Source organism: Mercenaria mercenaria, chromosome 11 (assembly GCF_021730395.1).
Source record: "Mercenaria mercenaria strain notata chromosome 11, MADL_Memer_1, whole genome shotgun sequence".
NCBI lineage: Eukaryota > Metazoa > Mollusca > Bivalvia > Venerida > Veneridae > Mercenaria > Mercenaria mercenaria.
In genome coordinates this window covers 8,762,338-9,033,759 of record NC_069371.1, presented here as the reverse complement: position 1 = coordinate 9,033,759, position 271,422 = coordinate 8,762,338, and the positions used below count along the sequence as shown (strand labels likewise).

Here is a 271,422-nt window from a genome sequence, read left to right as displayed (position 1 = left end):
GTGCAGTTTTCTTCTGAAGAATTACTTCATACCGAAGTTTGCAGGGATTATTGACACTGGTGTGTTTTGTGCTGCTGCAACTGCCACTACCACTGCCACTACTACTACTACTACTACTACTACTTTCTATTGTTGCCGCTACCGTAGTTTACTGCCACTGCTAAGTATTGCAACTTCTATTAATACTAAATTCTATGCTAGCAGTTTCTTGTGCAGTTTTCTTCTGAAGAATTACTTCATACCGAAGTTTGCAGGGATTATTGACACTGGTGTGTTTTGTGAACGTATTGTGAATTGTTATTTTCCTGAAAAAAATGTATACACCAGGATACAGCGTCTAGAAATAGAATCCCTTTTCCCGTTGCGGAATGCTCTGATTTCTGTGTCAAGTGATGGTATCTGGGGCTAATGGTCAAATGGAAGGACGGACGGACAAGGGCAAATCTATATGCCCCCCTCCCCCGAGTGGGGGCATAAAATGCAGCAATTAGGCCTTAGATACATGAGTTATCACTAAATTTGACCAAATGACCGGGGGTCGTTTTTTTATGGGAGTCAATATTCTTCGTGAGGTTCAGTTTACTTCACGTGGGGGAGTCATAGTACTATGATCTGGAGGTCATAATACTATGACCGGGGGGTCACTTTTTCTACAGAATAATGACCGGGGGGTCATTATTCTATGGGGGTCGAAATACTTCATTTCACCGGCGCTAGGATGCTCTCATAAACAGACTTGATCCAACAGAGTCTAGTATTTATTTGCTTGGTTCCAAAGTATCTTCTTAAAGATGTTATTATTATTTCTATGGCAAAGTGTTTTCAACAACTCTCAAGTGTCTTTCAGAAGGCTTTCAGTATCTTCCTAGAAGTTTTGAATAGTATTAAGTATTTGTTTTCTTAACAATTTAGGTGTCCAACCACTTAATATTGTTCACATTCTTGACAGCTTTTTGCAAATTCATAAGTTTAAATCTAAAGAAGACTTAAACTACCTGTATATTTCATATTGGTTTTTAGTTTTTATTCGGTGCTGCTTTTCAACAGTGAATATTTTATTAATGAGCGCATAAACATATCACTATTCATGATGCATATGTTTCTGAAATTCAAAAACGAAAATGCTTAATTTCTCATATAAAGGACTGCATTGATACACTTTACGATCACGCAAAACAAAGTTATTTTCCATGAAAGACAGTTTATATCAGTGTATGGATATTTGCAGGGATGTGTACATAATTAATATATACAGAATATATACATAATAAAAATACATAATCGATGTAAAACGTAATTATTGGCAACAATAATTAAATCATCAAATAAAAGAACAAAATAATTAAGAAACTTATATTTCTATAACTAAACTGATAGATACATTAATTCAAAATGAAAAAGGAACCCTGAATATGTAATGAATGTTTCAGATTATTTTTTAGTTGACAAAAGAAATGAAAAATGTTAGAATTAATACCTTAAAGTTTAAACAAATCAATGATGTCATAATATTGATAACAATGATTTAAATTTCTTCCTACATATTCCTAAATACAACAAAATACAGTGGTAACGTATTTTAAAGCGCCGATACGGAAAAAAATCTCATTGCTTGAGAAGTATGGAACAATACTATTTTGTAAGAGTATTTAATAACTTGATGAAGAATATTCCTATACTATTTTCTGAGAAAACAACGATACAATAAAACAAGATTATTGGAATAAATTATGTAAAGTATGTTACAAACAGATTCCTCCTTCAAATAAGTATTTACACTACATTTTTTATAACTCATCAAAATACACGTATAAGATATGTGTGCTTTATCTGTAATGACTCATTTAGCCGACGGGAACACCTCCAGGTCCACAGTAACAACAAACATAAAAAACCATTAACTAGATACATGACAAGACTAGAAAAAAAGAACACTGAAGCCGTGGAAATAAAACCTGTGAAACCGTGGAAAAAACATTTGAAGCTACACCTAAATTCCGCACCGTGCCGAGAAGAAACATTGGCTACACACAGAGACGAACAAAAAAAAAAAAAAACGGTAATCACACAGAGACATACATTTTTGATGAAATGATAATCCAGGACCCGCTCTCTCCATTACCAGAATCGCCGTTCAGAAGTAACCAACCTACACCATCAGGAAGTGACACCAGCACATGTACAAACTGCCAAGATGGAAGAAACGAACTCAAAGACATAGATATCTCAATTTATTCTATTTATGGTATTTTTTTTCACAGAATTAAGATATCATGATCAAATATTTACTTATATTATATTAATAACTCTAAATAACATTGCAACAAACTATAAAAAAAAGACTGAACCCGAGACAATAATAAAAAATCTATTTTTAGAATAATCACGTGACTTTTGAAACCCGATTTTTATACGTTAGTATCATATATTTCTTTTATTCATGTACCCTGAAGAAGACTCGTGAGAGTCGAAACGCCGGTTATTTTCAGTAAACAAACGTTAAAACCTGTGTTGATTGTTTGTTCCACTTTTCTCACTTATATAGTATATTTTTTTATTAAATAATGGTTCTTCCCAGTAATAGCCAATTTATTTATCATGTTATCATTATTCATTTTATTATGTTGTACAGTTTGAGTCATATCTTGTTTCTAGAGATGTTTGTTTTAGCATTGGTTTATTTTTGCAAATTAGCTAAAATACATAATGTGGAAAAAATAGTAACAGTAACGGAGTAACAAAATGTTATTTTGGAAAACACTGAAAGACTTTAAAACCAGATCAAAACTGATATATACTTTCTAAATAACTGATGCAATACAACAAGGTTATTGAAACGGTAACGTAACATGTGTAAAGTGTGTTACATTCTGATTCCTTCTTCAAATAGGTGTTTAAGCTATATTTCCAAACAATATAGCTCACATAATCGGTCTTTTTATTGATAACAATTAACTATATCATTTTATTCAGTTTTAGTGATATTGTTTCCCGAGACGTTGGTTGTGGCAGTGGTTCATTTTATGCAAATTAGCTAAACATACCTATTGTGGAGTAAAACAGTACTATCAGAGTTACAAAATACTATTCTCAATAATATTCATGAATATGCAAATTAGTTAATTTAAGTAAAAATACTGCCTTTAAAAGGCCAATATCTCAGCTCCATTTTGATACCATTTCTATTGTTTTATCATCAAAACTGACAAAGATATGACTGATAATCATCTTTATGATTGTCCTTTCCAAAAATGAACGTTTTTTTTTTTCATATGAACATTTTCTTTTTATTTTGGAAGAGTTGGTCCTGCCGAAGAAATAGGTACCTACGCATGAAAAAGTTATATAACGAACGAAAAATATTTAACATCTAACTAATACCATCTTTTTTAAGCTAGGCTCTTGTATATGACACGTCTTCTTATTATTAGACATTTGCGAATTAAGTCTACGTGGACTGCGGACACCTAAGACGATAGATTTTTTCAAGTGGACCGTCTCAACATAATTTGATTATATTATGCGCGGTAGGAAAACGAGTTTATAACGGCAATAGGCTTTGGATTATTATATCATCACTATGCGGTAGGTGATATAAATTCGGATGTGCCTGTTTTAAAGGCCTACCTTCCGTACCCGGGGGAAATGGTTATCACCTTAGCATGATACATAATATTTTCTAATTGTCACCTTATTATCAAGTTATTAATTGTAGCTTATGGTAAACAGAACTTTTGCATACATTATCAAGAGCAAAAACATATGACCTTTGCCAACAAACCACCACTATCAGATACCTCAGCACAACAGGAGGTTAATCATGACCAAATGATTATATATATTTTTTTGTACATAATATAGGTGAGTTATGTGAATAATGGGATATAAAACATTGTCAACGAAATTGTAAAAGTTAGAATATTTATTTCAAAATGAAGTGATACATATGAGTTCTTATACAGAATGAAGTTTAAAAATAAGAACATTATGTAGGCATACAAAGTGTTTAGGAGAATTGTACTGTTTGCATACTATAGTTCTTCAAAACACAAATATGCACGGCCACATAAATGAAAACTAATTTGGTAACTTCTTCATCTGATTTTTTCGATGACTTCTTTTTCCAAGAAAGGAGTTTTCCAGCTTTTAACAGTGTTATTGCGAAACTTGAAATTATGTATGGATAATATTGACATTTATATCACTAACAGATAATAAATAACGTTCCTATACTTTATCAGTAAATAAAATAGAGATAGGAGTTCGGATGCGTAGTAATAAAATCCAGAGTACGCAGCAAGAGTAATTTAATAAATTACAACAGGAGGCACCGTGGTGTAGGGGTAGAGCTTAGGACTCCTAACCCATAGGTCGCAGGTTCGAATCCCGTCTGCAGAATTTGACCGCGACCTTCAAAATCCATTCTTTCGGTGCGAGTGCTGGTCAAAACTCCAGGAAGCAGTCATCGAGAGTAGTTTATATAATGACTTGTAAGAACTTAACTGTAAAACTGATATAAAATAAATGAATTTAAGATAAAAAATAATAAATTGCATCCAAACGATTTGCCATATTTCATTTACCGATAAAATATAGGAACATATTTATTATTTCGTTGTAAAATGACATTTTGAAAGTCAGTATCTCTTTAAAATTTCAGGAAATATTGTTAATTTTAAACCTAATTTTGCCAAAAGCACAATTTAACACAGTTTTGAATATTTTGCTGCATGGGTCCTGTTCTCAGCCGGTGATAGTTGAATATAACAACATTACATACACATGTGTATTCAACACTAAACAATTTGCTAAAATAAAACAAAATAACAAAAAAATTATATCTTTGTAAAAACATCAGTATTCGCCTAATGTCCAGAATTTGTTAATGTAGTTACCCTAGCTCTCGCATGTGATCTTGCATTCAGAAAAAAATGTTCTATTTTTCATTCTTACAAATCCATTTTTATGTACACTTGGGAAAGTTTTGTTTTTTTTCATGCCAAAATATTAATGGAGTGACTTCGAAATCTTTAATGTATATTTATCAGTGAAATAGCATTAGCTTTTATATGGGTATGTTCACATATACATTTAATGTCACTCCCTTTTGTGGTCCATGTAAGATTTGTCTTTTGGATTTGGATATAGATTACGAAGTTGCTGAAGAACACATTTAGGCATGACTTCTCGAAGAAAAAGTAGAGCTACTGCACTCGCTCCGGTTGGCGTCTGCGTCGGCGTCGGCGTTAGTTAAGTTTTTGATAAAGTCAAATATTTATGTTACTATCAAATCTATTGACTTGAAACTTAAAATAATTATTAACTGTCGAAGTATGCACCAGGAAAAACAATCCCCATAACTCTGGTTTGAATTTTGACAAAATTATGTCCCTTTGTAACTTAGAATTTTCAGTTAATTTTTTTGATAAGGTCAAATATCTCTGTTACTATCAAAGCTGTTGACTTGAAACTTAAAATACTTATTTATCCTCAAAAGGCTTCACCATGAGAAACAATCCCCATAAATCTGATTTGAATTTTGATAGAATTATGCCACTTTTTAGCTTAGAATTTTTGTTTTAAGTTTTTGATAAAGTCAAATATCTCTGTTACCATCAAAGCTATAGTCTTGAAACTTAAAATAGTTAATTACTATCGAAATCTACACCAGGAAAAACAATCCCCATAACTCTGATTTGAACTCTGAAGCAATCCCGATTACTCTGATTTGAATTTTGACAGAGTTATGTCCCGTTTTAACTTGGATTTTTTTTTTTTACTGGCAAAGCTCTAATTAAGAGTCAAGCACTGAGGAAAGTCGAGCGCGCTGTGTTACGGACAGCTCTTGTTCCGTTTTTCTGTCCATCAGAGAGAAGTTATGCTACACATATCGTCAAAAGTATTAAAGCGAGCCATGCGCTCTGCACGTCGTCATAATGTGGTGACAATTTGTGCCATGTTTCTTTAAAATCCTTCAAGCAGTTCAAGAGTTACACATCGCACTCGAATCAAAGTTATATGACCTTTGACCCCTAAGTGTGACATTGACCTTGTAGCTAGCCATCCAAAACATGCACTCTGCACGTAGTTTCGATGCGGTGGACATTGTGCAATGCTTCTTTAAAATACCTCAAACAGATCAAGAGTTACAGAGCGGACACGAAACAAAGTCATATGACATTGACACCTAAGGGTGACCTTGATCTTAAAGCGAGCCACCTGATACAGGCGCTCTGCACGTCATCTTGATGTGGAGAACATTTGTCAAGTTTGTTTAAAATCCTTTAAGGGATTCACGATTTACAGAGCGGAGTCGACACGAAATTGCTAACGGACAGACAGACAGACAGACAGACAGACGGACAGATGAACACCTGTTATCTCGGGTGTAATAACAACAAAGAAATGGAGACGCATGTTATTACGTTTTCTACAGTTTTCACAATGATTTACCTACTGCCCTACATTTTGATCCCAGCTGTCCCAGTTTAGACTTTTTCATGTCGGCCGACGACGACGATGGAATAGGGATACATTTCAATCAGACTAGCTCATCTTTTCAACATTGACGCAGATGCGCAACTTATAATATTAAAGAATTTTTCAGGAAAGTGTTATGACGCTAGATCAAATATTTTTGCAATATGTATAACAAAACATTTCTCTGGTGAACAGACGGACGGAAAGACAAATCCAAATCTTATCCTGTTCGGTGACATAATAAGCCAGACCTTACCATCATTATAGGAATGTTTTCTTACCAAACATAAATTTAAATTATCATGTGGAGACGGTCCCCTTGAAAAATCGATCGTCTTAGGTGTTCACAGTCCACGTAGACTTAATTCACAAATGTCTAGTACCAAGGGTTAGGCAAAAACTTTGAATTGCCATTGATGAATAGGAAATTTGTAGAGCGGACAAGAAAAATGACCTTAAGATTTTTTACCTACAAGTGTGACATAGGGCCTGCGTCCTGCACGCTACACGTTGCCTTTAGCATTATCGAGAAGGTGTATATGTGACTTTACATACTCGGACGGACGTACACATGGGTTTACCTTATATATACGAAATTGAAATTATAGAGCAGTCTGGTATCGCTGAACACTGTACGGTATATAAATCTTCTTAGGTAATTATCCATTCGTTTTAGTGTGTTTCTGTCCTTCACTTGCTATTTTTATAAAACAGTCTATGAATTTCCACAAGCTTACAATCGATATCACTATAAGCGACAGCTTATCAAGACTGGGCACTTTGATCTAAAATATAATCGAGCTTGAGGATACCTGTTATCTTTTTTGTTACCACTTAGATGTTTAAAATTACAGTTAAAAAAAAAGAAAAACATCGACATAAACCCACTTTTACATAAATCTAATACACTGTATACTGTATTACAAGCGCGGATCCAGCTCTTTTTCTCAGAGGGGGTCCGCCCCCCCCCCCCCCCCCACCACCCCACGGAAAATTTTGAAAATTAGTGCTTCATTTTCTGCATTCCGTGGCATTTTAGGAGCATTTAAGAACACCTTTCCACTGCAGTTTTATATAATATATCTCTTATTTTCACAGATTTATGTGCTAACCTGTTAAATTTGGGGATAATGCTAAAATCAAGTTTTCTTTAATGTAGAATTCGTAGTTTCTTTTAGATAATTAATAAAAATATGAATTATGTCTGGGTCGTATGAAGAAGCAGTTGCATATACTTTGAATGTGGTCCTAATATTGCCTTTTATTTCGAAAAAAAAACAACAACATTTTCTTTCCTTCTTCTCTTCTTTCCTTTTTAAGGATTTTCCAGTGGGGGTCTGGACCCCCGGTCCCCCTCTGGATCGCGCATGGTATTAAAACTATAAAACAAAAGTATCCAGTTTCTGTCTTCTGACTTAGGTTAATGGAGCTCTTTGTTACATTATGTGTTATCAAGGATCTTATTTTGTGCGATATAAATACTTGTGAGCCAAATTTACTGGATATTTCCTTTTGAATATATTGAGATATTGTGGAGAAAAGCGCGAAAAGGCTGTACCAGTTTATACCCATAATTGTCGGCATTAATTCTGCCACATTGAACGAACACACGCATTGAATGTACCAATAAACCTAGGTCAACCTCAAGTTTTACAGTTAACATCCGATAGTTTACCCGTAATTGTAAAGAGGAAGTGAACGAAATATTAGATCACAATGAATAGTGATAAGTTTATGCTGATTTTCGTGTGTGTGATTGGTTTTTGTTTTGGAGAAAGGGACAAAGTCATAAACTTTCACGACAGAATCAAATATAAAGGTAAGTTATAATCTGTTTAATGAATCGGGGCAGCAATTCAGTGTACCTGCCTTTGTCCAAAATGTGAAACTATTTCATGCTTGTAACTGTGTAATATTCTGCCTATGTCTAAGGAAGGAAATTGTGACCTCTGATTGCAGACTTCTTACAACAGCAATATTCTTTTACGTCACTGCTGTTTCGAGCCTGCCAGGACGAGCCCTGTCTTTAAGGGACTGCTTGACCATTTTTAAGTGTACAGTTTTCTATGATACTACAGTCTTCCCATGTAAAGTATGAAGTTCACAGAGTATCTGTTTTGCAGGTATTTCTAAAGAACAAAGTGTACGCTCTAATTTCAGTCTTCTGTTCACGTTTCATATCTCTATGTATTTTGATTAGTGTATATGACTACACCTGATGCAAAACTAAATATCCCCGATACGGTACGATAGTTTTCAATAAAACTTCACAGTATTTTAAAGGAGTATTTGCATTACACAATCTGATAGAACATGTCGTGTCTCAGGGGGGTCGTCTACCTTGCGCCTTCATAGATCTACAAAAGGCATTCGACTCTGTGTACCGTAACGCCCTCTGGTTTAAGTTGCACCACTTAAGAATGGACGGAAAAATTCTTAGGATGTTTAAATCCATGTACGCAACTGTGAAATCATGTGTCAAACACCTGGATTCATACTCCGATTTTTTCTATATATCAATAGGTTTGAGACAGGGACTAAATAATTCACCTGTTTTATTTGCATTATTTCTCGAAGATCTCGAGTTATTCTTACAAGGGACAAATACATCCGGGTTATCGCTGTACGATATGTGCGTTATTATCCTCTTATTTGCAGACGATATGGCTATCGTCGGAAACTCGGTTACCGACTTACAAGAAAGTCTTAACAAGTTGTATGAATATTGTAATTTATGGGGGCTGCAAGTCAACACAAGCAAAACCAAAGTTGTGGTCTTTCGTCGAAATGGTGGGGTTAAGCGCACCGAGAAATGGACCTTTAATAATGAGCCCCTAGAAATAGTTAACGACTTTAATTACCTGGGGGTTGTATTCAATTACACTGGGTCGTTCGTACTTAATAACCAGTATATTGTGGGAAAGGCATTAAAAGCCTTAAATGTACTGACGTGTAATATAAATAAGTATGACATTAAACCTTCTGTATCGCTACAGTTATTCGATGCATTCGTGGGATCAGTATTAAATTATGCATGCCCGATATGGGGTTTCACAAAGTCGAAACAAATAGAGAGTATACAGCTTAAATTCTGCAAGTCCATTTTAGGGGTCAAACTTAATACTAGTAACGTAGCAGTTTACGGGAATTAGGTCGTTATCCGCTTTACATAACGAGGTATCTACATATAATAAGTATTGGTTTAAGTTAATCAATACAGAAAACATTATTTTGAAAAATATTTACCTTAATGCTTGTGAAAAATGCGAAAATGGCATAAATAATTGGGCAGGTAAAGTTAAAAACTTGCTTACTGTATTGGGTTTTGCTGAAATATGGCACTTTCCAGATAGCTTAAGTTTGAAGCAATTCTTGCCAGTTTTTAAGCAAAGACTTATTGACTGCTTTTACAAGACTGGCACATGCATTTGCGAAATTCAAGTGTTTTGTCACAACTGTATATTCATGTAAAAGATAAGTTTGAATATGAGACCTATTTGGACAAACTACCGTGTAAATCTCTTAGAAGCGCATTGTCACGGCTTCGTATGTCCGCGCACAGGCTTCGCATCGAGTCCGGAAGGTACGGGAGAGATCGCTTAGAGCGCCACGAAAGAGTCTGTTTGCTCTGTGATTCAAACGAGATAGAAGACGAGTATCACTTTGTGATTGTGTGCAAAGCGTTAGAATATTTGCGAGTACAATTCATCAAGCGTTACTATTATATCCGCCCGAGTATGTTTAAATTTACGCAACTACTTCAATCCAAGAATAAAAAAACTTTAAAGAATCTTTGTCAATTCTTAGTTAAGGCAAATATTGCAAGAAACGAACTTACTTATTTAATGCGGTAATCATTTTCTCGTATTGATCAACCAACTATTCATACGACGTGCGTTGCGTTTACAGGACGCTTTAAAAGTTTAAAGGTCTTCCCTTTGAAACCATGTTGAAACGGTTAAATACTTTTTCATTACTTTAATAAAGGAAATAGTATAAGATTCATGCATGGGTTGCCTCCCCTAGTAACGACTACCTTAATGTAGTAATCCATACTTTTATTATTAATGATTTAAATGTTTCATTCCTTACTTAAAGTTAATATTTAATCCATAGTATTTAGGTATTTCCAATTAAAAACTGCTTCATTCTCCACTTAAAGTTAATAATGTTTTCTATCGAGTGGATAAAATTCATAGAAATGTATACACACACATTTCATTCAATTTATCTGTCTTAACTTGGCGATTCCATAATATTTACAAAATAATAATACCATATTTGTATATATTTTCTTACTTATGTGATTAGTTCACTGACTTATACGAATTTTGTTTACAATTTTGTTTGTATATAACGATGTACCAATATGTGTACAAGTTATCATAATAAAATTTTGTCTTGTCTTGTCTTGTCATGTATCATCAATGTAAAACACGAGTTGTTTGCCTATCAAACTTCTACGGAAGCGCGCCATTGCCATTTTTATAAGGGCCTTTGTAAACACTATATATGAACGAAAATGCATCTTTTTTTTATAAGTCACATTTATGCATAAGTTATGCTTCTCCAGCATCCTAAGAAATGGGATATTGTTTTATCATATTATATTTCATATCATTTTGCCCACCCAGTGATGTATAAACAGGACCGTTTTAGAGATATATATCGAAAGATAGGTGGTCAGGTTATACATGTACACAGCACGTGCACTTTAAGAAACAGAGCATGCCTGTAGGAATTTTAAAGGGTTTAAAATGTATAACTTTTTATCTTCTTTAATCTGCATTCATATTCCATTTTTCTGGTCTGTATTAACATTTGTACCTGTGAAAATAGATGTATACAAGTTTACAAAATGAAGGTGCTGATTCCTGCAACGGAGAATAAGGTATCACCATGATCAACAATTCGGTAAAATTTGCCGCCTTATCGGTAAAATTATCCCCCTTGAGGCTTGAAATCACCTGGCTGCGCGATATTGATTTTTATCTGGTTGATATTTTCCAATAGAAACAAAGAAGGAAAAAAAGTTTGAACAAATATTGTTTTTATTAGAATGAACACACAATATTTATTATCCTGTTGAAGTGTTCGTCATTCTTTTCTCTTTACAAAGATATAAAGATTATATATCTAAAAAGAAGAATTAATGCTTCCCTTGGCGATTAAAAAACACCACTACCAGTCTCAATTTACGGCATATAGTTATTGAATAAAAAAAGCAAAAACCTGTGATACGTATCTTATTCTTTCCCATGTAGCCACTTTATTCATAATTTGAGAATATTTATTATCCTATTGAAGTATTCTACAGACAATAAATTTTTATATATGGTTTTATTTTGAAATTATTTTAATGTCTTCTTGCTTCCCTTGACGTTTAAAAGTTGGTGATTTTTGTAAAATTTCTTTATTGCTGATAGTGATCGATATTTAGCTAGACAATCTAAGGGAGACAACAGTGGAAAGCGTTGATCTCGATAAACAAGGAAAGATAATAGAATCGATTTTTACTTAATTCTTCAGTATGATTTCCTATGTTGTTTTAGCTTCGTTAATTCTATTTATTTTTATGTAGTTATAGAGGCAAAGATCATGTGTCATCTTTTCATTAATTTGTACTATTGGTCAGGCATCATTTTATCATATTTAATCTAGTTATAATTAAGTAGTACAGTTTTAAGCCTTTAACATTGAATATTTCAATGCAATATCTGTATTATCATGTTCTCAAAATTCAGTACGCATTTTTTTTTTTTTTTGGTCTTTAGCTTGGTTCATGATAGGTTGACCTCGACTTCATTTTGAAAACAAAGGATGAAATAATGTGTTATGAGAGATAGATTATACATAAACATAAGTTCAGGACAATAAGAGCAGAAACAAGAGGTTTAGAATTTAAAACAATAGATATATAAAGAACAACTACAAGTGAAGAGTTCAAACTAACCTAGCTTGTATTGTGGGACTGTTATGAACATTGTTCATTTCTAATAAAAGTCATTTTAGCCAATTCGAAATGGCATAGATTATTCTAATGAAATGTGATCATACATGTAAAACACAAGTTTCTTGTCTGTCAAACTTCTACCATAATGAATGAAAATGCATCATTTTTGTAAGTCACATTTATGCATAAGTTATGCTTCTCCAGCGTCCTAAGAGATGGAATATTATTTTATCGTATTATATTTTTCATAACATTTTGCCCACCCAGTGATGTATAAACAGGACCGTTTTAGAGATATATATCGAAAGATAGGTGGTCAGGTTATACATGTACACAGCACGTGCACCTTAAGAAACAGAGCATGCCTGTAGGATTTTAAAGGGTTTAAAATGTATAACTTTTTATCTTTTTTTAATCTGCATTTAACATTTGTATGTGTGAAAATAGATTTAGATTTAAGTTTACAAAATGAAGGTGTTGATTCCTCCAACGGAGAATAAAGTATCACATTCCCTAGCTGTTGTTCTAACTTCCCCAATTCTATTAATTTTAATGTAGTTATAGAAGCAAAGATCATGTGTCTTCTTTTCATTAATTTGTACTATTGATCAGGCACACATACATACATAAACGTATATATGGTACATGCATAATGTTTTCATTCCATTTTCTATACGTCTTGAGTCATATCTCAGATATGGTTTGAAGGATTTTAATGAAATACGACAATAATATTAACTGATATTGGGAAATGTGGCACTGCTAGTTGCATTACAATTGCTTGAGGAACACTAGAGTTATCCCTCAGTACTTATATAATGTTTACCAGACAGAGTATTTCTTTGCAAATGGTATAGGTCCATTTTTGTAGTAGGATCATTACGACCAATATAAGTATATTTGCGGCTTTCTAGAAGACTGAGGTATTGTCATTGGGGTCAAGATCATTCTTAGGTCAATGTTGCTGTTCTAAAAATAGATTGTTTTACAGAATTACTTCAGTAAGGAATAAGGTGTTGCAACTAAGGAATTGGCAATCTGGCATGAATGCAATGGCATTAGCTGTATTTTGGGGTTTCTTGGGTCAAGGTCAAGATCATTTTAACTTAAAATAGGAAAAAAAATGTTTTCTCACAATAACTTCAGTTATGAATAAAATAATTAGACCATATCTGCTTAAAAGGTAGTTTTCATACATGCCGATGTTTTTCGACTGTATTCTGGTTACATGTAGGATGGACCAAGGTCTAGGACAGTGAAACTGAAATTGAACCAAAAATATTTGCTCAGTAATTTCAGCTCGATATGAGACATGTGAGATATAAAACTGTTCAACTAAACTTGATACTTAGGTAATTTGCACAGAGACCATAGTTCAGTTTCATTTTTACACATGTACTTAAAATATAATATTTGTTTTACTCCTTAACTTCCGTTAGAAATGAGATACTTTTATTTTAACAGTGTCAGCTGTTTCAGCTAAGTAATTTGAGTAAGGAATGAGATACAAGAACCAAATTGAGATCTCTTTTAAACATACAAGCCAATAAGCATAAGGTGTTTTTATATTAAAACATAAGCGTTATATGTACAAACTTTCTTGTTTGAAAGTTGATGAGAAAATATGATCGGACATAAGAAATCGCCAAAAGTAATATACGCACCTGTGTAATATGTGTTACATCCTTGTACGTTATGTCTGATTGCCTGCTCGCAATGTCTTTGTTATGCTTGATGACACTTTTGTTACAGATTGTGATGATGTGTACCGGAGCGGCTATAACGACTCTGGTAGTTACACCGTGTATCTAAACAGATCACAGCCTTTGAAGGTTGGTTTTTGATTCCAGTATTTGTTGCTATAGATGTTAATTGGGGTTTCAATGTTATCTGAACGAACTGTTTTAGGACCAACCAAGCAGTGTATTTAATTGATTAATCCTGATTACAGGTTATATGAATAGAGTTGGCAAGTAATAGTTAAAACTTACTAAAGCAAATTTTAAAAAACAGAAAAAGAAGGTTTCTTTCCATTTCTAGAACTAGTACATTGATTCATTAAAATATTTTTGTGTTACTTGTGTTCGTTTTACATTGTTTGTACTTTATTGTACTTTATTCGGCGAACGATATTATTAAAAAAAAATTGTTGAATTGACTATGGACATTTAGAGGAAGAACAGTGTACAAGAACTATAACTCTATTTTACTTAATTTTCAATTATCTCCCTTTAGTAGACTTACTTGAAACTTTTGAAACGTCACGCACGTGGAGGACATGCATACATATTGAACACAGCTCTTCTTGATTGCATACTAATATGTAGCATATTACCTTATTTTGGCCATCTTCTTCACGATACATTTGAGAATTCGCTGGCATTGGTCAAGATCTGGTATTCTACTTTGTATGTGGATTCGTTTTTAGCTCGCCTGATCAGAAAGTGCTTAGGATGAATTTTTGTGATCACTTAACAGTCCGTTCGTCGTCGACATTTCTTAAAATAAAATGTCATTTGAAACCGTTCGGTGAAAGTTGACGAATCTTAGCCTGGATGTTTCTTGTAGTGTTTCTTTTTAAGCCTGTTCAAACTGTCCCGCTTTGTTGCACATAGTGCTTTTATAAAAAAAAAATGAAATCCCTTCCTTAGCCGCTGGTCCGGTTTAGTCCGGTGACCCTAAATTCCTAAAAAATAAAAGACACTCAAGGAAATTGGTCAATTTTGAACATGTATACAGTGCATGTATACATCGAAAGCTTTAAATATTATAAACGTGCTGGCCCGTTTTTAAATTAAGTTCACTTACATGATCCTTCGGTGAGCTGTTTACATAATCTGATTGAGGTGTTCAATGATTCATCAGGTTCTATTTTATTCAGAGATTTGTTTAAGCTGATGATGCTCACAAATTGGCAGGGTTCTGCTCTTCTAAAATAGTGTTGAAAAAGCGGCACTGGACCAGTTATACGTAACGTTTACTATCTGGTCCATATTCTTTGCATGAAGTTGCAGCGTTAGTTATTTCCAGTGATTACTCGGATTTTATTTTATATTGCTGATCTCAGTTAAATACCGTTTCCTGTATGTAATATCTTACATTTGAAATTTAAATTGACCGAAGTGATGTATGCATTGTATATTATTTTGGACAAAGGTTTACTGCCGCTTTGAATCAGGAATTCCTGCAATTTCTATCATGCAACAGAAGTATGGTACAGTGAATTTTGCCCGAGGGTGGTATGACTACGTGAATGGGTTTGGATCTACGGCTAGCGACGACTACTGGTCAGGTTTAGAACACATGAAAAGTCTTACAGACGCCGGTATGTTTTTACAGATTTTGGACTTTGACCAGACTTGCGCTTTAGCAAAATTTAGAATGAAATGTGCTTTTCTGCGGAATGTACACTTAAAGTAAGAGTTTCTTATCTGATGTTTTACATAAAACGCGTTATCGAGAGCCAGGATTGCATTTTAAGTAATGATAGAAAACTAATTATACATCGTCGAAAGTTTAGACTAAATAGGACAAACTTCCAGATTTGTGTCATTTAATTTATAAGATAGTTAAATACTTGCATTAGTTATAAAATTGAAAACAAAACGAGCCAAAGAATTCGAGACAATATTCATATATAACAAGCACATTCAGTGAGTTTATATCCCCCGCCAAATAGGTTGTTTTGTGAATGATGGGACTGTGCATTCATTCCACATATGCATGTATTTATGAATTCTTGAAAAATAAAGGTCAGTAAGTATGCAATTAATGAAGAGGTACTAATGAAAGATGTGCGAGCACCACTGCCCTATAGTGATATATATTTGTGTAAAATTTCATGAAGATCCATCAGTGAATACTCTGTTACGTGGGTCTTTGTGGATTGTAAAACAGTTAAGAAGTAACTGAAGTGTTCCTGACGATTATTAAGAGTACACCACCACCCTATCTACATTTTTATAAAGTTTCATGAAGAGTCATCCATATGTTACTTAGATACAGTCAAAAATCTAGCCGATTTTACTAAATCAAGGGGGAAACTGCTTTTACTGGGTCAAGGGAGATAATACTATACGTGAGCAAAGTTCATGTGTTAATTAATAATTTTTAGGTTTGTTTTTCTAGCTAAAACAATTTTTTAATTATAAGCATTTTCAATTTCGGAGGGACGCACGTACAGGGGAACGGACGAACAGCCGGACGGACAATGTCAAATTTGTATACCTCCACCTGTGGCGGGGGATAAAAACACTCTGTAAAATACGTACAACTAAAGCGTAAGTAACGCAGTAAAAATTAATGTAAAAGTAAAGGGAATCTAGCGTACTTCATAAAATATTCAAAAGATATACACCTGAAAAATAAAGCTTTATAATTCTTGATATTTTATGAACATTCCACTTTACTATTTTAATTTGTTCAGTGTTTTGGTGTACTGTTGAAGACAGGGATACCTCTACGACTGTTTCTTTGTTCTGCATGAAAGATAGATCAACGGAATTCTTTAATCCCAATTGAACTTTAGACCGAGATACCAAACTGAGATTGAACTCTATTTTTTATTGTAGGTTATCATAGACTAGTGGTTACTCTCCAAGACTGGAAAAATATCATCAAAACTATTCAATACAATTATTTCGTACTTGGACCAGCAAACCAGCGCTATCCGTTACATATTGGCGAGTACATTTCAAGTCACATCCTTCCCGATGACTTCTGGCACAGTAATGGCATGCCGTTCGCAACCATCGATGTCCCCGACACTCGTAATTGCGCCGTTAACATGAGAGCCGGTTGGTGGTATAACTATTGTACATACGCTCTTCCGACGGGACGTTATTACTTCGGCGGTCCTTACACACCGTCGGGAAGTTTCTACGACGGCATATTCTATAGTGATTGGCACGGCATGGGATATTCATTGAAGTATATCAGAATGGACTTGTATCACATTTAGAATGGTACAGACATCCAAGTGCATCCAAGACAGTTGAAGAAACATGTATCTTACCGACAAGTTTTTTTTGATATATTGCATCTACAAAATATTAAACAACTCGTGGAAATATGTTAAAGAAATTCAGTCAGAGAACGACACCGAAAAGCTGATATGCTATGTGATTGACCACTAAGTCGATACAGTTTGCATTCAACATTTCCCTCAAGTATTAATTGATAATGCATCTTAGAGAAGTTGATATGATAACTTATCGACATGAAAAGAGTGATATTGATCTAGGGCGTAGCCCGATGTTGATATCACTTTTCATAGGTCGGTAAATTGACCAAACCTAAATGGCAACAATTGTTTCATTATCAAAACCAAGAACTCAAATATTTTTTGAAAATAAATCCAATTATTTGCAACGTTAGACATATTCCCCGTGCTTTGATTAGTTAAAAGTTTTGTAAGACGGCGCCTTGTTGTGACGTCAAAATGTTTTGCTGCTATTGCTGGATATCACAACGCGTTTTTGCTCCGCGTACGACTGAGTACGACATTTTATCATTAATCATCTGACTGTGTTTAGACCATTGTAAAGGAATATAAATAAAGATTTAATAATAATAATTGTTTTCATTTCTATTAATATGGCGAAGCTTTGTCGACTTTTTTTCTTCTGTTTTATGTCCATGACCAGGCTTGCTTGACAGTAAAGCTACATTAACTTATCAAAATTATAGATATAGGTAATACCATATCACTTTTGCAAAACGCTGTTGAAGAAAACTTTCCAGAGGACATATTTTATCTCAAGAAAAATAGCAAACATTTTGAGCATGAGATTATAAAATAGAAAAAAACACATTATATCCACAAGTCTGGACTCATTAGTAACGCAGTCTAAATGTAATAAGTTAAGTGCCAAATTATCAAATATCACCAAATTCTCAGAATTAATCTGCCGTGCAATAAATGAGAATCAAACATTAACTAAATCTGAGTTGACTCCCCCACCTCTGATTCATGTGGGGAAGTTGGCATTTACTTGCGGAGAACAGGTTTGTACTGGTACAGAATCCAGGAACACTGGTTAGGTTAACTACCTGCCGTTATATAACAAATACTGCTGAAAAACGGCGTTAAGCCAAAAAAAACAACAAAAAAACTAACTAACTGATTCAGGACGTTACACGTGATTAGCTAGGATGTAGTCTGTGATGTATCACAAGGGCTAGACCTTTTTACTTACATAATCCAACAGGCCAGAGTCTGCAGAGAATCAACTTCGTTTGGATGTTTTAGGATATAAAAAGGATTCTTTACAAAAAGCTGAAATATCCAACAAAAAGATTATTAGCTCTACATCGAGAAACATGATATAAATAACATTTCAAGATTTCAAAAGCATGGAAGATATATCTATTTTTACTCATTTTGCTAACATGTCGCATTGTTTAAATGTTAAGAAAATACACAGAAAAGTTGACTTGTGATATTAGAAACCGGTTGATTACAATTTATAAGATTACAGAGGTGCTGATTTTGATTTTTTATTATAAAATGGTAAAATATCGTATAAATATCAGTTTAGTAAGTTTAAAGTAATGGCAAAATAACCCATGGTTGGTTAACTGTTTTGTTCCGAACAGATTGAAAAAAAGGTGACATTTTATCATTTTAGTGTATTAGTTTCCATTTTGAAACTAATTGAATTGAAAATTAGGTGCCGAATCTTGGGGTATGTTTGGCAAAAGACATCAAATGGAGAATTTGGTCCGCTTTTGTCAATTTGGTCTATTTTATGTTTTTCAAGTATATTGGCATTCAGCAGCACGTACAAACAGACATTCATGACAAAGACAGATATTATTACATAAGTATATTACCATATATAAACTAATGTAAGCAGTTGTAAAGTTTACTTTCAGATGGCGAAACAACAAATGTAAGAAATAACAAGAAATATCTTTAAAAATGATGGTCGGCGAATTGTAATAAGGAAAGAAGTTTATGAATTTTTGATCTAACATTCATCTTTCATCTAACATTTTTCGAATTGCAAAACTAAACACCGCACTTTAACAATTTAAATGGTTCTCTTTTAATTTTTCGCAAAGGTTTCGTAGGGTTGCAATTTTGTTTCGTTTATCCTTAGACGAATAATTACAGCAGTAGTTTGTTGAAGATTCATGAAGCGGTTCATGAGAAGAGGTTATTAAACGTGTTTATATTTTTAGCTAAATTGGTCCCTATTCCCATTTGTAACAAAATAGCAGGAGACCTTACGATATTGTTACACATCGGGTTTGATAAAAATCCATTACATTTTAGTGGTTAATGCGAAGAAAGGCATATCTAATTTTAGCTATAGTGGTCCCTAATAGGGCCCAAGTTCCTATATAAATAAATTTGGAAGAGGACCTTATAATGATGCTCCAGACCAAGTATGACAAAGATCCACCAAGCTGTTCATGAGACGCTGTATAAAGGCATTTCTAGTTTTAGCTCTAGCAGCCCCTAAAAGGGGTTAAATGTCCCAGCTGAACAAAGTTGGCTGCGGGCCTAATAAAGATCCTACAAATCAAGTTTGATTAGAATACATGAGAAAAAATCAATTAAAGGATTTTTTTATTTATTATTTTTATTTATTTCTAAAATAGGCCAACTGATCCCGCTTTAACAAATAGCATATTCGCTATTCATGAATCTTTGGACAATGACGTCACACCTATAAAAAAGTGAAGGTCAAGCAAAACGTACAATTGTAATTATTTCAATATTTCTGTTTCATAAGCAAAGTTTGACCGTAGCCATATCACATAGATAAACTGTATGCAGCCTACCTTCTTTTCAGGGTAATGAGATCCAGTCATTATATAGCATATATATAATAAAACAGATTTCAACTGAGTTCAATATTTGCATACCATACTAAAGAAAAATATTCATATATAATAAATCAGTTAAATAATTTATAACAAATATATCAAAGCAAACAAGTACTCATTTTAATATGCAATCTGAATAAGTCACAAAAGCAAGAAACCTTTTCATATACAAACAACAACTGTAACAAGGAAAATCTTTTTAAAAGCACTTCTCAACATAAAAGACTCTTATCACACCCTTATTCATGTGATAGGCAGACCGTATTCAGCTCTTTCTTTAATTTGATATATGTTGGTATTTGAACAGGTTTTTATCATATTTATTAAACTTACTTATCATTTTGAGATATATCAATATTCTTGCTAAATATACTGAGCCAAAGTTAGCTTTAAAACTGTGAACAGCGTCGTTTATGATAAACGCTTTGTCTACATTTCACTCAGCGTAGCACAATCAACAGAGTGAAAGAAATTGACACTCTCGTCCAATCAGGCAGAGTGTTGCATAAATCTTCCATTTTGATAAATTATCTATAATGCGTTATCAAGTAGTTTGATTTGCAAACTGAAGTCACGTGGCATAGGTAACGAAAACGAATTTAGACGGCGTCGCCGAAAAAATGGCATTCTAACTACATCTATCAGTTACCAATACAACCCGTAATTTTATATGTATATGTCTGTGTTGTTTTAACGCTCCTTATTTTGGGAAAATTGGCAGTTTTATTACAGGGGCCTGTTTCACAAAACGTTTTTGTACAAAGTTCGCACGATTTTTATGAATTTCGAACGTCTGTGTACGAAGTCAGTGCCAATACTGGTAAAATTATTTCGTACGAACTTTTTTCACAGAAAGTGCATTTCTCCCAAGGTGGAAAATGATTTCCTTTGTACATGGTAAAATCAGTAATAAAGACCTAAGTAAGCATAAAACATTGGACATACTTTACAGCAGATGTAGAATAAATGAAAGCCGGAAATTGAAAGTACGATATCCTTTTATGATAGATATTAGAGTAACGAATATAAATGTAATCGAAGTTCCTATTTTAGAGTAAATAACTAATTATTCTCCGTATTTTATGATTTAAGACTAACGCAAAAGAAGATCATCCCGCGATCAAGTGACAATATGATACCTTGTAGATGTTATCCAAAATCAGGCGAGGTAAAAATAAGATCTGTTCAGTACACGGGCGTCTCTTTTTAAAAAGGGGGAAAATGAATTGAACCCGCTTCAGTATGCTAAATCATATTCAGTAGAAATACCGTGCGCATGCACAACAATAAGAAAAGACAAGATTTATTTCAAGTCGGAAAGAATACAACAAATAAACGCTCTTGATCTTTTACAACCAACGATATCTTTATGTCATTACAGTAGTTCCACCATAATTAGATATTAACAAATTTATAGCACTTTCTTCAGTACGTCGAGAACACGACATCACATCCTTTGATAAATCATTGCCATAAGGCCCCTATGTAACTGTGAAAAAGTTAAAGTGCTTGGTTTCTATATTAGTTCATTAAGGTCAAGCAACCTTAAATTATCAGGTAGATCTAACAGCATACGCGACAAGGAAGCACAAATGAACAAGCGATATGTACATGTATGAAGCGTTCTAAATAGGGTACATCATACAATCAGATTCTTATTTCATAGAAAATGAAAATCGATTGATTCGGTGACTGCTATGTACAATACACATAAATATCAACCTATATTAAGATGTATATGTGCTTTGATTCTAGATCTATACAATAAAAAGATACTATAATCTAAATATAAATTAACTGAAACCTTTAAATGCCTTTACCACTTCAAATGTCTACTGTAGAGGTCTCCTTCACAAACAACAAGCTTGGACCAATCACGAAAACGATCCGAGTAACAGAGATTACGAGGGCGAAAAAGGTGGCGACATACATGGGTGGGGCATAACAGATAATGTGTTTGACAGTCGTGTTTTATGACGGCCTGAGTGTTATAAAACTTGTTTAGAATTTTCAGGAAGACCAAAATGGAAAGGTAGACACCCCTCAAAAGAACATTAACAGGAAAGGCAAGCGGGATGCCGTCTAGAAGGAGAGTGGTGTTGGTGACCTTGTCACCATAACTAACGTGCTGTCTAAAGTGACTTCGCCAACTATATCAGCAGGTTCGAGTGTACTTGGTAATACACAAGCGGCTGCTCAAGAAATTTTATTCTTTGGTAGCTTTTGCTATGTCTAAGCGAATACCAATTAAATAACCATAATTATACTGGTATGAACGTTTTATTTATGCTCTAAAAGGTGTTTTTTAGCTTAAACAGGTTATAAAAAACAATGATAATGGCAAACTTATGCCTTTTTGAAAATTGTTGGAATTTCAGAGTGTTAATGCAAAACCTGAATGATAATGTACTTTACAAAATCAGACTGTATTTGATGGAATTGCTAATTGTAATTAGCCGGATAGTTGAGCTATTTTATTCATCTGCTTTCTTTAAGACATATAATAATGAAAATACTTTCCATTTGTTTGTATTTCCGGAAATGATTGAAGAATGCTTGAAAAGACACCAGGGGTCTCCACTATCAAAAGTTTAAAAAACACTGTATCATTTAGTGGCTAGCCAAAATAATTATAATAACTTTGCGGCTTTGAACTCTCATATTTTAAAAATGATTTTGACGGAAGCCTATGGATGCCTTATGAATACAGTACTGTAAAAATATATGCATCTATTTCCATATTTGTTTTCAGACAGTAAAAGTATCTCTTGTGGAGGAAGCCCTCATCATCACAGAGGTTTGTGTAGATGGTATCGATGTTCCATTGTTAATTAATTAACAGACGGGGGTAATGTTGTTGACGTACCGGGTGAACTTCTGGTGACGGCCTTACCTCCAGGCCAGTGTGGAACAGTAAAGATTAAAGTCCAAAGTAAAAGACCTGATGACCTTGCTTTGTAACCGTCTCTTGAAAAGTAATATTTGCTAAGTTTATTTTGTTAATGGATCTATCAATTTTGCTATTTTGCCAGGATTTAACTTTACAGTACAAGTATGTGATATAAATGTAGATAGCTATTATTTTTCTGTGATAAATATCTCCCTTGGAAGAAAAAAGGCAGCCATTTTAGTTCAACTAATCAAAGTGTATGGAGAGCTATTCTAGTCGCGCTGGCATCCGCGTCCGCGTCCACATCTCGGATAAAGATTTGGTGCACTTTCACTTTATCTTTGTTAACACTTGTTGGATTTAATTTAAACTTGTAATAGATGTTCCACATCATCAACTACATCAAATGATACATGACCATAACTCTGGCACCAGTATGTAATGAAATACTATGTTCTCTTTTTACTTAGAATTTCTTGTTTAAGTTTTTATGCATTTTCACTCTTTCGCTGTTATTACTAGATGGATTTCATTAAACTTAGAAAAGTTGTTCCACATCATCGATATCACCCACAACATATAACACAAGGTCTATCACTCTTGCACCCATATTTCATGCAATATTCCCCTTTTTACATAGGATGAACTGATTGAATTCATTTTATGATTATAAAATATAGACAGTTTGATTACAATCAACCAATTGGTAGTTCATTCAATATTTTGTTGGTATTCGTTGTGTACTAATTTTCGTAATTTAGTCAATCCCCAAAATTTAAATCCCAATATATGCACAGTAACCTAAATTGATGAGTGTTATACAACTTTTTTTTATAGTCATGTTATTTTAAAGGTCGATTCATTACAGCATCAAGACTTTAATCTGAAATTTTAAGTAATTAAGGGAATAATGATTTTAAGTTTGAATCAAATCCATATTTAATAACAGAGATATAGTGAAAATGCACCAAACTTTAAAAGTCATGAAAAATTGGTTCCTGAGTCATTTTATGTGGGTGATGATGTGGAACAACTGTTTCAAGTTTGAATCAACCCATTCTGTAATAACTAAGATAGAGTGAAAGTGCACCAAAACTTTAACCTGAAATTCTTTCAATCTATCTCTGTTATTACTAAACGTGTTTGATTCCAACTTAATACATTTGTCTCACATCATATAACATACGGGCCATGACTCTGGCACCAATATTTTATGAATTATGCCCATTTTTACTTAGAATTTCGGGTTAAAGTTTTAAAGCACTTTCCCTCTATCTCTGTTATCATTGAATGGATTTTATCCAAACTTAAGATAGTTGTTCCACATCATCACCTGAAATTATAAGTAAAAAGGGGGATAATTAATAAAATATTGGTGAGAAAATTATGGCTCTTGTGCCATATCGTGTATGTGATGATGAGAAATAACTATTTGAAGTTTAAAGCAAACCCATCATGTAATTACAGAGATAAAGAGAAAGTGCATCAAAACTTTAACCAAGAAGTGGCCGCGCGGACGCCGACACCGACGGCAGGTCGAGTAGAACAGCTCTCCTTATACTTCGTATAGTCGAGCTAAAAACGATACAAAATGACTGAGACAGTAAAGATGAGCTCCTCTTATCCAATATTCAGAAATTTACTTTAAGAAATAAAATTATTCCTCGTAGTTCAGTGTTGATATTGAAAGGGACGTGGTCACATTTTTCAAGTACGATTTTGATTGGTTCGCGGATACCTGCAATTTAAATAAACTAAATATATCGCCGAAATGTGCCAGAGATTTAACCAGAGAACGATGGTAGGCCTCTGGTATGCAAGAATACATTGACCAGAACTTCCTGACTATACGCAGAAATAAGCATCATACCAATCATTCCTGCGAAGTTTCACTGAAATCTGAGAGAGAAGTGTCTATGAGGTGTCCAACTAGGCTTTTTGTTTACGTCAAAACTGTTTTATTCATAAGACATGAATCATTATTTATTTTTCATTTCAAAAATCTTTCTTTCTGATTTCTTCATTCTGTGGGAAAGATAGATGCATACACAACATGCTCTTATAACTGAGATGCAGAATGTGTATTATTTGAAGCAAGTCCTCACAATTATAAAAAACACGAAATTGCACTTGCATCATTAGATTTTTGTTTAGCTTACATGCAAACGCTGACGCTGATGAACGGGTGACGACAAAAGCTCATGTTCTAACAGATGAGCCAAAAACAAATACCATATAAATAACTGGTACTAAACAGTATACAGTTGGTGAGTTTAAAACAAACAAGTTCTATCTTCAGGGACATATATATTTAACATGTTTATATATTTCATTAAACATTCAATATACATCCATTTCGCTAAATTTTCAGTAAAGGGTAAAAAGGATCATTAATGAGTTTGGACGAAACTGGATAAGCATTGTGGTGCTAGCAACGGACAAGGCACAAATACATATATGGTAGGCCCTTACACTATTTCACGCTCGAATTCAATTTAATTAATTAATAGGAATTTAATGTATTTTATATACAGTTTACTTGATTTGACATTGTGACATAATTGCTTTCAAGAAATTGGGAATTCTTTCAAAAACACCTGTTAATGGTCATAGGAAATATAGCTATTTGGATTCCGTGACTTTAACCACGTGACATAATCTTTCAATAACGTGACCTGATTTTTAAACAATAAAGAAAGCCATTGGAAGATTTCTTATGCAGGGAAATCAAAGGTCTCGATAAACTTAGCTTTTATCTTATTTATGTAAGGAAAAACTGAAATTAATAAATATTTTTTATTAGTCAAAACAGACATGTAAAATATAAATAACATGAAACACGGGGTACAGTGTGTTTATAACACAATAAATTATGAAATAAAACCAACCTTACTGAGCGTGCATTTATTGAATGGCTAGTCGGCCAATAGTCGCTGCCTGAGATCCTCAGCCATTCAATAAAAGTATTTTTTCATGACGTAACAAATATATCTTCCTTTTTTTTGTCTTAAAGATTTACTTTAGACAGACACAATATAGTGTTGAACTATAGACTGGTCAATAGTATACACTTATTGGCCGGTCATCTATATAATGGGTCATGTAATGATTTGTATTGTTATATATTATTAAAAATTCTGTAAATCGCCGGTACGTAGTCTGTGCTTTATGACCGGTCGATATTTATTGTGTTTATTGGGCTAATAAGTCTTAAATCTGAAACTAAAACTGTGAAAATTAGATTCTTGCTTCATGTAATAATACATAGCTTGCCGGTCCTTCGGACGTCGGGCAACAGTTTAGACTGTTGACAGAGATTAGCCCTCAGTAACAGTATATTATAGAGCGGCGATTTATATCAAGAGTTGTGTAAATACACAATATTGATAGTATTCATAAGTGACTTTTACTTTATTTTGTATACTAAAAGTGTACTTATGGTAACCAGAGAGAATAATTATTCGTCTGGCTTATGGCATACGGTATGGCTGTAAAATAAATAGTTTACCCGTTCTACAGAGCTAACCGCACAGGCTTTGTGTAATGAAGACTAACGTATGTAAGCTCGTATGTCGATTTCCTTGACTTTCAGGCTCGGCTCCAGAAAACATGGCGAAAATTTGGTGTGGGCACAAGTTGGAGTACGGGAGGACATCAACCCCATGTTGGTGGGGTTCAGGGAAGACCACGGAGTAATTTTACAAATATGGTTGCATATAAAAGAAACTGCGACTTATATGACAATCGTTTGTAAAGTACACACAACTCGCGAGATTTCATTTCCTAAAACTACGACAGATGCCTTTGTTTCAGGTTGTTGTAGATGATAAAAATTCTGCTACAACATATTACTTGTATTCACTTCCTAAATTTTATAGGCGTTCATTCTGGCTCTGAATTAGTTTTCATAATCAACATTACTGTTTGTTCTGTTGATATTTAGAAACGTACATGTGAATCAATAACTTTTTCTAAATCTGCTTAATTGTCGCGCATGTAGTTATTCAAGTTCATAAACATGAGGAAATTAAAAATTAATAACATAGCATCATTTTTATGATGTTTGACGTAACAAAACGTTACTCTACAATGAGCATGACGTAACGTATTTAAGTCTTTTTGTGACAGACATGTTAATTCCTTCAGGAAGGTATTTTACAAAACAGTGCGTAATATACATGTATATGGAACTTTCTGTACGAAACGTATGACATAAGAAAGATACTTTGTATTATAAAGCATACAATATCTTCCTAGAAAAAAACGCCAAGATTACAGCGGTGTGATACAAAATGTTTCAAAGAGATTGAACTTTAAACGTGTATCCTACGCTGTTTTGTCCTGCAATAGCCCTGCGCTGTCCGACAATAAAAGCCATTTGCAGCATTGGTATATCTACTTATGAACGAAATAGGGGTGGGAGTTGGTCTCACAGTTCTTGCAACATTTAGCCACAGTGCATTTCTACCTTAGAATGCTGCATGTCTGTCCATTCTCTACTTGTGGAAAACCACTGCTGACGTAGCATATCACTTTAGCATTGGTTTTCGACGAACGGCAAGGTTCCCAGTTTTCGTGATACCAGTATTTAGCACTAGTTTCCTTTCAATTTACAGTAGTTATTTGTAGTTATTCCTGTCCACCGGGAGCCATATTTAGCACTGGCTTCCGACGAACGCCGAGGTTCTCCCATTTCACCCAAGACAAACGCGCCGTCAGATCTGGAACAAGCAGATAGATAAAAATTAGACATCTTGATAGACTAGTTTTATTTTCTGGGTCTTTGTGACCATGGAGTGAATACAGTGCTTTTGTACCGCAGAATTCCTCGTAAGCCGATGACAGACACGTGAGGGGTGTTACACATATGCTGAACCAAGCCTGATTCCAAAGGATACGTACTTTAAAGGTGTACACAGAAAAAATTTAAATATTGGAAAATAAATATTTGCATTTAATTATAATAAATGTTAGCAGTAGTAGCACTCCAGGAGAACTACGTTCCAACGTAAGTCAAGTCTCATCGATTTCATGTGACATATCTCAACGACAATGTTACGGTCTCGCTCCGTATGACCTTGTTGATTCATTTATTATGTGCAATAAAGCATTGATTCTACGTTTTCATAACTGAAAAAATGAGTTTTATGTGTGAAAGCAATATTAGCTATTTGCAGAATTTTGAAAGATAAAACGAACTAGCTACAAATAAACTTATGTGAGCTACATAAATGTTGCAAGGCCGCAACGATAACGGACAATATGTGACAACGTCTCACGTACAGTGTTGCAAAGTCTCAGCATCATAATTACCATTTGAACTTGTACAAAATTCATATTTACATTTTATCTTTACGTTGGGAACATTTCTTAGACACTTTCATAAATGACCGGATGACGTCAGAGCAAGGTACAACAATTCAATCAGTATGACAAATACCTGGTCATTTTACTAGGTCTGTTTAATCCCTTTGCTTTTTTAAAACTCACAATTAACTTAATGTGATATTTTCATTTTACTCTTTTAATCTCGTATAGTTTTACATCCCCCCCCCCCCCACCCCTATTTCTTGTGAATAGATTTTGTTTTGTTACAACAGATTCCTTTAAAAAAGATCTTCTTTTAGAGTTAATGTATGATCCGCAAAATCTATAATAGAATTTTGTATGAATTTTACAAATATCATTAAAATTGGCATTGTATATTCTGTGCGCCCATAGTAAGTTATAACATGAAGGCCTCCGAGGCCAATGGTCGCTGACTTCAAATCACTTGCCCTCTCAACTATGTGCTTGAAAATAAGCTTTGTGGGATTTCCATGTAAGAAAGTACGCTTGCAGTAGGTCGTTTGCTCTACCAAGATGCCCGTCCGTATATAAAATAATGTTCAGCGGGCACCTAGGGCCTTCCATCACCACGAACCTTAATAACTTTTACGAAAACGCTTCATTAATATTGCTAAACCGGCTCAAAATAGCTTTTCGTCCATAAGCTGTAAAATAACGTTGTTGTTTTTTTTTTTTTGTTTTTTTTTTTTTTTTTTTTTTTTTGGACCGAGATATATACTTCATGTAAAAGGGACGGAGAGAATCTCTCAAGGTACCTGATATTTCGTAGTTCACATAAATAATACCATATATATTCATTGCATAAAACGCTAGTTGTCATTAACAGAACGAGAGCAATCTGGCACGGGGTGTCAGATGGGTTTGGTCGGCATAGGTTAAGTCAACGGAAACGCCAGTCCAGTGTGCAAGAAATATTTTTCCATATTGACGTTCCAGTTTCATATCGGGTGCGTGTCGTCAATTATGACGTCTCTTTCATAGTCAGGGTTATTATAAAAAGATTATTAGATTTGCATCGAGAAATATGCATTCATTCGTCCTAAAGTCGTGCAGTATTTCTGCTATAAAAGCGTCCATATTTCTCGATACAAATCTAATATAAATGTACCCTACAATTACATACTCACTTTATGTTGCTTCGCTGCGTATGTGCTTCTAAAAGATCTGTTTGCAGACTTAATTATAATAAAGGTGTGCGCATGCAGTAGTATAAGTCAACTCTCTGCCACCACGTACATTTTGCTTTCATTTGAACTAATATATCTTTGAGGAAACCGTTAAATGAAAACCGGATAGAAAATACTTAAGTCAAATTTAGACTTGCTGGTATATTTTACCCGCATATAAGTAATGTGTTTAGCCACGCGACTTCGATGAGTGTCAGTAACGCTTGCATATGTCGCGTTTAGAGTTAGTAACATCATCGGTTAGAATGAGGAACATGATATTAAATAAATATTGCCTGTTTATGATAAAGCAGTTGCAAAAATAAAACATATTTCTAAGATTAAAACTGACATTGCCTTCAATCGATCATTGACTGTCTGTAAGTTTTGAAAACATGTAGTATATTTTTTATTCTGGAAAATAGCAAAACACTTCTATTTTCTCAAGTAACAGACGACTGCTTTTAAAATCTAAATGTTTTAATCAATTTATGCGATGACTATTAAAACATGAATACATGTTCATGCAAAGACACAAAAAATATTATCAAAGTAATTATTATAAATGAAAATTATATAAGCCGCGTGATATTGAGCGATACCGTAACCAGACATCGTGGAGATATGTCACATGATATCGTTGAGACATGACTTACGTTGGAACGTAGTTCTCCCGGAGTGAGTAGGCTCTGTAATGACATTTTATGTATTTCTTTATTTCATATATAAACAATATTTCAGAACACCAGAGCAGACGCGATATATAACCAATTATTGTAACAGGTATATTCTTATAAAAATATATTATTATATATTGAGATGTTATATAAACAAAACAGCTAAATTGCTAACTGTAATCATTCAGATTATAAACATGAAAGCTCACATATATTTCTGCTGCAATCTAGACTAAAAAAAGTTGACTAAAACAAACTAGTAAAAACTTTACTCTTAAACTCTAAAACAATATATTTCTTATCACAAATGAGATGAATTGATTAACATTAACAACTGAAAATCATTCAAAAATGAATACAAATGTGAAAGAATTTTTGGTTTAAAGAACATATCTGTGCGCAAGACATCATACAGTGGGCGACGCATTATAACATGGCTTTCATTTTCATTTTCATAAAATCATAACAAACACAAAATGACGTTTTTGTCTCGTTATATCTTGGTTTTGAATTGACATTATCAGTCAGAAAGCATGGCACGAAAAGCCTTCCTTAGAGTTGCATAAATTATTTCCAAATTAATATGTAATACCATTATCCAGATGTTTCAGTCACCTTAAAGTCCTTTCAACTTAAAACGAAAATATCTCAATTTTCATTTAATATTAACAACAGCCGATTACATTTTTCTCTTGATATATATATATTATTAGTTACATGTATTACTTGTTTTTCAGTAAATTATTGTCGTGTATAAAAGTGTAATGAATTTCATGTGGTAATTTTTACTTTGAAAAATATTGTACGCAACTATAAAATAAATACTATATTTAGTTAAAGTCGTTGAAAAAAATATGAAATAAAAGGACGTTTCTTCGAGAAAATACTGCTTGTTGTGTTCACTGGAAGTTATTTCTATTTTGTACTGACATCAACAAATATCTATGTATTTAAGTTAAGAATGTTTTCATTTTTCTTTGACAACTATCGCATCTTTTTTTTTTCAAGGTAAAAAAAATGATAGATTGATGAGTTTGTAAGATTATAAAAAAAATCTATCTATCATTCGTGGAAATCCAAATATCACACAAGCATAGTCAAACAAATTATAAACGTAAACGCATTTCCCGTCGTTTTTATTTAATTATTAGTATAAATATAATTTAGCAGGTCTGAAATGTGAATCAACATAACATATACATTAAAGGTCCAATACTAAGGAAAGTGAACATTTTAATTTCTTTTAAAAAGCACAGAAACTATTTCATTTTATTGGAAAATGAAAGTTGTTATGTAGAAATTCGAAATAAATCGCAGTATATGTACAATTATTTTTCTATGAAGTATGAAGAAAGTTAAAAAGACCTGGGGGTCATTCTGTCGATTCATTGAAATTTCAACATAATACACATACATTTCTTTGAGTTCCAAAGACCTTCTGTAAATTTTGACCTGCCAATCTTCATTATTTAGTGTCTTGCAGAAGTCTATGCACTGGCTATGAAAAAAAATGCCAACTCACTTTCCCTTAGTAATGGACCTTTAATATTGTCCTAAAATGCAAATCGCTTGAGTGCCTTTACAAACAAAAACAACTACAAAAAAAAGTTTTACATTTAATATTGTATGAAATAGAATTTGTAGATATTGGTTTGTTATTGCTAAAACTATCGCAATGATCTGTAGATTCGTTTCTAACAAGCAGTACCCGGATTCGATTTCTAACGAAGACATAAATATATAAAACGGCGAATATTTCATCTAACATGCACCATACGGTATCGTCGTGAATGTAGCACAACAAATACTTCTTGCTCAGTTTTACCAAGGCTGACGCAACCCCACTTTGATTTCGGTAAATAAAACGTTTAAATGCAAAATGTTTTCGACATGAATTGAAAAAAAAAACTTAAAGCGGTAATTATCCATTTTAAGCGGAACGCATTTAACTTTGAAAAATATTTGAAAAAAAAAGGGGGCACTTTTAGGTCCGCCTTGATCAAATTGACCAGGCGGAATTTGTGTTCTTGCCGATTCAATAAGATTTTAATCTTTTTCGCTATAACTTGTTATGGGGACCCAATTGGAAATAAGTGATTAATTTTACTTTGATGGGTCAACCCAGGTGTTAAGATCATATCTTTATTCTATGTCATAAATTATAAAATATACTTGACCTAATCTTTCATGTATTAATTAGCATATCTATTTTAAGATTTTTATAAAATTCTATTCAAAGCATTTTAATTTATATTGGTCACTGTATAGATGTATTTTTACTGTATAAGTTATATATAATGTTTTATGATCTTTTGCCTGAATAAATTTATATTGAATTGAATTATTATTATTATCATCATTATTATTTTTTTTATTATTATTATTATCATAACCTTCCATTATTGCTGCTACTAACATTATTATTAAATGAGAAATTCTTACCACTTGTGTTCCATGTTGTTTTCACGTCAGCTTTGACGCAATGTTCCACGTATTCCACTGGATCAACTTTGGACGCCAACATGTCACGCAGCAGAGCTATGTACGATATTGCCAAACGTAATGTGTCTATTTTTGATAGTCTTTTCTCGTAAGGAAATGTTGGTACATGCAATCTCAGCTCTTCAAATCCGGAGTTAATACTCAGCATGCGTTTTCGTTCACGCACATTTGCTGCGCATCGTACCGGTCGCATCCCGCCATAAAATTCGTGATGATGTAGAAATTCTTTGCCATCCTCTTCGCTCGGACTACGTTCAGCCGGCAAGGCGTAAGCACACGACGGATAGTCACTTGGGGGAGAATTATTACTATGGCGGTATAAATTGTCCTCCTGTGTTATTTGACCTAAAGTTATGTAAGTTGCGCGTTCGGCGTCTTCAAGTTCATTTTCAAAACTTCTGCAGTAGTTTAGAAAGTCAGCGGATACGTTTTGTGCCATTTGTACAAATAATTTGTAATCACCTTGTTATAACCAAATTCAAATTGTCACGACAGAACTGTAACCATTAATCTGAGATTTGGAAGCTATCATTTTGTGTACGAACGGTTTTACTTGGTTCTGTGAATATTTGAAGCAGTTCTTAGCTGCTGTCCACAGAATAAAGCTTTTTCTCGAGGATGGCATTTTATATACTTACCCTGGAGTGAGTCTTTAGATGAACCTGCCAGAATCATATGGTAACCAATTACCGTTTAGATCCCGTTATAACATCTTCTTACGCGAGACTTCAGACACAAGTGTCGCCTGCTTTTGACTTTCCAATCCAAGTCTATTTCAACAACGCGGCAGGGATGCTGAGAGCTCGCCACGAATTGAAAATACAATCAATTAATACCATTAATTGCCTGTTAAGCCTCTCGGAGAACATTTCAACCCGCTGTCAACAATATTTTGCACAAAATGGTATCATTATTGAATTTCACACCCGAAATAAACAAGTGTATTCGATGGTATTTAGTACAAGGGATTTCGAGTTATGTTTGACATGTCGCGTGGCGGGCGCGTGCAATGTCTAAACCGCAGTTGGATACCTACGGTCAGCATTGTGATGAAGATAGCCTTCAGACCTAAACATCTTCAAATATTGAATTTGCAGAATTTTTTAATCTGGCCAACAGTTTCAAATATTTTAAGTTTTCCGTTCTGAGTTCCTTCAAGACATATTTAATTAGAATTAAAGTTTGGCATTCTGTAAAAAGGAGATCTACTCCGTCTTGTAAATTTGAAGTGCTCTCAACATGTGTATTTTGTATTAAGAAAAGACCGCGATCATAACGTTCTTTTACGAGAAATAAATGCGACAATTTGTTTTTAAAGAAAGGAAATACTTTAGATTTAATTGACAGTCACATAAGGCTATATGGTTTTCAATGTGTTTTTTTTTTTCTTTTTTTTTTTTGTTGTTTTTTTGTTGTTTTTTTTTTTTGTTTTTTTTTTTTTTTTTTTTTTTGCTAAGCCTTGTGACCCTGTGGTTTTGATATAGCATCTTTACAGAATACTACAAACATTCATATTTATTTGTTTGGATGCTCACCATGTACATTGTAACATACTTTTCTATTTATCGAATCTGTAAATCCTTGGGCTTCCAATAGATATCATTCTCTTCTTATATACCCCCACTTTGTTACAAATGTACAACCGTTCTGCACCACCAAAATGTACATCCGCGCGGTAACTGAATCGACATTTGGCATTTTTTACATTTGTCTTCTGTTGACACTCTTGATTGAAGAATGATATATGTAAAAAAATGATGCAGCCTGTTATATTTCTGTTCATTCATATGAAGTTTGATAGGAAACATGAATGTGGACGATTTTTTTCATACAGCATACTGCCATATGTACATGCATTTTAGTTGAAAATGCCTTTCAGTAAGAAAATCCAATGAGACGTCTTCCTCACATATTCCATCTATTTGCAATTTATGCAATTTTTTTTTGTACAGAAAAATCAGATACATCAACATGGAAAAGAGATGACCAACAATTTCAGTTTAGAAGTGAGAGAGGCTTGTAAGTAACTCCAAAGGAAAAATGAATCTGATAATACCTTGACCTTGAACAAGGTGACACTTTAGACAAGGCTTTACACTTGAAGTAAGGTGACATGCATGGGACGTTAAAGCCTTGAATCGAGTTTCTTCATATACCTCACTAGTTTGTAAGATGGCAACGGAAATTCGTTTGTAAAATGAACAAGACTAATGTCAGTATAACGTAAAAGTCACACAAAAAGCGCAATTCCGCTTCATGTCGATGATTTATACAAAGTTTAATTTAATTGGACAGACATTGTAGCACAAGGTACAGATGTATTGTAAAATTGTTAAGGCCAAACAAAGGGCATTACTCAAGACGAATTAGCCCAGCATGAAATTCCCCCAAAAATATGCACAAGTCCTTTCTTGGTGAAGCTCCAAGTTTAATTTGAAATGTAATGAAACTGCAGGAGAATACAAGTTACAGATGCAATTGTAATGTTGTGTCAAGTCCAAAAAGGGACAAAACTCAAGAAAATTGTGAAATAAACGTACCTTTGTATAGATGTAGTTGTAATATTAAATCGAAACAGGAGCTGTCTGTTGACAGCGCGCTCGATTATTCGAAGAATTGATGGAAGCATGGGGTCAAAATATTACCATAGACAAAAGAAAAAGAATAGATAAGACAAACAATGTGCCTGCATTTGTGGATCTGGAAAAGTCTTGCACTAAATGGTTATGTGTGACCATGATGGTATGCAGTTGTTCAAAGTTTTAAAGCCATATATCAAACAGTTCAGACAAAATGTGGAATGGTATGCGAAACTGTATGTCAGAAAAGGGTCATAATTGAGCTCAAGTCCTTGTCCTAGTCATGTAGTCTTGCCTACGTATGTAGACTATGATGGTTAACAAGTGGGCAAAGTTTCAAAACCATATGTGAAACACTTTACAAAAAATGTGAACTTTTGTTTTTGTTGGGATTAACATCGCACCGACTGAATTATAGGTCATATGCCGACTCTCTAGCTTTGATGGTGGAGGAAGAACCCAGGTGCCCCATGAGCGGGTACCTGGGTACAACCACCGACCTTCCGTAAGCCAGCTGGATGGCTCCCTCACATGAAGAATTCAACGCCCCGAGTGAGGCTCGAACCCACATCGGTGATGGGGCAAGTGATTTGAAGTCAGCGACCTGAACCACTCGGCCACGGAGGTCCCCAAAATGTGAATTGGTACGAACAACTTAATCAAGATTTGTAAGTTAAAAGGGGCCATAATTCAGCCAAAATCCTTGATGGAGTTAAGTACTCTTGCCTAAAACTGGACTGGTGATGGTACACAAGTGAAGCTTTATCTCAAAAGACTGTCAAAATGTGGACTGGTACGAAAACCTTAACCAAGGTGTGACGCCGACGCCGTAGTGGGTAGGATAGCTCCACTTATTCTTCGAATAGTCGAGCTAAAAAGGGATATAACTCCAAAATAATATTCAGACATAAAAATCCCTATACAATATGTACTTGCTCATTTTATGTTGATGATGTATACCAAGTCTCATTTGAAACTGATGGAAACTGCACACAAGATACGTTTGTAGTTGAAATCTTGTCAAGTACAAACATGAATGATGTCAACATTGTATGACACATGCCTACTGAAAATGCTTGATAGAACAATGTGCCCAACACCCATGAAAGTCCCAATAAAATGTACATGTATTTTTCATGTCGACGATGTATACCGAGTTTCATTATAGTAAGATGGTAACTATATGGTTGAATACACAAGGAAGTGTGACTATCGGACAGTCTGAGGGATGGGCAGACAATTTAGGTGTCAAGGTCACCATGACCTTGACCTTTGACCTACTTACCGGTATATCAAAGCAATATGGATCATCTAGACTAAACACAATCTTCCTTTGAAGTTTGATTAATGCAGGTCCAAGCATACTCCACTTATTCATTGATTGTAGACTATTTTCGGCCCCAATATCACGTCGACTTTTTACCTACTGACCCTAAAGCAATGTGTCATGCAGTGACCGTGTGAAGTTTGTTTACTATAGACACAAGCATTTTATTGACTGGACCCTGTTTTCAGTCTCAGTCACTGTGACCTTTGACCTACTGACCCTAAAAGAATATGGACCATGTACCAACCATAGACAATCATCCTATAAAGTTTGGTTACTTTATGCCAAAGCATTCTCTAGATACTGATCAAAAGCACAAGTAAAGTGTCTGCCCTGGGAAGGGCTGACTGATCGACAGACGGGTAAAACAATAATCTCCACTTCTTTGAAGAGGGCAGTGATCCAACATGACAGTCCTGACAAGAAGAGCATGTCCACTTCGTGTTGATGGTGTATACCAGGTTTCATAGGAATTACATGGACACTGTGGAAGTTGAGGACACAAGGTACAGATGCAGTTGTAAAATTGTCAAGTCTTGATATTATTCAAACAATATTCAAAAAAATGTCTTGACAATATGGGCATGTCCATTTCATTTTGATGATGCATACCAAGTTTTCTTAATACTGGATGAAAACAGTATGAGTTGAGTATACAAGTAAATATAACAGACATACAGACAGAATGAAAGATGGACTGTCTCACAAGTCTCTGGCACTGGGAGCATAAAAACAACAACTCAATAAAAAATATTCTACATTTATTTTATAACAACAATGATATATTACAACTTGTAACAATATACATATGATACACATAAATATCACTAGAATAATTATCTTAAGATTGCTTTATATCAACACAGCTTTTTCTTCTATATTTAATTCAAGCTGGGTCTAAAGATAACAGGTCTTGTAACTAAATAATCTATGTTTATTTTTTCCAATCTATAAATACCTTTTCATAGCCAAGCTGAAATGTAAATAAATAAACTTTAACAGAATGCCTAATGTTTCAATTAAAACTGACTTTTTTCGGAAAAATCTTAATTTCCATTTCTCTTGCGGCCCATATTGATAACTCGAGTCTCTCAAAAATGTAAAATTTTGGCCAAAACTGATGTTTTTTGTAGCACAGCCAAAAATATACAGCAGAGGTTAAAAGATCTATAAAGACTAAATTTGATTAACAACTGTGAAAATTAAGGACTTACTACACTAAAAATGTTGAAATTTCTGACCGAGCCTGTACAAACCATAATACTGATACAGTGCAATACTAGACCTGTTGTCTTACAACCCGGTTTAAAGAGAAATTAAGGAAAATTGTTTTATGTTGAAAATGAAAATTTTAAGAAGTATTTTTCATTGAATTTTCCCCCACTATCCTAATCATCAGTGTGTTTCATTAATAAAAAACATAATTAACAAAATTACAGGTAGCTGAGCCCATATTACATTTATTCATAAGCTGATATTGCAGATGATACCTATAAATGAGAAAAAAAACAAAAAAAAAAAAACACATTTTGGCTAAAAAAGCAATTAACTAATTTCTCTAAAAGCCTTCATGACTAAATATAAATTGGCAATTTAAACTAGTAACAAACAGGATAACAGTAATAGAATATACAACAATAGGCATATTAAGGTAGTGTACCTGTATTGACAATCTGTAACTTCTGTGTGATTTTGTATTCTTTTATGTTACTGAAGCATTCTTTGGCACTCTGCTTCCTAAAATGAAGCTAAAAGAAGAAACGGTTTCCTAACAATAGGCAAATTTTGAAATCACATGAAAAATATGTATGTAATTTTACAGAAATTACTGACTGTAGCCACAGGTATACTACCTTAAATTAACTATCATCACATTTTTGTGTCGGGCACCTTCTGTGGTGAAGCATTTTCCAGAGATTAATTGTTGCTCACCCTATTCTGGACAACAACAACAACAACAGCTGTTTGTGAAGTTAGGCAGAGAGTAAATGCACACTGGCCAGTTATAACATTTAACTTAAAGAAGACAAAAGGAGAACAAGAATATCATACAACAAGTCAACTTATATATTGTGTATTAACCTTAATACAATTATCATGTACAGGTAACACAATATGGTCTAGAAACCTACAGTCTGTTTTTGCATCTGTTGTATTACTGTAACATCATTTAATCTCCTGGGCATGAAATGTTGTGGTTTAGGTCAAAATGCCTTTTTAATTGATTATTTCAAGAGGCTATGAAGAGATATAATTTCGTAGATTGACTCAACTGTGAAATCCAACAAAACTAGTTCCCATAAAAGTCAGTGATTTCACAGTGTGTGACTTACTGTGATTATCATAGTATATTCAGTTTTTTAACAACTCTATGCTCTATCCACTGAAGTCTTCATACACAAGGTGTAACATTGGCTCAAACACTGAACTGCTTAAAGTTAGAAGCCATTTTTATCTATTCATGTAAACAATAACCTCTGAGAAACTTCAACAAAATGACAAACAAGAGCTGTCCGTAAAACAGCCAAGCTCGACTATTCGAAATATTGTCCCAGAAGCAGGAAAATATTACCAAAAAAGGTTAAATATCAAAAGAGTTTTAAGTTTAAAAGGGGGCATAATTTGACCAAAATGAATATCAGTTATGGGACTTGCTGCTATCAACTAGTTTTATAACCCCGAAGGCACATGTGAAGCTTCAATTCAATATCTGCATTAGTTTTGGAGATAGAAACTCGCATGTAAAACTTTAACCAGAATTTTCAAAGTCCAAAAGGGGGCACCATTTGCCCAAAATACATGCCAGAGTTATGGGACTTGACCCAGTGGGGTTGGTAATTGATCTAGAAAAAGAAAAAATAAGTTTCAAATCTATATGCCTTTTAGTAATTGCTGTATGTACTTGCATGCAAAACTTTAACCAGGATTTTCTAAGTCCAAAAAGGGGAATAATTTGCTCAAAATACATGTAAGAGTTATGGGACTTGATCCAGTGAGGTAAGTAATTGATCTAGAAAAAGAAAAAATAAGTTTCAAATTTATATGCCTTTTAGTAATAGCTATATGTACTTGCACGCAAAACTTTAACCAGAATTTGCTAAGTCCAAAAGGGGGCATAATTTGGCAAAAATGAAAGTCAGAGTTATGGGACTTGATGCTATCAACTAGTTTTATAACCCCAAAGACACATGTGAAGTTTCAAATCAATATCTGCATTAGTTTTGGAGATAGTAACTTGCATGTAAAACTTTAACCAAAATTTTCTAAGTCTAAAAGGGGGCATAATTTGCTCAAAATACAGGTCAGAGTTATGGGACTTGACCCAGTGAGGTTGGTAATTGATCTAGAACAAGAGCTGTCCGTAAGACAGCCAAGCTCGACTATTCGAAATATTGTCACAGAAGCAGGCAATTATTACCCAAAGTGTTAAATATCGAAAGAGTTTTAAGTTCGAAACGGGACATAATTTGACCAAAATGCATATCAGAGTTATGGGACTTGATGCTATCAACCAGTTTAATAACCCCGAAGAAAGATGTTAAGTTTCAATTCCATATCTGCATTAGTTTCGGAGATAGTAACTTGCACGCAAAACTTTAACCAGAATTTTCTAAGTCAAAAAGGGGGCATAATTTGCTCAAAATACATGTTAAGAGTTATGGAACTTGACCCAGTGAGGTTGGTAACTGACCTAGAAAAAGAATAAATAAGTTTCAAAGCTATATGCCTTTTGGTAATAGCTGTATGTACTTGCACGCAAAACTTAAACCAGGATTTTCTAAGTCCAAAAGGGGGCATAATCTGCCCAAAATACATGTCAGAGTTATGAGACTTGATTCTATCAACTAGTTTTATAACCCCGAAGACACATGTGAAGTTTCAATTTAATATCTGCATTAGTTTTGGAGATAGTTACTTGCATGTAAAACTTTAACCAGGATTTTCTAAGTCCAAAAGGGGGCATAATTTGCTCAAAATACATATCAGAGTTATGGGACTTAACCCAGTAAGGTAAGTAATTGATCTAGAAAAAGAAAAAATAAGTTTCAAATCAATATGCCTTTTAGTAATAGCTGTATGTACTTGCATGCAAAACTTTAACCAGGATTTTCTAAGTCCAAAAGGGGGCATAATTTGCTCAAAATACATGTCAGAGTTACGGGACTTGAGCCAATGAGGTAGGTAATTGATCTAGAAAAAGAAAAAATAAGTTTCAAATCAATATGCCTTTTAGTAATAGCTGTATGTACTTGCATGCAAAACTTTAACCAGAATTTTCTAATTCCAAAAGGGGGCATAATTTGGCCAAAATACATGTCAGAGTTATGGGACTCGACCCAATGAGGTAGGTAATTGATCTAGAAAAAGATAAAATAAGTTTCAAATCTATATGCCTTTTAGTAATAGCTGTATGTACTTGCACGCAAAACTTTAACCAAAATTTTGTAAGTACAAAAGGGGGCATAATTTGGCCAAAATGAAGGTCAGAGTTATGGGACTTGGTGCTATCAACTAGTTTTATAACCCCGAAGACACATGTGAAGTTTAAATTCAATATCTGCATTAGTTTTGGAGATAGTAACTTGCATGTAAAACTTTAACCAGAATTTTCTAAGTCCAAAAGGGGGCATAATTTGCTCAAAATACATGTTAGAGTTATGGAACTTGACCCAGTGAGGTTGGTAATTGACCTAGAAAAAGAATAAATAAGTTTCAAAGCTATATGCCTTTAAATGATAGCTGTATGTACTTGCAAAACTTAACCAAGGTGTGACGCCGACGCCGACGCCAGGGTGAGTAGAATAGCTAAACTATTCTTCGAATAGTCGAGCTAAAAAGAAAAAATAAGTTTCAAATCTATATGCCTTTTAGAAATAGCTGTATGTACTTGCATGCAAAACTTTAACCAAAATTTTCTAAGTCCAAAAGTGGGCATAATTTGCTCAAAATACATGTCAGAGTTATAGGACTTGACACAGAGAGGTTGGTAATTGATCTAGAAAAAGAAAAAATAAGTTTCAAAGCTATATGCCTTTAATTGATGGCTGTATGTACTTGCATGCAAAAACTTAACCAAGGTGTGACGCCGACGCCGACGCCAGGGTGAGTAGAATAGCTAGACTATTCTTTGAATAGTCGAGCTAAAAAGGCTATTATATTAAAGTTGAGGTATTAATTTCACATCACTTGCCTCTTGAACTGACTTCACGGTCCAAAAGGTGAATTACTAGACTTCAAGGTAAGAAATAACACCCAAAGCAAAATAAAAGGCAAGATATGAATGGAAATTTTGATACCCCACCACAAATAGTTATTCAGTCAAAATTCTTTAAATAACTTTGATACAATCTCATATCAGACAAGTAGTTTTGTTGCTTCTATCTACAGACCATGCAAGTAGACTAATAGAGGGTTGATCCAAATGCTATTCCACTGGCAATATAAAAACACAATACCAGGAAAAGTAAAAAAGTAAACAACAACAATTCATATCAAATTACCTTAACCTAATTGCAATATTAATTGAAAACATCTATAAAATATAGTTTGTACTTGTTGAGATATCAACATACATTTTGAGCATGGTAACAAAGAACACTTCATGTTACTAAGGGTTGTTGAGGTCAGAATTGAAAACAAGATTTAGCACAACATAGCTCACTATAACCTGCCATTCCGCTAAAGTTTCAATGGCAGACAGCAGAAAGACATTACTTCACATTAGTATTATTTAATATGATTTGGCATGTCATTCTAATTCTAAAAGGCGATTGTCTTTCCTTGATTGCTTTTCCTCTACAAGAAACAAATATTACTTCAGAATGCAATGAAAAAAACAACATTGGCGGTATAATTTGTATTTCTACGTATATAAACGAAACAAATTTAGAAAACAATATTTACCTTTCTGATCAAAACTGAATCAACATGCAGCCTGATGTAATTGTTAATAGAAATTCAAATAAAATTGCTATGGACTCAGTGACATTGTTTTTTTTATCAACTTTAATACATCATGTAGAAAATCCCAGAAAATCCACATAATTCTACATGAATATAAAATATATGAAAAAATCATTCATAGTTAAAAAACTATGAGGTTGGATTAATGGTTCTACACCTTATACCACCTGCATTGTAAATAAGAGAAACATGACCAACTTCTATGGTAAATTTATATGGTACTTTTTACTTCTGATTGTAAATAGAATGTGTTTTAATGCTAATTAGTCAGATTCAATATTTTATGCTGATGGGAGATTCTGTAATATATTTTCATACATTCAGAAATCAAGTAAAAAGCAGAGCTGCCAAAGAATGCATAGTCTTTATGAAGTACTAGTAACTGAGACTGAAATCATCCAAAAACAACTAGATGTGTATCTTCAGGACACAGTTGGCCTGACTTTCTGTCACTACCTAATTATTAGTTACTTGTTGACAATGCAAGACTAAATAAACTTTCATATCACCTTTGGTTGGGGGTATGGATACTACAAAACATCATCAAGAAACACAAGATAAATAAAACTAAAAGCATAAACATTTTTTATTTACTTTTTTAGGGGGAGGGGGGAAAAGGATGGAGATGGGGGAGGTAAATCATGAATAAAACTGCAGGTGCTGAACTATATAGCTGCAGGACTATAGGTCAAATACTTTTTGAGAAACATGCTACACATAATTTTAAGCCTTTTATGCATATTTTTGACTAAGTCTCGGGCCACAACTCTGGTCTGGCTGAGGGAAGTCCTTAACAAGAGCTCAGGTGCACAACTTCACATGCTGAATAATAATCCTATGATGTCAATGACTCTATGTTAAATACTTTTTGAGATATTCATGACACAAATTCAGACAGACTGACTGACATCCGGACAGACATATGTCCAAGCATTAATCTAAGTGCCCCCAAAAAACCCATTCCAACTAAAAAAGGAGTAGTGAGAAGTGTGGGGTGGGGAGGGAACAAAAATGCTAGGGGTAATAAACATGTTTCGGAAAAATGGAGGGTTAACACTTGTTATTTTACACTATTTTACACAGGGCTTTTAATCTATATTTTAAGGTGGAGTATGATGCTTCATGAAATTTCCTTCTTTAAAATCTTAAAAAAGTTTACTTCCTTCAGAAAGTATGTACATCTATACAAATTCGCATAACAGCAAGTTTCAAGTGAATAAAATTTCATATAACTGCCCTACCTATAATCAATATATCTAAGCAGTTTGTTTTGTGGTATGAGGCATATATGATTTCTACAGATGTTATCAATACTGGCTTTTTTTTTACTGTGTATGGAAGAAACATAACAAAATGAATGGAGATTTTATCTGGTCCCAAATTTGTCTAAAACATAATAGACTTCAGAGTTCTCAATGGAAAATTTTACTAATCTTATTTCTTGATGACTTGGGTATAAGAATGTAAAACGTGTTAAAATTCATGAAAATACTATTTGGAACATTAACCAACATACCAGAAAAATGTTTAAAATTCTAGATTTTTTAATTGCCTTCACACCTAAAACCTAATAAATAAAGTGACATGAAAATTCATGTTTACTGCAATTTTAAATTCTGTAATTTATTCTCAGAAAAATCCCTATTCTGTAACAAACTTACCTGAATTTTCTTATTATTCTAATTTGTCTAAATTCTATTTATTCTTCAAATGTTGTATTTGCAAGTATGGGAAAATGGACACAAAAAATGCACTGGGATATTAAAGGAAATATTGGCGGCACTAAACAGAAAAATTATACATAACTTTAACTTCATTCCCTATTAATGTTATCTGCTAGATGGTCCCTTTTGGCTTGACAACACACAACTGAAAACACTGACGTACATCAACAAAGTAAATGCATTTTATGCTCCAATAACAAACATACATAAATATTTGTTTCCACCCAGCTTTATAATAAATGTTTAATGCCAGATATAATTGCAAGTCATCACATTAAAATCACCGATTATCCTCAAGATTTATTAATTCTTGTGTTAGATTTAACAGAAAAAAGTTTAAATTGATAAAAAATCATGAGTAAGAGTTATCAATTATGGGTGAGATGTATAAATCAAGGGTTTAACTGATCAAAATCATGGGTAAGCTTTATCAAGATAAGAGCCGTGCCATGGGAAAACCAACATAGTGGCTTTGCGACCAGCATGTATCCAGACCAGCCTGCGCATCCGCGCAGTCTGGTCAGGATCCATGCTGTTCGCTAACAGTTTCTCCAATTCCAATAGGCTTTAAAAGCGAACAGCATGGAGCCTGACCAGACTGCGCGGATGCGCAGGCTGGTCTGGATCCATGCTGGTCGCACACCCACTATGTTGGTTTTCTCATGGTGCGGCTCATAATAAGATTAATCTGATTAAAATCATGAATTAGATTTAACAAAATCATGGTTTATTCAAACAATGGTTTCGGGAGATTCTTGAAATATAATCATTTTGTTTCAGAAAGTATGAATATATTAAATGCATATTTGGTACTTAAGGAAAAATAATACAAAAAGTAACCCATAACACATGACAAATTACATCATTCTCAGTAAAATGTGCGTTCCCTTTAATGTGGCGACTAGCAATTTAAGAACCTGTTCAAAATACAAAAAGGTAAGTTATACAAGAATTTTATACAGCATACTGTGTTGTGGAATTCAAAAATGGATTAAACAATGTGGCACACATAACACTGCAGAAACAGTGAACAATCACACACAACAATACATTAATATATAGATCTATTGTTGCACAGCTTTACTGACCAGGGAGTGTGAATGTCAACAAGTGTCATAATCTAGTAACAGCAGCATACTATCCTGCATTATATTAAAATATCCTTGTCATATAGAGGATGTATATTTGTTTGTTTCAGTAAAAGATCAAAACATCTATAATCCAGATCCAATACTTTCACAAGTGACATTTCCAATAGAAAATTCTGAAAATACTTTCACCGTATACAATTTTTTCTTCATTTCACTGTTTAAAACCAAAATGTCCTATTTTTCCAGTGCAACATGACAGATATGTTTAATTAAACATTATGTAGAACTGTAAAAGTTACGTGCCAAGCAAATTTTAAGGCTTTATAAACCTTCAGAGAGCCCTGTTGTCTGACAAATAATAGGCATACAGAAAAAAATTAAAGCATTTAGGTAGGCACAGAAAAGAATGTAACAGGTAGTGTTCTAAAATCATGTAATAAAACTTGATTTTTACAGCAATGAACTAGGCAGTCAACACATCTAAGGGATAAATGAAAAGTGTTAAGTGAAATTAAATAAGCAATATCAGTACAATAATTAAGCTGAACAGATAGATAAAATGGCAGGAACAATATGAACATTGCAAACATAGTGAACACTTTAAATAACTGTAATGAGAATTTCTTTATAACAGCTAGACAGTGTTTAACTAACTTTTTCCTACACTTCCCATATAGAAATTTTAAAACAGCGCCCCCCACTTTTCAGATCCCTATAACTATTGCAGGTCAAAGAAATAATAAACAATAGAAACATAACTAGCTGATTTCTCTGAAAATCACATAACACTCTGATCATTTAAGAAAGGGATAGACGCTTATTAATTGAAGTGCAAAACAAGCATCTCCATCAATACTCAACATTATGTTGGTTATGATTAAGTTTAACAAGATTTGGCTCTATATTTCTCACGAGAATTTCAGATCTTTTTTATTCTACAGATCTTTCTAAGTTAATTTAATATACAGAACAGGTAAAGATCATCACTAACTGATAAATTTTAAGGCTCTGTTCCTTTTCACTAATATGTTAACAGATCTATAGTTTTGCATAGAGGTAAACATTGTAAAACATATACATTTATATTTAGAGGCAGCTTATTTCAGATCATTATTTTTATTCTTCCTTGGTTAATCAAAGGCTGTTATCTATTGAGCTGAAAATATCTTATTAAACCTCTTGACCCACATTCGTCAACATCTGAAATTTAGACTTGCACTTTAAATTGGTAAATATTCAGTTACCATAATTTTTGAATTTGTTATATGAATAGTTTTTTCATGCAACTTTTAAAAATATCTGCTAATAACAGTACAGACCTATCTTTAAAAAACTTGATCTTTTTATGTTTTAAAATATGTGTAAATTTCAGATTTACAACACTGATAAATGTGGGCCTTGAAGTTCATTATAAAAGAAAATAACTGTTAGCATCCAGCGTGTAATTGACACACTTGTGACTAAAAACGAAAGACCAGTGGCAGCCTGGTCAATAGAGAGTTTTTCTAATAATTACCAACTAACTGGTATAGCAAGCCACCTAACCAAGTTATTCTTTAACATTCTTGCTGAACGAGGTTATAGTCAAAAGAGGTATACCTTATGATCAACATTATGAAAATGATGGTAAAGTTGCACTGACTACTGGTACTATATGGAAAGGCCATTAGGCATTTATTCTGTATGTAAATATATAAGACAATCATGACAATCTGTCTTCCTTATTTTCTCAAACTAATGCTAAAAGCAAATTGCAAACTTTCACAATCATAATCTCATTTTTCTTCAGATTCAGTAAGATAAAGTATATGTTTGAGATATTCCAGCTGACTTCAAACTACCAATTTTCATATAAACCCTAATATCTGTATCTGTGGATCCACCAAACAATAGCTGTTCTCTTCACCACCTGTTTGTCCATAATCACATTTAGATTTCTTCAACATAAGTGGCTGGGAACATACCCACTCTTCCATTCAATTCCCCCTGCCACCAGCCGTCTGGCTGTTTATCATAAATGTTGATAATATTACCTATAATGCAAGAAATAAAACATGAATTATGAAAATTCTAAACATCAGCAAACAGTCACTTGACTACTTCTAATTATTTGGGATCATGCAGCTACTGTACAATAGAGTTCTGCTTATAAGCAGGTGATAATGGCTGCTAGGTGTTGCACATTTTCATTACCTCTCATGAACACACTTGATCAAACTACTCTTTTAATGACACATAAAGTTAATATTTTATAACCAATGAAACATCAGATTTTTGAGATCTAACATAAATGTTTTCAGCTAAATGGACACAGTTCATGGTTAAAATACACAGAATAAAACAATAAATACAAGTAGAAAAAAAACAACAGTCAAACCTGTTTTAAGCAGCCAGTCAAGGGAGAAGCACAGTCTGACCGTTTAAGGCGTGGTAAAGTTAGAACAAAAATTCAATCTGGGATGTAAGTTGACTGGCTGTTCAAGGGAAGTGGTTGTTTAATAATGTGTGGCCGTTAGAGCAGGGTCAACTGTACTAGTTTAATAAATATATTGTGACATTTGTATTTGGCTACAAAAAAAATAATAACGGTATAGTCAGAAATGTATTTTATTCCATTATTTCTATTATTATTACATAGTCAAATCTCAATATCTCGACTTTGTCGGGACCAAGGGAACAAGAGCTCGTAGAACATGAAATGCCCCCCTTGATGCATTCATTAACTGCACAAGGAACAGAAATTATTTGGTCACTGTACACAAAAGTTCTATTGTTCTGTCAATGTGACCTTGACCTTTGACTTATTGACCTCAAAATCAATAGGCATCATCTACTGGTCATGATTAACCTTCCTATCAACTTTCACGATCCTAGGCCCAAGCATTCTCAAGTTATTGTCTGGAAATGGTTTAACTGTTCTGGGCCACTGTGACCTTGACCTCTGGTCTCAAAATCAATTGGGGTCATCTGATGGTCATGACCAACCTCCCTATCAACTTTCATGATCCTAGGCCCAAGCGTTCTTGAGTTATCATCCAGAAACCGTTTATCTGTTCCGGGTCACTGTGACCTTGACATTTGACCTACTGACCTCAAAACCAATAGGGGTCATCTGCTGATCATGATCAACTTCCCTATCAACTTTCACGATCCTAGGCCAAAGCATTCTCCAGTTATCGTCAAGAAACGGTTTAACTGTTCCAGGTCACTGTGACCTTGACCTTTGAACTAGTGACCTCAAAATCTATAGGGTCATCTGCTGGTCATGATAAACCTCCCTATCATCTTTCGTGATCCTAGGCCCAAGAGTTCTTGAGTTATCATCCGGAAATCATTCAACTGTTCCGGATCACTGTGACCTTGACCTTTTACCTACTGACCTCAAAATCAATAGGGGTCATCTGCTGCTCATAATTAATGTCCCTATCAACTTTCATGATCCTAGGCCCAAGCATTCTTGAGTTATCATCCCGAAACCGTTTAACTGTTCTGGGTCACTGTGACCTTGACCTTTGAACTACTGATCTCAAAATCTATAGGGGTCATCTGCTGGTCATGACCAACCTCCCTATCAACTGTCATGATCCTAGGCCCAAGGGTTCTTAAGTTATCATCCGGAAACCGTTTATCTGTTCCGGGTCACTGTGACCTTGACCTTTAACCTACTGACCTCAAAATCAATAGGGGTCATCTGCTGATCATGATCAACTTCCCTATCAACTTTCATGATCCTAGGCCCAAGCGTTCTTGAGTTATCATCCGGAAACAGATTGGTCTACATACCGACAGACCGACATCTGCAAAACAATATACCCATCCTTCTTCAAAGGGGGGCATAAAAGAGTAACATATCAAAATATCGAGATAACTGAAGCTAGGTCAACTTTGGTTAGTAGGTGGGATAATGTAGGTATGTATTCATAAAAAGACAATTTTTGAGACAAAATATGTATATTTGTATACACATATTGTTCAAATAATAACATTTTTTCAACCTCTTCCTGGTTTCTAATACCTCTTTCCACCATCTTGTTCTTTGTGCAATGCACATGTGAAATCCACTCTTAAGATTTAAACCTAAATATGATGTAAATAGCACAGAATCTTCATAATTGCAATCAAATTCACTCAATTTCAAATATTCAATAAATTTTACTCAATTAGTGTTGCACACAGCTTGCATCGCAAACAAACAATTAATGACACATGAGCACCGGTTAATTGGCTTTGGGTCGTAAGCAGGACCATTGACTGAATAACTGCACTTGTTGTTGTTCGCTCCTACAGCTGCAGATGACAACTAAGCTTTTTGCACCTGCGTTTGGCAGAAGATTGATGTCCCCTTGAGATAACCGATGTCAAAATAGAGTAAATTCCAAAGTCAAGGATTGAAAATTGAGTAGAGATATTGAAAAATTTGAAATATCCAAATCGAGATATCCATAGCTTATTTATATGAAATAAGAATGGAAAAAATCGGGACCGGGAAAATCCACTTGAGATACTGTGAAATCATTAATATTCGTGGGGGACTAATTTTCGTGGATTTCGTGGTTCAGTCAATCCACGAAATTTAATCCCAACGAATAAGTAAAATTCCCATTCATTTTATAATCAAAAGTTGAAATCCACGAATTCATATCCCCACGAAACTACCGTTTTGACCAAAACCACGAAATTTCATGCCCACGAAATTAAATGATTTCACAGTATCGAAATAACCGTAGTCGAGAAAACGGTTTTGGACTGTACATTATTCCTGCAAAGCCCAGTCAAATGTGAGAGAAAATCTGTGAGGTCTTGCTTTTTTTTCTATGGGGGAGTGCACACTACAGGTTATGTCCCCTTGTAATCACTAATCTTCCTTACCACATTGTAAAACAAGTTCATCAGGCTGTCCAGCTGTATAGTCAAATAAGGCCTTACACCGACCCATGATTCTGTGATTCTGAGGCTCTGGGGAGGGGTCATCGTCAAAATCATCATCATCTAAAATACAACAATGATTTTCTTAATTCAATGATTTTATAAACAACCATTTTGGTATCAGCAAGTATGACATAAATTGAGTCTGATTTTTTTTTGGTGGTTTATTAAGATATCACAATGAGATTATATCCTTGTAATCTAACAGTGAGATTATCAGAATAAGTTTACTGCTACAGAACTACATTTAAGTAGGACTTATGAATAACTGCTACTTGTGAAAGTATTGCATCTGGTGTTAATCGGGTAAAACATGTTTTAAACTTACAATGAACAAACAAACGTTAAAGTCATCTTCTGACCACAGGCAATCATCGCATAATCTCCAATTGTTGATCAGAAGTAAATGGTCAACCAGCAGACAGACAAACTGACAAAATGTCAAATAATATCCCTTCTCTTTTCAAAATGAAAATTCTAAACCATTTTGTAAAAAGCTGCTTACAATGGCATTTACATTCTTGATATGTTTTTGGGACTTGACGCAGTCATATAGAGACTACCACAGAAAGATTTTATTTGACAAAACATCCTCTGTTTCATTTGATTGATTCAACAAAATAGAATAAATAAATCATGGATCTATTTCTTGAAAATCTTACACAGTATCTCTAAGTATAGCAGGTTTTTATGTCTGAACATGTTTTTATCCCATGTATACTGTACACTAATTAGTAAATAATAAGGTAACAAATTCTATAAGTAATTTACAGTGCAAGGGAGGTCATACATGAGAAAAGAAATGAGAACTGTTTTTAGTACAAGACAAGTTTGTTTCTTTTTATAAGACAAATACACTGGCAAGATATGAAAACGCAACAAACATATGGCTGAATATATTTTTTACTACAAAAAGCATCACCTTGAAATGTTCAACACATCTCGATACTCTATACCCATTGTGTTAATTTTATGGTCTGTTGTGCTGATTAAATTTGAACACAATGGGCATAATACAGTACTTCCCATTGCAAATAGTTCACTGCTGCCTTGAATAAAATATTTAAGTTGCGAGTGGGTTTTATAGTACATGTTCAGTACTGGAGCAATCATTCAGATCTCTAGAATCAAGCTTTTACACAAACGGCAGTTATGCCAAAAAATATGTATCTTACCAAATGGTTCATCACTAGCGAGTGCTCCTATGGTTACATTGGTGACATCATAACCTGTTCTACCTTCTGTTGCCAGATTCATTGGTAACTTTAAAACACTAACAGTCATTCCCTGCAAAATTATGTTCAAATGTTGACATCATTTCAAAAATACAATATTTTAGATGTTAAATAAAGTCACTTCATATTTGCTTATCAAAGTAATCCAATTTTTTCAGTTTTGCTTACTGAAACTAGTATCTATTGTGATATCATCCAACTTTAGGCCTAAAATCTTTTTTGTATTATCCAGAAAATATCACTATTTCATGGGGACATGAATTTGTGTCTTTCAAAATTTAAAGAAAAAAATAACAGTTTAAAAAGTTTTTCATAGGGAAATACTTTCAAAGACTGACATAATTTATCTCAAATGAATAATACTGACTTCATATTGCTATGTAGCTTAAGTAGAACAGTTACTTGGATTAATTCATTTTCATATGATCATACATCCTCATTATTAGACACATAACAAACTGCTTTCCCATATCGTATAAAGTCAGTTATTTATGCTAGGCAGATAGTCTGTTTCATTTAGAATAAGAATTGTTTTGCAAGCTAGAAATTTAATACAAGACCATCTTGTCAAAATATGTACATAAGCTATTCATAGCAGTAATAATACATTCTCAACAAAGGGCAGTTAGCAAACAGTGAAAAATAAATCACTCATGAAAATATCTGATTTACAGTAATGAATACAAGAATACTGACCTGTTTATCTCTGGTTTGTTCTATATATTTTGAAAATTTATGAGCAGGTTTATGTGTTCTGTCCAATTCCGCTAAAAATGATGCTATTTTGTAGTGGTTGGCCTCTAGAAAATTGGTCATAAATATCACCTGTAAATAGAAACCACAATCTTTATAAAACTTAGCAAAACAACATGGATCTTCAACAGATGGGGGACCTCAAGTTGAATTTAGAGATGTTACAAACTTTAACCACTTAGAATCAACTTAACTGTGAAGATCAACATAACTGCATAGATCAATATAACAGCATAAAATCATGAAACCGCATCGAATGATGTTAGTACATCTGGTTTTTTTCCGCATATATATTATTCTTTCATTTCTTGGCAAAAAGAAAGCCTAATGTGCCTCAGCCATTCTTGACAGAAGTCATCCAAAAGAGCATTTTTGCAAACTAAGTAATATACTGAAATCTGAACAGCAATTTCTTGACCTGCACACTCATGTAATGACAATAAACAACGTGTAAAGTTTCAAAGTCATAGCTATTGTAGTTTATTAAAGAAAGCGGACATAAACAATCTGAACCAATGCCAAGGTAGATGCTGATGCTGCAAACAAGTGACAATACCTGGCAGATCTTTTTCAAGATTAAACCTGCTCATATCATGTGTTAGTCTGTGTGCTTAATCTTGAGATATATGCTCATGGTAAAAGAGAACCCCCAAATCTGAAAGCCAGTTAATGACCTAATTTAGAATGATTTTACATGTAAACATTTTTAATCTTTTGAACAACAGCAATTTATTATCAATTAAGACAACAGTTGCCATTTACTTGTTGTATGCTTTATGTTTCCACTTTTCTTTCTAGACCCAGGTGTTATTCTAAATATCCATATAAATGACAATAAGCTACAACTTCCAATGTAACAAGCTTGCAATTGCAGAACTACCTTAAAATAAATGAATAATAACCTGGTTTAATCTTTGCCTTGCTTCTTCCTGTGCATCCTGGTCAGCAAAATTTGGTCTTTCTTTGTACACACCCACCAACTTCTCCACACCTGGTAAACATTAAGTGAACAGCTGAATAATATTCTACATACATGCCTCAGAGAGGTATTATTTTGAAACATTATCTTAAATCCAAGAAGACAATTACTTATAAAAATACATACTGTACAGCTAAACCAGAAGTTCCATAAATATACTTTAGAGGAGAAATCATTTGCAAACTTTGTTTGATTAAATCAAATTTAAGGAAAACTTGGCAGCATGCCTTTTTTACCTTAAAATTGACTAATAACTCATGTCTAGAAACAACTGTTGAATGTCTAATCTTAAGACTGAGTTGCCATTAATCTATCCGTTAAATTAGTAATTATAAGGATCAATTAAATATGGTAGTAAATACTTAGCACTACTATTACGGTTTAGTGAAATCATTAATATTTGTTGGGGACTAATTTTCGTGGACTTTGTGGTAGTGCAAGTCCATGAAATTAAATCCCAATGAACAAGCAAAGTTCCCATTATTTCATCTTCTTAAAAGGAAATCCACTAACTCATATCCAAACTATATATCCATTTTGGGCAAAACCACAAAATTTTGTACCTATGAAATTAAATGATTTCACAGTATACTTTAAATTACAATGTCTATACCCTACCTTCCCTGCCTTTTTGTTCCCTTTCTATAGACTGACGTATTTGTAACAAATAATGTTGTAATGCAATTTTCCGCCGTTCAGCTTTCATTGTAAACTGTTTATCTTCTGCCTGCAATTGGTAACAAATAAACATTGAACAAAATATAATTTGAGAATTTTTTTTTTTTTATATATGGTCATTATATCAGGCACAGGAAGGTGCCCTTGTAGAGCTGGATGGTTTCCATCACATGATGACCCGAGTAAGGCTAACACTAGGAGAGGTGAGTGGCATGTGTGCAGAAGTCGGTGACCGTAACCACCTGGCCTAAAAGGTCGAAAGTCGATCTATCAATTTTTGAAGTTTGTCTATAATCTGATGACAAACCAAATGTTAAATGATATACTGGTATATACTTACATAGCAGTCTATGAGTATTTGTTCTGGAGTATAGTGAGTGGTCCGTTGTTTGGCTGCATTTCTTATATCACCAGCAATATCAACAGATAAAACTGACTGATGTAATTTTTCACAACTCTGAAAACAAAATAGAAGACAATGTAGCAATTTTTTTAATGGACTGTAAGAAACAGTAACTGTTATATGATACTGATAATAATTTACTTATAGCAATACCAAATGACTTATAACTGGACATTACGGGGAGCAGTGGTCTAGTGGTTAAGGTGTCGCCCACTCAATCCTGGGGTCGTGGGTTTGAGCCACTGGTGTCAGTACCACGCCCTCTCATATGACACCTGTACTTGTTTTTCCAGGAAGCGGACTCGAAAGTGGTTCAAATAAGCCTGAAGCTTTCATCACAATAGAGCTAAAATAAATCAGTATAAACTAAAGACACAGTAAAGAAGTAATGTTGCAAACTACAATATGTCAACTGATTACATTCATGAATGTTGTAGCATTTTATGAATTTGACAAACAGAGTAATTAGGGTCAGTGGCAAGAATAGTTCCTGAGAGACATACAGTGAACTTTGAACAATTACTAGGTTAATTATGAATTCAGTCCATTTGCGACTTATAACAGCATGGAAATCTTTCTAATAAACTCATTAGTTTGAATACTATAATTAAATACATACTTTGATCTGTAAGTAAACACACATGGATTCTATAGAGGAATACATACCTGGGTTAATTTTGGTGCTAACATTGATATATGACTATTATACTGGTTAAGAAAATCATTCATTTTTGCTATTCTTTCCTCTTCTAGCATCTGTAACTGGGCATTTGCCTGAAATAGAAAGGCTATGGAATGAAAATAATATATCTATAGCTTAGGCAGAAAGCATACAACCACTGTAAAGGATTTTAATTTTTGGAAATGCCTAAAAAGAAGCTACAAAATGAGATTCTAGAATGACTTAAATGTAATTTTTTGCACTTGTACAGGAAATCCAATCATATAGTCTGCATTTCTGACATTTATGGTTGAAAGATTTGCTGGTATATGCAATACTGATGGTTGATGAATGTGAAAATAACACACCATGGTGCTCCAAAACTGATGATTATCAGAAAAAGTTAAACAGTGTGATTACATAAACGATTGCATTAATGATTCACTGACATACATGTAGTAACCACAGTATAAGAGATATTTATTGTGCTTCCAAACTGCACAGAAACTTACGTAAATACAGCCATATAAATGCATGAAACTTTATCAACTGTAGTGTGTTTAAACTTGTTTCTGAATATTTTTTCTCTCTCAAATTGCTAAAATTCAAGCAAAAATTTTATTGTTCAATATCTAAGCATGCATATTTAGCTCACTAGGCTGATCACAAGACTATCTATGTCGAGAATTTTTACTTGACTTGAGGAATGCGTTATATTTTTTCTCTAAATCATTTTACCTTGTTAACATTGAAGTCCCACTCCTGTCTAGCTACCTCAGCTTTCTCGCAGCTCTCACAGTAATGTTTATCAGCTTTCCGTAAAGCATCCAATACCTGCTTCTGTTTTTTCTCTGTCTGGAAAACACAGAAATCTACCTCATTTCCGACGTCTAAAATTTCTCTTTGAATTTTCAACAGAATTCTGTCCATATGGGGCCATCCTTAAAAAATTGTTTGTTGGCGGTAACCCGACCGACTCATGAAAATCGCCGCGACTCAAAAAAAGTTTTTAACCCAAACCTCAGAATTTTTTTTTTATCGGTGCCGTGTTTCTATTCTTTCCTGTTTCGTTATATCTTTTGGGTAACTATTTGTATCGCAAAGTTTTCCTAGACAGTGTTCGTTGAGGTTCAACTACATGAATGATCGATATGACCGATAAGAAACAAAATATGTGAATGTTACGCTTTCTGTATCATATATGGCCAACCGCGAGAAGCCCACGTGTCCGTCGGCGCGTGGCATGATTTACATCTGCCAGAAGCTAATTAATATACCAAGCTCCGCCTACTGCCATACTTCCGCTTATGGTGGCGAACAATATTGAAATTCACCAGAATTCTGATTGACAAGGGGCAGTACTTTCGAACTCGAGACGCATAAAAGACAAGTGGACCATGATGGTCCTGAATCGCTCACCTCTTCCCACATGACCCAGTTTTGAGTATGACGTCGTTTTTTTCTATTATTTGACATAATGACCTAGTTTTTGAGCTAATGTGACCCAGTTTTGAACTTGACCTAGATATTATCAAGATAAAAATTCTGACCAATTTTCATGAAGATCCATTGAAATATATGGTCTCTAGAGAGGTCAAAAGATTTTAATAATTTTAGACCTACTGACCTAGTTTTTGACCGCAGTTGACCCAGTTTCAAACTTGACCTAGATATCATCAAGATGAACATTCAGACCAACTTTCATACAGATCCCATGAAAAGTATGGCCTCTAGAGAGGTCACAAGGTTTTTTTATTATTTGACCTACTGACCTAGATTTTTAAGGCACGTGACCCAGTTTCAAACTTGACCTAGATATCATCAAGGTGAACATTCTGACCAATTCTTATGGAGATCCATTCACAAGTATGGTCTCTAGAGAGGTCACAAGGTTTTTCTATTTTTAGACCTAATGACCAAGTTTTTGACCGCACATGACCCTGTTTCGAACTTGACCTAGATATCATCAAGATGAACATTCAGACCAATTTTCATAGAGATCCCATGAAAAATATGGCCTTTAGAGAGGTCACAAGGTTTTTCTATTATTTGACCTACTGACCTAGTTTTTGATGGCACGTGATCCACTTTCAAACTTGACCTAGATATCATCAAGATGAACACTCAGACAAATTTTCATACAGATCCCATGAAAAATATGGCCTTTAGAGAGGTCACAAGGTTTTTCTATTATTTGACCTACTGACCTAGTTTTTGACCGCACATGACCCACTTTCGAACTTGACCTAGATATCATCAAGGTGAACATTCTGACCAATTTTCATGAAGATCTCATGAAATATATGGCCTCTAGAGAGGTCACAAGGTTTTTCTATTTTTAGACCTACTGACCTAGTTTTTGACCGCACATGACCCAGTTTCGAACTTGACCTAGATATCATCAAGATGAACATTCAGACCAAACTTAATACAGATCCCATGAAAAATATGGCCTCTAGAGAGGTCACAAGGTTTTTCTATTATTTGACCTACTGACCTAGTTTTTGAAGGCACATGACCCAGTTTCGAATTTGACCTAGATATTATCAAGGTGAATGTTCTGACCAATTTTCATGAAGATCTTGTGAAATATATGGCCTCCAGAGAGGTCACAAGGTTTTTCTATTTTCAGACCTACTGACCTAGTTTTTGATGGCACGTGACCCAGTTTCAAACATGACCTAGATATCATCAAGGTGAACATTCTGACCAAGTTTCATGAAGATCTTGTGAAATATATGGCCTCTAGAGAGGTCACAAGGTTTTTCTATTTTTAGACCTACTGACCTAGTTTTTGATGGCACGTGACCCAGTTTCAAACATGACCTAGATATCATCAAGGTGAACATTCTGACCAAGTTTCATGAAGATCTTGTGAAATATATGGCCTCTAGAGAGGTCACAAGGTTTTTCTATTTTTAGACCTACTGACCTAGTTCTTGATGGCACGTGACCCAGTTTCAAACTTGACCTAGATATCATCAAGATGAACATTCTGACCAACTTTCATAAAGATCCCATGAAAAATGTGACCTCTAGAGCACAAGTTTACGGACGGACGGACGCACGGACGGACGGACGACGGACACCGCGCGATCACAAAAGCTCACCTTGTCACTTTGTGACAGGTGAGCTAAAAATTTCCTCGGGTCAAGCCGACGCACGGGACATTTTTTGTGCGGGTCAAATACGAGTTTTTCTCGATAAGTGCGAGTGAAAACCCAGAACCTCGGGTCTACCGAACGCCCTGCCGATTTCCTGGTATACTACAAAAAATTCATGCAAAAAGTTGTTTAGAAAATTCCACATGGACAAATCGTGGTACATAGTGTTCTCTGTGCAATACTGCAGACGTATTTAAACGAGTTTTAGATTTGTAAAAAAATGATTTTTCTCGTACGTAAAACATCTGGGATAGATAAATTCTTGGATATCATTATGTCATAATTTCTCAAACAATTTTGAAAACAAATAATAATTTTAGTTTCTATCTTTTGTCGTTGCATATTCTTTTTAATCTGCCCCGAGGATAAAACTGCAGTGACACTGCACAAGTCACTTGGAAAGAGCACAGTAAACGTCAAAAATATTAGACAAACAAAATTTTCTTACCTGAAAATTTATTCATAAAAGTTAAACATCCTTTTAATGCAATGACTAAAACCAGCGAAAGAAATCCATAATGTTTACATTTCTAGATTTTCCTATTTAAGTGAAATTAAATTTCCATGGGTCCACTTTTTCCTATTTTTCAAAACCCAGACTTTAGAAACATAGTTATTATTACTGAAACTTTCTATGACTTAAATAATGCAACTGAAATTCATGCAAATTTTTGACACTTGCCATCAGAAACTGGGTTTAACCTGTTTGCCAACAGTAGCAGATTAAAGAAGACACTAGAAGATCAAAGAAGACGTGTATTCTGTGTGATGTCATATTGATGTCACTGCTGTTGACATGTATTTAATTCAAGACCTTGTTATTTAAAAGTGATTGTGAAATGCTTTTATCGGTTTTTGTGTTTTGACTTTGAGTGCATTAGCACTGGGAGCTTGATTTATTTTTTGCTGATATGGAATTAACCTAGCTTTTTTAATTGTATTCATATTCAGGTTACTATAATAGGCTTTTCTTGGTTTAGGCAATCATTGCAAGAGTGAAAAAAACTTTAATTTGCAGTTCAATCACATTAGATTCACAAGGATAAGAAATTAGGTTTACATTGAAGGATAAGAAAACAGAATCACTGATATTTTCAGTGAATTTGTTATTTACTTTAAATCAATAGACTTAAACAAAGACAGGAAATAAAAACAAGAGGACCATGATGGTCCTGAATCGCTCACCTGTCCCCACATGAACTGAGTATAACGTCGTTTTTTCTATTATTTGACATAGTGACTTAGTTTTTGAGCTCATGTGACCTAATTCTGAACTTGACCTACATATCATCAAGATAAAAATTCTGACCAATTTTCATGAAAATCCATTTAAAAATATGGCCTCTAGAGAGGTCACAAGGTTTTTCTATTATTTGACATAATGACCTAGTTTTTGAAGGCATGTGACCCAGTTTTGTACTTGACCTAGATATCATCAAGATGAACATTCTCACCAATTTTCATGAAGATCTCATGAAAAATATGGCCTTCAGAGTGGTCACAAGGTTTTTCTATTTTTAGACCTACTGACCTAGTTTTTGACCGCACGTGACCCAGTTTCAAACTTGGCCTAGATATCATCAAGGTGAACATTCTCACCAATTTTCATGAAGATCTATTGAAAAATATGGCCTCTAGAGAAGTTAAAAGGTTTTTCTATGTTTAGATCTAGTGACCTATTTTTTGACCAAAGTTGACCCGGTTTCAAACCTGACCTTGATATCATCAAGATGAACATTCAGACCAACTTTCATACAGATCCCATGAAAAATATGGCCTCTACAGAGGTCACAAGGTTTTTCTATTATTTGAACTACTGACCTAGCTTTTGACCGCACATGACCCAGTTTCGAACTTGACCTAGATATCATCAAGATGAACATTCTGACCAATTTTTATGCAGATCCCATGAAAAATATGACCTCTAGAGAGGTCACAAAGTTTTTGTATTATTTGACCTAATGACCTAGTTTTAGACCGCACGTGACCCAGTTTCAAACCTGACTTAGATATCATCAAGGTGAACATTCAGACCAATTTTCATGAAGATCCATTGAAAAATACGGCCTCTAGAGAGGTCACAAGGATTTTCTATTTTTAGACCTACTGACCTAGTTTTAAACCGCAGTTGACCCAGTTTCAAATTTGACCTAGATATCATCAAGATGAACATTCTGACTAATTTTCATGCAGATCTATTCAAGGGTATGGCCTCTAGAGAGGTCACAAGGATTTTCTATTTCAAGACCTACTGACCTAGTTTTTGATCGCAGTTGACTCAGTTTCAAACTTGACCTAGATATCATCAAGATGAACATTCTGACCAATTTTCATGCAGATCCCATGAAAAATACGGCCTCTACAGAGGTCACAACATTTTTTCATTATTTGACCTACTTTTTGAAGGCACGTGACCCACTTTCGAACATGACCTAGATATCATCAAGATGAACATTCTGACCAATTTTTATGGAGACCCATTCACAAGTATGGCCTCTAGAGAGGCCACAAGGTTTTTCTATTTTTAGACCTACTGACCTAGATTTTGATATCATCAAGATGAACATTCAGACCAACTTTCATACAGATCCCATGAAAAATATGGCCTTTAGAGAGGTCACAAGGTTCTTCTATTTCAAGACCTACTGACCTAGTTTTTGAGGGCACGTGACCCACTTTCGAACTTGACCTAGATATCATCAAGATGAACATTCAGACCAACTTTCATACAGATCCCATGAAAAGAATGGCCTCTAGAGAGGTCACAAGGTTTTTCTATTATTTGACCTACTGATCTAGTTTTTGATGGCACGTGCCCCACTTTCGAACTTGACCTAGATATCATCAAGATGAACATTCTGCCCAATTTTTCAGAAATCTCATGAAATATATGGCCTCTAGAGAGGTCACAAGGTTTTTCTATTTTTGACCTACTGACCTAGTTTTTGACCGCACGTGACCCAGTTTCGAATTTGACCTATATATCATCAAGATGAACATTCAGACCAACTTTCATACAGATGCCATGAAAAATATGGCCTTTAGAGAGGTCACAAGGTTTTTCTATTATTTGACCTACTGACCTAGTTTTTGACCACACGTGACCCAGAGTCGAACTTGACCTAGATATCATCAAGGTGAATGTTCTGACCAATTTTCATGAAGATCTTTTGAAATATATGGCCTCTAGAGAGGTCACAAGGTTTTTCTATTATTTGACCTACTGATCTAGTTTTTGATGGCACGTGACCCACTTTCGAACTTGACCTAGATATCATAAAGGTGAACATTCTGCCCAATTTCATGAAGATCCCCATGAAATATATGGCCTCTAGAGAGGTCACAAGGTTTTTCTATTTTTAGACCTACTGCCCTAGTTTTTGACCGCACGTGACCCAGTTTCGAACTTGACCTAGATATCATCAAGATGAACATTCAGACCAACTTTCATACAGATCCATGAAAAATTTGGCCTTTAGAGAGGTCACAAGGTTTTTATTTATTTGACCTACTGACCTAGTTTTTGACCACACGTGACCCAGAGTCGAACTTGACTAGATATCATCAAGGTGAATGTTCTGACCAATTTTCATGAAGATCTTTTGAATATAGGCCTTAGAGAGGTCACAAGGTTTTTCTATTTTTAGATCTACTGACCTAGTTTTTGATGGCATGTGACCCAGTTTCGAACTTGACCTAGATATCATCAAGGTGAACATTCTGACCAATTTTCATGAAGATCTTGTGAAATATATGGCCTCTAGAGAGGTCACAAGGTTTTTCTATTTTTAGACCTACTGACCTAGTTTTTGATGGCACGTGACCCAGTGTCGAACTTGACCTAGATATCATCAAGATGAACATTCTGACCAATTTTCATAAAGATCCCACGAAAAATGTGACCTCTAGAGTGGTCACAAGCAAAAGTTTACGGACGGACGGACGGACTAACGCACGAACGGACGATGGACGCTGCGTGATCACAAAAGCTCACCTTGTCACTAAGTGACAGGTGAGCTAAAAAAATTAAGCATATTTAGTTCCATTTTCAACTTGCATGTCATGGCGCTATTAAAAATCTTTCCACGTTTCCCTAAAATCACTCCACCTCTCCCTAAAATCTCTCCACTTATCCATAATCTTAGCTGAGGAAGAAATGACTTCTCCCTAAAATATTAGCATAGCTTAAGCCCTGAGTAAACAATGTAAAACAAGTATTGTCTTAAAATTACATGATACATGGGCTTTGAAGGAGTGTGGTGCTGGTAATCAGACTCTGACAGGTCTACAGGGTAAAATATCAAAGATTTTGCTATGTACTTCAATGCTGTCCATCGGAGTAGGAATCCTGAGGAATGTAATGTTTTTTTATTACCCTAGCCAGTGCAAGGACATTCAAAAGGTCTGGCCAATTATTTTTGTTTAATATATTGATAATCTTTTAAAATTTTTTAAATTTCATATGGAGATAATAAGCTCTGTTTCTGACTGGTGTCAGGCTATCTGTTGTTTTTATTGTTATTTAAAAAAGGGGATATTAATATTAGTATTTATACTATGTGAAAACCACCACCCTTGCAGATATGTTACAATCAAGTTAGCATTCTACAGAGAAAAGTTAGTACCCAAAAGGTGTATAAACCAGAGGGTTGAAAAGAAAATGCAGGTGTTGTACAATTAGCATACAGAAAACAAGAGGACCATGATGGTCCTGAATCGCTCACCTCTTCCCACATGACCCAGTTTTGAGTATGACTGCGTTTTTTATATTATTTGACATAGTGACCTAGTTTTTGAGCTTTGTGACCCAGTTTTGAACTTGACCTAGATATTATCAAGATAAAAATTCTGACCAATTTTCATGAAGATCCATTGAAAAATATGGTCTCTAGAGAGGTCACAAAGTTTTCTATTATTTGACCTATTGACCTAGTTTATGAAGGTACGTGACCCTGTTTTGAAATTTACCTAGATATATCATCAAGGTGAACATTCTCACTAATTTTCATGAAGATCTCATGAAAAATATGGCCTCTAGAGAGGTCGCAAGGTTTTTCTATTCTTATACCTACTGGCCTAGTTTTTGACCGCACGTGACCCAGTTTCGAAACTGACCTAGATATCATCAAGGTGAACATTCAGATCAATTTTCATGAAGATCCATTGAAAAATATGGCCTCTAGAGAGGTCAAAGATTTTTCTAATTTTAGACCTATGACCTAGTTTTGAACCGCAGTTGACCCAGTTTCAAACTTGACCTAGATATCATCAAGATGAACATTCAGACCAACTTTCATACAGATCCCATGAAAAGTATGGCCTCTAGAGACAGGGATCGAATTTAACTTTTTTTCCAACTAGCAAATTTTTGCTAGTGCCATTTTTTTCCACTAGCAAAATGAGGGTTCCCTAGCAATTATTTAAAGCTGTTTATGTGCTAAATCCAAGTTGTTTTGTTTTTGTTTGGTTTCATATAAAAGTTCACAGTTCGGACAGGGGTTGGGGCTTTTGGTTTTGAAGTATGATACAATCCAAAGTACTTTAATGATTCTTTGGACTTTTGGCTTGACTTGATCTTTTAAGTTTTTCTCAGGTCACAGTTGGTAGTGTTGCTAGCATTTTCGAGCTCCGCAGGCTTTTTTGCACCAAGAAACATGTTATTTCCTCTCCATTTTCACAGAACTTTGCAAATTACCAGACGTCCAAATGAAAACGAATATTGCCTAGACACTTACTTACATATCCGATAATTACTTTTTTATAAAGCGACAAGCGTCTAGAAGCAGTCACGTGATTATCGGTAATTTAACCCGCCCGAAAGGAGTTTTTAAAGAGAAAAGGACAGTTTGAGCGAATTCCCCGATTTTCGAACGTGATCGCAAAAATATTCGAGTGCCATGATTTTCTACTCGTATTTTTTTATTCTTACTCGAATTTTGCGAGTTAGCAACCGTTAAATTCGATCCCTGTAGAGAGGTCACAAGGTTTTTTTATTATTTGACCTACTGACCTAGTTTTTTATGGCACATGATCCAGTTTCAAACTTGACCTAGATATCATCAAGGTGAACATTCTGACCAATTTTTATGAAGATCCATTCAAGGGTATGGCCCCTAGAGAGGTCACAAGGTTTTTCTATTTTTAAGACCTACTGACCTAGTTTTGATCGCGTTGACCAGTTTCAAACTTGACCTATATATCATCAAGATAAACATTCAGACCAACTTTCATACAGATCCCATGAAAAATATGGCCTCTAGAGAGGTCACAACGTTTTTTCATTATTTGACCTACTGACCTACTTTTTGACGGCACATAACCCACTTTCGAACTTGACTTAGATATCATCAAGATGAACATTCTGACCAATTTTTATGGAGATCCATTCACAAGTATGGCCTCTAGAGAGGTCACAAGGTTTTTCTATTTTTAGACCTACTGACCTAGTTTTTGACCGCACATGACCCTGTTTCGAACTTGACCTAGATATCATCAAGTTTAACATTCTGACCAATTTTCATGAAGATCTCATGAAATATATGGTCTCTAGAGAGGTCACAAGGTTTTTCTATTTTTAGACCTACTGACCTAGTTTTTAACCGCACGTGACCCAGTTTCGAACTTGACCTAGATATCATCAAGATGAACATTCAGACCAATTTTCATAAGGATCCAATGAAAATATGGCCTTTAGAGAGGTCACAAGGTTTTTCTATTATTTGACCTACTGACCTAGTTTTTGACGGCACGTGACCCAGTTTCGAACTTGACCTAGATATCATCAAGGTGAACGTTCTGACCAATTTTCATGAAGATCTTAGGAAAAATATGACCTCTAGAGAGGTCACAAGGTTTATCTATTTTTAGACCTACTGACCTAGTTTTTGATGGCACGTGACCCAGTTTCAAACTTGACCTAGATATTATCAAGGTGAACATTCTGACCAATTTTCATGAAGATCTCATGAAATATATGGCCTCTAGAGAGGTCACAAGGTTTTTCTATTTTTAGACCTACTGACCTAGTTTTTGAAGGCATGTGACCCAGTTTCGAACTTTACCTAGATATCATCAGGGTGAACATTCTGACCAATTTTCATAAAGATCCCATGAAAAATGTGACCTCTAGAGTGGTCACAAGCAAAAGTTTACGGACGGACGGACTGACGGACGGACGACGGACGCCACGCGATCACAAAAGCTCACCTTGTCACTTTGTGACAGGTGAGCTAAAAAACAAAAAAAAAACCTACCTACCTACTCACACTAAAAAGTCTGGGTCGCGTTACCGCAAACAAACAATATTTTAAGGATGGCCTGGCAAGAATCCTTTAACCCCCTATAACCTACCCCTATGTGTCACAGTTATACAGAAGATAATTTATGAGCCTAGGACTACAGCACCATAAGTGTTTGCATTTAAGCTTATTTATAAATCAAGCAATCTGAAATATGCATATTAAAATCATTTAAACAAGAGGACCATGATGGTCCTGAATCGCTCACCTGTCCCAACATGACCCAGTTTTGAACTGAGTATGACGTCGTTTTTTTTCTATTATTTGACATAGTGACCTAGTTTTTGAGCTCATGTGACCCAGTTTTGAACCTGACCTAGATATCATAAAGATGAACATTCAGACCAACCTTCATACAGATCCCATGAAAAATATGGCCTCCAGAGAGGTCACAAGGTTTTTTCATTATCTGACCTACTGACCTAGTTATTGATGGCATGTGACCCAGTTTCAAACTTGATCTAGATATCATCAAGTTGAACATTCTGACCAATTTTCATGAAGATCCATTCAAAAGTATGGCCTCTAGAGAGGTCACGAAGTGTTTCTATTTTTAGACCTAATGACCTAGTTTTTGACCGCAGCTGACCCAGTTTCAAACTTGACCTAGATATCATCAAGATGAACATTCAGACCATCTTTCATACAGATCCCATGAAAAATATGGCCTCTAGAGAGGCCACAAGGTTTTACTATTATTTGACCTACTGACCTAGTTTTTGAAGGCACATGACCCAGTTTCAAACTTGACCTAGATATCATCAAGGTGAACATTCAGACTAATTTTCATGAAGATCTTGTGAAAAATATGGCCTCTAGAGAGGTCACAAGGTTTTTCTATTTTTAGACCTACTGACCTAGTTTTTAAACACAGTTGACCCAGTTTCGAACTTGGCCTAGATATCATCAAGATGAACATTCAGACCAATCTTCATACAGATCCCATGAAAAATATGGCCTCCAGAGAGGTCACAAGGTTTTCTTATTATTTGACCTACTGACCTAGTTATTGAAGGCACGTGACCCATTTTCGAACCTGACCTAGATATCATCAAGGTGAACATTCAGACCAATTTTCATGAAGATCCATTCAAAAGTATGACCTCTAGAGAGGTCACAAGGTTTTTCTATTTTTAGACCTAATGACCTAGTTTTTGACCGCAGCTGACCCAGTTTCGAACTTGACCTAGATATCATCAAGATGAACACTCAGACCAACTTTCATACAGATCCCATGAAAAATATGGCCTCTAGAGAGGTCACAAGGTTTTTCTATTATTTGACCTACTGACCTAGTTTTTGACCACATGTGACCCAGTTTCGAACTTGACCTAGATATCATCAAGGTGAACATTCTGACCAATTTTCATGAAGATCTTGTGAAAAATATGGCCTCTAGAGAGGTCACAAGGTTTTTCTATTTTTAGACCTACTGACCTAGTTTTTGAAGCACGTGACCCAGTTTCGAACTTGACCTAGATATCATTAAGATGAACATTCTGACCAACTTTCATCAAGATCCCATGAAAAATGTGACCTCTAGAGAGGTCACAAGCAAAAGTGGACGGACGTACGGACGGACGACGGACGCTGCGCGATCACAAAAGCTCACACTGTCACTTTGTGACATGTGAGCTAAAAATGCTTCAAGAAAATATTAAAAGTGCAAATGCTAACAAAATCCATTTATTTGAATAACACTGTGAAAAAGCCATTTAATGACTAATACATATATCTGAGGTTTCAAATTATATTGTGAATACTAAAAACCCTATTTCTATCTCATTTTTCAACATGTGTTACCTTATTTATATCTTTCTCTGTTTTGGCTTTCCCCTGTTTTGATTCCTCAGCCTTCTCATGTGATTTGGCACAATCATATGCATTCTTCTTTGCCTACAAGATATAGAGCAATGGAGCAATAGATCAATGGATTATGGGATTATGTGATAATTTAAGTTATAGAGTTTATGAAGTGAATTCTTGGTGGAAAAAGAAACTGATAGGGAGTGACCAATGGAGGTTTCTTTTTCTCAAAGAATTCTCTTCATGGACTCTATCTGACACAGTGTGAAATCTACGTTTGACCAATCAGAATTGCAGAGTCAGTCGTATTCTTTTAATTGTTGTTTTCAAATCGTATCAGATTCTCCGACACCTCAAAGTAACAAAAATGTGTTGGCTTCCTTTGATATATCAATGAAGGGGCGGTCATTGGTACACATGCACATTCAGTCGATGCTCTTCAGGGTGAAGAACTGTACTTCGAAAAATACTGCTACTGTCACAAAAAAAAAGTTAGTGTTTCCTGCAGGCCTTTTTAACATGGCGCAGCGCCATGCCCCGTTTGAAGTGCCGCCAAGCTGCCCTTCAAACCGCCCGTTTGCGCCACGTGCCCTTTTATTCTATGATGCTTGTTTATTTATCTTGACAAGTGCCTTTTCAAAACCAGTCTGAAAAGCCAATGTCCGCGTGCCATGTTCCGTGTATTGTACCGTCAATTAGCGGCTGTGATCAACAGGTCGACACGTGGGTGCATCAACCGTGAATGACCCTGATTAAGAACTGACAGGATTATGCAATCAATTACTGTTTTATGATAGTTTAATTGGGAACAGTAGATGAAAATTTGTTTGTTTTTAGCACGTCGACGGAGAAGCAACATGTAGCCTTTTTACGGAAGATATGATTGAAACGGTCAATTAAACGATAATTATTTTAAAAGGTTGTAATCATTTAAAATGTAGATTGATTATCGCACATTTTCGATGCGCTAATTAGGCCTTTAAAAATAAAATATTGAAGGTTTGCCGATCGCCGACCAACCTATGAAAATTGACCAGACTCAAAATATTTTATATCGATTTTATCTACAAGATTTATTTTATTCCTTTACGGATATCATTTATAAAAATAATAAGACAAACGTTTAAGCTTTAGAATGATACCAAATTCATTAAAATCGACCGATGTCTTGATTTGTAATATTACGAAGCACATTCATGACGCGCCGATGCAGAAGTCGTCGCCATCTTTGAAATTTGAAAACGTACATCGGTATGAAAATAACCGATAACTTAGCGATTAAGTTATAAAACTGATCGAGATTTAAATGAATAAACTAAAAATGCAAGGCCCTAGTTTTGGTTTCGTAAATAATTTGTCAAAATGATTTTATAAGGCCGAAATTTAAGATGAAAGTGCACAGCCGCATGCGTCAAGCAAGCCGAAATTTTGAGTTATTACTCGCAATGAACCATTGGTATTCACATTTATGTTTGTATTACTGAATAATGTGTGATTAGACGAAAAAAAAACAAAAAAAAAAACAGATTCATAGTCAGTCACTGTATGTATCGCTAAAACACCCGAGCAACGGGGGAGTGATAAAAATAGTGGCAGACGATCTAATCTAGCAAATTTCACAGCATATACTTTTTACGTCGCATTCTACTTTCGTTTTCGCATGCCCAAAACACTAGCAAAATATAACTTTCCGACTCGACCTGTCGTCTAAATCTTACTGGCAAGGAAGAACAATGGGTTTAATCAGCAATATAGGTACAAAGTCATTGATTACATGTAGATTTGATGAACTGCCTATTCTCTTAACGTAAATCAGTGGTGAAATGATATGATTGACAAAATAAAGTTGGGCACTGATAGTTGTTCAATAAACTTGTTGCTTATTAATTATCACCTGAAATCTGTCTCTGAAAATGCAAGCTAACACTCCACAAAATATCTATCCCATATCTGAGATATGAAAGATTCTCAAATTCAATGAGAAAATAGTATGTAAAATAACGCCGACAAGCGTTCTTGGACAAATGCCCTTTCAATGCCAAACCGCGCGTTAAAAGTGCCCCTTTTCAAGGGAAGCACCATGCCCCTTTAAGAGTCTGCAGGAAACACTACATTGGTATTCAGTAATAAGAAGCCACACTTTTTTAACAAGAGCACCGCCTTGTGGGTGCAGAAGCTCATCTGATTTTGTCTCTGTATAACAGAAATACTGTCCTATCCATGATTTTCTAAGTCCAAAAGGGGCCATAATTCTTGCAAAAAGCAATGTAGAGTTACAGTACTTGCTGTGCAGAGTCAGCTTTTAATGGAGAATAACTGCTCCAAGTTTTAAAGCAATAGCTTTGATTGTTAAGAAGAAAAGTTGACCTAAACATTAAACTTAACCAAGAAATCTGATATTTTCTAAGTCCAAAAGAGGCCACAGTTCTTGCTAAAAGCAGGATGGAGTTACATTTCTTGCTGTACAGAGTCAGCTTTTGATGGTGAACAAGTGTTGCAAGTTTTAAAGCAATAGCTTTGATACTTTAGGAGAAAAGCTGACCTAAACACAAAACTCAACCAAGAAATCTGATTTTCTAAGTCCAAAAGGGGCCATAATTCTTGCAAAAAGCAGGATGGAGTTATGTTTCTTGCTGTACATAGTCAGCTATCGATGGTGAACAAGTATAGCACGTTTTAAAGCAATAGCTTTGATAGTTTAGGAGAAAAGCTGACCTAAACATAAAACTCAACCAGCCAACGCCAATCAAGTGATGACAATAACTCATTTTTTTCAAAAAATCAGATGAGCTAAAAATAACTTGCACTGACTGGTCAAAAAAGTAGGTTGCACACTATGATACGAAACTGGCAAAGACTATGAGATGAATAACAACTATAATTTTCAAATGAAGATTTCAATGAGTAATCATAAGTCTGTGTACAATTCAATTCAACACTACCTGAAATTTTAGATTTTTGTCCTTTCCTGGTGTAACAGTCAGTCCTCCCCACTCTCCCTCTCCCCTCTCCCCACCCCCCTCCCCCAACCCCCACCAGTTTTTTTCCTGGGAAAAGCTGTTAATAAAATGTTGGTAAGTCCGAGAGTCATTATGAAGCTAGGTGTACACTTATGACCAGATGGTACACCCCAGTCAGGTACTGACCATTTTATTATATACCTTGCTATACAATGTCAATGCCAGACAAGCAGATATTCTGCCATGGAACTGAAGTGCAACAATCACTATGCCAATAACATGTCAGCAAGTGACATTTGTGTAATTCTAGCATAAATTTGCTATTTATAGTAAGGCATTTAATGACATATACTGTAATTGCGACAGAAAATTGTGTAAATACCAAACAGACGAAACAACTAAGCCATGATTGGTGTAAACTGAATATTAATTTAGCTAATGTAAATGATCTAAATATGAATATAATTTGATTTCAACTGCATAATATTTCTTAATTACTGCCATGACAGAAGTGTCCAAATAATTTTTTATCAAACAAAACATAACACAAGACATAGCATAACACATTCTCCAGGGATAACCAAGTCATTAGATGAAAAAGATATTTCCTAACCCGAGAATTTTTTCATAAGATAAACAAAAAACTTTTGAAAAAGTGCATGCCCCCATACCACTTCATTTGAATGGATGCGGTAACTGATATGTAATATCTTGGTAAATGTTTGGTCAAATTTTTTACAACCTATATGTTACAGACCTGACAGGGAAAAAAACCCTATTGACCTTTGACCGCCAAGTGTGACCTTGATATCTGAGCTATGGGTCTGGATGTTGTGCATGGTAAGTTGTCTCATTATGGGAAACATTTGTGCCAAAATCTATAAAATCCCTTGATGGATGGCAGAGTATAACCATGACCTTTGGGCAAGGGGTCTGGGTGTTGCGCATGACACATTGTCTCATTAGTGGACATGTCTGTGTAATGTATATTAGAAACCCTTTAAGGATGACAAGAAATATGGACCAAACAGAAAAAAAGAACACTACTGACCCTTGACCTCCAAGTGTGACTTTGATCTGGCTAGGGGCCTGGGTGTTATGGATGACACATCACCTCATTATGGGACACATTTGTGCCAAGTAATATCAAAATCCCTTGATGGATGACAGTTACGGACAGGACAAAACACTACTGACCTTTGACATCAAAGTGTGACCTTGACCATAGAGCTAGGGGTTAGGGTCTTGTGCTAGATACATCGTCTTATTATGGGGAACATTTGTGCCAAGTAATATTAAAATCCCTTAATGGATGACAAAGTTACAGACCAGGCACAAAATCTAAATGAAAAATGAACCCCCAACCCCAATGGATGAGGGTGCATAAAAATTATCATGTCAGAAAAGTATATCTTTCCAAATTATAACTAGAAAATGCTTTTGTAAAAAAGCGCATGTCTCCCCCAATGCAAAGTCCTATAGGCAAGAAGTCAATAGGGGTCAGGAGCGAAAGTCAAAGAGACACTGATGGTTGGCTGCAATAGGGATCATCTACTTGGCATGTCCAGTCATCCCGCTAAATTTCAACACTCTTGGCCTAGTGGTTCTCAAGTCACTGTTCAGGCTCCTGTGACCTTGACCTTTGATCAAGTGACCTCAAAATAAATAGGGGTCATCTACTCTGCATGTCCAATCATCCTATTAAGTTTCAACATTGTAGGTCAATTGGTTCTCAAGTTAACTTATTTCCAAAAAATGATTTTACATGAACAGGCCACTGTGACCTTGACCTTTAATAGACTGACCCAATAGGGGTCATCTACTCTGCATGAACAATCATCCTATGAAGTTTCAACATTCTGGGTCAAGTGGTTCTCAAGTTATTGATTGGAAATGGTTTTCCATGTTCAGGCCCCTGTGACCTTGACCTTTAACGGAGTGACCCCAAAAACAATAGGGGTCATTTACTCTGCATGAACAATCATCCTATGAAGTTTCAACATTCTGGGTCGAGAGGTTCTCAAGTTATTGATTGGAAATGGTTTTTCATGTTCAGGCCCCTGTGGCCTTGACCTATAACAGAGTGACCCTAAAATCGTTAGGGGTCATCTACTCTGCATGACCAATCATCCTATGAAGTTTCATCATTCTGGGTCAAGTGGTTCTCTAGTTATTGATCGGAAATGGTTTTCAATGTTCAGGCCCCTGTGACCTTGACCTTTGACGGAGTGACCCCAAAATCAAAACGGGTCATGTACTCTTCATGACCAATCATCCTATGAAGTTTCAACATTCTGGGTCAAGTGGTTCTCTAGTTATTGATCGGAAATGGTTTTCAATGTTCAGGCCCCTGTGACCTTGACCTTTGACGGAGTGACCCCAAAATCAATAGGGGTCATGTACTCTACGTGACCAATCATCCTATGAAGTTTCAACATTCTGGGTCAAGTGGTTCTCTAGTTATTGATCGGAAATGGTTTTCAATGTTCAGGCCCCTGTGACCTTGCCCTTTGACGGAGTGACCCCAAAAACAATAGGGGTCGTCTACTCCAGCAGCCCTACAACCCTATGAAGTTTGAAGGTTCTAGGTGAAATGGTTCTCCAGTTATTGCTCGGAAATGAAGTGTGACGTACGGACGGACGGACGGACGGACGGAAGGACAGGGCAAAAACAATATGTCTCCTGGGGGAGACATAATTACAAAATTGAAAACTTCTTACCCTATTTTCTTCGGTTCTTTTATCTGTAAGTGTTTTCAGCGCCTTATCTACTGAATTTTCGATCTGAAATGTAAGTATTTTTACCCGCTTTTTATCTACAGTTTCAACAGATAGAACAGCTATGAGCATGAATTATATGTGAACCAACTTAATATTCCCTGCCCGTAATTTGAGGACAAGGAAATCCATCAGTGGTTGCGATTTTGTCCAAAAACAACATTTTACTGAAGTATCTGGACTTATCTCAAGCTGCCAATGGGATTTTCTTAGTACTGCAACTCGAATAGTGTGGTAATTTTCTTATCTCACTGTAAAGATTTTTTTCTTTCTGGCTTGTCTGGTTTAGAGTCACAACAATACAAATGAGATCATTTAGAGACTTTTCCAGCTTTTGATGGTGGAGGACTGACTCCAAATGTCCCCATGTCACTGATTCAGGCATGGATGGGCACCAAGGTAGAACCATCGGCCATCTGTGAGCCCAGTTGGCTGGCTTTTCCCTAAGCCATGCAAGTGAGACACAAATGACTGGAAGTCAGCTACATAAGCCACTCGGCCATAGAGGCCTCCATTACTGAAACATATGTCAGATTGTATCAGTCAACATACATAGCATCTTAGTAAAGGATTGTGACATGGTAAAGTATCACAAATCACAAAGATTCACACCCTCAACCATCAGGTCCAACAGTCACTCCTTATCCTATTTCAATATAACTGAACCATTAGTCATCAGACACCCTAATAAAGCTATTTTACGTATATTTCTGCCTAGTTTACACAAAACTAACAACCATCCCACAGGGACAAGAGACAGATTATAAACAGTCATTAACACCATTTATTATAAAGACATATAACTAGATAGGTAGAATCAATACGTACAGGTTTTCTAGTTTTGTGCTGACCATCAACTAATTGTTTCAGTGGTTTTGCTATGTCTTCTAATAAAGCTGTTGCTAAATTTCTGAAAAGAAAATAACAATCGGAGTAAGACGAGCTGAAAGGAACAATTTGTAAAATGTCATTAATCATTAACTACTGAAGACAATTTGTTATCTGAACAGAAGATGAATATTCCAACTGCTATTTCCATAAATCACCTAGCCTCTAATAGTTTATTCCAATACCCAATTAAAAAATACAATAATTGTTGAAATATAAAACACTTCAGGTAGATTTTTTTTAAATTAGCATGATTAGGTGCATGCATATAAACCTTTCAGGAGTTCAAGGTGGATTTCAGACTTTCTAAAGGGAGATTTACTATCCTTTATGAATTGTAACAAACTTTAGCATCTGCACCATTCCTTTACCCATAAATGAACAAATAAATAAATATCATGTTTAATTACATTTATACAGTTAATACTTTTTGCAAGTATGTAATTTCTTTGGATCACCTCTTTTATGGCAAATGTTTTTTTTTGTTTTTCACATTCTCATCTTAAAAAAAAAGTTTCTTCCTCCTGGATTCCAACTGCAACAAGCCAGAGCAACTGGATGGATATCCTAATTCTCTAGACCAATCCATTAATTTTATCACTGCAAGTATTAATTTCTTGTTTTGTTTTCGAACAGTTTGCTTTTGAGAATCTCCCTCTAAATTGACATAAGAAATATTTTTACAAGAATTTTAGGATTATATCATATACAGGCATGTTCAGTTCTACATACAGGAATGTTCAGTTCTGCATACAGGAATGTTCAGTTCTGCATACAGGCATGTTCAGTTCTACATACAGGCATGTTCAGTTCTACATAGTATTACAGTCATGTTCAGTTCTACATACAGGCATGTTCAGTTCTACATACAGGCATGTTCAGTTCTGCAGTTAGCAAGTTTTCATTGGCAGCTACTTACAACAGAAATGAGGAAGTTTGTTTCTTGTCACATTCATGGGATTTCCATGACTGATTATGACTGCGTAACACCTATCTCAGGGCGGAGTATAGAATTTTAAAATATGGAAAACTGGTCAGTACTGGTTTAGAAACAAGTAAAACCGAGTCAGTGAATTATCCACCAGTACAACAGATGGGACTGTTGAAAATTATTTTGTTAAACTTTTATCTAACAAAACAAAAAGTAAAAACTTACTTGTGTAATTCTGCCTCCACCTCTATACTGGAAGCTACTGCCTTCCAGCCATCTGTTAAACTCCTGTAATATAAATGTTTGTCTGGAATTATACATTTGAAGTCAAGGTGCAGTGAATTTGATGCTTTAACTATTAATGGGTGAAAAGTCAGTAAAAGTGTTATACTTTGAAGTGCTATTGTAACCCAATCAGGATAAAACCCTCAACCTTCATCTTGTCAGATAAGAACATTTGAATCCCTCATGTTGAGATCATCACCAACACCAGTCACCATAGTAAAATGTTTTTTTTTTTTTTTTTTTTTTTTTGGTTTAACGCCGTTTTTCAACAGTATTTCAGTCATGTAACGGCGGGCAGTTAACCTAACCAGTGTTCCTGGATTCTGTACCAGTACAAACCTGTTCTCCGCAAGTAACTGCCAACTTCCCCACATGAATCAGAGGTGGAGGACTAATGATTTCAGACACAATGTCGTTTATCAAATAGTCTCGGAGAACATACGCCCCGCCCGAGGATCAAACTCACGACCCGGCGTTCCGTAGACCAACGCTCTTACCTACTGAGCTAAGCGGGCGGGGTCCATAGTAAAATGTCATATATGAATTATTAGTATTTAATATGCCCTTAAAATAGTCAATTTCTGTAAAACATGTACACATGTTTACTGCCTGCCAAGTAGCTTGATGTAAGAACTGCACATGACTATATTTATATAGCCCACAATGTCTATAGCTGCACAGGAAAAATTAAATGATGATTTGAATAAGAATATACTTCTGAACCCACTGATTCATGTTCACCAGCTGCATGTAGAGGGAAAAATATTAAAACTGGTACTGATCTGATGAAAACTGAGCTCTTTAACAGACACATAACTGATAAACCATACTAAACCTACTGATACTCAATATTTCAGTAACATACCCAGAGCTGTTCTGTGAAGCTTTTAGAAGTTTCACTGCAATTTTAGTCAATCCTTTAGAGTAGGTACTTTCTAAGTCAGCTCTGAAATAAAAGAAGGTATTCTTAAGTACCATGAAATCATTAATTTCATACGCATGAAATTTTGTAGTTTTGGCAAAATCTATGTTTGAATCTGTGGATTTTAAAGATAAAGTAAATGGGAAATTTGCTTACTTGTCTGGATTTAATTTTGCACAGTGATACAACCTTGAAGTCAACAAACAAGAGGGCAGGGATATAAGCTAGCTATTTTTATTTAGGGGCCCAGACTGTCAAAAATAAATGTTTAACATTAGGTATATGGGCATTTTCTCCAACAATTTAGGGGCCCAGCCCAAAATCTAGGGGCCATGGGCTACTGGGCCCCTGCTAATTTATATCCCTGAGAGGGTCATTGACCCTAAAGCGCTCACCTGTGTACAAGGCTTCAAGTGTGTTTGTGTAATGTAATGGTACAAGTACTGAGTTAGGTTTCTCCTATGTTAGTCTATATTATATACATGTCACATACATTTTTGAACTTAGGGCAATAATTTGAACAATTGTGGTAGACAGTACAACTCTGATATCACATGCCAAATATCAAGGTTCTAGCTATTATTGATTCAGAGAAGAAGATTTTCAAAGTTTCTTATATATAAGCCTTTATTAAGTACATGTCACAAACAGGGACACGTCCACTTTTGACATTAGGGCAATAATTTAGACAGTTATGGTAGAGAGTCACACCCTTTTATCACATGCCAAATATCAAAGCTCTAAAGAAAAAGATTTTTGAAGTATGATAGTTGAAAAACTATTTCTAAAAATACCCATATGTTCAATGAACCGGAACAATATGAATAATTTTGAAAGAGGGCTACCAAGAGATCATTTGTGTAAAGTTTCATCAAAATCCATTCAGTGGTTTTGGAGGAGATGTTGTTAAAGAAATTGTTGATGAAAAGTGACCACGCCCTCTGGCAGCCATGTTTTTTAATGAATCATAAAAAAATTTGTAGAAGTTCACACAAGGACCATTTGTGTGAAATTATTTTAAAATTTGGCTAATAGTTTTATACAAGAAGATTTTCTAAGTTTCTACTATTTACATAAAGGGAAAAAAGACCACGCCCGCTGACAGCCATGTTTTTTGACAAATCAGAATAAATTCAACAATCTTGGTAAAGGGTCACTGAAGGACCATTTGTGTAAAATTATTCTGAAATCAGGCCAGCAATTTCACACAAGAACATTTTTTAAATTTCCACTATATACATATAGGGAAAAGTGATCACGCCCCCTGGTGGCCATGTTTTTTGGCAAATTGGTATAATTTGAACAATCTTGGTAGAGGGTCACACAAGGACCATTTGTGTGAAATTATTTCAAAATCAGACCAGTGGTTTAGGAGATGTTGTTTGAAGATTTTTCTATTTTTAGCTCTGGTCGCCCCTATGTGCAACCAAGCGGAACTGTTTGAACAACTTTGGTAGAGGACCACCCAAGAAACATCCAGGCCAGGTTTCATCAAAATCCATTCAGTGGTTTTGGAGGAGATGTCGTTTAAACACAATTGTTGATGGATGGACGACTTGATGACGCATGCACACACAACGGACACAGTGTGAACACAATAGCTCACCATGAGCACTTTGTGCTTAGGTGAGCTAAACAAGAGCTGTCACAGGAGACAGCGCGCTCAACTATTTTGATGCTGGATAGTGAAACTGGGCACATCTGAGGAAACTAGAGCTGTCACTGGAGTGTTTAATGACTCCAATTGTGGATGAAGATATTGTCAAAAATATCAACTTAAAGTAATAAGAGAGATAAAGATAATATGTATCAAAACACTATATAAGTATATCCTAAGCAAAAAGGGGCATAATTCATTAAATATTGGTGCCAGAGTTATGCACCTTGTGTCATATGGTGTGGGTGATTATGTTGAACAACTACATTAAGTTTGAATCAAATCCATTCAGTAATAACAGAGACAGAGTGAAAGTGCATCAAAACTTTAACCTAAAATTCTAAGTAAAAAGGGGGAATAATTAATGAAAAATTGGTGCCAGAATTATGCACCTTGCGTCATATGGTGTTGGTGATGATGTTGAACAACTATTTTAAGTTTGAATCAAATCCATTTGGTAATAAGAGTTGGAGTGAAAGTGCATCAAAACTTTAACCTGAAATTCTAAGTAAAAAGGGGGAATAACTCATGAAAAATTTGTGCCAGAGTTATGCACCTTGTGTCATATGATGTGGGTGATGATGATGAAGAATTATTTTAAGTTTGAATCAAATCCATTTGGTAATAACAGAATTGAACTGAAAGTGCATAAAAACTTTAACCTGAAAATCTAAGTGAAAAGGGGGGATAATTCATGAAATATTGGTGCCAGAGTTATGGCCCTTATGTCAGATGATGTGGATGATGATGAGGAATAAGTATTTCAAGTTTGAATCAAATCCATCAAGTAATTACAGAGATAATTTGAAAAAAGAGAAAGTGCACCAAAACTTTAACCAAGGTGGGGACACGGAAAGACGCTGACGCCAGGGCGAGTAGGATAGCTCTCCTTATACTTCGTATAGTCAAGCTAAAAATGAGTATCCTGAACAAGGCATCTATTATCATTGTGACTGTTACAGTTCAAGTTTTAAGGTTTAGCAGTATATCATAAAACCACAGAAATGTTTAGAAAACAAACAACATCTTTAAAAACAACCTATCTGTCCAATACATTTTTACCATTCTGTCCTGTAGAATTGGATAATTAAAATATTCTAAAAGAGTTGTCCTCCTTTAAACAAGAGCTGTCCGTAAGACAGCGCGCTCGACTTTTCTCAGTGCTTGACTCTGAATTAGAGCTTTGCCATTAAAAAAAAAATCCAAGTTAAAAAGGGACATAACTCTGTCAAAATTCAAACCAGAGTTATGGGAATTATGTCTCCTGGTGTAGACTTTGATAGTAAATAACTATTTTGAGTTTCAAGTCAAAAGCTTTACTAGCAACAGAGATATTTGACTTTATCAAAAAATTTAACAAAAAAATCTAAGTTAAAAAGGGACATAATTCTGCCAAAATTCAAACCAAAGTTATGGGGATTGTTTCTCCTGGGGTAGACTTTGATGGTAAACAAGTATTTTAAGTTTCAAGTCAAAAGCTTTGATAGTAACAGAGATATTTGACTTTATCAAAAACTTTAACCAAAAATTCTAAGTTAAAAAGGGGCATAATTCTGTCAAAATTCAAATCACAGTTATGTGAATTGTGTCTCCTAGTGTAGATTTTGATAGTAAATAACTATTTTGAGTTTCAAGTCAAAAGCTTTAATAGTAACAGAGATATTTGACTTTATCAAAAATTTTAACAAAAAATTCTAAGTTAAAAAGGGGCACAATTCTGTCAAAATTCAAATCAGAGTTATGGGGATTGTTTCTCCTGGTGTAGACTTTGATAGTAAATAACTATTTTAAGTTTCAAGTCAATAACTTTGATAGTAACAGAGATATTTGACTTTATCAAAAACTTTAACCAATGGCGACGGCAACGCCGACGCCGACACCAACACCGACACCAATGCGAGTACAATAGCTCTACTTTTCGAAAAGTCGAGCTAAAAAGGAATGCCATTTGTAAAGAAATAAAAGTAAACAATTGTCAAAAACGATGTTTAGCCTAGTTATGTAAAGTTTAAGCACTGGTACATTGTTGCAAATGCATCAAAATGGAGACATATTTAACAGCTTTTTAAAAATGGTGTGTTTTTAAAGGCAATGAACTGTCCAGAAGTGTGGCCCCTTCATGCAGTCCCTTTCCGGAATTCAATAAATAGATGAGTAAATTGACAATGGTTTTGTAGAATAATATAAATGCTTTGTAATTTTCATGTAAAACAATTCTTTCTTTCTATGATTTGGTGATGTTCGAACTTTTATCTCCGAAACATGGACCTAACTCTTAAACTGTTTATTTATTAATCTGGGCTACCTAGAGCTATCACAAAAGGTGATTAATACCCCGAGACACCTCCTTGACATAATATGGAAAGTAAAATGTTGTGATCACAACCTTTGAACCTTGAACCTAATGACCTGAGTTATATTCTATGCATGTCATCTTGATTACATAAATATTTAATCAAACTTAGCAAACTTTGATGCTAACTTTACAAAAAACTTTCAAGCGGTTTAGAAGATATCAAGTGGACATAGATTTAACTTATTTTAGCTTTGACCTCCAAGCATGATATCAAACTTGGATGAGTGACCTGTGTGGTGTGCTCTGCAAGTTGTCATGATGAAATTAACAACTACATGCCCAATATGTCAAAACTGGAAATATTTACAAACAAAATCAAAAATATTTTGTTACAACTGTTTCAGAATGAAAGTTGTTGTATTGTTTTATGACAGGGGAATCAATATTATATTGTTTATGTACCACTATGCACAATGTATATACATGTATAACCTGACATATCAAAAGGCTGTCAATATTCAATTCTATGGAAAACCTGGTGGAAATGAACACATTGAACAATTTTACACCAAATGTAGATGAGTAGCTATAATGGTCTAAAACAGAACAAACTATATACAGAAATACTGTTTCTTATTACACAGAAAGATGAAATAATGTTGTGGGCATGTCTATGGTTTCATTAAATTGGTTTGTGAGTTTTAGGTACCTTTCCTGTACAATAAAGGCTACTTCTTTACAGAATTCACTCCCTTGCCTTATATATTTCTTTAATTCATCAAATCCATTTAGTCCCTGAAAATAGAAAAGTGCATGTTTTACTTATAGGAAACAATATTGATATTGCTCCATTTTTGCATGTCCTAAATTTTACACCTTGTAATATCCTCATATACTTGACAATTGTACATCAAGGTCCACTTTTTTGCAGGTAAAATTCCTCTGCTCCTGAAAGAAAACTTTTTTCATGAATAAAATACCTTTCCTGGACAAAATTAATCTCTACCTCATTTTTCTAAGACACTAGAAATGTGAACTTCAGACAAGGATGCCCCGGTCATGTAAAGTGTGAGCCAAGTAAGTAATGGCACTTTGACAATAGATGACATAATTATACTGAAGTTAAAGCCTCAACTGGAAAAGAAAAATGACTAAATTTATTTCACCTTTAAATGAATGGAAGTTTGTACTAAGTTATTTGAATATCATTCTATGCATATCAATGACCATACAAGAAAAATGACACTAAATATTTGACCTTGACCTTTGATCTAGGAGTCTTATTCATACCTTTGACACAGTGTCTTATTATCATAAACATTTCCTCTTAGTTATTTGAATATCCATCTATCTATATAAAACAAGGAGCTGTGTTCAATAAACGCTTGATGCCCCCCCCCCCCCCCTCCCCCGGGGGCAGCCTTGTCGATACAAAGCAACCTAAGTCCAAAACGAGGTCAAGTTCAAGGTCAAGGTCAAACTGAGGTCAAGTGATGTCTGAAGATGAGGAATGCTCACAGGTTACATCTGCATTATTATCAAGTCATTCTAGTAAGGGGTATTGATGCTAGAAGAAACGGTCCCATTTGGTTAACCAAGAGATGGCCCATACAAAGCAACCTAAATCCAAAACAAGGTCAAGAAAGGTCAAACTGAGGTCAGGTGATGTTTGAAGATGAGGAATGGTCACAGGTTACATCTGCATTAGTATCAAGTCATTCTAGTAAGGGGTATTGATGCTGGACGAAACGGTCCCATTTGGTTAACCTCGTATGGACGGACGGACGGACGGACGAACGAACGAACGAACGTATGGACAGGGCAATCACTATATGCCTCCGGCACCAGTAGATGCCAGGGGCATAAAAACAGAATTAATAGACTCAAGAAGAAAATGGGAGTTATATGAACAAAACACAAAAATAGACTTCCAAGTGGGACCTTGACCTTGGGCTTTATGCATGGCAGTTTGTCTCATTAAAGGGAACCTTTGTTCCAATTCAACTAATATCAAAATTCCTTGACAGATGGCCGAGTTAACCTTTGACCTCAAAATGTGACCTGACCTTGGACTTAAAGGTCTGGAATAGTGGGCATGTGTGTCAGTAATTTCAGATAAAGCTGATGAGGACCTAAGTGATCAGGTGCCCCTTAGTGCATTACTTCAGGCACAAGCAGGCCTATGGGTAGAACACTTTAGTTAGCTGGATGAATACCTTATGCAGAGCTCCAGATAAGATGCGTATTTGCGTAAATACGTTTTGAAATTTACAAAAAACGCATTTAAAATCAAACCTACGCGTACTGATACGCATTGAAAAAACGGGATACGTATTTTACTCGATTTAAGTGCGTAATCCAATTTTATCGTAAATCAAGCACATCCTTTTTGTAATCGAGTACAACAAACAAAATGGTGTCTCATAAAAGCAAACGCAAACGATATCGTAAAATAATGCCATTTTCTTCTTCAAGTATATTAGTGTGTGACAGGAGATGACTCGGACAATGCCTATCGCTAAGCACGTGATCTATGATATATAATGGGTAACTGTTGAAAAAGCCGAAGCACACACATGTTGGTGTTTCTGAAAAAAACATTGACAGTCAAAGTATCACTGGCTGTTGATATATCGCAGTGGTCAGTAACTGAAATTAAGATGTAGTGTAAGATGTAATGTATGCAGTAAACTAAATGTTAAAACTATTTGAATGAAGGCTCAAAAATATTCAGGAAAACAGCATTAGTCGACAAAGGCACTTCAGCGCAGCACATGAATATCAGAAAATTATACAAACAGTTATTATTATTACCCTTTTAAATGATTTCGAATTCTGAAAAACCATTTAGAATTCTAAAATACCCTTTTGAAAAAACATCTAGGAGTAAAATACCCTTTGAAAAAAAAACTAGGGGGTAAAATACCCTTTAACCTAAAATCTTATCTGGAGCTCTGCCTTATGTGACAACTGCTGCAGGGCTTAAAGCTAACAGAGATGTGGAACGAAAGTTTCGAAGTTCAGCAACCTACATTGTATATACGAAAGATCCAACCCCCAACCTCTCCCCATCATCCCATAAACAATAGAAGTTTGTTTTATAATGTATATGAGGATTATATAATATTGGCAGTTCTGTACTCAACTGCAACAGAAGTTTTTGGCAACAGTTCATCATGTCTTGGAATTTCCAAGACAAATAGTACAGTGTGAGACCAAAACAATCATACCTAACTGCTGAATACATTATTTCCATCAATATATATTTGAACATTTAACACATTTTTTTATAATAACAGTAATATGTTGGTACAAATCCAAGATTTAAACATATTTCAAAAATAAATATATTAACATTTTCCAGTACATTAAATGTTTCACTGAATTCTTTCATCCAAGTTGCTCAAAACATATCAACTCCCACTTGCTACCAGTATGTACATAAATTTGAATTTATATAAGAATTTTATACAACACTGCAGCAATTATACATGTCGCTCTACAGCAGTGCAACTTACCACTTGATTTTAGGCTTGCAGGAACAAGTGGGCATTATTCTGATTTTTTGTTGTTGTTGTGTTAAGATTATAGATCATATGGCACCTTTCCAGCTTTGATGGTGGAGACTGGAAGACCCCAGGTGCTCCTCTAAGCATGGGCAGGCAGCTAGGTAAAACCACTGACCAGCTTGATGGTTTCTTCACAGGGAAAGTTCTAAATCCAAAGACAGGTTCTGAACCTACAGCAGTGAAGGACAAGTGATTTGTAGTCAGTGACCTTAACCACTCGGCCACTACGTACTCTAATTTCTGTAATATATCTGCTGAAATGAGATTTCAACACTGGACACAATATCCTAAGTCCATGTAAAGTGCAAACCAAGTCAACTGATATCTTTTTTGTAGTTTATATAGTTTATACTAATTTATTTTAGACAAGTTCTACAACTTATATTAATCACTCTCGACACCTCATTCCTGGTGGAATCCATCGCCACGATTGAGGGTATGAGAGAATATTCATATTAAAACCAAATAAAAAATGCATTACTAACTCGGATTTCAAAAAAAAAAATTGTTATTCTCCATCTAACATATCTATATGCAATGAGTCACTGACCATATTAAAAAACAAACTTGAAGGCTATTAAAGCATCCAGTATATAAATTTCAATGTATCTCATAAGACACTAGATCTATCAAGCACAAACCTTGGCCATGGTCTCCATTACATCACATGGTAGCATTTGAGAATAAATCCAAGTCTGAACATTATCCGGAATAACAAATCCCATTTTTCCAAACACATGACTCTTTCTCTGGTCTTTGCACGTGTGACAGTGGGCACAGAATTTGTGTGGATGATGATTCATAATTAACTAAAACAGTTAGTGACAAAGCTGTCGAACATTTTCTTTCTGTCTTTACTATAATTACTCAGTATCAGTTCACTCATTTTAAAGTAATTGTCCCTATAGATGAAATGTAGATATCTATTTTGCTAAGTAACCATGGCATGGTCTTTTACAAATCCTTTAGAGTTGCATGCTGTAAGATGCAAATCACTTTACAAAATTTCCAATTATCAGACAGTAGCCTTCTAATTTTATATATGTCACTAGGAAAAAATTATCAAAAAGTTGTGAAAATGTTGTCATGTGATATTTCGATGATATTTATATGTGACTGGACTATTTAAAGTGTTCAATTATTACGCGGGGGGCGGGGCGGGGTTGTAGACGGGGTAATAAGGGGGGTTGTAGAGTATAGGCGGGGGCATAATGTTTTCAGACCAGGCCATGTGCCAAGCACCTGTGACAGTAACATATATTATTATACTGTGAAATCATTTAACTTTTTGGGCACGAAACTGCCTCCTTCTGACCACATAATGGCTATTTTGTGAGGAGAATTTTAAATTTATGGATTTTGACCTTTGAACGTAAACTTATCGGCCTTTTACTGGTACATAAGGATTTAAGGGAGCTTTCTACATTTTTTTTTTTTTTGGTTGGATTTAACGTCGCACCGACACATGATATTATGTCATATGGTGAATTTCCAGCTTTTTTAGTGGTGGAGGAAGACCCCAGGTGCCCCTCCGTGCATTATTTCTTCACGAGCGGGCACCTGGGTAGAACCACTGACCTTCCGTAAGCCAGCTGGATGGCTAGCTTTCTACATATTTTACGTCACAAACCAAGACTGAAATTTTGTCCCAACAAGCAAGTGCAATAACTCACATTCAATCCATGTTCAAAAGTTGAAATCCACAAATTCCTATCCCCATGAAACTGCTGTTTTCATCAAAACCACAAAATGTTTGAGATCATGAAATTAAATGATTTCAAAGTGTATATAACCAAGTAAAATCAAATTTGACACCAAGCTGGAGGAGTGCTTCTTTAAGACAACTAAGGCAGCAAGATTCATTAAATATCAAAACTTCTCTACTTGTAAATTAGGTGGCAGGGGAGCGGTTTCGTAGTTTGGCCCTGGTCGATTTTCTGTATAAACAGGACAGGGTAGATATAAAGGCATATCTATCTTACTGGTTATTTATCATTATTAATTCTTTAATATATCTGGGGAATGAGGAACGGTTAATGATTCTACATGGCGGGTGTTTTAAAATTCCTAGCTCCGTACTTCTGGTTGAGGCTAAAACATAAACATCAGAACAAAAAGTCGGCCAGACGCTCGGCTGTCATCCATCCACATTTTTTCAAGTGAAAATTAGGGAAGTAAAGTGGTGGTTGGGAGACACATTCCACACCACCTGGGTATGCATCTATGTTCGCACTATATATCTATGCTACGAAATTGGATTTAAAAATACAAAATGGATGAATGGCAGAGTTCAAAGTGAGACCCGGTTAGGCTAATTTTGGTCTATAAAATTTGGGTGATTTGGCCAATTTTCACTACATCTGGCATGGAAAGCGACAGGTGCATAGGACCGGAGAGTCGTCTTTATGTAGTCTATAGTATCTGCAATAGTCCATAGTAGTTTCAAAGAAAAATAAGCAAAAACGAGATTTCTATGGATATTTCAACACTGGTACCCACACGTCAATGTGGAATTCGCAAATCTGCACTCCCCTGCCACCTTAAAGGTCCAATACTAAGGAAAGTGAAAATTTTAATTTCTTTTAAAAAGCACAGAAACTATTTCATTTTATTGGAAAATGAAAGTTGGTATGCAGAAATTCGAAATAAATCGCAGTATATGTACAATTATTTTTCTATGAAGTATGAAGAAAGTTTAAAAAACCTGGGGGGTCATTCTGTCGATTCATTGAAATTTCAACATAATACACATACATTTCTTTGAGTTCCAAAGACCTTCTGTAAATTTTGACCTGCCAATCTTCATTATTTAGTGTCTTGCAGAAGTCTATGCACTGGCTATGAAAAAAATTGCCAACTCACTTTCCCTTAGTAATGGACCTTTAAGGAAAATAGGCAAATTTTCAAACCACTCAAATACTGACTTTTTGCATGTATTTAAACCCATTACGGAATGAACTGTAACCTATAGTGGTTTTTATTCATTTCTGAGTATTAAATTCGGCCTAGCGAGTCCGAAAATGGCAGTAGGTGGCCATATAATAATTAAGCTAAGGATCCCCAGCCAGTAGGATTCGTATCATAAAACGGCCAAAAGAAGAAATTAGTGCCTAGATAATGACTATTCATGCCATTTTGTTTAAAAGCAACACCTGTGTCTATATCTAGCAATGCCATTAAGCTATATAATGGCTGGGGTGGCCCCAAATGATGGATGGGTGGCCTTTAAGGGGTGTCCCGATAGGATAAGTACGGTAATCTGCATTTGTATACCAAAATTATGTTAAAAGTACATGGTTTTAACATTTGAAAGGCTTTAAAATGTAAATATCGTGTGAAATTAACTTTAAAGGCAGTAAATAGTTTTTCGGGGTTACTTTGATTCAGAATGCAAATTTTGGCTGATTTTTGCGTGGAGGGGTGGGCACTTTTGTTGGCTTATTCACCGGCTATCTTGCAAGGTACGGCAACACTTTTTGTTCAGTTGATATCACTATAAGTGTCTTAGGATTCAGGACACAGTGATTTTTTTTGGAAAAAATAAAGGTGCCTGTGCCCGCTGAATTGGGAAAATAAGCGCGATAATTCCCCAAATTGGGAAAAATATAAATATGTTTAATTTCCATACTAAGTGATATAAATCTGTACATTTCCTAACTGAATTTTGTTTAAAGAGTTTATATTTTTTCAAAACCACTTTTGGATTTAAAATCGTGAAATTTTTGGGTGATAAAATTAATTAAGACACCAATACAACTTGTATTGATTGTATTTATCAATTTTCACTTCATTCCCTTGAAATTTGATAACGTCCGAAATTTTGACTATCCGAAATTCGGTACAATCGCGGCGATTTTGATCTCCAATTTTCCAAAAACTAGGAGAGATATTGTCATTTTTCATTACCATAAATGATTAACTGACATAATGAAACATATTTAAACCGACTGAAGTCCATATTTCTCTTGAAAATCGGCAATGTTTTGTTTGTCACGTGTTTTCGCGACTGTAACCTTGATGCGATTTTGATCTTAAAAAAGGACGTTTTTGATGTCATTTCTGCCAATTTCATGTTAGATATCGCGGATCTCACGCCCGAATATATACTGTTACATTTTGGAAATAAAATATTATAATTTGAGGGGGGAAAACATCTCTTTTTTAGGGGAAAAATAGACGATTTTTTGGGAAAAATGGCCTATTTTGGCGAGGGGAAAGTGCCGATATTCGGCAGTAAAAATACGCAAAAAAAATCACTGGGACAGGTTACATTTTATTTTATTTAAACATCTTAAAAACTTAAGGTGGCAGGGGAGCGGTTTCGTAGTTTGGCCCCGGTCGATTTTCTGTATAAACAGGACAGGGTAGATATAAAGGCATATCTATCTTACTGGTTATTTATCATTATTAATTCTTTAATATATCTGGGGAATGAGGAACGGTTAATGATTCTACATGGCGGGTGTTTTAAAATTCCTAGCTCCGTACTTCCGGTTGAGGCTAAAACATAAACATCAGAACAAAAAGTCGGCCAGACGCTCGGCTGTCATCCATCCACATTTTTCAAGTGAAAATTAGGGAAATAAAGTGGTGGTTGGGAGACACATTCCACACCACCTGGGTATGCATCTATGTTCGCACTATACATATATGCTCGAAATTGGATTTAAAAATATACAAGAGATCACAGAGTGATCTTGGCGCCCACCAATGTGCCATTTTTGAGTGTTCCAAATTTCAAGACTTACTGACTAGCTCAAGGTCAAATTTCATTTCCGTACACAACACTGTGCATGTGGTCCAAATTCGAAAGCTGTAGCTTGAGAAATGTGAAAGTAGGTCACTAGATCAATCTTAAGGTCAAAGTTTAATTCGGTACACAAAACTATGCAAGTGGTCCAAATTTGAAGGCTGTAGCTTGAGAAATGTGGAAGTAGGTCACTAAGTCAAAATCAAGGTCAAATTTCACTTCAGAAACAAATCTATGCATGTAGTCCAAAATTGAAGCCTGTACCTTCAAAAATGTGAAAGTAGGTCACTAGGTCAATGTCAAGGTCAAAGTCTGTTTCGGTACACAATCCTATTCATGTGGTCTAAATTTGAAGCCTGTAGCTACAGAAATGTGAAAGTAGGTTACTAGGTCAATCTTAAGGTCAAAGTTCATTACGGTACACAAAACTACGCAAGTGGTCCAAATTTGAAGGCTGTAGCTTGAGAAATGTGAAAGTAGGTCACTAGGTCAATGTAAAGGTCAAAGTTTGTTTCGGTACACAAAACCATGCATGTGGTCTAAATTTGAAGCCTGTAGCTACAGAAATGTGAAAGTAGGTCACTAGGTCAATCTTAAGGTCAAAGTTCATTTCGGTACACAAAACTACGCAAGTGGTCCAAATTTGAAGGCTGTAGCTTGAGAAATGTGAAAGTAGGTCACTAGGTCAAAATCAAGGTCAAATTTAATTTTGGAATACAGAACTATGCATGTGGTCCAAATTTGAAGCCTGTACCTTCAAAAATGTGAAAGTAGGTCACTAGGTCAATGTAAAGGTTAAAGTTTGTTTCGGTACATTAAACCATGCATGTGGTCCAAATTTGAAGGCTGTAGCTTGAGAAATGTGAAAGTAGGTCACTGGGTCAAAATCAATGTCAAATTTCATTTCGAAACACGAAATTATGCATGTGGTCCAAATTTGAAGCCTGTACCTTCAAAAATGTGAAAGTAGGTCACTAGGTCAATGTCAAAGTCAAAGTTTATTTCAGTGCACAAAACTATGCATGTGGTCCAAATTTGAAGGTTGTAGCTACAGAAATGTGAAAGTAGGTCACTAGGTCAAAATCAAGGTCAACTCATGTCAAGGTTCATCTTGCCACTCAAAACCCTACATGTGGTCCAAATTTGAATGTTGTAGGTTATTGACAAGAAGTTTTTAAAAGCTTTTCCCTATATAAGTCTATATGAACCATGTGACCCCAGGGCGGGGCCATATTTGACCCTAGGGGGATAATTTTAACAAACTTGGTAGAGAACCACCAGGCGATGCTACATTACAATATCAAAGCCCTAGGCTTTGTGGTTTGGACAAGAAGATTTTCAAAGTTTTTCCCTATATAAGTCTATGTAAACCATGTGACCCCCGGGGCAGGGTCATATTTGACCCTAGGGGGATAATTTGAACAACCTTAGTAGAAGACCACTAGATGATGTCACATACAAAATATCAAAGCCCTAGGCCCTGTGGTTTTGGACAAGAGGTTTTTCAAAGTTTTTCCCTATACAAGTCTATATAAACCATGTGACTCCCGGGCGGGGCCATATTAGACCCCAGGGAAATAATTTCAATCATATTGGTAGAGGACTACTAGATGATGCTTCATACCAAATATCAAAGCCCTAGGCTCTGTGGTTTTGGGCAAGAAGATTTTCAAAGTTTTTCCCTATATCAATCTATGTAAATTATAGAAATAAACAAAGGGCCATAACTTACTAAAAATTTGTTGAACCAGTCTGATTTTCAGGGGGACACAACTAGGGTACCAATACATCATTCTGACAAAGTTTGGTCAAAATCCCCCTAGTAGTTTCTGAGGAGATGCGATAACGAGAAATTGTTAACGGAAGGACGGACGGACGGACGGACGGACTGAAGGACGCCGGACCACGGACGCAGAGTGATTTGAATAGCCCACCATCTGATGATGGTGGGCTAAAAATGGATGAATGGCAGAGTTCAAAGTGAGGCCCAGTTAGGCTAATTTTGGTCAATAAAATTTGGGTGATTTGGCCAATTTTCACTACATCTGGCATGGAAAGCGACAGGTGCATAGGACCGGAGAGTCGTCTTTATGTAGTCTATAGTATCTGCAATAGTCCATAGTAGTTTCAAAGAAAAATAAGCAAAAACGAGATTTCTATGGATATTTCAACACTGGTACCCACCCGTCATTGTGGAATTCGCAAATCTGCACTCCCCTGCCACCTTACTGTAACTAACAACTTTCAACCTTAGGTGACCTTTCCTGATGCAACATCTTAGCTTGAAAATCAGAAGGTAACCTAGATACTGAAATAGCCTTAAATTATAGAACAAAATTAAATATTTTCACTTCTGACAAAAATTTTGGATCAAATAACCAAACAATAGCAACTCTGTCAAACCAACTGAATAGATCAACATCTATGGACATTTAAATCTTCCCTAAATTTTAAGTTATATTAGGGGAATAATTTTGATTCGGTATGAGGAAGATATCATGTTTATTTCCTTTCTCTGTTAATTTTCCTTGTTTCAGTTCCTAATAAGTCACATTTTAAGTGAGGAAATTCCATTGGAATGACATCAGAAAGTAAAATGATGCTAATTTCTCACATATATCCTATCCTAGTTACAAGCTTGTTTCACAAAAATCCTCAAACTAAACAAAAAGTTGTTTTCACAGAGAAAAGCACCTGAACCAGCAACAAAAAATGTCAGTTGGAATTTCAGCATTCAAGATTCATAAATGTTCCTACAGAATCCATGAGAATCCTAGACTGAACAAGAACACCACAACCTGCAGCTAAAGTAAACACTGTATAAAATAAACACACCTGTTAATCAAGTGTGTCACAATCTGCAGCACTAAACTATGTATCATGGGTTATTTACTGAAAAACAGAACATCATAGGAATGAAAGTGGTTATTAATAACCTACAGACACTGTTAGCTTTCATGAGACTTCGGTACTATTGTTTCTCTGCTGTTTGTTTATACTAATTTAAGGCTGATTGTGAAGCAAGTTCTATACAACTTACATTAATCACTCTCGACACCTCATTCCTGATGGAATCCATCGCCACGAGGGTATGAGAGAAGAGGCCAGTTTCCCTTTTAATGCTAAGCGCCAAGCAAGGGAGCTACTGGTACCATTTTTCACGTCTTTGGTATGATAAGTGTTTTAATAGGAATTTCTATCGTCACTATGTCCTCTTACAGTGAGTATGTGAAAAAAATTGGCAGAATCAAACTACTGGAAAATTAGTATATTAGAGAACTGTCCAGACTGTCTATTTGCAAAGAGTTAGGCTAAGCTAGCCGAACAGGCCTGTATCTATAGTATTTCTCCCTCTGTGTTCTGGGGGCTTTGTCCAGCTCTGTCCCTCTGGTCAGATTGCTCTATGTCTATACTAGTAGAGAATCATTTTGGCACTCTTAGTGGCTCGCTTTGTGCTATGTAAAGCACCTTTGATTATGACAATGTTTATGATGAAAAGGGCCCTATACAAATCTGGTATAATAAGTGCTTGATGTGTGAAGTTTCAGTCTAATATAATATTATGCAAGTGATACTGAGACAGTTTCTTACCAAAATCAAGAGTTATCTAACTTGGTTATTTCAGTAGGCCTAATGACTAGGATGCTCTGTATGAAGTTTCAGTCCAAATCATAGAGCAGCTGTTAATGAGATACTTATATTTCTAAGACCAAAAATGACTATAATTCACATCAAATTAAACCAATAGTTATCTAACTTGGTTTGATGACTAGGAAACCAAGTATTAAGGTAGTTCTGCACGTCTGATAAACCGGAAGTGATAGCGTAACGTCATTTATTCGGAAAACGTAGAATAAAGTCTGGATTCGGCATATGGAAATGAAAATCAGTTTATGAATTAATGGTAACCTGTGAGTAAATTTATTACAACGGCACCGTTACTTCTTTTCTAAAGTTAAAATATGATATTAAAACATCTGACATGTTAGATAATCTCAAAAATAAGCACACGGACCTATACATTTTATTTCACCAAAATATAGGCCAAATGTTTATTTACGACTGTGGGAAGTTTCATTAAAATCTACATTGTAGAAAAATTTCTATTCACAAAAAAGGTATGAAAGCTGTGATTTTCCCATAGACTCCCATTATAGAAAATTGAGCGAGATCCAATTTTTTAAAATCAGTCTAGCAAAAAATCAAGCACACGACTCTATCTTTTTTATTTGCTGAATTTTCTAGGTATATTTCGAAGTTTTGAAAAATCAGTGTTTTATCAAATTCTACATTGTAGAAAATTTTTCGATCCAAATGTGCAGAATTACCTTAAATAAGTTTCAATCCAATAATCAGGCAATGGTAATCAGTCGCATTATACCTTGCATACAAAACTTTTAACCAAGGTGTGATACTGACTCTGTCTTCTACTATTCTGGTTACTGCATATTATTACTCCAAGTGGCCATCTACCCCTTAGCCTATCTACAAGAATTCACAGAATATGTTAATATTGACCTATGTCATTAATGTATGGAAATATGCTATCTTAATTGAAAGTCCATAATTAAATTACCCTATCAAAATATTTAATGAGAACTAATGGCTTATAGTAATGAGACCTGCTGATTCCTGAGGGGCCTTCAAAACATTCATGGCTTCATTTTCTTTTGAAGTCTTTATAACTTAAATTTACAACTTTTTCTCAATAAACACAATTAAAGTTTAAAAATAAAAACAACAAGACAGCAGAATATAACCATCGAAGTTTTACTGCAATCAAATCTAGTAAGGCATAAAAAAAAAATTGTTTGTTTCCGGTATCCCGACCTACCCTAAATTTTTGGCCCGACCCTAAATGTTTTTATGGCCTTGGAGAATATTTTTTTCAACTTTTTGTTTTTTTAACAAAAAGTTGCAAAACTGCACTTTTTATGCTTTAAACATGTCCAGTGATGTTAGAAATCAACTTACTGATGCTCTGAAGGCATTACCCCCTTATTTACATTCATTTTTTGACACAAAAATAATTTCCGAAAAGTCTCCCTTAATAAAAAAAAAATCAAAAAAAAAAAAAATTTTGCGACCTACCTACCCTAATTTTTTTGAGCATGTTACCGGAAACAAAGAATTTTTTTTTTTAAGCCTAATCACCTATCCTGATTCAACATGATGGGGCATAATCATGATTACACAATTTCTCTATAACCACAGGAACTCCATTAACTTCTAAGAAACAATGAACTTCAGTTCCACTGGAGCAAAAAATATTTTGAGCAGCCAAAAGTAATTATACAGAGTGGCAACTGCCTCTCAAACTGGCTGATCTGCATTAATTTAGTACAGAAATGAAAACACCATACAACCTTTATAAAAGCCCCCTGTCGCTACATATTAAGCAAAAAAAAATAAATTTTCTTTTAAATATGTTCATTTAAGTGATAAAGTTATGACTTAAATTCTGCCTATCTCATTAGCACCTAAATGATTGCCCCAAGTGAAAATCACCTTAGTCAGGTCCATAACCTTGGGACATTCACCTCGTCACCATACAATAACTGTTTGATATCAGCATCATACTGGTTCACACATTACAGCTGTATTCACTTACAAACTACTATAAAAATAGACTAAAATAGGTTCCCCAGTGGGCCACACTGTCCACTTTAGTTGGGTATTGCAACAGTGTCCTCTTGGGCATTTATTTATAGTATACGGTAGTTTTCTTAGAATTTTCTGAAGCTGTTATGTTAAGCCAAGATATAGTGTTATCGGTTTCTTGGCAGACTGTCCATTTTTTGTAATTGTAAACAAATCATCTCTGGATTTCAATATCACTGGAAAGAGCATATAAAAACAAAGTGAAAAGAATATATTGCCCTCAAAAAGTCTGGAGACAAGCATGATATAACTACAAATAAAGAATGAAATGAGTCCTTTCTTCTAAGCTACAGGTTGAATGTCTTTGAAATTGTTTGATCAGACAAATATTATTTCTTTTGTTTTATCAATTGCTTATTTCTGCTGTTAAAAGTTTTCTGTGTTGAAAATCGTGGTAAATTATAACAGCTAATATTTTGATGTAAAAATCTGTCAACAATTGGATGGCACTGTATTTCAAGCATTCATCTTCAGACAATTTAGATAACAAGAGCTGTCTGTAAGACAGCACACTCGACTTTTCTCAGTGCTTGACTCTGAATAAGAGCTTTGACAGTAAAAACTTGATAAAACTTTAACCAAAAAATTCTTAATTATAAAGGGGCATAACTCTGTCAAAATTCAAATCAGTGTTATGCAGATTGTTTCTCCTGGTGTAGACTTTGATAGAAAATAACTATTTTAAGTTTAAAGTCAAAAGCTTTGATAGTAACAGAGATATTTTACTTTATCAAAACATTCTAAGTTAAAAAGGGGCATAACTTTATCAAAATTCAAATCAGAGTTATAGGGATTTTTTCTCCTGGTGTAGACTTTGATAGTAAATAACTGTTTTAAGTTTCAAGTCAAAAGCTCTGATAGTAACAGAGATAGTTTACTTTATCTAAAAATTCTAAGTTAAAAAGGGGCATTACCCTTCTGTAAATATGCCACCAATTTCCATCATTTTCCATTATTTTTCATGGCATTGTATGGCATTCAGCGGCATCTAATGGAAAATATGATGGACAATGCTGGCATTTGATGGAAAATTGTTGCCTTTTCTTTACACTGCCACTGTTTGCCACCAAATGACAATAAAAGTTCCACCAATTGCCACAGAACTGTAGTGGACATCAGTGGAAAAATGAACTTAGCCAATTTTATGAGTGTTAATCAGTGGAAAACACTTAGAATTTTTGTCTCATTTTGAGACTGGAAATATCTGTGCCGATATCATTTGTGTAGTGATAAATCTGAAACATATAGATTTAAGTAAAGACTTGTCACACTGAGTTCCTCTTGCAAAACAATTATTTTAATCATAATCATTATTTTTGCTTATAATTGTAATGAAGATGAACTATTGTTTTAGTCACTCTTAAGTATGTAGTTTATTGTTTAAATTTGCTGTTTCTACTGTGTAACAAGCCTCAATTGAAATAAACATCAAACTTATAGATAATATTGTTTCATCATAATATCTTACTCAAGTTACTGAGAATCTATTTGTTGACTGACATTATTTATTATAGAGGCTGTTTGATGATTTTTCAGTGGAAAACGGTGGCAAATTTACAGAAGAGTAACTCAGTCAAAATTCAAATCAGAGTTATGGGGATTTTTTCTGCTGGTGTAGACTTTGATAGTAAATAACTAATTTAAGTTTCAAGTCAAAAGCTTTGATAGTAAGAGAGATATTTGACTTTATCAAAAACTTGAACCAACGGCAACAACGCCGCCGCCGCTGGGGCGAGTGCAATAGCTCCGCTATTTCTTTGAAAAGTCAAGCTAAAAATTATTTAACAAAGTCAGCTTTATATTCAATGGAAAAATTCTGACAATTAGATTCTGCAGTAACTTTGTTGAAATGTGTAAACACTGCTTGATCGTAATGATATATTCATGCCTTAGTTGGATACTATCTTGGCAATTTGAGCAAACTTTTCACAGTCAAGCAAAGATTACTTACGCCAAAGTTTATGTTTCCTTCACATCTTGGTGATTCTCCTACAGTTGATTATTTCACATTGTTTTATTTACACCTTGCTTTACAACTTGCTTGATATGGTTCTAAAATTTTGTAATTATATTACCTCAATCATATTACCTCCCTTTAATGCGTATATCATACTAACATATTTAAAAATCAAAATGGCTATTAAACTAAAACAGATTAGCAAAAATGGACCTATAAGTGGCAATAACTTCACCAAAACACATCTCAACCAGAAATAGCTGAAGAAATGCAAAGCTACTAGTAGTAGTACTGTACATCCCTACAAAGTTAGGTTAGAGGAGTAGTCTGAAAAAAAACTTCTGCGACAGACAGAACTTAAGACTAAATCAATATATCTACCCTATGAGGAGATATGATACTTCAGTCTATAATAAGGCTAGAGATATGCTTTTGGGTGCAGCATCAAAATCTTCATGTACTGTATTAACAGTATATATGCAGCATCAAATCTTTGTGTGCTGTATAAACAGTATATATGCAGCACCAAATCTTTGTGTGCTGTATAAACAGTATATATGCAGCACCAAATCTTTGTGTGCTGTATAAACAGTATATATGCAGCACCAAATCTTTGTGTACTGTAAAAACAGTATACATGCAGCACCAAATCTTCGTGTACTGTATAAACAGTATACATGCAGCACCAAATCTTCTTGTAAGTTGTATAAACAGTATATATGCAGCACCAAATCTTTGTGTGCTGTATAAACAGTATATATGCAGCACCAAATCTTTGTGTGCTGTATAAACAGTATATATGCAGCACCAAATCTTTGTGTGCGTATAAACAGATATGAGCACAACTCGTTACTGTATAACAGTATATATGCAGCACCAAATCTCTGTAGTTGTATACAGTAAAGCAGCAACTTGTGTACTGTAAACAGTATATATGCAGCACCAAATCTTCATGTACTGTATAAACAGTATACATGTAGCAGCAAATCTTCATGTAAGTTGTATAAACAGTATACATGCAGCACCAAATCTTCGTGTACTGTATAAACAGTATATATGCAGCACCAAATCTTATGTGCTGTAATAAACAGTATAATGAGCACAAATCTTCGTGTATGTATAAACAGTATAATGCAGCACCAAATCTTTGTAAGTTGTATAAACAGTATACAGCAGCATTTGGGTATATACTATAATGCAGCACCAAATCTTCTGTACTGAACAAACATGCGCAGAACTGTCGTATAAACAGTATATATGCAGCACCAAATCTTCGTGTACTGTATAAACAGTATATATGCAGCACCAAATCTTCTTGTAAGTTGTATAAACAGTATACATGCAGCAATCTTTGTGTACTGTATAAACAGTATATATGCAGCACCAAATCTTCATGTACTGTATAAACAGTATACATGCAGCAGCAAATCTTCATGTACTGTATAAACAGTATACATGTAGCAGCAAATCTTCATGTAAGTTGTATAAACAGTATACATGCAGCAATCTTTGTGTACTGTATAAACAGTATATACAGGGGTGTAAAAATTTTTTTCACACCACTCGCCCTGCAGGACTAGTAGCCAGTAATATCTACTCGCCCTTAGTGAACAGCCACTCGCCCTAATAATTACCACTTTTAATACTGTCACTTTTATGAAAGGAGTATTATGTACAATAGTATTATTTCCCAAAAAATACTTATTTTGAAAAGTGTATAAAAAATTTGGACACAATAATCATCGTCCATCCACCCGTGTTGAAAGAGAGAAAAAAAAAACGTTAAAGATTATCGGTAATTATTCAGTTGATAAACTAAGTAATTGACCTTGTTTTCATGATCAACTTACACCCCCTCAAAGAGCTAAAAGAAGTGTGCCAGTATCTTGACATCTGAAGTGGAGATCAAAGCGGTATGTTTGCTCGAGATTGTCATGGCATTACGTCATGTTTTCGCGCCATGTGACACATCTCTGTCTGATCGTACCGCATCGGTTCTTAAAACTGCTGAGAAATAGAAATCAATAAAAAGTTTCTTCTTTAATTTGTTATCAAAAATGAATGTGCTATATCCCGTATAAAATGTAAATGTCTTAAACGATAGTTACTATAGTGGATATCCTACCTCTGTGACCTATTTGCCCTCAAGGAATTTTCATTATTGTTTGACAAAAAAAAACAACTTAAATTGTTGGTCAAAAAATACATGTACAAAGATTCATTTAAAACTAGAAACCGCAATGATATCACACTGCTTTATTTTAAAATCGCATTTCTATTTACGTTCACGAGGTCACGTAACCTATTCTGCCGCACTAACAGAAATCTGTTTGCCAAAAATCGTTTTACTCCATTTATTGTAATCGCTGCCGCTTTTTCATTATTTAAGGTTTTTTTTATTCTGATTTTGTTCTTTCTGGTCAAAAGTCTGAATTTTATGCCCAGAGTATTCATCATTTATTTACTTTTAGAAAGAAATAAGTAACTAAGATCGCGCTGTTTGAATTTTTACAAATGATTATATGAAAATTCGACCGTTTTTATAGAATTTTGCCTACATTTCTGTCGATATCTTATTAAAATCATTACAGAATTCAAATAGTATTATTTCTCAAGAGGTGTTGAAAACTTGAAGCGAAAATGTTAAAAAATGAATGCACTACGCATGGTTTTTGTGTATGTGTCGATGTAAATTAGATATTTAATACGATAGGTCGCACGTGCTTGTGGAATGGAAAATTACCGGCATGACGTTTGATATCTGTACGATTCGCGGGTAAATTCCAGTCAATCCAGGTAGCGGCTGAACCATCTCAAAGTTTGTTGATGTTTTGGAGTTGTAATTTCTGAATTTTGGTAAAGTAAGGATGTAAAAAAAACACTCGCCCGATCGGTCGAGTATACAGCGAGGTCCACTCGTCCTACTCAGACTTTAACTCGCCAATGCGAGCGGGCAAGTGGAATTTTACACCCCTGATATATGCAGCACCAAATCTTCATGTACTGTATAAACAGTATACATGCCGCACCAAATCTTCATGTACTGTATAAACAGTATACATGCAGCATCAAATCTTCATGTAAGTTGTATAAACACTATACATGCAGCAATCTTTGTGTACTGTATAAACAGTATACATGCAGCACCAAATCTTCGTGTACTGTATAAACAGTATACATGCAGCACCAAATCTTCATGTACTGTACAAACAGTATACATGCAGCATCAAATCTTTGAGTACTGTATAAACAGTATACATGCAGCACCAAATCTTCTTGTAAGTTGTATAAACTGTATACATGCAGCAATCTTTGTGTACTGTATAAACAGTATATATGCAGCACCAAATCTTCCTGTACTGTATAAACAGTATACATGTAGCAGCAAATCTTCGTGTACTGTATAAACAGTATACATGCAGCACCAAATCTTCGTGTACAGTATAAACAGTATACATGCAGCAGCAAATCTTCGTGTACAGTACAAACAGTATACATGCAGCAGCAAATCTTCGTGTACAGTACAAACAGTATACATGCAGCAGCAAATCTTCGTGTACAGTGTACAAACAGTATACATGCAGCAGCAAATCTTCGTGTACTGTATAAACAGTATACATGCAGCAGCAAATCTTCGTGTACAGTATAAACAGTATACATGCAGCAGCAAATCTTCGTGTACAGTACAAACAGTATACATGCAGCAGCAAATCTTCGTGTACAGTGTACAAACAGTATACATGCAGCACCAAATCTTCGTGTACAGTATAAACAGTATACATGCAGCAGCAAATCTTCGTGTACTGTATAAACAGTATACATGTAGCAGCAAATCTTCGTGTACTGTATAAACAGTATACATGCAGCACCAAATCTTCGTGTACAGTATAAACAGTATACATGCAGCACCAAATCTTCGTGTACAGTATAAACAGTATACATGCAGCAGCAAATCTTCGTGTACTGTATAAACAGTATACATGCAGCACAAAATCTTCATGTAAGTTGTATAAACAGTATACATGCAGCAATCTTTGTGTACTGTATAAACAGTATATATGCAGCACCAAATCTTCGTGTACTGTATAAACAGTATACATGTAGCAGCAAATCTTTGTGTACTGTATAAACAGTATACATGCAGCACCAAATCTTCATGTAAGTTGTATAAACAGTATACATGCAGCAATCTTTGTGTATTGTATAAACAGTATATATGCAGCACCAAATCTTTGTGTACTGTATAAACAGTATATATGCAGCATCAAATCTTTGTGTACTATAAACAGTATATATGCAGCACCAAATCTTTGTGTACTGTATAAACAGAATATATGCAGCACCAAATCTTTGTGTACTGTATAAACAGTATACATGCAGCACCAAATCTTCGTGTATTGTATAAATAGTATACATGCAGCACCAAATCTCCATGTAAGTTGTATAAACAGTATACATGCAGCAATCTTTGTGTACTGTATAAACAGTATATATGCAGCATCAAATCTTTGTGTACTGTATAAACAGTATACATGCAGCATCAAATCTTTGTGTATTGTATAAATAGTATACATGCAGCACCAAATCTCCATGTAAGTTGTATAAACAGTATACATGCAGCAATCTTTGTGTACTGTATAAACAGCATACATGCAGCAATCTTTGTGTACTGTATAAACAGTATACATGCAGCACCAAATCTTCTTGTACTGTATAAACAGTATACATGCAGCAATCTTTGTGTACTGTATAAACAGTATAAATGCAGCACCAAATCTTCATGTACTGTATAAACAGTATGCAGCACCAAATCTTCGTGTACTGTATAAACAGTACACTGCCACAGAAGGACAAACAGAGAGAAAAAGAATTATGCCCCACAGAATCCTTTACCGTAAGGATAAAAACTGAAAAAATTACTGAACAAACATACCATTATGAAGCTACTGGTCTTCCAGAGTACATCAAGCTTACAATACATCACCTTATTAATTAGATCCTTCAATTATGAAAATTGTTTTAAAATCTAGTACTTCAATTAACATATTCCACTGAAACAACACAATCAATGACTGAAGAAACAATTCCTGTCATAGTCCGATCAAATGTTTATATCATCCACCAGTATTAACAGGGATTAAGATAATCGGAAGAGAGGATTGGAAAAAGTGGCTTTGCAGTGTAGGAAGATGAAAGTAATGAACACTTTTAAAAAGGATGATGCTGCATTTCTGTGTCGCTAGGTAGGTGAAAGTTCAAGTATAAACAAAGGCTAGTTTTCAGCAGTGTTTACTAAATGACGCCATCAAAATCATATTGAAGATTCCCTTTGAACATTTTCCTTCACAATTTCACTGTTTAATTGGATGCTTGTTGTTTAAAAATGAGAAACGCCCGGGCTGATGGCGAAAACTTACAAGTTCAGGCCTTTTTTTATGCTGATTTTAGGGCCTAAATTCGGCCCCATTCCCCAATCTAAAAAGTATACTTTTTTCCCCACCTTGGCCAAAAATTCCCCATGCCAAAAAAAAATGAAATTAGTTTTGATTTTCAGTCCTGATTTTAACAACTTTTCAGCAAATATATTCCTCCAAACAATGATTTCGCGACGTAAATTTCCCCTCCAAAAGGGACCTGGTACCCTTCCCCAAATTTACAAAAAAAGGGCTGAAGTTCCTTGTTTGTCAGATAATTTAATCTACAGTTAATCTACTGTAAATAGCTGGGGAACATATAGAATTTTCTTCATTTGAGCCGCACCATGAGAAAACCAACATAGTGCATTTGCGACCAGCCGTCTGGTCAGGATCCATGCTGTTCGCTTTCAAAGCCTATTGCAATTAGAGAAACCGTTAGCGAACAGCATGGATCCTGACCAGACTGCACGGATGCGCTGTTTTCTCATGGTTCAGCTCATTTTTCTCTTCCATGTAACCATTAATTCATCTATAAGTATGAGGATGTAAACCTTCATTTTAGGTTTTACTTGGTACTGCATGATGAGTACAGAAGGTCGATTTTCATGAAAGTCTTTCTAAATTAGGAAATAATACAGCAATCTAAATATATGAGCCGTGCCATGAGAAAATCAACATAATGGCTTTGCGACCAGCATGGATCCAGACCAGCCTGCGCATCCGCGCAGTCTGGTCAGGCTCCATGCTGTTCGCTTTTAAAGCCTATTGGAATTGGAGAAACTGTTAGCGAACAGCATGGATCCTGACCAGACTGCGCGGATGCGCAGGCTGGTCTGGATCCATGCTGGTCGCAAAGCCATTATGTTGATTTTCTCATGGCACGGCTCATATTTTGATATACTGAAACATTTTCCAATGTCTTGTAACATTAATTACTGAATCTCTTTATTACAGCGGAGTTTCTTACTGAAACAGTATCAAACAAGAGCTGTCTCCATAGGATGACACATGCCCCCGATGGCACTTTGAATGAATAGTTATGGCCGATGTTAGAGTTTAGGACCTTTGACCTACGACCTGGGTCTTGCACGCGACACTTCGTCTTACTGTGGAACACATTCATGCCCAATAATTTTAAAATCCATGCATGAATGACAAAGATATGGACCAGACACGCCCATCAATGCACTATCATGAAATATGACCTTTAACATCTAAGTGTGACCTTGACCTTTGAGCTACGGACCTGGGTCTTGCACGTGCCACGTCATCTTACTGTGGTACACACTCATGCCAAGTTATTTGAAAATCCATCCATGGATGACAAAGACATGGACCGGACACGAATGCACTATCATGAAAAATGACCTTTAACGTCTAAGTGTGACCTTGACCTTTGAGCTACGGACCTGGGTCTTGCACGCGACACGTCGTCTTACTGTGGTACACATTCATGCCGAGTTATTTGAAAATCCATCCATCGATGACAAAGATATGGACCGGACACGAAAATTGCGGACAGACCGACAGACGGTTCAAAAACTATATGCCTCCCTTCGGGGGCATAAAAATGTTTTCAATGAAAAAGCAATTACTGAAGCCTTTTATTAATATGCATTTAAAATAATACAAAATGAAAAGTTCTGGAAAAATGATCAATGTTGTGAATAATTAGAATTTCAACTTTGTGACATAAAGACGTGTATTATATATCAATATTTTTTATATCAAAAAGTCACTCAAACAGCACATTTGGAAGTCTGCAATTTCTCATGCATACGTTTTAGATTAAATTTTTCTTCTTAAGTTTACAAAATGTAGTCTTACACATACAACCCGACCTAAAATTTTTAGATGTTTTATCTGCAGCAAGTGATTCAATTCAATAAAAGTTGTAAGACAATTCTAGCAATTTTCTCACTACCTTTCCTGATAAACAAGACTTTAAATGCAGAATGATGACATTTAAATATTTACAAGCATATACTGACTCTGATGTTTAATCCAGCAAATTGTTTTTGTGAAAACAACATTTTCACTATAAGAATTAAACAGAATATTTTCAAACAACAACATAACATAATATTATAGTATACAGTTTTTCTTTCACACATTTGTATTTGAATAATTTCTCCATATTACAAACAGCAGTTGCAATGTTGGATATTCCCAATATGCTATATGTGACCTCTATACATAGTGCATAATGACTTTCCCTATATGTAACGGTTTAATTAGGTCCTAATTAGGCGGTCAATTGAATACATTTTAATTAGGTCTTTCTGATAAAAATACTGATACTCAATGACTTCTTGACACATAGGTACTGCTACATTATGATCAACTTTAATTTTACTTAATAGTTGCTGTAAATCCTGGACACAAATACATTCTAACTTTGATTCACAGAAAAATAAACTAAAGAACTCCCACTCCTAAATATTCACACAGAAAAGTGTCCCTGTCTCAAAATTATTTCTCCAGTATGTACTGTAATGTGATCTGTTAACTTGATGACTTGGGGCAATTTTTACACCAATCAACTTTAATGTACATGTAATCAATTTACAGTTTTAATTGCAGCTGTCAATATAATACTCATAAACTCAATTTCACATGTTTGTGTTATTGTTCTTTACAACCAAAGCCTGACCCTTAATCTTAAATATAAGTATGTTATGACACACAAACAAATGCAACTTGTTTGGTGCGAAAAACATTCATTCCTGAAAATGAATGAGGAAGTCAAGTGAAACCATTTACTGATACATAAGCTTGAAAGAATGATTTTGACAAAGTTTGTTGAAGAGTCATCAAGCAGTTCATGAATACAAATACAAATAATAGCAGTTCATAAGAAGAATTTGTTTAAATGTTTTCCTTTTGAAGCTCAGTACAGTGAAGCAGAACTGGAGGATAAAGGTGCGACAAATCACTACAAGGCTGCTACAGATCAAGTTTGGTGAAAATATGAAAGTACTGTGAAATCATTTAAATTCGCTGGCAGGAAACTTCGCAAAAACGTGAAGAAGGACTGTTTTGCACTGGCTTTAATTCGCGCATTTTCAATTTTAGAAAGGAAACAATATAATCAAAAAATAATAATAGTGTGGTCTTAAATTCGCACATCGGTCCTAGCGCGAAATACGCGAAAATTTGTCCTACGCGAATAAAAATGATTTCACAGTATCGTATAAAGGTTTTTCATTTTTAGCATGAGCTACTAGCTACTTCTGAAAGGGGCCAAGCAGAACTATTTGAACAACCTTGATAGAAGATATTGCAAGGATGCTACATACAAAGATTTATAAAAGTCAATCAAGTTGTTTCAATGTGAGAAATTAGTTTTTCAAAAATCTAGTTTAAACTCTGTGGGCTCTAAATGTTGCATTGCAATACCAATTGTAAACAAGAAATATTGGTAAAACCTGATGGATGCTCCCTATAATTTCCATATTAAGAACAAAAATAGAATTTACTTACTGGGCACATATAGTTTAACGGGCAAAATCTCATTGAAAACTCATTCCAATAGATAATGTAGAAAATATGCACACCTCCTCTTGGGTGTGAAGTGTCCTGTCCTACGACTTTTTGCTAAATTCCAGGCAAAGGTTGCTGAGAAATATTCCTGACTATTATAGCGCTGTAGTTTACTAATGTTGAATAATCAAAGGGCAATAATCAGTGAAAAATCATCAAACCATAACACGAAGATAATATGCGCATCTCCTCTTGATAGTAAAGCTTCCTATGAACTATGGCTAAATTCCAACCTGTGATTGCCAAGAAATACACCGGACAAGAACTGAACTATGGTACACTACTGTTGAATAATCAAAGGGCAATAACTCAGTGAAAAATCATCCAACTGGAACATAAAGATAATATGTGCATCTCAACCTGATAGTAAAGCTTTCTATGAAGTTTCATTTAATTCCAAGCAGTGGTTGTTGAGATATACTCCGGACAAGAATTGTACTATAGTATACTACTGTTGTACAATCAAAGGGCAATAACTGAGTGAAAAAACATCCGACCGGAACACGAAGATAATATGCAGATCTCCTCTTAATAGTAAAGTGACTATATGCTTCCCGTTCAGGAAGAATAATAATTGAGAGAAATCCACACAATGATGCTACAAACCAAGTTGGGTGAAGACCCATTCACTTCATGAAGCTGTTTCAAGGTTGTTTCAGTGGAGGGGTTGTTGGAGAAGGTAAATCCAAAATAAAAGCCCAGATGCACACTTTCACAAGTGGAACAACATTCATATAAAGTTCATGAAACCAGGTCATATACCTTAAACAATTGCGATATGCATGACAAAAGCTTTTATGCCTTTTATGTAAATTTTTTACCAAGTCCAGGGCCATACCATATTAATACCATACCATGTGAAAAATTTTTAATCCCTTTTGCTTATTTTTTACTAAATCATGGCCTATAACTCTACCCTATATGAGCATAATCTCAAACAAAACCCTAGGTGCACAACTTCACATGATGAATGACAATCCTGTTAACATTCCATGACTCTACATAAATACTTTTTGAGACAATTTTGACACTCTCTTTATACATATTCTGACTTAACTAAGTCAAGGGGCATAACTTTATAGGGTTAAGTAAAACAAACCCAAACAAAACCCCCAGCATGCTATATAACAATCCTCTACTATCTCCTGAATTTAGGTCAAATATCTTATGAGATACATGTAACACATTATGCATGTTTTTACTATGTATGGGCCATAACTCTTTGTCTTACTGAGTGAAACCCAAACCAATAATGAGGTTTGACGTTTATAATTATGTCAAATAGTTTTTGAGATATGCACAACACAAATTTGGACAGAAAAATGGAAATATGGACAACTTTGAATTTAAGTGCTCCAAAAAAATGTTTTAGAGCACAAAACTCAATTGACCTCAAACAAAATAGTCTGATCATTGAGACGTGTAGGTAATCAACTCATATGAGACACTGTTTACCTTTCAATATACATGTTCTGGAAGAAAAAAAAAAACATTGGTGTAAGCTTATCATATTGTGTAATACAATATTAATATCAAAAAGTAAACATATTTATAACCGTTACAAAACTCTTGACTTCCTTGTTTAATCTTTAAAACAAACTACATGTAGTTAACAGATAACATCCCATTTCGTTTTTCTTCAGTTTTAAGTCATGACTGATAGCTAATGTCACATGTAAGTATTTCAGCTTTAAGGTTAAAAAAGACCCCAGGAGTGTCTCTCAGAATTATTTTCAACATGCTTCTGGGTTGTACAAACTGACATGCAAGACAGATGGATGGCTTCTTCACAGGCATAATTCACCAAAAATGAAGGTCAAAAGTGAATGCTAGTCACATACAATTTCTATCTGCCAGAGGTAGTGAATTATGTAAAAGCTAATGACTCAAGATTTTTTTCTGAGCAATAATTGTGACAAGAGGGCCAAGATGGCCCTAGGTCGCTCACCTAAGAAACACTCCATAACAGTGTAAAACATGTTTGACCTAGTGATTCATGGAAACAAATATTCTGACCAATTTTCATTAAGACTGGACCAAAAAATTGGTCTCTTGCAATAAAACAAGTATTTTCTTAGATATGACCTAGTTTTTGACTCTAGATGACCCATGTTCAAACTCGACCTAGATTTTATCAAGGCAATCATTCTGACCAAAATTAATGAAGATCAACTGAAAAATACAGCCTCTATCACATACAGAAGTTTTTTCTTTGATTTGACCAAGTGACCTAGTTTTTGACCTCAGATGACCCATATTCAAATTCGACCTAGATTTCATTAAGGCAATCAACCTGATCAAATTTCATAAATATCAACTGAAAAAAACAGTCTCTATCGCATACACAAGATTTTTCTTTAATTTGACCTAGTGACCTAGTTTTTGACCTCAGATAACCCATATTCAAAACCGACCTAGTTTTCATCAAGGCAATCACTCTGACCAAATTTCATGAAGATCAATTGAAAAATACATCCTCTATTGCATACACAATGTTTTTCTTCGATTTGACCTAGTGACCTAGTTTTGGACCCCAGATGACCCATTTTCGAAATCAGCCTAGATTTTATCAAGGTAATCATTCTGCCTAAATTTCATGAAGATCAGTTAAAAAATACAGCCTCTATTGCATACACAGGTTTTTCTTGGATTTGACCTAGTGACCTAGTTTTTGACCTCAGATGACCCATTTTCAACTTAGTCTAAATTTCATCAAGGCAATCATTCTGACCAAAATTCATGAAGTTCAATTGAAAAATACAGCCTCTATCGCATACACAAGGTTTTTACGTGATATGACCTAGTGACCTAGTTTTTGACCCGAGATGACCCATTTTCGAACTTGGCCTAGATTTCATCAAAGTAATCATTCTGACCAAAATTCATGAAGATCAACTGAAAAATACCGCCTCTATCGCATACACAAGGTTTTTCTTTGATTTGACCTAGTGACCTAGTTTTTGACCCGAGATGACCCATTTTCGAACTCGGCCTAGATTTCATCAAGGCAATCATTCTGACCAAAATTCATGAAGATCAATTGAAAAATACAGCCTCTATCGCATACACAAGGTTTTTCTTTGATTTGACCTAGTGACCTAGTTTTTGACCCGAGATGACCCATTTTCGAATTCGGCCTAGATTTCATCAAGGTTATCATTCTGACCAATATTCATGAAGAAGAATTGAAAAATACAGCCTCTATCGCATACACAAGGTTTTTCTTTGATTTGACCTAGTGACCTAGTTTTTGACCCGAGATGACCCATTTTCGAACTCGGCCTAGATTTCATCAAGGCTATCATTCTGACCAATATTCATGAAGAAGAATTGAAAAATACAGCCTCTATCGCATACACAAGGTTTTTCTTTGATTTGACCTAGTGACCTAGTTTTTGACCCCAGATGACCCATTTTCGAACTCGGCTTAGATTTCATCAAGGTTATCATTCTGACCAATATTCTTGAAGATTAATTGAAAAATACCACCTCTATCGCATACACAAGGTTTTTCTTGATTTGACCTAGTGACCTAGTTTTTGACCCGAGATGACCCATTTTCGAACTCGGCCTAGATTTCATCAAAGTTATCATTCTGACCAATATTCATGAAGATTAAATGAAAAATACTGCCTCTATCGCATACACAAGGTTTTTCTTTGATTTGACCTAGTGACCTAGTTTTTGACCCGAGATGACCCATTTTCGAACTCGGCCTAGATTTCATCAAAGTTATCATTCTGACCAATATTCATGAAGAAGAATTGAAAAATACAGCCTCTATCGCATACACAAGGTTTTTCTTTAATTTGACCTAGTGACCTAGTTTTTGACCCGAGATGACCCATTTTCGAACTCGGCTTAGATTTCATCAAGGTTATCATTCTGACCAATATTCATGAAGATTAATTGAAAAATACCACCTCTATCGCATACACAAGGTTTTTCTTTGATTTGACCTAGTGACCTAGTTTTTGACCCGAGATGACCCATTTTCGAACTCGGCCTAGATTTCATCAAAGTTATCATTCTGACCAATATTCATGAAGATTAAATGAAAAATACAGCCTCTATCGCATACACAAGGTTTTTCTTTGATTTGACCTAGTGACCTAGTTTTTGACCCGAGATGACCCATTTTCGAACTCGGCCTAGATTTCATCAAGGTTATCATTGTGACCATTATTCATGAAGATTAATTGAAAAATACAGCCTCTATCGCATACACAAGCTAAATGTTGACAGACGACGGACGACAGACGACGGACGACGGACGCCGGACATCGAGCGATCAGAAAAACTCACCTGAGCATTGCTCAGGTGAGCTAAAAAATTCAAAACAGTCCAAAAATACAAATTTAACTATAAATGTCAAGCGTAATAAGAAAGTACATCCTCTTTAAACAAAGAGCACTGCCTCAGGGTGCCATCACTCGTCTGCAAGTGCTGGACAATATGTAATAAAAGAGTTATAGTTATTGGTCTTCTTACTCAAAGCTATAGTACGTCTTCAAGAAAAGTGAACTTAAACTAAAAGCAACCAAGAAAGTACAAAAAGGGCCAATTCTGACAAAATGAAGGTTAAAGTTATAGTTCTAGGTCTACTTACTCATCTAATGATGATAAACAAGTGTGCAAAGTTTCAAAGCTGTAGCTCTTAAAAGTTCTGGGGAAAAATGGACCTAAACAAATGAGAGCTGTCTGTTGACAGCTCTCTCGACTATTCAAAGAATTGATGTAAGTATGGGTTCAAAATATTTCCACAGAATTTCAGACAAAAGAAGAACAAGAGGACCATGATGGTCCTGAATCGCTCATCTCTTCCTACATGACCCAGTTTTGAGTATGACATCGTTTTTTCTATTATCTGACATAGTGACCTAGTTTTTGAGCTCATGTGACCCTGTTTTGAATTTGACCTAGATATTATCAAGATAAAAATTCTGACCAATTTTCATGAAGATCCATTGAAAAATATGGTCTCTAGAGAGGTCACAAGGTTTTTCTATTATTTGACCTACTGACCTAGTTTTCAAAGGTACGTGACCCTGTTTTGAACTTTAACTAGATATCATCAAGGTGAACATTCTCACTAATTTTCATGAAGATCTCATGAAAAATATGGCCTCTAGAGAGGTCACAAGGTTTTTCTATTTTTATACCTACTGGCCTAGTTTTTGACCGCACGTGATCCAGTTTCGAAACTGACCTAGATATCATCAAGGTGAACATTCAGATCAATTTTCATGAAGATCCATTGAAAAATATGGCCTCTAGAGAGGTCAAAAGATTTTTCTAATTTTAGACCTACTGACCTAGTTTTTGATCGCAGCTGACCCAGTTTCAAACTTGACCTAGGTATCATCAAGATGAACATTCAGACCAACTTTCATACAGATCCCATGAAAAGTAAGGCCTCTAGAGAGATCACAAGATTTTTTTATTATTTGACCTACTGACCTATTTTTTTAAGGCATGTGACCCAGTTTCAAATTTGACCTAGATATCATCAAGGTGAACATTCTGACCAATTTTCATGAAGATCCATTCAAGGGTATGGCCTCTAGAGAGGTCACAAGGTTTTTCTATTTCAAGACCTACTGACCTAGTTTTTGATCGCAGTTGACCCAGTTTCAAAATTGACCTATATATCATCAAGATAAACATTCAGACCAACTTTCATACAGATCCCATGAAAAATATGGCCTCTAGAGAGGTCACAACGTTTTTTCATTATTTGACCTACTGACCTACTTTTTGAAGGCATGTGCCCCACTTTCAAACTTGATCTAGATATCATCAAGATGAACATTCTGACCAATTTTTATGGAGATCCATTCACAAGTATGGCCTCTAGAGAGGTCACAAGGTTTTTCTATTTTTAGACCTACTGACCTAGTTTTTGACCGCACATGACCCTGTTTCGAATATGACCTAGATATCATCAAGATGAACATTCAGACCAAATTTCATACAGATCCCATGAAAAATATGGCCTTAAGAGAGGTCACAAGGTTTTCCTATTATTTGACCTACTGACCTAGTTTTTGAGGGCACGTGACCCACTTTCGAACTTGACCTAGATATCATCAAGATGAACATTCAAACCAACTTTCATACAGATCCCATGAAAAATATGGCCTCTAAAGAGGTCACAAGGTTTTTCTATTATTTGACCTACTGACCTAGTTTTTGATGGCACGTGACCCACTTTCGAACTTGACCTAGATATCATCAAAGTGAACATTCTGACCAATTTTCATGAAGATTTCATGAAATATATGGCCTCTAGAGAGGTCACAAGGTTTTTCTATTTTTAGACCTACTGACCCAGTTTTTGACCGCACGTGACCCAGTTTCAAACTTGACCTAGATATCATCAAAATGAACATTCAGACCAACTTTCATACAGATCCCATGAAAAATATGGCCTTTAGAGAGGTCACAAGGTTTTTCTATTTTTAGACCTACTGACCTAGTTTTTATCGGCACGTGACCCAGTTTCAAACTTGACTTAGATATCATCAAGGTGAACATTCTGACCAACTTTCATAAAGATCCCATGAAAAATGTGACCTCTAGAGTGGTCACAAGCAAAAGCTTACGGACACACGCACGCACGGACGACGCGCAATCACAAAAGCTCACCTTGTCACTTTGTGACAGCTGAGCTAAAAATAGAACTGGATAAGTATTGCACTATATGGAAATGTGTAACCATGATGAGAAGCAAGTGTTCAAAGTTTCAAAGCCACATATCAAACAGTTTAGACAAAATATGGAATATGATATGCAAAACTTCACTAATTTAAAAAAAAAAGTCAAAAAAGGGCCATGACTGAGCCAAAGTCCTTGTCCTAGTTGTGCAGTCTTGCCTACATATGTAGACTTTGATGGTAAACGAGTGGTCAAAGTTTCAAAGCCATATCACAAACAGGTTAGACAAAATATGGACTAGTACAAAAAATTTAACAGATTTCCAAGTCCAACAAGAGCTGTCACTAATGGTGACAAATGCCCCCGCAGCGCCTTGACCTTTGACCTGGTGACCTTGACCTTTGACCTGGTGTCCCCAAAGTCAGAAGGGGTTGTGTACTCAATAAGTACTATCAGCATGTGAAGTTTGAAGGTCCTGGGTGCAGTGGTTCGCGAGTAAAGTGCCTTCATGCATAAAGTTAACATTGTGACGAACAAACAAACTAACGGACAGTTGAAAACTAATATGCCTCCCTTCGGGGACATAAAAAGGGCCATAATTCAGCCAAAACAGATGACAAAGTTATGTACTCTTGCCTACAGATGGAGATAATGAAAAAAACACGAGTTTAAAGTTTCAAAGCCACATATCAAATAGTTTTGACAGAACGTGGACTTGTATGAAAACTGAACCATTTTCCAAGTCCAAAAAGGGCCATGTTGTTCAGCCAAAATATTAGAGTTAGTGATGGGACATTGGTTGGAGAACACCAACCGATTATCGTTTGTAATTGTTTAGCAAACCGATGTGATGTATTGGAAAAATAATCAGTTGAATGTTAATTATTTTCATACTTGTTTATTCATATATTTATGTCTTTAAAGTGACTGTTTTACTTAAAATTCTAATGCTCTTTTGAAAAATAAAGAACTACCATTATTTAGATGCCGTACAGCTGGTTCCAAGTAAACAGAAACTGGTTTAGTAATCACTAATTATGTGCAGACAGGGAAACCACATAATCGATTATCGGAATCGGTTGGGCTTTTCTAGCTGTCAATCGATTATACCCGCTAATCGGCCCATCACTAATTAGAGTTATGTACTCTTACCTACAGATAGAGACTGTTATAATAAACAAGTGATATAAGTTTCAAAGCCATATGTCAAACAGTTTACACAAAATATGAACTGGTACGAAAAACCTAACCAAGATTTGTAAGTTTAAAGGGGCCATAATTCAGCCAAAATCGTTTATGGAGTTATGTACTCTTGCCTAAAACTGGACACGGTGATGGTTCACAAGTGTTGGAAGTTTCAAAGCTATATCTCAAAAGGTTTTGTCAAAATGCGGACTGGTACGAAAAACTTAACCAAGGTGTGACGCCGAGGCCGTGGTGGTAGGATAGTCGAGTTCGAATAGTCAAGCTAACAAGAGCTGTCCGTAAGACAGCCAAGCTTGACTATTCGAAATATTGTCACAGAAGCTGGAAATTATTACCCAAAATGTTAAATATCAAAAGAGTTTTAAGCTCAAAAGGGGACATATCAGAGTTATGAGACTTGATGCTATCAACTAGTTTTATAACCCCAAAGAAACATGTTAAGTTTCAATTCAATATCTGCATTAGTTTTGAGGATAGTAACTTGCATGTAAAACTTTAACCAGAAAAAGTCCAAAAGGGGGCATAATTTGCTCAAAATACATGTTAAGAGTTACGGAACTTGACCAAGTGAGGTTGGTTATTGACCTAGAAAAAGAATAAATAAGTTTCAAAGCTATATGCCTTTTGGTAATAGCTGTATGTACTTGCACGCAAAACTTCAACCAGGATTTTCTAAGTCCAAAAGGGGGCATAATTTGCCCAAAATACAAGTCAGAGTTATGGGACTTGGTGCTATCAACTAGTTTTATAACCCCGAAGACACATGTGAAGTTTCAATTTAATATCTGTAGTAGTTTTGGAGATAGTTACTTGCATGTAAAACTTTAACCAGGATTTTCTAAGTCCAAAAGGGGGCATAATTTGGCCAAAATACATGTCAGAGGTATGGGACTTGACCCAGTGAGGTAGGTAATTGATCTAGAAAAAGAAAAAATAAGTTTCAAATCTATATGCCTTTTAGTAATAGCTGTATGTACTTGCACGCAAAACTTTAACCAGAATTTTCTAAGTCCAAAAGGGGGCATAATTTGGCCAAAATACATGCCAGTGTTATGGGACTTGACCCAGTGAGGTAGGTAATTGATCTAGAAAAAGAAACAAGAGCTGTCACAGGAGACAGCGCGCTCGACTATTTCGATGCTGGATAGTGAAACTGGGCACTTCTGAGGAAACTAGAGCTGTCACTGGAGTGTTTAATGACTCAAATTGTGGATGAAGATATTGCACAATAGCCTGAGTCTATGTCAAAAATATCAACTTAAAGTAATAAGAGAGGTAAAGATAAAATGTATCAAAATTCTATATAAGTATATCCTAAGCAAAAAGGGGCATAATTCATTAAATATTGGTGCCAGAGTTGTGCAGCTTGTGTCATATAGTGTGGGTGATGATGTTGAACAACTATTTTAAGTTTGAATCAAATCCATTCAGTAATAACAGAGACAAAGTGAAAGTGCATCAAAACTTTAACCTAAAATTCTAAGTAAAAAGGGGGAATAATTAATGAAAAATTGATGCCAGAGTTATGCACCTTGCGTCATATGGTGTGGGTGATGATGTTGAACAATTGTTTAAGTTTGAATCAGATCCATTCAGTAATAACAGAGATAGAGTGAAAGTGCATAAAACTTTAACCTGAAATTCTAAGTAAAAAGGGAAATAATGCATGAAAAATTGTGCCAGAGTTATGCATCTTTTGTCATATGATGTGGGTGATGATGTTGAACAACTATTTTAAGTTTGAATCAAATCCATTCAGTAATAACAGAGGTAGAGTGAAAGTGCACCAAAACTTTAACTTGAAATTCTAAGTAAAAAGGGGGAATAATTCATGAAAATATGGTGCCAGAGTTATGCACCTTGTGTCATATGATGTGGGTGATGATGTTGAACAACTATTTTAAGTTTGAATCAAATCCATTCAGTAATAACAGAGATAGAGTGAAAGTGCATCAAAACTTTAACCTGAAAATCTAAGTGAAAAGGGGGATAATTCATGAAATATTGATGCCAGAGTTATGGCCCTTATGTCAGATGATGTGGATGATGATGAGGAATAAGTATTTCAAGTTTGAATCAAATCCATCAAGTAATTACAGAGATAAGTTGAAAAAAGAGAAAGTGCACCAAAACTTTAACCAAGGTGGGGACGCGGAAAGACGCCGACGCCGGGGCGAGTAGGATAGCTCTCCTTATACTTCGTATAGTCGAGCTAAAAATAAGTTTCAAATCTATACGCCTTTTAGTAACAGCTGTATGTACTTGCACGCAAAACTTTAACCAGAATTTTCTAAGTCCAAAAGGGGGCATAATTTGGCCAAAATGAAGGTCAGAGTTATGGGACTTGGTGCTATCAACTAGTTTTATGACCCCGAAGACACATGTGAAGTTTCAATTCAATATCTGCATTAGTTTTGGAGATAGTAACTTGCATGTAAAACTTTAACCAGAATTTTCTAAGTCCAAAAGGGGGCATAATTTGCTCAAAATACATGTTAGAGTTATGGAACTTGACCCGGTGAGGTTGGTAATTGACCTTGAAAAAGAATAAATAAGTTTCAAAGCTATATGCCTTTAAATGATAGCTGTATGTACTTGCATGCAAAAACTTAACCAAGGTGTGACGCCGACGCCGACGCCAGGGTGAGTAGAATAGCTAGACTATTCTTCGAATAGTCAAGCTAAAAACAAGCAGTATTATGATCAGGCGCCTTAGACCTCTCAGCCATCCATCAGATGACTTAGGAGACAAGGATTTTTATTATAAGTCTATTGATGATATTGTCTGTGTCCTGGCTCTGTTGGTATTTGTAACAAATCATATTCAATGTTTGAGATATATGTGCTCAGTGTGCTTTAAAAAGACTAAAAATATTGGCTGATATTTGACAGGGGCGGATATGAGAGAGGGGGGCTTGACCTCCCAAGTGTCTGTGACCCATACTGCTAAACATACATACCAAATATCAGCCTCTGTAATATAGTGAAAAAGCCCTGTCCGCAGATAAACAGAATGAAATGCACTTGTCTACCTTCAAAACGTCCAAAGTCAGACAAGATTGTACAGAGTTTCCTCTGGGTCAATTTCACTTTGCGTCAACAAATTCATCAATCAGAAAAAGTTTGCTCCAGTGGCTACAAAGTCGGAGCTAATAGTCTCTGCGGGGCGACATACCACTTTTTGTTAGATATAATAATAACAGGCATTCAGTTACAAACAAGTACATAGTTATCAAAATTTATTTCAATCATTCAGATACCAGTTAACTGTGTTAGCCACATTGCGAGCAACATTTCTTTTCATTGTTTTAAATTTGCTACAAACAACATTAACCAAACCATCTGGGTAATTAAACTCATCAGTTAATCCAATTACAATTAATTTGACCTTTGTCAAAATAATTCGACGTTCAGATTGTTTTATATTTGTGACGGGGCAATCTAAGTATCAAAACTTTGAAGGACCAAAATAATGGAGGATAAATCACAGTACACGGTCGTGTAAAGTTATTGGTTTTATCGCTTGCACATGTTGGTACTGTACCTGGTAAACTTTAATCATGTACAGTACATAGGTTTAAATCACCCGAAAATTTGTAATTTTGGTTATTATTTGATAATTTTTACATAAATCAATGAGGAATTGAATCCCCTTTCGATACATGTAAGTTTTATTTGAATTTATGGCCAATTCGTGAAATAATCGGCATTTAAACCTGTATCATGTAAAGCGTCGGCAGCAATAAAAGTTTCATCGGAAGTTGCTTCAACCATTTTGGTCTTTCGAGTGTCTGACGCGAGTTTGGATATTGCCCATATGAAAAAATTATCTCAATATTTCCTAGGATCCCTGACTTTTTTCTTTGTATTTTTTGTTGGCGCCACTGAAAATCGCCAAATGAAGATTTTTAGTACCAGAATTTATTTTTTGTCGCATCTGGCACCATTGGCGACGGACAGTTGGAACACTGAAGACAGACATAGGAATTTTCCAGTGAACTTCCTGTACTGTCTGGAGTTCCCCAGGGGTCTGTTCTTGGGCCATGTCTCTTCCTGGTATATATCAATGACTTACAAGACTTGGTCAAATGTAACGCAAGAATGTTTGCACATGACACCATAATATACCTTACCATCAACTCCATTTCAGATAGTATATCTCTGCAACAAGATCTCATTAGCTTAGAAACCTGGGAGAAGACATGGTCCATGGAGTTCAACCCGGACAAGTGTGAAGTCCTTAGAATCTTTAGAAAGAAAAATCCTGTGGTCTACCCCTACAAACTTCACAATATAGAGTTAAAAACTTGTGAGGCAGCTAAGTACCTAGGCATAACCATTTCCAAAGATCTAAACTGGTCCAAACACATTGACAATATCACTTCCAAAGCAACTTCCACTCTTCGCTTCATACAACGAAATGTCAAAACTGACAATAAGGTCAAAATTGCTGCCTATAACACCTATGTCTGCCCTCAACTGGAGTACTGTTCAAGCGTCTGGCATCCTTGGCAAAAAACCCTCACTAGCAAAGTCGAAAATGTCCAAAGGTCAGCTGCTAGGTACGTCATGTACGACTACAGTTACACCAGTAGTGTTACACAAATGCTGAAAACTTTAGAATGGAATACAATCCAATATAGAAGGTTACACAATTCATTAGTAATGTTTTATAAAATAAGGACCAAGAAAGTTGCAGTCGACTAATCTCATCTTATTCCAACTGGAAACCTAAATTACTTAAGGCAGTGGCTAGGGTTACGGTACCGTAATCCTAGCCTAGCCTCCGATTCTAGGATTACGGAAGTTCCATATTTCTAGACAACCCTATGAGAATAGGCTAGGATTACGGAAGTATTTAAAAGGAATCATATATATGTTAGGACATGCATATATGATGTTATTAACTTAATTGTTTCACTTAAAATAGTGATTTTTCATGTCTGTCGTATTATGGGTTAGTAAAAGAAGAAAGAGAAAAGAAAACAAAATAGAGAAAAACAATTAAAAATGAAAGAAAAAATTGCATAATCGTGACTATGAAATAATAACGTACTCTAAACAAAAACAAAATTACAACAATATTTTTTTTTAAAAAAAAAAGAACGATTATTTTTTATGGAAATTGAAAAGTAAAACTTTCTGCTACTAACCCATAAAACGACAGACATGAAATATCGCTATTTTAAGTGAAACAATTAAGTTAATAACATCATTTATGCATGTCCTAACATATATATGATTCCTCTTAAATACTTCCGTAATCCTAGCCTATTCTCATAGGGTTGTCTAGAAATACGGAACTTCCGTAATCCTAGAATCGGAGGCTAGGCTAGGATTACGGTACCGTAACCCTAGCCACTGCCATTACTTAATCCCCATGTCTCACACTCAGTACTTTTCTAACTCCTACTTCCCAAGGACCATCCGACTCTGGAACTCCCTACCAACTTATGTTAAATCTAGCTCCAGTCTCAGTAACTTTAGAGAGAGGCTGGCGGTGGTCAGTATGTAATTCTATTGCCTCTGTCCTATTTTAACTGTAGCATACTGTCTTTTTTAGCTTTTATTCTTTTAACATTGTAACATATCATTTCTTTAACAACTGTTTCTCTGACAGCGCCGCCCAGTGATAGTCAGAAATCGACGGTTGGGTGAAAGATGTAGATGTAGATTCCACATCCCTGGCATCATCAGAACTGGCAAATGTCAAATCCCAAAATAGAGTCAGTGTACCTGGTTTCGCACACTTTTTACACACTTCTTGAAATAAACTGAAATATGTGGAAGCAATTTATTATTTTGCATTTTCAGGCAGAAGAATAGATACATGGCTCTTTATCTATGCACTAGGTTATTCTTCATGTGATAACTGCTCACCACTGTTAGCTCTCCAATATAGCCAGAAAATGACCCATTATTCGGACATATTTGTACCCGGTTTCGCACACCGTGACCAGGGTTTTCCCTCGGGTTTTTTATTTGGGAGTCCATGGACTCCCATGGCTGCTAATTTAAAGGTCCCTTATAATTTTTGGGGGTCCACAAATTATTGATCTTGAAAATGGACATTATTACGAAAAAGAATTTATCCTAAAACCGAATGAACTTGTATCTTTTTAATTTAGATAGCAGCTGATTCAGTATTTCAGAATGGTATCTTTCAAAATGGCATGAGCTTCTCAATTCAGACTGATAACAAAAGGTGTGACAGTCTTTTTGTTATGATCAAATAGCCAGTAATTACCGGCAATTAAGTGTCAACTCGTGTCAATTATGTTGTTCACAGTTTGATCTTAGTTAAAGATAATACTTGATCCTTAATTAGTATCATAATTTTTGTGATTTAGTAATATTTTTTCATCAAAATACTTTAAATTTATATGAAATTAATTTTGTTTAATAGAAAAATAAACCATTCGATCTTTTACGGAACGTAACGGCATTCTTAGATTTTAGCGGTGTCAGTTAGCGCGGAGAGTAGTTTCCCTTTACCAAAATGGCGAACATCGGTAACAAAACTTGTTTTGAAGTTGGAAAATCGTCTATACCTGTGTATAATGAGCACCCACGATTCGGGGATGGTCCCGGTGGTAAAAAACTGCGCATTTTACATGGGTATCTGCGCAAAGGAAGCTTCAGTGCAAAGGAGTTTCGTGACCGATTTTGCGGGTCCAGTGGTCGCAGAGGCACTACAAAATGCTAGTCCAAAGCAGTCAAAGCGCGTCAGGGACGCAGAAAACCTGCGTCCGGGAAAACCCTGCCGTGACTAAAAATTCTCTAATTCTTTGTACAGTACGGATATTGGTTGAATCGAAATTGCACAACACTGATACTTCTGTAGAAACGGTATTTTTAGCTGTCATTATCATAATGATGTCGCTATACCATGCACAAGCGAGGTACCCTCAGTGGTGTCTAATTTTATGCTGTCTGGGTGATACTTTTACTACACTTTTATATATCTTTGTCTTTTATCAGGATGCCTGCTTGTCGTTTAGAAAACTATAGGAACATTCAAAAGGAGACCTGGTCCCTTGATTTCACCAGTTTAAATTTCTCTTGGCAAGTATTTCATTACAAGAAACGGAAAATTCTTCGGTGTGCGAAACCGTGAACTGTGCGAAACCGAGTACACTTACTCTATGTAACATGGCCATCAACAACATAACATCAATCTTACCCCAAAACTTTGCTGGAACAGATGAGTGTTGTCTACACTTGTCTGCATTGTGTCTGTGATTGTAGAATAGAATGACATATTAAACACCCATCATCTTTTCAATATAGGAAGTTTTGACGCATCTTAGGCAGCCAACGATAATCCCCGAGGTACCCAGAACATAAAAGATTGACTGGTTCTGTTTCCTTAAAAGCCGAACCCTGTTACAAAATTGAAATCATTGAATACAGTCAAAACTGATCAGCGTTATCTGCAAGCTTTAACGGATGACCGACAGTGATTTGTATGCAAGGATCAAGCGTCTGTAACGCACATGGTGAATGAACAACAAAATGGCAGACACAACAAGGTGCATTTTCAAATACACAAATTAATTCAGGATACACTTTACAGTCATTATTTTCATTCGTGTAATTATGCAACAATGCGAAGGGTTTAAAGTGGAATTTGTAATTTCACTGTTAACAAAACGAAAGAAGAGATCTACTTTCGTTTTGTCTCAGTAATTTTCGACAGAATGTAACTGTTCTAGAATGTTCATTATTTTCTAAAGAGTTTCTTCTTTAAAACTTTTACTTACTTTGTGTGTTCTTACTCCATCGAGTGAATCACACATTAGAAAATTCTGTTCTGGATAGCATTCAATATTTTGGGTTCAAAGTACAGCTTGACAACTGGGAGTGGGGCAAGATCTGTGACAATTTTTATCAGGTCAAAGATTTCATTGTTTTTACAGATATTCTGCAAATAAGACGTTCCATAAATTTAAAGATTTTTCAGTGATAGTAAATTTACTGACTTGGAGTACAAAATCTGTTGAAATTGCAGTTTATAGACTCGAAACTGCAGTATGAAATGAAATGTTTCACTTACTGTAAGCATAGATATTCATATCAGCCATGTGGGCCAGACAAGATAAGCCCATCATTTTTAAAATACTTAAGAGCTCCAGATAAGCTGCGTATTTGCGCAATTAAAATTGCAGAAAACCCAGTTGAATTTATACAGTGTGCATACTGAAACACAGTTAAAATTCCTAATACCCAATTCATTAAAAAATTTGTTTATTTTCCCAATTCTTAGGTTTAAATTTCCCAAAGTTTTAGTGACCGTTGAGTGTCTGAGAGTTTCTCACTGAAGAAATACCAGAAAATTTAGTAGACCTTTTCAAAACAATAAAAACAATAAAACAGAAGACTTGTAATACCACATCCAGCAATAACAGTGCTGAAATAAAGGTTGTATGATGATAAAACTTATTTTTGAATTTCCCAATCTTGAGGTTTTACGCACCATTTTTCCAAACTGAATGGGCCCCGGGCCCCAGTTTTGAAACAGTAAAAAAATCCCAGCGGCAGAATAGGTAGCTATTTATTGGAAAAAATGCAGGACCAGTCAGTCTGATCAGTGTTATTTAGACTGTTCCTCTGTTTTTGATAATATAGTGCCAACGATACTGGCCCAAATCAAATCAAAATTTATTTATTGTCGGAGATATTTTAACCACATCTTTCGTCTTCCCACATCTTACAGGAGAGCACATAAAATTTTGTGGTGACTACATTGTTCGAGATATGGTGGATGCATTTATCTCCGACTGCATTTTAAGTGCAAAAAAATACAATGGAATAAAAGTATCCTAGAAAACAAACAATTGTAGAAAAAAAACACCTTGTTATAGTTACACACAGTTAGAACTATAGATTAAAATACATATGTTTACCTTGCTTACAGGCATGTAGAAAAAAAAGTCAAACCTGGTTAATGATATATACTGTAACAGTTTATGTTTCATCTAGTACAATTTAGCCACAAGGAAAAAAACTCAGTAGTTTGTGCGTGATAGGTGAAATACTCAATAATATTTTTACCCAGTTCAGATTTACACAATTACTGATTTTTATGTTTGATTAAACCTTAGCCTGCTGAATTTCTAAAATGAACTGGTCCATCATTCAAATTGGATAATACCTTTTATTCGAAGGGGGTGTTCATTGAAAATTTACTGACAATAGCCAATAGTACAGAGCATGATCAGCCTGCACAGATGTGCAGGCTGATCTTGGTCTGCACTGGTCGCAAAGGCAGAATCACCTGCCGCCAGCAGGCTAAGGGTTAACTGTAACTCAGTGTGATAAGATAAAAATCAATTTCACAGACTTTCATCTTGTTGAAACCACGGCTTTTTCCACCTGTCTCACAGGGCTGATCTTCAGTTTTCCCAATCTGGAGCAAAAAATTCCCAATTCAAAGAAAAAATTCCCAACTGAAATCAGTTATTTTTATTGTAAACAAAAGTTAAAACATGACAAATGAGTTACTTTGTCTGTTTTTCACTTTTGCAGTATAGTATCAGCAGCTTGGAGACCAATCCTGCAAAAATAAATTCTCAAAATTTCACAAGGGGATACTTTAAATTTTTAATTCATTTGAACAGTGATTTTTTTCAGTTTTGGGGGAAGGGGGTCGGTGCCCTTTGAAGGGGGAAAAATACGACGTAAAACTAAGAAAAGGGGAATTTTCATTTGTGTTGAAATAAACTATAGTTTCAAGTTTATTGATAAATTCAGGGCCCATAAGAGCATGTGACATGACATATAACACAATGTAGCATATCAATACCAGATAACCAAATAAATTTTTCAAATGTCGAGGATAAGACATCCATAAGACTACCAAAATTTACAACAGACATTAGGTCCCTGCCTAAACAAGTCGTAGAGTGGCTGTTTTTAGCTCACCTGTCACATAGTGACAAGGTGAGCTTTTGTGATCACCCTTCGTCCATCGTCAGTGCGTCCGTCTTGTGCGTCCGTGGGTCAACAATTTCTTGTCTGCACGATAGTGGTTTCATTTATGACTTTATTTTAACCAAACTTGCACACAACTTGTATCACCATAAGATCTCGGTTCCTTTCTTGAACTGGCCAGATCCCATTATGGGTTCCAGAGTTATGGCCCCTGAAAGGGCCAAAATGAGCTATTTTGACCTTGTCTGCACAATAGCAGCTTTATTATGTCTCCTAACGATTTTGGGGTCAATCTATGAAAGGTCAAGGTCACAGGGGCCCGAACATTAAGAACCATTTCCGGTCAGTAACTTGAGAACCACTTGACCCAGAATGATGAAACTTCATAGGATGATTGGTCATGCAGAGTAAATGAACCCTAACGATTTTAGGATCACTCTGTTAAAGGTCAAGGCAACAGGGGCCTGAAAAAACATGGAAAACCATTTCCAATCAATAACTTGAGAACCTCTCGACCCAGAATGTTGAAACTTCATAGAATGATTGTTCATGCAGAGTAAATGACCCTTATTGTTTTTGGGGTCACTCTGTTGAAGGTCAAGGTCACAGGAGCCTGAACATTGATAACCAGTTCCGATCTATAACTTGAGAACCACTTGAATGTTGAAACTTCATAGGATGATTGAACATGCAGAGTAGATGACCCCTATTGATTTTTGGGTCAGCCTATTAAAGGTCAAGGTCACAGTGGCCTGTTCATGTAAAATCATTTTTTGGAAATAACTTGAGAACCACTTGACCTACAATGTTGAAACTTAATAGGATGATTGGACATGCAGAGTAGATGACCCCTATTTATTTTGAGGTCACTTGATCAAAGGTCAAGGTCACAGGAGCCTGAACAGTGACTTGAGAACCACTAGGCCACGAGTGTTGAAATTTAGTGGGATGACTGGACATGCCAAGTAGATGATCCCTATTGCAGCCAACCATCAGTGTCTCTTTGACTTTCGCTCCTGACCCCTATTGACTTCTTGCCTATAGGACTTTGCATTGGGGGAGACATGCGCTTTTTTACAAAAGCATTTTCTAGTTTATGATTTGATTTTTACCAAACTGGCACACAACTTGTATCACCATAAGATCTTGGTTCCTTTCTTGAACTGGCCAGATTCCATTATGAGTTCCAGAGTTATGGCCCCTGAAAGGGCCTGAATTAGCTATTTTGACCTTGTCTGCACAATAGCAGCTTCATTTATGATTTTATTTTAACCAAACTAGCACACAACTTGTATCACCATAAGATCTTGGTTCCTTTCTTGAACTGGCGAGATTCCATTATGGGTTCCAGAGTGATGGTCCCTGAAAGGGCCAGAATTAGCTATTTTGACCTTGTCTGCACAATAGCAGCTTCATTTATGATTTGAATTTAATCAAACTTGCACAAAACTTGTGTCACCATAAGATCTCGGTTCCATTCTTAAACTGGCCAGATCCCTTAAAGGGTTCCAGAGTTATGGCCCCTGAAAGGGCCAAAATTAGCTATTTTGACCTTGTCTGCACAATGGCAGCTTCATTTATGATTTGATTTTACCCAAACTTGCAAACAACTTGTATCACCACAAGATCTTGCTTCCTTTCTTCAACTGGCCAGATTCCATCATGGGTTCCAGAGTTATGGCCCCTTAAAGGTCCAGAATTGGCCATTTTGGCTTTTACAGCCATATAGGGACTTCATTTATGGTTTTATTTGATACAAACTTCCAAAATATCTTCAACAACAATAAATCTTGGATTCCATGACAAATCAGATCCAGTCGTAGATTCCAGAGTTATTTTATATCTGATTACCTCCCCTGATTGTAATGAAATTGGATTTATATCAGTAAGTACTTGTAGGACTTATTTGAAATCTCATTATTGTTATTAGTTGGACTGAGACAATCAGGGTAGATAACTATGTCAGATTACCTCCCTTTATTTCAAATTAAAATGGGTATATCTCCATAACTAATGAAGATACTGATCTGAAATTTCATTTATGTCAACAGATTTATTTGGCAGATCCTTCTTTTGTTCACTTACAATATTTATATATTTTTTTTAATTACTTCCCTTTTACGTTACTATAAACAGCTTATTTTTAGTAACTTTCTTATTTTTGGCCGTAGGGAAAAACCGAGACCACTTTTCTGTGGTACAACATGGATGGTACCTCCAATTTTTAGTTGTATTTTGACATATCTATACCTTGTCAGAATTTTTTTTTTCTTTTTGGTTAAATTTCTTCCCTTTGTTGTTCCTGTCCTTTGGACTTAGATATTTTTTCTGAGGACCTTCTTGTCCTCAAGTGCAATGATAATAGGTGAGCGATATAGGGCCATCATGGCCCTCTTGTTTTTATTTCTGTCAAATTCTGACATTTGCAGTCACTGTTATATTTGACATGTCACAATAAAAAACAAACTGTAAAAAAATGTATGCATCGGACTAGTCCCTTCCCAAAGCATAAAATCAAACCCTGACTGACTAGAGGATGGAAAACTCAACACTACCTGGCCAAACAAATAGAATGCAAATCATTTACAGACTAACATTCAACAGCGTTGTTGTGCAGAATAATAAAGCGCTTCGATGATTCTGATTTATCAAGGGAAGTTACTCCAACCGGTGTCGATGTAAACAAAACGCGAGATACCGTGGTGAACTGTTTTCTATATAAAAATAAATAAGATAAACTAGATCCAGTGAATTATGGTTTAATTGATTGGCATTTTTTTTATTTTTGGAGGGGAATTTTAGCCATCGGAAAGGGGAAAAAACATACGCCTCAGTCACAATCAAATGCATACTTTTTAGGTGCTCCATGTTATACACCCATATTTAAAAGTGCATGTTTATATATTCTGTCTTCATCACTTCAGGAGTTACATATCACTACCCAGTTGCAGGTAGAACTACTTTCAGGTATCTGATGTACATATAAAACGAACGCCATGCTGTCCAATAACAGAAAAAAGGCCAAAATTCGGCATTATATTGTTTCACCTAAAAAAAATGTGCTTTTTATCTTTTCATTTTAATTAAAACCTGAACCAGCAAGATCTTTTTGTGCCATTTGGTTTACAGGAAAATTCGTCTTCTTTCGGCTGCAAGTTATTTTAACTGTCTATGTCACCCACAACAGAAGATATGTACTGAAGACTGACATGACCGTTTTGTTATATATTTTGCCTTTTTGCTCTTTCCTCACATAAGATATGTGATTTCATTATAAAATAATTCTTTTTTAACTGTCTTATTTGTCTCTGTGTGAACTTCAGTCTACCTTCTTCTGAAAATAATAGCACTCTTTCAGGTGGAAGTTTCTTACCTCCTCAGATTTGACTCTGAACAGACAATGATAAATTTGCCATTTTTTTCGTCCTGTCCGTAGACACCTATTTTCTTTGTGAAGGATGCAGTATTAGAGTTTGATCACTGTGGGTATGAAAGCTGCTAGGATAGTGTCTAAGTTGATAAACATTAGACAGAATTAAACTGGGTTGTATAGATATAGATAGTTGTTGAATTGCAAAATGTCTTGTCCGTAGACACTAAAGAAACGGAGGTTTTTTGACAAATATCATTTATAAAATCATACTGGAGCTATTTATCAAGTTTCAGTGATACACCACACTTAATGTTTATACAAAATATAGAATAAATATATTTCTAATGAAACTTACTTCTTCCAAATGCAAAATGTTACCCATTTATTCTTGTGTGTACAATCTGAATCTGAGAAGTACAATGGATATAGAATATGTTTTTGTCTTATACATGACTTATATAAATGTTAAAAGCTATCAAAAAAGGAATAATACATTTCTTTCTAAAACCCTCCCTTTGTTATGGCAAAAACAATGCATGCAAAGAGGGTGTCTACGGACAAGACATTATGCAAATACTATTCAATATATTTTCTGTTTTCAATAAAAACCAGCACTGAACCTTTGAAATAAATCAAGAGACTCTCAAATGTAAAAAAAAACAACAACAATCTTTTACAAGTCAGTTGTAAAACAGAAAGAATGAGAAGATAAAAGCAAACACTTATAAAAATAACTGAAAGAAGTAAAGCATATAATGCATTCAGACTAACGGACACACACAAAGACAGGAGTAAATCAATGTCTCCCACCACTGTGGTGGGAAACATGATTAAGCTACTTATTCATGCACTAAATTTATCAATGCACAATCAAAACCAAAGTTGCATCAGGTCACTTGCTGTTTAGCATTTCATGAAGTGCTTAGGTCTCTGTGGCCTTATCAACCTGCTTTGACTAAAAACTGATAAATTCTTATAACATATAGATGTCAGAGGTATTTTGGTATGTTTTAATGTCACCTTTGACCTACAACAATAGCAATAATCAATCATCATATGATATGTGACAACTGTAGACTAAAACCTTCTCCATTTATTGCATGGAAACCATAACATGTCTGAAGGTCGCTGTAACCTTGACCCTTTCATAAACCCACTCCCAAAATAGGGACATCTGTTAAGCATATGCAATCACCTTATTTTTATGCCCCCAAAGGGAGGCATATAGTTTTTGAACCGTCTGTCGGTCTGTCAGTCTGTCGGTCTGTCCGCAATTTTCGTGTCCGGTCCATATCTTTGTCATCGATGGATGGATTTTCAAATAACTTGGCATGAATGTGTACCACAGTAAGACGACGTGCAGTGCACAAGACCCAGGTCCGTAGCTCAAAGGTCAAGGTCACACTTAGACGTTAAAGGATAGTGCATTGATGGGCGTGTCCGGTCCATATCTTTGTCATCGATGGATGGATTTTCAAATAACTTGGCATGAATGTGTACCACAGTAAGACGACGTGCAGTGCGCAAGACCCAGGTCCGTAGCTCAAAGGTCAAGGTCACACTTAGACGTTAAAGGATAGTGCATTGATGGGCGTGTCCGGTCCATATCTTTGTCATCGATGGATGGATTTTCAAATAACTTGGCATGAATGTGTACCACAGTAAGATGACGTGCAGTGCGCAAGACCAAGGTCCGTAGCTCAAAGGTCAAGGTCACACTTAGACGTTAAAGGATAGTGCATTGATGGGCGTGTCCGGTCCATATCTTTGTCATCGATGGATGGATTTTCAAATAACTTGGCATGAATGTGTACCACAGTAAGACGACGTGTCACACGCAAGACCCAGGTCCGTAGCTCAAAGGTCAAGGTCACACTTAGACGTTAAAGATCATTTTTCATGATAGTGCATTGATAGGCATGTCCGGTCCATATCTTTGTCATTCATGCATGGATTTTAAAATAACTATGCATGAATGTGTGACACAGTAAGACGATGTGTCGCGCGCAAGACCCAGGTCCGTAGGTCAAAGGTCCTAAACTCTAACATCGGCCATAACTATTCATTCAAAAGTGCCATCGGGGGCATGTGTCATCCTACGGAGACAGCTCTTGTTTAAGTTTGGTTCGTGTTAGCCAAAGCATTCTCTACAGCAGACACTTATTAGAAACCAAGGGGTCTACCATTTGAACAGACACAACAACCAAAACACCTTTCTATCAAGTCGGGGGAATGGCGAACATACGCTGGTTCAAGGACCATGCCTTTTTTGTAAGTAGGTCAAATTACACACAAAACATAACATGTCTACACCCTTATCATTTGACATTTGGTCATATTCTAGTGGAGTATGGATCTATTGTTAGACATGGTGTGGGCTGTCCACTTTCAGCTTAAACATTTTGTTATAATCCACTCAAGATGGCATATTTCTGTGCTCTTCAGGGCTAAGATATAATGGTGATTGGTTTTCAAGATTTCATTCTAAACTATTCATTTGCCTTTCAGCTTTTATTCTGTAACTGACTGAAATCACATAAAACTAAAGCAGTTTAAATCATCTTAAAAAAGAAATTACAGCTTTCTCCCTTTCAAAAATGAGAGCTATTTTATTTTAGATTTGTTTGGGGTTTTTTTTGGGTTTTTTTTTTTTTATTAGCTCACCTGTCACAAAGTGACAAGGTGAGCTTTTGTGATCGCGCAGCATCCGTCGTCTGTGCGTCCGTCCGTCAGTCCGTCCATAAACTTTTGCTTGTGACCACTCTAGAAGTCACATTTTTCATGGGATCTTTATGAAAATTGGTCAGAATGTTTACCTTGATGATATCTAGGTCAAGTTCGAAACTGGCTTACGTTCGGTCAAAAACTAGGTCAGTAGGTCTAAAAATAGAAAAACCTTGTTACCTCTCTAGAGGCCATATATTTCACAAGATCTTCATGAAAATTGGTCAGAATGTTCATCTTGATGATATCTAGGTCAAGTTCGAAACTGGGTCACGTGCTTTCAAAAACTAGGTCAGTAGGTCAAATAATAGAAAAACCTTGTGACCTCTCTAAAGGCCATATTTTTCATGGGATCTGTATGAAAGTTGGTCTGAATGTTCATCTTGATGATATCTAGGTCAAGTTCGAAACTGGGTCACGTGCGGTCAAAAACTAGGTCAGTAGGTCTAAAAACAGAAAAACCTTGTGACCTCTCTAGAGGCCATACTTATAAATGGACCTTCATAAAAGTTGGTCAGAATGTTCATCTTGATGATATCTAGATCAAGTTCGAAACTGGGTCACGTGCCGTCTAAAAGTAGGTCAGTAGGTCATATAATGAAAAAACCTTGTGACCTCTCTAGAGGCCATATTTTTCATTGGATTTGTATGAAAGTTGGTCTGAATGTTTATCTTTATGATATATAGGTCAAGTTTGAAACTGGGTCAACTGCGATCAAAAACTAGGTCAGTAGGTCATAAAATAGAAAAACCTTGTGACCTCTCTAGAGGCCATACCCTTGAATGGATCTTCATGAAAATTGGTCAGAATGTTCATCTTGATGATATCTAGTTAAATTTTGAAACTGGGTCACGTGCCATCTAAAACTAGGTCAGTAGGTCAAATAATAAAAAAAAACCTTGTGACCTCTCTAGAGGCCATACTTTTCATGGGATCTGTATGAAAGTTTGTCTGAATGTTCATCTTGATGATTTCTAGGTAAGGTTTGAAACTGGGTCAACTGTGGTCAAAAGCTAGGTCAGTAGGTCTAAAATTAGAAAAATCTTTTGACCTCTCTAGAGGTCATATTTTTCAATGGATCTTCATGAAAATTGGTCTGAATGTTCACCTTGATGATATCTAGGTCAGTTTCGAAAATGGGTCACTTGCGGTCAAAAACTAGGCCAGTAGGAATAAAAACAGAAAAACCTTGTGACCTCTCTAGAGGCCATATTTTTCATGAGATCTTTATGAAAATTAGTGAGAATGTTCAACTTGATGATATCTAGGTCAAGTTCAAAACAGGGTCACGTATCTTCGAAAACTAGGTCAATAGGTCAAATAATAGAAAAACCTTGTGACCTCTCTAGAGGTCATATTTTTCAATGGATCTTCATGAAAATTGGTCAGAATTTTTATATTGATGATATCTAGGTCAAGTTCAAAACTGGGTCACATGAGCTCAAAAACTAGGTCAGTATGTCAAATAATAGAGAAAACGACGTCATACTCAAAACTGGGTCATGTGGGAAGAGGTGAGCGATTCAGGACCATCATGGTCCTTTTGTATATTTTTTTTGGGTGGGGGGGGGGGGTTTAATGCCCCTTTTCAACACAATTTCAGTTATGTAACTTAACAATTGTTAATTGATTCTGTACTGTACAAACATGTTCTCTGCAAGTAACTTGCCAACTCCCCACATGCATCGGAGGCAGAGGTCTAGAATTTTGAAATCATAGTTTGATTTACGATTGGAGTTACTAAGATTTGTTCCAGTATTTTTCCAAGAAAGTAATATTAATATAGGTGATACCATGAAAAAAAGGTAAATGTGATAAAAAAAAAAAAATAGTTAAAAAGCTTTGTCTCTGGTCATACTATCTTATATGATGGAAAAAATGTCTATATTAATAAAAAATATTACTGGCTAGAAAAAGAGAATTATCTTGGGAATTTTAAGAAAAAAGCCTAATATGTAAGTCATTAGCTGACTCAAAACTAAGTGATAAAAACTCATCACAGTGGACATTTATGACATGATCAAATTATTCTGTAAACAGGTTAAAATTCACAGGAATTTTATTTTGCAGGACTACTTAAAGTATTAGTATGAGTTACGGATCTCACAGAATAGATGTCATTTGAGTATTTTACAACATACAGCTATTTAAGCAGTCAGCAAGGGAGTTTGTGTCATCAGTTTTCCATTTAAGACACAGTTGTTATCTTTTTAAAATGTTGTTCTCAGCTATAAGTTTAACAAGTTCTTCCTACTTTTTTAATGTTTCTACTTTTATGAACATGTTTAGATGAACTCATAATCTTCTGTTGTCAGAGGGCACTGTCTTGTCCATATACACTTGCTCATGTTGAGTTTTCAGAGAGTTCTTCATGTTAAACTTTGTGTTTATACTTTTTTACCATTTCTTGATTGATATGGTTGATAACAGCTTGTAAAAATAATTTGCCTCAACAAAGTCTAGTCAGGTGGTTTCTTCCACCATCCAATTTCAGGAAGATTGTGGTTTATTTTGTTTAGTTGAGGTTAAAAGTTATTACAGATAAATAAACATAGTGTAAATGGTGTACATAACAGGTTGCAAGATTGCAATTGCAATTCTTAAGCACATTAAATGCATGAGCATTGATTAGAAACATTATTACTCTATCTTAGAAACATTATTACTCTATCTGTCTTTTAGACAGAAATTATGGTCAAATGTCTTGTCCGTAGACACCAAGCTGAAGGAGATTTTTTAACAGCCTATTTCAGTGAGGATCCTTCCAGGTATCATTACTTTTAGTATATAGTGAAATATGAAAACAATTAGTCCTAATTTATGTAAGCAATAGCACAGAACTTGTCACATCAGCCTAGGTCAAAATTTTAGGGAGAAGTGACTTCTCCCTCCACAGAATTTAGGGAGAAGTTGAGAAATTTAAGGAGAAGAATCGGCATAGCATTCATTTTCTTGCCCATATATATCCACTTTCTGTGGGTCTAGCTGTAACTTATAAACAGTAAATATTTAAGGAAATTGATTCTTGCATTATCATTTTCATGAATTTCTAAATAAAGTATAAACTTAGCTATGAAAAAGTCGCCTTTAAATTTTTATCCGAAATTTACATGTCCGAAATTAGTAAATTTAACAGGTGCACGATCAAAACGGCGTGAAAATTTTCATTAATGTTTCGATTCTCGTACTTTTATAATGCCCGATTTTTGCACCAATTTGTTCAGATTTATACATTTAATTTATTCATTTATTATTTTTTCGAAAATAATACCAAACTCGTAGTTAATGGCGATCTTTTACAATATTTTGTACGGCAGTTCTGACGTCCGCGAAATCATTTTTTATCCACAGTACCCGTGCCGTTCATTTACAGAAATTGACCGTAATTATGGTAATTGAAATAATTTTTGAAGTAATCTTTAATAAAATGAAAGAATAATATACAATTGTTGCATAAAATCATGCTCTCGTTAAGTTTATCGGCTTTTTACACGCCGATTGAAAATTTTCAAAATGGCGGCGGCTTACAATATTATTGATTGACACTGTTAGATATTAACGCTACGATTGGCTGAAGTTTGACAGGCGAGTAGGCGGGGTTGACTATGGATTTATCGATAATTTAATCTAGAATATGCATCAAGTTTTGCAACTTAAGTAAACAGATAATAACTCGCTGAAAAACTCGGCGATTTGGATTTCGCCCGGAGGCGATAATTAAGCGAAGTGGCCGACTTTAAAGCGACGATATCGCTCAAATCGCCTTGTAGGCTGATCCCTGAATGACATTTTGATTTAGTCACAGTTGTTCAAATCCTTCAATTATTCGAAGGCACATTCTGAAGACTGTCAGTTATACTTCTTTTCTTAAATTTGTTTGTTATTTACTTGTTCTTGATCATTTTAACATAAAAAGTTCAACAGAACAAAAAGACTGTCTTCTAAAACCTATGTAGAAAGCACTTAGCGATGATGTCTTGTCCGTAGACTTTTTGGGTAAATTTCGGCTTTCATTTTAAAAGTGCGATATCTCTGCCAAACTTAGTCGTAATCACAAAAATGAGACCTTTTTTTAAAGAGAAATGACTGAATTTTTAGAAAATAACATATTTGAGTTAAATAAATGCATTTCAAAAGGTATGCAAAAACTGAAAGCAGGTAGAAAACAAAAATTTCTAGAATTTTGAACTTCAAAAGAAGATAATAACTACAAATCTTTGTGTAATTTATTAGTTTTTTCGGTTTTCTACATTACTTTTATGTACCTTATCATGTGGTAACAATTTTGTTGGGCCACAAAGTGTTATTTGAATAAAACAGTCAATTAAAAATGGTCATGTCTGTTTTATTTTTTCCATGAAGATTCATCTTTATATCGAAAAAAAAATATTATCTAACTATCAGACAGCGACAGCTACCATTGTTTTTGTAGAACCAAGGTATATGGTAAATGAACATTTCAAAATAAAAGAGTTTTACTAACTTTTATTTTTGACCCCAAGTGAAACAAAAAAATGCATTTGATTGTGACTGAGGCGATACTATTTTGAGGGGGGAATGTGGCCTAATTTCACCGAATATTTTGGTGAAAAAAAATGCTGTTGAATGTCTACAAGTAAAACTTGAAACTGAAGTTTGAAAATAATATAATTAATTGTTAAAAACTTGCTTGATTTGTTGATAAATTTTCCCAATTTTGACAATTTACCGCGTTAAAAATTCTCAATTTGACCAGGGGCCTTTTTCCCCAAAACCCTAGAAAAAGCCCTGGAAACAGTCAACAATCCTGGTAAGTTGTGCTGGTGAAAGCGACTGATCACTTTGTTTGTGGATACATATCCTTATCAGACTATCCAGTGACTCATGGCTAAGTCGACTTTGTGAAGCTGTACATAGGTTATTCAACCCCAACTGTGCTGTTTGGAATGATCTTATTCAGACCAGCAAAGGAAATCATTGTACTACCGTTTTTCGTACTCAATTTTCATTGTACCTGCTGTTTTTCTCGGATTTTTATGCCCCCCTTCCAAGAAGGAGGGTATATTGTTTTGCAGATGTCTGTCGCCAGTATGCAGACCAATCCGTTTCCGGATGATAACTCAAGAATGCTTGGGTCTCGGATCATGAAAGTGGATATGGAGGTTGGTCATATTAATTTAAGCTAGCAGATGACCCCTATTGATGTTGAGATTAGTAGGTAAAAGGTCAAGGGCACAGTGACCCGGAACAGTTAAACGGTTTCCGGATGATAACTCAAGAATGCTTGGGCCTAGGATCATGAAAGTTGATAAGATAAGTTGGTCATGACTAGCAGATGACCCCTATTGATTTTGAGGTCAGTAGGTCTAAGGTCAAGGTCAAAGTGACCCGGAACAGTTAAACGGTTTCCGGATGATAACTCAAGAATGCTTGGGCGTAGGATCATGAGAATTGATAGGGAGGTTAGTCATGAGCAGCAGATGACTCCTATTGATTTTGAGGTCAGTAGGTCAAAGGTCAAGGTCACAGTGACCAGGAACAGTTAAATTGTCTCCAGACAATAACTTGAGAACACTTTGGCCAAGGATCACAAAACATGACAGGAAATTTGATCATGATCAGCAGATGACCCCTATTGATTTTGAGGTCAGTAGGTCAAGGTCAAAGAGACCCGGAACAGTTATACGGTTTCCAGACAATAGCTCAAGAATGCTTGGGTCTAGGATCATGAAAGTTGATAGGGAGGTTGGTCATGACCAGCAGATGACCCCTATTGATTTTGAGGCCAGTAGGCCAGAGGTCAAGGTCACAGTGACCCATTTCCGGATGATAACTTGAGAATGCTTGGGCCTAGGATCATGAAAATTGATAGGGAGGTAAATCATGACCAGCAGATGACCCCAATTGATTTTAAAGTCATTAGGTCAAAGGTCAAGGTCACATTGACCCAGAAGAGTAGAACTTTTGTGTACAGTGACCAAATAATTTCTGTTCCTTGTGCAATTACTGAATGCATCAAGGGGGCATTTTGTGTTCTACTATATCTTGTTTTTTTGCTTTGGATTGGGAACATTTTGCTTGAATTGGGGGAAAAAGATAACATTTTCAATTGGGAACATAACTGAATAACGGCTATAAAATCGGGCAAAAAAAAACCCTGTAAGCAGCCAATTGCTGTAAGCTGTCGGCTTGTGTTGCTCCAATGTCTGGTTGCTTAGATATAGGTTTGACTGTATTGTGAAAGTATCTTTAATTTTCATTTATTTTTTTACAGTGAAGCAAAAGTTCCCACTGTAATGTGGGCTCAGAGGAATGATGTTGTTTTTCTCACAATATGCTTAGAGGACTGTGAATCCCCAACTATAAACTTAACAGAACAAAAACTTACATTCAGGTTTGTTTTCTTCATTATATTCCAAACTGACAAAAAGCTTAGCAAGTGGACATCTCATTCTTACTCGTCAGAAGGCGGAATGTGAATGTAGTATGCTAATGAGGTGTTAATATTTTATGTCTTTCCCTTCCCACCAGTGGGGTGGGGGGAGACAATTGTTTTTGCCCTGTCCGTCCGTCAGCCAGTCTGTCACACTTCATTTCTGAACAGTAACCTGAGAACTAGAACCTTCAAACTTCATAGGATGGCAGAGCTTATGGAGTAGACGGCCCCTATTGTTTTTGGGGTCACTCCATCGAAGGTCAAGGTCACGGGCCTGAACATGGAAAACCATTTCTAATCAATATCTTGAAAACCACTTGACCCAGCATGTTCAAACTTCATAGGTTGATTGGACATGCAGAATGGATGACCTGTATTGACTTTGGGGTCACTCTGATAAAGGTCAAGGTCACAGGGGCATGAACATGGAAAAGCATTTCCGATCAATAACTTGGGAACCACGTGATTCAGAATGTTTAAACTAAATAGGATGATTGGACATGCAGTGTAGATGACTCCTATTGATTTTGGGGTCACTCTATTGAAGGACAAGGTCACAGGGGCCAGAACATGGAAATCCATTTCCGATCGGTAACTTGAACCTTCAAACTTCATAGGGTGATAAAACTTAGAGTAGATGACCCCTATTGTTTTTAGGGGTCACTCCGTCAAAGGTCAAGGTCACAGGGGCCATCTGTCTGTCACATTACATTTTCGATTAATAATGGAGAACCATTTGACCTAGAATCTTCAAACTTCTTAGAGTGACAGAGCTTACAGAATAGATGACCCATATCATTTTGTGGTTACTAAAACAAAGTTAGAGGTCACAGGGATCTGAACATGGAAAGCCGTTTCTAATCAATAGCTTGAGAACCACTTGACCCAGAATGTTGAAACTTCATATGATGATTGGACATGTACAGAAGAAAATGCTATTGATTTTGGGGTCTCTTGATCAAATGCCAAGGTCACAGGTTCCAGAACATGGAAAACAGTTTCCGATCAATAAATTGAGAACCATTTGACCCAGAACCTTCAAACTTCAAAGAATGATAGGACTTACAGAGTAGATTACCCTTATTGATTTTGGGGTCACTTTAGCGAAGGTCAAGGTCACGGGCCTAAACATGGGAACTCATTCCCATCAATAACTTGAGAACCACTTGACACAGAATGTTGAAACTTCATAGGATGATTTGACATGCAGAGTAGATGACCAGGGGTGTGGAAATCCCAATACTTTTCACTTGTCCACGGACAAATTAGACTTAAAAATCTACTTGTCTGCAGTCAAAACTTACTTGCCCGGATTTTCAACATTTTAGCATGCAGATAATTCTTTTTTTGGGCAATAATCTACAAGTAGTAACAAAAGCAAACATAATTAAGTGTAATACTGCAGCTTTTTCAAAAATAAGGTTTCGACACTTCAGCTTGTGTTCGTCTGTGAGGCCATCAAGTATTTAACAAAAATACCCATCATGCCATGTGAAGCCAGATGTGAGAAAGCATGAAACTTTCTGACTCGTATATATTAGCGAGCTCTTTGTGCTTTGACAGTTGACTTCCATTTTTGTTGGCAGACGAAGTGGTAACAAAGAATTTGTCAAAAACTTTGTGATAATTGTTTTACGTTTCCGGTTTCTATTTGCTGAGTTATCATGTACAAAAATATAGCGAGATCGAGACAGGGAACCAATCGGAACGCAGAGAAAGACATGCTAAATTTAGACACAGTATGGTTTTTCAAAAATCGAGAGGCCCTTGGAGGGTGAAACATCTGTTTCGTACATCAGATTCTTTTATAAACTCCATAAACTTGAAGCACTGTTCAGCGTTTCTGTATTATTCTTTCCTTTTTTCATTTCAAACCAGAAAATTTGTGCTTGTCCACGGACAAACGGAATGCAAAAACTCACTTGCCCGCTGTCAAAAAGTCCCAAGTCGGACAAGTCGGACATAGGAATTCCACACCCCTGACAGGGGTGTGGAAATCCCAATATTTTTCACTTGTCCACGGACAAATGAGACTTAAAAATGTACTTGTCCGCAGTCAAAACTTTATTGCCCGGATTTTCAACATTTTAGCATGCAAATAATTCTTTATTTTGGACAGTAATCTACAAGTAGTAACAAAAGCAAACATAATAAAGTGTAATACTGTAGCTGTTTCAAAAAATAAGCTTTCGGCACTTTAGCTTGTGTTCGTCCAGGAGGCCGTCGAAAATTCAACAGAAATACCTAGAAGACTGCCCATGATGCAGTGCCAAGCAATATGAGAAAGCATGAAACTTTCTGACTGTTAGAAAACATGAAATTTGCTGACTCGTACTAGCGAGCTCTTTTTGCTTTGACTGTTGACTTTCATTTTTGTTGGCAGACGAAGTTGTAACAGCGAATTTGTCAAAAACTTTGTGATAATTGTTTACGTTTCCGGTTTCCATTTGCCGAGTTACTGTGTGCAAAAATCACGCAAGATCGTGATAGGGAACCAATCAGAACGCAGAGAAAGAGATGCTAAATTTAGATGCATTATGGTTTTTCCAAAAACTGGAGAAATCGAGAGGCCCTCAGCGGGTGAAACATCTGTTTCGTACATTATATTCTTTTATAAACTCCTTAAACTTGAAGCACTGTTCAGCGTTTCTAAATTATTCTTTCCTTTTTTCATTTCAAACCAAAAAATTTATGCTTGTCCGCGGACAAACGGAATACGAAAACTCACTTGTCCGCCGTCAAAAAGTCCCAAGTCGGACAAGTTGGACACAGAAATTCCACACCCCTGTAGAACCTTTAGACTAGTTCAGTAGCTCCCTTGCATGTGTTAAAGGCATAAAACTTTTTCACAGGTGTATGTTTTTTAAAAACTTCGCATTAAGAATCACCCATCAGTGAAGTTAGTGATGTATCTTGCTAGAGTTCAAACTTGGAACATTTGGTTAAATGTCAAGGTCATAGCATACTGAATGTTAATTTTGCAATCATGAAAGGCATTATTTGACTTGCAAAAGGCTCCTGTTTGGCATGTGGTAATTGGTTAAGATATGATAATTGTTTAAATTTGAGTATAGCAATTATAATTCATGTACTTATTGTTGCATATTTCAGTGGTAAAGGAGGTACAAATAAAGACTTATTTGAAATATCACTAGAATTTGAAAAGGAAGTAAATCCACAGGTAAGAACCATTTGAGCCATGCCATGAGGAAATCAACATAGTGGCTTTGCGACCAGCATGGATCCAGACCAGCCTGCACATCTACGCAGTCTGGTCAGGATCCATGCTGTTCACTTTCAAAGCCTATTGCAGTTAGAGAAACTGTTGGCGAACAGCATGGATCCTGACCAGACTGCGGATGCGCAGGCTGGTCTGGATCCATGCTGGTGGCAAAGCCACTATGTTGGATTTCCCATGGCACGGCTCATATTATATTTTAATATCAGTGAATACCTTCAACAAAAGCGTTTCAGTGGGAAAGTGCCCTTACGTAGATCAACGTTCGAAAAATAAGTAAAGCTGTTGCACTCACCCATGCACAGTTTGACTTGCATTATACAGGTTCAGTAACTCCATTTTGCATTTTTACAAAGTTCTGCCCCTTTTTCAACTTAGCAATTTATGACCCCATGAATCAGTAGGCATATAGTAATCTGGCAGTCTGTCATTGATTCCCTAGATTTCCTTTTGATACCTTAAGAAGGCTTTTGCGCAGGAACCTCAGACTTGGTCACAGGTTGGTCTGAAAGACGGACAACCCCTGTTGATTTTGAGATTGGTTGCTGAAAGGTCACTGGCCTCAAGCTGAAAATAAGTTTCAGTTTGATAACTGAAGAACACTCCGGTCTACAATCATCAAACTTCATAAGATGATTACCTAGTCAGTTGAACCCTGTTCTGTTAGGGATCAGTAGGTCTGGGGTCAGGGTGACATTGAACTGGAAATCCGTTCCCAATTGATAATTGAAGAAAGCCTTGGACTACAGTCGTCAAACTTCTTGGGATGATTGCTGCATCCTGTGGTCAGTAGATGACCCCTATTGTTTCGGGGGATCAGTAACACATGTTAATCTTGCTTTGCATAGATGCTTCCAATAATGAGATGATATATCATATGCAACTTGCAGACCTCCCCCACCCCCTCCCTTCTCCCCCAATGTCTTGACTTTACCATCCATCAAAGGATTTTAATATTACTTGGCACGAATGCTCGTCTTAACAAGTAAATAGGTCATGCACAACACCCAGACCCCTAGCTGAATGGTCGAAGACACATTGGAGGTCAAATATTTTACATCATTTTGTTGTCCAGTCTGTTGTTTTTTTTCTAGCTATGCATGTGTATCTAAATAACTTTGCATAGACACCCAATATAACAAACTGATATGTCATATGAAGATAATCTAAAAAAAGAACATCGGTTGTACTTTCTTTTAAGTATTTCATTAAATTCTTCCTCTATTTTCCCACCAGTTCAGAAATGTTAAAAGCAATTGAAAACTGTATTTTTAAATATGCAAATTTAAATCCAAACATTTTGCATTACAGTGGCGTAGCTTCAATAAGGCACTGCAGGCCCGGGCCTGCAGATTATCCGAGAAAATGAAAAAAATGAAAATGCCAAATATGCAATAAAAATCAAAGGGTAAGAGGGGTTAGGCTGTAGGAGCTAATGATCAGCTAAAACCAATATTGAACATGTAATTAGAGCTTATTTATTCTATTTCCATGATTAAAGAAAAATAAAACAGATACCAGTAGTTTAATTATTTTCTCGCTCGTATACCACCGCCCTGCAAAATATCGCCCTGCAACTTTGTTAATGCCGGCAAATAGACAGTACTTGCGCCGAAAGAAGGGATTGTGAATGGCCCGGTCAAATTCCGCGGATGGGATTCGAACAGTACTTATTAGGTAGGATTTAATTCACCCCTACACCACGGTGCCTCTCAACAATCCATGAACTTAATGCATATTGAAAAAAACTGTTTCAAGTTTATTAAAGTCCTCCGCTTAGGATCGGTTTTAATCCGCCAGAATGTCTCAGAATGCACCACAGACACTAATTTTTTCAAAATTTTCTGGGGGAGATTCCCCAAACCTCCCTACCAAACTCACTCTTTGGGCGCTAGATCTATCAGGCCTGCAACTTATAAAACACCAGCTATGCCCCTGCATTATGTTTTAATATGGTATAAAACAGGAAATTATATATACATAATTGACAGATACAAGGACATAAGGTAATAATGTAGTTGAGATGCTTAGTTACGGTCCAGCAGTGGACTCTTTATTGTGTGGTAGTACATCATTATGTCTCCCCCAGGAGACATATTGTTTTCGCCCTGTCCGTCCGTCCGTACGTCACACCATTTCTGAGCAGTAACTGGAGAACCATTTGACCTAGAACCTTCAAACTTAATAGGGTTGTAGGGCTGCTGGAGAAGACGACCCCTATTGTTTTTGGGGTCACTCCGTCAAAGGTCAAGGTCACAGGGGCCTGAACATTGAAAACCATTTCCGATCAATAACTAGAGAACCACTTGACCCAGAATGTTGAAACTTCATAGGATGATTGGTCATGAAGAGTAGATGACCCCGATTTTGGGGTTACTCCGTCAAAGGTCAAGGTCACAGGGGCCTAAACATTGAAAACCATTTCCGATCAATAGAGAACCACTTGACCCAGAATGTTGAGTCTTCATAGGATGATTGATCATGAAGAGTAGATGACCCCTATTGATTTTGAGGTCCCTCCATCAAAGGTCAAGGTCACAGGGGCCTGAACATTGAAAACCATTTCCGATCAATAACTAGAGAACCACTTGACCCAGAATGTTGAAACTTCATAAGATGATTGATCATGAAGAGTAGATGACCCCTATTGATTTTGGGGTCACTCCATCAAAGGTCAAGGTCACAGGGGCCTGAACATTGAAAACCATTTCCGATCAATAACTAGAGAACCACTTGACCCAGAATGTTGAAACCTCATAGGATGATTGATCATGAAGAGTAGATGACCCCTATTGATTTTGGGGTCACTCTTATAAAGGTCAAGGTCACAGGGGCCTGAACATTGAAAACCATTTCCGATCAATAACTAGAGAACCACTTGACCCAGAATGTTGAAACTTCATAGGATGATTGATCATGAAGAGTAGATGACCCCTATTGATTTTGGGGTCACTCCGTCAAAGATCAAGGTCACAGGGGCCTGAACATTGAAAAACATTTCCGATCAATAACTAGAGAACCACTTGACCCAGAATGTTGAAACTTCATAGGATGATTGGTCATGAAGAGTAGATGACCCCTATTGATTTTGGGGTCACTCCGTCAAAGGTCAAGGTCACAGGGGCCTGAACATTGAAAAACATTTCCGATCAATAACTAGAGAACCACTTGACCCAGAATGTTGAAACTTCATAGGATGATTGGTCATAAAGAGTAATTGACCCCTATTGATTTTGGGGTCACTCCATCAAAGGTCAAGGTCACAGGGGCCTGAATATTGAAAACCATTTCCGATCAATAACTAGAGAACCACTTGACCCAGAATGATGAAACTTCATAGGATGATTGTACATGCAAAGTAGATGACCCCTATCGATTTTGGGGTCACTCCATTAAAGGTCAAGGTCACAGGGGCCTGAACATTGAAAACCATTTCCGGTCAATAACTTGAGAACCACTTGACCCAGAGTGTTGAAACTTAATAGGATGTTTGGTCATGCAGAGTAGATGACCCCTAACGATTTTGGGGTCACTCTGTGAAAGGTCAAGGTCACAGGGGCCCGAACATTGAAAACCATTTCCGGTCAGTAACTTGAGAACCACTTGACCCAGAATGATGAAACTTCATAGGATGATTGATCATGCAGAGTAGATGACCCCTAACAATTTTAGGGTCACTCCGTTAAAGGTCAAGGCAACAGGGGCCTGAAAAAACATGGAAAACCATTTCCAATAAATAACTTGAGAACCTCTCGACCCAGAATGTTGAAACTTCATAGGATGATTGTTCATGTAGAGTAAATGACCCCTATTGTTTTTGGGGTCACTCCGTTAAAGGTCAAGGTCACAGGGGCCTGAACATTGATAACTAGTTCCGATCAATAACTTGACAACCACTTGACCCAGAATGTTGAAACTTCATAGGATGATTGAACATGCAGAATAGATGACCCCTATTGATTTTGGGGTCACTCCGCTAAAGGTCAAGGTCACAGTGGCTTGTTCATGTAAAATCATTTTTTGGAAATAACTTGAGAACCACTTGACCTACAATGTTGAAATTTAATAGGATGATTGGACATGCAGAGTAGATGACCCCTTTTTATTTTGAGGTCACTTGATCAAAGGTCAAGGTCACAGGAGCCTGAACAGTGACTTGAGAACCACTAGGCCAAGAGTGTTGAAATTTAGTGGGATGACTGGACATGCCAAGTAGATGATCCCTATTGCAGCCAACCATCAGTGTCTCTTTGACTTTCACTCCTGACCCCTATTGACTTTTTGCCTATTGGACTTTGCATTGGGGGAGACATGCGCTTTTTTACAAAAGCATTTTCTAGTTTTACTTGTTTTCTCGGTATCCAGTACTGATCTATTCATTTACACAATTTCATAGAAAAGCAATGCATTGTTATTTTACAGGAATCAAAATATGCAGTAAAACCAAGAAATGTAAGCTTTGTGATAAAGAAGAAGGAATCTGGTCCATACTGGCCTAGATTATTAAAAGGCATTAAAAAAGTAAGTTTTTAAGTTAATCAGTTGTAGAAATAATTTTTTTAATTCACATGTTTTTCCGCCTGGAAAAATGATGTGCTTTTTCTGTCTGTGACACTTTTGTGTCTGGTCCTTTACTTTGCCATCCATCCAGGGATTTTGATATAACTTGGCAAAAATGTTCCCCATAGTAAAAAGATGTTTGTTGCACAAGATCCAGGCATGTAGCTACAAGGTCAAGGTCACACTTGGAGGTCAGAGGTTTACAGGGTCTTTTTTGTTACCTGTCCAACTTCCATAAAACAAAATCAGAAAATAAGATTTTTTAAATGATTGGTGAAAAATGTCTTTGGGTTGGGTACATCATTAACTGTTCCAAGTCTTGTTAAAACATTAAAAACTTGAATATTTGTCCAAAAAATGACAGAATCTGATGTTCTACTTTTATTTTGCTTTGTTGATTAATTGGATTTTTTCCTTTAATTTCACCATTTTGAGGCCTGCTGTAATAATTGTAAAAGACTTTTGAGTAGTTTTTATAGACTGGAAAGGAACCTCCATGACTGGATAAGATTACTGACCCTTGGCCCTCTCTGCTGTGGGTTTGAAACCTGGTTTGGGATTTACAAATTCTCTCATGTAAGGAAGTCACCAGGCTGACAGGACATGAAATAATCACCGGAGGGGCTTCTATGTTTTCCCGTACTATCAAAATCAGGAAAGTGGCTGTATGACCTAAACTGTGTTAGTGAGACATTAAAGCCCCACAAACAATTATATAGAGTAGGAAAACTTTGGTTACTCAAGCTATCTGTGTATGTTGTAAAACATTTGTTAAAGAACAGAAGTTGTGCATGTAAATAAATTGCCAAAGTTTTCATTCTATAACAGGTAACAGTTTATATATAAAACGCTTCCAGTAAATGATTTAACCATTTGTTACATTGTTATTTCAGGCTTTCTGGTTAAAAACAGATTTCAACAAATGGAAGGATGAAGATGAGTCTGATGATGACATGGATAAAAACATGGATTTAGCAGAGGTAATGCAAAATAGACCATAGTTCAAAATGAATTTGACCTAGAGTCATCAGACATCATAGGATTGTTATTCAGCATGTGAAGTTGTGCACCTGGTGTTTTAATTGGGATTTCACACAGCCACACCAGAGTTGTGGCCCATGGCTGAGTCAAAAATATGCATATAGTGACAGGAGTGTGGGAACCAGTGTCCTATGGACATACATCTAGTTGTTTTAATGGGACTCACTTTTACAATGGACAAGTTATAGATCTATAATTAAGAGATTCATAACTGACAATTTTTCATATTTGTCATTTTTATGTGACATCATATATAGTCATATAGTGAGTATTGTAGCAAGATTTAATTGATAAAATAGTCCCTTTGTATATATAAATGATGGATCAGTTTCTTGAAAAAAAATGCTGGAGTATCCTTTTAAACTGTAAAGTTTGATTTTTGTTCAGTTTTTAGCACACCTAAGCACTAAGTATTCTGGATGAGCTATTGTGATTACTCACCGTCAGTCTGTCCGTCAACACTTTTCGTCAGATGACATCTCGTCTGAAACTACTAGTTAGAATTGCACCAGACTTGGTCAGTAGCATCCTGGCATGGTCCTCTATCAATGTTCAAATGTTTCAGCTTGGCCCCTTTGAGGGGCTGCCAGAGTTCGAAATAGAAAAAAACTTAAAATGAATTCTTCTCATGAACCACTCGATGGATCTTCATCAAACTGTGTCTGTAGCTTTATTATAAGGACGTCTCCCAAATTCCTTCTAATTGCAATGCTTGATCGCTTTTAGGGGCCATTAGAATTAATAATAGAAGAACCTTTAAATGATGTCTCCTCAAGAACCGTGTGATGGATCTTCATCAAATTTAGTCTGTAGCATTATTGTAAGGTCCTCTCTCAATTTTGCTGAAAATGGGGTGCTTGGACCCTTCTAGGAGCTAAAAATAGAAATACTTTTATGTACTTCTCATGAACTGTTTGATGGATCTTCTTCAGATCTGTAGCATCATTATAGTGTCCTCTTCCAAATTTGTTCAATTGTTGGCAATTGGCCTCTTTAAGGAGGTAGGTTACCTTCATATTTGTATGTGCGCATGCCCAACCGGAAGCTAATGTGATGATTTACGACGACATTTACGACAAACTAAATGTGTTTGTATATTCATTCTTCTGAAAACAAATCATGAATTTGTCTTCGATCTGATGCTTTATGGTTTAATAATGCAGAAATAATGAATACATTGCCGCAGAAATGCTTCAAAACAATGTTGCCTTAAAATGACGTCATTGACGTCATGACGTTACGTGTCAGTTACCGCGCAAAATTAATAGCTTTTATCTCGAAAGTACGTAATTCTGTACATTTTCTTTATTTTAACTATTTTTAAATAACCATTATTTGCTGAAATATTTTTTATGAGTCTTTTGCTCTGAATAATAATCAATATTTTGCTTCTTTTATGTAGTTATATTGAAATGTTATGCGGAATATAAGAAAATGGATGATGGCAACCAATGTTTTTAGCTCACCTGTCACAAAGTGACAAGGTGAGCTTTTGTGATCGCGCGTCGTCCGTCCGTGCGTCCGTCCGTAAACTTTTGCTTGTGACCACTCTAGAGGTCACATTTTTCATGGGATCTTTATGAAAATTGGTCAGAATGTTCACCTTGATGATATCTAGGTCAAGTTCGAAACTGGGTCACATGCCATCAAAAACTAGGTCAGTAGGTCTAAAAATAGAAAAACCTTGTGACCTCTCTAGAGGCCATATATTTCAAAAGATCTTCATGAAAATTGGTCAGAATGTTCACCTTGATGATATCTAGGTCAAGTTCGAAACTGGGTCACGTGCGGTCAAAAACTAGGTCAGTAGGTCTAAAAATAGAAAAACCTTGTGACCTCTCTAGAGGCCATATTTTTCAATGGATCTTCATGAAAATTGGTCAGAATGTTAACCTTGATGATATCTAGATCAAGTTCGAAACTGGGTCACGTGGGGTTAAAAACTAGGTCAGTAGATCTAAAAATAGAAAAACCTTGTGACCTCTCTAGAGGCCATATTTTTCATGAGATCTTTATGAATATTGGTCAGAAGGTTCATCTTGATGATATCTAGGTCAGGTTTGAAACTGGGTCACGTGGGATCAAAAACTAGGTCAGTAGGTCTAAAAATAGAAAAACCTTGTGACCTCTCTAGAGGCCATATTTCTCTATGGATCTTCATGAAAATTGGTGAGACTATTCAGCTTGATGATATCTAGGTCAGGTTCGTAACTGGGTCATGTGCCGTCAAAAACTAGGTCAGTAGGTCGAAAAATAGAAAAACCTTGTGACCTCTCTAGAGGCCATATTTTTCACGAGATCTTCATGAAAATTGGTGAGAATGTTCACCTTGATGATATCTAGGTCAAGTTTAAAAGTGGGTCACGTGCCTTCAAAAACTAGGTCATTAGGTCAAATAATAGAAAAACCTTGTGAGCTCTCTAGAGGCCATATTTTTCAATGGATCTTCATGAAAATTGGTCAGAATTTTTTATCTTGATGATATCTATGTCACATGTGCTGAAAAACTAGGTCACTTTGTCAAATAATAGAAATAACGACGTCATACTCAGTTCAACACTGGTCATGTGGGGATAGGTGAGCGATTCAGGACCATCATGGTCCTCTTGTTTGGAATATAGTTGGGTAAAAGGTTACTTGTTACGGCCATTTTCAAATAAAAAGTCTAGCAGTTTGATTTATAATACCTATTTTTCAGGTTCCGTTGATAATTTGTTACTTACATACTAAAACTAAGATCTAAAATTGTTCAAACTTCAGTAGAAAATTGTGGTTTCTTGAATTGAATTGATGTTACCATGGAAACGAAGCCCGTGACCTATGTATCTAAATGTAAAATTCAAAAGCGTTGACACTGGTCTATTTAAGAAACACAGCTTCGGCTTTTTATTTTTATTTCAACAATATCCATGAGAATAATAGCAGTTCGCTGAACGATTTTTCCATGAAAAATGGCAGACGAGGGGTACTGCTGTACATATTCTAAGCTGTGAAATTTGTTTGAATAAATGCAAATAACAGGAAAATGTAACCTACGTTAGAAATAATATGTTTTAAAGCTACATCAACTAGAAAGATAATCTTATTCAATATTTTTTTAAAGAAATTACGACAAACAGCAAGATATAGGCTATTTTAAACATCTCTGTTGCCATGGTTACTTTAAAATTTAAGAAAAATAGGGTACCATGTAAAGTGTTTGGTATCTTGCTAATAATATTACCCAAATATTTCATGTTGGTCATTAACAGAATGGCACTGAAGCCGTCGAAAACCCCTTTTTTATACATAGTTGTTTAAAAATGAGAGAAAATGCGTTACCATGGAAACACGAGCCCCGCGACATATACATTTTAAGCTTATATTAGAACGATAACGTGCATACTAGTAAAATTATCCATTATGCAGACTTCTACGGATATCAATGAAACTAAAATACACTGAAAAGTGTTAAATATCCGTATTTTCCTTCTTCTTTCAATATGAAATACCTTTGGAGGGTCATGTTCTTCAAACCTGGATAAAAATTGAACTTGAAGGGAGAGAGACAAACGAAATTGAGATTGTAGCAGTTAAAACTTCATATTACACGAAATACAAAAACATGCTGCGGTTCAACTAATTTGAATTTACCCTTGTAACAAGGTATCCTACCTCCTTAAGGGGCCCCTAGAGCTAAAATAGAAATACCTTTAAAAAAAACTTCTTCTCATGTACAACACCAAATTTGGTCTGTAGCAACATTGTAAGATATTCTTCCAGACTTGTTCAAATGGGGGCACCCGGCCCTCTTTTAGGGGTCACTAGAGCTAAAAAAATATAGAAATACCTTTAAACTTCTTCTTATGAACCTCTTGATGCAGAAAACATTATAAAAAGACCTTCCAAAACACCCTCAGCCTGGTCCAGTCATTTGTGAATATTTTTTTCCATCCAGTTTTAAAGACCTAAGAAGCATATAGTGTTTGAACTGTTAGCCATCTGTCACACTTATTTATGTAACAGTAATCAAGTTCTACTGCCTCTGGAATTTTCGACACTTGAAGCATAATATGGTCTATATCCAAAGTTGCACACTCCCTAGCCAGTTTAAGCTCTGAAACTCAGGTGAGCGATCTATGGTCATCATAGTTCTCTAGTTGTAACATGTGGTAGCTGGAAGTAGGGGTACCATTGTCCTACAAATCAAGTTTACTCTTTTGGTTCAACAGAGCCAAAGCCATATCATACAGTCATATTGAATTTATACTTAACATTGTATATAACGTGGAGTGAGCTATATAGGAAAGGGTCAGTATCATGATGTTTGTATTTTCAGATGATGCAGAATATGGGAGGTATGGGTGGTGGAATGGGTGGAATGGGTGGCGGCCCAGGTGGACCAGGTTTGGTAAGTGTCAAATATCATACATGTTTCCACTAGACACTGCTGCCACTAAAAAATAAAAAATTTGCATGACACTTCTTCCTTTTCATATCACAGATGGTTATCTGTTCAGGTTTGAAATTATTCCACAAAATAATATATTTAGGTGCTTGACACCCAATATATTTTGGATTGATGTGCTAATGCATTGACATGTAAATAATTTGACATCAGATCAGTAAATTTTGAATGTTTAAAATTTTGTTGTTTCAGACAAAATAGCTTTTGTACCGTGAATTTTTAAAGAGCATAGAAAAAAAACTTAACACCACATTTTCACATGAACCTTTTGATTGATCTTCACCAAATATAATCTGTAGCAGCCTTTCATTGTCTTGGCTTTGATTTATGCAAATGGTTTTGCTTGAGCTAAAAATAGGAGAAAAAACTTTAAATGGCACTTTCTCCTGAACCAGTTGATGGATTTTCACCAAACATGGTAGAATCTGTGTACGGTACTCAAGTCTTTTATCCCCCGCCAAAGGCGAGGGGATATAGTTTAAGCGTTGTCCGTCCTTCCGTTCATCTTTCCGTCCATCCGGAGCCATATCTAGGAAGTGGTTTGGAATATTTAAATAAAACTTCATATACATGTTCACTGCTAAAGGAAATGTGGCCTGTCAAGTTTCAGTCAGATTGCCCAAGTAACACCAGAGTTATGGCCCTTAGTAGTTTTTAGTGTTAACTATATAGGGTACTGTAAATATGGCAATTTCTGCTTCATAACTTGTGACATATATTTGACCTTGTTTAAAAATCCACATATTTGTACATAACAATCTAACCAATTGGTAGAATTTCATTAAACTTCTTTCATTTTTTTCCATGAACATTTATTATCAATATGTGAAGTTGTGTACCCACACCCGGTCACCCCCACCGCCCTGGTCACCCCCCCTCCCCCACACCTCACAATTATTTGTCGAGCCCGCTTGCGGAAGCGAAGACATAGTTGTCCAAATGGCTGTTTGGTGTGTGTGCGGAGCAATCTTGTTTATATTTGGCTTGAATGTTAACCTCAGTGAGGCGGAGTGTCATGCGCAAACCCCAGGTTCCTATCTCAAAGGTCAAGGTCACACTTAGAGGTCAAAGGTCAAATTCAATAATGACTTTGTCCGGAGCATTTCTTCTTCATGCATGGAGGGATTTTGATGTAACTTGGCACAATTGTTCTCCATCATGAGACGGAGTGTCGTGCGCATGAATCAGGTCCCTAGGTCTAAGATCAAGGTCACACTTGGAGGTCAAAGTATACAAGAATGACAACTTTGTCCGGAGCATTTCTTCTTCTTGCATTGAGGGATTTTGATGTAACTTGGCACAAATGTTCACCACCATGAGACCGAGTGTCATGCGCAAGAACCAGGTCCTTAGGTCTAAGGGCAAGGTCACTCTTAGAGGTCAAAGGTCAGATACAAGAATGACTTTGTCCGGAGCATTTCTTTTTCATGCAATGAGGGATCTTGGCACAAATGTTCACCACCATGAGACGGAGTGTCATGCGCAAGAACCAGGTCCTTAGGTCTAAGGGCAAGGTCACTCTTAGAGGTCAAATGTCAGATACAAGAATGACTTTGTCCGGAGCATTTCTTTTTCATGCATAGAGGGATTTTGATGTAACTTGGCACAATTGTTCACCATCATAAGACGGAGTGTCATGCGCAAGAACCTAGAATTACTTCCCTTTGTTGTTACTATAAATAGCTTATATTGTAACTTTTTTAATTACTGGTCGTAGGGAAAAATCAAGACCACTTTTCTGTAGTACAACATGCATGTTACATCCAGTTTTGAGGTGTATTTTGATCTACCTCTACTGGTAAGGATTTTTTTGTGGACTTACAATTTTTTATTATTTTTTTTTAAGATTTACTTCCCTTGTTGTTACTACAATTAACTTATATTGTAACTTTTTGCAATCTTTTTAGCTCACCTGAGCACAAAGTGCTCAAAGGTGAGCTTTTGTGATCGCCCTGTGTCCGTTGTTGTCCATCCGTCAGCCGTCCGTCGTCAACAGTTTGACTCTTAACACTCTAGAGGTCACAATTTTGGCCCAATCTAAATGAAACTTGGTCTGATTGTTACCCCCAATAAAATCTTGGACGAGTTCGATATTGGGTCATCTGGGATCAAAAACTAGGCCACCAGGTCAAATCAAAGGAAAAGCTTTTTAACACTCTAGAGGTCACAGTTTTGGCCCAATCATAATGAAACTTGGTCAGAATGGTACCATCAATAAAGTCTTGGACGAATTTGATATTGGGTCATCTAGGGTCAAAAACTAGGTCACCAGGTCAAATCAAAGGAAAAGCTTGTTAACACTGTAGAGGCCACATTTATGACTGTATCTTCATGAATCTTGGTCCGGATGTTAATCTTGATGGTCTCAAAATCCATTTTGAATCTGGGTCATGTAGGATCAAAAACTAGGTCACCAGATCAAATCAAAGGAAAAGCTAATTAACACTGTAGAGGCCACATTTATGACCATATCTTAATGAAACTTGGTCAAAATGTTGATTTTGATGATCTATAGGTTAAGTTTAAATCTTGGACGAATTTGATATTGGGTCATCTGGGGTCAAAAACTAGGTCACTAGGTCAAATCAAAGGAAAAGCTATTTAACACTTTAGAGATCTCATTTATGACCTTATCTTAATGAAACTTGGTCAGAATGTTAATCTTGATGATCTTTAGGTCAGTAGGTCAGGTGAGCGATACAGGGCCTTCATGGCCCTCTTGTTTTTATTTGGCATAAATGTTTGCCTCAATGAGACAGGTGTCGTGTGCAACTCCCAGTCCTTTTGACAGCTGACGGGCTCGACATGTTGCCCATGGGCATCTAGTTTTTTTATTTCTTTTGTAAACCTTGAACCCGCTCCTCCACCCAGTCACGCCCCCCCCCCCCCCCACACACACACACACACCCCTCCCCCCTCAAAAAAAAATTTTAAAAAATTATTATGTACACTTAAAACGTTAGTTTTCTGTTCAGTTGATCCTGTCTTATGAAATTATTTGCTTCTTAGTAACATCCATAACTTTTTGACCAATATATTTCTTTGCCATTCCTCACCACAAACCCATTCGGCAGGGGATACCAATTCATTGAATTTGCTTGTTTTATCAAATGTTCAACTTAGCTGCCATTTATCTTCAAACAGCTTCGCATGAACCACTTGATAAATCTTTACGAAACTTTTCTTTAGCTTCTCTCGAGTTTGTTCAAATAGTTTTGTTTTCTCATGAACTGCTTGAAGTATCAAGACAAAATATGGCTGCAGCATCTTTGTGTGGTTTTCTCTCAAGTTTGCTTAGTGCTTCTGCTTATCCCTATTTTTGGGGCCACTAGAGCTAAAAATATCTGTTTTCTTTTCACGACCCACTTGATTGGACTTCAAACCTTTTCTGTAGCATCCTTGTATGCATTTCTTAAGTTTGTTCAAATGGTTCTACTTGGCTGCTTTTAGGGTAGCCATAGTCAAAAAAAGTAACTCACAACTTTTAAATAACTGTTAATGAACTGCTTAAATAATTGATGTTCACTGAACTTGGTAAGAAGTGAAATCTAAAGGTTACAGTCCTTAGGTGAACAACTTTGGCCTTTTGTTTTTGTTTAATATTCAATTTTGTGGACTGGTGCAACTACAAAATTTGCAGAATTTAGTCTCTCATATATAATAATGACTTCAACATGTATAAGTGTTCAGAATATATTTTGAAATTTGAAAAAAAAACATAAAGGTGAAAATTGTTGTTCTTAAATGGGTAATTATGTTACATAAATGCCAAACATAAATTAGTACCTAATTTGATTGCCTCATGTGAATATAGTAAATAAGTTCCTGTTAGTAACATGAATAATTACCTTGAATGATTGCTGAACATGAATGTATACCTTACATACCGTGAATAACTGTCTTAAATAATTTCAGATTGATGATGAAGAAGACAGTGATGATGAAGGTAAGATAATACCAGCTAAGGTCAAGTATTGTAAGAATTGGTTAGACCATACAGTCAAACTTAATTCGCTTGAACTTGACAGGAGAAAGCAAATTTGTTCAAGATATCTGTACTTAGAGATATCAAATAAAATACATTTTATGGGGATATTGCCGGGACCTGACTGAGTTCGAGCAAAGGGTTGTGTTTGAATTATTCAAGTTCGAGTGAACAAAGTTTGACTGTATATGGTCAAGCATAACTAGAAGTGGTCAGGCCAGAGACGGTCAAGCATAACTAGAAGTGGTCAGGCCAGAGACGGTCAAGCATAACTAGAAGTGGTCAGGCCAGAGACGGTCAAGCATAACTAGAAGTGGTCAGGCCAGAGACGGTCAAGCATAACTAGAAGTGGTCAGGCCAGAGACGGTCAAGCATCCTAGAAGTGGTCAGCCAGAGACGTCAAGCATAATAGAAGTGTCAGGCAGAGACGGTCAAGCATAACTAGAAGTGGTCAGGCCAGAGACGGTCAAGCATAACTAGAAGTGGCCAGGCCAGAGACGGTCAAGCATAACTAGAAGTGGTCAGGCCAGAGACGGTCAAGCAGAACTAGAAGCGGTCAGGCCAGAGACGGTCAAGCATAACTAGAAGCGGTCAGGCCAGAGATGGTCAAGTGTTGCTAGAAGCAGTCTGACTCTGCAAAATACATTCAAATAGTGTCTGTTGTCTTCGAATTTGGCAAGAAGTGGTCAGACTGACCATACTGGTACTGATGATAAACCTGGACAGATGATAAAGTCGACCACCTTGGAAATATTTGATTGCAAGCGGTTATTTATAAAATTGAACACACCATCTAATAGTTCCAACTTACAACACCAACTGATGAAACAAAAACAAAATTGGTAAATATTCTGTATAAATAAATGACTTACATTTATTTGTATAAAAAATATTTATCCAAAATTACTGGGGAAGTGGGTGTTTTTTTGCGCATGCTCACTGTCGAAACATGAAGGCCTGACATTGGGTCACTTTACATTACTTGATCAGGAATGCCTGTTGCAGCTTTTTGGGGAAAGTTTCAATATAATAATACGAAGAAAATTTTGTAAATGACAAAGTGGTCAAATTTATCATCAGTCAACGTTCATACAGTCCCCATTTTACAAACCCCTTTCAGGGCCTCACTTCGTGTGAGTTTGCTTACTAAATATAAAATTTGGATTATGTAAAGTTTTCAGCAAATGTTAAGCTTTATTTTGATACCAACCATTGATTACAAATTGCAGAAATAAAAAAGTTACAGGTAAAAACCTCATTTTCTGTTCAGGTTTATCATCAGTACCAGTAATCATTAATCAAAAATCATCTACCGTTTTCTAATAGAAATTTCAATGTACTGCATTCTAATGGATTAATTTGTATATGTCTTCTTAAATTTACAGCAAAGCAAAATGTTATTATCATAAATTATTTCATAGTATTTGTTAGTTCAGAGTTTTATGAAGAAAGTGCATTTCCCAGTGAGTATGAATTACAAGACAACTAGGCCCATGGTTATTAAACAAAGTCTGGAGACCAGACTGGGAGTACTACCTTGTCATTGGTCATTTGACTTGGCTCCAGACCACCTACCGGCTGCAGGAGATATGTGATTGGTCCCAAACTTAGTTTTTCATCCTTTGGCTTTTGTCTAAGGCTTAAGTCTACCAAACAGAGAAATCTCAATCTTTGAACCCTGTACAATGATGGTTTGACATGACAGTTTGTGTAGGTGTTAATCTTCCACTATTGATTGTATTCCCAGGCTTTATTTTAAGGAAGAAAAGGATGAAAAAGAAATGGGGTGCATTTTTGTTTCTGCTTGTGCATCTGTATCCATCTGTCACACTTCATCATGACTGGTCCATTACTGCCCGTCCATCAAGGGATTTTCAAATTACATGGCACAAATGCCGCCCATACTGTGACAAAGTCACAATATGTCGAGACAAGATCCAGACCCTTGCCTCTAAGGTCAGGGTCACACTTGGAGGGGCAAATGTTGTCCAGTTTGTATTTATTGTACCCCCCGACAACAAAGTTGTAAGGGAGTGTGTACTGGTTTCAGGTTGTCTGTCTGTCTGTCCATCTGTCCGTAGACGCAATCTTGTGCGCACCATCTCTCCTTATCTCCTTGACACAATTTAATGAAACTTTACAAAAGTGATCAGTACCAACAGTAGTTGTGTATGGGGCATGTTAGGTTCTTTTAGAAAAAAAATTTGCATAGTTATGGGACTTTGTTTTTTTTGTTACTATACTAAATACATAGACACAATCTTGTGCGCACCATTTCTCCTCATCCCCTTGACACAATTTAATGAAACTTCACACAAGTGATCAGTAACAACAGTAATTGTGCATGGGGCATGTTAGGTTCTTTCAGGAAAAAAATTTGCAGAGTTATGGGACTTTGTTTTTTTGTTACTATACTATATACATAGACACAATCTTGGCACACCATCTCTCCTCATCCCCTTGACACAATTTAATGAAACTTCACACAAGTGATCAGTAACAACAGTAGTTGTGCATGGGGCATGTTAGGTTCTTTCAGTGACAAAAATTGCAGAGTTATGGGACTTTGTTTCTTGTTAACTTACTATGTACATACAGTCTGCATATGCAATCTTGTGCGTGCCTAATCTACCAAACCCTTGCACACAATTTAATGAAACTTCACACAAGTGATCAGTACCAACCCTAGTTGTGCATGGTGCATGTTACATTCTTTTAGATAAATATTCTGCATAGTTATGGGACTTTGTTTTTTGTTACTTTACTGTATACATACAGTCTATATACATACAGTCCACATAATAATGCAATCTTGTGTGCGTCAAATTGCAATGTACTGTGTCAGTGCATGCGTGGGGTACATTCATCACCTTTAGTGATAGCTCTAGTTGTATATCCTGTCCTATAACTCAAGCTATTTTGAAATTTCTTGGCACAAAAGTTCACCATAATGAGACAAAATGTCATGGCTAGGACTGACCCCTATCACAAGGTCACACTTTGAGGTAAAAAATAATAGGTCATTTTAAGCTTGACTATACAAAGTATATGGAGAGCCATCCAACTCGCCTCAGCGTCGGCGTCTTTCTGCGTCCCCACCTTGGTTAAAGTTTTTTTTACACATTTCTCTTTTTAGCTCACCTGAGCCAAAGGTTCATGGTGAGGTTTTGTGACCGCTGAATGTCCCGTCATGTGTCGTATGTCATCCATCCGTCAACATTTTCTAAAAAAATCTTCTTCTTGAAAACCACTTCACAGAATTACATCAAACTTCACAGGAATGATCCTTGGGTGGTCCCCTTTCAAAATTATTAAAAAAATTGAATTCACTGTAGAACTCTGGTTGCCATGGCAACCAAAAGGAAAAACTTTAAAAATCTTCTTGTCCAAAACCGCAAGGTGTAGAGCCTTGATATTTGGCATGTGGTATCATCTAATGGTCCTCTATGAAGATTGTTCAAATTTGCCCCTAGGGTGAAAAGAGGCCCCGCCCCGGGGGTCCCAAGTTTTACATAGACTTATATAGGAAAAAACTTTAAAAATATTCTTGTCTAAAACCACAAAACCTAGGCCTTTGATATTTGCTATGTAGCATTGCCTTGAGGTCCTCTACCAAAATTGTTCAAATTATAACCCTGAGGTGAAAAGAGGCCCTGCCCTGGGGGTCCCAAATTTAATATAGACTTACATGGAAAAAAATCTCCTTGTCTGAAAGTTTAAGGCTTAGGCTTTTGATATTTGGTATGTAGCATTGCCTAGTGGATGTCTAACAAGATTATTCAAATTATTCCCCAGGGGTGAAAACCCAGCCCTGGGCGTCACTTGTTACATGACTTATATAGGAATAAATACTTCAGAACTTATCTGATCATATTTCCTAGACTGTTTAATTATAATTACCTAATGACCCCAAGTGATTAGGGGTCACTTGACTGTGACCTTGACCTACTTTCTTGTTTTTGAAGATACAGCCTTGAAATTTGGATGACATGTACAGTTTTGCACACCGATCTTAAAACGGACTTTCAGCGACCATGAATATGACCTATTGACCTACTTTCTAATATTTTAGCATCAGTTTGCCATTTTAAACATGTGGCTCATATTACTCAGGTGAGTGATTCAGGGTCATCATGACCCTCTTGTTTCTCCTTATCTCTGTAATAACTTGATGGATTTGTTTCAAACTTCAAATAGTTACTCCTCATCATCACCCACATCATAACGCACAAGGGCCATAACTCTCACACCATTATTTCATGAATTATCCCCCTTTTTAGCTCACCTGTCACAAAGTGACAAGGTGAGCTTTTGTGACCGCATGATGTCCGTCGTCCGTCAACAATTTCTAAAAAAAAGTCTTCTTCTTGAAAACCACTGGGCAGAATTACACCAAACTTCACAGGAATGATCCTTGGGTGGCCCCCTTTCAAAATTATTCAAAGAATTGAATTCCATGCAGAACTCTGGTTGCCATGGCAACCGAAAGGAAAAATTTTAAAAATCTTCTCAAAAACCAGAAGCCTAGAGCTTAGATGTTTGGTGTGAAGCATTGCCTAGTGGACATCTACCAAGTTTGTTCAAATCATGACCCCGGGTCAAAATTGACCCCGCCCCAGGGGTCACTTGATTTTACATAGGAAAATCTTAAAAAATCTTCTTATCAAAAACCACTAGCCCTAGAGCTTAGATATTTGTCTTGTAGCATCGCCTAGTGGACCTCTACTAAAGTTGTTCAAATCATGACCCCGGGGTCAAAATTGACCCTGCCCCAGGGGTCACTTGATTTAAGATAGGAAAATCTTCAAAAAAATTTCAAAAATAAACCAGAAGGCCTAGAGCTTAGATATTTGACAGGTAGCATTGCCTAGTGGACCTCTACAAAATTTATTCAAATCATGACCCCGATGGTCAAAATTGACCCCGCCCCAGGGATCACTTGATTTTACATAAGAAAATCTTCAAAAATTTTCTAAAAATAAACCAGAAGGCCTAGAGCTTAGGTATTTGACATGTAGCATTGCCTAGTGGACCTCTACAAAATTTGTTCAAATCATGACCCCGCCCCAGGGGTCACTTGATTTTACATAGGAAAATCTTCAAAAATTTTCTTAAACCAGAAGGCCTAGAGCTTAGATATTTGACATGTAGCATTGCCTAGTGGACCTCTACAAAATTTGTTCAAATCATGACCCCCCGGAGTCAAAATTGACCCTGCCCCAGGGGTCACTTGATTTTACATTAGGAAAATCTTCAAAAAATTTCTAAAAATAAACCAGAAGGCCTAGATCTTAGATATTTGACCTGTAGCATTGCCTAGTAGACTTCTACAAAATTTATTCAACTCATGACCCCCAGGGTCAAATTGACCCTGCCCCATCGGGTTACTTGATTGTAGATAGAAAAATCTTCAAAATTTTCTAAAAATAAACCAGAAGGCCTAGATCTTAGATATTTGACATATAGCATTGCATAGGGGACCTCTACAAAATTTGTTCAAATCTTGACCCCCAGGGTCAAATTGACCCAGCTCCAGGGGTCACTTGATTGTACATAGGGAAATCTTCATAAATTTGCTAAAAATAAACCAGAAGGCCTAGATCTTAGATATTTGATATGTAACATTGCCTAGTAGACTTCTACAAACTTTGTTCAAATCATGACACCCGGGGTAAAATTGGCCCCGCCCCAGGGGATACTTGATTGTACATCGGAAAATCTTCCAAAAAATCATCAGTTTGACATTTGACACATGTAGCTCATATTACTCAGGTGAGCGATCCAGGGTCATCTTGACCCTCTTGTTACTTAAAATTTCAGGTTAAAGTTTTGATGCACTTTCACTCTATCTCAGTTATTACTAAATGGATTTGATTCAAACTTAAAATAGTTTCTTCATCTTATCACCTACATCATATGACACAAGGTGCATAACTCTGCCTCCAATTTTTCATGAATTATGCCCCCTGAAGTAGTTGTTCCACATCATCACCTGCATCATATGACACAAGGTGCATAACTCTTGCACCAATATTTTATGAATTATGTCCCCTTTTTGCTTAGAATTATATGGTGTTTTGATACACTTTGTCTTGACCTCGCTTATTATACACCAACAAAACGAAGTTTGTGGGGGGTGGGGTATATAGGAGTGAGCTTGTCAGTCGGTCCATTTATTTTATGGTTTCCAGACAATAACTCCTGAAAAGCCTGACCGATTTGAATAATTTTTGGTACACAGGTGTAACATCAGAAAATACAGGTCAGTTTCGACTTTGAGGTCAGTAGGTCAAAGGTCAAGGTCATAGTGACCCTGAACAGATAAATGATTTCCGGATGAAAACTTGAGAACGCTTGGGCCTAGGATCATAAATTTTGATACACAGGTGTAACATGATAAAATACAGGTCAAGTTCGACTTTGAGGTTATAATAGGTCAAAGGTCAAGGTCACAGTGACACGAAACAGTTAAACGGTTTCCGGATGATAACTTGAGAATGCTTGGGCTTAGGATCATGAAAATTAATAGGGAGGTTGATCATGACCAGCAGATGACCCTTTCTGGTTTTGAGGTCAGTAGGTCACAGGTCAAGGTTGCAGTGACCCGGAACATTTAAACAGTTTTCAGACAATAACTTCAGAACTCTTGGGCTTAGGATCCTTGAAACTTAATAGGGAGGTTGCTCATGACCAGCAGATGACCCCTTATTATGTCTCCCCCAGGAGACATATTGTTTTTGCCCTGTCCGTCCGTCCGTCTGTCCGTCCGTCCTTCCGTCCGTCCGTCCATCCGTACGTCACACTTCATTTCCGAGCAATAACTGGAGAACCATTTGACCTAGAACCTTCAAACTTTATAGGATTGTAGGGCTGCTGGAGTAGACAACCCCTATTGTTTTTGGGGTCACTCTGTCAAAGGTCAAGGTCACAGGGGCCTGAACATTGAAAACCATTTCCGATCAATAACTAGAGAACCACTTGACCCAGAATGTTGAAACTTCATAGGGTGATTGGTCATGAAGAGTAGATGACCCCTATTGATTTTGGGGTCACTCCGTCAAAGGTCAAGGTCACAGGGGCCTGAACATGGAAAACCATTTCCGATAAATAACTGGAGAACCACTTCACCCAGAATGTTGAAACTTCATAGGATGATTGTACATGCAAAGTAGATGACCCCTATCGATTTCGGGGTCACTCCATTAAAGGTCAAGGTCACAGGGGCCTGAACATTGAAAACCATTTCCGGTCAGTAACTTGAGAACCACTTGACCCAGAATGTTGAAACTTAATAGGATGATTGGTCATGCAGAGTAGATGACCCCTAACGATTTTTGGGTCACTCTGTGAAAGGTCAAGGCCACAGGGGCCTGAACATTGAAAACCATTTCCGGTCAGTAACTTGAGAACCACTTGACCCAGAATGATGAAACTTCATAGGATGATTGGTCATGCAGAGTAGATGACCCCTAACGATTTTGGGGTCACTCTGTTAAAGGTCAAGGCCACAGGGGCCTGAACATGGAAAACCATTTCCAATCAATAACTTGAGAACCTCTTGACCCAGAATGTTGAAACTTCATAGGATGATTGTTCATACAGAGTAAATGACCACTATTGTTTTTGGGGTCACTCTGTTAAAGGTCAAGGTCACAGGGGCCTGAACATTGATAACCAGTTCCGATCAATAACTTGAGAACCACTTGACCCAGAATGTTGAAACTTCATAGGATGATTGAACATGCAGATTAGATGACCCCTATTGATTTTGGAGTCAGTCAATTAAAGGTCAAGGTCACAGTGGCCTGTTCATGTAAAATCATTTTTTGGAAATAACTTGAGAACCACTTGACCTACAATGTTGAAACTTAATAGGATGATTGGACATGCAGAGTAGATGACCCCTATTTATTTTGAGGTCACTTGATCAAAGGTCAAGGTCACAGGAGCCTGAACAGTGACTTGAGAACCACTAGGCCAAGAGTGTTGAAATTTAGCGGGATGACTGGACATGTCAAGTAGATGATCCCTATTGCAGCCAACCATCAGTGTCTCATTGACTTTCGCTCCTGACCCCTATTGACTTCTTGCCTATAGGACTTTGCATTGGGGGAGACATGCGCTTTTTTACAAAAGCATTTTCTAGTTGATTTTGAGTTCAAAAGGTCAAACATTTAAACCTTTTCTGGACAATAACTTGAGAATACTTGGGTCGAGGATCATGAAACTTCATAGGGAGGTTGATCATGACAGCAGATGACCCCTATTAATTTGGGGGTCAGTAGGTCGAAGGTCAAGCAAGTTCCGCTTTCACATTGGCTTAGTTCTGTGACAAAGCCATATTGTGGGGGTATAATTCGTCACTCCTGTGAAAACTGTAGTAACTTAATATTTTTGACACAGACTCTAGCTATTGTGCAATATCTTCATTCACCATTGGAGTCATTAAACACTCCAGTGACAGCTCCAGTTTCCTCAGATGTGCCAATTTTCACTATAGATCCAGCATCGAAATAGTCGAGCGCACTGTCTCCTGTGACAGCTCTTGTTTGTCATGTCCCACTTGATGAAAAAACGAAAGCATTGGAAAAACACAGCTACAAATCCAGTAAAAAACATAATTGGTCTGGAAAACTTTTTCATGTTGTCAAGATTTGCAACTTTCTTTTTCTTTGTTTCAGATTTGCCAGATTTAGAATGAGAGTGAATGCTGTAACATTAAAATATACATGGAGTGAACGATCAAGCTGTAAAGGCAATGACAGCAGTGTTCATGATTGCTTTACTATGTTTTACATGGTACTGGCAAATCCTGTTTCGAATACTGGATGGTGTGAAGTGTTCACAAGGACAAATTTATTGTGGAACACTTTAGTGATAATGTTATGTACTGTATGAAAAATATTTTTTCAGTTTTCGTATCTTGTTCATTGAAATGTCTTCATTTTGTACGCAATTTTTAATGCAGGTCTGACAATAATTATGCAGGAGTCTAGATGCAAAATTTAATAAAAAGTTTTTGAGGATTTCTGTGTTGAACATGTCTATAGAAGTTTTTTTTTTATCAAATTTTTGCTTCAATATCAATAAATAAAATAGTAACTTGTGCATTTCAAATGTTGCATTGTGTACATTTAATTGATTTTTCTATCATGTCAGCCATATCTTATTCCATTTTTCTTTCTGTTTGTGTTTTATGTGTTTTATAACTGAAGTCCGTACATATATTGCCCTGAAAAGTAGATGAAACAAAAAGGTGATGCTGTGTATTGCATATCAGAAGTCATGATAATCTTACACTCTCTCGCCAGGTTTGCTATATAACATTAAAAAGAATCAAACATACTTTGTCAAATTTATTCATTTCTGGTTTGTTTAATTCATAAAAATATTATATTTATTTTATTTTTAGGAGACTAGGTAGAAAATTTCAAACATCAGCTGTCAGTTTTACCCATCCATATAATATATTATACTGTAAGCATGTATAGCTCATGTTCTTCATGCCATCCAAAGTTTCAGCATATGTATAAATAGATTTTTTTTACTTTCATTTATGTTGTGGACCTCCTTCAGTTGTCTGTCACCAGTAGCTGTGGACTGGTTGCGTATGCGAGTTTCAGAGATCCTCCCGTGTGTAACAGCCAATGCTCTTGTGTGTAACAGTCAGTCAATGAAATCCGATTATACAAGACTGGTTCCTGTTTTGCATCTTGTCATGGTCAAAACTGGGACCAAGAAAACACTGGTCTGACTGCATATTTAATCAGTATCAACCATGTGTAACACAAGTTGGTCAACTCATGCACTTCTTTTACCATCAACTGTCATTCAGCTTAACAATTGTGCAGGCATCAAAGGAGATCCAAATGCTGAGTGTTGCTAAATTTAGAATGGAATATATACATGTACTGTCAGGCTTATTTGATAAAACCGGTTTGCTTTTGCTCTGTTGTCCATTTTCATGTTCTTTTTTATGCTCATTTTACATTGCATTGAAGCAGAAAACATAGTTTAATAAAATAAATATACGTGAAACAGAGTTTTTAAATTATAATAATTTTTGTGTTTTACATTTTTCCGTATATGTAACCATACAAAGAACATTTCAATGTTTATGAAGAATAAGACCAATCACTTTTTAACTACATAATTCTGTCCTCTGTTTAGCAACACTTTTATTTGACAGTTGAAAAGCTTGAATATTGTTAATCAGGGATAGCGAGAGTACAGTGTGAAAAACTCGGTTTTTTGGTGTGTTTTTTAAGTGGTAGAATACTTCACTATATTTGTTAAGGCAATAAAATAATATTTGTGAAAACCAATTTCCAGCTATTTGACCAAAACAATTACTACTGCAATGTTTACAATTAATAGATGAATAAGATGAAATTTGAGGATAAAATATAACTTGCCCCCACCAAAGTATTTACCCCAGGACAAGTAGACAAGGGTAGAGATTTGCCAAGGTTCTTGTCACATTGAAACCTTTTACTGCTGTATAAAAAATCTGCCAGGACCCACATTCATCATTGTCTCACGTCAGAAATTTAGACTCTTAACTTGAACATCATAGATCTACCTGGTTTTCCTCAAGTATCTACTAGGATTCATTGTAGAACTATCAGAAATATTGACAGTGCAAGTTCAGTTTTATCCAAATTTTCAGTCATAAACAAGTGTAGGGAAAGAAAATTGGCATTCTTGAGTGTTTTAAGTCTAAATTTCTGACTGAAAACTGTAATGAATATGGTCCCAAAAATGTGTTTTCTTCATACTGTTCGGATGTCTGGATATTTGGAAAAGAATAAAATCATGTACAGGTTTACTTTTAAGATACAAAATTACTGGCTCTGCTGTGATACTAGCAGATAATAAAATGTTAGTGAATATATCTTTGTTATGTTTTATCTTAATATTTGCTTTATATTGCATGTGTGAGGTGGGCTAGGCTTTATATTGCATGTGTGAGGTGGGCTAGGCTTTATATTGCATGTGTGAGGTGGGCTAGGCTTTATATTGCATGTGTGAGGTGGGCTAGCCACAAACCAGTTTAAATCCTTACTTGCATCATTTCCAAGTATGATATCTGAAACTTTTAAACACTGTCTACATATCACGCAATATCAAGCTTTTTTTTGTGGGGAAGGATTGCAGCCTTATCAGCAGTTATATAACTGTAGTTGATTCCAGAGCAGTTTGTAATACTGGGGGTCCCCAGTAGACTATGAAGATATGTTCAATGGGGGATCTGGGGGCACATGGTTAAGCAAGCAAGTAAACTCGGGTGAGGGATATAGGGCCATCATGACCCTCTTGTTAAAGATATATGCAACACAAACATTTAAGAACTTCGTATTTATATTTCACTTAGTCAAGGACCATAACACTGACCTAGCAGAATAAAATCCCAAACCACACCAGATGCACAATTTCACAAACTTTTCTATGTTACAATCTAATGTTTTATGACTAGACTAGGTCAAATAATTTATGAGATTTTATGGGACACAAACTTATGCCCTTAATGCCTATTTTTCAAAAAATAAAGGACCGTAATTCTGGTCTTACAGAGTGAAGTCCAAAACAAAACACTGGTGCACAAATACACATACTGAATAATATCCGTGCATGGTTTCATGACTCTGGGTCAAACATTTTCAAGATACATGCAATACAAACTTTTAAGCACTTTGTGTATTTTTCACTAAGTTTTGGTTTAAGTGAAATCACATACAGAACATCAGGTGCAAATGCACAATGTCACATATTATATAACAATCCTCATGTTTTATGACTAGGTCAAATACTTTTTGAGATACATGCAATACTGACTAACTAGTATGCCTTTTTAAGCTCACCTGAGCCAAAGGATGGTGAGCTTTTGTGACCACTCCATGTGCGTCGTCTGTCAACAATTTCTAAAAAAAAGTCTTCAAGCCACTGGGCAGATTTACATCAAACTTCACAGGAATGATCCTTGGATGGCCTCCTTCCAAAATTGTTCAAAGAATTGAATTCCACACAGAGATCTGGTTGCCATAAAATCTTCTTGTTCAAAACCACAAGGCGTAGAGCCTCTATATTTGGCATCTGACATCATCTAATGGTCTTCTATGAAGATTGTTCAAATTATGACCTTGGTGCCCTGGGGTTCCCAAGTTTTACATAGACTTGTATAGGAAAAAACTTTAAAAATCTTCTTTGTTTGAAACCACAAGACCTAGGCCTTTGATATTTGGTTTGTAGCATTGCCTTGTGGTCCTCTACCAAGATTGTTTAAATTATTACTCTGGGGTGAAAAGAACTGGGGGTCCCAAGTTTTACATAGATTTATATAGGAAAAATCTTGTCTGAAACTGCAAGGCCTAGGCTTTTGATATTTGTTATGTTGCATTGCCTAGTTGTCATCTACCAAGATTGTTCAAATCATGCCCTTGGGGTAAAAAGAGGTCCTGCCCCGGGGGTCACTTTTTTATGAGTTTCTATAGGAAAAAATACTTCAAAAATTATCTGATCATATTTCCTAGACTGTTTAATTATAATTGCCTGATGACCCCAAGTAATTAGGGGTCATTTAACTGTGACCTTGACTTACTGACCTACTTTCTTGTTTTTTAGCTCACCTGTCACATAGTGACATGGTGAGCTTTTGTGATCATAATTGTTTTGTGAACATGATTGAGACCACGTTTTGCAACTGATTTCAATCAAAGTTGCACCCAACATGTATTGGCATAATATCTCGGTTTCTTTCAAAAACTGGCCAGATCCCATCATGGATTCCAGAGTTATGGCCCCTGAAAGGGCCAAAATTTGCTATTTTGGCTTTTGCAGCCATATAGAGGTTTGTTATGGTTTGATTTCAAACTTGCAAAATATCTTTAACAACAAAGATCTTTGATTCTGTAAGAAATCCATCAGATCCAATTATAGGTTCATGAGTTACGGCCCCTGATTGACCCCTGAAAGAGCCAAACTTTGTTAATTTTTACCATGTGAACATGATGAAGTGATATTTTACATTCAATTACACAACTTAAGGCACAATAAGATCTCGGTTCCTTTAAAAAAACTGGCTAGATACCATCATGGATTCTAGAGTTACTGCCCCTGAAAGAGGCAAATTTTTTCAGCCACATAGAGGTTTCATTTATGCTTTGATTTGATGCAAACTTGCACATAATGTTTATCTTGATGATCTCTAGGCCAAGTTCGAAACTGGGTCATGTGGGCTCAAAAACTAGGTCACCAGGTCAGATCAAAGGAAAAGCTTGTTATCACCATAGAGGCCACATTTATAACCATATCTTCATGAAACCTGGTCAGAATGTTCATCTTGATGATACCTATTCCAGATTTAAAACTGGTCATTTAGGGTCAACAACTAGGTCAGCCAGTCAAACCAAAGGAAAAGCTTGTTAACACTCTAGAGGCCATATTTATGGCCCTTTCTTCGTGAAACTTTGTCAGAATGTTTATCTTGAAGATTCATAGGCCAAGTTCAAAACTGGGTCATGTGGGGTCAACAACTAGGTCACGACTCAAATCCAAAGGAAAAGCTTGTTAACACGTAGAGGCCACAATTATGACCCTATCTTCATGAAACTTGGTCAGAATGTAAATCTTGATGGTTTCAAGGCCAAGTTAAACTGGGGAGTGATATAGGGTCATCATGACCCTTTTGTTTAAGATACAGCCTTCAAATTTGGATGACACATACAGTCTTGCAAACCTATCTTAAAACTGACTTTCAGTGACCATGAATGTCACCTACTGACCTACTTTCTTAATATTTTAGGATCAGTTTGACATTTGAAACAGCTCATATTACTCATGTGAGCAATACAGGGTCATCATGACCCACTTGTATATATTTGACTAAATCAAGGGCCTTAACACTGGTCTGACACCTGGCATTGTTTCAGGCATGGGCAAACACCTGGATAGAGCCACTGATCTTCCATAAGCCAGCTGGATAGCTTCTTCACAACAAGTCTACAACCTAGTCAATGTGTCAAACCCACACAGGTGAGTGCCAGTGATATGAAGTCAGTGACCATAACCACTCGGCCACAGATGTCCCCTTATGTCCATCTGAACACAAAGCTTGACAGTGACAATGACCTATGCCTCAGAAACTACAGTGCAACTTCTGTAGAGTAACAACCTTTGGGAGATACAATTATTGACTGTTACGTAGAGGTTGTTGTTCTGGAGAAGTAAATTTGATAGTATATTTCAGCTTAGAAAAATTTTGATGATGTTATAGAGAGGTTTTTGCTTAAGAGAAGGCCTCTCTGGAGAGGTTGTATTGTAAGTAGAGTTATCCTACTCGCCACGGCGTCAGTATCACACCTTGGTTTAAAGTTTTTCTTTCCAGTCCACATTTTGACAAAACCTTGTGAGATAAAGCTTTGAAACTTGTGTACCATCGCTATGTCCAGTTTTAGGCAGAGTACATAGCATCATCAAGGATTTTGGCTGAATTATGGCCCCTTTTAACTTACAAATCTTTGTTTTTCGTACCAGTTCATATTTTGTGTAAGCAGTAGGACATATGGCATTGAAACTTTAAACACTTGTTTATTATACAGTCTCTATCTGTAGGCAAGAGTACATAACTCTGTCAACTATTTTGGCTGAATTATGGCCCTTTTTGGACTTGGAAATTGATACAAAGTCCACGTTTTGTCAAAACTATTTGACATGTGGCTTTGAAACTTTGAAGACTTGTTTATAATCATGATTTCCATCTGAGTACATAACTCTGTCAACTATTTTGAAGAAAAAGTAGAGCTATTGCACTCGCCGTCACTGTTGGTTCAAGTTTTTGATAAAGTCAAATATCTCTGTTACTATCAAAGCTTTTGACTTGAAACTTAAAATGGTTATTTAATATCAAAGTCTACACCAGAAGAAACAATCCCCATAACTCTGATTGAATTTTGACAGAGTTATGCTCCTTTTTAACTTAGAATGTTTTGGTTAAAGTGTTTGATAAAGTCAAATATCTCTGTTACTATCAAAGCTTTTGACTTGAAACTTAATATAGTTATTTACTGTCAGAGTCTACACCAGGAGAAACAATCCCCATAACTCTGATTTGAGTTTAGTTATGTCCCTTTTTAACTTAGAATTTTTTGGTTAAAGTTTTTACTGGCAAAGCTATAATTCAGTGTCAAGCACTGAAAAAAGTTGAGCATGCTGTCTTATGGACAGCTCTTGTTGGACTTGGAAATCAGTTGAATTTTTTATGTCAGTCCATATTTTGCCTAACTGTTTGTCACATGGCTTTGAAACTTTGACCACTTGTTTACCATCATATTCTACATATGTAGGCAAGACTACATAACTAGGACATGGAATTTAGCTGAGTTATGGCCCTTTTTTTGACATAGAAATTAGTTACGTTACGTATACAATTCCATATTTTGTCTAAACTGTTTGATTTATGGCTTTGAAACTTTGAACACTTGCTTACCATTATGGTCACACATTGCCATATTGTGCAAGACCAAATCCACAAATACAGGTACATTGTTTGTCTTATTTATTAGCTCACCTGTCACAAAGTGACAAGGTGAGCTTTTGTGATCGCGTGGCGTCCGTCGTCCGTCCGTGCGTGCGTTCGTGCGTAAACTTTTGCTTGTGACCACTCTAGAGGTCACATTTTTCATGGGATCTTTATGAAAATGGGTCAGAATGTTCATCTTGATGATATCTAGGTCAAGTTCGAAACTGGGTCACGTGCCGTCAAAAACTAGGTCAGTAGGTCTAAAAATAGAAAAACCTTGTGACCTCTCTAGAGGCCATATTTTTCATGAGATCTTCATGAAAATTGGTCAGAATGTTCACCTTGATGATATCTAGGTCAAGTTCGAAAACTGGGTCACGTGCCGTCAAAAACTAGGTCAGTAGTCTAAAAATAAAAACTCATGTGACCTCTCTAGAGGCATATTTCTCAATGGATCTTCATGAAAATTAGTCAGAATGTTCACCTTGATGATATCTAGGTCAAGTTCGAAACTGGGTCACACGCCATCAAAAACTAGGTCAGTAGATCTAAAAATAGAAAAACCTTGTGACCTCTCTAGAGGCCATATTTTTCATGAGATCTTCATGAAAATTGGTCAGAATGTTCACCTTGATGTATCTAGTCAAGTTCGAAACTGGCCACGTGCCGTCAAAAACTTAGGTCAGTAGGTCTAAAAAATGAGAAAAACTTGTGACCATCCTAGAGCCATATTTCTAATGGATCTTCATGAAATTGGTCAGAATGTTCCCTTTGATAAAATCTAGGTCATTTCGAAACTGGGTCACTGCCTCAAAAACTAGGTCATTTAGGTCTAAAATAGAAAAACTTGTGACTCTGTAGAGGCCATATTTCTCAATGGATCTTCAGAAAATTGGTGAAGGTTCACCTTGAATATTCAGGTAGGTTTGAAATTTGGGTTTACGTGCGGTCAAAAACTAGGTCAGTAGGTTCGAAAAAAAGAAAAACCTTGTGACGTTCTAGTGGCAAGTTTCTCAATGATCTTCATGAAAATGTCAGAATGTTCTCTTGATGATATCTAGGCCAAGTATGAAAACTGGGTCACGTGCGGTCACAAACTAGGTCAGTAGGTTGAAAAATAGAAAAACTTTGTGACTCTCCAGAGGCCATATTTTTCACGAGATTCTTAAATGAAAATGTGAGAATGTTACCTTGATGTATCTAGGTCAGATTCAGAAGTTGGGTCACGTGCCTTCAAAACTAGGTCATTAGGTCAAATAATAGTAAACCTTGTGACCTCTCTAGAGGTCATATTTTTTCAATGGATCTTCATGAAATTGGTCAGATTTTTTACTTGATGATATCTAGGTCACATGTGCTCAAAAACTAGGTCACTATGTCAAATAATAGAAATAACGACGTCATACTCAGTTCAACACTGGGTCATGTGGGGATAGGTGAGCGATTCAGGACCATCATGGTCCTCTTGTTTTTCTTCTTTTGTCTGAAAATCTCTGGCAATATTTTAACCCCATACTTACATCAACTATTCGAATAGTCGAGCGCGCTGTCAACAGAATGATGCTCTTCTTTTAGCTCTACTATTCGAAGAGTAGTCCGAGCTATTGTACTCAGCCTGGTGTAGGGCTATTGTACTCAGCCTGGTGTAGGGCTATTGTACTCAGCCTGGTGTAGGCATCACACCTTGGTTAAAGTTTTGCATATAGCTATCATTTCAAGGCACATAGCTTTCACACTTATTTTTTCTTTTTCTAGGTCAATTACCAACCTCACTGGGTCAAGTTCCATAACTCTGACATTATTTTGGCCAAATGATGCCCCCTTTTGGACTTAGAAAATCCTGATTAAAGTTTTGCATGCAAGTTACAGATACTAGATTGAAACTCTAGATATTTTAACATTTAGGGTAATATTCCTGCTTCTGGGACAACAATTTGAAAAGTCGAGCATTGGCTGTCTTCCAGATAGGTCTTGTTCTCTTTTAATCTTGACTATCTGAAGAATAGGTAGAGCTTTTGGACTCGCCTGTTGGTCTGCGTCCACATCGGTGTCTATGTCACGATTTGGTTAAGATTTTGTACTCAGTAACCACTAGTGGGAATGGATTGAAACTTCACACACTTACTCACTGTAATAAATTGACTTACACTGCACAGGTTCAAGAACTCTGTTTTGCCTTTTTTTTTTAGCTCACCTGAGCACAAAGTGCTCAAGGTGAGCTTTTGTGATTGCCCTGTGTCCTTTGTCCGTTGTCGTCATCCATCGTCAACAATTTGACTGTTAACACTCCAGAGGTCACAATTTTGGCCGCATCTTAATAAAACTTGGTCAGAATGTTACTCTCAATAAAATCTTGGACGAGTTTGATACTGGGTCATCTGGGTTCAAAAACTAGGTCACAAGGTCAAATCAAAGGAAAAGCTTGTTAACACTCTGGAGGCCACGTTTTTGATAATATCTATATAAAAATTGGTCAGAATGTTAACCTTGATGATCTTTGGATCAAGTTTGAATCTTGGTCATCTGGGATCAAAAACTAGGTCACCAGGTCAAATCAAAGGAATAGCTAGTTAACACTCTAGAGGCCACATTTATGACCTTATCTAAATGAAACTTGGTCAGAATGTTAACCTTACCTATTATCTTTCGGTCAGAATGTTAATCTTAATGATCTTTAGGTCAAGTTTAAATCTGGGTCAGGTGGGGTCAAAAACTAGGTCACCAGGTCAAATCAAAGGAAAAGCTTGTTAACACTCTAGAAGCCACATTTATGACTGTATCTTCATGAAACTTGGTCAGAATGTTAACCCTTGATGATCTTTAGGTCAAGTTCGAATCTGGGTCATGTGGTATAATGAAACCCACTGACTACTACTTTCTGTTTTTTAAGACACAGCCTTGAAATTTGGATGACATGTACAGTTTTGCACACCGATCTTAAGACTGACTTTCAGTGCCATGAATGTGACCTACTGACCTACTTCCTTGTTTTTTAAGATACAGCCTTGAAATTTGGATGACATGTACAGTTTAGCAAACCGATCTTAAAATTGACTTTAAATGACCATGAATGTGACCTACTGACCTACTTTCTTGTTTTTAGCTCACCTGAGCACAAAGTGTTCAAGGTGAGCTTTTGTGATCGCCCTGTGTCCGTCGTCCGTCCATCGTCCGTCGTCAACAACTTGACTGTTAACACTCTAGAGGTCACAATTTTCGCCCAATCTTAATGAAACTTGGTCAGAATGTTGCCCTCCTAAAACTCTTGGACGAGTTTGATATTGGGTCATTTGGGTCAAAACCTAGGTCACCAGGTCAAATCAAAGGAAAAGCTTGTTAACACTCTAGAGGTCACAATTTTGGCTCAATCTTTATGAAACTTGGTCAGAATGTTACCTTTAATAAAATCTTGGATTAGTTTGATATTGGGTCATCTGGGATCAAAAACAAGGTCACCGGGTCAAATCAAAGAAAAAGCTTGTTAACACTCTAGAGGTCACAATTTTGATTCAATCTTAATGAAACTTTGTCAGAATGTTACTTTCAATAAAATCTTGGACGAGTACAATATTCGGTCATCTGGGGTTAAAAACTAGGTCACCAGGTCAAATCAAAGGAAAAGCTTGTTAACACTCTAGAGGTCACAATTTTGGCCCAATCTTAATGAAGCTTGGTCAGAATGTTACCCTCAATAAAATCTTGAATGAAATCGATATTGGGTCATCTGGGGTCAAAAACTAGGTCACCAGGTCAAATCAAAGAAAAGCTTGTTAACACTGTAGAGGCCACATTTATGACTATATCTTCATGAAACTTGGTCAGAATGTTACTCATGATGATCTCAAAGTCCAGTTAGAATCTGAGTCATGTAGGGTCAAAAACTAGGTCACTAGGTCAAATCAAAGGAAAGCTAGTTAACACTCTAGAGGCCACATTTATGACCATATCCTAATGAAACATGGTCAGAATGTTAATCTTGATGATTTATAGGTCATGTTTGAGTCTGGGTCAGGTTGGTTCAAAAACTAGGTCACTGGATCAAATCAAAGGAAAGGCTTTTTAACACTCTAAGAGGCCAAATTTATGACTGTATCTTCATGAAACTTAGTCAGAATGTTAATCTTGATGATCTATAGGTCATGTTCAAATCTGGGTGGGGTTGGGTTAAAAACTAGGTCACTGGGTCAAATCAAAGGAAAAGCTTTTAACACTCTAGAGGCCACATTTATGACTGTATCGTCATGAAACTTAGTCAGAATATTAATCTTGATAATCTTTAGGTCAAGTTCGAATCTGGGTCATGTGGGGTTAAAAACTAGGTCACCGAGTAAAATCAAAGGAAAAGCTTGTTAACACTCTAGAGGCCACATTTATGACTGTATCTTCATGACACTTAGTCAGAATGTTAATCTTGATGATCTTTAGTTCAAGTTCGAATCTGAGTCATATGGGATCATAAACTAGGTCACCAGGTCAAATCAAAGGAAAAGTTAGTTAACACTTTAGAGGCCACATTTATGACCATATCTTAATGAAACTATCTTAATGATCTTTAGGTCAATAGGTCAGATGAGCGATACAGGGCCTTCATGGCCCTCTTGTTTAAGATACAGCCTTGAAATTTGGACGACATGTACAGTTTTGCAGACTGATCTTAAAACTGAATTTCAGTGACAATGAATTTGACCTATTGACCTACTTTCTTGTTTTTTAAGATACAGACTTGTAATTTGGATGACATGCACAGTTTAGCACATCAATCTCAAAACCGACTTTCAGTGAACCACTTTTTGTATGTAAGCTGGTATCTCACTACCAACTTATGGGAATAAATTAATAAATTGAAACTTCACACACTTGTTCAATGTGATGATTGAACATGTAGTGCGCAGTCTCCATAACTCTACTTTTTTTACAAAAATATGCCCCTTTTCTACTTTTATATTCATTCAATTGATGAGACTGTTGAATAGTCCAGCATTGCTGTCCTCGGGCAGCTCTTGATTATGTTGAAGTGATTTTAATATGACACTGCTAGATTTTGATCAGCCAGTGTTTGATAAGGCTTAGTGTACAGCCAGTGTTTGATAAGGTTTAGTGTACTGCTAGATTTTGATCAGCCTGTGTTTGATCAGGACTAGTACAGCCAGTGTTTGATAAGACTTAGTGTTCTGCTAGTGTTTGATCAGGCAGTGTTTGATACGACTTAGTGCAAAGCCTGTGTTTGATCAGCCAGTGTTTGATTAGGCATAGTGCACAGCCAGTGTTTGATAAGGTATAGGGTACTGGTAGATTTTGATCAGCCAAAGTTTGATAAGGCTAAATGTACAGCCAGGTTTGATAAGGCTTAGTGTACTGCTAGTGTTTGATTAGGCTTAGTGAACTGCAAGTGTTTGATCAGCCAGTGTTTGATAAGGTTTAGTATACAGCCAGTGTTTGACCACCAAGTGTTTGATAAGGCTTAGTGTGCAGCAAGTGTTTGATCAGCCTGTGTTTGATAAAGCTTAGTATACTGCTAGTGTTTGATCAGTCAGTGTTTGGCAAGGCTTAGTATGACCAGGTTAAGTGTAGCAGCCTGTGTTTGATAAGGCTTAGTGTATAGCCAGTGTTTGATAAGGCTTAAAATACACTCAGTATTTCATTAGGCTTAGTGTACAGCCAATGTTTGATCTACCAACGTTTTAAGGCCTAATGTGAAGCCAGTGTTTGATAAGGCTTAGTGCTGCCAGTGTTTGATAAGGCTTAGTGTATAGTCTGTCTTACGATTATTTGTCCGCAACGGAGTGCAGTGTATATGTATGCACATTCCATAACCCTGAGAATACGGCATCTTCGCCTAAGCCAGCCATGCCGGTAACCTACACAATACGATGCATCCACATCCTCAATAAAGGATGTTTCAACACCGCATATATAGGAAACCTGAACATGGCTGACATTTCAATGGGTTCGAAATACACTGTTATTAAGTGGCTATCAATGTTGAGAATCTTTGTCTTAATTACTTGTTTCATTTTCTCTCTGTAATAGCCACAGACGACCGCCAAACAGAAGGTTTTTAGCAACCTTTTTCTAAATAATCCCATAAAGGGAGGTAATTCATCTGAAGTACAGAAGACGGCCGTAACATCAGTGTTTGATAAGGCTTAGTATAAAGCCAGTGTTTGATAAAGCCCGGTGTACAGCTAGTGTTTGATAAGCTTAGTGTAAAGCCAGTGTTTGATAAGGCTTAGTGTACAGCCAGTGTTTGAAAAGGTTGAGTGTACAGCCAATATTTGATAAGGCCTTGTGTACAGCCAGTGTTTGATCAGCCTGTGTTTGATTGGATAGCCATTGCTTGATAATGCTTAGTGTTCAGCCAGTGTTTGATAAACTTTATTGTACGGCAAGTGTTTGATCAGCCGGCGTTTGATAAGGTTTTATGTAAAGCCAGCATTTGATAAGGTTTAACATACAGCCAAATTTTGATAAGGCTTAATGTCCAGCCACTGTTTGATAAGGCTTAATGTCAGCCAGTGTTTGATAAGGTTTATTGTACGGCCAGTGTTTGATCGGCCTGTATTTTGATTGGATATCCAATGTTTGATAAGGCTAAGTGTTCAGCCTGTGTTTGATAAGGTTTATTGCACGTCCAGTGTTTGATAAAGCCTAGTGTACTGTCAGTGTTTGATGAGGTTGTGTTTGATAAGGCTAAGTGTTCAGCCAGTGTTTGATAAGGTTTATTGCACGTCCAGTGTTTGATAAAGCCTAGTGTACTTTCAGTGTTTGATGAGGTTGTGTTTGATAAGGCTTAATGTACAGCCACTGTTTGATAAGGCTTAGTGTACAGCTAGTGTTTAATAAGGATTAGTGTACTGCCCGTTTTTGGTAAGGCTTAGTGCTGCCAATGTTTGATCAGGCTTAGTGTACAGCCAGTGTTTGATAAGGCTTAGTGTATAGCCAGTGTTTGATAAGGCTTAGTGTACAGCTAGTGTTTGATAAGGCCTAGTGTAAGCAAGTGTTCGATATGGCAGCATGTGTTTGATAAGGCCCAGTGTACAGCAAGCTTAGTGTAAAGCCAGTGTTTGATAAGGTTTAGTGTACAGCCAGTGTTTGATAAGGCCTTGTGTTTAGCTAGTGTTTGATCAGCCTGTGTTTGATTGGATAGCCAGTGTTTAATAATGCTTAGTGATCAGTGAGTGTTTGATAAGGTTTAATGTACAGCCACGTTTTGATAAGGCTTAATGTACAGCCACTGTTTGATCGGCATGTGTTTTGATTGGATAGCCAGTGTTTCATAATGCTTAGTGTTCAGCCAGTGTTTAAAAAGGTTTATTGTACAGCCAGTGTTTGATATGGTTAAGTGTAAAGCCAGTGTTTGATAAAGCCTAGTTTACTGCTTTTTTGATCAGGGTGTGTTTGATAAGGGCTTAGTGTACAGCCACTGTTTGATAAAACCTAGTGTACAGCTAGTGTTTGATATGACATAGTGTACAGCTAGTGTTTGATAAGGCCTAGTGTACAGCCAGTGTTCGATAAGGCAGCATGTGTTTGATAAGGCTTAGTATACAGCCAGTGTTTGATAAGGTTTAATGTACAGCCAGTGTTCGATAAGACTTAGGTACAGTGAGTGTTTCATAACGCTTTTTAAAAATGTACATCCAGTGTTTGATAGGATTTAGTGTACAGCCAGTGTTTGATAACACTTAGTGTACAGCCTGCGTTTGATCTTCAAGTGTTTGATAAGACTTAGTGTACAGCCAGTGTTTGATAACGCTTAGTGTACAGCCTATGTTTGATCAGCCAGTGTTTGATAAGACTTAGTGTACAGATTGTGTTTGATCAGCCAGTGTTTGATAAGACTTAGTGTACAGCAAGTGTTTGATAACGCTTAGTGTGGTGTAGGAGCCCGGGTTTAATAAAATTTGATATGCAGCCAGGATATGCAGCTAGGTGTTGTTAAGGCTATGTGTAGCAGTCGGTGTTTGGTGGATGAATGGTCAAAAGCTCTGACTTTAAATAACTTACCCCAGACCTTGAGGAAGTAATCCATTTGGTATGCAGAAGGTCGGTGGTTCTACCCAGGTGCCCACCTGTGCCAGAATTAAAGCTAACAATGTACAGCGGTTTGTGTGAGAAAATTACTGAGAAATAAAGAGACCTATACTGCATTGTAGATTAAAGTGAGTTATCGAATTTATCTTCCCATGTATCTTTGTGCGGACACGCGACTGGGAAAAGGTTATGACGTCATAAATAAGGAGGCTAGCTGCATTAAATTTTATCAAACCCCCCTTTTTCTGTATTTTGCATATAACCAAAATGTACTTGTTGGATTTTTGGAGCAACCCGTCTACAATATTTATCCGTTACAGCATCCTTTTGTTGTGGGCCTACTTTGCGGTGCGTGGCTCTATTGTTGTGTTTGGGGTGCTCTGTGCTTTCGGGAAATCTAGCCTTATCTTTTAACATTAAGAGAAAATAAGAACGGCAACTGCCGATTAATTTCGTATGATAACGTCCCCGAGAACGATGTTATAGTTGTAATACTGATATATTTAATTGGGGGTAATGTTTATGCTAGTAGAAACGTCATTTTTATGGGAAATAAAATAAAATTTATCATGCTTAAAATGAAAACAATATCCATAAAGGTCAGAACATGACTAAATAAAGGTACTAAGCGAACAGATTTCTGTTTAATGGTGCACAAGGTTCTATTATTAAAGATAAAATTACTTTGATTATTTATTACTTCTATTGTCAAGCAGCATAATTGTGTATACATTTATATATCCTTGTTTCGTATATCCTTGTTTTCTGTATGACTATACATGTCAATTCAGGTAAATGCGCCGACACCGTGGTCAGATTGCGAAATCCACTTTCCAGTATGTATTGGAGTCCTTAGTTACATAAACAGTCACATTAAGGTCTTTTCTTAACTAATTCATGCGCGTATACCTCTACTAATTTATTAAATCGCATAACTTCATTTCTAACTACTGTTAAACCCCACGTGAGAAGATATTGCGACAATATATATACAAACTCTGGTAAACACCTTTGTAGTCAGTAAAACTTCTGGCGAAATCATATAGAAAAAATTAAGTCAACAATTACATGGTTTCTTTAGTCGGTACATACATGTATTGCTTCACTTTATATATCACACTACACAAAATCTAAATAAAACTGAACGAGTCACTGCTTTAATTAATTAAAAGAAATTTTACCAGGAAGATTGTTACATTTCTTGTATGTAATTTCAATAAAGCTTTTTCAGCTTGTAGCATTGTTAAACATTTTACGATGTGAATCTGTCATGCAGTTTGTAAACTCCTCTCCTTTTATCAAATAACATATTTATATCCGGTAAGGGAATGCAGGCTAACGACAGGTAATGGGTTAATATCTCTCCATATTTTAAGTTGGAATAAGTTTAACGTCTTGTAAACGTTTCATATTAAGAGTGGTGTTCTCCGTCCGAGCTTACGTAATGTATAGTTTTCAATAAATCAGAATTGCAAGAGAAAGTAATTCTGTTGAAAACTTCAATGGCCAATTATCATTACGTTACCAAAAAACTGTCGTTATCAACTACGAAAATATTCTACTTAATATTGCTATCGTAATTCATATGTGTTTTTAAGTTAAATAGTAACTCTGTGACAAGGTATATCAAAACATGGCCATTGTGCAGTATTCGTAATCTGAGTCATTGCAGTTTTCCAGTTGTATTTGTTTCTGCTGTTGCTCTGCCTTTTGTAACTACATAGAGTACATGCGTAAATGGTTCACTCATAAAAACTTTAAGAAACAGAACGCAACCAAGAAAAATATTACTATATTAGGTTTGACTGAGTCTAGCTTTAAGATTTAAAGAAATGTACAATACCCTTTATGTCCCTTGACATAGGCTTAAACGGATTTGTATTATGGTAATATTGAATGGCCTTTTTATATAATTATTTACACCAGCAATTTTGTGTTTTACATTTCGTGCTTTTAGTTACTATAGTTATACTGTTCTATATCCTCGGAATATGGTGTGGATATAGAGTGTAAAGGTTTGTGCCGAATTAACCGGTTTAAAAACCCCAGCGGTGTTTTTGCACCTGACAGTTCCAACATGTTTCCGCAATATGTTCCTTTATTTTTACGTTTTGAGCTTGTTGTTTATATGTTTTACTTTGTCATGTTAAGAGCTGTGTGTTTACGGATTGCCTGGAATGTGGCTTTGCCATGATAATTGCACAGTATCGGAATAAAATATGGCACCTGGAGAGGTACTGTTCCAGAGAAGAATGGATGGAAGAAAGAATATGGAATGTAATTTCAGTAATGCAATGTAAATAAAGAAATTGAATCACTTCAAACGCTTTACAAAGTTGTGAATTTTTATTCTGAGAAAAAGACGAAAATGTATTTTATGAATTTTATCCTTAGACTTTTCCTTTATCAAAGACTGAATTTCCTTTATTTTTCTGCCAACAAATCAGACTACTTACTTTAATTCCATATATTAATAGGTTGACAATTTGAACAGTATTAACACTTATTCACAAATACTTAGGCTCGAACAAGACAGCCAGTTAAAATTCGTATATATTTACCTCTAGAGCCATGGATGACCACATTATAATTGTTCAGACTCATGAAATTTAATTCTAAGCTGATGGTCCATAAATACCGTGACTAAATTTATAGCCTGTCTGTTTTTTTTTTGTTTTTTTTTTGTTCTTTTTTTTTCGTTGATTTTTTCCCCAGAAAGGTGGTATTGTAAACACATGTCAAATACTTACTGTTTATCATGCAAATTCATCAAATAAAGGTTTTATATTTGAACTTTTAAATTTTCATTTATGAATTCAATTTTAAATTAGTATTCATACTTTTTTCGCACAGAATTGATAAGAAACAAGTTGATCTCATACTATTTCATTTCAATAAGGCTTTCCTATATGTCCTTTTTTTTTGTTGTTGTTGTTTTATGTTTTATGCACTATTATGGAGTCAGAGGTCAAACCCTCAAGTAGATTAAAAGTTTCCTTGATAACCATATCCAATTAATCAGTTGTCCTTAATGGCACCAGTTCCGATGCCATCCCAGTCCCGTCCGTGTTCCCCATGGGTCCGTCCTTGGTCCTCTGCTCTTTTTATATCAATGACCTCCCACGAAATATTAACTCCAAAGTCCGTCTCTTTGCAGATGATACAGCAGTCTTTCTGACACTGTCATCTGCAAATGAATCGGCTAGTTACCCTCCAAAATGACCTCAAAATGTTTAAAGGGTGGGAGTTGGAGTGGGATACGGAATATAACCCCTCCAAATGTCAAACTATCCACGTCACAAGAAGGAAACATCCTGTTCCCATCCAGTACTACATCCATGGAGTTCTACTCGAATCAGTCACCTCGACCAAATACTTCGGCGTGGATATATCAAATAATCTTTCATGAGACGCCCACATCAACAGGTCAACAAAGAAAGCAAATCAAACGTTAGGGTTTCTGCGCAGAAACATCAAGGTCAAATCTGAACCCATTAAGTCTATGGCTAACCAGACGCTCGTTAGACCCCAGCTGGAATATGGCTCTGAAGTGTAGTCACCCTGTAACCTAAACCCTCATAGAGCAGATAGAGGCTGTCCAGAGACGGGCAGCTCGCTGGATTAAGGCTGACTACCGTCAAACCTCCAGTGTCACACATGTTACAATCTCTCAAACTTCGTCGCCTTGATCTCAGAGGTATTGATAGTAGACTTTCCCTTTTGTACAAAGTCCACCATGAAGTTGTAGCCATCCCCAAAGAAGGCTTCTTAGCTCCCTTCACTCGCCCAACACGTCACTTCCATTCACTCAGTTACAAGATATTCACGGCAACTACAGATTGCTTAAAGTATTCTTTCTTCGCCAGAATAGTGTATTACTGGAATTATCTCCCTCCTGCTGTTGTCCACCTCCCAACCCCTGAGCAGTTCAATGCAGCCATTTGCTGTATTGATCATGTCTCACCTTAAACTTCCTGATAGCTGCTTTTAAACTTTTACTTTTAACCAAGCTATTTTTCCTTGCTTTTAACTATCTTTTTACAGTTCAGTCTTTTAATATTCTTTGTGGTTTGACACGCCAAATGTCTACATTCCTGTGAGGGGTTTGACATTAACGGAAGACAGATAGATAGATAGATAGATAGATAGATAGATAGATGGATGGATGGATCGATCGATAGATAGATAGATAGATAGAATTCACATATGCGAAAAGGAGTTCATCAGATCGGGGTTTTATGAGTGTCACAGATTTTTCAGTCAACATCGAAATTTATTTATTTATTCTTCAGGTGTGTGATTTTATCATATTATTTTGGAAAAATGCATTATATATTCAGTAATTAGAAAAATGTACTGCTTTTCGCATAGCATTCCAAATGCGAAAAGGAGTTTATCAGATCACAGTTTTATAAAGTTTCACAGATTAATTTTCCTTCAGGTATGTGAATTTATCATATTATTCATACGTTTGTTGAAAAATGCAATATATTCAGTAATTAGAAATATAACTCCTTTTCTGGTCCCCTACGAACTTCAAATGGGAACCAATATTGGACAGGGAACCAGATTATTAAAAAGAACCGAGGGAACCAGCTAAAGAATTTCTTTCGCAACTTCCGGAAGAAAATTTATTTTTAGAAAAACACATGTTCTCGCTGACGTTCTAAGCAGAAAAAAACCCAAAAATATCACAAGATCAAAGGTATAGCTTACTTAAGTTTATCTGTAATGCTAATATGGCCATCAGGTAACAATTTTATGTTAATAATGGCAAAGATTTAATTGACCAATTTCACATTTTCCCGATTTTCCTCTCGCCAGATGTGACACATTGTGACAAAGAGGCCGAAACGGCGGTATTTCCCCCCTGAAAAGGGAACATGTATTAGTATGAATTTAAAAAATAGTTTCTGTTAATCTGAAGAAAACATTATCGTTATCAAATGAAGAAGTTCGTCTGTTGTAGATTTTTAAGATCAACTGAAAAAATGGACCTGAAAAAATAGGAAGTGGCTACTGGGTGCCGACCAGTCACCGGACAGAAATCGGTTTTTTTTCCTTTGCCATTTTATGAAAAATGGCCACTATAACATGAAATTTGCCCAGTTAAATCTTCAGCTCATTTGTCATTTGAAAATTTAAAACTCAAACAATCAGACATAAAAGATTGGATATATTGAGGCTCAAAAGGGGTAAAGAAACGCACTTCATTATCAACAGTCACCGGACATATATTTGGAAGACTGATAATACTATTTCACAACAACATTTTTACTGTAAAAACATTGATTATGTCCTTTTGTCCTCTGCACCTTCTAAAAACATGATTTCATACATATTCCAGAACTGGATGCACTTATAGTTATAGACTCTGTCCGCCCATATGTCATTATTGGAGATCTGAGACCTGGCTTGACCCTTCTGTATCATCATCAGAATTTTTCGATTCAAACATGTTTACTGTATACAGAAAAGATAGGCCGCCAAATAAAAGAGGTCAGAGTCATGGTGGTGTACTGATTGCTGTCAAAAATGATTATCAATCAGTTCAGAGTAATGAACTCCAAACTAATTGTGAAATTATTTGGGTGGAAGTTCCACTGTTCAGTTGTAGAAAACGGATTATTGGCTCTTTTTATAGACTGCAGCCAGATGATGATACTTCCTTACAGACTTACAGTACCTAAACGAGTCTCTTTGTAGAATAAATACAAACTCTAAATCAATCTTATTAATTGGCGGTGACTTTAACTTGGGCAACATCGACTGGAAGTCATCCAGTACTATTTCTAGTAAACCAAATGTCAAACAACATCAAGAATTGTTCGATATCATTGAAGATCACTCACTTACTCAACTAGTCAAAAGACCAACTCGTAATGATAAAACTTTAGATCTTCTTTAATTTCTTTTCACTAATTATCCATCAATCATTGATGACATGGAAACAATTCCTCCAATCGGTGAAGCTGATCATGATATAGTTCTCTCCACTTGTAATACATCCCTTCGTAGATGTAAACCTAAACCAAGGCAAATTTTTAAGTATTCTAAAGCAAACTGGGATGGTATCAAAAATTATTTAAGCACAACATTCTCTGAAATATTACAAAAACAGAATATAAACAATGTAAATGAACTCTGGAATATTTTTAAAACAAACTACAACTAGTACAAGACTCAATCTCCAAAAACATACCATTTAAAATGAGTAAATATCGTAACAAATTACCCTGGATTACTAATGAATTAAGAAAGAAAATGAATAGATATAAGAGTCAATTAACAAAACGGAATAAACATGATCATAAGACAAGTAACCTTAGCCATCTAAAAAAGCAAATACAAAAAGAACAGTGGAAAGCTTATTGGGACTATATTGAAAACATGATATTCGACATTCCAATCCCTGACCAAGGCAATCCAAAAATCAGTAAACAGCCTAAGAACTTATTTTTGTACATAAAAACTCAAAAAACTGAATCATCCACCATACCTCCACTTCACTACCCAGCATTGAAATAGTCGAGCGCGCTGTCTCCTGTGACAGCTCTTGTTCTCAACAACTACTTATCCTTACTTTGATTTTTTTACATCAATTTATTTCTTTAATTTCATTTTCTACCTGTCCATTTCTTTTTTTTCCCTTTTCTCTTCAATAGTGCTAATTAATTTGGGGGTTATTTATTATATGCCTTAAAATATTAGAAATTTAACTCATTATCACCTAATTCGGAAAACCTGGACAAAACGCCGTTAGGCGTTAGCTGCTTGTTGATAGATAAATTATAGTCTCCTCTTGTTAAGGCCAGAGTTTTTTTTTTTGTTACTCGGATTTTGGGCAGACAAATGTTGACAGGAGGAGGGCAAAAAATAAAAATAAAAAGGCAGTAAAATTTACTAAAACAACAGACAATAAGTGATCACTTCAAATGTGTTGCCTGAAAGGATTTTAACACTACTTTAATACGCATTTAACATGTAATACAAAGAAAATTACCATTCTGTGTTTTAACTTCTTTATTATCTTGAACATAAAATTGATTTAAAAAACTTTAACAAAATCACTCTTTGGGCATGGGTACTATTTGCCCTTGGTCATAACAACTCCGGCGAGTATTAAATTGATGATTGAATAGCAATTTTCAATGGTCTAATCGGCTGGTTTCATTTTTAGCATGTGCATACTTTATTTTTAGCTCGACTATTCGAAGAATAGTCTAGCTATTCTACTCACCCTGGCGTCGGCATCACACCTTGGTTAAGTTTTTGCATGCAAGTACATACAGCCATCAATTAAAGTCATATAGCTTTGAAACTTATTTTTTCTTTTTCTAGGTCAATTACCAACCTCTCTGGATCAAGTCCCATAACTCTGACATGTATTTTGAGCAAATTATGCCCCCTTTTGGACTTAGAAAATTTTGGTTAAAGTTTTACATGCAAGTTACTATCTCCAAAACTAATGCAGATATTGATTTGAAACTTCACATGTGTCTTCGGGGTTATAAAACTAGTTGATAGCAGCAAGTCCCATAACTCTGACCTTCATTTTGGCCAAATTATGCCCCCTTTTGGACTTAGAAAATTCTGGTTAAAGTTTTGCGTGCGAGTACATACAGCTATTTCTAAAAGGCATATAGATTTGAAACTTATTTTTTCTTTTTCTAGATCAATTACCAACCTCACTGGGTCAAGTCCCATAACTCTGACATGTATTTTGAGTAAATTATGCCCCCTTTTAGACTTAGAAAATTTTGGTTAATGTTTTACATGCAAGTTATTATCTCCAAAACTAATGCAGATATTGATTTGAAACTTCACATGTGTCATCGGGGTTATAAAACTAGTTGATAGCAGCAAGTCCCATAACTCTGACCTTCATTTTGGCCAAATTATGCCCCCTTTTGGACTTAGAAAATTCTGGTTAAAGTTTTGCGTGCAAGTACATACAGCTATTTCTAAAAGACATACAGATTTGAAACTTATTTTTTCTTTTTCTAGATCAATTACTAACCTCACTGGATCACGTCCCATAACTCTTACATGTATTTTGAGCAAATTATTCCCCTTTTTGGACTTAGAAAATCCTGGTTAAAGTTTTGCGTGCAAGTACATACGGCAATTACTAAAAGGCATATAGATTTAAAACTTATTTTTTCTTTTTCTAGATCAATTACCAACCTCACTTGGTCAAGTTCCATAACTCTGGCATGTATTTTGGGCAAATTATGCCCCCTTTTGGACTTTGAAAATTCTGGTTAAAGTTTTACATGCGAGTTTCTATCTCCAAAACTAATGCAGATATTGAAATGAAACTTCACATGTGCCTTCGGGGTTATAAAACTAGTTGATAGCAGCAAGTCCCATAACTGATATGTATTTTGGTCAAATTATGCCCCCTTTTGAACTTAAAACTCTTTTGATATTTAACCTTATTGGGTAATATTTTCCTGCTTCTGGGACAATATTTCGAATAGTCGAGCTTGGCTGTCTTACGGACAGCTCTTGTTAATTCATAAACTTTTGTGATCAAGATCTTTATTTAATACATTTTAATATTTATTTGTTGTGTTATAAGTCACACTGACACAATTTTTTAGGTCATATGGTGACTTTCCAGAATTAAATGGTGCAGGAAGACCCCAGGTACTCCTCTGGGCATCATCTCAGGCAAGAATTAGCATCAGGGTAGAATGGCCTACCTTCTGTCAGCCAGCTGGATATCTTTTCCACATGATGACCTGAGTGGGGCTCGATCCCACAGTGGTCAGGGGCAAGTGATTCAAAGTCAGGCCACTCTTTATTTTATATTTGATGGCCAGCAAATGACTGAAAGCATAAGTAGCTAGATAGGTCCCTGAAAAGGATTTGTATGCAATGGAATATATAGATAAATACCTCCAATCAGGCAACTTGTAATATATATATGTCTTCATAAGCATATCACAGGGTTTTATCCCCTTCATAATAGGGTCCTTCCCTCAGAAAATATCTTTTAAATTATGCCGTTTTCCCCAAAAACTACTGACTTTACATCAGAGTTTTTATTCCCATTTGCCCAAACACAGAGTTGTTTTTGCTCCAAATCACAGGCCTGGGCCCCTTTCCCTCCTGGTAAAAAAAACCCAAAATCTGAAACGGATGACTCCTTTGTTTGGCAGCACTTTGTTGCTCCTATACCTCATTCTCATGTAATATATAACTGCCAAAGGCATGTCAAATTCACATTCAGTGTTGCCGTTGTTACTTACGTCGGGTAAATCTGTTTTTCTAACATTTTGAGACACCGTTACTGACCGTAACCTTTACAGAACGTGTTTTTCGTTGTTTTTTTGTCTAGATATACTAGATCTCAAACCAAATATTCCGCTTTTGCATCGCGCATAAATCGTTCAAAGACAATCTTAAATTTCATTCAAGTTTTTGTTTACGTACGGGAGACGCTTCCATTTGAGCGGAAATTGCGCCTATATGACACTGACGGATAATGCGCTGACGAATATCGACGTTATCATCGTCGTTGGAATGCAGCAAAACATCGATCTTTGCCCAAAAATAATTTTGAAATTTTTAAAATTTCAATTTTTTTTTTTTTCGAAAATGACGGAAAATAGGGTCGGCGGGTCTGAGTAACGAAAAATCAAAGAACTCTGGCCTAAATACTATATTCAGTATTCATATTGATTACCGGACCCCTAGGCTCTGGGTCTAGATGTCCAGTTACCGGATCCCTAGCCACTGCCCAAAAATTAAGCAGGTTTTCCGAACACAGGAAAACACTCAAATTTCTTGAGAAAAAAAAAGAATGTTCTGATTGGGTTTAAATGTATTTTATGGATTAATTATTAAAGAATTAGTAAAATTTGATAAAGCCGTTATTTAAAGAGCTATTCCAGAAAATATCCCCGCATGTGGATGGCATTGGATGCAGTTTTTTTCACAGACACTAGTCTTGGAGGTCAAGCCGCCTTTCCCTCTCTGTTCATGCAAAACATCAGCCAACATTTTTAGTCTTTTAAAACACACTGAGCATATATCTCAAACATTGAATATGTTTTGTTACATATTCAGCATGTTTTAAAAAATTACCATTTACCAGGGTTTTCCCAGACGCAGGTTTTCTGCGTCCCTGACGCGCTTTTACTGCTTTGAACTCGCATTTTTTAGTGCCTCTGCGTCCACTGGACCCGCAAAATCGGTCACGAAACTCCTTTGCACTGAAGCCTCCTTTGCGCAGATACCCATGTAAAATGCGCAGTTTTTTACCACCGGGACCATCCCCGAATTGTGGGTGCTCATTATACACAGGTATAGACGATTTTCCAACTTCAAAACATTTTTTGTTATTGATGTTGGCCATTTTGGTAAAGGGAAACTACTCTCCGCGCTAACTGTCACCGCTAAAATCTAAGATTGCCGTTACGTTTCGTAAAAGATCGAATGGTTTATTTTTTTATTTAACAAAATTATTTTCATATAAATTTAAAGTATTTTGATGAAAAAATATTAATAAATCACAAAAATTATGATACTAATTAAGGATCGAGTATTATCTTTAACCGAGATAAAACTGTGAACAACATAATTGACACGAGGTGACACGTTAATTGCCGGTAATTACTGGCTATTTGATCATAACAAAAAGACTATCACACCTTTTGTTATCGGTCTGAATTGTGAAGCTCATATATCCAAAATTTGATGAATTAAAAATTCTACTTCATAATCATACATATTTCGATATCATTGGACTATGTGAAACATTTTTGAACGACAGCTTCTGTGACAGTGAATTTCAAATAAGTGGATACCAGATGTTTCGTAAAGACAGAAAAACAAATGGTGGTGGGATTATTGTCTTTGTGAATCAAAACTTTAAATGTGTACGTAGGTTTGATTTAGAATCTGATAAAACTGAGGCGATCTGGCTTGAAGTACAGAAAAACAAACAAAAGCCATTCGTATTTGGTTACATCTATAGACCTCCATCTTCAAATGTGGAATGGAACTGTGAATTAGAATACACTATTGAGAAAATATTTAATGAAAACAAAGAAATTATTTTGACTGGAGATTTTAACTATAACTATGATCCTATTACTAAAGCTACTAACAACAATTCTTGGGATAATATTACTAACAGTTTCAATTTAAAACAACTTGTTGACATGCCCACTAGAGTAACCTGCACAACTAAAACAATAATAGATCATCTATATACAAATTTTTCTCAAAATATTCTCTGAAATTAATGTTCCAGCCATATCAATTAGTGACCATTTTCCAGTGTGTTTCACAAGAAAGGTCTCCAGTACAGTTCCTAAAGGCCCTTTACATCATATGATTCAGTATCGTAACATGAAGCATTTTGATGAATCAGTTTTTCTAGAATCACTAGAACAACAGCCATGGTCAATTTTAGACATATATGAGGACCCAAATGATGCTTTAGATACCTTTAATTCATTGTTCAATGATGTATTAAACAGACATGCTCCATTCAAACAAAAACGTGTAAAACATGTACATTTACCAGACTGGTACAATCCAGAGATTTTGCAAGCTACCAAAGAAAGAGACAAGGCAAAAAAAGCTCAATGACAGGGCACAATATAAATTTTGGCGAAACAAAGTTAAAAGCCTCATATACAATTCTAAAAAAAGATACTATTCTGAAACTATAAATGACAATAAAAAACATGCCAAAGAATTGTGGAAAAATCTTAAACAATTATCAGGTAAAGTCACCAATCACCAAACCAACTACATTCAGGATGAGGAGGGGACTCAGATCTCAGATCCAATTAAAACAGCAGAAGTATTTAACAATTATTTCATTGACATTTTCAAATCAGCCCCTCAAAATTGTTCCTCCTTATCAGAAAGTGATAAAATAAAATTACAGGAGTTTATTGCAATCCATACTAAACTAGATTCTCCATTTTCAATACCAAAAGTCACAAGCACATTCATAGAAAAAGAGCTGCAAAAACTTGATCTGAGTAAATCAACTGGACTTGATGGCATAGGCCCAAAATTTCTTAAAATAAGTGCTCAGATCATATCTAAACCTCTAGAAAAGATATTTAATCTAAGTATATCAAAGGGTATATTTCCAGCAATATTTAAGAGGGCAAAGGTTACACCTATGTATAAAAAAGGGTCTAAATGTGACAAAACAAACTATAGACCAATATCAATCTTACCAATTCTATCAAAAGTGTTAGAAAGACATGTCAGTAACACTTTCAAATCATTTCTAGAAAATAATTCTCTTCTTCACCCAAATCAGTCAGGGTTTCGAACAAGCTACTCGTGCGAAACTGCTCTAACTACTATTATTGACAACTGGATAAAAGCAATAAATGAAGAAAATCTTGTTGGAACTATTTTTTTTAGATCTTACTAAAGCATTTGATCTTATCAATCACAAGTTACTCATTGAAAAACTGAAATTATATAATGTTGATGAAAATGCAATTACTTGGTTCTGGTCATATCTCACAAATCGCTCACAGCAAGTTCATGTGTCTGGAAAATATTCCAGTGCTCAAGATATACTGTCTGGTGTGCCACAAGGCTCAGTTTTAGGACCTCTTCTTTTCATTGTTTACATAAATGATATGCCTTTACACTTATCAAATTCAACATCAGATATATTTGCAGATGATACCACTTTATCATCTTACGGAAATACTATCATCTCAGTTAGTAACAATCTTCAATCTGATCTTGATTCTGTACAAAACTGGTGTGAACGAAATTCAATGATTACAAATGCTGAAAAAAACTAAAGCAATGTTCATTTCACCTTCAAACCACACATATAATACTATCAAAGACTCAAATATTTCTCTCAAAGATAAAACTATACAAACTTCAACCACAGAAAAACTCCTGGGAGTTCATATTGATCATACCCTTAACTGGAAAATGCATGTTCAAATGACACTGAATAAATGCAACTCCTTATTATATTTGCTTATGAGAATTAAAACAATTTTTAAATCTCCATACTAGAAAAATGTTCTTCAATGCATACATTCTTCCTCATCTAGATTACTGTTGCACTATTTGGGGAAACTGTAACACTGAGCTTTTGAATGACATGTACAAATTCCAAAAACGTGCAGCTCGTGTTATTTTAGATAAAGACATTGACACACCAACAGACGATTTATTTATTCAACTTAACTGGATGAAATTTCAAGATAGAGTTAATTATAAAAAAGCCATATTAGTATACAAATCTCTTAACAACCTTCTCCCTAGTTACATGAAGCAACTATTTACGTATACTGAAAATAGGTCATTGAGATCATATGATCAAAGACTACTTTTAGTTCCAAAACCTCGACTTGAATTCTATAGAAAATCACTGGCATACTCTGGTGCAAAATTATGGAACTCACTTCCTTATCATATAAGAACATCAACAAACCTGAACACATTCAAAAGCAATTATTTAAAATGGTGGTTCTCTAGTGGGCAACAACATCTATCAACCGCATGAGAACTATGATATTTTTTGGTATCAGAGTACTTATTTAAAACTATAAATAATTAACAAATAATTGTATATTGTTTGTTTCATTACTTTTGCTTTCAGTGTAACTTTACATAAAACCATGTTGTTTATTCTATTACCTTCCTTATGTAAATTTCATGTAATCCTCTTATATATGCTATTTTGCATTATAATCCCTTCATGACTTTGTTTACTTTAATTTGTTAATTTGTGTTTACTGTATATATGTACATTTGAGGCTCACAGGGAAGACTGGGTACACCCAACTGTGTTGCCTCGTTAAATAAAGACTTTATTATTATTATTATTATTATTTTGAAAGATACCATTCCGAAATATTGAATCAACTGCTATCTAAATTAAAAAGGTACAATTAAGTTCATTCGGTTTTAGGGTAAATTTTTATAGTAATAATGTCCATTTTCAAGATCAATAATTTGTGGACCCCCAAAAATTATTAGGGACCCTTAAATTAGCAGCCCTGGGAGTCCATGGACTCCCAAATAAAAAACCCGAGGGAAAACCCTGATTTACTATACATGCAATAAGAAGTAAAGATAACTTACTCCGAGCGTTTCAACACAAATTGCTTACAAGTCCAAGGAATACGAGGATCAATCTGAACTTGGTTGGTTTTGCACAGTTCAATTTACCAACAGAGCCAAGACACAGAAGTTATCACCAATTGTAACATAACTTATAATAAAAGTATTCACCTTCAATGTCGTCTGCCACGATGGCCGAGAGGTCTAAGGTGCTGGTGAATAATCAATAGTACATGTTTTTTGTCAGGGCTGCAGGTTCACTCCCTGCAGATCTTTTTTTTTCGAATGAATTATTATCTTGAGATTGTGTCATCAAAAAGAATATTGGAAATATAACACTTACAAAAATAAGATAATTATATTGATTAAGCCATATTTGATATTTCATTCTCAACAAAATTAAAGAAGTAAATAACCCTAAATCTCTGGAAAAAGAGGTCCGAACCCCTAGACAACCCCTAACAGTCTTAGCAAGAGGTACGGATCCGTATGCCTAGACACTTATGCCTCATAATGTACATTCCCCATATGGTCCCTCTAAATACCCCCCACCCCCTTCCAGTTTATTTGTCAAATACTGCAATAGTACTGTACTGAAATGAAATTATTGTTTTGATGAAGATTTTTTGCCTTTTCAACACTAAAACTAATTCCAGTCTTTCGTCAGGAGACTAAATCTGTTAATGTTTTACTTTATCATATGTTAGTTACATTGAATTTCAGATTTTGATTTGTTTTATTTCAGAATTTATAATCCTATAAAGTGTGAACATGCCTTCAGATGCAAAGAAAAAGCGAGAACAGAAGAAAAAAGAGGCAGCCAAGCGTGGTAAGAAGCAGCAACCTACTGAAGGGACAGCCAATGGCGTTGATGAAGATGCACCGCTTCCAAATGGCACAGAAGTTAATGGCAGTAGTAATGGAGCTAGTAATGGTAAGCTGGATAGATTTACTTTAGTCATTAATCCCTGTTTGAAGTTTCACAGGATCTTAGACAAGTTAGCAGTGATTTTTATGCCCCCGGCATCTACTTATGCGGGAGGCATATAGTGATTGTCCTGTCCGTTCGTCCGTCCGCCCGTCCGTACGAGGTTAACCAAATGGGACTGTTTCGTCTAGCATCAGTACCCCTTACTAGAATGACTTGATACTAATGCAGATGTAACCTGTGACCATTCCTCATCTTCAGACATCACTTGACCTCATTTTGGACTTAGGTTGCTTTATATGGGCCATCTTTTGGTTAACTTAATGGAACAATTTCGTCTAAGATCAATACCCCTTACAAGAATGAATTGATACTCATGCAGATGTAACCTGTGACCATTCCACATCACCTGACCTCAGTTTGACCTTGAACTTGACCTTGTTTTGGACTTGGTTGCTTTGTATCGACAAGGATGCCACTGGGGGCATCAAGCGTTTATTGAACGCAGCTTCTTGTTTTGGCTATTTTTGGTGCCGAATATCGGCAGTTCCCTCTTGCAATAAAACCTTATTTTCACCCAAAATAGTCATATTTTCCCCCTCGAGTTTTTATTTCAATTGAAATTTGCAGAGTATGTGTTGCATAATTGACAGATGGTATTTTGCACTATATGTCGCATGGGCGTGCAGGTAACCTCACTATATTTAGGGTTATCAATAAAACCTGTTCACCTGCCGGACATTTTTTCGAACGTTTACTGGTGCGCACATGCGATTCCATCCATATATGTAGACGCTTATGAGTGAAATATGCATATAGGTAATACACCAAGAGTATAAACTTAGTTGAAAAAAGCAAAATGTAAACAATTAATAAGCAAAACAAACTAGGATTTGGCACGCTAATTTTCCCTATTTCATGGGCACAGGTAGTTGCATTATTTTTAAAAGAAATCACTGGCAAGGTTGCTCAAATAGCACCAAATCTATAGCCCGTTAATTTGTAAACGTTGTCATATTTCACAAGATAAATTGTTAAATACATGATATGTGAAGCCACATTTCTTGAGTAATCTTCACATAACTTATATAAAATACACGTCACAAGATCTCAAAAAAGTTAAATAATGAGCAAAATTGCTCATAATGCAAATAAGTTGTGGCTTTTGGAATAATGAAAATTGCTATATTTCACATTGTTAACACATAAATAGCAGCATCTCTAGAGCAGTTGTCACAGAACTTTCTCCAATGTATCCTGGTTGGCATGATAAATTATCAAATATGGCACAAAATCACTTTTTTCCCCAATGTTTTACTCACCTTTGTAAGTATTTTGCAGTTTTTCACATTATAACAAACTTTTGAACTGATTTTTAGCTCATCTGATTTTTTGAAAAAAAAAAGATGAGTTATTGTCATCACTTGGTCGGCGTTGGCGTTGCCTGGTTAAGTTTTATGTTTAGGTCAGATTTTCTCCTAAACTATCAAAGCTATTGCTTTGAAACTTGCAACACTTGTTTACCATCAATAGCTGACCCTGTACAGCAAGAAACATAACTCCGTCCTGCTTTTTGCAAGAATTATGGCCCCTTTTGGACTTAGAAAATATCAGATTTCTTGGTTAAGTTTTATGTTTAGGTCAGCTTTTCTCCTAAACTATCAAAGCTATTGCTTTGAAACTTGCAACACCTGTTCACCATCAAAAGCTGACTCTGTACAGCAAGAAATATAACTCTGTCCTGCTTTTTGCAAGAATTATGGCCCCTTTTGGACTTAGAAAATCAGATTTCTTGGTTAAGTTTTGTGCTTAGGTCAACTTTTCTCCTTAACAGTCAAAGCTATTGCTTTAAAACTTGGAGCAGTTATTCACCATTAAAAGCTGATTCTGCACAGCAAGTACCGTAACTCTGCAATGCTTTTTGCAAGAATTATGGCCCCTTTTGGACTAAGAAAATCATGGGTAGGACAATATTTCTATTATACAGAGACAAAAAAATCAGATAAGCGTCTGCACCCGCAAGGCGGTGCTCTTGTTCATTTTAGAATTATTAAATGAGATAAATTGTGAGGCAGATTAAGTGCGTTTTGTTTTGTAAATGCACAATTTAGGTAATGGCTATACAACCAGTGATGATATATACTGCTTATTACGTTTCTAGACATGTGGTCTGTTTACGTAACTGATAGGTTGTCATAGCAACCAACTGAAGTCTGCAGTGGGCCATCTGAGGTTTCAATTTGCCATGGTAAATTGAGCAAATTTATAGTTTGTTTAATTGCATTGAACTATGTAGTTTTTAAGTTCACAGTTTCTTTCTAAAATCAAATTTCAGGTATAAACGGTGTCACAGAACAGCTGGACGAACTGCAGCTAGCAGCTAAATATAGGTCCGTGGCAGGTGTGCTCGCGTCACATGTAGACAGTCGTGACCTTCATCTTGATAGTATAACTATACGTTTCCATGGTGCTGAACTTTTGGTTGATAGTCGACTAGAGTTAAATTGTGGGCGAAGATACGGTTTGATAGGTCTCAATGGATGTGGTAAGTGGTGCCAGGGTAGCTCAGTACGATGGCTATTGTTATGCGTTCAGATGTTTGATACCTAAAATTTATACCAGCAAGTTATGATAATATTAGTATCAGCAATCCTCATTTGTACATGATCATTAAATGAGGAATATGATGTGGAGTAGCAAAATTGTTAGCCCTGGCTTTATATGTTGAAAACTTTGAAAGCTTTTTGAAAACATACATAGTATTACATAGATTGTGCATGGAATTTGTTTTGCAGTAATGGAGCATCAAGAGCTGAGGGTCTTGCTATTTCTTGTCAAACAGACTAGAGATTAGATTTTTTATCTGCTGCAAAAATTGAATTGAAAATTAAAAAAGAAAATATTTCTTAGTTGTTCTAACTAATAGCTTTTATATTTTGTGTTCAAAAACTACAAACATGTTTGTACTTTGTATTGATAACTTATAACAGTAAACAAAAATAATATTCCATAATTCCATTTTCAGGTAAGTCTACCTTGTTAGCAGCACTGTCACAGAAGGAACTTCCTATACCAGATCATATAGACACATTTTTGTTACGTCGGGAGATGCCACCAAGTGACAAAACAGCCATGGACTGTGTAATGGAAGTTGATGAAGTGAGACTGAAACTGGAGAAAGAAGCTGAGATACTTGCCACAAAAGATGATAATGGTATATATTTCAGTTGTTTATCCCCTGCCACGAGTGATGTCCTTCCATCAGTCCATAACAGTTGTGTCCGCTCCATATAACTTAAACCCCTGAAAAGATTTTCATTAAACTTGGGTCAAATGATCACCTCATCAAGACGATTAGCAGAACTCATGAGTCAGCCATGTTGGCTCATGGTCAAAGGTTTGAGCCTTCCCATTTTGTGTCAGCTCTGTATCTCCTAAACCTCTTGAAGGTTTTCATGAAACTTGAGTCAGTTGATCACTTCATCAAGATGTGCAGAACTGATGAGTCAGCCATGTCAACTCAAGGTCAAAGGTTTGAGCCTTCCGTTTTTGGTCCGCACTGTATCTCCTAAACCACTTAAGGATTTTCATAAAACTTGGATCAGATGATCAACTCATCAAAGCAATGTGCAGAACTCATGAGTCAGCCATGTTGGTTCAAGGTCACAACTCAAGGTCAAATCTTTGAGCCTTCCATTTTGTGTCCGCTCTGTATCTCCTATACCCTTTGAAGGATTTTCATGAAATTTGGGTCAAATGATCACCTTTCTAAGATGATATGCAGAACTCATGACTCAGCGTTGTCATCTCAAGGTCAAAGGTTTGAGCCTTTCATTTTGTGTCCGTTCTGTGTCTCTCATACCACTTGAAGGATTTTAATATGACTTGGCTTTTCAAGACAATGTGCAGAACTGAAAATTCATCCATGCCAGCTCAAGATCAAGGTCACAACTCAAATGTTTTAGCCTTCAATTTCCTGTCCTCTCCTTTTCTGCTAAATCACTTGAAGGACTTTCTTAAAATTTTGGTCATGTTCACCTTACTGAGAAGGTTTGCAAAAACCCATGAGTCAGCCATGCAGGCACAAGGTCAAGGTCACTATAAAATATACTTAACAACATCAGTACTTCCACCCAATACCATCAACCCTTTCACTATCCATAACAGCGGCGGGGAATATAGCTGTCTTTCAAACTGCCTTGTTTTATTAAATCTGGTTTTGTTGGACTTCAGAAGTGATGCCTTTGAAGTTTCTAGAAAATCTACATTAGAATAATTTCATATGACAAATTATTTAATCAAAATCCCTATATGGTTGAAGCCAATCTCAAGGGTCCAAAATGTGGAGAGAAAATGTTACAATAAAACTGAACTTAACAAGCTTTTATAGGAACACTGAACTAAACTTTGTAGGTATAAACATAGATAGAAACATTGCTTTTAAATTAACTTGATACAGTTCTGCTCAGAAAAAGCCTTAAAAAGCTGTAGTCAGCCCCTCCAACAATCCATGAGCTGTCGTGAAAAAAATTCTGGGACCAATTTGTGTAAAATTTTCAGCTGAGGTTTGTGAAATAAGGATATTTAAACGTTAAGACCTATCAACATTATATACACTTTATCCTTCTGCTTATGGACCAGTGTATGAACATTAAATAATGCAATTTGTCTCCAATTTTTAGAATCTCATGAACGCTTGATGGATGTTTACGAGCATTTAGATGAAATAGATGCTGACAAGGCAGAACAGAAAGCTGCCTATATTCTCACTGGTCTTGGCTTTACAACAAAGATGCAGCATACAGCTGTAAAACATTTCTCCGGAGGTTGGCGTATGAGAATTGCACTTGCTAGAGCCCTGTTTATAAAGCCGGCACTACTGTTGCTAGATGAACCAACAAATCACCTTGATCTTAATGCCTGTGTATGGTTAGAGGAAGAACTAAAGAAGTAAGTCTTATTTATATCCAAATCTTTCGAAATTATATACTGGGGGAGTAGTGGGTGAATCTTTTTCTCCATCATAAAAACTATATTTCTAGCATTTTATTAGCTCACCTGTCAGATAGTGACATGGTTGTGATCGCCCTTCATCCGTCCGTCCATCCACAATTTCTTGTGAACACGATAGAGACCACATTTTGCTATCAATTTTAATCAAACTTGCACACAACCTGTATTGTTATAATATCTTGATTCCTTTCGAAAACAGGCCAGATCCAATCATGGGTTCCAGAGTTATGGCCCCTTAAAGGGCCAAAATTTGCTATTTTTGACTTGTGAACACGATAGAGACCACATTTTGCAATCAACTTTTATCAAACTTGCACACAACTTGGACTGACATAAGATCTTGGTTCCTTTCGAAAACTGGCCAGATTCCATCATGGGTTCCAGAGTTATGGACCCTTAAAGGGCCAAAATTTGCTATTTTTGATTTGTGAACATGTAGAGACCACATTTTGCAATCAACTTTAATCAGACTTGCACACAACTTGTATTGGCATAGTATCACTATTCCTTTTGAAAACTGGCCAGATTCCATCTTGGGTTTTAGAGTTATGGCCCCTTAAAGGGCCAAAATTAGCTGTTTTGGCTTTTGCAGCCATATAGAGAATTCATTTATGGTTTGATTTGATACAAATTTGCAAAATATCTTCAGCAACAATAAATGTTTGATTCCATGATGAATCTGTCAGATCCAATCATAGGTTCCGGAGTAACAGCCCCTGACTGACCCCTTAAAGAGCCAAATTTGGTTAATTTTTACCTTGTTAACACGATGGAAGTGACATTTTATATTTGATTTTAACCACACTTACATACAACTTAAGTCACAAAAAGATCTAGGTTCTTTTCGAAAACCGGCTAGATTCCATCATGGGTGCTAGAGTTACTGCCCCTGACAGGGGCAATCTTTCTATTTTGGCCCTTTCAGCCATATAGAGCAGGCCGTTCCCCAGCCGCATAAGGCGCCGCGCTACCGCGGCGCTTAAAACACGAAATATTGCTTCCCGCAGCGCTTAAATATCCCGCGCGGTGCCTCAATTATTAGCGCGGCGTCTTAAATCAGTAAGCGATTTCATCCCCGTGAAATACCTCATGTGTAGTGTATATGTAATTTCCCTGTTGACATGCCTCGACGATTTTTTTGATCAGCAGATTACGTCACGGCGAGTGCACACAAGTAATGAGAATCAATGAAGTGTTAAAACTAATTGATAAATAGTAGGGATGCTGTGAAATGTCAAAAAGGGGTGCGTAAGCGGCCAGCTGATAACCAAGCATGTGAAAAGTGCCCTAGATTTCTTTGTGCAAAATTTAAATTAGACCGTTGTTTAGTATAATAACAAGTATATATCAATGCAGTTTGATTCTACTGTAATTTAAACTAGAAAATGCACAAATTTTAATGAATATCGAAAGTAAAAGTAAGTTTAGAATGACCGTTCACAAGTCTTATTACTCCCGATGTTGTATGCAATTTTTCCGTATTTCCTTCAAAAAAAGCTGACAGTCGGTGTATTTTTTTACGATGAGAAACATCAAAATTTGAGGAACTATCTCTGGTTTACCCTAGTAGGTCATGTAACTGAGTAAAAACTACTTTCGGACAACATTCCGAAAGTGTACCAGTATCCGGATAGTATATTTTGGATATACGTTTTAGTAAACTTTAACCTGACTGTAATAGCACTTTTCTGTTAATGAAATATTGATGAAAGACCTGATCGATACAACATGACTTTTGATAATTATTAGTTTACAATGTGACCTGAAACAGGCCTTTAACTATGTTGTTTACAACATGGTCTTGGTTTCAAGATTATATAAGCTAATATATTAAGACCCTCCATTTTTTCATATTCATATGAATACGTTGACATTCTTGGTGACATTTTTTAAGAGAAAGGCTTGAATGGTTTAACCTAAACTATAAAGTAAGTAAAAAACCTTTGTAAACTTTGTTACTGGTTTTTGGAAGATTTACCACTTAAATTTATTCTGTGACATTTCCATTAAGTGTGCAATAAAGATAAATGGGATACATATTAACTATAGACATCTAGAAAGGCAACTGCTGCTATGATAACTTTCAGGTTGAAAAGAACACCCTGCCCCTTTCGGACAACACTCTGTCCCTTTTTGGCAGCACTCTGACCTTTTTGAGCTCTAGAAATAACACTATAATTATTATGATATATTGATGGTTATAACATTATGTGAAAATGTAGAAGTAATGAAATACATGTTGTTGTGTTTTTTTGCATATGGTATACTTAAAAAAGCACAATTTGGGTTCGATTTTTAAAAAAAAATCGAACACGGGAGGGGGTACCCCTCCCGCACCCACCCCTTATCCCACCACACATACTTTACCCCCGCGCCTTTAAAAATTTCTGGGGAAGGGCCTGTAGAGGTTTCATTTATGCTTTGATTTGATACAAGCTAGCACTGAATGATTATCATGATGATCTCTAGGCCTGCAGGGGTGTAGAAATGTTTTGAAGTAGCAGGAAAATCAATCAAAGTAGAAGGAAGGGGGGTCTGGGGGACCTCCCCCAGTAGGGGTCAAGGGGACTATGTCCCCTGTGGGGGGATCAGGGGGGCAAAGCCCCCCGAGCCGACAGTGATTTTGACTTCTCTGGAAGACAAAACTCGAGTCATCTGAGGCAGGTTTTTCATCATTTATTTGGCTTGTTGATGAATTTAATTACGGTATGTAAAAGGAAATTCAAAAAACATTTAAAATTGGCACATATAATATTGACTGGTAGACACAATTTTAACAAAAAAAAGCAAACATTTATGAAAATCTGAACAATGTTCAATCATAATATTACAGATTAAATATTTAAATGAAATCTAAGTCAATATTTTGAGGTTCAACACTCATAACAATTCTTCAAGACTCAAAGAAAATTCTGCATATCCATTTCAAGCCCCTCCCGCCTTAAAACAAAACAAAAATGCAAAATGAATGGTAATTAGTGGTCAAAAGTTCATACGAAAACAAAGCATATGATTGACCGACCAAACTTCTTCAAGAGAGTTGCTGTAAACCAGTGTCATATAATTACAACAGAGATTCACAACAGTCAACACGCAAATTCTAGATCTGGTTCTAATACACAAACGAGTTGTGTTTTGTGTACTTTATTAAATAAAAACTTAGATATCTTTGATTAAAAGTCAGATCTAGTTAATAAATTACGTGTGTGTGTGTGTGTTGTTTTTGTTTATTTGTTTGTTTTTCGTTTAGTGACACGCTTGCGAGCCACATTATGCGGCATATATATATGTACTTTCGTCTTGTGTATTCCAGATTTCCCGCGACAACAAATCAGTCTGTGAAAACAAAAATATCGGTCTATCACGCTGGTATAAACTTGTAGATTCAGTCGCATGATATATACGTTTTACTTACTACGCTTTATCTGTGGTTGAAAAAAAACAATCAAGTGTTTTTTGCTTGACCTTGTCACCCTCCATTGGGGTGTACACACCGTAAAATTTCACTAGAGGTATGCAACTAATGACGTCACGCACCGACCTAATGCTGCAAGTGCGTGTTTAAAAATAGCAACGGGTTTTTCAGCGGAAGTAAACAAATTATTTACTCACCAGGTGAGTACAACTATAGATTGAGCCAATGCAGCTTCGTATACCATCAAGTTTCCGCGGATTTGAACACAAAATTGACAAGATTTATTTTCGATGTTGTGGAAAAAGTAGCCGGTGAGAATGCTCAAATAGCCGGTTGATTTTTCCGGCTTCCGGCCCATTTCTACACCCCTGGGCCTGGATTGAAACTGGGTCGTGTCGGGTCAAAAACTAGGTCATCCAGTCATATCAAAGGAAAAGCTTGTTTACAACCTAGAGTCCACATTTATGACCCTATCCTCATGAAACTTAGTTAGAATGTTTATCTTGATGATTTCTAGGCCAAGTTTGAAGCTGGGTCGTATTGGGTCAAAAACTAGGTCACCTGGTCAAATCAAACTCGTTAACACTCTTGTTTATTACACTGTTATGGTGTGTTACTCAAGTGAGCGACCTAGAGCCATCTTGGCCCTCCTGTTTATATATGTAGTTAAAAAGATAGATTCTTTCATATTTTGACAGAGTACTGTAAAATCATCTAATTTCGTGGGCATGAAAGTTTGTGGATATGGTTAAAACGGCAATTTCATGGGGAAATGAGTTCGTAGATTTCAACTCTTGAACATAAAATTAATGGGGAATTTTATTTGTCCGTTGGGGTTAAATTTCGTGGATTGACTCAACCACGAAATCCACAAAAATTAGTCCCCCACGAATATTAATGGTTTCACAGTATGTATACATTTTATATAATTTTGCTAGCCTGACTTTCATATGCCTGGTTAGGATAATGCCAGAAAAGTGAGAAAAAAAGAGGTCTTGCAAGTTATGCATTGGATTCAGTAACTTCCATTCATTTACTGACAAAGTATGTGAAGTGTTGAAGCTCAAAGAATTGTGTACCATTAAATATATTGAATCACACTGTGGAGTCCATGTTTCAGGTACAAGAGAATATTGGTGGTTATATCTCACTCCCAGGATTTTCTCAATGGTGTTTGTACAAACATCATTCACATGAACAAGCAGAAAATAAAGATATATGGAGTAAGTTGATATTTTTATTTTGCAAAAAAGGTAACATTTCAGATGGGTTGTCACTAAATTATTTAAATATTTTACCCAGTATACATGTATTTACAGATAAATATGATAAAACTTCAAATCAAATTTCAAGTACAGAAAACTTTTGCACTTCTAAAGGGTTTCTTGTATTACTGACGTTTTTTCCTGCTGGTTTATACCAGGGTAGAGTCTGTCTGGGGTCTTTTTCTATCATGAAAAGTCACTATGTACATTCATGATTTACACTGTGACTCGCTTAGTGTGCGTGTGTAAGCTTATTTATAGTCACCATTGATAGCCCATATGGATGACTCCTTCCAGAAAAACGTTAGTATTTTGTAATGGGAGGATAGTACAGAAGATGTTACAATGCCAGAAGACTCTCTGGTTCTTTAATAACATTCGGGGTAAACAGTACCCATACATGCAACTCTTATTCCAATGTTAGTAATTTTAGTTTGAGGAGCAGGTACTCAAACTCTGATCCCTGGTCTTGTAGTCATTGTTACTTCTGGACTACTTCTTCTGCTCAGTAGGGAGTGTAAGCTTTTAAAAATTATGCAATTGTGAGATACTAGTTGAACCAAGTTTCTCAACACTCTGCACAGGATAGGCTGTCCGTAGGATAACTTTGTTGCTAATTTGTGCCTTATACAGATAGGAAAATCCAATGCAGTACCTAATAAAATCCATAGATTTTGTGATTTGGAAGAAAATTTGTACCTATTCAATTGGTTTTAGTAGTGTATATTGTGTAAGAAAAATTGCTGTAAAATTAGAATATTTTGCAAGTGATTTTGTTTTGTTTTATTCACTAATTGTTGGTATTAATGAAAATAAATGCACAGAAAGTGTGGGCATGTTGATGGTGTAAAGGAACTTTATACTGTTCCCTGTATATTCTATATAAAATGTACAATTTTTGCAGTGTTGTCACTCATATAGATTATAAACTTTTACCTCGTCTTAAAAGAAACAAAAGAAACAAAAAGTGAAAAGAAAAGTAGGGGTCATGTGTCTTCTGAAAGAGTTTTTAGCTCACCTGAGCACAAAGTGCTCAAAGGTGAGCTTTAGTGATAGCCCTGTGTCCATCGTCAACAATTTGACTGTTAACACTCTAGAGGTCACAAATTTAGCCCAAACTTAATGACACTTGGTCAGAATGTTACCCTCAATAAAATCTTGGACGAGTTCGATATTGGGTCATCTGGGGTCAAAAACTAGGTCACCAGGTCAAATCAAAGGAAAAGCTTGTTAACACTCTAGAGGTCACAGTTTTAGCCCAATCTTAATGAAACTTGGTCAGAATATTACCTTCAATAAAATCTTGGACGAGTTCGATATTGGATCATCTGGGGTCAAAAACCAGGTCACCAGGTCAAATCAAAGGAAAAGCTTGTTAACACTCTAAGAGGTCACAATTTTGGCCCAATCTTAATGAAACTTGGTCAGAATGTTACCCTCAATAAAGTCTTGGACGAGTTCGATATTGGGTCATCCAGGGTCAAAAACTAGGTCATATCAAAGGAAAAGCTTGTTAACACTGTAGAGGCCAGATTTATGACTGTATCTTCATGAAACTTGGTGAGATTGTTAATCTTGATGATCTCAAGGTCCAGTTTGAATCTGGGTCATGTAGTATCAAAAACTAGGTCACCAGGTCAAATCAAAAAAGCTAGTTTACACTGTAGAGGCCACATTTATGACCATATCTTTATGAAACTTGGTCAGAATGTTAATCTTGATGATCTATAAGTCAAATTCAAATCTGGGTCAGGTGGGGTAAAAAACTAGGTCACTAGGTCAAATCAAAGGAAAAGCTTGTTAACACTCTAGAGGCCACATTTATGACTGTATCTTCACTAAACTTAGAGTGTTAATCTTGGCGATCTTTCGGTAAAGTTTGAATCTGGGTCATGTCTGGTCAAAAACTAGGTCACTGGGTCAAATCAAAGGAAAAGCTATTTAACACTTTAGAGGCCACATTTATGACCATATCTTAATAAAGCTTGGTCAGAATGTTAATCTTGATGATCTTTAGGTCAATAGGTCAGGTGAGCGATATAGGGCCTTCATGGCCCTATTGTTTTAAACAAAAACTGGCTCTTACAGATACCTCCATGGCACTAGTGAAATGATAGTGTTCAGTAACCAGTCTGCTATTAAACGACCAAGTGGTTCCTGTGCTGGTTCCTTTTGCATAGTTATGCCTACAGAGAACTAATTAGTACCGAATGGAAAAGTTGCAACTTGGTTACAGGTGCATGTCAGAAAGGGTTGTGAAATAAAACTTAGTAAAATAAAATACTTACTGTATAGCTTGAACTATTTGATCTGTAGGCTAGACTGCTTAAACAAAAACTTTCTGAACTTTGCTTTTTCTAACTACAGGGTAATTTTGACAGTTATATACAAACAAGGTTTGAGCTGGAGGAGAATCAGATGAAACAGTACAGGTGGGAACAAGATCAGATAGCCAATATGAAGGTAAGTCTTACAACAGTACAAATTGGTTTCCTTCTTGGGAGTAGAGCCTCCTAACTTCTTTTGTATTTCTGTAATTCTGAGGGTAGGTCATACATCAGTACAATTGAATGATGCTTGTGTAATTCTGAGGGTAGGTCATACATCAGTACAATTGAATGATACTTATGTAATTCTGAGTGTAGGTCATACATCAGTACAATTGAATGATACTTATGTAATTCTGAGGGTAGGTCATACATCAGTACAATTGAATGATACTTATGTAATTCTGAGGGTAGGTCATACATCAGTACAATTGAATGATACTTATGTAATTCTGAGGGTAGGTCATACATCAGTACAATTGAATGATACTTATGTAATTCTGTGGGTAGGTCATACATCAGTACAATTGAATGATACTTATGTAATTCTGAGGGTGGGTCATACATCAGTACAATTGAATGATACTTATGTAATTCTGAGTGTAGGTCATACATCAGTACAATTGAATGATACTTATGTAATTCTGTGGGTAGGTCATACATCAGTACAATTGAATGATACTTATGTAATTCTGAGGGTAGGTCATACATCAGTACAATTGAATGATACTTATGTAATTCTGTTGGTGGGTCATACATCAGTACAATTGAATGATACATATGTAATTCTGAGGGTGGGTCATACATCAGTACAATTGAATGATACTTATGTAATTCTCTGGTTGGGTCCTAATTGAAAAAAATTGCATGATGAAACTTCTATAATTCTTTGGAAGGGGTTTTAATCATCATGACTAAATGATGAGATTTTAATAAATTAAATGTTCAAGATAGGTACTAATTCAGCATGGTTGAGTGATGAAATTTCTGTACTTTTCTTGGTATGTACAACTGTAATTCAGTATAGTTGAGTGATAACATTTTTGTAATTCTCTTGGTAGATACTAATTCAGTACAGTTGAATGGTCATATTTCTGTGATTCTCCGGGTAGGTACTAATTCAGCATAGTTGAATGATGAAATGTCAGTAATTCTCATGGTAGGTCCTAATACTGTGAAATCATTATTATTTGTGGGGGATTAATTTTCGCGGATTTCATTGTTTAGCCCAACTGTGAAATTAAGTCCCAGTGAACGAATTGTGCCCAAGATAATGTAAATTGTTCTCAATGTCGCCAAAAAAGACACCATAGCCAATCGATTTGGTCCGTAGTTGTGTGCATGTGGCAGTACTGACCTGCAGCTTTTGTGTAGTTTATGGAGGCTCCATCAGCGATAAACATAGGTATGCGTCAAAACAAAACCGACTGTTACATTCAGACATTTAACCGTGGTTTGTTTACAACATCCCGATCAAAGTAAAAGTCGATACTAAAAATAGTAGTTTGACGTAGCGTCACATGACAGACCGCACTATGCTGCGGCTGTTATTTGCATTTATTTGACCCGGCTCTGAAATGTTTATAAACTAGCCTATATTTTTATAAAATATTATAAATTAATTGCTAGACTTGCGTCTGATGCATTATTACCCAATATACATTACACGTCAGGAAATAGCACATGCACAAGTTCAACAGCTTGTAATTTTAGATGAAGACGCGCATTCATTTTGCAAAAAACATTCAGATATTTGTTTTGATTATGAATGCTAATTGTGCAAAACTATATCCCAGGTGCTACGGTTTCGACACTTTTTAATTGGCCCCAACTTTTCTTTTTGAATATTTCACAGTTTTATTAAGTTTTGCAAATTAGGGGTCGAATAAGCTAGATAACACAGTCGTTAATTGGCACATGATCACTCGCTAATCTCCCGCAGCGTAGATTGCAAATTCGGTAACCATGGTAGCGCTGTTTGACACGTGTAGGTTTCACATGTAAGAACAAAATGATAAACTTACTAGATCTAGTCCAGTGGAAATTTTAAAAAGAAATTCAAAAATTTGAAATCCACGAATTAATGTCCCCATGAAACAGCCGTTTTGGCCAAAACCATGAAATTCATGCCGACTAAATTAAATGATTTCATAGTATGCTGTTCAGCATTTCTGTAATTCTCAGGGTAGGTCCTAATTTGACATGGTTGAATGATGAGATAATTGTGTATGCCAGGGCTAGAGACTCTCTTTGAAAAGATTGAAGTTTCGCCCTATGACAGCTTTCTTATAGTTTTCAATCTGAGACCAGTTCAATTTTCCTAGCTTTATCTGTTGCACCCTAACACGTGATCAGTATGATCTAAATCCTAAACAATAGAAGATTGTTGAAGTCCTACAAATGACACATTATGTAAGTAGTATTCTCCATCTTAATTTCATAAATGAGAAATTAGGATAATTCAGTGTTTTATGTAGGTAAGTTTGTCAGTTCATCCACATTTTCCTTCATATGGCATCTCCTATGATACCGTTTGTGGAAGTCGATGTAACTTGGCACGGATGATTCTCATTCAAACTTGTTCAAACAGTTCTACTCTGGTGCACATGTGGGGGGTGGGGCAGAGCTAAAGATAAATATCTCTTCAAACAGCATCTAAATCACTTGTTTGACACAGCAATGATGAAAAACAAAACAAACAAAAAATGGGGGGAGGGGGAATTCACAAAGCCAGACCAGAGTTATGGCTCTTGACTTAGTCAAAAAAATATGCATGCAGTGATAAGGAATGGGGAATCCAGTGTCCTATGGACACACATCTAGTTCAATTTATTTTAGAAAATATGGCAACAAGAGCTATAAATAGAAAAATCTTTAAATACCACCTCCTCTAAACTTGCTGGCTTTTAAATAATTCCATAGAAATGTTCCTCAGATGACCCTCTTCTGAAATTGTTAAAGCCAGCTTGACTTGTCAAAAACATGGCAGTTAAAGGCAGTGTTAGTTTTTCTTGTATGGCTCTATGGTTCTGATCTGAATATTTAGGCCAGTTTTCAAATTGATTTGGCAGAAATGTTCTTGTTTGACTCCCTTGCCAAATTGTTGCCTGTTAGTGGAAATTCAGTCAAGCGATCTAGTGCACTCATGCTTTCATGTTATTGAAAGCTTTTTGTTGGAGCATCCTGATTTTAGGAAAGATACACTATTGAGAAGTTACAACTTTTCAGGAGAAATGATGACCTAAAAGGCCGAGGTTTAGTACTTGCTCTCTGTCCGCAGATTGTAGCGAGTATGATGCTCGAAATGAGGAAGCGATTCAGAATTGTCTGATCTCCTTTGCAATATAATATGAATCATCAATGTAACAGTTTAAACTGCTGCTCTGCTGTACTCTGCTAATATCAGAAAAAGAAAACAAATTTTCTCTTGAAAATTCAGGATGTTAGAAAAAATCTGGTCTATAATTATTTTATTGAGTTGATTTCATCCAACCTTGTTTTGCTTCTGTCCTAATAATATATGTAGTCAAGAGATGGACTGGTTTAGTTAACACAAGATTATTAAATGGGAGGTCCAAAGCTGGTGCCATGTTCTGCATTTTCTTTTACATTACAATTGAACACATGACAATATGTCAGATCTAATTTGCCTGATGTAGGATTGGAGTCCGTTACTTACAGAGAACAAGTCTGTACTGATACAGGTTCCATGAAGTCTGGTTCAGAATTTAGGAACACCGGTCAGGTTAACTGTATGCTTTTTATGCCCCCAGCATCTGCTGATGCTGGAGGCATTTTGTGATTGTCCTGTTCGTCCTTCTGTCCGTCCGTCCATACGAGGTTAACCAAATGGGACCGTTTCATCTAGCATCAATACCCCTTACAAGAATGACTTGATACTAATGCAGATGTAACCTGTGACCATTCCTCATCTTCAGACATCACCTGACCACAATTTGACCTTGACCTCATTTTGGACTTAGGTTGCTTTATATGGGCCATCTCTTGGTTAACCAAATGGGACAATTTCGTCTAGCATCAATACCCCTTACAAGATTGAGATAATTGTGTATGCCAGGGCTAGAGACTCTCTTTGAAAAGATTGAAGTTTCACCCTATGACGGCTTTCTTATAGTTTTCAACCTGCGACCAGTTCAATTTTCCTAGCTTTATCTGTTGCACCCTAACACGTGATCAATATGATCTAAATTCTAAACAATACAGGATTGTTGAAGTCCTTCAAATGACACATTATGTAAGTAGTATTCTCCATTTTAATTTCATAAATGAGAAATTTGGATAATTCAGTGTTTTATGTAGGTAAGTTTGTCAGTTCATCCACATTTTCCTTCATATGGCATCTCCTATGATACTTTTTGTGGAAGTCGATGTAACTTGGCATGGATGATCCTCATTCAAACTTGTTCAAACAGTTCTACTCTGGTGCACATGTGGGGGGTGGGGCAGAGCTAAAGATAAAAATCTCTTCAAACAGCATCTAAATCACTTGTTTGACACAGCAATGATGAAAAACAAAACAAACAAAAAATGGGGGGAGGGGGAATTCACAAAGCCAGACCAGAGTTATGGCTCTTGACTTAGTCAAAAAAATATGCATACAGTGATAAGGATTGGGGAATCCAGTGTCCTATGGACACACATCTAGTTCAATTTATTTCAGAAAATATGGCAACAAGAGCTATAAACAGAAAAATCTTTAAATACCACCTCCTCTAAACTTGCTGGCTTTTAAATAATTCCATAGAAATGTTCCTCAGATGACCCTCTTCTGAAATTGTTAAAGCCAGCTTGACTTGTCAAAAACATGGCAGTTAAAGGCAGTGTTAGTTTTTCTTGTATGGCTCTATGGTTCTGATCTGAATATTTAGGCCAGTTTTCAAATTGATTTGGCAGAAATGTTCTTGTTTGACTCCCTTGCAAAATTGTTGCCTGTTAGAGGTGGAAATTCAGTCAAGCGATCTAGTGCACTCATGCTTTCATGTTATTGAAAGCTTTTTGTTGGAGCATCCTGATTATAGGAAAGATACACTATTGAGAAGTTACAACTTTTCAGGAGAAATGATGACCTAAAAGGCCGAGGTTTAGTACTTGCTCTCTGTCCGCAGATTGTAGCGGGTATGATGCTCGAAATGAGGAAGCGATTCAGAATTGTCTGATCTCCTTTGCAACAGAATAAGAATCATCAATGTAACAGTTTAAACTGCTGCTCTGCTGTACTCTGCTAATTTCAGAAAAAGAAAACAAATTTTCTCTTGAAAATTCAGGATGTTAGAAAAAATCTGGTCTATAATTATTTTATTGAGTTGATTTCATCCAACCTTGTTTTGCTTCTGTCCTAATAATATATGTAGTCAAGAGATGGAGTCCAAAGCTGGTGCCATGCTCTGCATTTTCTTTTTCATTACAATTGAACACATGACAATATGTCAGATCTAATTTGCCTGATGTAGGATTGGAGTCCGTTACTTACAGAGAACAAGTCTGTACTGATACAGGTTCCATGAAGTCTGGTTCAGAATTTAGGAACACCGGTCAGGTTAACTGTATGCTTTTTATGCCCCCCAGCATCTGCTGATGCGGGAGGCATTTTGTGATTGTCCTGTTCGTCCTTCTGTCCGTCCGTCCATACGAGGTTAACCAAATGGGACCGTTTCATCTAGCATCAATACCCCTTACAAGAATGACTTGATACTAATGCAGATGTAACCTGTGACCATCCCTCATCTTCAGACATCACCTGACCTTAGTTTGACCTTGACCTCATTTTGGACTTAGGTTGCTTTATATGGGCCATATCTTGGTTAACCAAATGGGACCGTTTCGTCTAGCATCAATACCCCTTACAAAGATGAATTGATACTAATACAGATGTAAACTGTGACCATTCCTCATCTTTAAACTTTACCTGACCTCAGTTTGACCTTGACCTTTTTGGACGTTTTGGACTTAGGTGCAAAATCTATCGACAAGGATGCCACTGGGGGCATCAAGCGTTTATTGAATGCAGCTCCTTGTACCTAACTGAAATACTGTTGAAAAGATGGCATTAAACCCAAATATAACTAGTAAAATATATGTAGATGAAACAAATGTAAAAGATTCCTCTCTTTATCTTTCAGAACTATATAGCCAGGTTTGGTCACGGAAGTGCTAAGTTGGCCCGTCAAGCTCAGAGTAAAGAGAAGACACTGAAGAAGATGGTTGAAGGAGGTCTTGCTGAGAAAGTCACCGGGGACAAGGTATGTACAAAATGTATGTTTGGAGCGTTTAATCAGTGATCCCAAGTTTAAAGGTCACAGTCATATTTAAAGGTCAAATATTTCATGTCATATTTCTTGTCTGGTCCTCATTCAGTGTACCAAGATGATATGTCTTTGGTGAGACATAGATCCCTAGCTGAAAGGTCAAGGTCATACTTGAATAGTCAAGTGTGCTGTCATAAAACAGCTCTTTTTGTTATGAACATAAAACATGTTTTTTGTTGTTTTTTTCATAATTGTATTCTCTAGTATTTTTCAAAGGTATAGATATTTATGTAATATATTATTTTTGAGTCGGCTAAATGCTGAAAGCGTTTGACGAGTCCTTGCTATTGCCCGATTTCTCATTCTCATTAAATAGCCTCTTAACACAGCGAGTAGATATAGTTCCATTAGATTGTCTCTAATTTCAAAGAGTTCATTGATCGGATGAAGTTCAGTTATGTCAATCCCATTTGCTGTGACCAATATACGATGTAATCTGTCAAATTTATGAAGTGTAATTGTGCAATACTCGAATAAAGCCACGTATTTTCTTCCGCGGTAACTCATTAAGCATAAACACGCATAACGATTCTGCGGGATTTGGTAAGACATTTGGGCATATGATTATGGTGACTAATTTTATGCTCTTTTATCACAAAATAGCAATTATGATATTCACAAATTCAAATAAAAACTGCATATTAACTTATTAACCAAATTATCCATTTGTTACCCTGTCCGTTTCAAAAAATGATCTTTTAAATCATTGCGCAAATAACAAATTTATTGCGCTGTGCATTTCATGAATTGCGCAGGCTTACCAAGCTTGCGTAACATCCAGCGAAAGACAAAATATAGTTCCAGAACATACTGCTAGTATTTTATTGAGTCGGGTACCTCTGAAAGCATTGGAATGTTTCTTATCAAAGAGTTTACCACATCGGTGAAATTAAATTATGACATGGGTTGAATTTTGCAGTCAGTAAGCGGATAACTTATCGGGAAAAGAAGCTCTTACTGGTTTGTTTAATTACTACTGATTTTTAAAAGTGATTTTATTTCTTATTTCGAGAAATAAACAAATCGGCGAAACATTAAATTATATTTTCTTGTAGTTTTTTAAATTGAAAGTAGATTGTCTTATGTTAGACTGCTTTGATGAAACGAAACAATTTTTTTTTTTATGAAATGATTTAAATAAGAGGTAATATCATTGTAAACTTCAATGTCAGATACTGCCAATTGCTGCTAAATTGTATTCGAGTCATCACAATTTGTAAAACATGTTGACACTGGAGATTTTGGCAGTATAAAGAAAAGTGTAATTGTATCCTGATATAATATTTTGGGTAAATATCGAGCTGTGTTATGAAATTTTAACATTCAAGTAACAGATATGATAGATATTATTGTAACAGAAATGATTCTAGAATTTATTTTTATAACACTTACATAGAATCTATATCAGACTTATATTCTAGTGCTGAGGCATGACCTGAAAGTAAAAGTATGAAGTGACAGTCATTCATACTTTGGATATTGTAATACTAAAAAGAATTTAGGTTATATTTAGAAAGTGAAACATAAAATTTTCAGTTAGAAATCACACCAAAGGCTGTATCAAGGGTCTGCATTTTCAAAATTTTCTTGTGGTGATACCCCAAACCCTACTTTCAGGAGGGGGTATCCTCCCACACCCTCCCCCCATATTGCCACTTTACAGTTTGATACATTTGCCCTTTTACCACCTGCCACAATGCCCATTTCAATATCTGACTGCAGTTCAAAGCGGGAAGCAACACCCCTCCCCAAACCCACCCTGCTACCAACCACGTAAAAATGGCTCAAACATTTTTTCAGCCCAGTCTGGGCCTGTCTGTCTACATGAATCAAAATTGATAATTGAAAGTGCATGGACTTAGGGACTACTAACATGGTTTGAAGGGGTTAACAGGTCTGAAATAGAATAAATGATGGTTTTAACTAAAAAAGAACTGCATTCATTAATATCGGTTATCTTTTCCGAAATTGATAGCTAATCCGAGTAACTTCCCTTATTTTCGAATGCGCAATTTTCCTGTCAGTGTAAACATTCATGACACTATATATTGACACTCAGCAACATTTACATATCTTTAAATGCAAAAGTAAGTATACTTCACATCACTTATAATAAATATGATTGAATAATACCTAGCGTGTGACACGGTTATCGCCAGGCCAGTTACCTGTAAAATATCTGAACAGTTCTTTCGTCCATCCGTTACAAATTGTATGTGACAATCCGCACTATAACTTAGGAATTTCAATATATAAATTGTCATATTTAAATTTTATCATGTGCGAATATGTACCAGCCGATAATTGCCTGTTTTGGTAATGCCGGAGGCAAATGTTTACTGGAAAAATATATATAGTCGTGGACAGAATCTTAGTCTCAGCTGTAAAATTGTAGTTTGTACTTTCAACATTTTAAGCTCGACTATTCGAAGAATAGTCTAGCTATTCTACACACCCTGGCGTTGGCATCGCCGTTGCCCGTCACACCTTGGTTAAGTTTTTGCATGCAAGTGCATACAGCTATCATTTAAAGGCATAAAGCTTTAAAACTTATTTTTTCTTTTTCTAGGTCAATTACCAACCTCACTGGGTCAAGTTCCATAACTCTGACATGTATCTTGAGCAAATTATGCCCCCTTTTGGACTTAGAAAATTGTGGTTAAAGTTTTACATGCAAGTTACTATCTCCAAAACTAATGCAGATATTGAATTGAAAATTAATATCTGTCTTCGGGGTTATAAAACTAGTTGATAGCACCAAGTCCCATAACTCTGACCTTCATTTTGGCCAAATTATGCCCCCTTTTGGACTTAGAAAATTGTGGTTAAAGTTTTACATGCAAGTTACTATCTCCAAAACTAATGCAGATATTGAATTGAAAATTAATATCTGTCTTTGGGGTTATTAAACTAGTTGATAGCATCAAGACCCATAACTCTGACCTGCATTTTGGCCAAATTATGCCCCCTTTTGGACTTAGAAAATCCTTGTTAAAGTTTTGCGTGCAAGTACATACAGCTATTACTAAAAGGCATATAGATTTGAAACTTAATTTTTCTTTTTTTAGATGAATTACCAACCTCACTGGGTCAAGTCCCATAACTCTGACATGTATTTTTGTCAAATTATGCCCCCTTTTGGACTTAAAAAATTCTGGTTAAAGTTTTACATGCAAGTTACTATCTCCAAAACTAATGCAGATATTGAATTGAAATTTCACATATGCCTTCGGGGTTATAAAACTAGTTGATGACATCAAGTCCCATAACTCTGATATGCATTTTGGTCAAATTATGTCCCCTTTTGAAATTAAAACTTGATATTTAACAGTTTGGGTAATATTTTCCTGCTTCTGGGACAATATTTCAAATAGTCAAGCTTGGCTGTCTTATGGACAGCTCTTGTTATTATTTCGAACCACTCTTCAATTTTAGAGAAATATATTGGGTCTGAATACTTGTATAATGTCAATCAAAGTTTTACTAGGTATCGATCGAATGTCAGTTTCATCATTTGTAACAAAATCTCTGTTCAGTTGGGAAAAAAACCTAAAAAAAAAACCTGAAACTGGTAGACTATACTACCAGTTCATCAATCATTAGCCGACTCTCAGGCCCTTCAGGCCTTTGATTGATTACCTCCCTTTATCACTGAAACTATAAGTTCATGTGTGGTATTGAAAGTGGTGCTTTTCTAACTATTTTACTTTTCGGTAATTATGCATAACATCTATTTAGACAGCTGTTTGGTCTATTTTCAACCAGAACTTTAAAGTCTTCTGGAAGTGCATTGATTTTCAAATGTGATAAATAGGGATTGATAGATGTATTAATTATTATGTCTCCCACCACACAGTGGTGTGGGAGACATATTGATTTACTCCTGTCTGTGTGTGTCTGTGTCTGTGTATGTGTCTGTCACAAATCTTGTCCGCACTCTAAGTCGAACATTTCTCATCCAATCTTCAACAAACTTGAACAAAATGTGTTTGTCAATAAGTACTTGGCCAAGTTAGATAACTAGCCAAATCGGCCCAGGCACTTCGGAATTATGGCCCTCGAAACTTGTTTTTGATAATCAAAGCACTGAAAGTCTGATAAGGCAGTTGAGGTCTTGGTGCATGGTTGACTCATATACTACTATTCAGATGATTAGGCAGTTGTGGGGGACATGCGCTTTTCTCAAAAGCAGCTCTAGTTATTTATTATTTATTACCGGAATCAGGGCTCGATAAATCCACTCGTCTGCTCGCAAATACTAGTAGAAATCAGCTCAGGGCGAGTGGAATTTCTGTGGGACGAGTGCAATTTTTTACCAGAAATATAATAAATCGAATTAAAAGAAGCCGGACAGCTAAAAGATCTAAGAAGAAATCATAACTCTAAAATCCACTCAACGCCGTCGTGATACCTTTGTTTGCTTGTTTTGGGTGTAACACCGTTCAACAGTATTTCAGTTATGTAACAGCGGGCAGTTAGCCTAGCCAGGTGTTCCTGGATTCTGTACCAGTACAAACCTGTTCTTCCGCAAGTAACTGCCAACTTCCCCACATAAATCGGAGGTGGAGGACAAATTATTCAGACACAGTGCCTTTTATCAAATCATTACGGAGAAGATACGCCCCGCCCAGGGATTGAACTCATGACCCGGTGATCTGTAGATCTTCGCTCTCCCTATTGAGCTAAGCGGGTGTGTTATCCGTCATGATACTGCATTATGATCGCATTAGTTGAATGCTCTTTAGTCAAGAACCAGATTCCGATAGGTGCCATTTTTAACAGACTTTAAAATAGACGCTGTCAGTAAAAAAAATGTTTTCTTCGTGAATTGCAGGACGTGTACAAACTGTAGCAGGATGGGTGAAAATTCTAGGCAGCTCATCCTGCAGGACGAGTTGCTTTCAAAGAATTTGCCGAGCCCTGTAGAATGGTTTCTTCAGAGAAGCCTTTAAGGATTGAAAAAACATTATTTACATAATTATGAACTATATCTATATTTTCAGGTCTTAACATTCTATTTCCCAAGCTGTGGAAAGATCCCACCACCTGTGATAATGGTACAACATGTCAGCTTTAGGTATAACGAAGAGACGGTATGTATACATTTTCTTCTCTAAAATTTTATCTTTTCAAGGGTTTAAGGTTGTTTGAATTAAGGTAGTTCTGCACGTTTGATAAACCGAAGTTATGGCGTAATGTCATTTATCCGGATAACATAGAATAAAGCCTGGATCCGGCGTATGGAAATAAAAATAATTTTTTATGAATTGATGGCAACCTGTGAATAAATTTATTACAATGGCAAAGTTACTATCTTTCTAAAGTTAAAATATGATATTAAAACATGTGACATGTTAAATAATTCAAAATAATGGCTTAAAACCAGCTTGAAATGTGTGGATAACTTTAATCATTGGCAAGTATTTCAAAAACAAGCACACGGACCTATACATTTTATTTCACCATATTATTGGCCATAAGTTTATTTACGACTGAGAAGTTTCATTAAAGTCTACATTGTAGAAAAAATTATATCCACCAAAATATTACGCAAATTGTGATTTTTCCATAGACTCCCGTTATGAAAATTTGCACGAGGTCCAAATTTTTCAAATCAGCAAAAAATCAAGCTTATGACCCTATCTTTTTTATTTGCTGAATTTTCTAAGTATATCCTGAGGTTTTCAAAAAATAGGTTTAAACAAAGTTTACATTGTAGAAAAAATTTTGATCCGAACGTGCAGAACTACCTTAAACTTTATTATTTTTTTTGCAGTAGAGAGGGTTTTCAAAACCTATTCTGTTCTGTATTTAAGGAGCTCAGTGGATGTGTGGTTAAGGTAGTTAAATTGTTGATTGAAAAGTCTTCTTTCATGTGAGAATCTTTCCAGAGGGCACATGCATATTTGATGGTTCTACCCAGATGTCAGCCTATGCCTTAAATAATGATCAAAGGGGTGCCTGGGGTCTTTCTTGAGTTGGAATCTGTCCTGTACTCTCACAGCAGTTTATGATTTTACAAATTGCACTAAAACTCCAGTGCTTACAACAATCAGACACACTACACGCAATGCCTGGGTCTTCATCACTGAATAAATAAATTTGTTCACAATTCTCTGTATCAGACAAAAAAAATCAGTCAGATCAACTTAGCAGATGCCTAGACACTTATTTGAAATTAAGTTAAGTGAACAAAAAGACGTCATCTAAATCTTGTTATCACAAGGTTAATGGAGATTTTGCTCTCTGTTCCTATAGTTTCTGATCTATTTTAATAAAGACCTTTGTCTACAGCAACTGGAATTGAAAGCTCCATACATAGTTTAACCCAGGAAGCACCTTTTTCTCTAGCCTGCTGTGAGCCAGATTATCTAGACAGACTTCCTATTTATTACCTTTCAAGTATATGTTGAATTTGTTTAGTAAATATCATAAAAACTGGGTTTTCAGTCATCAGTGAAAAGTTGAAAGAATTAAGTCATGTGTTAGGAATTGCTCTTCTCTTGTATTTAAGTTTTATATATCCTTATTCATTTTCAGCCTTATATATATAAGAACTTGGATTTTGGAGTAGATTTAGATACCAGAGTAGCACTTGTGGGTCCAAATGGAGCAGGGAAATCTACACTTCTCAAGTTGATAGTTGGTGATGTAAGTTATATTCATTATTTTATTTTCCCTTTGTACATTATGTACAATTATTATCTCATGAAAATTTGAACTTACCGTCCATAAGGAAGCCATCCAGCTGGCTGGAAGGTCGGTGGTTCTACCCAGGTGCCCACTTGTGATGAAATAATGCACGGAGGGGCACCTGGGGTCTTCCTCCACCATCAAAGCTGGAGAGTCACCGTATGACCTATGTGTTGATGCAACGTTAAATGCAACCGAAAAAAAAAGGTCATAAGTTTGCAAGTTTTATTGACAGACAGGTTTAATATCCTGGAAATAAGGCTTTTCTAGTCATAACATACTTCTCCAGTATGTTTTGGAGATTGAAAAATGCATAGACTATGATTGATAATTTAACTTTTGATCCTGTCAGCTTGAAATGATCCTGTCAGCTTGAAAAATGCATAGACTATGATTGATAATTTAACTTTTGATTCTGTCAGCTTGAAAAATGCATAGACTATGATTGATAATTTAACTTTTGATCCTGTCAGCTTGTAGGAATCAAAGGGAAATTAATAACATTACTATTTCTGACAGCCACTTCATGGATCTTTGTCAAAGACAGAACAAACTTAAACCATGTACATAGTCATTGATTTTATGTCAGTTTTTTTTCCCAAAATGTTATAGAGATCTTACATGCCTGCCTGTGTAGGAAAGGGTTTGCCCAACCTGAGGGATAGCGTGGAATGGGAAACCGAGTGCTAGGGAGGTTTTTTATGTACACTATCCCAGGGGTTAGAAAAACACCTGTCTGACACAGGCAGACATCTAAGATCTTTTTTCTTGCTTACTGTTGCAAAATTATCAAAGACATTGTAAGTTATAAAATTGTGCATGTATATTATTATGTCATAATTATGACATCATGTCTTTTCCCTAAGGAAAAGATATTGTGATCTACTAACTACATAGGCAAGAAAAATAAATAGTCAAAAGCATATCTTTATACGTTTTTTTTCCCTTTGCAGTTGATTCCAACAGATGGCCTGATTAGAAGGCATTCACATTTGAAGATCGGCAGATATCACCAGGTACCTCTTCTTTAATGTTTCTGTGTTATTAATACTATACCAGTTAAAGCCAGTTTGTTTGCCCCTTTCCAGTCCTTCAGTCTCTGCGTTGTCCATTAGCTAAATATGTTTCTGGATAGTTCTTAGACTGGTCGGCCTAGTGCCAGTGTTATGTGTCCAGGTGGGGTATCATGTGTCTATGACGTGATGTATCAGTGAGGCAGAACTTAAAGTTGGGCATTGTGCCTACTGCCATAAGTAGACACTGTTTACAAGGCCTTTTTCTCATTATTTTTGGAATGCCACCAACACCTGCACAATTGGAAAAATACCTCTGTAATTTGTCTAAATTGGAAATAATGGAAACTTAACAAAATATAATCGATTTCTTTTTGAATAATATTTTAAATTGTGTGATGGCATTTTGATAACTCTCTGCAAAATCTAATGAGTAGTAGTTAACAAAATAGCAAAACTATTCTTGAAAAAAAAAGAAAAAAGAATCAACTAGGCAGTAACAATGGTTTGGGAATTTAAAGTTCAGCATTGGGAAAAAACCATACTTTTTTGCTTTGGGATTGCCTCCTTTTATGGGTGGTAGCTTCCTAGGGGGAAAAGCCCAAGTATATATATATATATAATACTGAATTTGTTAAACCCGAGTAGAGACTTTTTTATTGCAATGCTTTGTGGTTTTCAGTATACCTGACAAAATAACATTACAAAACTCTTCATTGTATTTACAGCATTTACATGAAATACTGGATATGGACATGAACGCCCTAGAGTGGATGATGCAAAAGTTCCCGGATATCAAGGAAAGGGAAGAAATGAGAAAAATCATTGGTAGATACGGGTTGTCTGGTCAGCAACAGGTGAGATGATAAAATTCATTTTTAGATCTTTATTAATTGTCAATTCACTGGTCTAAACACAGTTCCATGATTCATGATTCGTGGACTGGGCCAAATATTGTCCTCTGTCTAAATGCTCTTGTGCGATTTTGCTAAGATCAGCAGTGATGACGTCGTAACAATATGACTCCATTTATCAGATTAAGTTTAATCTAGCAGTGTTTGGGTTTGATTGAACTTTTCACAAGTTGAATTTAGTAATAAAACAATGTTACCTTTTAGGTTCGGTGTATATGAAGATTTGTTGAGCTGGACACGATTGATTCTGCCTTTGCAAACAGTGCTGATCAAGATCAGCCTGCACATCTGTGCATTCTGATCATGATCTGCACTGTTCACCATTCAGTCAGTATCTTTATGGTATGCACCCCTTTTAACAGTTAATTGTACCATCCAAATTGAAAGAAAGACAAGTCCATTTTAGAAATTTAGCAGGTTAAAGGGGGATGTTGCTAGCGGTTGGTGGTCATAGCATGTGTCTTATTATCAGGTTATTATGAATCATCGGTTCATATGTTTTATTACCCAGTGACTACTGGAAGCAAACATGACCATCCATTTCCAGCTTGACCATCTGGCCTGCTGTGATTATCTATCAGTCAGAAATATGTATTATACATGTATACTATATATTTGCAATGAAAAACTAAAGTACATTGATATACTAACTGGTCAAAGTAGCCGGTATGTACCCAGCCAGAACGCATGTGATCAAGGACCACACTGTTCACTAATATGCCAGATATTTATTTTATGCATTTCAAGAACAATTTCTACAGAGACGAATAGTTAGGTTTTTTATCAGAAATAGTTGTTCTCATTATTGTTTATTTGATTGTTTATTCATTTTTTTTTTCAATTACCCTGTTTTGAAAATATAATTCCAAATTGACCTATGGAATGGTCATTAATAATCAAGTACATGTAATCCTGTAATTAATACAGCTACAAGAATAACATGTGAAATTTCCCCTTTTGAGGTGCATAATGACACCATTTTGTGAGAAAGAATATGTGATTGTTACATTAGTCTTTTACATTTTCAAGTATAGTTCAGTACATTTTAATTATATAGTATAACTGTAATTTACCAGACTCTGAGTGTGGAATGTGGCTCTCAGTTTAAATAATTACATCTAGATACATCATTACTAGTAAACCAGGCCAAAAAAGGTACCAAATTTTATTTTCAATACACTTACAACATTTCCATAGGTCTTTCTTATCTATATTTGCAATCTTAGACAAATAATAGTGCATTTTGTATATTTGAAATTTGAGTGTTGAATGAAAGTATTTGTTATAATCACGGGCCACTTTTTTTTTCAAGTTTCATACCAACACATTACATGGTTTCCACTTTGAGTGTACAATGTATTGAAATCATTCTATGTTTTATATCGTGAGGATTTTATACTGCAAATTTATTCTAAAATAAGATTCATAAGAACTCAATTATAAAGATACAAAAGGTGCCGTCATAAAATTATAAAAGGGAATACCAAGTAATGTTGAATTATTAACATGGACACGGAATCAAATGTCTACCAATCGGCGCGATTCCAGTTCAAAGGTTGAACTGCCCCGTCTCATCCTCAGAAGTGTATGTCAACTTACGATCTAGTACAAAATTTAATTTAACTTAAAAAGTCGTAAATCTGTTCCTATATTTTATCAGTTAATAAAATATGGGCAGGAGTTTGGATGCGTAGTAATTAAATCACGAGTGCGTAGCACGAGTGATTTAATTATTCGCATCCAAACGACTGCCCATGTTTTATTAATTGATAAAATTATTGGAACATATTAATTTATTATTTCAATTCTAACAACGCAAATAATTCGCATTTTACAGTACTACATTTTCAGCGTAATACGTCATTCGGATCATATGCTGTTACAATTTACCCCCTATGGTTAGAAAGTGTTGCATAGCCAATGGAACGTATAGATATTTGTTTCTTTTTTATCAGAATTTTGAGAAGTATTTATAAATTGGTAATCTAACAGCTCGCAAACTAATTATGAACAGAATCATCAAATTAGGCGAGTTGAACCTGTGTTACGAGTGACGAGCTTAACTTTTATATGACGTCACATCATTATGACGTCATACTTTATGTCATACATTTATGACGTCACTGCTGAATCATAATTGAGCTAATTGAATTCGCTCGTAGAGATCAGAACGTGTTTTACGGTCCTACACATAAGTCAGTATGACTTTTATCATATTTATGTTTTTGAAATGCTGTTTTCAACCGTTTGGCCCTGAAATAATTCGTATGTAATGGAACTGAAGTAGAATCTCTTATGTCACAATCATAGGGGGTGAAATGTAACAGCCAACCATATTTTATCGTAGATTCATGTATAGGCGATTTCGCTATATGTTTATATAGCAATTGCTGCAGATCGTGTTAGAATTAATCTTTGATTACATCATGCTATTTTTATGAAATGCATCCATAATAAATTGAATTATAACTAACTTGGTGCATGCATTTTGTTTCAGTAATTATATACGTTTGACGAATTGACTGTGACTACACGACCTCAAAGAATTGATAGCGAGACTGGCATTGCAAAAAAATTAATACTACAGCAGCAAAAAGCATCGTTTTCACAATCTCTTTCTTATCTTGAAAAAAGAAAATACTGATAACACCTAGCCAAACCATAAAACACGTGATGGTAATTAATATGCAAGATAAATATATCTGGCTGACCACTAACTGAGTATCCAGTTTGCAGATGACTATTAACTATTGACATGCTGAAGTGCTAATATGTTTCCCTGGGAAATGAACACCCCCCTTTAAGTATAAATCCTCATATTGGCCACTTCAGGCAGTGATTGTATAACCTGATGTACTTCACCAAATGGTGGTATTTGTTACGCAGCATTGAGTACATATCCAGCTAATAATTAATTTTGTCTACAACTTCAGTGACAAATCAAATCTTGTTATTTTAACAACCTACTTCCTGGTTGAAATTATACATCATTTTTTTTTCTGGGCTAGAAGACAATCATTTTGAAGTTGATAATTTATGTATTTCAATTTCTAAAGATAAATAAATAGAAACTTTTTTTAGTTTGGTCATGTTCTATGCCTCCAAAGGATCTTTTCACAGATTTTATTTCTTTGTTTGTTGGGATTAAATTTCAGGGATTGATAAACCAAAAAGTCCAGGAAAATTAGTCCACTGTAAATATTCATGATTTCACAATAAACCACTCTATACAAAACTGTACTGATGACTAAATATCTTAGTTAAAATGTTGTAGAATTATTATCCTTACATGCCTGCAGTGATCTTATAATGTTGTCTGAAGTGCAGGAAAAGCTTGTCTTACATCCTGGGATGTAGGTTAAGGTTGCCGACTTGGAATCACTTTGCCCATCTCTGCTGTGGGTTCAAAACTTTGCTTGGTGTGAAGAATTCTTTCATGTGAGGAAGCCATACCAGATATCTGGCTTTCAGAAAGTTGGTGGTTCTACCCAGGTGCCTGTTTGTGACTGCAGTAATGCCTGGAGGCGCACCAAGGATCTTCCGTCACCACCAGAAGGTGGAAAGTCACCCTAGGACCTAGCATTGGCTCAATTGATGTTAAACTCGACAAAAAAAACAACAACAAAAACTAATGAAAAAGGAAAGAATGCATCATTTACAAATGTTACTATGTAAACCGGAGGGCCTCTAGCCGAGCAGTAAAAATCATTTGCCCGTCACCAGTGCATGTTCGAAACAGCGCTATTGCTGTTGGATTCTTGATGTGAGGAAGCCGTCCAGCTGGCTTACAGAAGGTTGGTAGTTCTATCCAGGTGCTTGCCCATGCCTGAAGCAATGCATGGAGGGGCACCTATGGTCTATCTTCACCATCAAAAGTTGGCATTGTAAGACCTTATCATCTTTTGAAATTCCCTTTATTCAAATCTGCATCTACAACCAGTGAAATGTTCTTATATAAAATTTTACATTTTGACAATGTGAGGTGAGGTAAATGTCAATAAATTTCACATCTGCATTAGTGGCTTCTTATTAATATATATCAAAATTTGTATGTATTACAGATTGTACCTCTACGTAATTTATCTGATGGTCAGAGATGCCGTGTGATATTTGCATGGTTGTCATGGCAATCACCACATCTGTTACTACTTGACGAACCCACCAATCATCTCGATATAGAGACCATAGATGCTTTAGCTGAAGCAATCAATGACTTCGAAGGTGGAATGATCCTCGTTAGTCACGACTTCAGACTTATATCACAGGTAGGTGTAACATTAGTCACGACTCCAGACTTATATCACAGGTAGGTGTAACATTAGTCACGACTCCAGACTTATATCACAGGTAGGTGTAACATTTGTCACGACTCCAGACTTATATCACAGGTAGGTGTAACATCAGTCATGACTTCAGACTTACATCACTGGTAGATGTAACATTAGTCATGCCTTCAGACTTGCATCACAGGTAGGTGTAACATCAGACTTATAACACCAGTAGGTGTAACATTAGTCATGACTTCAGACTTATAACACCGGTAGGTGTAACATTAGTCATGACTTCAGACTTATAACACCGGTAGTTGTAACATTAGTCATGACTTCAGACTTGCATCACAGGTAGGTGTAACTTCAGACTTATAACACAGGTAGTTGTAACGTTAGTCATTACTTCAGACTTATAACACAGGTAGTTGTAACATTAGTCATGCCTTCAGACTTGCATCACAGGTAGGTGTAACATCAGACTTATAACACCAGTAGGTGTAACATTAGTCATGACTTCAGACTTATAACACCGGTAGGTGTAACATTAGTCATGACTTCAGACTTATAACACCGGTAGTTGTAACATTAGTCATGACTTCAGACTTGCATCACAGATAGGTGTAACTTCAGACTTATAACACAGGTAGGTGAAACATTAGTCATGACTTGAGACTTATATCCGAAGTAGGTGTAACATCAGTCATGACTCCAGGCTTGCATCACTGGTAGGTGTAACATTAGTCATGACTCCAGACTTACATCACTGGTAGGTGTAACATTAGTCATGACTCCAGGCTTACATCACAAGTAGGTGTAACATCAGTCATGACTCCAGACTTACATCACAGGTAGGTGTAACATTAGTCATGACTCCAGGCTTGCATCACTGGTAGGTGTAACATTAGTCATGACTCCAGACACATCACTAGTAGGTGTAACATTAGTCATGACTCCAGGCTTGCATCACTGGTAGGTGTAACATTAGTCATGACTCCAGACTTACATCACAGGTAGGTGTAACATTAGTCATGACTCCAGACTTGCATCACTGGTAGGTGTAACATTAGTCATGACTCCAGGCTTGCATCACTGGTAGGTGTAACATTAGTCATGACTCCAGACTTACATCACAGGTAGGTGTAACATTAGTCATGACTCCAGGCTTACATCACAAGTAGGTGTAACATCAGTCATGACTCCAGACTTAATCACTGGTAGGTGTAACATTAGTCATGACTCCAGACTTAATCACTGGTATGTGTAACATTAGTCATGACTCCAGGCTTACATCACAGGTAGGTGTAACATTAGTCATGACTCCAGGCTTACATCACAGGTGCGTGTAACATCAGTCATGACTCCAGGCTTACATCACAGGTAGGTGTAACATTAGTCATGACTCCAGACTTACATCACAGGTAGGTGTAACATTAGTCATGACTCCAGACTTACATCACAGGTAGGTGTAACATCAGTCATGACTCCAGACTTACATCACAGGTAGGTGTAACATTAGTCATGACTCCAGACACATCACTAGTAGGTGTAGCATTAGTCATGACTTCAGACTTGCATCACAGGTAGGTGTAACTTCAGACTTAAACACAGATAGGTGTAACGTTAGTCATTACTTCAGACTTACATCACTGGTAGGTGTAACATTAGTGACTGAGTCAGACTTATATAGCCATGACCAGACTTATATCATGGGTATGTGTATCGTTAGTCTAGTTCCAGACTATAATCACAGGTATCCGGTATTGTTAGTCAAAACTCCAGACTTTAATCACAGGTAGGTGGTAACATTCATGACCAGACTTATATCACAGATATTTTGGGGAAATATTTGTTAAGTATATTGTCCAGATTTGTATGCATTATGTCACAGGTATGTTGTTGTTGGTCACAACTTCAGTCTTATGATGTGTTTAACTTAAGTTAAAACTTTTGGTAACATTGGTCACAACTTCAGTCTTATGATGTGTTTAACTTAAGTTAAAACTTTTGGTAACATTGGTCACAACTTCAGTCTTCTGATGTGTTTAACTTAAGTTAAAACTTTTGGTAACATTGGTCACAACTTCAGTCTTATGATGTGTTTAACTTAAGTTAAAACTTTTGGTAACATTGGTCACAACTTCAGTCTTATGATGTGTTTAACTTAAGTTAAAACTTTTGATAACATTGGTCACAACTTCAGGCTGATATGGCCAGGCTGATATGGCCAGTATATTTGTTAAATATTGGTCATGACTGTTATGTATATAACATTCGCAAATACTTTTGCATATCACATGTATGCGAGTGTAACAAATAGTTAAATTGTATAAAATGGTTATGCATGTATCTAGCTACCTGGCTGAGCACACCTGTGTTTCAGGGGTAAAAGTGGAAAAATTAATTAATTTTTTTCCTAAGTATTTTGTTACAGTTATATATCAAACATATAGCAACCATCGTGTAAAACTGTAACTGCCAGATATAGCATATAAACCATACGCAAAATTACATAACACATGACAAAAAAGTACTTGTTTGCAGGAATATTTTGTGATTGGAGATCATTTGTGCGTTCTATTTCTTTACAGGTTACTGAGGAGATTTGGATTTGTGCAAACGAAACAATCACCAAATATGAGGGAGACATTTTCAAATACAAGGAAAAGCTTGTGAAAATTGTACAGAAAGAGAACGAAAGACTTCTACAGCAAAAGAAATGATGATAGTTCTCAGTTAGGCCTTAATTGACTTTATTTATTGACAAGAAACATTTATGCTCCACATGATACTGTAAGTTGGGTAAAATTTACAATTAATTTATTTCTGCTAATATTTACAAACAGAGCGACAAACAAATTCAAAACGCTTGTGAAAATTAAGCAATAGAATGAACAGGTACATGACATAAATTTTTATAAACAAGATTATGGCTACTGCCTTACAGGTCGAGAAGTAAATGATGTAAAAGTTACCCAGCATGCAATAATCAACATAAAAATGAACAAATGCAGGCATTTAAGAAAAAAGGGAAGGAACTGTGAAGAAAATCAGATTGATCAAACTATGGAACTTTTGCAATTTGATAACAAATTGTAGAATATCAGTAAGAAAAATAGTAAGAAATATTTTAAGGTTGACACACATATTTAGTACTTTAACCTGCTTTCATTTGTTACTATGATACAGGGGTGTGAGAGTATTTTTTACAATTCGCCTTGTAGCCTGTAAAATAAACTCGTCCTTGGTGAACCATCACTTTTCCCAATAAATTTTTTTTCATCATTCCACTAGTCTCTTCCCTAGATAAACTACAGATATTGCTTTTATTCTCAAATCTGACACAGTAAGATTAATAAAGTGGTGAATATAATTACAGAAAATGCATATAAAATATCTTTGTGACTGAGTAGCTTACATGCATTTATTGTAAAGGTTGCGAAAGCGAATCACAGTCTTGTCTTAACCTAGAAACTTGCGGGCGCCTGTAAACCATGATCGTTGTGCAGTTGAATTTTCAAGTGTTTATCCACTTGCATATTGATGCCTTTCTTTTTGCAAGGAAATTCAGAACTAATTAGATGAAATTTGGAAACATTTCATAGAAAAAAAGCACCTGCCCAGCCAGTCGAGTATACAGGTAATATCACTCATCTGAGTTGAACTTTAAATCACCACTGTGAGTGGAATTTCACACCCCTGTTATGGTTAAAAATGATTAATCTGTGAAATTTACCTAATATATATAACATTATTGCTAATGCAAAGCTTTCAAGTAGACTCTGTCTGTTTTAAGTCAGTTCTTTTATTCTCTGTTTGATCTGGAGACTAATTTTTGTAAAAAGTGTTTCTGTTTTACTCACATTTCTTCAGAAAAGTACGAGAGTTTATGACGGATGAAATAATTTAGTAATTTGTAACAGGGAGAGTCTTCGGTCTCCTATACAAGTCTTAAGGGAAAAGGAAAAGATCGTCTCACATAGAATTCTTTAACTATTCAAAGTGGTCTAGCACAGACCTTAGAGTGGGGGAAAAGAAAATTTTCATTACCATTTCTTGCTTATACCTAGTCCTTGATATTGAGAAACTTTAAGATGATAACAAGCAGTTCCATGCTGTTTCAAGACTTTTTGGCCCTTACTGTTACTCCTATGTGCTCATGACTTAGTACCAACATGGAAATGCAGAAATTGCTTCCAAATATAGTCAAATGAAAATTGATGTATGTTGTTGCTGGTCTTCTCAATGAGCATTACGTTTTAGCATGTGTTCAAATTTTCTTGAAAAGAGCATATAAACAATTTTTTTCTTTGGGATTTATTTGTTTCACGTGGCTGTGTACTGCCTTTTCATATTTTACAGAAGTTTATTACGTTTTAAGATTTTAAAAAAAATTACGTATTTTCAAGAAAGTTTGAGAAAAGTACTTGATGCTTTATTTTCAAAATGTGTTATTTATTTAATGCATGTCTTTCAATTGTTGTTTTTAACTACAGTGTACATTCAAGTAAATAGTATCGTCAGCTATTTTGTCTTTTCCTCATTTATACACAGGTATGTATGTCCATCAACTGGCCTGCAGTATGTGGGTGATTCTACCAAGGTGTCCATGCTCTTCCACCATGCCTGAAGTAATACCCAGTGGGGCATCTGATGTCCCCACCATGCCTGAAGTAATACTCAGTGGGGCATCTGATGTTTCCACCATGCCTGAAGTAATACCCAGTGGGGCATCTTTTCTACCATGCCTGAAGTAATACCCTGGGGGGCATCTGATGTCCCCACCATGCCTGAAGTAATGCCCTGTGGGGCAGCTGATGTCCCCACCATGCCTGAAGTAATGCCCTGTGGGGCATCTGATGTCCCCACCATGCCTGAAGTAATACTCTGTGGGGCATCTGATGCCCCCACCATGCCTGAAGTTATACCCTGTGGGGCATCTGATGTCCCCACCATGCCTGAAGTAATACCCTGTGGGACATTCTAAAGTCCCCACCATGCCTGAAGTAATACCCTGTGGGGCATCTGATGTCCCCACCATGCCTGAAGTAATACTCTGGGGCATCTGATGTATCCATCATGCCTGAAGTAATACCCTGTGGGGCATCTGATGTCTCCACCATGCCTGAAGTAATACCCAGTGGGGCATCTGATGTTTCCACCATGCCTGAAGTAATACCCTGTGGGGCATCTGATGTTTCCACCATGCCTGAAGTAATACCCTGTGGGGCATCTGATGTTTCCACCATGCCTGAAGTAATACCCTGTGGGGCATCTGATGTTTCCACCATGCCTGAAGTAATACCCTGTGGGGCATCTGATGTTTCCACCATGCCTGAAGTAATACCCTTAGGGGCATCATGTTTCCACCATGCCTAAAGTAATACAGTGTGGGGCATCTGATGTTTTCACCATGCATGAAGTAATACCCTTAGGGGCATCTGATGTTTCCACCATGCCTAAAGTAATACACTGTGGGGCATCTGATGTTTCCACCATGCCTGAAGTAATACCCTGTGGGGCATCTGATGTTCCCACCATGCCTGAAATAATACCCAGTGGGGCATCTGATCTTTCCACAATGCCCCAAGTAATACCCTGTGGAGCATCTGATCTTTCCACAATGCCTGAAGTAATACCCTGTGGGGCATCTGATGTTTCCACCATGCCTGAAGTAATGCCCTGTGGGGCATCTGATGTCCCTACCATGCCTGAAGTAATGCCCTGTGGGGCATCTGATGTTTCCACCATGCCTGAAGTAATGCCCTGTGGGGCATCTGATGTTTCCACCATGCCTGAAGTAATGCCCTGTGGGGCATCTGATGTTTCCACCATGCCTGAAGTAATGCCCTGTGGGGCACCTGATGTCCCCACCATGCCTGAAGTAATGCCCTGTGGGGCACCTGATGTTTCCACCATGCCTGAAGTAATGCCCTGTGGGGCAGCTGATGTCCCCACCATGCCTGAAGTAATGCCCTGTGGGGCAGCTGATGTCCCCACCATGCCTGAAGTAATGCCCTGTGGGGCAGCTGATGTCGCCACCATGCCTGAAGTAATACCCTGTGGGGCATCTGATGTTTACACCATGCCTGAAATAATACCCTGTGGGGCATCTGATGTCTCCACCATGCCTGAAGTAATACCCTATGGGGCATCTGATGTCGCCGCCATGCCTAAAGTAATACCATGTGGGGCATCATAAGTCCCCACCATGCCTGAAATAATACCCTGTTGGGCATCTGATGTTGCCACCATGCCTCAAGTAATACCCTGTGGGGCATCTGATGTCGCCAGCATGCCTAAAGTAATACCCTGTGGGGCATCTGATGACGCCACCATGCCTAAAGTAATACCCTGTGGGGTATCTAAGTCCCCACCATGCCTGAAATAATACCCTGTGGGGCATCTGATGTCCCCACCATGGCTGAAGTAGTACCCAGTAATGCATCTAAGTCCCCACCAGTACCAATATGTGTTGAGATATATGGATTTTGCCTTGTCTGTCTGTCACAGAAGTTTGTCTGGGCTATTCCTCTGAAACTACTGGAAGGATTTCAACCGAACTGTGTAGGGATGCTCAGAAACACAGTTTTGCATATTACAACAATTTTTGGGTTGAAATGTATGTTGGTGAAGTTCTTGTCACTTAAACGTCCATTTTGCTAATATATTTTTATATTAATAGTCATTTATGTTTTAAGATTAGTTGTATCATTAAAGGGAGGTAATACAGTTACAAATATATTAGAATTACTGTTGGCTAAGTCTGAAATAAGATTTTCAATTTAATTCAAGATTAAGAATTCAAGAAAACTGGAGGAAAATCTGTAAAATGAATTTCAAATATATTGAAATTTCTGTTAGTTAATTGTGTTTGAATAAGTAGTTGTGAATCAAATTATCCAGGTAAATCTAAGAAAACGAACTGTTGGAAAATCTGTAAGATGAAAGAAATGTATTTTTGTATAAGTAGTATAAATCCTTTATAAAATTTTAATCAAGTTTTGCATCATGTAACCGTAGTTGCCAGTTGAAGAAATACAAAAAAAAGTTTTCAAACATACCAGTCTCCTGCGAGGGGCCATCATGTGGGTCATACAATGTGTTGCTGTTTTACAAACGGGTCTTGTTTAATTTTAGTTATGGTTGCATACAAATTCTTACAAAATGTATCACAAAATGTCTTGGTGATATGGCTGGATATTATATATTAATAAATGAAAGGGAATGGGGAGACATGGAAGCAATCTAATCGAATTTGGTCAGTCTTAATGGAACTATCAGTATAAGGGCTATTAGTGCAGAATGTTTCGATGTACCGGTCAAAAGATTTTAAGTGGAATATTGATTTTCTGTTTCCATCTTGCATCCAGTTTATATTTGTTGGGTTTAGAGTCACACGGACAGAAGTTGGGTTTTATGGTGACTTTTCCAGCTTTTTATTGTGGAGGAATCCCCACCCCAAAATGTCCCTGCGGGCATTGTTTCGTGCAGAGGCGGGCACCTTTGTAGAACAATAAATCTTCCGTAAGTCAGCTGGATTGCTTCCTCACATGAATTCTACATTCCAGGCTAGGTTTCGAACACTCGTCTGTGAGGGGCAAGTGATTCAAGTCCACAGCGACAGAATATAAAGTCTAAAATAGCACACTAGGTTTCCTGAATATAAAATCTGCTTGTTTCCATGTATAACTGTGCGTCACATTAGTTAAACGACAAACAGCAACTTCCTGTTTACCATCCGCATTTTTTTACTGTTCGCCAGCCTATTTCCAGTCGACGTACAATGTGTGATGTAATAAAGTTCAGTGCTTTCTGAAAGTGATGCCCTGTGGGGCATCTGATGTTTCCACCATGCCTGAAGTAATGCCCTGTGGGGCATCTGATGTTTCCACCATGCCTGAAGTAATGCCCTGTGGGGCACCTGATGTCCCCACCATGCCTGAAGTAATGCCCTGTGGGGCATCTGATGTTTCCACCATGCCTGAAGTAATGCCCTGTGGGGCACCTGATGTTTCCACCATGCCTGAAGTAATGCCCTGTGGGGCAGCTGATGTCCCCACCATGCCTGAAGTAATGCCCTGTGGGGCAGCTGATGTCCCCACCATGCCTGAAGTAATGCCCTGTGGGGCATCTGATGTCGCCACCATGCCTGAAGTAATACCCTGTGGGGCATCTGATGTTTACACCATGCCTGAAATAATACCCTGTGGGGCATCTGATGTCTCCACCATGCCTGAAGTAATACCCTATGGGGCATCTGATGTCGCCGCCATGCCTAAAGTAATACCATGTGGGGCATCATAAGTCCCCACCATGCCTGAAATAATACCCTGTTGGGCATCTGATGTTGCCACCATGCCTCAAGTAATACCCTGTGGGGCATCTGATGTCGCCAGCATGCCTAAAGTAATACCCTGTGGGGCATCTGATGACGCCACCATGCCTAAAGTAATACCCTGTGGGGTATCTAAGTCCCCACCATGCCTGAAATAATACCCTGTGGGGCATCTGATGTCCCCATCACGGCTGAAGTAGTACCCAGTAATGCATCTAAGTCCCCACCAGTACCAATATGTGTTGAGATATATGGATTTTGCCTTGTCTGTCTGTCACAGAAGTTTGTCTGGGCTATTCCACTGAAACTACTGGAAGGATTTCAACCGAACTGTGTAGGGATGCTCAGAAACACAGTTTTGCATATTACAACAATTTTGGGTTGAAATGTATGTTGGTGAAGTTCTTGTCACTTAAATGTCCATTTTTCTAATATACTTTTATATTAATAGTCATTTATGTTTTAAGATTAGTTGTATCATTAAAGGGAGGTAATACAGTTACAAATATATTAGAATTACTGTTGGCTAAGTCTGAAATAAGATTTTCAATTTAATTCAAGATTAAGAATTCAAGAAAACTGGAGGAAAATCTGTAAAATGAATTTCAAATATATTAAAATTACTGTTAGTTAATTGTGTTTGAATAAGTAGTTGTGAATCAAATTATCCAGGTAAATCTAAGAAAACGAACTGTTGGAAAATCTGTAAGATGAAAGAAATGTATTTTTGTATAAGTAGTATAAATCCTTTATAAAATTTTAATCAAGTTTTGCATCATGTAACCGTAGTTGCCAGTTGAAGAAATACAAAAAAAAGTTTTCAAACATACCAGTCTCCTGCGAGGGGCCATCATGTGGGTCATACAATGTGTTGCTGTTTTACAAACGGGTCTTGTTTAATTTTAGTTATGGTTGCATACAAATTCTTACAAAATGTATCACAAAATGTCTTGGTGATATGGCTGGATATTGCATATTAATAAATGAAAGGGAATGGGGAGACATGGAAGCAATCTAATCGAATTTGGTCAGTCTTAATGGAACTATCAGTATAAGGGCTATTAGTGCAGAATGTTTCGATGTACCGGTCAAAAGATTTTAAGTGGAATATTGTTTTCTGTTTCCATCTTGCATCCAGTTTATATTTGTTGGGTTTAGAGTCACACGGACAGAAGTTAGGTTTTATGGTGACTTTTCCGGCTTTTTATTGTAAAGGAATCCCCACCCCAAAATGTCCCTGCGGGCATTGTTTCATGCAGAGGCATGCACCTTGGTAGAAATACAAATCTTCCGTAAGTCAGCTGGATTGCTTCCTCACATGAATTCTACATTCCAGGCTAGGTTTCGAACACTCGTCTGTGAGGGGCAAGTGATTCAAGTCCACAGCGACAGAATATAAAGTCTAAAATAGCACACTAGGTTTCCTGAATATAAAATCTGCTTGTTTCCATGTATAACTGTGCGTCACATTAGTTAAACGACAAACAGCAACTTCCTGTTTACCATCCGCATTTTTTTACTGTTCGCCAGCCTATTTCCAGTCGACGTACAATGTGTGATGTAATAAAGTTCAGTGCTTTCTGAAAGTGTCGAGGTATTAAACCCGTAGTAGAGTACCTCCTTTTGAAGAGTATTCAATTCCTACCATAAACCTACTTTTACTGAAATTTTTCAGTGGTGCATAGGTTCAAGCCCAACTGGGACCAAATTCTTTTTCCTTATTTTCCTTTTTAGCTCATCTGATTTATTGAAAAAAAATGATGAGTTATTGTCATCACTTGAGCGGTTGTCGGCGTCGGCGTCGGCGTCGGCGTTGCCTGGTTAAGTTTTATGTTTAGGTCACCTTTTCTCCTAAACTATCAAAGCTATTGCTTTGAAACTTGGAATACTTGTTCACCATCATAAGCTGACCCTGTATAGCAAGAAACATAACTCCATCTTGCTTTTTGCAAGATTTATGGCCCCTTTTGTACTTAGAAAATATCAGATTTCTTGGTTAAGTTTTATGTTTAGGTCAACTTTTCTCCTAAACTATCAAAGCTATTGCTTTGAAACTTAAAATACTTGTTCACCATCATAAGCAGACCCTGTACATCAAGAAACATAACTCCATCTTGCTTTTTGCAAGATTTATTGCCCCTTTTGGACTTAGGAAATCAGTTTTCTTGGTTAAGTTTTATGTTTTGGTCAGCTTTTATCCTAAACTATCAAAGCTATTGCTTTAAAACTTGCAACACTTGTTCACCATCATAAGTTGACCCTGTACAGCAAGAAACATAACTCCAACTGCTTTTTGCAAGATTTATGGCCCCTTTTGGACTTAGAAAATATCAGAATTCTTGGTTAAGTTTTATGTTTAGGTCAACTTTTTCTCTTAAACTATCAAAGCTATTGCTTTGAAACTTGCAACACTTGTTGACCATCATAAGCTGACCCTGTACAGCAAGCAACATAACTCCATCCTGCTTTTTACAATAATTATTGCCCTTTTTGGACTTAGAAAATAATTTTCTTGGTTGAGTATTATGTTTAAGTCAACTTTTCTCATAAACTATCAAAGCTATTGCTTTAAAACTTGCAACAGTTTTTCACCATCATAAGTGGACACTGAACATCAAGAAACATAACTCTAACCTGCTTTTTGCAAGAATGATGGCCCTTTTTAGACTTAGAAAATCATGGGTAGGACAATATTTCTAGTACACAAAAAAAATCAGATGAGCGTCAGCACCCGCAAGGCGGTGCTCTTGTTTCTAGTAAGTTTTTACGTTTTTTCAAGACTTATTGATTTATTGTACAAAAGTGGAAATGTTTCTTTTGATAAGCAATTTCTTGCTGTTCAAAGTGAATTTACCTCTGAAACAGAAGGGGGCAGAGTTAGACATCCTTAAAAATATTGAGTTACATGCGGTAAAAGTTCTCTATTTCGCCTTAAATCTTTAGATTACATATTGTGGAAGAAATGTAGGTAGGTTTTACTTCTGCCCCAATGTTATTTTTGAATGAAGTGAGCAAAATTTAAAACAGACCCGCAGGACTCGACCTTAATTTTTCAATGTTGGAGTTAGAATTCTGTCTCATTAAACCCGTTTACTTGAGGCACCCTAGAAAAAATGATATTGACAGTTTTATTTTGTGTTTTATAATTGTTTACCTATAGTTTGATGTTTCTTTTATCAAAATTAATGGTATAATGAATTCCCTGCAAACGTTTTGGACAGTGGCCATCACCTTGAAATTTGTCTCTACTTGAGCTTGAAGAAATACCACAAATTATACAAAATTTATAAAAAAACGTCACGGTAAAAGTTGTATAAAAATTGCAACATAGTGCGAAACACGGTCAACCTTATGAATAAACCAAGCAAATGCCATTTTTAGCTCATCTGATTTTTTGAAAAAAAATGATGAGTTATTGTCATCACTTGAGCGGTTGTCGGCGTCGGCGTCGGCGTCTGCGTCGGCGTTGCCTGGTTAAGTTTTATGTTTAGGTCAGCTTTTCTCCTAAACTATCAAAGCTATTGCTTTGAAACTTGGAATACTTGTTCACCATCATAAGCTGACCCCGTATAGCAAGAAACATAACTCCATCTTGCTTTTTGCAAGATTTATTGGCCCCTTTTGTACTTAGAAAATATCAGATTTCTTGGTTAAGTTTTATGTTTAGGTCAACTTTCTCCTAAACTATCAAAGCTATTGCTTTGAAACTTGGAATACTTGTTCACCATCATAAGCAGACCCTGTACATCAAGAAACATAACTCCATCTTGCTTTTTGCAAGATTTATTGCCCCTTTTGGACTTAGAAAATCAGTTTTCTTGGTTAAGTTTTATGTTTAGGTCAGCTTTTATCCTAAACTATCAAAGCTATTGCTTTAAAACTTGCAACACTTGTTCACCATCATAAGTTGACCCTGTATAGCAAGAAACATAACTCTGTCCTGCTTTTTGCAAGATTTATGGCCCCTTTTGGACTTAGAAAATATCAGATTTCTTGGTTAAGTTTTATGTTTAGGTCAACTTTTCTCTTAAACTATCAAAGCTATTGCTTTGAAACTTGCAACACTTGTTCACCATCATAAGCTGACCCTGTACAGCAAGCAACATAACTCCATCCTGCTTTTTGCAATAATTATTGCCCCTTTTGGGCTTAGAAAATCATTTTCTTGGTTGAGTATTATGTTTAAGTCAACTTTTCTCATAAACTATCAAAGCTATTGCTTTAAAACTTGCAACAGTTTTTCACCATCATAAGTGGACACTGTACATCAAGAAACATAACTCTATCCTGCTTTTTGCAAGAATGATGGCCCTTTTTAGACTTAGAAAATCATGGGTAGGACAATATTTCTATTACACAAAAAAAATCAGATGAGCGTCAGCACCCGCAAGGCGGTGCTCTTGTTAAACATTACTATTAGGGGTCCAATACTTTAAAAACAGATATTTGCCTCTATCAAAGGTAAAGAAGAGTAAAACTATAAATGAAAGGGAGCCTTTCAAATATGAAAAAAGTAACTAGTTATCAAATATGTTAGGTATATGAATTGAAAATTATAAGTTTCTTGTGTGTCAAATATTGATTCCAACCATTCAGCTTAAAAGGAACTTTGATATGATAAAACAATTGTAGACTCTTTAGCCATTGACTGTGATGTGATATTCACTAGAAGAAGACAATATTGACAGAGGTGATGAAGTATTGATGTAATCTGCCAAATGGACATCAGAGAGGAAATTTTGTCGCAAATTATGCTTATGTTATGGCCAATCCTATGTGTGTAAAGGGGTAGTGTTGAAAATCTTTATACAGCTTGAGCAAATAGGTTACAAAAAGTTGTATCTTTAGATACCGTGTACAGATACTATATTTTCAAGCACAGGACATACTAGCTTGAAACAGTGGCCTTCTCAAGACTCTATGACTAGTACCTCAAATAACCAAGCTATTCCTTTTAGAAGGATTTTTTAAAATTCAAGCTGGAGTTGGAAAATGCTCCGTTATCCACATTATTTTTTGTTAAATTTTGTTTCTGTTAATCCAGGAATTAGCTGCCCAAAATTTAGGGTTTGCCCATATACATCGATTGGGGTTGATTGATATTGTTATGCTGAAGGAAAATGAAAGCTAAAATTGGGGACACTATTTCTAGCTACATGCCAGTAATAAAAGATGAAATGTTACAGATGGTGAGACACAAAATGTAATTGATCAAAGCAACATTTTTGTAGCAATGGGCTGAATATTTTGAAACTTTTGTTCTTTGAAAAAAGAAACACGAGGGCTACTGTTATCACAAACCTCAGAAAACAAATTTGCCAGGGATAATCTGAATGTTTCTTGGAATATACGTACAACACAAATCTGATAATCCCCCAACATCTATGGCATTCACATCTGCATCGTCGGTAAACTTAAGAAGTCATATAAAATCTAAAACATTACCGAAATATTGACATCCTAAACTTGTGAAACGAGTTCACACAACCCATTGAGTGGTGTGATTATTACATGGTCAGTCGTTTTATAGGTACTGAGCGGAAACCATTTAAAATATCAAGGTCACTGACTTTGAACCTACCAGGCAATCTACTGGACCAAAGACGAACTTTGATGGCTTTAGGCCAAAGCGTTCAGCGACTGTTAAATGGAAACCGTTTTCAGTGTTCAGGTCACTGTGACCATGACCTACTGATCTCCAAAACAAAGGGGATCATCTACTGATCAAAGGCAATCATCCTATGAAGTTTGACTACTGTAGGCCTACATATTCTTTAATTAACGTTTTTAGTCTCAACGTCACTGCCGTCTTGGATTTTGACCCCAAAACAATGACCATTGTAGGCCCAAGTGTTCTCTAGTTACTGGTTGGAAACCAAATGGTGTACGGACAGGCAAACGGACAGGCCGGCTGACACGAGCAAGCAATGTACATATTCTTCAAACGGCTGCGGAGAATAAATCTGCGACACTCGTTTGATTGTAATTTACCCTCGCACCACTGATGCATATATCATTTCCCACACAAAAAAACAAACAAACGAAACTGAAAAATCAATTATCATACGGTGTTTAACAAAGCAGATAGAATATTGTTCCTTTGAACAAAATGTCACAATTAAAAACAGATGATATAGTATATCACAGTATGGATATGTACACTGTGAAATTATATTTCGGCGACGCCGTCTAAATTGGTTTTCGTTACCTATGCCACGTGACTTCAGTTTGCAAATCAAACTACTTGATAACGCATTATAGATAATTTATCAAAATGGAAGATTTATGTAACACTCTGCCTGATTGGACGAGAGTGTCAATTTCTTTCACTCTGTTGATTGTGCTACGCTGAGTGAAATGTAGACAAAGCGTTTATCCTAAACGACGCTGTTCACAGTTTTAAAGCTAACTTTGGCTCAGTATATTTAGCAAGAATATTGATATATCTCAAAATGATAAGTAAGTTTAATAAATATGATAAAAACCTGTTCAAATACCAACATATATCAAATTAAAGAAAGAGCTGAATACGGTCTGCGTATCACATGAATAAGGGTGTGATTAAGAGTCTTTTATGTAGATAAGTGCTTTTTAAAAGATTTTCCTTGTTACAATTGTCGTCTGTATATGAAAAGTTTTCTTGCTTTTGTGACTTATTCAGATTGCATATTAAAATGAGTGCTTGTTTGCTTTGATATATTTGTTATAAATTATTTAACTGATTTATTATATATGAATATTTTTCTTTGGTATGGTATGCAAATATTGAACTCAGTTGAAATCTGTTTTATTATATATATGCTATATAATGACTGAATCTCATTACACTGAAATGAAGGTACGCTGCATACAGTTTATCTATGTGATATGACTACGGTCAAACTTTGCTTATGAAACAGAAATATTGAAATAGTTTTGCTTGACCTTCACTTTTTTATAGGTGTGACGTCATTGTCCAAAGATTCATGAATAGCGAATATGCATTTGTTAAAGCGGGATCAGTTGGCCTATTTTAGAAATAAATAAAAATAATAAATAAAAAAAACCTTTAATTGATTTTTTCTCATGTATTCTAATCAAACTTGACTTGTAGCATCTTTATTAGGCCTGCAGCCAACTTTGTTCAGCTGGGACATTTAACCCCTTTTGGGGGCTGCTAGAGCTAAAACTAGAAATGCCTTTATACAGCGTCTCATGAACAACTTGGTGGATCTTTGTCATACTTTGTCTGGAGCATCATTAGGTCCTCTTCCAAATTTATTTATATAGGAACTTGGGTCCTATTAGGGACCACTATAGCTAAAAGTAGATATGCCTTTCTTCGCATTAACCACTAAAATGTAATGGATTTTTATCAAACTCGATGTGTAACAATATCGTAAGGTCTCCTGCTATTTTGTTACAAATGGGGATAGGCACCAATTTAGCTAAAAATATAAACACGTTTAATGAACTCTTCTCATGAACCGCTTCATGAATCTTCATCAAACTACTGCTGTAATTATTCGTCTAAGGATAAACGAAACAAAATTGCAACCCTACGAAACCTTTGCGAAAAATTAAAAGAGAACCATTTAAATTGTTAAAGTGCGGTGTTGAGATTTGCAATTTGAAAAATGTTAGATGAAAGATGAATGTTAGATGAAAAATTCATAAACTTCTTTCCTTATTACAATTCGCCGACCATCATTTTTAAAGATATTTCTTGTTTCCTTTATCTTGTGATTTTCTTTTGGATACCGGAACATGAACTGCGAAAATGCAGCAAAAAAGGAGATATATTATGCTCATGAATATTTTATTCATATAGTTTGCTAAACAGAACATCCCTTACAGAAGCAAGCCTCTGTGGCGTACATGCTGCGTATTTGCTGTGTATATGCCGCGAACACAGTAGTACGCCAGAGGAGTACATTTTACATACACCGCATGCCGCGTACATGCCGCGTACTATTTCGACGAGTATACAGCATGTACGCAGGAGGTCACTAGTACACTTCAAGTACGCAGCACAGACTCTGAAAATTTAAGGAGTACACTGCATGTACGCAGGAGGGACTTGTACAAGAAAACAGTACACTGCATGTACACCGCAGATACTTCGAAATTTATAACACTTATATTTAGTTGCATTAAAGTTGTTTCCCCTTGATGCAGTTACGCCATTTTCTTCAGATGTTTACCAAATTACATGCTACAAAAATTGATTCATTTCATTGAAAAGTGGATGAAGAAAAGCATACTAATTTATTTGATAACATCAGTCTACATTATTTTGGTAAGGGTAAATACTTATTGATGCATGTCACTTATCTTTTTTCTGTTTTTTTTTCTGTCCAAATGATCTGCATTTGCATACGAAAGTTGGTGGGGTAAGGAATTTACATTATCACAGCAGTTTCGCCACAAGAGTACACAGCATGTATGCAGCAGGAGTACACAGCATGTACGCCGCAGGACTCGGGCCAGGAGTACACAGAATGTACGCCGCAGGAGTACACAGCATGTATGCCACAGGAGTACACAGCATGTACGCCGCAGGGGTAGTACACCGCAGGCTCATTTGCATGTGAAAAGTGTATGTGCCGCGTACATGCTGCGTACTATTTTTCGCATACTAAATTCCTCCAGCGTACATCCTGTGTACTATGTAGTCCACAGCATGTACGCCGCAAGTAGTACGCGGCAGAGCTCATTTGCATGTCAAAAGTGTACTACAAACGTACTATCGGTGTATGTGCGGTGTATATCCTGCGTACTATTTAAAGCCCTTGATTTCAGTACACATCATGTACGCATCATATACGCTGTATGTACACAGCAAGAGTACGCAGCAGGCCTTTTTCTTCTGTAAGGGATACTATAAAAAAATTATTTTAGAAATGATAGGACTGAATGCCTTAGAACAAAAATATGGACATATAAAGAATAATAGCATACTTTTAAAATAAAGCATTGGCAATTCTTTTTACAGCATTAATCACATAATTTATGTTAACAATAAAACCGATTTTTAAAAAGATTTCTTAAAAGTTGTAACTTATATAAAATGTAGTGTGACTAAGCTGAATAAAACTTCTTTAAAGTTTTTCGACGCATACGCTGTAATGACTACGCAAATGAGAGTTTATATAACAAACGTTATTTTCGTGCACAAATATATAGTCCACGGTTGCTTTACACATGTTTTCCAAGCTATTCTTACAAGCACCTCAAGACTGTTAAATAAGAACACCCGAAAAAGTATTCCAATGGTTTGTTGGACTCTTGATTAAAACTGATCCAGAATATGGTGACCTAATCTTTATCTTCACACTATCGTGCTTATTAACAGCGGTAAGTGCATCGAAACTGTAACAATAACCACTATTTTTTCGATAAACATACGTCATCTGGAAGGGAACTTCATTAGCTACGAAGTCAAAATAAAAAGCTTTACTACCATATAGACACCACTGCACAGTAAACATGTAGATACCAGTATAAGGAACTGTAAACACTCCGTCTTCTTTGTTGTAACCATCGCCTTTATTCAAGATGATCTCGGTGAAAACCATTGTTTGGCCATCTGTCAGTGAGGTTTCACTTGGATTTCTTGCAGAAAACGCAACTTCTGGTCGTTTAAAAGATTCTGTAGATATTCAAAATGTGCAATAGTTAATAGAAAATAGAATTCTAACATGGCCCGATTTATTTCACAATAATCATAGCGTCAAACGTCATAGAGACGCGCTGGAAAAGAAATTCACACAAAACAAACAAATAATTGATGAATATCCTCAAAGATGTTGATAATATCCTTGATACCGTGTTAGAATCGAAATAATATATCTCAAACAGCGATTTGCTCTTGAATAAAATCATTGTTTGTCGTTAAGATGCGTATTATTATACAAAAAAGTGTACCACTGGGGCTGTGCCCTCGTGATACAATTTCTTCGCATTTTAACTCCAAATAATGATTTTATTCAACACAAATCACAAAATAATATGTATTATTTCTTAAACAAAAATCAAGACCTCTTTATTACTGTTGCCTGTGTGATATTTATCACACAAGAGATTACATAGATCTTTAGCACTATTTTACGGTGTTCCGTTTGGACAATCGTGACTATTGAATCCTAAACCGCTATGCACGATGGTACGATGATGAAAACGCGATGGCACGAGGATGAAACAACGGTCGTACGATGATGAAATCGAGATGGTATGATGGTGAAAACATGATGGCACGATGATGAAATCGCGATATTACATCGACATTACACCATCGTGCCATCGCGATTTCATCGTCGTGCCGTCGCGTTCTCATCATCGTACCATCATGCATTCAATAAAAAGTCACAACACCGTACAATTCACATACATTTTACTTCAAAATTTTGAAAAATAAAGACAATTGTTACATGAATTATAAAATCTAATATTGAAATAATCCGTATTTTTCAAACGTTTGAAACTTGTGTTTTAAACCTTTTAACGTGATACGGGGATTTTCCTGCTGTAAGTGATGGAGGAAGAGCAAAGGTGCCCGTCCGGGCATATGGGGCAGAGGCGGGTACACTGGTAAATCCAGCGACCTTCAGTTAGCCAGCTGTATGTCCTCCTCTCTTTTTAGGATTAACATTATCATAAAATGACACTTAAAACAAAAAACATAAAAAACTCAACCTGTAATTTCTTTGGTTAAGGCCTCCTTCGCATCAGCCAGTTTGTTCAACTCTTTTTCAACTTTATTTTCCGCCTTCTGTACAGCGTTGTTTAATTGTTGCACGCTTGTATCTTTCATGTCCATCAATGTGTTTTCCCACGTTTTCCTTTCTGTTTGTAAATTCCCAAGAGTTGTCGAAGCTTCATTCTTTAAAATTTTCATTTCTTTCTTCATATTTTCAACCAAAAATTCAAGTCTAACCATTTTTTCCAGTAGCTTCTCTTCGTAATCAAACTTAGAACAGTGTGGTTCCGAATGAATGCCATGACATGATATTAACAGAACAGTTATCGTTTTGATAGTTTCTTTGGAAACCATTTTCAATGCGCCTACAGTACTAATCTTAAATCAAAAGAGGACTTATTATCACAGGATTTCATAGGTATATATACACCTACTTATCTGCGAGAAAAGGCCCGTCACACTTCTTCTAAAATTCAAGATTGACAGGAAACGGATAAAAATTCAGCTGAAGTGGTTTAGAATTATGCCGCTTGTATGACAATAAGTTGACAATTCCAGGACAGATAGAACAGCGGAACAAGAAACCCACTGGTATCTGACGATGATGACTGTACTACGAAATCTGCTTAATCATATGTTTCATCAACTCCCTATCATTTTCTTCAAACGCCGTTTAGTTGTATTTCGGAGCGTACCGTCTCGTTATTTAATCAATTTAGAGTATGGCAAAGAATTTGTAATAAAACATGAACAATGTTGAAATGCATTCATGTACTATGAGTTATGAATTATGATTTGCTTCTACACGAGCGAATTTTAAAGTATGATTCACAGTTGGGCAACGTACACCGGATGTAGCCCAAAAAGAGATTATCAAACAAACAGAGCTGCCATCATTTTCTAAGCTCAGAGGCTTAAGTAATAACTGAATAATACATTCACACCCCGCAACGAACTCTTTAATGCCAATAAGATATAGTACATTATCACATGTTTGACGTCGCGGGACTGAAATACAGCCATTACATAAAATTGATAAATCACATGTAATAAAGCTTTGACATCAATGTCGTTTATTTTTTTATGTTTCGGAAGGAAAAGTTAACTTGTGATAAAAAGAATATTACATTTTGTGACTTTCCACATTGAATTTATTAAACTCGTTGAATAAAATTGATAAAATGCTCGGCAGAGCCACGCGTTTTATTATTTTATTCAACTCGATTGATAAATTCAATATGAAAAGACATTCATTTATTATCCTCTATATCTAAAACATTTTACTCGAAAAAGTGTTTCGGTTAATATTGTTATTATCGAGAAAGATTTTGAATAAATGAAACTTCTGAAACGTACGGTTTCACGTTCAGAGGCCAAAATACCACGTCGCTAAAAATGGGCCTTGTAACTTCCAAATTGATCAACATGTGCCCTTAAATAATTACCAAAATGTACCGGGAATAGATGTACTGTATCAAATCAAGATGCACACGTTCAACAAAATAGGCAAAAAAGAAGAGATGAATAAAAGAAAGAAAGGAAAAATGGCAGGCACATGATGGCAGATGTAGAATAGCTACTTCTCAGTTTCTTTGCTTGTTGTTTAGTTTTCTCAGGAGAGCATTTTACCTCATTCCATCTTATATTCACTAACATTACTTAACATTCTTGACATTCTTCTAGCATATTCAACATCAAAAATTGCAACAAAAATCTTAAGCTAATTATTCTGACTGGTTATGAAACTATTTTCTCGCATTAAACATGATTCATATTGTTAAAAACCGGTATTGACATTGGTTACAGAACAAAAACATATGCCGGTTGACAAAAAATATATATTAATTGCAAAAAAGCTACTCGTTATAAATGAACAATTATTAATTACAAAAACAACAACAACAACAACAACAACAGTGATTCATGGTAATTTCATGCCCTGATTATTTCCAATGATCCCATTGGTGCTGTTCTTAAAAAAGGCTATCTAAAAAGTCTCAAAAGCATTCTGATAAAATTTAATGCTTCGTACCCGAGTCCACATTGAAAGACATTTTTCCATTCCATCGCAAACAGAAATGGACATTGGAATTTGTTCGGATTATTCAAATATTCTTTTACAAAACATGCTGTTTAAAATCAATTAATCTAAGACAAAATGTCAAAAAAACTCATTTAATGATTAACAATACATAATAAATTAATATGAAAAGGGTCTCATTTCATAAACATAACACTTGTCGGGATTAGATTTTAGAATATTACTGAGATTTAAAATAATGTCAATATTCATGCGACTTTATTGTCATATTAATCTCTCTTGAGATTCACCACCCTCCGCTACTACTTCACAGCCCGTAACCCAGTAAACACCTGACGTCGTATCGACGTTGGTTAGACGTTGGATTTTGGTCGCGACGTCGGCGACTCGAATCCAACGTCTAACCAACGTCATATCCACGACGTCTAATAGACGTCAGACTTAGACGTCTAGAAGACGTTGGAATTAGGTTGGATAGAAAGTCTGATAAATGTTATGAATTATAAAAGTTTTAAACTAGTATAATTTTACTAGTATAGTTTCAAGATATTTACTATTTATTATATAATGTTTTCATAAAGGCCTGGACATGCGCTTATAAATAATAGTTCATTCGCACATCAAATATTGTTAATTATATTATAATATCGCATGAGATTGTCTATTTTCGGAAACGGATTTGTTCACGAATTTTAAACTGTTCAAGATAAAAGTGCATTCTATACACATGTTTAAATTATTCTACCTAAGGATCTTCCTTCTACACATGTTAATTTATTAGTCATACATCCGCGAGATAAGCCTGCATCGGTTTACACAGTCTTCCTGTAATTTGATATTGTTGGATAAGATAGAGCAAGTTTATAAATACTTTACACAAAGGGAGGGATCCGCAACGTGAGTAACAGATTTTTAAAAATTATACTTATTTTAATAGTTATACTGATTAATGTTCCGTATTTTTTCACAGACTGATGCATATTTGTTTGTAAAGCAATTTCAGTTAACACCAAACTTTTACATTTACGAAATTATAGATTTTCATAGAATTTAAAATATTACATATTTGTTTTGCACTTAGTAATTAAGCTCTTATTAATAGCACTAGTATATTTATAAATTTTCTATTTTTATGAAATGATGAAACTGACAAATTTTATACATTTCAGATGGAAATATTAACGGAGTTGAAGAATCATGCAAAACTGACGAAACTTGAAAGTTCCAATTATCGGATTACTTTTTGGACTTATTGTATTTGACTTACGTCGTCATAATATAAAATAAAGATGATAAAATACATGTGTTGATCACTTGTTAGACCGCAAATTACGTAGAAAATTTGGTCAGATTTTGGTTGAAAAGTGGTTAGATTTAGGTTGGAAAATGGTCGGATTGCGACGTCTAGCCAACGTCGGGATCCGACGTCTAAACGGTTTGCAAATCCAACCAAAATCCAACGTTAATCCGACGTCGGGGTCCGACGTCTATACGACGTCTAACCGACGTCAAATGCCTACTGGGAAAGGGGTACATTTATCATATAAGAAAATAATAGTTTAATATTGCATTTAGAAATAGATTTTTATTCTTTTATTCGGCCTGATCTATATGCATATATACTAGTACATAGAGGATGCAAACATAGAAAATAACAATCTCTTCTTATTGAATTTATTCAAATAATAAACTGCGAGTCTTTGTCGAGCATTTTTTCAAATTTATTCAACTCGTTTAATAAATTCAATGTTGAAAGATACAAATATGAGATTGTTTTTATCACATGCCAGCTTTAAGCTGCTGAAACATCAAAATTTTTCTTTGCTTCACTTATTATAGAAACGGCAATTTTGACCTGACTGACGTCTTCTGTTGTTAAAATATTATTTCAGTGGTGAATACCAAAATTATGTTACGATTTTATTTCACTTTCACAATGTCAAACTTGTGACAACTTTTATTCTAAAATGAAAAATACGTGGACATTTCCGTTAAAACACGGCAATATTGATGTCACGTCATCATGTAATTTGGCCCCATGCAAGCGCCGAGGAAGTTTATCTTCGATTTTATAAAATACACCGTTCAACCGAGTCTAGTGAATATGTACCTATTCTGGTAAAAGTGAGTATTGGCCTGATTTTTACATTTTCCCGCAATATCTTAGCAGAAAGAATTATACAGATTGATTCCCTGTTTGAAAAGGACTCTACCGACGAAATCATGGCATAAATAGGATAATATTCAGCGAGAAATTGCACAAATTTTCGACAAAATGAGCCATTTGATGAATCGGCCGCAAATATTCTTTTTTATTCGCAAACCTGAAATATTTGAAATATTCCATGATAAAGTTCAATTATTTCTCTGTAATTATTCGAAACCACAGCTTCCAATTCGCTTTATCTGCAAAGATATTTACTTTTGAAGTTGGTACGCCTTGATGATTTAGGTAAAGATAACGGCCGTTAATATTGAAATATTGGTACAGATGAATGCAGTTAGATCAGTGGATTGGATAATGTGAACTTTATCATGGAATATTTCAAATATTTCAGGTTTGTGAATAAAAAAGAATATTTGCGGCCGATTCATCAAATGACTCATTTTGTCGAAAATTTGCACACTTTTTCTGCAATTTCTCGCTGAATAATATCCTGTTTACGCAATGATTTCGTCGGTAGAGTCCTTTTCAAACAGGGAATCAATCTGTATAATTCTTTCTGCTAAGATTTTGCGGAAAAATGTAAAAATCAGGCCAATACTCACTTTTACCAAAACAGGTACATGTAAACATACTGTACTCAGTGTCGTCGGCAGATCAACGGTATTCACTAGACTCGGTTGAACGGTGTGATGAAAGACGCTTCAGAATCAAAACGGTGTAAAATAACAGTGATACACTTAAATCACACACACTCTATCAACTCATCAGACGTCTAAACACCCTTTAGTTATTCCACGGAACGTGTTACTTCCCGTATTTTAACTCCGGTAAAACACGGCTACCCGTTGACATCACGTCGAAATACTATATCTAACGCCATACATGCACCATGAAATGTGCTTCCATATTTCATCTAATTATTTACATATAAACGTATCAGAATCGAAATAATATATAGCAAAACCATGTTTGAACACCGGTTATACACCGCGTGTATTCCGCATCGTATTGAAGCCTACGTTTAGAAATGTTAAAAATATCCTTTTGCTCTATCTCAGTTATTATTAAATGGATTTGATCCAAACTTAAAATGGTTGTTCCACATTTTTAGCAAAATGATACTACACATGGTATATTACTTTTAAAGACATATTCCATGAATAATGTCCCTTTTATAATTAGTTAATGTATTATTAGACTTTTACTCTATCTATCACCACTGTACAGTGAACATGTAGATACCAGTATAAGGAACAGTAAACACTCCGTTTTCTTTGTTGTAAGCATCGCCTTTATTCAAGATGATCTCGGTGAAAATCATTGTTTGGCCATTTGTCAGTGAGGTTTCTCTTGGACTTCTAGCAGAAAACGCAACTTGTGGTCGTTTAAAAGATTCTGTAGATATTCAAAATGTGCAATAGTTAATAAAAAATAGTATTCTAACACGATCGATTTATTTTCCTATTAAACAAAGAAGACTGAAATTAAGTGTTATTATGCAACATACACACAGTTTGTTCTTCACAATAATCATAGCGGGGGCCTCTGTGGCCGAGTGGTTAAGGTCGCTGACTTCAAATCACTTGCCCATCATTGATGTGGGTTCGAGCCTCACTTGGGGCGTTGAATTCTTCATGTGAGGAAGCCATCCAGCTGGCTTACGGAAGGTCGGTGGTTCTACCCAGGTGCCCGCTCGTGATGAAATAGTGCACGGAGGGGCACCTGGGGTCTTCCTCCACCATCAAAGCTGGAAAGTCACCATATGACCTAAATTGTGTGGGTGCGACGTTAAACCCAACAAAACAAACAATAATCATAGCGTCAAACGTCATAGAGACGCGCTGGAAAAAAATCACACAAAACAAACAAATATTTGGTGAATATCCTCAAAGATGTTGTTAATATCCTTGACACCCTGTTAGAGTCGAAATAATATATCTCAAACAGCGATTTGCTCTTGAATAAAATCATTGTTCGTCGTTTAGATGCGTATTATTATATCACTCGGTCTGTGCCCTCGTGATACCATTTCTTCGCATTTGAACTTCAAACAATGATTTTATTCGGCAACAAAAAATCACAAAATGAGATGAATTATTTTTTAAACAAAAATCAAGACCTCTATATTACTGTTGTCTGTGTGATTTCTGTCACACAGGAGATTACATATAACATTATTTTACGGTGTTCCGTTTGGACAATCGTGATTTTTTATTGAATCATAAACCGCGATGCACGATGGTACGATGATGAAAACGCAATGACGCGATGGCATGATGATGAAACAACCATCGTACGATGATGAAATCGCGATGGTATGGTGGTGAAAACGTGATGGCACAATGATGAAATCGCGATATTACATCGACATTACACCATCGTACCATCGCGATTTCATCGTCGTGCCATCGCGTTTTGATCATCGTACCATCATGCATTCATCGTACTATTCACATACATTTTATGTGAAATGCTTGCTTTTGTTATTGATCATTTCATGACATGTTACCAAATAATACATCATTAGGTAGATCTAAATGAAATGAAGTTTAAAGTTTAAACATATTTTATTGCCAATATATACATATATAAACAGATAACTACGTCAATTGTACATATAATAGGCAAAAGGGTCGACCCACAAGTTCTCGCAACATTAGTAACGGGTCTTCCCTAATGCAAATATTTACATATTTAATTTACAACAATGACAACTAATCAGGTACATGTGTGGTAAATAATAAATTTACAATATAATAGCTACAAAAAATGGAAAGAAAAAAAAAAGAGTTGAAATAAGTATGAGGTACAAGTACATGTGTACTTATAAAAGCAATCACATTTGTGATTAGTGGCAATGTATAGATAGATGTAAGAGTAAAAATGATGCAATTAATTTGCATTAACATGTACTACATTAGGGAAAAAAACTTTAAAAAGGAGAAACGAGTACATGTGACTTATATAGACAAACATATTTGTGACTAGTCAGTGTACAAAAAGATATAAGAGTAGAGTACAAAAAAGAAGATACAATTATGAAATGAAGTAATGAATATATTTTTTCTATCAAATTCTTTGAAAAATAAGTGTAGGTTATAGATCATTTAATGACATTCTAATGCAATTAAATTTGCCGAAATGGAGCGCAGCGTAGTGAAGGCAAAATGTAATGCATTAGAATGTCAATAAATGATCTATAACCGACTTATAGTTAAAACGCCCTGTTTCATTTTATTGAAAGGTTAAAACAACAAAAATCGCGCCTTCTTCAGTCTCTTGGATTTCATTGGCTAGTCTAATCTTCACTCATTATCGAGGGGGTATATGTTTATTAAAAGGTCATTTCAATTTTATGTGCAGTCCCTGTATTTGACAGCTGTTCCGCCTCCTTGAATGTTGTTGATTCAAAGTAGGCGTATCTATGAATTCCCATTAATTTTGAACGACTTCGTGATTAAGTGACTCATTTGTTTCCGTTACGAAACAATATGAAATTAAGTTTGTAACTTTTTTGAAAATCCTTCGCTTGTCATTGGTTAAAAAGGATGTTTGAACTATAAAGACAATTGTTACATGATTTGTAAAATCTTAAATTGAAATAATCCGTATTTTTCAAACGTTTAAACCTGCGATTATCCAGCTTTCAGTGATGAAGACCAAAGGTGCCCGTCTGGGCATATGGGGCAGAGGCGGGTATACGTGTAAATCCAGCGACCTTCATTTAGCCAGGTGTATGTCTTCCTCTCTTTTTAGGTTTAACATTATCATAAAATGACGCTTAAAACAAACAAACAAACAAAAAAATCAAGTCTAACCATTTTTTCCTGTAGCTTTTCTTCGTAATCAAACTTAGAACAATGTGGTTCCGAATCTATGCCATGACATGATACTAACAGAAAAGTTATCGTTTTGATAGTTTCTTTGGAAACCATTTTAATGCGTCTACAGTACTAATCTTAAATCAAAAGGAGACTTATTTTTACAGGATTTTATAGGAATATATACATCTACTTATCTGCGAGAAGAGGCCCGTCACACTTCTTCTAAAATCAAAATATGGAAAGACAAACTTATAACATTTCACATTAAGTGACTTAAATTATGCCAGTTAACAATTCCAAGACAGGTAGACTAGCTGAATAGGAAACCCACAAGTATTCGCTGATGGTGACAACATACTACATCTACGAAATATACTTTATCATTTATCCCCCTCTATCATTTTCTTCAACCATTTAGTTGTATTTCGGAACGCAATGTGATATTATTTAATCAATTAGAAGGATGGGAAAGACTTTTGAAATAACGTACTAATAAACATTGAATAAAATTTATGAATTATGATTTGCCTCTGCATGAGCGAATTATAAGCTATGATTCGCAGTGGGGAAACGTACACCTGATATAGGCCCAAAAGTGATAAATACATAAATAGAGTTGCCGTCATTTTCCAAGCTCAGTTATAAGTTTTGGTTATTGCATAATGATGTTCTATGTATTACTACTATGTGATTGTCATGCTTTTGGCAAATACAAGTTCTTATTTCACTCTTAAACAGTTTATTCCCACACTTTTGTTAAGGCTTTTTTCAAGCCTGTAATATATAGCCAATTTACCTTAGAAATCCTATGTGTTAGTTTGTTTTATCTACTTCTAAAACACTTTTACTAATCAGAAATATATGATCAATCAAGAACAACACAGAAACATTGTGTTATTCCCGTTTATATATAGTGTAGTAACACCCATTTATAAATTCACTTTATTTCTTCAGTTTCACAACTGATTAACAGGGGTGTTTTGTTTTTAGTTTTGAAAACAGTTATCTCTGTTGTTCTATGTAGATGAAGTATGTCTGATATATCATATTGTCTCTTATAACTCTGCTTAGTGTATAGATTACTATAGGATTTGTTGAATTGTATTATATGTATGTACATTGATGAGGCGTAAATAAACAACAGAATCTATTTTAATTATAGTCGTACTATTGCTTATGATCGGGGTCTTTTGTATGGATATGCCATTATAAAACACAAAAATGGTTAAAATGTATCATGATAGTCAAATCCAAGACAGATCCGTTGTACGTTTCCATACGAGGTTAAAAATATTCCAAAAGTCACAAAAGCATTATAATAAATGCTTCTGGCCTGAGTCTACATTGAACGTATATTTTCATTCCATCGCAAACAGATATGAAAATATTTTGTTACAAACATGCTCTTCAATTAATAACAAACCTGTCAAAAAGCTCTTTTTTATCGTCAACATCATATAATAAATTAATATGAAAAGGTTCTTATTTCCTTAAATGAAAACTTTTCGTGATTAGACTTTAGAATATTACTGAGATACAAAATAATGTTAATATTTATGCGACTTTATTGTCATATTAATCACCCTTGCTATGACAGTCTTCATTGCCAAGTTCACAGCCCGTCAAGGGGTACATTTTTTCGTGCAAGAAATTGATAATTTAATTGTCTAATCAATATACATATATATTAATACATAGAGGGATTATAAGTGTCTTCTTATGTTGAATGCGGCCTGTGGAGTTTCCACTTTTTCTATTTTATTCATCTCGTTGAATGAAATAATAAACTGCGAAGTTCCGTCCAATTCCAATTTAATTTCAGTGTTGTTATATCATTTGTTTTTGCTTACTTTCTTTAAATGTGGATTTTCATGTTTGAATTCTGTCCTTGTCGTTTATATGTATTTAACCATTCTCCCCAGAATTTTCTTTGCTGGCTTATCTGTCCATCCAACAGTTCTCGTCAGGAGAAATTCAGGAAAATTTCTGCTTCATTTGTCAAGCCTTACAACTTGCATAAATATTTCACTATAGAAATACTTCAAACAACATCTCCTCCGAAAATGGTGGTCCGATTTTGAAATAATTTTACACAAATGTTACCTGTACCACGACTGTTCAAGATATTCTGAGTTTTTTTACACTACATTTTTTCATTCCGTTAGAAGCGTTTTGTAAAAATGAAATATAAAAACCGGTAAAAGGACATAGATTTTTGTTAACCTTTCTGAAAGAAACAAGCTAAAAGTCGAAATTCATAAACACCTTATTAGATTAAGAGAGAGAGAGAAAGAGAGAGAGGGGGAGAGAGGGAGAGAGAGAGAGGGGGGGGGGCAGAAGAACCCAGGAGAATACAAAAGCACAGAGAGAGGGAGAGAGAGAGAGATAGAGAGAGAGAGAGAGATGAAAACAACAATCAAGTCACTGAGAGAAAGTCCGAGACCTTTGAAATACAACAGTTATTAATTTATCTCCCATTTGTTACTTTATTGAACATGTTTATAACTTCCGACTTAAATTGAATGAAATTTGAAATATTGAAAAATGACAATGCGAGGAAAAATGATTTGATTATTTAACGCCTCCTTTTAAAATTTGTCTGTATAATCAACTCAAAACATGAAACTGAATTTATCTTCAATCATAGTTTACTCATTATCTCCGCTTTATTGTTTATTTTCCGCAATAGTAAAACTGAACAACATGAATTTCCTTTGAAATACAATTTTGGATGGGATGAGTAAAATTCAGAACAAGCAAACATAATTTGTATTTAATCAAATATGTCTAAACATTGAAACAGGTTTATTTAAAGAACGTATAGTGCAGACATATAAACTGTAGTAAAGGTTTGTGGTAGGCCCCTTTGAATATTTTAACTATCTTTTTATACGCCGATTTTTTGGGGAAAAACGGGACTTATAATAATGTGATTGCGCGTCCGTCTGTCCGTCTGTCCGAGCAAACGAGAGAATATTTGTTTGGTACTAAAGACAATAGGTAATGGTAAATTCTATTCACTCCGTACCACTTATTGGGTATATTCTGTCGCTTGTTGGGTTGTAACAAAAGAAATAAAGGTCCGTTCGTAAGAACGTCCGTCTATCTGTCCGTCACAATTCTTGTCCGGAGCATAACATTATAACCATTAAAGATATTGACTTTAAACTTGGCGTATAAATAGATGGCGAAGAGACGTTCTGCAAAGCCCTTGAACTGGCTCTGTAGGTCAAAGGTGAAGGTCACAAATCGAACTAAAAGGTCAAAACTGTCTATCATATTTTGTTTCCTGAGCATAACTAAATAACCATGCAAGGTATTAACTTCAAACTTGGCATGTAGGTAGGTGGCGATGAGACGACGTGCAGAGCACATAGATCGGGTCTGAAGGTCAAAGGTCAGGGTAACAAAATGAGCTTAAAGATCAAATCTGTTCGTCATATATATTTCGTGTCCGGAGCTTAACTTATTAACCATTCAAGGTATTGACTTCAAACTTCAGATGTAAGTAGGTAGTGATAAGACGATGTGTAGAATACATGTTCCAGGGTAGTAGGTCAAAAGTCAAGGCTACCGGAAGATCAAATTTGCGCATCATGTTTTGTGTCCAGATCATAACTTAAAAAGTATTAAAGGTATTGACTTAAAACTTAGAATATAGACAGGTGGTGATGAGACGGTGTGCATAGGCCTACTGAAATGTTCAGTCTACATTACACACCACCTTTCCATCAAATACACCCCCAATATTTTTTCATTTAGTCTCTTGATCTTTTGTATCCTGTCACTGCAACAATTAACATTACACCCACTCCCCCCCCCCCCCCCCGCTCTCTCCCCTAACCCCCACCCCCCAAAAAATCATCGAGAAATCATTTAGTATCTTAACCTCTATTATCCTGTCACAATCACTACCGCATACATATATACCTTGCTTACACTACACCCCTACCCCCCTCCACACACCCACCAACCCGACACCTCCACACCCCAACACACCAAAAAATTAGTTTCTTGCACTTTGGTATTCTGTCACCACTTCACACCCATCCCCCAGCACATACCTCCCACCAATAAAAAATATTTAAATTTTGTGGCGGTTTTTTTTGTTGTTTTTTCTTAAATTTTGCTTCCGTCCTTCTGTGATATTTATCCTGTCACTTGCAGTATTTTCGACCCGATATCAGGGTGCCGTATATCTTTCTTGATATACCGTCAGTTGACACGTGACCAGTGATATACGGTCAGTTGATCATGTGACCTTATGATCGATATTGTTGCCATAAGAAATTTTGCATTGAAACTATCACCATTGTGTTGGAAATGTCCGAACTAAGAAAATGAGTGGTCAAATAACAAGTTTTTATTCAAAAACGAAGAAGTTATTTCGATTTTGTCGGTGATTACGTTATTATAGAAATGACGTCATTACGAATAATAATAGAATAATAGGTTAGTGCCTAAGATGGAGACAGTTTATTTGACTCGGCTCCGGACGTTATCAGGTTCGCCTTTGGCTCACCCGATAACCTCCTCCACCTCGCCAGATAAACTTTCTCATCTACGGCACTAACCTATTATTCTCTATAACCCTTCTGGCGTATATTGCCCCGCTTGGCGGAGCTCTTGTTGACGGTGCGATGACAACTAAAATGTAAGACTTCAGAATTCTATACTATTCTATGTCTAAATCATACCTAATAAAACGGATGAAATTGACTTTTGTAAAATGTGTCATTAAAAGTAAGCTTCATGTTCAGGGGATCCATGGCCGAATGGTTAAGGGTCGCTGACTCCAAATTACCTGCCTCTCACCGATGTGGGTTCGAAACCTCGCTTGGAGTGTAGAATTTTCTCTTTTGAGGGCACCACCTAGCTGGCTTACGGGCTGTCTTTGGTTGTTGAACCAGGTGCTCGCCCGTGGTGAAATAATGACCGGAGTGATTTGCATCAGGATCATTCTTGACTCAATAGATGGATTTACACTTGGCGAGATCCCTTAGCAACGGAAAGAAAATTTCGCGCATGCGCACTCTACTAGGACAAAATGACATGACCGCACAATGTAAACTACGTTATGATTGTATCGCATTTCATTCTATTTAATCAATATGGGTCTGTGTTATCATAAATTACTACTGCAAGAAAAGGGAAAATATATGTAAATCATTGTACATCCACAACTGCCTTGCTCAAAATGAGATACTTTAACTAATGTACATTATAAATGATGAATATGGGTTCATAATAACAGGCAATAAACTATTTTTGAGCAATATTGATCTTTCATCTCGATGAATTTAGGTTAAAGAAACATGAGAAATTGATATTTTCCATCAATTTGAAAAGCTTATGTTTATATGGATATCATCTGACAGAACTTACAACCTGTCGCAAATAGCTTACATAATAATATCATTTACAGTCGACAGTAAAAATGAAATGTTTAAATAAGGGATTTTAAAGTATGGATTAAAAACAAAATCAACAGGTTTACAAATTTATCCCGACTGATGTACCCCTCCCCCACCTCCACACGCACAACTATAAAATCCCCTATGCTAAATTTAACAAAGACGGACACAATCCCTCCTTTGATTTTGTATCCAGAATATAAACATTAGAGATATATTAGATATTTTCCTTAAGTAAATAAATTCGAACTGTAATTTAAATCCTTTATTTGATCCAGATCTTACGAATTTAGATTCTTATATCAATATGAAAATCATTTAAAAAGGAAATGTCCTTCAAAGTTACAAAGGATATAGATTTTATTTAAAATTTTAGGTATCGTGTAACATTTTTATTTTTGATTTACAAAACAGCTCCGCCACGTGATATATTAATCCGAGTACGCACTAATTTTGGCATTGATGACCGAAGGGCATTAAGTAACATCAAAGACATCTTATAAGTTTCAGTAACTTATTATACATACATACTCTATGTGACAAGCCGTATAAGGCCGACAAGGTTAGCTTTTAAAAAAGTTGGTAAGGAGCCCGGTCCGTTATTTTTATAAAGTAAGATACTAGTACACAGCGTATGCACAAAATCGTTGTGCTGGAATGGATACTTGAACAGGCCCTTAGCTAAGCCTTTAAAAACAGTGAGGCACTTCTAGGGGTTGAGTGACATGCTCCCCTGAAATATGTTTTGCAAGGGTTACATTCCATACACTTTCCTTCGATTAAGAGACATTTTACCACTTTAAAGAGAAATTGCCGTTTCACTTACTTAAATGGTTGATCACATTGAAACATAAAATATAGAAATTCAAATTAATAATCTTAGGGTTTACTCAAGAAGATGATAACTTATACTTTATTATCTATAATGCTTTTTCACCAATTCCAACTTACCATAATAATATTATATAATTTTTTACATCAACGAAAATATATGGGTCAGCCTCGCTACATCTTTGTCATACCGACCCACATGTTTCCTCGGAGGGCACTAATATACCCAATTATTAATAATAATTAGCAGGAAGGAAGCAAAGACATATTTTGTTTATCTTATAGAACTTCCAGGTAAGGTATAACTTGTAGAAGTACATTATTTTTGAAATTGTTATCTAGACTCACGAAGGGACTTTGTTATTTACCTCGATGCTGAGGCCGTATTTTTTATTTTCTTTCATTGCCTCCCCGAAAATTAAGTCGTGTCCTTAAACAAATTTTACTGTGACTGCATCTAAGTCAGTCGGACAGGTTGAAAATCCTAGGTATCAGCTGACTTTCTCCGAAGTAAAATAAGGTAAACCTTACGGGTATGATATATGATAAATATGCTATACTGTATTTACATTGGAGAAAATACTTAAACAGAAAACAACGTGAATAGAGTGCCTCAGCTCATTATTTTCAATAACCAGTGCTTTATTATGTCTCTCCCCATCCCATATTGCTTTTTGCCCTGCCCGTCCGTCACACTTCATTTCCGATGAATAACTGCAGAATCATTTGACCTAGAGCCTTCAAACTTCATAGGGCATGGCTTATAGAGTGGACGACCCCTTTTTGAGGTTATTCCAACAAAACTCAAGGTCACAGGGGCCTAACATGAAAAACAATTTCCGATCAATAACTTGAGAACCACTTGACCCAGAATGTTGAAACTTCATAGTATGATTAGACATGCAGAGTAGATGACCCCTATTGATTTTTGGGTCATCCTATCAAAGGTCAAGGCCACAGGGTCTTGAACATGGAAAACCATTTCCGGTCAGTGAAGTCATTTGTGAAATCCATTTTGTATGAACAGCAAAAGAAAAAGGCGCCAAAGTTACGATGACGCTGCTTAATTATAATATATTCTCGTATAAAACGGAAAGGAAATATATATAAATTGTTGATATAACAATAAATAAAATAACATCTAAAGTCAGAATATGTTCTTTAAGTCAGAAAACGGGCGTTTTTATAGTTTCATTTTCAGTGACGTCATGTATTTATTTTATCCACGCTTGTTAAACAAAAGAAAACTATACCTACCGCTGTTTCTGTTTCTTTTTTTTTTTTCAGCGAGCATTCTCACACAATATGTTCTCCTATTGTTTACCAAAAACATGGTCAATAATTAGCCATGCCTGCATAACTCACTTTCAGGACTTCCATACCTGTGTGACTCACTTCCACGGCTGAGCCATGCCTGTGTGACTCACCTTCACGGCTGGGCCATGCCTGTGTGACTCACTTCTACGGCTGAGCCATGCCTGTGTGACTCACCTTCACGGCTGAGCCATGCCTGTGTGACTCAATTTCACGGCTGAGCCATGCCTGCATGACTCACTTTTAGAGATTTGACTGTCTAGTACTGAGACACCCTTTGTAAACAAGTCATCCACGGATGACACTTCAACGTTAAGTAGATGTGTCATCCATGGATGACTTACTTACAAGGTTGACATTCATGGGTAACTCACTTCAGGGCGACATCCCTGAATGACTCAACTAACGCCAGTTATCAACTGGTGCCTATATGTTGAGTGATGAGCCATGTATGTACATGTATGTCTCAATTAAAGCATCTCTCTTTATTTTTAACAAAGTTTTATATGAATTTGGAAATACTGAAATTGAAAATCAGGTGTTCTATGATTATACCGATTATAAGGTTTGAAAAAAAGATTCAAATTGTTATCAAAGTGTTATTATAATCAATGTTTACCTCATCAGACAGAAGACTATTGATGCAGCGGATAGACTGACTTGTTATAACGTAGGGGCCTCATATCTTTGTGGGATTTCCTCAGACTGCACAGTCCAAATTCTATCACCTCTGTAAATTATTTTCACAAATTTTAGCTAAACAACCATTACTTACAAGGTTAATAAACAGAATCATGCAACTTTTTTTCAATGTCTTCATTTAGTTAACATCTAATATTCAGAAACTTTCAATGCAAGTATTTTACCAAGATTTACATTCTGTACCAGGGTTTTCTTTTCATTTTCTGAAAAAGCAAGTAGAATCTTAAAGTTATGTAAAATATGTAATAGTTTTAATTATCTGAGAGCAGAAACGCGAACAAAACCCTTGGTGCACTTTTTTCACACAATAGTTTACATAATGGTTGACATTTCTGTAATTTTATGAATTCAATGTTACAAATGTAAAAATTTCAAATATACAAAATCTAATTATCTCCTCTTTCTAATTGTTGTAGACTGATTATCAATTCAGGCAAATGTGTTGCATTTTCCATTATGCTCATGAACGGACTCAATCAAACCGAGTCTGCAATTTTCACTGCTTCCGGGGGATTTACTTTCCAGATTTTACTTAATTCACACAAGCGGGTGTTAAGTGTTGTGTGGCGGCCGAAAAAAAAAGTCGCCCCGACTTCATCTCAGTGTTGTTATAATTTCTGGTCCTTTGGGATCATTGATTTCAACTCATTTAGATTTGAAGACTGAATACTGCTTAAGCCGGTGCTAGGGGGCGTGGGCAGAGATGCATTTTCCATTACTGCTCATGAACAGACTCAATCAAACCGAGTTTGTAATTTTCACTGTTTGCCTTGTTCTCGCTCTGCATTGACCAACACTAGAATTAACTATTTCTGGTGTGCAATTAAAAACTTTTAAGTTATATTAGTATCATATCTATTTATTAATTATCTCCATTTAATATGATAAAATATGGTAATATATTTTTATGTATTTCTCCTTAGAAATAAAATGCCATTAAATCACAATAATACAGATATAAGGATTTGAAAGCATTCACCAATTATAGATTTCTAGACATTTTCAAAATACAGAACGTTTTCATGAATTATATGATATATAGTTATGATTTATAAACTTTGGTAGTAAGTTGCCCTATTACTTAGAAGAAAATGTTGTATTGGCACGCAATATGTATTGTGAACATTTGTCCGCAACTGAGTACAGTGTATGCACATTCCATTATAAACCCTGCGAATACGGCACCTTCGCCTAAGCCAGGCATGTTGGTACCCTACACAATACGATACATCCACATCCTCAATAAAGGATGTTTCAACACCGCATAAGAGACCTAAACACGGCTGACATTTCAACGGGTTCGAAATCCGCATACACTTCACTGTTACCTGGCTATTAATGTTGAGAACATTTGTCTCAATTACTTGTTTCATTTTCTTCCTGTAATAGCCAAAGACGACTACCGAACAGAAGGTATTTTGCAATCTTTTTCTAAATAATCCCTTAAAGGGAGGTAATTCATCCGGCCGTAACACACTCCACTTGGAGGAGGTCATCATATCCTGTATAAAGACATAAAGCTTATGCTGAACCGATAATTCCAACATTCATATGTGGTACTTCAAATCCAACACTCGTTTGTGGTACATTCCTGACGAGCACAAATCTTACGGACATTTGTCCCCAACTGAGTGCAGTGTATGCACATTCCATAACCCTGAGAATACGGCACCTTCGCCTAAGCCAGCCATGCCGGTAACCTACACAATGCGATGCATCCACTTCCTCAATAAAGGATGATTAAACACCGCATATATAGGAGACCTGAACATGGCTGACATTTCAACGGGTTCGAAATCCGCATACACTACACTATCAAGTGGCTATCAATGTTGAGAACCTTTGTCACAATTACTTGTTTCATTTTCTTCCTGTAATAGCCATAGAGGACCACCGAACAGAAGGTATTTGCAACCTTTTTCTAAATAATCCCCTTAAGGAATGTAATTCATCTGAAGTACACAAGACGTTCGTAACACAATGTCTCTAGTCGGCGATTTAAATTCTTGTTGTTCTTGCACCGACTGACAACACTGTTCAACAAAATTCATTTATTTGACTGTATCTTGAAAAGGATATTTTCTGCAGCGCATGATTGTTTTTGTACTGCTTATTGTTGTGTTTCATTTGACTCTTCAATTTCTTTGTTGATGACAGTATTGCGTTAATACAAAGCGACAGACATTCCTGTTGTAAAATATTTGACAGACTGATGAACATTATGCGGACGTATAATTCTTATTTAAAAACATCAATACCATATGCAAGATACGCAAATATGCCAACAACTGCAGCTAAATTACCACAACCCATATCTATTTACATCCTAGTCTGGATTGCCTGCCAATTTACGTATATTCGACACATCAACCTTGTATGTTAACATTTTAAGATGTATCAATCTTTAAAGGTTTTCTGACTTAGTTACAAATCTGTCAGAAATCTCGTTTCGAATTATCAGCAATATGAATCCTCTAAATTTACTGCAAATCAACACGGTTTTAATCTTAATTTAAATGTCTACTTATATTTAGTTATATGTAAGGCGTAAAAAATTGTTTGTTTCCGGTATCCCGACCTACCCTTTTTTTTGGCTTGACCCTAACTATCTTTATTGCCATGGAGAATTTTGTTTTTCAACTTTTTAACAAAAGATTGTAAAACTGCAGCTTTTAAGCTTTAAGCATGGTCAGTGATGTTCAACTTACTGATGCTCTAAAGGTATAGCCGCCTTGTTTTATTTATTTTCCGAAAAGTCTCACTTGATAAAAAAACCGAGCTACCTACCCTAATTTGTTTGAGCATGTTACCGGAAACAAAGATTTAGGCCTAAGAATTGTCTCCTCTACGTTCATTTTGAAAGTTATTCCAACTCTTAAAGAATTCCATAACTAAAAGGGAAACCTATTGATTCAAATCTATAACAGTAATGTAACTTCCTATCGTTAAAGTCTATATACAGAAGAAGAAACATTAATCTTAATAACACGATTCTTAAAAGGCATATCAACTTTCAAGAAGATAATGCTACGAACGTTGATCCATAAGTAATGACAATGCGTGCATTCGCATCTATTCATCGTTATATTGTCTTATTGTTCCTTTTCTTGGGAAGAAACACTTATAGTTGGCAGGACTGTGCAACTGACCTCGAAAGCTGTTGTCATTACAATTATTCTTTACTAATTAAGGCGTCTCTCTGGCAGAACGCGCTCCGCGGATTACATATTTCTAAACCCGAGGATGGAAAAGTGACTTTGTTGAAACATGCCGAACATCTTATTGGTAACAAAGATTAACATACGTTGTTACCTTCGAATGCATGGTCAATATGTGAAAACAAAACCCCACTGCGACCCTCTAATTGTGCGAAACAAATTCACGCATCGAATGGTACAATACATGTGGACATGGACAGCCAGTGTTTCTTAATTGCCATAATTACTCAACTGAAAGTGGTATCGGGTTTACTTTGTTGTTGGATTAAACAATTCATGTTAGCGTAAATACTTTGGACATTGCAGACTTGACATTTTTAGGCAACATTTAGTTCTTTTTCAAAATTTCAGATTTTTTTTTTTGTATTTTGGTACAGAAATAAACACACCCTTGGTGCAAAATGTAACGCCAACTCCCCCCACCCAACTCCCGAGGCGCTTAAACGGGGGAATACGGAATGTCAATAAAGAACAGAAATAAACGCACCCTTGGTGCAAAATGTAACGCCCCCTCCCCCCACCCAACTCCCGAGGCGCTTAAACGGGGGATACGGAATGTCAATAAAGTAGAATGGTCTTGTCCTTGTGTCCGATCCTGGGGTTCTACACACTGATGACCAATATTTAAAACAGACATTGCAACAAAACATTTACAAGATGATCATTTATTTATATAGGCTTTCACTTTTGTCTACAATGATAAAATCCCATTACCCGAGAAAGAGATATTTTGACTATCAAAAACATGTTCAACCTTTTTGACACGTGACCAAGCGTGTGACTGTAAGGTCATGTGAACGCGCTAATATTTTGAATGTTCTATAAGGGCAAATGACTGCTTCAATTTTAAGCCAAATCGTGTAATGATTGCCTCCCTTGTACACATATAGTAGTGACGTCACTGTTCATGTGTACAGGCGATTCAGAAGAAAGATTAAACTGTTGAATTAATTAAATAAAAAACATTTTTAACTTTACTGTGTACTTAATTTTGTTCGGTGTAATAAAAAAATATTATATGGCAGCGTGTGTGATACTGATATTCTCAACCCTCGAAACAGAATGTCACCACTTGGCTTTCGCCTCGGGTAACATTCTGCCCTCGGGTTGACAATATCAGTATCACACACGCTGCCATATTATATTTATTTATATATTTAATTCTGATTTGCACAAACAAATTTTACTTCGTAGGGATGTTTCGTTTTAATTAAATAGAACTTCTGAATTCATCCGTGACGACATTTCTCTAACCGAACAAGTTGCGATTCATTAAAAAAATCAATAAAGAAAATGGCCAACTGACATCAAAAACGCATCATATGAAATTATGATAAGGGAGAGGAACTATGTATGTTTTCTTTCGTTCTAATCCCTTTCGTATTTGTGTAGTATATGTATATGTATATGTTGATTTCGAAATAAATATGTTTAAACTAAATTATAATGATGTAATATATCGTCTTCCAGCCATTAAACTTGGAAACTAGCGCTTTGTGTTGCTTAGTGATAGAAATATCAATTTCTGACGTCACTAACGTGAGTGACGTGAGGCAATCATTGTTATTATGTTTTCTGTCATGTCAACATCTCGATAGTTTATGACACTTAAAAATATAAATACGTTTTATGGCTCCAATGACAACACTCATAAAATTCTTAAAAGTATATCTGACGTGTAGAGAGATCCCACAAATCCTAAGTAATATAAGTTTCCTTTGTGTGCTTTCCTTTTTGTATGGTTGAAATTTGGTGTTATGTTACTTTTGAACAGTCCTCGTGGGAACCATTATTTGAAACAGTATTCTTTCACAAGAGTTTCAGGTTTCGTGACAGAAGATCAGCGCACTTCGCATTTGTCGCTAGGACAAATTAACAAAGCACTGGTATTCAATTGTTTAAAGTTATACTTCCGTAGTAAATCTAGTTTGAAAGGCGTCATGAATGCCTTAAAGTGGAATACTTTGTTCTTGATTTCCATAGAGTTCTTGGACTTCCTGTTATCTGCTGGCATCAGCTTCACAAAATATCAGTACGGTATCGGGTTTATTGGATACAGGTGTGGATCGGCTCAAACCGTGTTTGAAATTGACAATGTCTTGGACTATTTCACATGTGGCAAGTTATGTCACCATGAAAAGGTATGTCAAAGCTTCTTCTACCAACCGGACTCTCGCATGTGCATTGGATGCAGCTTTTTGTGGCGCTGGTTCCATTCAAGGGATCATCCGACAAAATATCATCCAAGGGATCCCCTTAATGGTTCGCAATTCTTTTTCAAACGTCTGACAACTTTCCGTAAGTATTATCTAATAATGATTTGTATGCAGATACATACATGTAATACTTCTTTGAATAAAAGTATTAAACGTTAAAACAAAGAAGTATAAAATGTATAGCTTTTTGGTTAAATACATTGTGTATATCAATAAATGCATTGCCGCTAGTTCTTGCTGCGCACCAATTTGCACATGTTTGACATTGCCTTGTTAAGCCTGTCAATGTTTTTCTTCTTGCTTTTATACGTAATTTATAAAAAAGAACTGAAAATTGTGCTTTTAAATACTTTATTTATATGTCAATTTCTTTTTGCTATACTTAAGCATGTAAAATAATTATGATCATTTGATCATGTACACAAGACATGTTTGATAATATTTTCCAAAAACACATGTATGAAGTGCTTTAAAATGCATGCAAGCGTCCACATATTTCTTAAAATTCGATTAATTTACAGTTTTATTATCCAAAGGCGCATTGTTATGAGCATTTAATATTTTCATACAAATTTAAAGAAAACAAGGAAATGAAAATCTTTTTGGACTTGTAGGGCAGAAACATTAAAATGACTTATTATATGAGTACCTATAAATAGTAACAAATTTGTGTTGAAAATTCTACTGACCTGGGGTGTACACTCTGCATAGATTAGTATTATTGATGCTAATATCATAATTTGTTTGTCTTCATGATTGTGTTTTCACCACAAAACGGTCATCAAAGGGGGTGTTTAAAATATATGTCCAAGGTGTGTGTGTGGGAGTGGGGGCATTTTTAGTTAAAGCAAGGTTTGATGCGTTGGAGTTGGTGCTAAACAGTAACCTACAGATATACTCTATCTGCACCTTTTTGGACAGCACAATATTACAACTGTATCTGGACCTTGTGTACACAGCTACTCCTACAGTTTCCATCCAATTAAATATTTTGCATGATCGATAATAATGATGATGATTATGATACTAATAATAATAATAATAATAATAATAATAATAGATCAGTACAAAATACAAATAATACATCTTAATTTTAATTGTGATCCTCTGAACAACAACAGCAACCAAATACAATTTAAACTATCACATAACCTAATTAATATCACAATCATTCTTGGACAAATGCCACTTAAAATAGATATTGCCTTTAAGTATCCATTTATACAAATCAATTAGTGACATAATATATACATGCATAATTGTGTTATAATGGCATAGTTATAATTCAGCTGATATAAACAAAGAGATTATTCAAGCAGTCAACTGTAAGATATACTTTTTATACTTATTTTTAAAAGATGTTACATTTTGTCAGAGCTTAGTTTTAATTAAAGCTAAATACATTTATATTCGTTATTGTTTTGACTAAATATTGATTATCTACGCACTAAAATATCGTATACCGTTTGTACCAATTTTAGGGGGTTGTGAGGGGGTCAGGGAGAGAATTGCAGAGAGATTCTCCCTTGCACGCCTGTCTGTCGCATCTCGAATATTGCTGAATCCAATACAGAAACTATTTTGAAACCTCATACATTTTTTATCAAAATAATTCCTCTTTAGGAGTTTGCAAAATTGTCATTTTATTTAGATACTTAAGGAATCAAAAAAGATACCGCATCAAAATGTGTTTAGGATCATACATCAGAACCGTCATATTTTATATCTGTTTTGGAAATGTGTTTTTGGTTATCTGATTGCATAATGCTATTTGTTCTGCTTTATTATACCAGCTACGACAGCGGAATGGACTTTGTCAGTCATTCAGTCAGTCAAATGTGTTTATCACATTTTAAAACAATATTATGAAACTTGAGCAATTCCAGAAAATTACTTTGCAAGTACTTTATGTATAGGTTAATATATGGGAGAGCGGTGCCTGAGTGATAATGGCCCTGGAAAGATGATAATAGCCCGAGAGAAGATGAAAATAGCCCGAGGACTTTAGCCCGAGGGCTATTATCTTCTTCCAGGGCCATTATCACTCAAATAATAATTTTTGGACTTTTGGCTTGTTCAACTTCATGTCACGTCATGTAATACATCTCGTATTATTTTTACTGTTTGGTGTTTAGTAACTTTTGGTATCAATTTGTGCCTTTTAATAAATCGTCTGGCTCTACAGGAGTCAGACATGTTCAATCCAGCTTATGCGTTGTCTTCCTTTGTCGTGTCATAAATAGAACTGCAGTGGCGAGAGAGAGCAAATATAAAATAATAATTAATGTAGTGTAACGACATAAAGTTATTTATATTTGCTAAGTCAGTATTATATTATTCAGGGTAGTACCGAGCAGGTGGCTTAGTCCTTTTACCTATTTACGAATTTAGCAGTCTTAGACCTACCAACCTAATTGATATTCCAGCCTCGTTTTGATGTCATGGCGTCCCTTGCAAAAGAAAAAAGTTTTTACCGAGGATTTTAGCTTTCCTCGTCCTTCCCCACCACCCACCTACTTGGTCGCCTCTGTTACATTTTCACATTATTATGTATTCTGGTGTTATCCATTGTACATTTCAATTTAACATCGCAATCAGAGTAATGTTAGTACATTGTAATGTAAAGAAAGTTAAGGGGTGGGGACACCCTTCTGTTTGCAGCATTGGAAATCCACTACCTTCACCCCTTGCTCTCCAAAAAAAAAAGATTAAAAGATGAGGGTATAGTTAGGGTTGGGCAACCGGCTCGCAGTTTCTTAGCTTTCTTATATACATTTAATTCATATAATATACGTTATTTTCAGGAATGTTAACCTGGTCCTTTGGCTTGTCTAACTTCATGTCACGTCATGTTATACATCTCGTATTATTTTTAATGTTTAATATTCACACCCGTTAACCGGTTCCGAGCAAAACAGTTCGTGGCGGACAAAACAGTTCACCGATATTTTTGCCGGTATCTGCATTGGGGTAAGTATTCTCTATCCAAGAATCGGTTGGTGCAAAATATGTTAAAGATTTTTATTTCTGTAAAAAGCAGCATGAACGAAGAACATGCCATGTGCTTCCCGTTTAAAAGTAACCTATACTTAGTAAGTAATGACGAGTTAAAAGTGTGATTTTGCGGAAAAAATGTGAAAACGAAAGTTTATCCCGGTATATTTAATTCACTTTTCAACTTGGGTCTATTGTATTTACGTCAACCTTTATAATAATGTTTGCCCTGAATATTGTCCAATTTTTAAGCGACAAAACGCAATATTCAACGAGTTATAGACATTCAAACATGACATGGTCGAGAAAAAGTGTGGAGGCATTGCACAGCTTAAGGTTATTTGTGTGGCGAGCAAGAGCAGTCCTGTGTCTTTTTTTATTTTACTTTAATAAATGGTCTAAATAGTGATATCCAGCTTGTAAGTCTTGAAAAACAACGTTTGTAATCAGACAACAGCAATTTACACTAATTTTTATTAACAAACAGATGTAAATCAAAGCATATATTAGTCATACAAACGTCTAACAATGTAATATATCATCAACACTTCTTCATACATTTTTAAATTATGTTTTTTACAGTGGTACGGTAGTTTGATGTGATGCCTTCCCATTTAGGAACGTTCCACTTACTTTATTATATCATTTGTGATATTTCTTTCAGGATCACAATGCATATATACCTGTGCTACTACTGCAATATAACAGCTGACGTTTATAGGCACTTAATTCAGCACCTCTGTAATAGCCATAGGTTTGACACGTTCAAGTACAAACAACTTGAGCTTGACTGTCGTACAGGAAAAACTAGATATCGAACAAAAATATTTGAATGTATTAAACCTGTGTCACATATATTATCCGTTGATGAAAACAATCAGTTACACATATCTCTTCTTGAAGAAAACAACACTCAAAATTCTTTTTTATCTGAAATAGCAGAAGATAATCTTTCACTTAACGTTAACGAAAACAAGGAATTAGGAATATCAAATTAGAATTTTTCAGAAGAAACGGACCCACCTGAAGTAAATTTAACTGATATTTATAACAATATACCTGATGTAATAGAAACATAACATGAACATGGTCAGTTAGAATTATATATAAAAAATGGCTATCACTAGTCGCTAGTAAACAGTTCCCAATGGAAAACATATGTTATTTGTTGTTCCTCGATTTTGTAGAATGCTCTTCGAAATCCTCTTCATCTCGGATGAGATATATGCACGAATTTTTAAAAAAAAGTTTTGGAAAGTTCAACTGTTCCATGGGAAATTGTTGCGTTTCATGGCTGGCCCCCGAAATATAGGTCAAGTTGTAAGTTGGCAGCAAGTTCTTGGTGATTGTTCTACACAAAACTCAAGTATAAACTTTGCAGTGCCTTCGAAACCAATCATAGCCCAGGACGCATTGGAACCAATACTACTAGGTATTTTTGTAGACACTATGAAGATGTTTGCAAACTATGTAGGGGAAAACCCTATCAAAACTGGCATAGACGGAAAGAAAATTGCAAGGGGTAAAGGCAAAACAATGGGAAACATAGATTGCTGATGGTTCGAGCCTGATCCAACACTGACTGACAGGAATGTCCGATTAAAATCCAAAAATGTGTTCTTTTTACAAAATACATGTGCTGGTTTAATAGTGCCAACTATGGACTGGTGATGTGTATAATCATTATACGCGTATTTTACATCACTATATGCATACGAATTGCATCATCTCATCCCCCTGAACATTGCTGTGCTAGTACCACTTGTTTTTGTCAGATTACAACGAGTAATAGGCTTGATATCACTATTTAGACCATTTATTTAAAGTAAAATAAAAAAAAAAGACACAGGACTGCTCTTGCTCGCCACACAAATAATTTTGAGCTGTGCAATGCCGCCACACCTTTTTTCGACCATGTCATGTTTGAATGTCTATAACTCGCTGAATATCGCGTTTTGTCGCTTAAAAATTGGACAATATTCAGGGCAAACATTATTTTAAAGGCTGACGTAAATGCAATAGACCCAAGTTGAAAAGTGAATTAAATATACCGCGATAAACTTTCGTTTTCACATTTTTTCAACAAAATCACACTTTTAACTTTAATATGTTAGTTTTAAACGGGGAGCACATGGCATGTTCTTCGTTCATGCTACTTTTTACAGAAATAAAAATCTTTAACATATTTTGCACCAACCGATTCTTGGATGGAGAATACTAACCCCAATGCAGATACCGGCAAAAATATAGGTAAACTGTTTTGTCCGCCACGAACTGTTTTGCTCGGAACCGGTTAACGGGTGTGATATTTAGTAACTTTTGTTTTCAATTTGTGCCTTTTAACTTCTGTCTTTGAATCAATATCACCTATAAGCTCTCTAAGGTCTCCTAGAAATTTGAATTTGGTCTGCATCAATAATTGAAATGCATTATTTGTTTTCAGCTGTGCAATTTTCTGACCTTAATAGTAGTGATGGGAATCGTTAGATTTGCCAACGATTAATCGGCATAATGGACAGCAACCGTTTCGATTAATCGGATAATCGGATAATCGGTTACTCTAGTTGCATATCTAAAAGTTCACCTCACAATGTATGATTTTATGTCATTACTTAAGAAATGAACCTCACAGACATCAATATCCTATTTTCATTGTATCCCTTCATAAATATGATAAGTTAACACTAAAAGTAAAATATTGTGAGATAGTAACCTTCTAATCAGTACTGTCTTAATTTCACCAGGGATTATCCAGTGATATTATGTTATTAAATTAAAATTATTTGGAGCAAAAATGTATTAACGATTTATTAATTCTTAGTTAACGACTGGAATGATTTCAATTCCACAAAATCAAAAATTGAAAATACTTTTGCTAATATGCTTGCGTAAGCCTTACGGCATGCTATGCATACTGCCATACTTATGTCAAGAGTTTAGGCTGATGGTTTTCCCGGCTTAATTTTGTAAAAGCCATATATCTTCCAAAATCTGGATGATCACAGATGACATCAATGACACTTTGGAGGAAGCCATTTTTACGTAGAGTAGTTTCCCTTGGCGTAATTGCCCCAAAGAACCGTAAATACCAGAAAGACAAGGTCAGAAACAACTAAATTATCCGTTAGAGTGACAAGTAATTAATCGGTCAGGGAAAAGTGAAGTCGGCGATCGCGCTCATTATTGCAACGCCGACAATTATTCGATTGTCGCCGATTGTCGGCCCATCACTACTTAATAGCATATGTTTATTGTACGTACCCACCCCATTGTGTGTAAAGTGGCTTTATGCACATCTTTCTGCATAATTATAGTGTGTTTTTGGTGAATGTTTTATAAATGCAATTTTCGGTTGCTGTGCATTTAAATGTGTTAAATTAAAGATAAAGCTGCTTAAGTATTTGAAGTTGATGCTTTAGAAATAAAGAAATCGGACTAATAAAATAATAGTTCTTTTCTACTGTCTTCTTCTCAGTGATCTCCCTTACCTATAATTAGAGATTTCTGAAGTTGAAGGGAAGCAACTCCTGCGTGCAGTTTCACTTTTCTTAAAATGACTGCCCCAGTCAAAATAAGAAAAGTCATATTTGGAAACTTATTATTTCGTGCTGGTAGCAAAAAGAGTTTAGTATATTGGGTACAAAACTATAATTTCCACCACCCTTTTTTAAACACTCATCTATTTCAGCTGGAATCTTACTTGAAAAATGCGCATAATGCCACTTTTAGTAATGAACAAATAAAAAAAAACGTCAGAGATGGAATCGAACCATGGACCCCATGAGCTGTCAAGTACTTCAGTCAGATGAACTCTTTTAAAGGTCCATTTCTAAGGGAAAGTGAGTTGGCAATTTTTTCATAGCCAGTGCATAGACGCCTGCAAGACATTAAATAATGAAGATTGGCAGGTCAAAATTTACAGAAGGTCTTTGGAACTCAAAGAAATGTATGTGTATTATGTTGAAATTTCAATGATTCGACAGAATGACCCCCAGGTCTTTTTTAACTTTCTTCATACTTCATAGAAAAATAATTGTACATATACTGCGATTTATTTCGAATTTCTACATACCAACTTTCATTTTCCAATAAAATGAAATAGTTTCTGTGCTTTTTAAAAGAAATCAAAATGTTCACTTTCCTTAATATTGGACCTTTAACAATTGCTATTGTCTTGTACATGGCCACTACATTTACTAACATAACACCTCTCAGACCAAACAAGTCTATATGTGAACGTGCAGTTACGGCTAGTCTATGGCAATTACCTCGTGTCTGAGACAGTGAGAAAACATTATGCTATTTAAAGTGTAATTGTAGATGCATGCACATTGTTACTGATTCATTGTATTTACTAAAGTTCGTCATTGTAATGAGCTGCGAATGCTTTTTTTAAATATAGCATATTCCTGGTAACGGGGTTGTTGGTAGTGAAACTAAATGCAGTTATACGTGCATGCATGAGATAAGACGTTGATGATATAAAAAATTATTGATACAGAACAAAAGTAAATTGTAAACTTGGGAACGAACTATCTACCGTATTATAAAATGGAACTGATTTGCAATAAAATTAAAAGACTATGTAAAACTAAGTAAATTTTAATAGATTGTAAACAAAATGAATACTGTATAAATTGAAAGAAAATGTTAATATAATGTATTAGGGTGGGATTCAAAAATATTTCGTATATATTCGAAACTTGGCTATTTTATCTAATGAGGCATACACTCGTCCTCCAAATGCGAACTGCTAATTTTATGGATACCATATTTTGCATAAACTATGACAGTCAGTCCGGATATCTGACTACCCGTTCAAATCGAACTCATTTAAAGTAATACGCTGAACACCACTAAATCCAGCTGTTCTTTATTTCATATAAAATCCACTCACTTCATAACGGTTTTTCGACATTTTCTAGCATATCAGATTTTCAGAGACTTATATTCCCATAAAGAACTAGATCGCTACTTTAGAAAAACAAAAAAGAAAAGGGGTTGTTAACTTTTATATAAGAAAACTACAGTTCGTTAAATACAACCCGCTGTATCTACTACTTTTCACTTCTTTCAATTTCTCTTTAGAATTCTTACGCCGCCATTTTTACCTAGCATGCGTTAGGAACATGACGATTTCAATAGAATGCAAAGTGATATATACTGAAACGCGGTAGAGTAAAAGTAAGCACGTTGCTGTCGAGAAAATGCACTAGGAAAGGAAAAAAGATTAGTACTATTTATATTTGGACTATTTA

At 35.8% G+C, this 271,422-nt stretch overlaps 7 protein-coding genes across 13 annotated transcripts; 3 read left to right on the top strand and 4 right to left on the bottom strand.

Moving 5' to 3' along the window:
• Positions 1-8,133: 8,133 nt before the first annotated feature.
• LOC123532003 (fibrinogen-like protein 1) lies at positions 8,134-18,008 on the top strand. The gene is made up of 4 exons (XM_045313334.2): positions 8,134-8,299; positions 14,186-14,265; positions 15,590-15,758; positions 17,005-18,008. Exons 1-4 carry the CDS (start codon positions 8,197-8,199, stop codon positions 17,391-17,393), a joined length of 741 nt encoding a protein of 246 aa, XP_045169269.2. The 5' UTR covers positions 8,134-8,196; the 3' UTR covers positions 17,394-18,008.
• Positions 18,009-25,564: 7,556 nt separating this feature from the next.
• On the bottom strand, positions 25,565-33,432 carry LOC123532459 (pancreas transcription factor 1 subunit alpha-like). Its single transcript, XM_045313903.2, has 2 exons — positions 32,794-33,432; positions 25,565-27,880 (listed from the first exon to the last, which is right to left on the bottom strand). Exons 1-2 carry the CDS (start codon positions 33,290-33,292, stop codon positions 27,789-27,791), a joined length of 591 nt encoding a protein of 196 aa, XP_045169838.2. The 5' UTR covers positions 33,293-33,432; the 3' UTR covers positions 25,565-27,788.
• Positions 33,433-37,507: 4,075 nt separating this feature from the next.
• On the bottom strand, positions 37,508-120,252 carry LOC123531433 (nostrin-like). Of its 3 annotated transcripts, XM_045312389.2 has the most exons (17): positions 91,092-91,251; positions 84,369-84,705; positions 80,868-80,953; positions 76,149-76,229; positions 75,224-75,286; positions 74,008-74,089; positions 73,123-73,185; positions 67,439-67,531; positions 55,912-56,028; positions 55,179-55,286; positions 54,450-54,566; positions 54,050-54,158; positions 53,355-53,443; positions 52,396-52,524; positions 51,640-51,751; positions 50,408-50,527; positions 37,508-47,571 (listed from the first exon to the last, which is right to left on the bottom strand). In XM_045312389.2, the coding sequence occupies exons 2-17, from the start codon at positions 84,528-84,530 to the stop codon at positions 47,468-47,470; spliced, it is 1,635 nt and encodes a 544-aa protein (XP_045168324.2). In that variant the 5' UTR covers positions 84,531-84,705; positions 91,092-91,251; the 3' UTR covers positions 37,508-47,467. The 3 variants fall into 3 exon arrangements, with proteins under 3 accessions (XP_045168324.2, XP_045168326.2, XP_045168323.2); XM_045312391.2 differs by lacking the exons at positions 84,369-84,705; positions 91,092-91,251 and adding an exon at positions 120,102-120,252; XM_045312388.2 differs by lacking the exon at positions 91,092-91,251 and having other exon boundaries at positions 84,369-84,796.
• A 48-nt stretch (positions 120,253-120,300) lies between these two features.
• On the top strand, positions 120,301-163,527 carry LOC123531435 (prostaglandin E synthase 3-like). 3 transcript variants are annotated; one of them, XM_045312392.2, is made up of 8 exons: positions 120,301-120,450; positions 135,203-135,322; positions 138,476-138,545; positions 143,025-143,123; positions 144,056-144,142; positions 148,522-148,593; positions 152,566-152,596; positions 161,317-163,527. In XM_045312392.2, the coding sequence occupies exons 1-8, from the start codon at positions 120,422-120,424 to the stop codon at positions 161,334-161,336; spliced, it is 528 nt and encodes a 175-aa protein (XP_045168327.1). In that variant the 5' UTR covers positions 120,301-120,421; the 3' UTR covers positions 161,337-163,527. The 3 variants fall into 3 exon arrangements, with proteins under 3 accessions (XP_045168327.1, XP_045168328.1, XP_053374485.1); XM_045312393.2 differs by lacking the exon at positions 120,301-120,450 and adding an exon at positions 120,650-120,812; XM_053518510.1 differs by lacking the exon at positions 120,301-120,450 and adding an exon at positions 128,421-128,427 and having other exon boundaries at positions 135,202-135,322.
• A 17,247-nt stretch (positions 163,528-180,774) lies between these two features.
• LOC123530730 (ATP-binding cassette sub-family F member 2-like) lies at positions 180,775-226,954 on the top strand. 2 transcript variants are annotated; one of them, XM_045311492.2, is made up of 14 exons: positions 180,775-180,891; positions 191,011-191,199; positions 193,529-193,738; positions 194,219-194,407; positions 195,876-196,143; positions 200,742-200,844; positions 203,254-203,349; positions 209,354-209,473; positions 214,543-214,632; positions 216,080-216,190; positions 217,186-217,248; positions 217,974-218,102; positions 222,221-222,424; positions 225,019-226,954. In XM_045311492.2, the coding sequence occupies exons 2-14, from the start codon at positions 191,037-191,039 to the stop codon at positions 225,148-225,150; spliced, it is 1,878 nt and encodes a 625-aa protein (XP_045167427.1). In that variant the 5' UTR covers positions 180,775-180,891; positions 191,011-191,036; the 3' UTR covers positions 225,151-226,954. The 2 variants fall into 2 exon arrangements, with proteins under 2 accessions (XP_045167427.1, XP_053374484.1); XM_053518509.1 differs by lacking the exons at positions 222,221-222,424; positions 225,019-226,954 and adding an exon at positions 220,657-221,239.
• Positions 226,955-227,785: 831 nt separating this feature from the next.
• Positions 227,786-228,472, bottom strand: LOC128546960 (putative surface protein SACOL0050). Its single transcript, XM_053518390.1, has one exon. It carries the CDS (start codon positions 228,470-228,472, stop codon positions 227,786-227,788), a length of 687 nt encoding a protein of 228 aa, XP_053374365.1.
• An 11,161-nt stretch (positions 228,473-239,633) lies between these two features.
• On the bottom strand, positions 239,634-243,798 carry LOC123553359 (uncharacterized). 2 transcript variants are annotated; one of them, XM_053518508.1, is made up of 3 exons: positions 241,543-243,798; positions 241,440-241,497; positions 239,634-240,396 (listed from the first exon to the last, which is right to left on the bottom strand). In XM_053518508.1, the coding sequence occupies exons 1-3, from the start codon at positions 241,795-241,797 to the stop codon at positions 239,987-239,989; spliced, it is 723 nt and encodes a 240-aa protein (XP_053374483.1). In that variant the 5' UTR covers positions 241,798-243,798; the 3' UTR covers positions 239,634-239,986. The 2 variants fall into 2 exon arrangements, with proteins under 2 accessions (XP_053374483.1, XP_053374482.1); XM_053518507.1 differs by having other exon boundaries at positions 239,645-240,396; positions 241,440-243,798.
• Between the last annotated feature and the right edge of the window lie 27,624 nt (positions 243,799-271,422).

Coding starts and splice junctions, on each gene's coding strand:
- LOC123532003 (XM_045313334.2), top strand. CDS start 8,197: ATGAATAGTGATAAGTTTATGCTGATTTTCGTGTGTGTGATTGGTTTT. Junction 8,300..14,185: donor CGACAGAATCAAATATAAAG/GTAAGTTATAAT, acceptor CTTTTGTTACAG/ATTGTGATGATGTGTACCGG. Junction 14,266..15,589: donor ACAGATCACAGCCTTTGAAG/GTTGGTTTTTGA, acceptor TTTTGGACAAAG/GTTTACTGCCGCTTTGAATC.
- LOC123532459 (XM_045313903.2), bottom strand. CDS start 33,292: ATGGCACAAAACGTATCCGCTGACTTTCTAAACTACTGCAGAAGTTTT. Junction 27,881..32,793: donor AACAACATGGAACACAAGTG/GTAAGAATTTCT, acceptor TGCTTGTTCCAG/ATCTGACGGCGCGTTTGTCT.
- LOC123531433 (XM_045312389.2), bottom strand. CDS start 84,530: ATGAATCATCATCCACACAAATTCTGTGCCCACTGTCACACGTGCAAA. Junction 55,287..55,911: donor GGGACTTCAATGTTAACAAG/GTAAAATGATTT, acceptor TTTCTATTTCAG/GCAAATGCCCAGTTACAGAT. Junction 47,572..50,407: donor TGAACTTGTTTTACAATGTG/GTAAGGAAGATT, acceptor CTTGCATTATAG/GTAATATTATCAACATTTAT.
- LOC123531435 (XM_045312392.2), top strand. CDS start 120,422: ATGAACAACAAAATGGCAGACACAACAAG. Junction 120,451..135,202: donor AAAATGGCAGACACAACAAG/GTGCATTTTCAA, acceptor ATTTTTTTACAG/TGAAGCAAAAGTTCCCACTG. Junction 148,594..152,565: donor GCCCAGGTGGACCAGGTTTG/GTAAGTGTCAAA, acceptor AAATAATTTCAG/ATTGATGATGAAGAAGACAG.
- LOC123530730 (XM_045311492.2), top strand. CDS start 191,037: ATGCCTTCAGATGCAAAGAAAAAGCGAGAACAGAAGAAAAAAGAGGCA. Junction 216,191..217,185: donor TCAAGTTGATAGTTGGTGAT/GTAAGTTATATT, acceptor TTCCCTTTGCAG/TTGATTCCAACAGATGGCCT. Junction 218,103..222,220: donor GGTTGTCTGGTCAGCAACAG/GTGAGATGATAA, acceptor TATGTATTACAG/ATTGTACCTCTACGTAATTT.
- LOC128546960 (XM_053518390.1), bottom strand. CDS start 228,472: ATGGTGGCGACATCAGCTGCCCCACAGGGCATTACTTCAGGCATGGTG.
- LOC123553359 (XM_053518507.1), bottom strand. CDS start 241,797: ATGGTTTCCAAAGAAACTATCAAAACGATAACTGTTCTGTTAATATCA. Junction 240,397..241,439: donor CTTAACCAAAGAAATTACAG/GTTGAGTTTTTT, acceptor GAATATCTACAG/AATCTTTTAAACGACCAGAA.